The sequence below is a fragment of the Mus musculus genome, chromosome 18, assembly GCF_000001635.26.
Source record: "Mus musculus strain C57BL/6J chromosome 18, GRCm38.p6 C57BL/6J".
In the NCBI taxonomy this organism is placed as follows: Eukaryota; Metazoa; Chordata; class Mammalia; order Rodentia; family Muridae; genus Mus; species Mus musculus.
In genome coordinates this window covers 9256470-9522939 of record NC_000084.6, presented here as the reverse complement: position 1 = coordinate 9522939, position 266470 = coordinate 9256470, and the positions used below count along the sequence as shown (strand labels likewise).

General features: G+C 41.4%; 2 protein-coding genes, 1 long non-coding RNA gene and 1 pseudogene across 7 annotated transcripts; 3 read left to right on the top strand and 1 right to left on the bottom strand.

Moving 5' to 3' along the window:
* Positions 26431–27319, bottom strand: Gm7527 (predicted gene 7527; annotated as a pseudogene).
* Positions 51787–57890, top strand: Gm35458. The gene is made up of 2 exons (XR_386045.1): positions 51787–51828; positions 57088–57890. It is a non-coding gene; the product is annotated as a predicted gene, 35458 (long non-coding RNA).
* Positions 57891–72785: 14895 nt separating this feature from the next.
* On the top strand, positions 72786–210636 carry Ccny (cyclin Y). 4 transcript variants are annotated; one of them, XM_030250583.1, is made up of 11 exons: positions 72804–73422; positions 123662–123728; positions 136131–136205; positions 145112–145146; positions 169433–169533; positions 173517–173552; positions 177469–177526; positions 177627–177746; positions 189990–190156; positions 203369–203531; positions 206268–210636. In XM_030250583.1, the coding sequence occupies exons 2-11, from the start codon at positions 123701–123703 to the stop codon at positions 206382–206384; spliced, it is 900 nt and encodes a 299-aa protein (XP_030106443.1). In that variant the 5' UTR covers positions 72804–73422; positions 123662–123700; the 3' UTR covers positions 206385–210636. The 4 variants fall into 4 exon arrangements, with proteins under 4 accessions (NP_080760.2, XP_030106443.1, XP_030106444.1 ...); XM_030250584.1 differs by lacking the exon at positions 123662–123728 and adding an exon at positions 146755–146876 and having other exon boundaries at positions 72845–73422; NM_026484.4 differs by lacking the exon at positions 123662–123728 and having other exon boundaries at positions 72786–73422.
* A 22495-nt stretch (positions 210637–233131) lies between these two features.
* Positions 233132–244816, top strand: Gjd4 (gap junction protein, delta 4). Of its 2 annotated transcripts, none has more exons than XM_006525809.3 (2): positions 233132–233213; positions 241928–244816. In XM_006525809.3, the coding sequence occupies exon 2, from the start codon at positions 241930–241932 to the stop codon at positions 242956–242958; it is 1029 nt and encodes a 342-aa protein (XP_006525872.1). In that variant the 5' UTR covers positions 233132–233213; positions 241928–241929; the 3' UTR covers positions 242959–244816. The 2 variants fall into 2 exon arrangements, with proteins under 2 accessions (XP_006525872.1, NP_694726.2); NM_153086.5 differs by lacking the exon at positions 233132–233213 and adding an exon at positions 240131–240385 and having other exon boundaries at positions 241928–244333.
* The last annotated feature ends 21654 nt before the right edge of the window (positions 244817–266470 follow it).

Below are 266470 nucleotides of genomic sequence, written 5' to 3'. Positions count from 1 at the left end.
GCTCTAGGAGACCTGGAATATCGAGTGTCTGCCAAGAAGGCACAGCTCTGCAAGACTGAGGTCACCTATCTTGGCTATATTCTGAAAGAGGGCCAGTGATGGCTTTCCACAGCAAGAAAATAGACTGTCCTCAGCATATCCACCCCCCCAGAGCCCAAGACAGGTAAAGTTCTTGGGGTCCGCAGGATTTTGCAGATTGTGAATTCCAGGTTTCTCTGAAATAGCCAAACCTTTAAATGAGGCCACCAAAGAGGCAAAAGACTTTGCTTGGACTTAAGATCATCGAAAGACATTTGATAAAATAAATCAGGCCCTACTGTCAGCTCCCGTTTTGGGGCTACCAGACATCACAAAACCATTTCATTGTACATCAATGAATGGAAAGGAATAGCCAAAGGGATCCTGAGTCGAACTTTGTAACCTTGGAAATGGCCAGTGGCCTATCTGTTAAAGAAGTTAGACCCAGTGGTAGCAGGATGGCTACCTTACCTGCGCATCATTGCAGCTATGGCATTACTGGCTAAAGATGCAGATAAATTAACTTTGGGACAAAATTTAGCTGTGACTACCCCCCATGCAGTCTAAGGGGTACTCAAACAGCCTCCTGACAGGTAGCTCAGTAATGCCCACATGACTCACTATCAGACCCTACTAATCAGTCCTGGCTGAGTTACTTTCCAGCTGCCTGCCTGCTTAAATCCTTCGACCCTCCTCCCTGCCCCGGATCTGGATCTGCCGTGCCACAAATGCAGTGAAATCCTAACACAAGCACACAGTACTTGACCAGATCTAAAGGTCTCGCCTTTGCCAAGAGCAGAGCAGACTTGGTTCACAGATGGAAATAGTTTCATTTGACATTCATTTGACAGGAGCAGAGGAAAGCAGGAGCAGCAGTGATCATGGAAATTTTGGTCTAGTCTACCCCCCCCCCCCCCGGACCTCAGGTTAAAAGGCTAAACTGATAGTGCTATCCCAGGCCCTTATCATGGGGAAAGAGCTGGCCATCAACATCTACACGAATAGCCAGTATGCATTTGCAACTGCTTATATACACAGAGCTATATACCATGAGAGAGGATTCCTAACTGCAGAAGGAAAAACTATCAAAAACAAGAATGAAATCCTACAAATACTTAAAACCCTCTGGCTGCCAAAGAGAATGGTGATTATACACTGTCCAGGCCATCAGAAAAGAATAACAGTGGTGACTAGAGGTGCCAAAGAGGTGTCAAAGACAGTGCTACCAAAGAGGTGACTTTAGAGGAAACAGCTGCCTCTATGTTAACTGAGACCCTACCAGAACCACCCAACCTCAACCTGCCAGAATGCCCAGACTATACAGAAGAAGAGATCAAATGGGCCCAGAATCAGTCCATGAGCTAATGTTCAGAGGGCTGGTGGCAGACAACTGAAGGTAAGCTAATATTCTGTACCTCTATGGCAAGATCTATCCTCAGAAAAATCCATAGAGTCACTCACATGTGAGTGAAACAAATGGCAGATGCAGTGAGACAATCTAAAGTGACTTTCAGAAACATGCAACATACTATGGAGAACATAGTGTCAAGCTGCAAAGCTTGTCAACTGACCAACACCCACAACACTGCCAAACATCCTGGCTCTCGTCTGTGAGATAAGAGACTGGCAGCCTATTGGGATGTTGATTTTACAGAAATCAAACTGGAAAAGTATGGCTACAAGTACTTACTGGTGTTTGTGGATACTTTTTCTGGATGGACAGAAACATTTCCAACAAAGACTGAAACTACAAAGGTGGTAGCTAAGAAGTTGCTGGAAGATATCCTACCCAGGTATGGATAGGGTCAGACATGATAGGGTCAGACAATGGACTGGCATTCATGTCCAAGGTAAGCCAGGATGTAGCGAGATACATTGGGGCAGATTGGAAATTACATTGTGCATACACACCCCAAAGTTCAGGACAGGTAGAATGAATGAATCAGACACTTCAGGAGACCTTGACCAAATTAGCCCAAAAACTGGTGAATATTGAGTGACACTCCTTCCCCTTGCCCTGTATTGGGTGAAGAATTCCCCTTAGTGGTTGGGATTAACCCTCCTTTGAAATAATGTATGGTATTCGTGCTCCTATTGTGCCTAATCTTCAGTCAGCAGCTGTTGCAGAATTAGAAGATGATGAGTTAATAACTAGGGTCAGAGCAACCCAATGGGCTCATGAGCAGGTTTGGCCTAAATCGTGTGCCCTCTATAAAACAGGCCCAGTTCTGGAACTGCACAAATTTTGACCAGAAGTGCCACGGACTGGGTTCAGTCGCCCCCCCTCAATTGGTGGGAAATTAGGGGTTCTGGCAGGTGGGCATGGAGTTGGTGAGAAATGACAAATGGACACACACAAGGGAGTGCTGTATCTGGATATATTGTCTCCAAGCAAACACCAGGCTTTTAATACAGAAGAAAAACAAGAAGGCTAGGTGTCAATATGCACTAGTTCTTAACACAAAACAAAGAAAATGTATACATAAAAAGATGGTGGAGGGGCTGGTGAGATGGCTCAGTGGGTAAGAGCACCCAACTGCTCTTCCGAAGGTCCAGAGTTCAAATCCCAGCAACCACATGGTGGCTCACAACCATCTGTAACAAGATCTGACTCCCTCTTCTGGTGTGTCTGAAGATAGCTACAGTGTACTTACTATAATAATAAATAAAATCTTTAAAAAAAAAAAAAAGATGGTGGAAGCCAGGCCTTGTTTACAACTGAGAATAGGAACAACCCTAATTAAGATCAGCTAAACACAGGAGCCAGGTGAATGCTCTGATGCAATGCTAGTCTACTGTTAAACCCACCACCAGGGGTTCTTTAGTAAATACCTGATTATGCTATTCCTCTGGGCCTAGTGAAAATACCTGAACCAGGGAATTCCCTTCTACTAACACTTTCATACTAGAACCCACCTATTTGCTAGGCCATTGTGTATTCCTGTGTTTGGGTGTGACTCGGCTACTGTTCTAAGTAATTACTATGCAGACTAGCCCTGAGCTTTTCTAGCTCTGTTCAAATAAATTGGAATGCCTGATTATTTTCACTGTCTCTATTAGAAGTGAATTTGAATGTTACTGAATAGGTAACATTCTTACTGAATTCCAAGCTCAGGGTCAGCTTCAAGGACTTTCTAGGAACCATTGGGACACTGGTGGAGGCTTAGCTATGTCAAAAATCAATCCTTAAAGGCACTTATAATAAAAACAATACTGAAAGAGAGCACATGGATCCATACACCAGACTAACTCAGGGACAGGGTTTGAGTATAGGGGCTATAGGAATGCCAAGGTTCCAGGAGGCTAAGTTTCTGTGAAACTCTTTGCCTCAGGACTGCTTCCAGGTTTCTAAACATGTAATGTGAGTCACTACTGGAGTGCATGTAGCACAGGAGACTAGGTCTACGTGAGGAGATTTCACCAGAATCTTTCCTGAACCACACAGAGCCAGTATATCCACTTTGGTTGATGATGCTAAAGATCTTCCAGATTCTGAGTGGTTCCCAGCCAGAGCTAACTACTTCCTGCTGATTGTACTATAATGCTAGATCCCCTTTTTATGAAGGTCTTAGATTCATATCTAAATATAATGCATCTGAGAAGGACACTGCATGCAGATGGTCCCAGGAAGGCCTAGCCTTAACCCTGTAGACCATATCAGGACAAGGCACCTGCTTGTGGAAAGTTCTCTTGTTGCATCAGCACCTTTGCAATCAAACAATCCCCACTGTTTATTCCAAGTGGATTATGCCCCCTCCCCTAACAGACATGCTGGGCATGCTCAGCAGATTTGACTCCATGTGTGCATGGAGAGGTCATTAATTCTCCTACTACAAAGGAGTTCTGTATTCTAGTCCAGTTAGTACCACGCATAACCTATTATTCAGGAGAAGTAGTACTGAAAGGCCTAGTAGGACATGTTGGGAGGGACCTCATGGGACACAAGAGGGAACCTATTTCCCTAATTTTGGCTGTAATTCTCGAGGTAGGGCTAGCTGGGGCAGGCACTGGAATAGCTGCCCTAGCGTTGCAGGAGAAGAACTATAACAGCCTGAAAGCAGACATAGATCAAGACACCCAACACCTAGAAAAATCCATCTCTCACTTAGAGTGCAATGTCAACTCCCTAGCTGAGTTAGTTCTACAGAACAGATGAGGGCTGGACTTGGTGTTCCTGAAACAGGGAGGAGTGTAGCTGCTCTGTGTAAAGAATGCTTCTTTTATGTTAATCATTCTGGAATCATCAGAGAGTCACTAGATAAAGTTAGAGAAAGCATAGATAGACACCAAAGAGAACAGGAGAACTCTAGAAGTTGGTATCCTTCACTATTGATACTGCTCCATAGCTAACTACCTCAGTCATGGAGCACCTGATTATTCTCTTACTGTTGCTCACATTTGGCCTGTGCATAGGCTTTTACAGTATATAAGGCAGAGATTGGGGACCATCTCAATATCAACCTGCCAGCAGAGATGATCCATACCTGTAGAATCCATTATTGGCCTCTGAAGTTACCAATAAGAGGGGGGGAATGAGGTGTACAGGTGGCTTGATTCTGCACTCGCCTGCAAAAGTCCCTCTTTCCCCTAGGCTTTCTCCCACAGCAAACGTGGTGAGGCTTGCTTCTGCAGCTTGCCTCTGCATTTTCCCTCAGAACTCAGTGAGGCTTGCTTTTATGGCTTGCTTCTGCATTTTCCCTCAGAATGCTCTGCTTTTCTCAACCCCTGCTCTCCCCTTTGCAGCAAACTCAGGGGTTCTTTCCCCCTCCTGGGCACTCAAGGAGCCATGGGTGCCAGCTTGAATAAGACAACTGACAAAAACTCCCCAGCTTCAGTGGCACCGAGACTAGCACTCTCCCAGATAACAGCTGGTGGCTGTCCTTGAAGAAAGGAGATTAGGGTCCCATGATTAAATCACTGAAAAGAGGTAATCAGGGGTAAAAGACAGCTATGGCTGGCCATAACACTAGTTCCTGATAGCCCCACAAGAGACAATCTTTAGATCAGAAGAGTCCCCCTCTCAGCCTCGAGATTTTGCCCTACCAAATGGTATCAAATCTGAGTTATGACTCACCTCCCCTGCCTCTCCCCTTCACCCAAGCATTCAAAGAATTTCTAACTATGTTGTATATAAGTGCTAAATCACATGAGCTCGGGGTTGCACTCTGGACCTATGCTGTGGGGAGATTTGTGATCTGAGTCAAGACTAATAATAAAGGACTCTTCCGCAAATTGCAGTGCACTTTGCAGTTCTTGAGCTCTCCTGGGTTTACTGTGGACCTGGGACATAACATAAGCCATGCTTTCCTGGGCTGCAGTGGAGTTCAGTTATGATCCATTCTCTACTGGGATGCAGTAGAGTTTACCTGTATGCCATGCTTTCCTGTGCTACATGAAGCCCTGCTGTAAACCATGCTCTTCTGGGCTGCAGTGGAGCCCAGCTGTAAGCGTGCCCACCTGTATTTCACAGATGTTTCTGTTGGAACCTCCTCCAGAGTACTACAGACTGAGCTTGGGACAGGCCCACAGAAACAGACTCAGAGGAATCAACATCTGTCAGTGAGAACAGGAAGTGCATACATGCTTATGGAGAAGGTAGCACTGGGCAATGTTATCACCCTTCCTTCTTCATGGACTCCCCCAAGTTACCAGTTGTCCTCAGGACTCAGGAAGTAGAGAGCATACTGCATTACCACATCTTAGACAAGTAGTAACACTTTCCCAGCTCTTTCCTAAAGGCACTTGTGCTCTCTGGACAAAGTCCTGGACTCTATGGGTTCAATGTCCCATATAGGCACCTCTCTTCATGAAGTGAAATATGAAGAAGAGGCTTGAAGTATACTAGTGTAGGGTCACTATGCCTCTAGTTACCTTCTTCCTCAGGGAGTCTCAATCGTCCTCGAGACCTGAAAGTTAATATAGAGCTCAGGGGGAACCCTGCTTCTCTACACTGTGTTATTCAGGATCCCACAGATCAGTCTTGGGTAAGAGCATTGATTCTCTAGAAGAACTTGGTTTTCCTGTGCTACATTTATCAAAAGAAACCAGCTCCAGAGCAGGGGAAGGACTCACCCCAGTTCTCTTAAATTTCGGGTCTCTATCTAGCCTCATCCAACTCCTGACTTCCTGGTGTAAAAGTGTGGCTGTGGATTCCAAACCAGCATCTAATGCTGGTGATGCCATGGGTACCAGACATCTGCCTGCAAGGGCACCAGGAGGCTTTCCTCTTACATGGTACAAAATTCTAGTATACAACAACATCCAGGTGGTACTGCTTCCAGATCTATCCCTCCTGATCCAACCCAGGCTTCTGCATACTAGCAAGGAGTGCATATTCCACACACCCCTCAATTAAAGAGAAAGATAGAAAGAACAAGGTATCCTAGTAATCCCCTCACCCCCAACACACAAACAGACACAGACAGACAGACAGGCACACACTCACACACACACACACACACACACACACACACACACACACACACACACTTGAGGCCTACTCTCTGCTCTGATGGAAGGCAGTCTGAGACTGTGATGATCAGGAGGTCTCAGTATCACAGCACCTGGCTAAAATCTTCACCTGTTAGAGAGTCTTTCCTTAGAGTTCATAGGCTTCACTTGGCCTGGGAAAGATTTCTACACATTGATATTTCTGGTCTCCTAAAATTGAGGGGCAAACCTACTGGGAGCAGTCTTGGATTGTGTTGAGTGAACCCAGGCTTATAAGTAGGTATCAGAAAATCCTGGGAGTCCAGCAACAGGGTGCCTTGCCTGCGGAGTCTCCGGACACCCACAAGGACCCACACAGGATCCCCCACGGGATCCTAAGACCTCTGGTGAGTGTAACACAGCATCTGCTCCAATCCAATCGTGTGGGACCTGAGACTGCATTAACTAGGGAAGCAGATAACCCAGCCTGAACAATGGCACAAGTCCCTTCCGGTCCACTCCAGCATCGGAGTGCCTTGCCTGCGGAGTCTCCAGACACCCGCAAGGACCCACACAGGATCCCCCATGGGATCCTAAGACCTCTGGAGAGTGGAACACAGCGTCTGCTCCAATCCAATCTTGCGGGACCTCAAACTGCATTAACTAGGGAAAGAGATAACCCGGCCTGATCAAGGGCACAAGTCCCTTCTGGTCCACTCCAGCACCGGGGTTCCTTGCGCGCAGAGTATCCGGACACCTCCAAGGTCCTCACAGGACCCTCCACGGGATCTTAAGACCTCTGGTGAGTGGAGCACAACCTCTACCAGGAAGCAGGTTCGAACAAGAGATATCTGGGCACCTTCCGTGCAAGAAGAGAGCTTGCCTGCAGAGAATACTCTGACCACTGAAGGTAAGGAGAGATCTAGTCTCCCAGGTATAGAGGCTAACAGACTCACCTGAGGAACAAGCTCTAACCAGAGACAACTATAACAAGTAGCTTCAGAGATTACCAGATGGTGAAAGACAAACGTAAGAATCCTACTAACAGAAATCAAGACCACTCACCATCATCAGAACCCAGCACTCCCACCCCACCTAGTCCTGGGCAACCCAACACACCCATAAAGCAAGACCCGGATTTAAAAGCATATCTCATGATGAAGGTAGAGGACAACAAGAAGGACTTTAATAACTCACTTAACGAAATACAGGAGAACACAGCTAAACAGGTAGAAGACCTTAAAGAGGAAACACAAAAATTCCTTAAAGAATTGCAGGAAAACACAACCAAACAGGTGATGGAATTGAATAAAACCATCCAAGACACAAAAAGGGAAGTAGACACAATAAAGAAAACCCAAAGTGAGGCAACACTGGAGATAGAAACCCTAGGAAAGAAATCTGGAACCATAGATGCGAACATCAGCAACAAATACAAAAGATGGAAGAGAGAATCTCAGGTGCAAAAGATTCCATAGAGAACATCAGAACAACAATCAAAGAAAATGTAAAATGCAAAAAGATCCTAACTCAAAACATCCAGGAAATCCAGGACACAATGAGAAGACCAAAACTACGGATAATAGGAGTAGATGAGAATGAACATTTTCAACTTAAAGGGCCAGCAAATATCTTCAACAAAATTATAGAAGAAAACTTCCCAAACCTAAAGAATGACATGCCCATGAACATACAAGAAGCCTACAGAACTCCAAATAGACTGGACCAGAAAAGAAATTCCTCTCACATAATAATCAGAACAAAAAATGCACTAAATAAAGAGAGAATATTAAAAGCAGTAAGGGAGAAAGGTCAAGTAACATATAAAGGCAGGCCTATCAGAATTACATCAGACTTTTTACCAGAGACTATAAAAGCCAGAAGGGCCTGGAAAGATGTTATACAGACACTAAGAGAACACAAATGCAGGCCCACGCTACTATACCCAGCCAAACTCTCAATTACCATAGATGGAGAAACCAAAGTATTCCACGACAAAACCAAATTTACACATTATCTTTCTAAGAATCCAGCCCTTCAAAGGATAATAACAGAAAAAAACCAATACAGGGACTGAAATCACGCCCTAGAAAAAGTAAGAAAGTAATCCCTCAACAAACCAAAAAGAAGACAGCCACAAGAACAGAATGCCAACTCTAACAACAAAAATAAAAGGAAACAACAGTTACTTTTCCTTAATATCTCTTAATATCAATGGACTCAATTCCCCAATAAAAAGACATAGACTAACAGAATGGCTACACAAACAGGACCCAACATTCTGATGCTTACAGGAAGCCCATCACAGGGAAAAAGACAGACACTACCTCAGAGTGAAAGGCTGGAAAACAATTTTCCAAGCAAATGGTCTGAAGAAACAAGCTGGAGTGGCCATTCTAATATCGAATAAAATCGACTTTCAACCCAAAGTTATCAAGAAAGACAAGGAGGGACACTTCATACTAATCAAAGGTAAAATCCTCCAAGAGGAACTCTCAGTTCTGAATATCTACGCTCCAAATGCAATGGCAGCCACATTCATTAAAGACACTTTAGTAAAGCTCAAAGCACACATTGCACCTCACAAAATAATAGTGGGAGACTTCAACACACCACTTTCATCAATGGACAGATCGTGGAAACAGAAACTAAACAGGGACACAGTGAAACTAACAGAGGTTATGAAACAAATGGACTTAACAGATATCTACAGAACATTTTATCCTAAAACAAAAGCACCTCACGGGACCTTCTCCAAAATTGATCATATAATTGGTCACAAAACAGGCCTCAACAGATACAAAAATATTGAAATTGTCCCATGCATCCTATCAGATCACCATGGACTAAGGCTGATCTTCAATAACAATATAAATAATAAGAAGCCAACATTCACGTGGAAACTGAACAACACTCTTCTCAATGATACCTTGGTCAAGGAAGGAAAAAAAAGAAATCAAAGACTTTTTAGAGTTTAATGAAAATGAAGCCACAACATACCCAAACCTATGGGACATTATGAAAGAATTTCTAAGAGGGAAACTCATAGCTCTGAGTGCCTAAAAAAGAAACTAGAGAGAGCACACACTAGCAGCTTGACAACACATTTAAATGCTCTAGAAAAAAAGGAAGCAAATTCACCCAAGAGGAGTAGATGGCAGGAAATAATCAAACTCAGGGGTGAAATCAACCAAGTGGAAGCAAGAAGAACTATTCAAAGAACTAACTAAATGAGAAGTTGGTTCTTTGAGAAAATCAACAAGATAGATAAACCCTTAGCTAGACTCACTAGAGGGCACAGGGACAGCATCCTAATTAACAAAATCAGAAATGAAAAGGGAGACATATCAACAGATCCTGAAGAAATCCAAAACACCATCAGATCCTTCTACAAAAGGCTATACTCAACAAAACTGGAAAACCTGGATGAAATGGACAAATTTCTAGACAGATAGCAGATACCAAAGTTAAATCAGGATCAAGTTAACGATCTAAACAGTCCCATATCCCCTAAAGAAATAGAAGCAGTCATTAATAGTCTCCCAGCCAAAAAAAAAAAAAAAAAAGCCAGGACCAGATGGGTTTAGTGCAGAGTTCTATCAGACCTTCAAAGAAGATCTAATTCCAGTTCTGCAGAAACTATTCCACAAAATAGAAGTAGAAGGTACTCTACCAAACTCATTCTATGAAGCCACAATTACTCTGATACCTAAACCATGGAAAGATCCAACAAAGATAGAGAACTTCAGACCAATTTCACTTATAAATATCGATGCAAAAATACTCAATAAAATTCTCGCTAACTGAATCCAAGAACACATTAAAGCAATCATCCATCCTGACCAAGTAGGTTTTATTCCAGGGATGCAGGGATGGTTTAATATACAGAAATACATCAACCTAATCCATTATATAAACAAACTCAAAGACAAAAACCACATGATCATCTCGTTAGATGTGGAGAAAGCATTCGACAAGATCCAACACCCATTCATGATAAAAGTCTTGGAAAGATCAGTAATTCAAGGCCCATACCTAAACATGATAAAAGCAATCTACAGCAAACCAGTAGCCAACATCAAAGTAAATGGTGTGAAGCTGGAAGCAATCCCACTAAAATCAGGGACTAAACAAGGCTGCCCACTTTCTCACTAACTCTTTAACATAGTACTTGAAGTATTAGCCAGAGCAATTCGACAACAAAAGGAAATCAAAGGGATATAAATTGGAAAAGAAGAAGTCAAAATATCACTTTTTGCAGATGATATGAGAGTATATATAAGTGACCCTAAAAATTCCACCAGAGAACTCCTAAGCCTGATAAACAGCTTCGGTGAAGTAGCTGGATATAAAATTAACTCAAACAAGTCAATGGCCTTTCTCTACACAAAGAATAAACAGGCTGAGAAAGAAATTAGGGAAACAACACCCTTCACAATAGTCACAAATAATATAAAATATCTTGGCGTGACTCTAACTAAGGAAGTGAAAGATCTGTATGATAAAATCTTCAAGTCTCTGAAGAAAGAAGTTAAAGAAGATCTCAGAAGTTGGAAAGATCTCCCATGCTCATGGATTGGCAGGATCAACATTGTAAAAATGGCTATCTTGCCAAAAGCAATCTACAGAGTCAATGCAATCCCCATCAAAATTCCAACTCAATTCTTCAACGAATTAGAAAGAGCAATCTGCAACTTCATCTGGAATAACAAAAAACCTAGGATAGCAAAAAGTCTTCTCAAGGATAAAAGAACCTCTGGTGGAATCACCATGCCTGACCTAAAGCTTTACTACAGAGCAATTGTGATAAAAACTGCATGGTACTGGTATAGTGACAGACAAGTAGACCAATGGAATAGAATTGAAGACCCAGAAATGAACCCACACACCTATGGTCACTTGGTCTTCGACAAGAAAGCTAAAACCATCCAGTTGAAGAAAGCCAGCATTTTCAACAATTGGTGCTGGCATAACTGGTTGTTATCATGTAGAAGAATGCAAATCGATCCATACCTATCTCCTTGTACTAAGGTCAAATCTAAGTGGATCAAGGAACTTCACATAAAACCAGAGACACTGAAACTTATAGAGGAGAAAGTGGGGAAAAGCCTTGAAGATATGGGCACAGGGGAAAAATTCCTGAAGAGAACAGCAATGGCTTGTGCTGTAAGATCAAGAATTGACAAATGGGACCTCATGAAACTCCAAAGCTTCTGCAAGGCAAAAGACACCGTCAATAAGACAAAAAGACCACCAACAGATTGGGAAAGGATCTTTACCTATCCTAAATCAGATAGGGGACTAATATCCAACATATATAAAGAACTCAAGAAGGTGGACTCCAGAAAATCAAATAACCCCATTAAAAAATCGGGGTCAGAGCTAAACAAGGAATTCTCACCTGAGGAATACCGAATGGCTGAGAAGCACCTGAAAAAATGTTCAGCATCCTTAATCATCAGAGAAATGAAAATCAAAACAACCCTGAGATTCCATCTCACACCAGTCAGAATGGCTAAGATCAAAAATTCAGGTGACAGCAGATGCTGGCGAGGATGTGGAGAAAGAGAAACACTCCTTCATTGTTGTTGGGATTGCAAGCTTGTACAATCACTCTGGAAATCAGTCTGGTGGTTCCTCAGAAAATTGGACATAGTAATACCGGAGGATCCCGCTATACCTCTCCTGGGCATATATCCAGAAGATGTCCCAACTGGTAAGAAGGACACATGCTCCACTATGTTCATAGTAGCCTTATTTTTTAATAGCCAGAAGCTGGAAAAACTCAGATGCCCCTCAACAGAGGAATGGATACAAAAAACGTGGTACATTTACACAATGGAGTACTACTCAGCTATTAAAAAGAATGAATTTATGAAATTCCTAGGCAAATGGATGGACCTGGAGGGCATCATCCTCAGTGAGGTAACATAATCACAAAAGAACTCACATGATATGTACTCACTGATAAGTGGATATTAGCTCAGAAACCTTGTATACCCAAGATATAAGAGACAATTTGTAAAACACATGAAACTGAAGAAGAACGAAGACCAAACTGTGGACACTTTGCCCCTTCTTAGAATTGGAAACAATCACCCATGGAAGGAGTGACAGAGACAAAGTTTGGAGCTGAGAGAAAGGATGGACCATATAGAGACTGCCATATCCAGGTATCCATCCCATAATTAGCCTCCAAACGATGACACCATTGCATACACTAGCAAGCATTTGCTGAAAGGACCCTGATATAGCTGTCTCTTGTGAGACTAGGCCCGGGGCCTAGCAAACACATAAGAGGATGCTCACGGTCAGCTATTGGATGGATCACAGGGCCCCCAATGGAGGAGCTAGAGTAACCAAGGAGCTAAAGAGATCTGCAACCCTGTAGGTGCAACAACATCATGAACTAACCAGTACTCCGGAGATCTTGACTCTAGCTGCATAGGTATCAAAAGATGGCCTAGTAAGCCATCACTGGAAAGAGAGGCCCACTGGTCATGCAAACTTTATATTCCCCAGTACAGGGGAATGCCAAGGCCAAAAAGTGGGAATGGGTGGGTAGGGGATTGGGGGGGATGGTATGGGGGACTTTTGGGATAGCATTGGAAATGTAATTGAGGAAAATACGTAATAAAAATTATATATATATAAAAAAACAATGGTCAGAGAACAGGATGTGAGAGTGGTCACAGGGGAGTAGAGTGACTATAGGACAGAAGACACAGGCCAATACTCTCTGGACAAGACTATGGTAACAGAAGAGTATCCTGTAACAGCACAGGTCAGTGGTCACAGGAGAGAACAGTGAATAGAGGACAGTGGTCAAAGGACATGATAGGGGAAACAGGAGAGGACAGTGAATGCAGGGTAGCAGTCAGAGGCCAATTCTGTGACCACAGGACAGGACAATGGTCACAGAACAGTACAGTGTCTACAGAAAATTTGTTCCAGTACAGTGGTCACAGGACAGTAGTCACAATCAAGAACATTGTCACAGGAATGGACATTGGTCACATTATTGGGCAGGAAAGTGGTCACAGATCAGGACAGCAGTGTCATGAGAGAAAAGTGGTCACAGAACAGAACAGTAGTCATAGGACAGGACAGTAAATAAAGGAGAGTGGTCACAGGACATGGCAGGAGTAATAAGACAGGAGAGAAAATTCATGATTGTGGTCACAGGAAAGGAAAATAGGCACAGGATAGTACAATGTGAAAGGACATTGGTCTCAAGACAGTGGTCTCAGGACAGGCCACAATCAAGACAATGGTCACAGCACTGGACAGCTATCACAGGACAAGACAGGACAGTGGTCAAAGTAGAGAACAGCAGTCTCAGAACAGGACAGTGGCCCCAGGACAGCATAGTGATCACAGGACAGGTCTGTTGTTACAGGAAAGGACAGTGGATACAGGGCAGGACAGTGGTCACAGGACAGGATAGTGAATACAGAATAGTGGTCACAGGACTGAATAGTGGTTGCTGGGCTGGGCTGTAAACAAAGACAGGGCAATGGACAAAGGATAGTTTAAAGAATACAGGACAGGACAGTGGTCTCAGAACTGGACGATGGTTACAGGACTGGACTGTGGTCACAGGGCAGGACAGTTGTGACAAACTGGACAGAGCTCACAAGACAGGACAGTGAATACAGGAAAGTGGACACAGGACAGAACTATGGTCAGAGGACAAGAGTGTAGTCACAAAATAGGATAGTGGTCACAGGATAGATCAGTGGTCAGAGGACACTACATTTTTTCACAGAAAATTGACTACAGGATAGTGAATACAAAGCAGGTAAGTAGTCACAGAGATTGACAGAGTTCACAGAACAGGACAGGACAGTGGTCATAGGACAGGATATGACAGTGGTCACAGGACAATACAGTGAATAATAACGAGTAATCACAAGACAGGACAGAGGTGACAGGACAGGACAGTAAATACATGACAGTGGTCATTGGACTGAACAGTGGTCACTGGATAGGACTGTCATTAAAGAACAGGACAATGGTCATAGGTGAGGATAGAGTACACAGGACAGGACAGTGGTCCCAGAATAGGACAGTGGTCACAGAACAGGACAGGAAGGTGGTAACAAGACAGTACAGTGGTCACAGGACAGGAAAATGGTCACAAGACATTACAGTGCTCACTGAACAGTGCACTGACCAAAGGACAGGCCAGAGTGGTCACAGGACATGGCAATGGTCACAGAAGAGTGGTCACAATACAGAACAATGGTACTAAAAAGGGAGAATAGTCCCAGAAGAGGACAGTGGTTAAAGGACAAGACTGTTGCTCACAGGACATGACAGGATACAAGACATGGCTATGGTCACAGAATGTAAATTGAATAATGGATAATTGTTACAGATCTGTGGTTACAGAGAAGACAGTGGTCACAGGAGATGACAATGAATACAGGGCAGTAGAAAGAGAACAAGACAGAGGCCACAGGACATGGCTGTGGTCCCAGGACAGGACTGTGGTCACAGCACAGGACAGGGGTAACATGAGAGTACACTGAATACAGGACAGTAATCACAAGACACTGGTCATGAATGGACAGAGGTCACAGAAGAGAACAGATATCATAGGACAGGACTGTGGTCACAGGACAGGCAATGAACACAGGACAGTACAGTTAAGTCTACAGTGGTCACTGGATTTTGGTCACAGAGAAGACAGTGGTCACAAGAGAATACAGTTAATACAGGTTAATCATCAAAGAAAAGGACAGTGGTCACAGAACAGGACAGTTGTTACTGGCATGACAGGACAGTGGTGAGAGAACAGAACATGACAGTGGTCAGAGAACAGCAGAGTGATCACAGGACAGGGCAGTCCTCATGGGACAGGACTGTGGTCACAGTATAGTACATTGTTCACAGGGGAGTACAGTGAATAAAGGACAGAAGAAACAGGACAGTGCTCAAAAGTACTGTGGTTACAGGACAGGCTTGTGGCCACAGGATAGGAAAATGGTCACAGAATAGTACAGTGTTTACAGAAGAGTGGTCCCAAGACAGGGGACACAGGACAGGACAGTGGTCACAATCAAGACAGTGATCACAGTATAGGATAGTGGTTAAAAGATAGGACAGAGAATACAAGACATTGGTCAAAGGATACAATGGGAATCACAGGACAAGAGAGTGAATACAGAACTGTGGTCACAGGACAGGAAAATGGTCACAAGATAGTACAGTATAGACAGGACATTGGTCACAGGACAGTAGTAACAATCAAGACAGTGCTCACAGGATAGGACAGATGTCACAGGACAAGATACAACAGTGGTCAAAGGACAGGACAGTGGTTCCAGAACAGGGCATTTTCTGAGAAAACAACAGTGGTCACAGGATTGGACTGTGATAACATGACAGGACAGTGGGCACAGTAAAGGACAGTTGTCAAAGGACAGGAAAATTGTGATAAACAGGACAGTGCTCACAGGACAGGATGGTGAATACATGAAAGTGTTCGCAGGATAGAGCTATGATGAAAGAATTTTTGTCACTGAACAGATCAGTAGTCACAGAACAGGACAGTGTTCAAGGGGCAGGATAGCGTCACAAGACATGTCAGGTCAGTGGACTCAGAACATATCATAGTCTTCAGTGTACAGAACATGACAGTGGTCACAGGAAAGGACAGTGGTTGTAGAATTGTACATTGTAGAAAGGAGAGTGGTTACAGATCTGTTGTCACAGAGAGTACAGTGGTCCCAGGACAAGGTTGTGGTCACAGTACAGGGCAGTGGTCACATGAGAGTACAGCGAATACAGGACAGTAGTAACAGAACTGTGGTCACAGGGCAGGACTGAAGTCACCAGAGAGGACTGCGGTCATAGAACAGGACTGTGGTCCCAGGACAAGACAATGGTCACAGGAGAGTAGAGTGATTACTGTAGAGTGGTTACTAGATTTTGTTCACAGAGGAAAGTGTTCACAGGGCAGTATAGTGAATACGAGTCAGTAGTCAAAGAACAGGACAGTGGTCACAGAACAGGAAAGTTGTCACTGGCATAACAAGACAGTGCTCACAGAGCAGGTCACAGGACAGGACACTGGTCATATTACAGGGCAGGACAATGGTCAAAGGACAGGACCATGGTCCCAGATCCTGACAATGCTCCTGTGACTACTGAACTGTATCTGCTTCAATGTCCTGTGACTATTGACTTGCCCTGTGAATCCACTGTCTTTTCCTTTGACCACTGCCTGTCCTATGACTACTGTACTTTCCCGTTACCACTGTCAGGTCCTGTGAACACTATCCTGTCTTTTGACTACTTTCCTCTTCTGTGACCACTGTCCTCTTCATTGCCAGTGTCCTGTTCTTTGAATATTGTCCTGTATTCACTGTACTCGCCTGTAACCACTGTCCTGTACTGTGATCTCAGTCCTCTCCTCTGACTACCTTCCTTTCCTGTGACCACTGTCCTGTCTTGAGATCACTGTCATATCGTGTCATATGACCACTGTCCTGTCATATCTGACCAGTCTCCTGTCCTATGACCATGGTCTGTTCTGTGTCTTCTGAACTGTATTCACTTACCAGTCCTGTGACCACTGTCCTCTCTATAACCACAGACATTTTACCACTGACTTCTGTTAACAGTCCTGTTGTGTGGACACTGTCCTGTTCCATGCCCATTGTAATTTATTGTGACCACTGTCCTGTACTGAAACCTGTCCTGTGACTACTGTGTTGCATTCACTGTATTCTCCTGTTATCACTGCCTTGTCCTGTGAACACTGTCATATCTGATCCTCTGATCACTGTACTGTCATGTCCTGTGACCACTGTCCTATCCTGTCCTGTATTTATTGTACTGTATTGTCTTATGACCACAACCCCATATTTCTCATCCTGAATACCATGTCCTTTGTCCACTGTCCTGTGTCTACTGTTCTCACCTGTGACCACTGTCCTGTTCATGACCAGTGTCTTGTCCTGTGAGTACTGTCCTATGACTATTGTCCTATATTCTCTGCACTCTCCTGTAACAACTGTCCTATACTGAGATCACAGTAATTTCCTCTGATTACCTTCCTTTCCTGTGACCACTGTCTTGTTTTGAAATCACTGCCATATCCTGTCATCTGACCACTGTCCTGTCATATCAGTGACCAAACACCTGTCCTGTGACCACTGTCTGCTCTGTGATTACTGAACAGTATTCACTGTCCTGTCCTGTGACCATAGTCCTTTTATCACTGTCCTCAATTCACTGTCCTGTCCTGTGAACACTGTGCTGACCAGAGACCACTGTACTGCCTTGTGACCACTGTCCTGTCCTGAGACACAGTCCTGTGACTACTCTTCTGTATTCACTGTGCTCTGGTTACTACTGTCCTGTCCTGTAAAGACTGTCCAGTCCTGTGACCACTGTAATGTCTAGTGGTCTAACCACTGAACTGTCACGTCCTATGACCACTGTTTCTGTCCTGTGACCAAGATCCTATTCTGTGACTTCAGACCAATATTAACTGTCCTGTCCTGGTACCATTGTCCTCTCTGTGACCACAATCCTGTAACAACTCTCCAGTATTCAATGTCTTGTGACCATTACCCTGTCCTGTTACCACAGTGCTGGTCTATGACAAATGTCCTTTCCTGTGAATACTGTAATGTCCTGTAACCACTGTCTTGTTCTGTGACCACTGTCATGTCCTGCAAATACTCTCCAGATCTGTGACTACTGACCAGTTCTGTGACAGTGTCCTGTCCTATAACACCTGTCTTGTCCTGTGACCACTGTCCTGTTTGTGACCAGAGTCCTATACATTGACCAGTGTACTGTTCTGTGAGCACTGTCATATTCTGTGTTTACTGTCTTGTTTTACTGTTGTGTGCCCTCCTGTTACCACTGTACTCTGATCATGATGCTGTATTTTCTTGTGACAGCATTCCTGAACTGTGAGCACTGTCCTGCCCTGTAACAACAGTCCTGCCCTGTAACCACTTTTCTGTCCTGTGACCACTGTCCTGTGACCACTGTCCTGTATTCACTGTTCTGTCATATGACACTTGTCTGGTCCTGTGACAATCCTCTCCCGTGGCCACTCTTCTGTCCTGTGACCACTATCCTATGTTCATTACCCTGTCATATGACCACTGTCCTGTCCTGTGACCACTCTCCTTCATTCAGTGTCCTGTTATGTGTTCACTGTCCTGTACTCTACTGTGACCTGTGTCCTGTTTTGTGAGCACTGGCCTGTAACTACTGTGTTGCATTCACTGTAATCTCCTGTGACCACTGCCCTGTCCTGTGAACACTGTCCTGTCCTGTGAACACTGTCATATCCTGTCCTGTGACCACTGTTCTGTCATGTACTGTGAGCAGTCCTGTGAATGCTGTCCTGTCCTGTCATGTGACAACTATCCTTTACATGACCAGTATCCTGTACAGTGTCCACTCTCCTGTCCTGTGATCCTGTCATGTCCTGTATTCACCATCCTGTATTTAATTTCTTGTGAATATAGTCCTGTGATGTCTACTTTCCTGTCTCATAAACACTGCCCTGTCCTGTCCTGTCCTGTCCTGTGACCACTGTCCCATTCTGTGTTCACTGTTTTGTATTTAGTGTCCTATGATGACTCTTATTTATTGTGAGTACTGTCCAGTCCAGTGACCACTGCCCTGTCCTGTGACCTCAAACCTGTCAGTGATTACTGTCCTACACTATGACCACTGTGCTGTGACCACTGTCTTGTAACCAATGTTTTGTATTCACTGCTGAGTCCTGTAATGGCAGTCCATTCCTGTGAGCACTGACCTGTATTGTGACCACTCTCCTGTCCTGTGAACATTAATCATCATCCAGGCCTGTGATCAGGGTCCTATTCTGTGACCACAGTTCTGTTTGTGACCACTATACTGTGTTGGGACCACTGTCCTGTCCAGTGATCACTGTTTAGTGAATACACCTAACATTCACTGGACTCTCCTTTGATCACTGTCCTGTACTGTGACCTTTATCCTGTACTGGGAAGACAAATATGTTCTGTAACCAATGTCCTATTTTGTGACCACTGTCATGTTCTCTTCTTTGACCACTGTCCTATCATGTCCTGTGACCACTGTACTATTCTTTGATCACAAGACCACAACTCTATATACTGTCCTGTGACCATTATCCTATCCTGTGACCACTGTTCTGTTCTGTGACCACTGTCCTGAACTTTGACTACTGTCCTAACTGATCATTGTCCAGTACATGACCAGTGTCCTGTCATGTGAGCACTGTCCTGTGACTACAGTCCTGTGTTCACTGTACTCTCCTGTAACCACTGTCCTGTGAACACTGTCATTCCCTGTCCTGTGACCATTGTCATGCCCTGTCCTGTGACCACTGTCCCATCATGTACTGTAAGCACTGTCTTCTCCTGTGACCACTTTCATGTCCTGTATTCACTGTCTTGTATTTACAGTCTTGGGAACACTGTGCTGAGCTGTGTCCAATGTCCTGTCCTGTCCTGTTCTGTGTCCAATATTCACAGTTTTGTACGCATATTCTGAGACAACTTTCCTGTCCTGTGACAACTGTCCTGTGAATATTTTCCTATCCTGTCCCATATTCATTTTATTGTACTGTCTTTTTTTTTTCAGACACATTCTTTTTCTTTTTCTTTCTTTCTTTCTTTTTTTTTTTTTTTTTTTTTTTTTTTTTTTTGGTTTTTCGAAACAGGTTTTCTCTGTGTAGCCCTGGCTGTCCTGGAACTCACTGTGTAGATCAGGCTGACCTTGAACTCAGAAATCCGCCTGCCTCTTTCTCCCTAGTGCTGGGATTAAAGGCGTGCACCACCATGCCCAGCTCTGACACAATTTTTATTAGATATTTTCTTTATTTACATTTAAATTTCAAATATTTCATTAATATATTTTATTTTATTTACATTTCCCTTTCCTACTTTACTCTCAGAAAATCTCCTATCCCCTCCCCCCTCCCCTTGTTCCCCAACTCACCCATTCCCAATTCCTGGCCCATGCATTCCCTTATACTGGGGCATAGTATTTCACAGGACCAAGGGGCTCTCCTCTCATTGATGACCAACTAGGCCATACTCTGCTACATATGTAGCTAGAGTCATGAGTTCTACCATGTGTTTTCTTTGATTGATGGTTTAGTCCCAGGGAGCTCTGCAGGTACTGGTTAGTTTATATTGTTCCTCCTCCTCTGGATCTTCAAACCCCTTCTTCTCCTTGGGTACTTTCTCTAGCTCCTTCATCTGGGACCCTGTGCTTTGTCCGATGGATGAATGTGAGCATCCACTTCTATATTAGTCAGGCACTGGCAGACCCTCTCAGGAGACAGCTTTATCAGGCTCCTGTCAGCTAACTCTTGTTGGCATCTGTAATACTGTTTGGGTTTGGTGGTTGTTTATGGGATGGATGCCCAGGTGGGGCAGTCTCTGGAAGGTCATTTTTTCAGTCTCTGCTCCAAACTTTCTCTCTGTAACTCCTTCCATGGGTATTTTGTTCCCCCTTCTAAGAAGGATTGAAGTATCCACAGTTTGGTCTTCCTTCTTGAGTTTCATGTGTTTTGCAAATCGTATTTGGGTATGCTAAGTTTCTGGGCTAATATCCACTTATCAGTGAGTGCATGTCATGTGTGTTCTTTTGTGATTGGGTTACCTCACTCAAGATGATATCCTCTAGATCCATCCATTTGTCTAAGAATTTTATGAATTCATTGTTTTTAGTAGCTGTGTAGTACTCCATTGTATAAATGTACTACATTTTCTGTGTCCATTCCTCTCTTGATGGACAGTTGTGTTCTTTCCAGCCCCTGGCTATAATAAAAAAGGCTGCTATGAACATAGTGGAGCATGTGTTCTTATTACAACTTCTGGGTATATGCCCAGGAGTGGTATTGCTGGATCTTTTGGTAGAACTATGTTCAATTTTCTGAAGAATGGCCAAACTGATTTCCAGTGGTTTAACCTTAGCTTGCAATCCCACAATCAATGGAGGAGTGTTCCTCTTTCTCCACATCCTCATCAACATCTGCTGTCACCTGAGTTTTGATCTTAGCCATTCTGACTGGTGTGAGGTGATATTTCAGGGTTGTGTTGATTTGCGTTTCCCTGATGATTAAGGATGTTAAACATGTTTTTAGGTGCTTTACAGCCATTCAGTATTCCTCAGTTGAGAATTCATTGTTTAGCTCTATACCCCATTTTTAATAGGGTTATTTGGTTTTCTGGAGCTACTTAACTTCTTTGTATATATTGGATATTATCCCCCTATTGGATTTAGGATTGTTAAAGATCTTTTTCCAATCTGTTGGTTGCCTTTTTGTCTTATTGACAGTGCCCTTCGCCTTACAGAAGCTTTGCAATTTTATGAAGTCCCATTTGTCAGTTCTTGATCTGACAGCACAATCCATTGGTGTTCTGTTCAGGAATTTTTCCCCTGTGCCCGTATGTTCCTGGCTCTTCCACACTTTCTCCTCTATTAGTTTCAGTGTCTCTGGTTTTATGTGGAGTTCCTTGATCCACTTAGACTTGAGCTTTGTACAAGAGATAAGAATAGATCAATTCACATTCTTCTACATGATAACCAGCAGTTGAGCCAGCATCATTTGTTGAAAATGCTGTCTTCTTTCCACTGGATGGTTTTAGGTCCTTTGTTATCATGTGACCATAGGTGTGTGGGTTCATTTCTGAGTCTTCAATTCTATTCCAATGATATACCTGTCTGTAGCTGTACCAGTACCATGCTTTTTTTTTTTTTTTAACCACAATTGTTCTGTAGTACAGCTTGAGATCAGGATCTGATGACATTTTTGGATTTCCTCAGATTCTGTTGCTATGTCTCTCTTTTCATTTCTGATTTTGTTAATTAGGATACTGTTCCTGTGACCTCTAGTTAGTCTGCCTAAGGGTTTATCTATCTTGTAGATTTTCTCAAAGAACCAGTTCCTGGTTTGGTTGATTCTTTGTGTAGTTCTTTTTGTTTCCACTTGGCTGATTTCAGCCTTGAGTTTGATTATTTCCTGCCTTCTACTCCTCTTGGTTGAAATTTGCTTCCTTTTGTTCTAGAGCTTTTAGGTGTGTTGTCAAGCTGCTAGTGTGTGCTCTCTCTAGTTTCTTTTTGGAGGCACTCAGAGCCATGAGTTTTCCTCTTAGGACTGCTTTCATTGTGTCCCATAGGTTTGGATATGTTGTGGCTTCATTTTCATTAAACTCTAAAAAGTCTTTAATTTCTTTCTTTATTCCTTCCTTGACCAAGTTATCCCCGAGAAGAGTGTTGTTCAGCTTCCATTGTACATGGGATTTCTATTATTTATGTTGTTATTAAGGATCAGCCTTAGTCCATGGTGATCTGATATGATGCATGGGATAATTTCAATATTTTTGTATATGTTGAGGCCTGTTTTGTGACTCATTACATGATCAGTTTTAGAGAAGGTACAATGAAGTGCTGAAAAGAAGTTATATCCTTTTGTTTTAGGATAAACTGTTCTATAGATATCTGTTAAATCCATTTGTTTCATAACTTCTGTTAGTTTCACTGTGTTTCTATTTAGTTTCTCTTTCCAGGATCTGTCCATTGATGAGAGTAGGGTGCTGAATTCTCCTACTCCTATTGTGTGTGATACAATGTGTGCTTTGAGCTTTAGTAAAATTTCTTTAATGAATGTGGATGCCCTTGCACTTGGAGCATAGATGTTCAGAATTGAGAGTTCTTCTTGGTAGATTTTACCTTTGATGAGCATGCAGCATCCCTCCTTGTCCTTTTTGATCACTTCAGGTTGAATGCCAATTTTCTTCAATATTAGAATACCTAGTCCAGCTTGTTTCTTGGGACCATTTGCTTGGAAAATTGATTTCCAACCTTTTACTCTGAAGAAGTGTCTGTCTTTGTCCCTGAGGTGGGTTTCTTATATGCAGCAAAATGTTGGGTGCTGTTTACATAGCCAGTCTTTTAGTTTATGTCTTTTTATTGGGGAATTGAGTCCATTGATATTAAGGGATATTAAGGAAAAGTAATTGTTGCTTCCTGTTATTTTTGTTGTTAGAGTTTGGATTCTGTTCTTGTGGCTATCTTCTTTTAGGTTGTTGAAAGATTACTGTCTTGCATTTTCTAGGTCATAGTTTCCCTTCTTGTGTTGGAGTTTTCCCTGTATTATCCTTTGAAGGGCTGGATTCATGGAAAGATATTGTGTAAAATTGGTTTTGTCATGGAATATCTTGTTTTCTCCATCTATAGTGATTGAGCATTTTGGTGGGTATAATAGCCTGGGCTGGCATTTGTGTTCTCTTAGTGTCTGTATAACATCTGTCCAGGCTCTTCTGGCTTTCATAGTCTCTGGTGAAAAGTCTGGTGTAATTCTGATAGGTCTGCCTTTATATGTTACTTGACCTTTGTCCCTTAGTGCTTTTAAAATTCTTTATTTTTTTAAGTGCATTTGGTGTTTTGAGTATTGTATGTCGGGAGGAACTTCTTTTCTGGTCCAGTCTACTTAGAGTTCTGTAGACTTCTTGTATGTTCATGGGTATCTCTTTTTTTAGGTTAGGGAAGTTTTCTTCTATAATTTTGTTGAAGATATTTGCTGGCCCTTTAAGTTGAAAATCACCACTGTCCGGCTCTTCATTCTCATCTATACCTATTATCCTTAGGTTTTGTCTTCTCATTATGTCTTGGATTTTCTGGATGTTTTGAGTTAGTATCTTTTTGCATTTTGCATTTTCCTTGATTGTTGTGTGCATGTTTTCTATGGAATCTTCTGCACCTGAGATTCTCTCTTTCATCTCTTGTATTCTGTTGGTGATGTTTGCATCTATGGCTCCTGATTTCTTTTCTAAGATTTCTATCTCCAGGGTCGTTTCCCTTTGTGATTTCTTTATTGTTTCTTCTTCCATTTTTAATCCTGGATGGTTTTATTCAATTCCTTCACCTGTTTGGTTGTGTTTTCATATAATTCTTTAAGGTATTTTTGTGTTTCCTCTTTAAGGACTTCTACCTATTTACCTGTGTTCTCTTGTATTTCTTTTCTTTTTCTTTTTTTGAGTCAGTATGAAGTTTTATTAACACACATTTGTCAAAGTCTGTACAAACCAAACATTCCTATGTTTTAAAATGTCCATTATTACAAGCATACAAAGAAACAGAAGGTGTTACCAAAAGTTACTCAATGACATGGTAAAATGCTGTCATGATTTTAAAAAAAATCACCATTTCAGGACTGAGGTTCCTCTATCTTTCAGGAGCTCATGGTAGTTTAGAAAATGTGTGGATTTGCTGAATATTAAATGCTAAGACCTTAAAAAAGGTTTAGTATAAAACTAAGCCTTTGTATATTGTCACACCACACCAACAATTTCTCAGTCTTACTTTTCATTGACGAAACCATGACTGTTATTCTTTTCCTACCATCTTTTCCCCACAGCCAATGCAAATGCATTTGAAAAATACTGAACGAGTTTATCTTTACCGAAGTCTCTCATTCAGAAAGTTACAAAATGATTTAGCACAGCAGCTTTCCCTGCTTAGAAGGGAAAACTGCACTCCCGACCAGTGTTACAAAAACACAGTCCTTCGAATCTCCTGTCGGGAAGAACCACTTGCGTGAGGACCGCTGCTCACCTGTGTGCACGTGACTATTTGGAGACCGTAATCCCAGACTACAGAGCAGGTGAACAGTGACCCTGACTGTCCCAACTTCACTGCCTTCAGGATCCGCTCTAGCTCCAGCACCGCTGGCACTCACTGCAGGGTTTGCTCTGTGTCCCAGCACATACTCCCCATCTCTAGTTCCTTTCCCAAAGATGGAGGGGCTCAGCTCCTTCCCACAACTACTGAGTCAGACAGGGATAAGGGCACACCCTTCGGCTCCCAGAAGTGCGTGCTTTCTGACTTTCCATTAAGAACAGGGAACACACGGGATGAGGGAGAGAAAGGAAGGAACAGTGAGGTCCTCCCCACCATGCAGCCTGTACCCAAGCAACCCTCGGAAATGCACAGTAGTTCACATCTTATCCCGCTTGAATCTGTTCAAGTTAAAAAACAAAACCAAAGACCCAGGTTGTGATAACAACGTGGTACGACAGCTGATGTAGCAAGAAACAGGAATACTTTTTAAAAAGAAGTGGCAGTGTGGGAATTATGTAGAAGGAGGAGGAGGGGTGGGTAGAGGAGGAAGTGTCCAGTACAACCTGGACAAGCGTCTTTCTGCCCTACTTAAAGACAGACTGGCCAAACTCAGCAACCGTCCTTAAGCCTCTCCTCACACGCGTATGCCTCCAACATTATCTCAGCATCAAGACTCTAAGGCAATGAGAAAGAAAAGGTTGTGTTCTTCTACTAAAAGCTAGCAAACGGGTCTGGGTTGTTTTTTGTTTTTGTTTTTGTTTTTTCAAAGAGGCATCACTTTTACAAGAACTAGCTAGGCTACCATCATTCCTTTATCAAGAAAAGGTTTCCTTTAAAACAATAAAAATAAAACTCTGTTTATACATAGTACAAAGGTCATACATAATATACCTGGAAAAAACCCAAGAGTATACCCTGAAGCAAAAGGTTTATTGGTGAGAAAAAGCCTCCCTCACTGCACAGAGTCTCTAGGTGGCAGTTTTCGAGGTTGGGAGCGGCAGTGATGTACAGCTGACGACAGACTGCTTGCTCACAGGGATGGCAGGTGTGATGGTGGACAGACACTCTGCACGTGACACTGAGCAGTGACCACTATGGAAAACAGAGTACTAAAACAGAGAGAGGGGGAAGCACGAGGGGCGGGAAGCAGGAGGAGGAAAGGAGGAGGTCTGGGACCCTAACCGCTCAGCATGCAGCCATAACAGGACACAGACCAGGAGTTCCTTTCAGCCCACTGCATCCGAACAAAGAGGGTAAGGTAAGAAAATATAGAGATTTTGTAGGAAGCACACTTCCCAGAGACCAGCCAGCTCAGCAGCCCTGACCCGGGAGCACGGGCTTGGTGCAGGGAGCCTCCTCACGTCTTCATGGAGACGTTATGGTGCCAGACTTCTCAGACTTCTTGCTCTTGGACAAGGCAGCTGCCTGTTTCAGAAGCTCTCAGTTTTTGGCCTGCATTTGCTGTGACCTCCTTGTGGGTTTTCTCCATTTGGTTCATTTTGGCCCGAGTCTGAGGCTCCAGGTACTGAAAATCAGCCTTCAGCTCTTTCTCTAGGATCACTTGATCCTTCTGATGCAACATCTTCTTCAGAGTGGCCACCTCTTCCTTCAGCTGAGCAATGATGACAAAGGGTCAGTGCCTGGGAAATCCAGAGCCAGGTCTGGAGAAAAGCTGTCTCTGTTAGTTGTGATTGACTCAAACTTGGATTTTTTTCTTTGGGATTTCATTTTGAATTGAAGATGTAGAAAGTGTTTTCTGGCTGTTGTAATGGCTGCCTCCACTCAGGCGGCTGTACTGCTCCTTCTCCTGATGGCTGCCTTGAGAAGAGCTGCTCAGGTGCTTCCTCTGCTCTTTGGTCTTCTGAAGGACACGCTTGTACAACAGCGTGCACAGCCAGCATCCCACCTTCTTTCGATCATCCTTTCTGTCAAATGCACACTGCTGCTTACACTGTTCACAGGAATATGGGGATCCATACTTCTCTGAATTCGAGCAGCGCTGGCATTTATTCCCAATAAATGCAGCAATTATGTTGCAATACTGACAAGGCTTAGGCGTTTCATATACCTGTACATTCTGAGCACACTTCTTGCAAATTGTATTGGTTTTACTCTCCTGCTGGTACTCGGTCCTGCAGTAGGTACACTTCACAACAGGGTGAGCAATCCGGCATTCCTTGCACAGCTTCTGCCCCTGAGACAGCACCTCGAAGGGGAAGCGCTGGTGGCACTTGGTGCAGGCATACAGCGCCGCCATGTCCAGCCCGGGCTGTGCTCGCCACACCCCTCCCGCCAGCCTGCCGCTTTATCGACAGTCTCAGGTACAACCTTCTCTTGTATTTCTTTAAGGAATTTTTTTGTTTCCTCCTTAATGGCATCTACCTGTTTACCTTTGTTCTTTTGCATTTCTTTAAGGGAGTTATTAATGTTTCTCTTAAAATCCTCTACCATCCTCATAAGATATGATTTTAAATCTGTATCTTGCTTTTCTGGTGTGTTGGGGTATCCAGGACTCACTGTGGTGGGAGTTCTGGGTTCTGATGATACCAAGTAGTCTTTGGTTTCTGTTGGTAAGATTCTTGTGTTTGCCTTTCACCATCTGGTAATCCCCGTTGTTAGATATTCTTGCTGTCTCTGGCTGGAGCTTGTTCCTCCTGTTAGTCTGTAAGCCTGTGTCAGCACTCCTGGGAGACAAGCTCTTTCCTGGCAAGACCAATGCACAGAGGGTTGTGGAACAGCCCCACCTCCTGGCTGCAGGTGTAGGCCCGTAGGACTCTGTCCGAGCTGCTCTGCTGCTTCTTCAGCCTGTGCACTCCTGAGTGGACCTGCCCTAGAGAGACACTGGAGAGAAAAATGGTGATCCCACCATCTCCCAGGGTCAGACACTTCCTGGAGGCAAGCTTTCCTCTGGCAGGGAAGGCACACAGAGGACTGAGGGTCAGCTCCAGCTCCTGGCTGCAGATGTAAGCCTGTCCCAGAAGCTCTGTTGTTTCTGTGGCCTGTGCTCTCCTGAATAGACCTGCCTTAGCGAGACACCGGAGAGAAAATGACTATCTCACCTGAGTCCCAGGGTCAGAGCACTCCTTCTACTGTTCTGTCTTATGATAATAATGCCGTATGTAGAACCACTCTCTGGGCCTGAAAACTATATACTTTGACAACTGTCCTACAACTACTGTCCTGTCCAGTGACCACTGTCCTGTCTTGTGACCTTAGCCATGTTATCACTGTTTTATTCTGTGTCCACTGTCCTGTCCTATCACCACTGTGCTGTGACTACTGTCCTATGATCACAGTAGTGTTGTGTAACAAAATTCTATACTTTGAGCACTGTCATTTCTTGTGCCCACTGCCCTGTCCTGTCACCAGAGTTGTGTTCGGTGACCACTGTCCTCTCCTATGACTAATGTCCTGTCTTATGAGCACTGTCCTGTGACTACTCTCCTGTATTCACTGTACTCACTTTAACCACTGTCCTGTACTGTGACCACAGTACTGTCCTCTGGCAACTGTCTTGTCCTGGACCACTCTACTGTGACTACTGTCCTGTAATTGTGGTGCTATATTCACTGCATTTTCTTTTGTTGACATACCTGTCCTGTGAGCATTATCCTGTTCAGTGATCACATTAGTGCCCTCTTACCACATTCCTGTCTTGTTATCACTCTCCTGTGACCACTGTCTTGTATTCACAGTCCTTTCCTGTCACCACTGTCCTGTTCTCTAAAGACAGTCCTGTCTTGTAATCACTGTTCTGTCCTGTGACCACTGTCTGTTCTTGTGACCACTGTCCTATTCTGTGATAACTAACTTCTATTCACTGTAGTGTCCTGTGACCATTGCCCTGCCCTGTGACCACCATCCTGTCTTATGACCACCATGCTGTCCTGTGACCAATGGTCTGTTTTGTGACCACTGTCTTATCCTGTGACCACTGTCTTGTTGATAACCAGTGCCCTGTCTTCTGAGTACTGTCCTGTAACTACTATCCTGTAATCACTGTACTCTCCTGTGACTAATGTTCTGCACTGTGACCACAGTACTGTTCTGTGAACACTGTCCTGTCCTGTGACACTGTCATGTATTGTTATCACTGTCCTGTCTTGTGAGTTGTGTCTTGTAACTACTGTTCAGTACTCAAAGTACTCTCCTGTAACCATTGTCCTATATTGTAATCATCGTCCTGTCCTGTGACCTCACTCCTCTTCTGTGACCACTGTCCTGTCCTGCCTGTGACCACTGCTCTCTCTGTGAACACATTCCTTTGACCATTTTTCTCTACTCACTGTCCTCTTCTGTGACCAGTGGCCTGTCCTGAGACTACTGTACTGTCTTGTGACCATTGTCCTGTGAGCACAGTCCTTTGTTTATTGTTCTTTATTCACTGTACACTCTTGTGACCACTGTCCTTTACTGTGACCACAGTCCTGTCTTGTGACCACTGTCCTTTCCTGTATCCACTGTTCTGTCCTGTGACCACTCTCATGTCTAATTTTCTGACCATTGAACTGGCATGTCCTTTGACCACTGCCCTGTCCTGTGACCACTATCCTCTTCTCTGACTACCTAACTCTATTCCATGTCCTCTCCTTTGATTACTGTCCTCCCTGTAATCATAGACCTTTCCTGTGACCACTCTCCTTTCCTGTACCCACTGTCCTGTTCAGTAACCTCTTGTAAGTCCTGTTCTCTGTACAATGTCCTGTTAGTTTTTGTGAATACTGTTCTGTCCTGTGACCACTGTCTTATTTTGTGACTACTGACCTGTTCTGTGACAACTCTCCTGTCATGTGACCCCTGTCCTGTCCTTTCCTGTGGCCACTGTACTGTGTTGTGAGCACTATTCTCTCCTGTGAGCACTGTCCTTTGACTACAATCTTGTACTCACTGAACTCTCCTGTTACCATTGTCATGTACTGTAACCACAGTCCTGTCTTTGATCACTGTCCTGTCCTGTTACCTCCATCCTATCTTGTGACAACTATTCTGTGACCACTGCCCTGTCCTCTGACCACTGTTCTTTCTGTGACCACAGAACTTGACCACTGACCTCTATTCACTGTCCTGTTCTATGACCACTGTCCTGTCCTGTGAGCACTGGATTGTCTTGTGACAACTGTCCTGTGAGCACTGTCCTCTGACTACAGTCTTGTATTCACTCTATTCTCCTGTAACAACTGTCATGTATTTGTGATCACTGTATTTTCAGCACTGCCCTGTCCTGTTACCACTGTCCTGCCTTGTGACAACTGTCATATCCTGTGAGCTTTAGCAGGACCTGTCCTCAGAACACTATTCTGTCATGTCCTGTGACCATTCTCCTGTCCTGTGACCACTGTCCTATCTGTGACCACAGACCTTTGACCACCGTCCTCTATTCACTGTCTTATTCTATAATGACTGTTTTGTCCTGTGACCACTGCAATCTCCTGAGAATTCTGTCTTGTACTGTGACCAATGTTGTGTCCTGTCCTGTTTCCACTCCACTGTCATGTCCTGTGACTACTGTCCTGTCCTGTGACCATTGTCTCATTCTGTGGCTACTGATTTGTTCTGTGATCATTGTGCTGTCCTCTGTCCACTGTCTCTTCCTGTCCCGTGACCACTGTCATATCCTAATTCCACTGTCCTATCCTGTGACCAGTGCCCTGTCCTGTCCTGTAACCACTATCTTGTCCTGTGGTCACTTTCATGTCCTGTATTCACTGTGCTGTATTTACTATCCTGTGACCACTGTTCTATAATGTAATCACTCTTTTGTACTCAGTGTCCTGTGATCACTGTCCTGTTCTATATTCACTGATTTTTATTCAGTTCCCTCTGATTACTGTCCTGTCCTTTGACAACTGACCTATGACCACTGTCCTATGCTGTCCTGTATTCACTGTCCTGTAATATCTTAAGACCACAAACCGGTCATGGGACCACTATCCTGTCCTAATTTACTGTACTGTGATCACTGTCCTGTGACTCCTGTCCTGTCCAGTGACCGACCTCTTGTCCTGTATACATTCTCCAGTAGTCACTGCCTTATGTCAAGTCCTGTGACCAATATCCTGTCTTATCCTGTGACGACTGACTTGTCTTGTGTTCATTGTCCTGGATTCACTGTCCTGTGACCACTACCCAGTAAACATTGTCCTGTCCTGTATTCATTGTACTGTTCTGTCACCATTGCTCTGTTCAGTGTCCATAGTCCTGTCCTGTGACAAAGACTGGTCCAGTGAACACTGTCCAGTTCTGTAACCACTGCCCCTTCTATTATAACCATCATGACCTGTTCTCTGACTAATGTCCTGCCATGTCCTGTAACCACTGTCCTGTCCCGTGAACTCTGTCCTGTTCTGTGACTACTGATCTGTATTCACAGTCCTGGACTGTGTCAACTTTCCTCTCTGTGATCACAGTCCTATAACCACTGTCCCATAATCAATGTACTTTCCTGTGTCTATTGTCATGTCCTGTGGCCACAGTCCTGAACTGTGAAAATAGTCTAGTCCTGTGACCACTGCCCTGTCCTGTGACCATTGTCTTTATGTGACCCATGTCCTGTCCTGTGTCTACTGTCCTGTCATTTGACCCCTGTCTTGTGCTGTACCCAACTCTCCTGTATTTACTGTCCTGTATACACTGTTCTGTCCTGTGTCAATGGTCCCGTGACCATTGTATTCATTGTCCTGAAGTTTCTTATGACTAGAATCCTGTCATGCAACCACTGTGTTTTACTGTGACTACAGTTCTCTATGTGACCAGTGTCCTACCCTGTGATCACTCTTCTGTCCTGTGACCAAAGTCTTGTCCTGTGACCACTGGCATGACCTCTATTCACGCTCCTGTATTTACTGTCCTGTGAACATTATCCTTTCCTGTGTCCACTGTCCTTTCCTGTAAACACTGTCATGTCTGGTCTCAATACCACTGTTCTGTCCTGTATTTAATGATTTTATTCACTGTCCTGTTCTGTGACCACTCTCCTGTAATCATTGTTCTATCCTGTTCTGTATTCATTTTCCTGTACTGTCTTATGACCACAGTCTTGTCATGGGACCACTGTCCTATCCTGAACTCACTGTCCTGTGACTACTGTCGTGTCCAGTGACCACTGACCTGTCCTGTGAACTCAGTCCTTTCTGTGACCATAGTCCTATTCTGGGACTAATGTTTTATGCCAGGAGCACTGTCCTGTGACCACTGACCTGTCCTGGGGCTACTGTCTGCTCTGTAACATCTGAATTGTATTCACAGTCCTGTGTTGTAACAACTGTCTGTTTTGTGGCTACTCAACAGTATTCACTGTCCTGTGCTCTGACCACAGTTCTCTCTGTAAGTACAGTCTTTGACCACTCTTCTCTACTCACTGCCTTGTCCTGTGACCACTGTCCTTTACCGTGAGCATTGTCCTATGACTACTCTTCTATATTCACTGTACTCTGCTTGACCACTGTCATGTGCTGTGACCACAGTCTTGTCCTGTGATAATTATCCTGTCCTATGTCCACTGTCATGTCTGGTTCACTGATCAATGTATTGTCATGTCCTGTGCCCACTGCCCTGTCCTGGTACAACTATCCTTAACCGTACTCACTGTCCTGTTCTGTGACTACTGACCACTTCTGTGATCACTGGTGTGTACCCTGACCACTATCTGTCTTGTGACCACTGTCCTGCCCTGTGACCACTGTCCTGCCCTGTGACCACTTCTGGTCTTATGATGACTGTCCTGTCCTGTTGCCACTTTCCTGTGACCACTGTCCTGTATAAACTGTACTGTCCTGAGAACATTGTCCTGTAATGTGCCACAGTCCAGTCCTGTGTCCACTTTTCTGTCCTGTGACCTCTGTCCTGTATTCACTGTCATGTCCTGTAACCACTGTCATATCCTGTATTCACTGTTTTTATTCACTGTCCTGTCCTTTGACTACTCTCCTCTCAACACTGTTGTTCTGTATTCATTGTTCTGTACTGTCTTATGACCACAATCTTGTCATGGGACTATTGTCATGTCCTGAATTCTCTGTCTTGTGACAACTATCCTGTGACTATTGTGCTGTCCAGAAACCACTATCTTACCCAGTAACCTCAGTTCTGTCTGAGACTACTGTCCTATTCTGTGTCTACTGCCCCATCCTGTGATCACTACCATGTGTCCACTGTCCTGTATTCACTGTAGTGTCCTGTAATGACAGCCCTGTCCTGTGGCCAGTGTCCAGACCTGTGAACACTGTCATGTCCTGTGAACACTGTCCTGTATTCAGTTTTGTGTCCTGTAATGACAGTCCTGTCCTATCAGCACTTCCCTGTCCTGTGACCAGTGTCCTGACCTGTGGCCACTGTCCTGGCCAGTGATCATTGTCCTATCCTATGACCTCAGTCCTGTCTTGTGACCTCTGTCCTGTTCTGTATGCACTGCTTTTAATTCCCTGTCCTGTCTTGTGAACACTCTCCTGTGATCACTGTTCTGTCCTATCCTGTATTCATTTTCCCGTATTGTCCAGTAACCTCTGTTCTGTGACCTCAGTTGTATCTGTGACCAGTGTCCTATTCTGTGACTACTATCTCATCTTGTGAACACTCTTTTGAGATTACTGTCCTGTGTTCACTGTAGTGTCCTGCAATGACAGTCCTGTCCTGTGAGCACTGTTCTGTCCTATGAGAATGTCATGTGACTACTGCTTTGTATTTTCTCTACTCTCCTGGGACCACTGGCCTGGATTGTGACCACAGTCCTGTCCTGTGACCACTCTCATATTCTGTCCTGTGAGCACTGTCCTATCATGTCCTGTGTCCAATGTAAAATTCTGTTACTACTGACATATTCCGTGATCACTGCTCTGTCCTATCTATCAACAATGTCTTTCCCTACAACCATTGTCCTGCCCTGTGACCACTGACTTGTATATGACCAGTGTTCTGCTCTGTGACCATTATCCTTTTCTGAGACTACAGTGCTGACCTGAGACCAGTGTCCTGTTCTGTGACCTCAGTTTTGTCCTGTAACCACTGTTCTGTCCTGAGAACACAGTCCTGTCTTGTGACCACTGTCCTGTACATATTATCCTGTCTTGTGAATACATTTCTGTGTGTTGACAACTGTCACGACCTGTGAGCACTATCCTGTTAGCACGGTCCTGTGTTCACTGTACTCTCATGTAGGACTTTTAGGGGTAGACTGCTTCCTGGTTGAGCTAAGGCTAAAAGCCCCGGTGACCCTCAAGGGAGGGCAGGCGCTTTGCTTGATTCTCTGGCACCAGGCTCCTGTCACTGCAGCCCCCCATAGATTTGTGGCCATCAGTCATGTAAGGCCAATGCCCCAAGCCCCTCCACATGTAGAGGACATGACCTGTAGTCACATAGGCTCAAGTCCAATCTCCATTTTAATGAGGTACCTAAAGGCCTAAAGGACTTAGCCAATAAGCTTTCCTTCCCAGACATTCCTCCCTGCAAAAGGTATTTAATCTCAGGTCCTCCCTGAGAAATGGGGTACGGTTTTACTCATCCTCATTTCATCATGACAATAAATGTCTTAAAACCATGGGCTGCCTCTTTTCTGTGGGATCTGCTGTGGAAAGCCATGGAGCCTATAGAGCTGCCATATAGTCACCAATAGAAGACCTCTGCACTCTCAACCACTGCTGCTACCAAGTCCAAGCCCAAGACTGCCTGTCACAACTGTCAACCCAAGAGCTCACCCTGCAGAACCAGCCAGAGCTCCCCCTTTTCCCCTCAGCCCTGGGCCAGATCCAGCCCTCATACCCCCACTCCATGCTCAGCTTCCTGGGGTACCTGGGTGTCCAAGAGCCTGAAAACCAGAAGTCCCCAGCCTCCTTGCAGATTTCGGTCCTTTGACTATAGTTTTGTTGTGTCTTGTGACAACTATCCTATTCTGTGACCATAGTCCTGACTATGATGGCTGTCCTATTCTCTGACAACTGTCCTGCCCTGACCTGTGATCACTGTCCTGTCCTGTGACCACTGCCTATTTTGTGACCACAGTCCTGTCCTGTGAACACAATCCTATCCATTGAATACTTTTCTTTCTGTGACCACAGTCCTGTAAAAATTGAGCTGTATTGAATGCATTGAACAGTGAATATTGTCCAGTCCTGCCTGTCAGTAGTCCTGAGGCTACTGTCCTGTCTTGTGACCACTGCCCTATCATGTCACCACTGTCCTGTACACAATCACCTATATGATGACCACTGTCCTGTCCCACGATGACTATCCTAAACTATGAGCACTCTCCTGTGACCATGGTCCTGTCTTTTCACCACAGTCCTGTCTTGTGAATAATTTCCTATTCTGTGACCACTCTTTTATCCTGTGGCCACTGTCATGTGTGACAGTCTTGTCCAGTGACCACAGTCCTCTCCTGTGAGCAATATCTTGTCCTGTGACAACTGTCCTGTCCTGGCACCACAGACCTGATCTTTGAACATTGCCCTGTCCTGTGACCACAGTCCTGTACTGACCTGTGACCATAGTCCTGTCCTGTGAATAACATCCTGGCTTCTGAGAACGGACCTGTAACCACTCTCCTCTTCTGCAACAACTTTCTTGTTCTGTAACCATAGTTTTGTGACCACCATCCTGTCCTGTGATAACTGTCCTGTCCTGTAACTACTGTCTGCCCTGACCTGTGACTACTTTCCTGTCCTTTGATGAGTGTCCTATCCTGGGACCACGGTCCTGTCTGTGACCCTGTCCTGTGACCTCTGTTCTTTTCTGTGATCGCTGTCCTGTTTTCATTGTCCTATATTTTGACTCTGGTTCTTCCCTGAACTCTGACCACTGTCCTCTCTGTGACCACTATCCTGGCCTGTAACAGGAGTGCTCCACTGTGACCACTCTTCCCTCTGTTTACAGACTTGTAACCACTTTACTGTATTCACTGTAATATCCTATGAATATTGTCCTATCCCGAGACCACAGTCCTGTCCTGAATTTACTATCTTGTGACCAATGTCCTAGGACTACTGCCCTTTCTTATGACCACTCTCCTTTCCTGGGACCACAGTCATGTCTGTGATCATTGTCCTTTCCTGAGACCATAATCCCTTGACTATGATCCTGTATTTGTTGTATTGTCCTGTGATGTCATTCCTGTCCTGTGACCACAGTCCTGCCCTGTGAACTCCGTCCTGTAATGTGAAGTCTCTACCATCCTATTATCACTGTCATGATCTGTGACCACAGTACTATCTGAGAAAACAGTCCTATTCTGTAATCACTGTCTTGGTTTCACTATTTTGTCCTGTGACCACAGCCCTGTTCTGTGACTACTGTCCTGTTCTGTGACCATAGTGTGTTTCTGTTGTCCCTGTCCTGTCTTGTGACCACTGTCCTGTCCTGTGACCAATGTGCTGACCTGACAAATGACCACTATCCAGTCCTGTTACCACTGTCTTGTTCTGTTAACATAGTCATGTCCTATGAATTTAGTTGGGTCTGTGACCACTGTCCAGTCCTGTGATCACTATTCTGCACTGACCTATGATCACTCACCTATCCTGTGACCACTGTTCTGTTCTGTAGCACAGTCCTATTCTGTGAACACAATCCTGTCCTGTGACAACTCTTCACACTGTGACCACTGTCCTATAAATACTGTACTGTACTATATTCACTGAACTGTACTTTAAATATTGTCCAGGCTTGAGACATAAGTCCAGTCTTATGACCACTGTCATGTCCTGTCACCACTGTCCTGTACACATTGTCCTGTCCTATGAACACTGTCCTGTGACCACTGTACTGTTTGTGACCCACTTCTTGTTCTTTGAGCAATGTTTTCTGAGATAATTCCTGTATTCACTGTATTTTCCTGTGACCACAGAACTGTACTGTGACTACTGACCAGTACAGTGACTACTGTTTTATACTTTTATAGCACTGTTCTTCCATGACCTGTGGCCATTATCCTGTCCTGTGATCACTGTCCTGCTCTGAGACCCCAGTCCTGTCCAGTGACCACTCTTCTCTCTGTTACCACAGTCCTGTAATCATGGTACTGAATTCACTGTACTCTTCTAGTGAATATTAACCAGTCCTGAGACCACAGTACTGTCTTTTTGACCACTGTTGTATCCTGTGACTACTGTTTGGTCCTGTGACCACTGTGCTATATGAGAGAAAAGTATTCACTAACCTCTCCTGTGACAACTGTTCTGTTCTGTGAATACAGTCCTATTCTGTGAACACAATCCTGTTGTGTGACTACTGTCCTATCATGTGATCACTGTTCAGTCTTATGTATTCACTGTCCTAACCTGTAACCTCTTTTATGCCCTGAACTTTGACCACTGCCCTCACTTGCAATCATAATCCTGTCCTGTGGCCACTATCCTGTCCTGTGACCTATATCCTGTCTAATGAGAACTGTCCTGTGACCACTGTCCTGTACTCTGCTGTGACTAGTGTCCTGTCTTGTGACAACAGTCCTGTCCTGTGAACACTTTCCTGTTCTGTGACCACCCCCTTATCCCATGACCACTGTCCTGTATAAAAGTCCTGTCCCCTGACATTCATATCTTGTGACCACTGTCTGCTCTTGTTAGCACTCTGCTGTTACTACAATCCTGTTCTGTGGCCACAGTACTGTTCTCTGATCACTGTATATCATGTGGTCACTGTCATGTCTGATCCACTGACCATTGTTCTGTCATATTCTGTATTCATTGTCATGTAATGTCTTTTTTTAATTATACATTTTCTTCATTTGCATTTCAAATGTTATCTCAAAAGTCCCCTATACCTTCCCCACCCACCAACCTACGCTTGGCTCCCCAACCCACCTACTCCTGCTTCCTTGCCCTGGCATTCCCATGTCTGGGGCATACGATCTCCACAAAACCAAGGGCCTCTCCTCCCATTAATGGCCAACTAGGCCATCCTCTGCTACATATGCAACTAGAGACCCAGTTCTGTGGGGGTACTGGTTAGTTCATATTGTTGATCTTCCTATAGGGTTGCCAACCCCTTTAGCTCCTTGGTTACTTTCTCTAGCTCTTTCTTTAGGGACCCTGTGTTCCAGCCAATAGATGATTGTGAGCATCCACTTCTGTATTTGCCATGCACAGACATAGCCTCACAAGAGATAGCTATATCAGGGTCCTGTCAGCAAAATCTTTCTGGCTTATGCAATAGTGTCTGGGTTTGGTGGTTGTAAATGTAATGGATCCCTGGGTGGGGCAGTCTCTGGATGGTCCTTTCTTCTGTCTCAGCTCTGAACTTAGTCTATGTAACTCCTTTCATGGGTATTTTGTTCCCCATTCTAAGAAGGAACAAATTATCCACATTTGGCTCTTCCTTCTTCTTGAGTTTCATGTGTTTTGCAAATTGTATCTTGGCTAGTCTCAGTTTCTGGGCTAATATCCACTTGTCAATGAGTGCATATCATGTATTTTCTTTTGTGATTGGGTTACCTCACTCAGGATGATATCCTCCAGATGCATCCATTTGCCTAAGAATGTCACAAATTCATTGTTTTTATTGCTGAATAGTACTCCTTGTGTAAATGTACTACATTTTCTGTACCCATTCCTCTGTTGAGGGGCATCTGGGTTCTTTTCAGCTTCTTGATATTATAAATAAGGCTGCTATGAACATAATGGAGCATGTGTCCTTATTACAAGTTGGAGCATCTTGTGGGTATATGACCTGGAGAGGTATTGCTGGATCTTCCAGTAGTACTATGTCCAATTTTCTGAGGAACTGCCAGACTGATTTCCAAAGTGGTTGTACCAGCTTGCAATCCCACCAAAAATGGAGGAGTGTTCCTCTTTCTCCACATCCTCACCAGCATCTGCTGTTACCTGAATTTTTGATCTTAGCCATTCTGACTTGTGTGAGATGGAATCTCAGGGTTGTTTTGATTTGCATTTCCCTGATGACTAAGGATGTTGAACATTTTTTTAGGTGCTTCTTAGTCATTCAGTATTCCTAAGTCGAGAATTCTTTGTTTAGTTCTGTACTTCATTTTTAATAGGGTTATTTGATTTTCTGGAGTCTATCATCTTGAGTTCCTTATATATATTGGATATTAGTCCCCTATCTGATTTAGGATTGGAAAAGATCCTATCCCAATCTGTTGGTGGCCTTTTTGTCTTATTGACAGTGTCTTTTGCCTTACAAAAGCTTTGCAATTTTATGAGGTCCCATTTGTCAATTCTTGATCTGGCAGCACAATCCATTGCTGCTCTGTTCAGGAATTTTTCCCCCTGTGCTCACATCTTTGAAGCTTTTCCCCACTTTCTTGTCTATAAGATTCAGAGTCTCTGGTTTTATTTGGAGTTCCTTGATCCACTTAGACTTGAGATTTGTACAAGGAGATAAGAATGGATCAATTTCCTTTCTTCTACATGATAACTGCCAATTGACCCAGCACCATTTGTTGAAGATGCTGTTTTCTTTCCACTAGATGATTTTAGCTCCTTTGTCAAAGATCAAGTGACCATAGGTGTGTTGGTTCATTTCTGGGTCTTCAATTCTATTCCATTGATCTACCTGTCTGTCCTTGTACCAGTACCATGCAGTTTTTATCATAATTGCTCTGTAGTACAGCTTGAGGTCAGGCATTGCGATTCCACCAGAGATTCTTTTATTGTTGAGAATAGTGTTTGCTATCCTAGGTTTTTGTTAATCCAGATGAATTTGCAAATTGCCTTTTCTAACTCTGTGAAGAATTGAGTAGGAATTTTGATGGGGATTGCTTTGAAACTGTAGATTGCTTTTGGCAAAATACCCCTTTTGACTATGTTAATCTGGATAAACCATGAGCATGGAAGATCTTTTCATCCTCTGAGATCTTTTTCAATTTCTTTCTTCAGAGACTTGAAGTTCTTAACATACAGACCTTTCACTTCCTTAGTTAGAGTCACACCAAGGTATTTATATTATTTGTGATTATCATGAAGGGTATTGTTTCCCTAATTTATTTTCAGCCTGTTTATTCTTTGTGTAAAGAAAGGTCACTGATTTGTTTGAGTTAATTTAATATCCAGGAACTGCACTGAAGCTGTTTATCAGGTTTAGGATTTCCCTGGTGGAATTTTTAGGGTACTTATATATACTATCATATTGTCTGCAAATAGTGATATTTTGATTTCTTCCTTTCCAATTTGTATCCCCTTGATCTACTTTTGTTGTCTAATTGCTCTAGGTAGGACTTCAAGTACTATGTTGAATAGGTAGAGAGAAAGTGGGCAGCCTTGTCTAGTCCCTGATTTTAGTGGGATTGCTTCAAGTTTCTCTCCATTTAGTTTGATGTTGGCTACTGGTTTGCTGTATATTATTTTATTATGATTAGCTATGGACCTTGAATTCCTGATTTTTCCAAACTTTTATCATGAATGGTGGTTGGATTTTGTCAAATGCTTTCTCAGCATCTAAGGAGATGATCATGTCATTTTTGTCTTTGAGTTTGTTTATATAGTGGATTACGTTGCTGGATTGCAATATATTAAATGATCCCTGTATTCCTGGAATGAAGCCTACTTGATCATGATGGATGATCATTTTCAGGTGTTCTTGGATTCTGGTTGCTAGAATTTTATTGAGTATTTTTGCACTGATATTCATGAGGGAAATTGGTCTGAAGTTCTATTTCTTTGTTGGGTCATTATGTGGTTTAGGTATCAGAGTAATTGTGGCTTCATAGAATGAATTGGGTAGAGTACCTTCTGTTTCTACTTTGAGGAATAGTTTGAGGAGAATTGGAATTAGGCATTCTTTGAAGGTCTGGTAGAACTCTGTACTAAATCCATCTGGTCCTGTGCAATTTTTTGTTTGGAGACTATTAATGACTGCTTCTATTTCGTTAGGGGATATGGTACTGTTTATATCATTAATCTGATCCTGATTTAATTTTGGCACCTGGTATCTGTCTAGGAATTTGTTCATTTCTTCCAGGTTTTCCACTTTTGTTGAGTATAGCCCTTTGTAGTAGGATCTCATGATGCTTTGGATTTCCTAGTGTTCTTTTGTTATGTCTCCCTTTTCATTTCTGATTTTGTTAATTAGGATACTGTCCCTGTGCCCTCTAGTTAGTCTGTATAAGTGTTTATCTATCTTGTTGATTTTCTCAAAGAACCAGCTCCTGGTTTGGTTGATTCTTTGAATAGTTCTTTTTGTTTCCACTTGGTTGTTTTTAGCCCTTAGATTTATTATTTCCTGCCTTCTATTCCTATTAAATTCCTATTGGGTGAATTTGCTTCCTTTTGTTCTACAGCCTTTAGGTCTTCTGTCAAGTTGCTAGTGTGTACACTCTCTAGTTTCTTTTTGGAGGCACTCAGAGCTATGAGTTTTCCTCTTAGGAGTGCTTTCATTGTGTCCCATAAGTTTGGGTATGTTGTGGCTTCATTTTCATTAAACTCTAAAACTCTTTAATTTCTTTCTTTATTTCTTCCTTGACCAAGGTGTCATTGAGTAGAGTGTTCTTAGGCTTCCACATGAATGTTGGGTTTCTATTATTTGTGTCATTATTGAAGATCAGCCTTAGTCCATGGTGATCTGATAGGATGCGTGTGACAATTTCAATATTTTTGTATCTGTTCATGCCTGTTTTGTGACTCATTACATGGTCAGTTTTGGAGAAGGTACCATAAGGTGATGAGAAAAAGATATATCCTTTTGTTTTAGGATAAAATGTTCTGTAGATATCTGTTAAATACATTGTTTCATAACTTCTCATGTCTCTGTTTACTTTTTGTCTCCAATCTGTCCAATGATGAGAGTGTGTTGTTGAAGTCTCCCACTATTATTGCGTGAGGTGCAATGTGTGGTTTGAGCTTTACTAAAGTTTCTTTAATGAATGTGGCTGCCCTTGCATTTGGAGCAAAGATATTCAGAATTGAGAGTTCATCTTGGAAGGTTTTACCTTTGATGAGTATGAAGTGCCCCTCCTTGTCTTTTTTTGATAACTTTAGGTTGGAAGTCGATTTTATTCGATATTAGAATGGCTACTCCACCTTGTTTCTTCAGACCATTTGCTTGGAAAATTGTTTTCCAGCCTTCTACTCTGAGATAGGGTCTGTCTTTGTCCCTGAGGTGGGTTTTCTTTAAGCAGCAAAATGTTGGGTCCTGTTTGTGTAGCCAGTCTGTTAGTCTATGTCTTTTTTGGGGAATTGAGTCCATTGTTATTAAGACGTATTAAGGAAAAGTAATTGTTGCTTCCTGTTATTTTTGTTGTTAGAGTTTGGATTCTGTTCTTGTGGCTGTCTTCTTTTAGGTTTGTTGAAAGGTTACTTTCTTGCTTTCTCTAGGGCGTAATTTCCATTCTTGTATTGGTGTTTTTCCTTTAGTATCCTTTGAAGGGCCTGATTGGTAGAAAGTTATTATGTGAAATCGGTTTTTTTTTCATGGAATACTTTGATTTCTACATCTACTGAGAGTTTGGCTGGGTGTAGTAGCCTTGGCTGGAATTTGTGTTCTCTTAGTGTCTGTATAATATCTCTCCAGGCTCTTCTGGGTTTTATAGTCTCTGGTGAGAAGTCTGTTGGAATTCTATAGGTCTGGTTTAATATGTTACTTGATCTTTTTCCCTTACTGCTTTTAATATCCTATCTTTATTTAGTACATTTGTTGTTCTGATTATTATGTGTCAGGAGGAATTTCTTTTCTGGTCCAGTCTATTTGGAGTTCTGTAGGCTTCTTGCATGTTCATGGTCATCTCTTTCTTTAGGTTGGGGACGATTTCTTCTATAATTTTGTTGAAGATATTTACTGGCCCTTTAAGTTGAAAGTCTTCATTCTCATCTATACCTATTGTTCTTAGGTTTGCTCTTCTCATTGTGTCCTGGTATTCCTGGATCTTTTGAGTTAGGATCTTTTTGCATTTTGCATTTTCTTTGATTGTTGTGTCCATGTTCTATGGAATTTTCTGCACCTGAGAATCTCTCTTCCATCTCTTGTATTCTGTTGGTGATGCTCGAATCTATGGTTCCTGATTTCTTTCCTAGGATTTCTGTCTCCAGAGTTGTCTCTCTTTGTGATTTCTTTAGTGTTTCTACTTCTCCTTTTAGATCCTGGATGGTTTTGTTCAATTCTTTCACCTGTTTGCTAGTGTTTTCCTGTAACTCTCTAAGGGATTTTTGTGTCTCTTCTTTAAGGGCTTTTAGCTGTTTATTTGTGTTTTCCTGTATTTCCTTCTTAAAGTCCTCCATCATCATCATGAGAAGTGACTTTAGATCCATGTCTTGCTTTTCTAGTGTGATGGTGTATCCAGGACTTACTATGATGGGAGAGTTTGGCTCTGATGATGCCAAATAACTTTGGTTTCTGTTGCTTCTGTTCTTATGCTTGCCTCCTGCCATCTGAATATCTCAAGTGCTTGCTGTCCTCAATATATCTGATTGGAGCCTATCCTTCCTATAATCCCAGTTGATTCCGGACTCCTCAGATTCCAGCTTTCTTTGTGATCCTTTGATTGCGGGCTCCTGTGTACCAGAAATTCTGCGTGTGTCAGTGTTCTTAGCAGTCAAGCTTCCTCTAAGACCCTGAAATCTTGCTGATATCCTGTTATCCTAAGATCCTGGGAATGTTACAGTGCCTGGAAATGGTGTCTCCTCTGAGGACTGTGGAGCTGTCTGGTCTGTTTGAACCCAAGGTGTAGCCTCCCCCAGCCTGGAAGCAGGCTGATTCAGACTTTGCTGCCACTGAATATGAGATCACCTGGGGTGTAGCCTTCCAACCTAGATGGCTCTATTGTTCTGTCACCTGCTCCAAGACACTGCTACATGCTGAGAGGCCCCTGAGATATTCTGAAGGCACATCCTATCCTGCATATCACCTGCAGACTGGCTCCAGACACCAAGAATGGAATGGTGGGGGGGATGGGCCTTCCCCCTTATAAGCACACTCTCTTAGTAAACTCTCGGGCCTTGAGCAGAACATTTGATTTGGCTTATCTTTTCTTGCAGTCTAAGTCTCTTTCAACCCCAGCCTGCCTTCCAGGAATACCCCGTTCATGTAGGATGTGGGCCGGCTTACAACATCAAGGTAAACCAGTACTGATCAGAAGGAACCTGAGCCTCTGGTCAGGCAGGGCTCCGATATCCTTGCTCCTGCTGTCACAGGCCTGTCACAATTGGCTTGGAACAGATGCTGTGTTCCACTGATCCTAAGATCTAGTAGAGAGTCCTCTGGGGACTGTGGGGGTGTCCACCCATTCACGCCCAAGGTGACCCAGATCTGGCACCTACTGAAAGGGACTTGTGCCCCTGGTCAGGCAGGTTTTCTGCTTCCCTGTTGCTGGCTCAGGTTCCGCATGATTGGATTGGAACCGATGTTGTGTTCTACTCACCAGTTATCTTAAGATTGCATGGGGAGTCCTCTGGGGACCATGGAGGTGTCTGCTGATTCATGTCCAAGGTGACCCGGTGCTGCCACCAACTGGAAGGTGTCCTGTACTGTCTTTTTTTTAAGTATTTCATTTTTTTTATTAATTAGGTATTTTCTTCATTTACATTTCCAATAATACCCCATAACTCCCCAAGCCTTCACCCCCACTCCCCTCCCCCCACTCCCACTTCTTGGCCCTGGCATTCCCCTGTACTGAGGCATATAAAGTTTGCAAGACCAATGGGCCTCTCTTTCTACTGATGGCCGACTAGGCCATCTTCTGATACATATGCAGCTAGAGTCAAGAGCTCCGGGGGTACTGGTTAGTTCATATTGTTATTCCACCTATAGTGTTGCAGAACCCTTTAGCTCCTTGGGAAGTTTCTCTAGCTCATCCATTGGGGGCCCTGTGATCCATCCAATAGTTGACTATGAGCCTCCACTTACGTGTTTGGTAGGCCCCGGCATAGCGTCTAAAGAGACAGTTATATCAGGATCTTTTAAGCAACATCTTGCTAGTGTGTGGAATGGTGTCAGAGTTTGGGGGCTGATTATGGGATGGATCCCCGGGTATGGCAGTCTCTAGATGGTCCATCCTTTCGTCTCAGCTCCAATCACTGTCTCTGAAACTCCTTAATGGGTGTTTTGTTCACAATTCTAAGAAGGAGCAAAGTGTCCACACTTTCATCTTCATTCTTTTTGAGTTTCATGTGTTTTGCAAATTGTATCTTGTTTCTTGGGTAATATACGTTACTGGGCTAATATCCACTTATCAGTGAGTACATATCAAGTGAGTTCTTTTGTGATTGGGTTGCCTCACTCAGGATGATGCCCTCAAGGTCCATCCATTTGCCTAGAAATTTCATAAATTCATTCCTTTTAATAGCTGAGTAATACTCCATTGTGTAAATGTACCACATTTTCTGTATCCTTTCCTCTGTTGAGGGGCATCTGAGTTCTTTCCAGCTTCTGGCTATTACAAATAAGGCTGCTATGAACATAGTGGAGCATGTGTCCTTCTTACCGGTTGGAACATCTTCTGAATATATGCCCAGGAGAGGTATAGCGGGATCCTCTGGTAATACTATGTCCAATCTCTGAGTCTCTGGTTTTATGTGGAGTTCCTTGATCCAATTAGATTTGACCTTAGAACAAGGAGATAATTATGGATCAATTCGCATTCTTTTACATGTTAACCTCCAGTTGTGCCAGCACCATTTTTTGGAAAATGCTGTATTTTTTTCCACTGGATGGTTTTAGCTCCCTTGTCGAAGGTCAAGTGTCCTTAGGTGTGTGGGTTCATGTCTGGGTCTTCAATTCTATTCCATTGGTCTACTTGTCTGTCACTATACCAGTACCATGCAGTTTTTATCACTATTGCTCTGTAGTACAGCTTTAAGTCAAGCATGGTGATTACACCAGAGGTTCTTTTATCCTAGAGAAGAGTTTTTACTACCCTAGGTTTTTTGTTATTCCAGATGAATTTGCAAATTGCCCTTTCTAATTCGTTGAAGAATTGAATTAGAATTTTGATGAGGATTGCATTGAATCTGTAGATTGTTTTTGGCAAGATAGCCATTTTTACTATATTGATCCTGCCAATCCATGAGCATGGGAGATCTTTTCATCTTCTGAGATCTTCTTTAATTTCTTTCTTCAGAGACTTGAAGTTCTTATCATACAGATCTTTCACTTCCTTAGTTAGAGTCATGCCAAGGTGTTTTATATTATTTGTGACTATTGAGAAGGGTGTTATTTCCCTAATTTCTCTCTCAGCCTGTTTATACTTTGTGTAGAGAAAGGCCATTGACTTACTTGAGTTTATTTTATATCCAGCTACTTCACTGAAGCCGTTTATCAGGTTTAGGAGTTCTCTGGTGGAATTTTTAGGGTACTTATATATACTATCATATCATCTTCAAAATGTGATATTTTGACTTCTTTCTTTCCAATTGTATCCTCTTGATCTCCTTTTGTTGTCGAATTGCTCTGGCTAGCACTTCAAGTACAATGTTGAATAGGTAGGGAGAAACTAGGCAGCCTTGTCTAGTCCCTGATTTTAGTGGGATTGCTTCCAGCTTCTCACGATTTACTTGGTGTTGGCTACTGGTTTGCTGTCGATTGCATTTATCATGTTTAGGTATGGGCCTTGAATTCCTGATCTTTCCAAGACTTTTATCATGAATTGGTGTTGGATTTTGTCAAATGCTTATTCCGCATCTAAGGAAATGATCATGCGTTTTTTTTTCCTTTGAGTTTTATATTCTGTATTACATTGATAGATTTCCATATATTAAATCATCCCTGCATCCCTGAAATGAAACCTACTTGGTCAGGATGGATGATTGTTTTGATGTGTTCTTGGATTCGGTTAGCGAGCATTCTTTGAGTATTTTTGCATCAATATGCATAAGGGAAATTGGTTTGAAGTTCTCTATCTTTGTTGGGTCTTTCTGTGGTTTAGGTATCAGAGTAATTGTGGCTTCATAGAATGAATTAGTAGGGTACCTTCTGCTTCTATTTTGTGGAATAGTTTGTGAAGAACTGGAATTAGATCTTCTTTGAAGGTCTGATAGAACTCTGCACTAACCTCATCTGGTCCTGGGCTTTTTTTTGGTTGGGAGACTATTAATGACTGCTTTATTTCTTTAGGGGACATAGGACTGTTTAGGTCATTAATCTGATCCAGATTTGGTACCTGGTATCGGCCTAGAAATTTGTCCATTTCATCCAGGTTTTCCAGTTTTGTTGCGTATAGCCTTTTGTAGAAGGATCTGATGGTGGTGTGGATTTCTTCAGGATCTGTTGTTATGTCTCCCTTTTCATTTCTGATTTTGTTAATTAGGATGCTGTCCCTGTGCCCTCTAGGGAGTCTGGCTAAGGGTTTATCTATCTTGTTGACTTCTTCAAAGAACCATCTCCTCGTTTGGTTGATTCTTTGAATAGTTCTTCTTGTTTCCACTTGGTTGATTTCACCCCTGAGTTTGATTATTAACTGCCTTCTACTCTTGGATGAATTTGCTTCCTTTTTTTCTAGAGCTTTTAGGTGTCTTGTCAAGTTGTTAGTGCGTGCTCTCTCTAGTTTCTTTTTGGACGCACTCAGAACTGAGTTTTCCTCTTAGAAATACTTTCATTGTGTCCCATAACTTTGGGTATGTTGTGGATTCACTTTCATTAAACTCTAAAAATTCTTTAATTTCTTTCTTTATTCCTTCATTGACCAAAGTATCATTGAGAAGAGTGTTGCTCAGTTTCCATGTGAATGTTGGTTTTCTATTATTTATGTTGTTATTGAAGATAAGTCATAGTCCATTGTGATCTGATAGGATGCGTGGGACAATTTCAGTATTTTTTTTATCTGTTGAGGCCTGTTTTGTGACCAATTATATGGTAAGTTTTTGAGAAGGAACCATGAGATGCTGAGAAGAAGGTATATCTTTTTGTTTTAGGATAAAATGTTCTGTTGATATCTGATAAATCCATTTGTTTCATAACTTCTGTTAGTTTCACTGTGTCCCTGTTTAGTTTCTGTTTCCAGGATCTGTCCATTGATGGGAGTGGTGTGTTGAAGTCTCCCACTGTTATTGTATGAGGTGCAATGTGTGGTTTGAGCTGTGCTAAATTCTCTTTAATGAATGTGGCTGCCCTTGCATTTGGAGCATAGATATTCAGAATTGAGAGTTCCTCTTGGAGGATTTTACCTTTGATGAGTATGAAGTGCCCCTCCTTGTCTTTTTTGATAACTTTGGGTTGGAAGTCAATTTTATTCGATATTAGAATGGCTACTCCAGCTTTTTTCTTCAGACCATTTGCTTGGAAAATTGTTTTCCAGCCTTTCACTCTCAGGTAGTGTCTGTCTTTGTCCCTGAGGTGGGTTTCTTATATGCAGCAAAATGTTGGGTGCTGTTTACATAGCCAGTCTTTTAGTTTATGTCTTTTTATTGGGGAATTGAGTCCATTGATATTAAGGGATATTAAGGAAAAGTAATTGTTGCTTCCTGTTATTTTTGTTGTTAGAGTTTGGATTCTGTTCTTGTGGCTATCTTCTTTTAGGTTGTTGAAAGATTACTGTCTTGCATTTTCTAGGTCATAGTTTCCCTTCTTGTGTTGGAGTTTTCCCTGTATTATCCTTTGAAGGGCTGGATTCATGGAAAGATATTGTGTAAAATTGGTTTTGTCATGGAATATCTTGTTTTCTCCATCTATAGTGATTGAGCATTTTGGTGGGTATAATAGCCTGGGCTGGCATTTGTGTTCTCTTAGAGTCTTTATGACATCTACCCAGGATCTTCTAGCTTTCATAGTCTCTGGTGAGAAGTCTGGTGTAATTCTGATAGGTCTGCCTTTATATGTTACTTGACCTTTGTCCCTTAGTGCTTTTAAAATTCTTTATTTTTTTAAGTGCATTTGGTGTTTTGAGTATTGTATGTCGGGAGGAACTTCTTTTCTGGTCCAGTCTATTTGGAGTTCTGTAGGCTTCTTGTATGTTCATGGGCATGTCATTCTTTAGGTTTAGGAAGTTTTCTTCTATAATTTTGTTGAAGATATTTGCTGGTCCTTTGAGTTGAAAATGTTCATTCTCATCCACTCCTATTATCCGTAGGTTTGGTCTTCTCATTGTGTCCTGAATTTCCTGGATGTTTTGAGTTAGGATCTTTTTGCATTTTACATTTTCTTTGATTGTTGTTCTGATGTTCTCTATGGAATTTTCTGCACCTGAGATTCTCTCTTCCATCTCTTGTATTTGTTACTGATGTTTGCATCTATGGTTCTAGATTTCTTTCCTAGGGTTTCTATCTACAGGATTGCCTCATTTTGGGTTTTCTTTGTTGTGTCTATTGCCCTTCTTAGGTCTACTATGGTTTTGTTCATTTCCATCACCTGTTTGGATGTGTTTTCCTGTTTTTCTTTAAGGACTTGTAACTCTTTAGCAGTGTTCCCCTGTATTTCTTCAAGTGAGTTATTAAAGTCCTTCTTTTTTTTTTTTTTTAAAGATTTATTTATTTATTATATGTAAGTACACTGTAGCTGTCTTCAGTCACTCCAGAAGAGGGCGCCAGATCTCGTTACGGATGGTTGTGAGCCACCATGTGGTTGCTGGGATTTGAACTCTGGACCTTCGGAAGAGCAGTCAGGTGCTCTTACCCACTGAGCCATCTCACCAGCCCATTAAAGTCCTTCTTGATGTCCTCTATCATCATCATGAGATGTGGTTTTAAATCCAGGTCTAGGTTTTCAGGTGTGTTGGGGTATCCAGGTCTCGCTGAGGTGGGGTGCTGTGTTCTGATGATGGTGAGTGGTGTTGGTTTTTGTTAGTAAGATTCTTACGTTTGCCTTTCGCCATCTGGCAATCTCTGGAGTTAGTTGTCATAGTTTTCTCTGGTTAGAGCTTGTTCCTTCCATGATTCTGTTAGCCTCTATCAGCAGACCTGGAAGACTAGCTCTCTCCTGCATTTCAGTGGTTAGAGCATTCTCTGCAGGCAAGCTCTCCTCTTGCAGGGAAGATGGACAGATATCTGGCATTCAGACCTGCCTCCTGGCAGAAGATTAAGGCCTGAAACAGGGCTTGTCCCAGAATCTGTGTAGCTTCTGTAGTCCACACTTTCACCTGCGCAGACTAGTCTCAGCAGAATCCAGGAACAATGATGGCTCCCCCAGATGTTGTGGTGAAGCCCTCCCGGGCAGAGTGGACACCTCTTCTCTGGCAGGGAAGGTGCCTGGATGTCTCGAGCCTGAAGTGTGGTCTGCCCCAGAAGCTCTGTGGCTTCAGCCTGACCCAGAAGCTGTTAGCTTCTACAGTCCACATTCTCTCCTGCGCAGACTATTCTAGGCAGAATCCCGGAACCAAGATGGCTCCCCCAAATTGTCATGTAATGTCTTAAGGCTACCATATTGTCATAGGACCATTGTACTGTCCCAAATTCATTGTACTGTGACCACTGTCGTGTGCCTACTGTGCTAATCTCTGAGCACTGTCCTGTCCAGTGACCAATATCCTGTCCTGTATAACTTCTCCAGTAGTCACTGACCTATGACCACAGTCAAGTACTGTGACCACTATCCTGTCATGTCCTGTGACAACTGGCCTGTCCTTTATTTACTCTCCTGAATTCACTGTCCTGTGACTACTTTTGTTTCCTGTGACCACTGTCCAGGGGATACTGTCCTGTATTCACAGTTCTTTGACCATTGTCCTGTCCAGTCTCCACACTCCTGTCCCATAACCAAGTCTAGTCCAGAGAGCACTGTCTAGTCCTGTAACCACTGTCCTGTTCTGTGACCACTGTCATGTCCTGTCCTCTGATCAATGCTCTGTCATATCCTGTGACCACTGTCCTTTTGTGTGACCACTGTCCTGCCTTGTGACCACTGTCTTTATGGACTTGTGTTTTGTCCTGTGTCCATTGTCCTATCATTTAACCCCTGTCTTGTTCTGTAGTCACTCTCCTGTATTTACTGTTATGTAAACACTGTCTTGTCCTGTATCCACCAGTCTAGTCCAGAGAGCACTGTCTAGTCCTGTAACCACTGTCCTGTTCTGTGACCACTGTCATGTCCTGTCCTCTGACCAATGCCCTGTCATATCCTGTGACCACTGTCCTTTTGTGTGACCACTGTCCTGCCTTGTGACCACTGTCTTTATGGACTTGTGTTTTGTCCTGTGTCCATTGTCCTATCATTTAACCCCTGTCTTGTTCTGTAGTCACTCTCCTGTATTTACTGTTATGTAAACACTGTCTTGTCCTGTATCCACCGTCCTGTGCCCATTGTATTATCTTGTCTTGTATTTATTGTCCTGAAGTGTCTTATGACCAGAATCCTTTCATAGGACCACTATATTTTCTGTTGACTACAGTCCTCTATGTGATCAGTGTCCTACCCTGTGATCACTTTTATGTCCTGAAACCAAGATCTTGCCCTGTGACTATTGACATGTCCTATATTCACTATCCTACATTTATTGTCCTATGAACACTGTCCTTTCCTTTGTACACTGTCCTGTGTAGTCTCCCCTCCACCAGCCTGAAACCTGCTTGCTCAGGGGTGGAGCTTCCTGCTCATTCGTTCTGCCACGCCCACTGCTAGAACCTGCGGAGCCACACACGTGCACCTTTCTACTGGACCAGAGATTATTCGGCGGGAATCGGGTCCCCTCCCCCTTCCTTCATAACTAGTGTTGCAACAATAAAATTTGAGCCTTGATCAGAGTAACTGTCTTGGCTACATTCTTTTCTCTCACCACCTAGCCCCTCTTCTCTTCCAGGTTTCCAAAATGCCTTTCCAGGGTAGAACCCAGGTTGTGGTCTGCTGGCTGGACACAACAATTGGCGCCCAACGTGGGGCTGAGAAACGGCAAAGGATTTTTGGAAGAGATGCTGCTGGTTCGGAGCTCCAAAAAATAAAGGATAAAGGAAATTCATACCGGAGAAGGTATGGGCTAAGCTGAGACAGCGTTAAACCCGAGCGCTGGTTCACTTAGGTTCAGCAGTGAGGAGCTGGGTATCAGGCGGTAGGCCGTAGCTCTCCGAAGCTACATGAGGTGTGAGAAAAGAAAGGGTTTATTAAAAGGAATAGGCGGATTGCCCCAGTTAATAAAAAATGCATCATAAGGGAGGAAAATGTCCCAAAAAGCAGAGAGAAATTTCTCTCTGGGCCTTATAGCAGGAGTACTCTGTTCCCTTTTGTGTCTTGTCTAATGTCCGGTGCACCAATCTGTTCTCGTGTTCAATTCATGTATGTTCGTGTCCAGTCTGTATGAATGAATGTTCTATGTTTTGTGTTGGATAATAAAGATGGTATAAAAAACTTTATCTGCAAAGCCGAGAGCTGCCACGTGTTTCAGCCAGGAATCAGACACGTGGCGAGAGGGCCCCTGCTGGAAAAACTGTTCGTTTTAGGAAATAAGGGTGAGTACACAGCCTCTTAGTTTCAGAGTAAAAAAAAAGCTAATAAATGGTTCATGATTAATGTGTTTGACAATGGTAAAGAGTTTTTTATTTTATGATTGTAGCTACAAAAATTATTATTCTCTGATTGGTCTAAATGTAACTGCTTCATTTGGTTCTTTTTTATTGGTAATGTGCTCTGAGTGTTTTCACAATCAGCTCATAAGTTGTTGGTTAAGATTAATAATTGTTACATTGCTACAGATGGTTAGTGTTAAATTTAATAACTCAAGTTTAGAGTCCTTCCGACACGTGGCATAAAGCAGGCCAAGAGGCTGGGTCTCTAAAGATATTTCTAGTTTAGGTAATAATTAATGTGGTTCGAATCCTAAATAGTAAAATTTAAGATAAGATTTAAAGCAATGTCTTTTTATTAAAGCATTAAAGCTTGCTTTAATAGGTATTCATAGGTATTAATTGACATCCAAACTTCGTAATATAATAGTACTGCTTCTAATATTGATTTTAAAGATAATAAATTGTTTTAAACTTGGGTTTTGCTTTCCCAAGGTTATAGATATTATCCTAACCTTGCACAAAAAACTTAAAAATTATGGTTAAAACTGCCATTGTTCCATTAACTGCAGCTTGCAGTTTGATTTCAAATTTAAGATCTTTAATTCACCTGTATACTGTAATTAAGATAATTACAAGAGTAATAATCTTATGAGAGCGCTCATACAGCTCACTTCATACAAAACTGTGACAAAGTTATCTAGTTATGTTTGTGTTTGTGAATAGATTAGACAAACAGTTTGGTTATAGTTGCTGCCTGGCAGGAAACTGCAGTACGGGCAATTTTTTCACAACACTAAAGTTGTGAAGAACGTTTTAACTGTAAGTCATCTTAAGAAAGAGTATCAAAATTTAGAGGCGTAGACAGTTATATTGTTTCTCTAGAATCGGTCCTTATTACAGGAGGGCCAAGATGCTCAGATTAAAAAGTATTTTACGTTTGAGTCAATACATGGCTCTGGGCAGCCCCAGAGCGGCTTGTGGCCTTTCTTTTGTTTTGCAAACAGTGCCTGAGAAAAATTTTTCCCTGTGTTCAAGAGAAATTCTTTTTAACAGTGTTGCAGATCTATTCAGATGTTTAAAATAATGCTTAAATTCAAAGAGTTTTGCTTCTAGTGAACTGTAATCACTAGAAAATTCTGCCTCTAGGTACAATATCCTTTTATTACTTAGGGTTTTAGTTTACTACAAAAGTTTCTACAAAAAATAAAGCTTTTATAATTGTTATTAATTGGTAATTAAAAATTGGTTGTGTCCAAAACAATTCTTTGGCCAAAAAGAAAAACATTATTGTAAAGTCATTTTTCTCATCCTCCCAGCCGATCGTTGGCCCATGTGGGCCCAACTAAGCTTCTGTGGGGCGGAGTCTTAAGACACAGTTTCCCCTGTTCCAGCACAGATGATCTAGTTGAGTGCTGTAGATGTTGTTTTAAAATGCTGAACAATCAAACCTTAATTTGTATATTAATAGTCAATGCCATATCTCTGAGCTCGCAATTGCTTAAATTGTTCATCCCTCAGATACTATTAATTCTCAAATTTACAATTGCTTATGCATATTTCTAGTTAATAAATAAATAAATTATGCACATGTGACTCTTAATAACTTTGCAAGCCTTCTAGTTACAACTGCTCCTTAAGAAAATTGATTAAAAGTGCAATTAGTCACTGCCCCTTTACAGCCAAGTATTTAAAATATTTGGTCAACTAGTTATTAATTCAAAAGTTTAGGTATTGTAAAATTTTAAAACTTTAACTTCTTAAAAGACAAAAAAGAGAGAAATTGTATCTCCGTGCATACTATTTAGTGCATTCCCATGCACACTATTAAGGTCTTACCTTTATTTTCAAAATTTAATATTTTAATGTCAAAGAGTTTAATAAATGCTTTATAGTATCTTAAAGGGATCTACTTATTGGCTTATAGATTGATCCTAAAACAACTACCTTATTAAAAAAGGAAAAAACAGGTTTTCTCCACAGAACGCTGCAGAAGCATATTAGTAAATTCGTGTGACGAGCTGGTAGGTAAGTTGACTCATGTCCTGATTGAATTAACTAAAAAACTAAATTAAATTTATGTTTTAGATCCATCCTTACTTGTCATTTTTCCAGTTTAGACTAGCTTCTAGCCTTTTAACTTTATGGCAATAGTACATCAGAGACTGTATATTCAGACTTAGTAAAATTAGTCATTTAATAGAGTCATAATGATTTTTCTCCTTCATTGTGACCAGCCATTCTAACGCAATCTTAGACTAGTCTAATATTCAGTCCAATGTTAGAGATTCCTATATTCTAAATTATCTAGCAAAGTTAATTCAGAGCACATCCCCCACTTCCCCTAGATCCCTAACCTCAAAAGGATTTCTGGCCTTACAGCTAGTGGAAAAAGCTATTAAAGAGCAATTGGTCACTTAATACATTGGTAAAATAGAAGGACCCCCTGACTAACAAATGGAAGGGTCCAGATCCAGTTCTAATTTGGGGTAGGGGCTCAGTTTGTGTTTTTTCACGAGATGAAGATAGAGCGCGGTGACTGCCAGATGTCAGATGAACACAGATTCTAAATCTTCTAAAGTATCACCTTGAGGACTAAAATTCTTCTTTTGCTTAAAAGTCAGCTTGAGGACTCAGGCTCCGAAAAAAGCTACTCTCTGAGCCAGCTCCCCGACAGGAGGCCGGAGACTAGCCTCAGCTTTACAATTTGCATTTGAATAAAGTACCTAGACTTCCCCAAAAAAAGTTCTGCTTTCCTACTTTCTCACTGTCGAGATTTTGTCTTTCAAGTAGGTAAATAAACATTCTCGAGGCAGACCAGCGGATGTGCATCCCCACACCCCTAGAGCACACAGGTGGCTGCTGTTATCTCCTTTCCAAGGACATTTCCAGCAGGTGGCTTTCAGTCTGAGTTAAAAATTAGGTTTACCAAGAGGGCTAGAAAAGTAGATATTTCTATATTAATAAAGATTGGTTTTTATTTTGATAGACAGGCTTAGTCCCTTAGCTGACCTCTGCCTTTTCACCCTTGCTGTTACTGCAAGGTGTCCTTAGCTCAATAAGGCTGTAGAAAAAACAGGGATGAGGAGGAACGACTTCCAGCTCCTATTTTAGCCACAAATCGTGGTGTTACTAACGACATAATTCTTGCTTAGGCTTTGCTAAATCTGAGGTTGATAATTCTCCTTTAAGAGCTGCACAGCACTCAGAACTGTGCATACTGGTTTGTGATCGTACAAATTCAGTATGGGCATCGCTTGGTGCAGAATAACTGCAGGGGAAGGTCCAGCTTGACCATTTCTGAGTTTCCTGTGAGATAAACCCGGTTTGAAAGAGGTTGGTATCATATTTTGGTTAAAAATCAAAAATATTTTTCGGCTCTGCCTCACCTCCCCAAAAGATACCCAGAGCCACAGGTGTGGGTCTTATCAGTACCCATGGGAAGAATCGGGTCCATGTCCACCCAAGCCAAGGTTAAAAGCCCACTCATCTACGGATGAGAAAATCATTTGATCACCTCAGTTAAGCGTTGCCTTATTTAACTTAATTAATAGGGGGGAGAGAGATTGGAGACGTACTATTGAAAGGGCAAGCCCTTCACTGCCTCCCACCCAAATAAAAAAGCCAATTGGCCTTGTACTACAAGAGCCGGTCGAACTCCTTCTCCCTGTTTCCCACCTATCATCCAAAAATGCGGAGGAATATCAACTTAGTGTTATAGTGTATTTCACATTTGTTCAGTCAAACTTAGCCAGAGTTCCAACGCCCTACTTAAAATTCAACTAGAAAGTTACCTAGGAAGTACTAATTAGCATTATAAAGTCAGAGCCTACAGCTCCAGGCTTTTCAGTTAGTTGTTTACTAAGATAAAAAAGGACAGTCTTAAGCCAGATACAGTTTACCATAAAAAAGGTTAAGAAATCCCACGAAAGCAAGTTTTTTCTTTAGCCCTAGATTCCAAGCAGAACTATTGAGCATAGATAATTTTTCCCCCCTCAGGCCAGCTTTTTCTTTTTTTAAATTTTGTTATTAAAAGGGAGGAGATGTAGTCTCCCCTCCACCAGCCTGAAACCTGCTTGCTCAGGGGTGGAGCTTCCTGCTCATTCGTTCTGCCACGCCCACTGCTAGAACCTGCGGAGCCACACACGTGCACTTTTCTACTGGACCAGAGATTATTCGGCGGGAATCGGGTCCCCTCCCCCTTCCTTCATAACTAGTGTTGCAACAATAAAATTTGAGCCTTGATCAGAGTAACTGTCTTGGCTACATTCTTTTCTCTCGCCACCTAGCCCCTCTTCTCTTCCAGGTTTCCAAAATGCCTTTCCAGGCTAGAACCCAGGTTGTGGTCTGCTGGCCGGACACAACAGTCCTGTAACCACTGCCCTGCTTGGTCTCCCGACCACTGTCCTGTCTTGCATTCACTGATTTTATTCACTATCCTGTGATGACAGTCCTGTCCTGTAACCACTCTCCTGTGATCACTGTTCTATCCTGTCCTGTATTCTTTGTTCTGTACTGTCTTATGACCACAGTCTTGTCATGGGACCACTGTCCTGTCCAGTGAACTCAGTCCTGTCCTATTCTGGGTCTAATGCCCCATCCCATGAACACTGTCCTGTGAACACTGATCTGTATTCACTGTAGTGTCCTGTAACAACAATCCTGTCCTGTGAGCACTGTCCTGCCCTGTGATGAGTGTCCTGACCTGTGAACACTGTCTTTGTCCTAGGACCACTGTTCTGCCCTGATCTGTGACCACTGTCCTGTCTGACGATAACTATCTGTTCTGTAACTACTGCCATGTGTGAACAGAGTGTAGACAGCCTGACATGTGTGAACACACTGATTACAACCTGCTTTGTGTGATCATAATGAACAAACCTGCCATGTTGCCATACTGATGACTATCTGAAATGTGTGATCACACTGATGACAAACTGCCATGTGTGCCACACTGATGACACACTGCTATTTGCCACACTGTTAACACCCTGCCATGTGTGAATAGTTTGAGGACAATCTGACATGTATGCATGAACTGATGACAGCATTCTATGTGTGGCACACTGATGAACACCTGCCATGTGTGCCACACTGATGACAATGGGCCATGTGTAAATACATTGTTGACAACCTGTCATGTGTGAACTCACTGATGATACCCTATCATGTGTGAACACAATGATGACAACCTCACATGTGTGCCACACTAAGGACAATGGGCCATGTGTGATTACCCTGATTACAAACCATCATGTTTTCCACACTGATGGCAGCATGCCATGAATGAATACTCTGATAACAGCCATTTTTGAACACACTGTTGATAACCTTCCATGTGTGAACACACTGATATCAACCTGCCATGTAAGATAGCACTGTTGACAACCTGCCATGCATGATATCACTTATGAGAACCTGGAATGTGTGATCACACTGATGACAACCTGCCCTGTGAGCCACACTGAAGACAACCTGAGGGAGAGGGTGAATTTGCTGATGACAAACTACCACTGATGACATCTTGCATGGGTAAGCACACTCATGACAACCTGCCATGTGTGAACACACTGATATCAACCTGCCATGTGAGATAACACTGATGACAGAATGCCATGTATGATATAACCAAGGACAACCTGCCATGTGTAATCACACTGACGACAACCTGCACTGTGAGTGAGCCACACTGAAGACAACCTGCCATGGGTGATCACACTTACGGCAAACTTCCATGTGTGTGACACTGATGACAATTTGCATGTGTAAGCACACTCATGACAATCTGCCATGTGTGTGACAGTGACAACATCCTGCCATTGTGTCACACTGATGACAACCTGCCGTATGTGAACACACTAAAGACAACCTGCCATTTGTGCCACACTGATGACAACCTGCCATGTGTGAACACACTGATGAGAACCTGTTATGAGTGCCACAATGATGACAACCTGACATGTGTGAACACTCTGATGACAACCTGACACCTGGGCACAAACTGATTACCATCTGCCAAGTGTTCCATACTGATGACAACTTGCCATGTGTAAACACACTGAGGACAACCTGCCATTTGTACCACACTTAAGACAACCTGCCATGTGTGAACACAAGTTGACAACCTACCATGTGTGAACTCACTGATGACAAACTGCCATGTTATCAAACACTGATGACAATGTGCCATGTGTGAACATGCTGATGACAACCTGCCATGTGTGATCACACTGGTGACAACTTGTCATGTTTGAACACACTGATAACAACTTGCCATTTTGGACATACTGATGACAATCTGATATGGGTTGCATACTGATGACAACCTACCATGTGTCCCACCCTACTCACAATCTTCCCTGTGTGATCACAGCAATGACATTGTGCCAGGTGTGAACAAATTGATGATACCCAGCTATGTGTGAACACAATGATGACAACCTTCCATGTATCAACACACTAAAGATACCCTGCCATGTTTGAACATACCGAAGATACCCTGCATGTGTGAACACACTGTTGACAACCTGCCATTTGTGCAACAGTGATGACTTCTATTGGGAGAAATGTTCTTGGTTTCTTCTTAAAAACAAACCTTTACTGCCTAAGATGTTTAAAGCTAGAGTACATGGGAATATTAAAAGAAACACTTTCCTAGTATTAGCATAGACAGGAACACATAGACATTCATGTTGTACTGTGCTTTGTATAGTGTATACGCTAAAGTACAGTTTTTCCCCAGCATTGAACTGTTTTTTTTTTCTGGAATGTGTATGTGAAAATACAATAAAGCAATAATATACAGTGTTGGACACTAAATAACATATGAATAAGGTTTTACTTATCACATTTAGAACATGATGTCTATTGTGCAAAACTGTCTGGTTTTCATCTTAAAAACACAGTTATACCATAGCCTGATGTGTTTAATCGATCAACATATGTGAACACTAAAAGAAACACTCTCTGGTTATTACCACAAAGAGGAACATGCACACATTCACGTTGTACTGTATTTTGTTTAGCTTCTATGTTAAATTACTTTTCTTTCAGCTATAACACATTGCACACTATTGTGTGAAATGTCTATGTTAGTTTATGCAAAAGTAATATCATACAGTACCCTGTTCCAAAGTAAATTAAATATGGTTAAGAAGTTATTTAATGCATCTTGAACATGGTGAGTAATGTGAGAAACTTTCTTGTTTTCTTCTTAAAACCACACCTTTCTGTCCTATTGTGTATACATTAAATATGAACGCTAAAAGAAACATTTTTCTTGTTATTAGCACAGAGTAGAAAATGCATGCATTCATGATTTTCTGTGTTTTGTATACATATATGTTATATTACTTTTCTTCTAGCTATAAAGCAGTTTTCTGTGAAATGTGCATATGAAAATACTGTAAACTAATGACATAGAGTATTGCAGACAAAAAAAAAATAACATACAAACAAGATCTTTCTTACCACTTTTAGAATATGATGGCTGTGGGGAGCCGCCCTCACATTCGCTGTTACAAGATGGCGCTGACATCCTGTGTTCTAAATGGTAAACAAATAATCTGCGCATGTGCCAAGGGTAGTTCTTCACTCCATGTGCTCTGCCTTCCCCGTGACATGACGACAACTCAGCCAATGGGCTGCAGCCAATCAGGGAGCGACACGTCCTAGGCGAAGGATAATTCTCCTTAAAAGGGACAGGGTTTTGCCATTCGCTCTCTTGCTCCTGAAGATGTAAGCAATAAAGCTTTTGCCGCAGAAGATTCCGGTTTGTTGCGTCTTTCCTGGCTGGTCGCGAACATGCGTAAGAGATGGCTATTGTGTAAAACAGCCTTGTTTTCTTCTTAAAAACAGAGCTAAAATGTATATGTTTAATCTAACAATATGTGAACACTAAAAGAAACACTCATTTTGTTACTAGTACAGAGAGGAATATTCACACATTCACAATGCACTATTTTTTTGTGTAGTGTCTATGTTAAAGTACTATTCTTCCAGCTATAAGACATTGTACAATCTTCTATGAAATGTGCCTGTAAAAATACAGTAATGTAATGGCATTCAGTATTGCAGACTAAAGGAAATAACATTCGCATAAGATTTTCCTCACCACACTTTGAACATGACCTTTATTGTGCAAAACAGTCTTCTTTTTTCTTATCAACACAGTTATAAAGTAGCCAAATATGTTTAATATGACAATACATGTTGTACTGGCTAGTTTTGTGTCAACTTGACACAGGCTGGAGTTCTCACAGAGCAAGGAGCTTCAGTTGGGGAAAATACCTCCACGAGATACAGCTGTTAGGCATTTTCTCAATTAGTGATCAAGTGGGGAGGTCCCCTTGTGGCTGGTGCCATCTCTGGGCTGGTAGTCTTGGGTTCTATAAGAGAGCAAGCTGAGCAAGCCAGGGGAAACAAGCCAGTAAGTAACATCCCTCCATGGCCTCTGCATCAGCTCCTGCTTCCTGACCTGCTTGAGTTCCAGTCCTGACTTCCTTTGGTGATGAACAGCAATGTGAAAGTGTAAGCTGAATAAACCCTTTCCTCCCCAACTCGCTTCTTGGTCATGATGCTTGTGCAGGAATAGAAACCCTGACTAAGACACATATGAACACTAAATGAAACTCTCTTTTTGCTACTAGCACAGAGAGAAACATTCATACATTCACATTGTACTGTGCTTTGTGTATCATCTATGTTAAGGTAGTTTCTTTAAGCTATAATGCATTGAACTCTATTGTGGGAAAGGTGTGTGCAAATATACATGAAAGCAATGTCATACAGTGCTCCATCCCAAAGTAAATCAAATACAAATAAGAAGTTACTTAATGTGTTTCAAATATGATGTGTATTGTGAGAAACTTTTTTGTTCTTTAATTAAAAATCACACCTTTCCTGACTTATTTATTTACCTTACATGTGAACATTAAAAGAATCACTCTTCTTGTTATTTGCACAGAGAGAAACATGCACACATTCATGATGTACTGTGTTTTATGTAGCATCTACATTATAGTACTTTTCTTCTAACTATAAGGCATTGTACAGTTTTCTCTGAAATGTGCATGTGAAAATACAGTAAGGTAATTACATACAGTGTTGCAGACTAATGCAAATGACATACAAATAAGATCTTTCTTTTTGCATATAGATATGATATTTATTCTTCAAGACAATCTTGTTTTCTTAAAAACACAGTTATACCATTCCTAATGTGTCTAATCTAACAATATATGTGAACACTAAAATAAACAATCTTCTGTTGATTGGAATTGGAAAGGAAGAAAGTCAAAATATCACTATTTGCAGATGATATGATAGTATACTAAAGTGACCCCAAAACCTCTACCAGAGAACTCCCACTGCTGATAAACAACTTCAGCATAGTAACTGGATATAAAATTAATTCAAACAAATTAGTGGCCTTCCTCTACACAAAAGATAAACAGGCTGAGAAAGAAAATAGTGAAATACCACCCTTCACAATAGTCAAAAATAATATAAAATACCTTAGTATGACTCTAACCAGGCAAGTGAAAGATCTGTATGATAAGAACTTCAAGTCTCTGAAGAAAGAAATTGAAGGAGATCTAGAAGATGGAAAGACCTCCTATGCTCATGGATTGGCAGGATTAATATATTAAAAATGGCCATCTTTCCAAAAGCAATCTCAGATTCAATATAATCCCCATCAAAATTCCAACTCGATTTTTCACACAGTTAGAAAGGGCAATTTGCAAATTCGTCTGGAATAACAAAAACCTAGGGTGCAAAAACTATTCTCAACAATGACAGAACTTCTGGTGGAATCACTATCCCTGACCTCATGTTGTACTACAGAGCAATTGTGATTAAAAACTGCATGGTACTGGTACAGGGACAGACAGGAAGATAAATGGAAGCGAATTGAAGACCCAGAAATGAACCCACACACCTATGTCACTTGATCTTTGACAAGGGAGCTAAAACCATCCAATGGAAAGAAGACAGCATTTTCAACAAATGATGCTGGCACAACTGGTGGTTAGAATGTAGAAGACTTCAAATTGGGCCATTCTTATCTCCTTGTACAAAGCTCAATTCCAAGTGGATCAAGGATCTCCACATAAAAACCAGAGACGCTGAAACTTATAGAAGAGAAAGTGGGAAAGAGCCTTGAACATATAGACCCAGGGGAAAAATTCCTTAACAGAACACCAGTGTCTTGTGCTGTAAGATCAAGAATTGACAAATGGAAGCTGGGCGTGGTGGCACTCACCTTTAATTCCAGCACTCGAGAGGCAGAGGGCTATACAGATTCTTGAGAAAAACAAAAAACAAACAAACAAAAAAAAAGAATTGACAAATGGGACCTCATAAAATTGCAAAGCTTCTGTATGGCAAAGGACACAGTAAATAGGACAAAAAGGCAACCAACAGATTGGGAAAAGATTTTTACCAATCCTAAATCCAATAAAGGGCTAATATCCAAAGAACTCAAAGAAGTTAGACACCAGAGAAACAAATAACCCTATTAAAAATGGGGTACAGAGCTAAACAAAGAATTCTCAACTGAGGAATACCGAATGACTGAGAAGCACCTAAAAAAATGTTCAACATCCTTAGTCATTATGAAAAATGTAAATCAAAACAACTCTGAGATTCCACCAGTCAGAATGGCTAAGAGCAAAAATTCAGGTAACAGCAGATATTGGCAATAATGTGGAGAAAGAGGAACATTCCTCTATTGTTGGTAGGATCCAAGCTGGTACAACAACTCTGGTAATCAGTTTGGTGTTTCCTCAGAAAATTGAACACAGTACTACTAGAGGATCCAGCAATACCACTCCTGGGCATATACCCAGAAAATTCTCCAACATGTAATGAGAACAAATGCTCCACTATGTTCACAGCAGCCTTATTTATAATAGCCAGAAGCTGGAAAGAACCCAGATATCCCTCAACAGAGAAATGGACACAGAAAATGTGCCCCATTTACACAGTGGAGTACTACACAGCTATTCAAAACAATGAATATCAACCTCACTGAGGTAACCCAATCACAAAAGAACACACTCACTGATAAGTGACTATTAGCCCAGAAGCTCAGAATACCCAAGATACAATTCAGAAAAAAACACATGAAACTCAAGAAGAAGGCAGACCAACCTGTGGATACTTCAGTCCTTCTTAGAAGGGGAAACAGAAAATTCATGGAAGGAGTTACAGAGACAAAGTGTGGAGTAGAGACTGAAGGAATTACCATATACAGACTGCTCCACCTGGGGATCCATCCCATATACAACCACGAAACCCAGACTCTCAAGAAATGTTCTGTTTAAAAACAGAATACCTAAAGTGATTAGAATCATGTGGCTATCAAAGTAAGTTTCTCTGCTATACCTGCTTACATCACAGAGAGCTTCCCACCAGGACACTTATCTCGGGGGAAGGACCCGGGAAGGTAAAGAGGTAATAAATTATGGTTCCATAACCACAACTGCCTTGGAAATGACCAAGTAACTGACAGTGAAGCTGGCTTTCCAGGTGATATGAAAGAGCAGCTGTAACTTGAGGATCTGTCTTTCACTCCAATTCTAAATTTCCTTTGTTTTGAATAAAGGGTTAGGTCCCAGGTGTTAGGTGGTTCAATCTGTTCTGTGCTGTGGAGAGGTAACTTAGGAGTTGTCCAAAGGACAATTCACTTATTTCATGAATGCTAGTATGATTGATGTAAGACTGCATTATGTTCTCTTGGTTCAATTCAGATTGCCTATTCTTGTTGATATTTTCTCTTTTGGTGGTGCTAGGGATAGAACCCAGGGCTTTATACATGTTGGTAAGAAATGCTACTGTTGAACTACAAGCTCAACTTCTGATTTTCTTTTATAATTAAATCTTACTGTGTAAGTTAGTGTTAATACGGTTTAAATGTGTACAGTTAACACAGTTAATATGGTTTAAAGATAAGGTTCTATAAATTTTGTTAAAAATAAAAACAAGCCTGGATCCATCAGAGACTAGTCTGCACAGGTGAGATTACAGACTACAGAAGCTGCAGAACTTCTGGGAAAGGCAGAAGCAACACAGCTTCTTGGGCAGATCCCGTTTCAGGTTCCGGACATCCTGGCACCTTCCCTGGCAGAGGAGAGGTATTCGTCCCACCTGGGAGGGCTTTGATGGAGCACCTGGGGGAGCCATCTGTGTTCCAGGATCTCTCAGAGACTAGTCTGTGTAGGTGAGATTGCTGACTATCGAAGCTACACAGCTTCTGGGACAGGCCCTGTTTCAGGCCTTCATCTTCTGCCAGGAGGCAGGTCCAAACGCCAGATATCTGTGCACCTTCCCTGCAAGAGGAGAGCTTGCTTGCAGAGAGTACTCTGACCACTTAGGAGAGATCTAGTCTCCCAGGTCTGTTGATAGAGGCTAACAGAATCACGAGAGGAACAAGCTCTAACCAGAGACAACTATAACAACTAACTCCAGAGATTACCAGATGATGAAAGGCAAACGAAAAATCTTACTAACAGAAACCAACACCACTTACCATCATCAGAACCCAGCACTCCCACCTCAGCCAGTCCTGGATACCCCAACACACCCGAAAAGCTAGACCCAGATTTATAAGCATATCTCATGATGATGGTAGAGGACATCAAGAAGCACTTTAATAACTCACTTAAAGAAACACAGGAGAACACTGCTAAAGAGGTAGAAGTCCTTAAAGAAAAACAGGAAAACACAACCAAAAAGGTGATGGAATTGAACAAAACCATACAAGACCTAAAAAAGGAAGTAGACACAATGAAGAAAACCCAAAGTGAGGCAACGCTGGAGATAGAAAATCTAGGAAAGAAATCTGGAACCATAGATGTGAACATCAGCAACAGAATACAAGAGATGGAAGAGAGAATCTCAGGTGCAGAAGATTCCATAGAGAACATGGGCACAACAATCATAGAAAACGCAAAATGAAAAAAGATCCTAAGTCAAAACATCCAGGAAATCCAGGACACAATCCAGGGGACCAAACCTACAGATAATAGGAGTAGATGAGAATGAAGATTTTCAACTTAAAGAGCCAGGAAATATCTTCAACAAAATTATAGAAGAAAACTTCCCGAACCTAAAGAAAGAGATGCCCATTAACATAAAAGATGCCTACAGAACTCCAAATAGTCTGGACCAGAAAGGAAATTCCCCCAGACACATAATAATCAGAACAACAAATGCACTAAATAGAGATAGAATATTAAAAGCAGTAAGGGGAAAAAGGTCAAGTAACATATAAAGGCAGGCCTATCAGAATTACACCAGACTTTTCACCAGAGACTATGAATGCCAGAAGATCCTGGACAGATGTTATACAGACACTAAGAGACCACCAATGCCAGCCCAGGCTACATACCCAGCCAAACTTTCAATTACAATAGATGGAGAAAACAAAGTATTCCACGAAAAAACCAAATTCACACATTATTTTTCCACGAATCCAGCCCTTTAAAGGATAATAAGAGAAAAAAAAAAAAAACAATACAAGTATGGAAACCACGTCCTAGAAAAAGCAAAAAGTAATCCTTCAACAAACCTAAAAGAAGACAGCCACAAGAACAGAATGCCAACTCTAACAACAAAAATAATAGGAAGCAACAAATACTTTTCCTTAATATCTTTTAATATCAATGGACTCAATTCCCCAATAAAAAGACATAGACTAACAGACTGGCTACACAAACAGGACCCAACATTCTGCTGCTTACAGGAAACCCATCTCAGGGAAAAAGACAGAACCGGGTATTTCTGGAAGGCAGGCTGGGGCTTAGACTTCGAGAAAAGATAATGAAGCCAAGACAAATATTCTGATCAAGGCCTGCGATTTTACTCAGAGACTGTGCTTAAAAAGGGGAAAGCCCATTCCGTGCCAATCCATTCTTGGTGCCTGGAGCCAGCCTGCAGGCAATGTGCAGGATAGGATGTGCCTCCGGAATATCTCAGGGGGCTCTCAGCAGGTAGCAGTGTCTTGGAGGAGAGCAGTGGCAGGTGACAGAACAATAGAGCCCTCTAGGTCGCCATCTAAGTTGGAAGGCTCCACCCCAGGTGGTCTCATTCTCAGTGGCAGCAAGATTTGCATCAGCCAGCTTCAGGCTGGGGGAGGTTACAACTATCCTCAACAATAAAAGAACTTCTAGGGGTATCATCATCTCTAACCTCAAGGTGTACTACAGAGCAATGTTGATAAAAACTGCATGTTAGTGGTACAGAGACCGGCTGGTAGATCAATAGAATAGAATTGAAGACCCAAAAATGAACCCACACAACTATGGTCACTTGATCTTTGACAAAGGAGCTAAAAACCATCCAGTGGGAAAAAAAAAAAAGCAGCATTTTTAACAAATGGTGCTGGGTCAACTGGCTGTCAGCATGTAGAAAAATGTAAATCGACCCATTCTTATCTCCTTGTATTAAGCTCAAGTCCAAGTGGATCAAGGACCTCCACATAAAACCACATACACTGAAATTTAAAGAAGAAGTGGGGAAGATCCTCAAACACATGGGCACAGGGGAAAAATTCCTGAACAGAACACCAATGGCTTGTGCTCTAAGATTAACAATCAATAAACGGGACCTCATAAAACTGCAAAACTTCAGTAAAGCAAAGGACACTGTCAATAGGAAAAGGGGAAACCAACAGATTGGGAAAAGATCTTTCCCAATCCTACATCCGAGAGAGGGCTAATATCCAATATAAATATACAAAGAACCCAAGAAGTTAAACTCCAGAAAATTAAATAACCCTATTAAAAAGTGGTACAGAGCTAAACAAGGAATTTTCAACAGAGGAATATCGAATGGATGTGTAGCACCTAAAGAAATGTTCAACATCCTTAGTCATCAGGGAAATGTAACTCAAAACAACCCTGAGATTCCACTTCACACCAGTCAGAATGGCTAAGATTAAAAACTCTGGTGACAATAGATGCTGGGGAGGATGTGGAGAAAGAGGAACACTGCTCCATTGTTGTGGGACTGCAAGCTGGTACAACCACTCTAGAATCAGTTTGGCTGTTCAGAAAATTGGACAGATTACTACCTGAGGACCCAGCTATAACAACTCCGGGCATATATCCAGAAGTTGCTCCAACATGTAATAAGGACACATGCTCCACTATGTTCATAGCAGCCTTCTTTATAGTAGCTAGTAGTTGGAAAGATCCTTGATGTCCTTCAAGGAGGAATGGATACAGAAAATGTGGTACATTTACACAATCGAGTACTACTTACCTAGTAAAAATGATGAATTCTTGAACTTCTTAGGCAAATGGATGGATTTGGAGGGTATCATCCTGAGCGAGGTAACCCAATCACAAAAGAACACTCATGGAATGTACTCATTGATAAGTACATATTAGTCCAAAGCTTGGAATATCCAAGACCCAATTCACAGACTATGTGAAGCTCAAGAAGAAGGAAGTCCAAAGTGTGGGTTCTTCGGTCCTTCTTAGAAAGGGGCAAAAAATACTCAAGGGAGAGAATACAGAGATAAAATGTGGAGCAGAGTCTGAAGACAGGCCATTCAGAGACTGCCCCACCTGGGTACCTGTCCCATATACAGTCACCAAACCCAGACACTATTGTGGATGCCATGAAGTGCATGTTGACAGGAGTCTGAGATAGCTGTCTTCTGAGATGCTATGCCAGAACCTGACAAATACAGTGGTGGATGCTCACAGCCTACCATTGGAATTAGCACAGGGTCCCCAATGGAGGAGTTAGAGAAAGGACTGAAGGAGCTGAAGGGATTTGCAACCCCATAGGAAGAACAATAATATCCCCCAACCAGACCACCCAGATTTCCCAGGGTCTAAACCACCAACCAAGGAGTACACATGGAGGAACCCATAGCTCCAGTGGTATTTGTAGTAGTGGATCCTCTTGTTGGCCAACAGTGGGAGGTGAATCCCTTGGTCCTGTGTAGGCTAGATACCTCAGTGTAGGGGAATGAGAGGGCAGAGAAACAGGAGAGCGTGGGTGGGCAAGGGAATACTCTCATAGAAGTGTGTGGAGGGGGGATGGGATAGGGGATTTCTGGGGTGGGGGACTGGAAAAGGAGATAACATTTGAGATGTAAATAAAGAAAAGGAAAGAAAAAGAAAAACAAACAAACAAAAAAACCCCAACAACAACAACAAAAAGAGTGGAGAGCAGATAAAAAGGGATGGGGAAATGAGTGGGATTGGGGTGATCCGAAAGTCACAAAGAATCAGTTAAAAGATAATAAAATAAAATAAAATAAAATAAAATAAAATAAAATAAAAGCAATTGTGCCTAAACCAAACCAACAAACCCTGAAGATTAGTGACTTAGTTCATTAAGTTCTGCTTTTACGTTTTAAAAAATACCAAATTTTTGAATAATGTTTATTGGAGGTGTATGAAAAAATGTAATTCAAAATGATGCTTTCTGCTGTAGATCATGATAATCCAAAAGATATCAAGGCTAAAGAAAAGAAGGCCAAATGTCAGCTAGGATTATAGTATAGTTGGTATAGGACTTGCCTAGCAAAATAGAAGATTTAAGTCTGATTTGCAACACAGTATAAAAACTAGGTGTGGGATCAGCCACAAGGTACAGTGGGTAAGAGTAAAATGAAGGAACCTGTTGTGGATTGCCCTGGTGCTGTTTGTATTTTGATGCTAATTCTGCTTCCTGAAGAGGTCTGTCTGGGAGGAGGAGTGAATCACATACTAGGGTGACTTCATGTGGACCTTCTCCCCATTTTAACTTGTAAAATGAAGGATAGAGCCAATGATTGGGCAGTGGAAGAGAGGTGGGGCAAAAAAGTTTTGGGAAGATGAAGAGAGGAGAGAGAGCAAAACAGAATAGGAGGAGGTGGAAGGAAAGTGGAGCAGAAAGACGCATGTGGGCTGGAGAAACCGCGAGTTCTAAGGGATCTCATGACTGGGGGATGTAGTAGTGTAGTGCTGCATCTGCCTAGTCTAGGCACTCAGCTTGTATTCATATTCATTGAGTTGTATTTTTCTTGCATGAGCTTATTAGGGTTGGAGGTTTACCTCAACACAAACCAACCTACAAAAATTGTCCTCTGACCTCTACCCAAGTGCTATGGTACACATCCGTGCACCAAATAAATAAACACATGCTTCATAAAACAGACAGAGAAGAAGTGTAAACTAGGATGAAGGCAGAGGCCGATACCCCAAGCGCTGGGGAGCTTGAGGATCTGAAGTTCAAGGCCATTCTCTGCTACAGGATGTTTGTTTGGCCTGAATGTTTTGAAGATAGCCTTCTTGAAGTTTTCGCCCCATCTCTGCTCTGGGGGAACCACACCATATTGAGGAACTAGCCCCTACATTGAAAATTCACAAGTGATACCTTGTTGCTTCTGTAGTTAGATGCATACTACTTCTTTCTTCAAGCTCTGCTCACCCTGCCACCCTGCAGAAACAGCAAGACTCTGATTCCCTCCTCTGTCTTCTCCAAGTCTAGGGCTAATTCTAAGCATTTAGCTTCCTTCAGAACATAGAGGAATCTAATCTAGTTTTTCCACTCACAAATAGAGATTTTTTTTTCCAATTTGCTTCCCGCCTTCCCCCCTTCTCAACAATACAGGAGAGTCAGGGAGCAGTGTTGTGAAGACAGCAGGATTTTACAATTAGCGTCAAACTCAAATACTTAGCCTATTTCTTCTAATGTTTTTGCATTAGACAGATTCACATGCTTTAAAAAATTGTAAACAGGGGATAATAAAATAGGCTTAAATGTGGAAACAAAAAGCAAAGCAAAACAAAACAAACCAGTGTAGAGGTTTTTTTTTGTTTCTGGCTATTGTAATATTAAGTTGCAGGGTGTGGGGGTTGGGGGAAGGGGGACAAGATCTGGAGTCTGCATGTGGCCCCTGGGACCCTGCCCCCAAGTTAATTCTGATTGATGAATAAAGATGATGACAGCCAATAGCTAGGCAGAAGACACATGGTGCGGTTTAAGTATCCTGGGTTTGAGACCAGGAGGAGAGAAAGAAGGAGCAGTCATGAAGAAGAATGTGCAGGAGAGGAGAAAGGAGAGTCGCCATAAGTTAGCTAAACTATAAAAACGTGGTCCTGAGGGCTGGCCAACTGAAGCTATGAGCAGTCCAGATGAAACATAGTAAGCCATCACTTGGGTTAACAATAGGAAGGTAAATTCTAACAACATGGAGTGTAGACAATTGCCTAGTTATAGTTATTATTCTGCCTAAGGCATATTTAAAAATATAAAGGCTGTGTCTTTCATCCAAGAACATAACTGGTTAAAGGCAGGTAGAAACCCAGCACTGGCATTTTAAACAATATTTACTACAAACCAGAGCATGGGATCTAGGTGCTGGCTCAACATAACTATCATTTGGGTGTCGCAACTCTGTCAGGAATTGCTTAGAATCCTACAGTTAATTCTTCATAAAGTGCCACTCTTTGTCAGTCCAGTGGCATCTCTACCTGGAATATTGAGTAAGTTTGTGTACATGTAGTAGTATGTGACAACTATGTAAATCACTGCCTAAATTTCTATTTCAAGCCTGGTGACCATACTCCCCAGTATATCTGAAAAGATAAAAATTTCTAAGGAGAACGTGGTGAGAGTATCAAAGAGGGAGTGGGAAAAGTAGAGGGGACAAAAACAGCCTCTCTGACCAGTGGCTGTTCTACCATTTGGCAAGCATGGGTGGGTCCAACTTCCCAAAATTCGGCCTTGCCCTCCGCTCCAAAATTCTTCCAGTGACCCACATGCAGACTCTACTGTTTCCTGAGTGCTTTCCCATTTCTCTAATGATCTCCAAAATAACACCAACATAACTATGAACTCTGATTAAATGGGCATTTACTATGTCTGAGTAGATATGTCATGCTCTCACACAACTCTGTTTCAAAGAACTGTAAGAGCAGAAAATGTAATTTTGAGCTTCCTTAAACATTAGCCCAGAGGGTCTCAGTGTTTGCCCTCAAGGAGCTGCACATGAGCTCCAAACATTCTTGTTGTTAGAAATCGGACTGGGAGTTGTAAGAAAATGGCATCAGAGAAAAGTTTTCCTTCTGCAAAGTGGTGTATTGTGGTGAGTCATGTGGTGGTGTGACTGGGTCTTGAGTCTTGCTCTGAGAAGTGAGAGCCAGGTTTCACATTTTTATGAAATTGGCTAACCTAAAGCAGTGTGTGCAGTTGATAGGCAAAGCACACTTTTTGAGAATGGAATGCAACTTGGAGCACACACTTTGATCTTTCAAAAAGGCTGACTGAAGGAGGGATTTTGCCAGATGGAATCTTACAAATTTAAAGATGGAACTTCCTTTGTTTCTTTTTATCCTTGGGAGAAAAGACAGTACATTCCATTTACATTTCACACTGAGAGGTCAGTATAGCCTTGATAAAGAACTTTTTTTTTTTTTTCTGTCTCCCAGAGCTGCAATTCCCTAGAACTTCCCTTTAATGTTCCCTCTCTCATTTGGTCAGCACCACCACTCTTCAGTAGTCATTTCTCAAGGCATTCTGCCACTTATCTCAACATATGACATTATTACAGCTCAGAGTACTGAGCCTCCCCACCTCTTGTTGAGCAACAATGTACGAATACCTCTATGCAGTGGATGGATTGACTGCACAGGCTTTAAAAAATAGTAGGTGTGAACAATATACAGCCTTTAACAAGATGGGTGCAGATTGCTAATGTTAGGTATCATTTTCCTCATTTCTCCAGTTAGTACCCAGACGATCATGCATATCCCTCCCTCTACTGACTCCTTCACTAAGATCTTGAACTCCAGATCTTCCTGTCTTCACTGCCCTACTGGGATTACAGGCATGACTTAAACCTGTTTATGCCTGGTTGAGGATGGCAGAAGAGCCCCAATACCCTTCATTATCTGGAACAGATTGTGGTGGCTTTCCTCACCTTACGTTCTTTTCAACGTTTATTTTGGTTCACAAGGCAACTCACGCACACAAATCCACGGCAGGTGAAACATAAAACAATGTAGTCCAAAACTCAGAACACTACAGCTAATTCGTCACGACTTCAGCCCCTGTCCCCAGGCTGACTCCCAAGTCCTCCGTAGAGACTGACAGAAGCTGAGCTCCTAACTCAAGTTGGAGCTCCTTCTAATACAACGGCCTGCCTCACCCAAGAGGCTGCAACAAGCCCCCTCCAGTGTGCGCCCCCTTGTGGCTGCCGGAGCCACTATCTATATTCTGCCACTGCGACTTGAGAGCAGAAGAGCGGAGAAGCGCACTGGTGTCTAGACGGCGCAGACGATCAGACAGCGTGCCGGCGTGCTTCCAGAGCAGGGGGAAGGAGCCGGGCTGCGTGTAGAGGGCGTGGCCTAGCAGAGAGGCGGAAATGTTGCAAGCCGGCGTGGGGCGGGGCCGCGGGGAGGGGGCGGGGCCGACGCGGCCAGGCGTGGGGCCGGGCTCGCGAACCCCAGCCGCACGCCACGGTTGTCGTGCAACGCTGCGGACGCTCCCGCTAACTGCGGTCCGGTCTGCGTATCCGCGCGCACTCGCGTGTCCCCGGCGTGAACCGGAACCGCTTGCGGAAGTCGCCGCTGGGAGCGGAGCGCTGAACAAGAACACGGTGGGAGGCGGCCTGCGCGGCGCCACCCGCCATGGCCGCGGCGGGGTGAGCACTGCGTGGGGCCGCAGTCGCGGACTCGGGCTCCTCCGCCGCAAACCAGGGGCTGAGGCCGTAGCAGCTGGGGTCGCTGTCTGTCGGTAGCTGTAGCCGCCTGCACGTCGTCGCCGTCCATGGCGCGGCCCCGCCGCCGCCGTCGCTGCTGACCCGGGCCCGGAGCGGTTTCCGCCCTCCACGGGGCGCGGGCGGCCTGCCTTTGCGCCCGAGCCTGCGCCCGCGCCCCGGGGCTACCGGTCGGGTAGTCAGCGATGGGGAACACAACTTCGTGCTGCGTGTCGTCCAGCCCCAAGCTCCGGAGGAATGCGCACTCGCGGCTGGAGTCCTACCGCCCGGACACGGACCTCAGCCGTGAGGACACTGGCTGCAATCTGCAGCACATCAGCGACCGGGAAAACATCGACGGTGAGCGGCGCCGGCCTGGGCCTCGGCCTATCCCTCTCCTCCCTGCAGGACTCGGAGCCTTGCTGCTCCGCTGCCCCGGGCTGGACTGGCAGGGAATGGTGGAAATTTTGCTAGCCACGGCCGGGGAGGCCCAGTAGGTCCAGGGAGGGCGTGTGGCATGCGTGTGCTGGGTTGCGTCTACATGCGTGTGCACCCCAGAGATGACATGGGAGGCTCCAGGCAGTGTGCTTTTGGTATGTTGCCAGAGTTATGTATAGGATGGCGGAGGGGTAGTATTTGCTCTTTCCAAAAGGAAGGGGATTGTGACAGTGTTCTGACTGGAGTTGCTTTGCGTTCCCCCAGACAACTCTACCCCTTTTCCCATTAAAAACTAAACCAGGCCCAAGGGAGTATGCTTGTGACTGTATATGCACAAATGTATACATATGTACTATGCGATTATATACAGTCCTGCGCACACAAACACATATTTTATGGGTATGGTTGAAGTAAAAGGTTCACCTCAGAATGTTTAAAAAAGAAAATACCAGGTGACTTCAAGTTAAGTGATCTAGTTTTAGCATGGGCTAGAATTATGGTCCTATGAATTTCAGATTCATCTGGGTGACTTGTATTTTTAAAAAAGTTAAAGGAGGCATTATTGCACCTAGTAATGTTTTATCATAATTGGTTTTGCAGTATCTTTTTCAGTATTGTTTTGTAATCAAACTCATATCGTACGTTGGGCATAAAATACAGTTTATATGGTTTCCAACTTAAAAGATTAGAAATTGGAAATCTTTAGGCCTTGTTTTTTGTTTTTGTTGTTTTTACAAAAATCCTCACACAAATAACCTAGTTAAATTCACTTGTAATTTTTCACATGTGAATGAATTGATAATTGGTATTGATCCATTCTTGTTGCCTTTGGGAGTATTCCTTGTAATGTGAAAGGCTACATTTGAGTGGTAAAGAAAAGAGTTTTCTCGTTGTTTGTTGTCTAAACAGTGTTAGCATTTTAAGGACAGCAGCTTTATTAAATGAGTGTGATTACTCATAGTTTATAGTAAATTCTGACACTACATGATTTTTCTAGTGTTATTTAAGATTTGTGTATTTGTGTGTGTGTACATGTGTACGCACTCGAGAATGTGTTACCTGTGTGTGCCAGTTGAGGTAAGAGGAAGGTGGTGTATCCTTACAATCTGGAATTAGGTGGTGGTGCTGGGAACCTATCTTGGGTTCTGTGGAAGAACAAGAAGCACTCTTAATCACCAAGCTATCTCTCCAGCCGCACTAGTGCTAATTTTGTGTGTCCATTAGCTTGCTCTTCTCTTTAGGTGATTTTGAATTGCAGCTACACATTTACACATTTAAAAACGTGTAGAAGAATATAAGACCTCTTTTTATGTACCATAATAAAACTGTATTTTAAAGGGAGGAGTGAAGCAAGAAATGAGTTCATTGTAGAAGATGGGAACAGTGTTGGCAAGCAAAAAGTGTTAAAGAATACTTTAATAAATGTAATTATACAGGTTTACATTAGGCCAGTTTCATGCAGGTATGTAATGTACTTTGAGCTTATCCTCTCCGTCCCTCACTACCCTCCCATTTTCATATCTTCCCCTTTTTATTAATCTCCTTTGTTCCCAAAACAATTTTGCTTCTATCTTCATACCACTCCACATAACAGCATTTTATGTATCTCACCCGTGAGAGAAGGCATGAATTATTTGCCCTTCTGAGACTTATTTAATTTGTTTAATATATTTGTCTAATATATTTGTTATATTATACCCATTTTACTTCAAAGACATAATTGCATCTTTATGGCAGAAATGAATTTCATTGTATATAAATCACATTTTCTTTTATCATTCTTCTATTAGTGGGCAGTGGTGCAATAAGCATTGATGTGCTGGTATTTTTATATTTTTTTCTTTGTTTTGCTTTTTAAATTTTGAGCAAATATCCATTAGAGATATACTGAGTCATAAGATAGATCTCTTTTTCAGGGATCTTCATACTGACTGTCACAGTCGGGATGTTAACACTCTCACTGTCCTGGAACTCACTTTGTAGACCAGGCTGGCCTCGAACTCAGAAATCTGCCTGCCTCTGCCTCCCAAGTGCTGGGATTAAAGGCGTGTGCTACCACCATGCCTGGCTCATCTTTTTCTTCTTTTAGGAATTGTCTGTCTAATTCATTATACCAGTTTTAGATTAGGTAGATTAGTTTTTGATCACAGGTGATGAGGTTTCTGAGTTCTTGTGCATTCTAGATTTTAAACTCTGTGTACTGTATTTAGTTGGTAAAGATTTCTCCCAATTTGTAAGTTGTCTCTTCATGAAGCTATTTTCTTGAGTGTTCTTAGACATTATTTATCTTCATGAGAACCCATTTATCAGTTGTTGGTTCTATTTCTTGAGAGACTGGAGTCCTGTTTAGAAGTATATGCCTGTGCTGGGATCTTAAACATTTTTTTCTACTTTGTCCTTACTAGTTTTATGGTTTCAAGTCTTGAAATAAGATCTTTGATCTGTTCAGAGTTGTTTTTTTGTATGTAATGAGACATGGGTCTAGTTTTATTCTTCTGCATGTACATGGCCAGTTTTGCCAGCAATATTTGTTGAAGAGCCTATTTGCTTAAATATGTATTTTTCTGATTTGTTAAAAAAAAAGTTCTATGATTATATTGGTTTATAGCCAGGTCACCTCTGCTTTTCTTTTGATGTATTGTGTTCTTGTACTAACTTTATAATGCTTTTCTCATCTTCATTTTGAGTCAGAGTCTTTGTAGCTCTGGGTGTCTTGGAAGTTACTAAGTAAATCAGACTGGCCTCAAATTCAGAGAGATCCTCCTCCCTCTGCCTCTGGAGTGCTGGGAACAGCAAGTGCCAGTGGTGCTTTTATCACAGTGTGCTGGAGCACAGCTTAGAGTCATCACCTGCAGCACTGTTGTTTATCACAGTGCTCTGGAGCACAGCTTAGAGTCAGGTGCAGGGATCACCTCCAGCATTGTGCTTGCTCTGGATTGCTTTGCTAGTTGGTCTTTGTGTTTCTCTGTGAATTTTAAACCTTTTTCCCCCTTTCCTATTTGTGAAGAAGAATCTTGGTGTTGGAATTTTATCCAACCTGTAGATTTTTTTGATAGCATAGCTATTTTCATAATGTTGTTTATGAGCATATGAGCACATTATAGTATCTTCAAATTATTTTTTAATGTTTTAAAGTTTTCACTGTAGAAGTTTACTTTGGCTACCCTTATTACAAGGTTTTTGTTTGTTTTTAATTAATTGTGAATGGAATTATTTTTCTGATCTTCTCAACATGTTTTTTATTGATATCTAGGAAAGCTACTAATTTTTGTATATTGATTTTTTTTATCCCATCTCTTTGTTAAAAGTGTTTTTTATTAGCTCTAACATTTTTTTCTGGTGGTCTTTTGGGTCTCATGCATAGATTATGTTATCTGCCAATAAGGTTACTCTGATTTCTTTCTTTCCCATGTCTATCTTTTATCTTTCTTTCGTTATATTGTCCTACCTAAAGCTAAAGGAATAATATTGGGTAAGGGGAGTAGAGTTGGACACCTTTGCCTTATTCCTTATTTTATTGGAAATCCTTTTAATTCCCCCCCCGCCCCAATTAGTATAATGTTGGGTAGGGTTTGTTATATATATGGCTTTTGTTATGTTGATAAGTTCTTCCTATTCCTAGTTTCTCCAGAACTTTAATTATGAAGGGTTGCATTTTGCTGAGGTGATCATGTGATTTCTGTCCATGCACCAACTTATGTGATATATTACACAAACCATTTCTTTTTAAATCATGGATGATCTTTTGGATATGTTCTTGAATTCTGTTTGCAGAAATATTTTTCCTTTTCTTTATTTGGTGGAGTTTTGTTTTAAATGAGAAATAAGAAACACCCCTCCTGCTCCTCCACCCTCCCCCCCAAAAAAAAAACAAAAAGAAAAACAAAAATATTCACATTTCAGACAACCAAATAGAATATCCCTATGCTCTGTAGTAAAGAAATGGATATCATGGTTGTAGTCAGCTGTTTGGCACTAGGGCTTTGTCTTAGTTGGACTGACTATTGCAGTGATGAAAACACCAAGACTCAAAGCAACTTAGGAAGGAAAGGGTTTGTTTGACTTTCCTATCCTGAATCACAGCCCATTGAGGAAGCCAAGGCAGGACCTGATGAAGAAGCCATGGAGGTGTGCTTCATCCTGGTTTGCTCCTCATGGTTTGCTCTCTACTTGCTGGTTTTGTGTCAACTTGACACACCTAGAGTCTTCAGAGAGGAAGGATCCTTAGTTGAGGAAATGCCTCCTTGAGATCCAGCTGTCAGGCATTTTCTTCTCAATTAGTTATCAATGTGGGGAGGGCCCAGCCTAATGTGGGTGATGCCATCCCTGGGCTGGTTCTGTAAAAAAGTGGGCTGAGCAAGATAAGTGAAGCAAGCCAGTAAATAGCACCCCTCCATAGCCTCTGCATCAGCTCTTGCCTCTAGGTTCCAGCTGTATTTGATTTCCTGTCCTGACTTCCTCCGATGATGAACTATGATCTGGCAGTGTCACCCCCCCAAAAAAAACCCTTTCCTCTTTGGTCTTTGGTCATGGTGATTCATTGCAGCAATAGAAACCCTAACTAAGACATGCTCTAAGATACACCTAAGTTCATTTGTGAGGCCTTTTTTGAGAAAAACCTCTAGAAGACCACAAACTTGTTCTTCAGATGTAGAGTAATTTACAGCATAAAGCTGATAGTAAGGTTTCTAATGGAGGCTGTAGGGTCCTCTACAGTCCATTTTTTATAACCATGCTAGTTTAGTTTAGACCTCTAAATACTAATTTGTCATAAAAATAGTATTCTTCATCCCAAGTTCAACAGATGCATCTAGAATTTATCTAACCAGAAGTTTTCAGCAATGGTATTATTTAAAGCAGAAATATAAGCCTATTCAGTAGTATGAATAGGTTTATTTAAAAGTTTCCAAGATGCAGCTGGGCTGGTTGGCAGTGCAACCTGCTGCTCTCTAGGGCTATTTTGGTATTGAATCATATAATGACAACAGATTTAAGTAGAAATGTGTATAGAGTCAATGTGTGTTTGTACATATTTATCTTTGAATATTTCAATTTCTTTGTTATGGTTGGTCTTTGGTATCCTTGTGTTCCATATATGGATTTATTTAACTGCAGACCACAAATATTTTAAAATAACTGTATCTGTACTGAATACATATAAACTCGTTTTGTGTCTGTTTGGCACACATGCTAATAACTATCTAAATAACAGTTACTATTCAGTGTTGTGCATCTCTGTGTACAGAGGATGTGGTCAGCTATGTACAAACACTTGGCCATTTCTTGGAGGGACTCAAATATCTGTAGACTCTGATATCTAGCAGGATCCTGGAACAATTACCTGCAGCTACTGAGGGACAACTGTATATTGTCAAATTATTAGTAAAATTTTAAGATTACCTGTCAAGACTTCTTGTGTGCCATCACTGTCTTTCCTCTATCTTAAAAATCATCCCAGGCAACTACTAGGATTGAAGATTGATAGCTTGTTCATGACTCTTCCAGACTATCTGTGTTATTTTAAATGGCAGATATATGCATTTCCCCATCACACTCCAAACATAGAAAGGGACAGCATTTGTTCCTGGTATGTCAGTAACTTGCATTAAGGTAGGTAGGCTTTTTTGATGTGCATTGGGAACTTACTAACCCTTTATACTAGTGTGTGATTATTTGAGATTTTGAAAGTTGTAGGCAGTTTAACCAACTGCCTAGGAGTTGTCTTTCATGAAGTCATTCAGAGGTCAAGAAAATAAGACTTCTTACCACTGATAGGAAGAGTCACAGCTGTTCTCTTAATTCTGTACCCAACACTGCTCTGAGTGTAAATGTAAGTATGGACATAGTCTAACAGTTATAGAGATGAATAAGAGGATAATAATAGGAGATGAGGAAGGATGGAATGCTGGTTTGGAACACAGGAGTCATGACAAGATATAAAGCTAACTTGTTAGCACACACACAGAGACCCACACAAAGTGAATAAGTGTATAACAGTGCAACAGTAGTACAAATATAAAATGTAAAGCAGAGCCCCTCCGCTTCAGAATGACATACACATACATACATACACATATACATATATATATTTCAGGATATATTGAAACATTGAATTTGTTTTGAAATTGTTAAACTATGAGGTAGAAAGAAAAAAAAACTCCTTTTCTTAGTGGAGATCAATTATATGACTTCTGTTTGAAAGTGATCTTTTTAAGTGGTAAAATGTACAAAGTGAACTATAGTTATTTTATAGTTCACATTATGCTCTGATACTTCTGAAAATGTTTTGCTTAAAGCCAGTAAAAACACTAAGGATCAAAATGAGACCAATATGCTTAATAAACTGAAAGTGCTTAATGAGCATGCCATTATTAACATGGCACCAATGTCTGATTTCTTGTGTTAAATGTAAAATATGTTCAAAGAGCTATAACCAGCTGTGTTTGAACTATCCCTAGGGAGAGGAGGTAGAAACTCGGGACCAGAGTCTATCTAGATATAAATATGTCAAGGGTGATGGGGAGAGAGTCATAGTACCATCCTTTTGCTTTCTAGTGGGCTCCTTTAGGGCCTTTAACTCAGGCTAAACTGGATTTCTGAAAGAATTTTAGGACTAGCCAGAAAGCAAGATGGAAGTCTTACTAAAGATACTTTGTAATATTTAAGCATGAGGATTAAGAGAAAGAGGCACACAGAAAGTTAGGGTATACCCCAGATCATGGGGTGGGCTTTTCAAAAAATAGTCAAAGATCACTTACTTTACAGTAGTTATATATAGGACTTTGGTGGGTTTTAAGACTATAATCTTCAAAGAATGCCTATGGAATCTCAGTGATTCCTTAGGTGCTTGTTGAGGGTACTTGACAGGCTAGGTAAAGCTGAAAATAATAGGCATGTAGGAACTCTGTCTTCACTCGAAACAGGTCACTAGTCCTGTTTCATATTTCCAGAGGAATGAGGCTCTCTACTCAAGGTCATATGCATTTAAGCCATGAGTATGGGTCATTGCTATTTTAATGTTAAAATATTTCTATGCAAAAGAATATTAACCTCAGGTCTGCAGCCTTCTAGGCAAATGTAAATTGTGCTAGAATTCTTGCTATACAAGAGGCAAGAGGTTTGGATCAGATTATCATCTGAGGCACTTCTTTGACTTCCACTGGTTTCATAATTCCCATGTCTTTTTTCATAAATATATGACTCCTGAGGGGGAAGCTAGCTGGGTTTGGAGTTGGACATAGAAATCACCTCTTATTCTTTGTAACATCCCAGTGTGATGAACACTATAGTCAATCCGAATTGAAAAACTTTTCCAGGAAAAACTATAACAGGATGGAGTTCACCTAGGCAGACTGTTGAGATAGATAGAAGGTGAAGTTAGGATTATATTTTATTTTCTTCAGAGAATGGGGTTTGAAATGTGTGTAAATATGCTGTATATTAGATGTTTGCTGTCCCTGGAGAGGGGCATTGTGTGTAAAGATAAGTTCTACCAGTCTTATCAGGTCGTTAGGCATTCCATAACATTTCTTTTAGGAATGAGTCTGGCTAGATCCACAGTTTCAGAAAGCTCAGAAAATAAATTATCCACTGTTTCTCAGTTCCGTAAACGACTTGTGTTTGTTGCTGTAACTCCCTAACTTCGGAGAAAAGTGACCTGCCATAATAAAAAATGAGAAGTCTGACAACTCACAAATGACAGCTCACAAGATCTACTGTCAGATCTCTATGTAGCTTTGAAATTCCTGTCAGTTTCTGGCTTGGCTAGTGCAAATGAGCGACTGTTTCCTTACCAGGGGCAACTTTTTTTTTTATTAGACATTTTCTTCATTTACATTTCAAATGCTATCCCAAAAGTCCCCTATACCCTCCCACCCCCATTCCCCTCTCTACTCACTCCCACTTCTTGGCCCTGGGGTTCCCCTGTACTGAGGCATATAAAGTTTGTAAGACCAAGGTCTCTCTTCCCAATGATGGCCGACTAGGCCATCTTCTGATACATTTGCAGCTGGAGACACAAGCTCCAGGGGGGTACTGGTTAGTTCATATTGTTGTTCCACCTGTAGGGTTGCAGACCCCTTTAGCTCCTTGGGTACTTTCTCTAGCTCCTCCTTTGGGCATCTGTGTTCCATTCAATAGCTGACTGTGAGCATCCATTTCTGTGTTTGCCAGGGCCCATCATAGCCTCACAAGAGACAGCTATATCAGGGTCCTTTCAGTAAAATCTTGCTGGTGTATGCAATGGTGTCAGCGTTTGGAGGCTGATTATGGGATGGCTCCCCAGGTGTGGCAGTCTCTAGATGGTCCATCCTTTCTTCTCAGCTCCAAACTTTGTCTCTGTAACTCTTTCCATGGGTGTTTTGTTCCCAATTCTAAGAAGGGGCAAAGTGTCCACACTTTGGTCTTCGTTCTTCTTGAGTTTCATGTGTTTTGCAAAATGTATCTTATATCTTGGGTATCCTAAGTTTCTGGGCTAATATCCACTTGTCAGTGAGTACATATCATGTGAGTTCTTTTGTGATTGGGTTACTTCCCTCAGGATGATGCCCTCCAGGTCCATCCATTTGCCTAGGAATTTCATAAATTCATTCTTTTTAATAGCTGAGTAGTACTCCATTGTGTAAATGTACCACATTTTCTGTATCCATTCCTCTGTTGAGGGACATTAGGGTTCTGTCTAGCTTTAGTGGCATAGTGTTGCAAAAATGGATGGTAGAGCACAACTTCCTGTACATGGAAATCATGTCTAAATCTCCTGTAGCACTTCTAAAACATTGGACACACTGCACCATTCAGAGAATGTCAGCAAGGATAAAAGGTTTTCCAAGTATTTCTGATGGACAACTGATTTAATTCATGTGTGCCAAGCCTACAGATGTGGAAAACTAACTGTAGCAGCTTTGCTAGGATATCTTCAAAACACATCCCACAACATGAAAGAAATGGAAAGATGAAGAAATGATGTATCTACTCAACCATATCAACTTTGGCTTCTAGAAGACAGAAGGCAAACTGTAATGCTATAAAATAACAAACTCTTTACCAATGGTTTTCAAATTCCACACATTAAAAAAGTCAGCAAACATCCTTGAAGAAATAAAGGCTGTAAATAAGATCACCATACCAACAGGAAACACAGCAAATGGAAGGGATGAAACACAGACAAAAGCCCAGCTTCCTACTCCACGGAGCCCTCTGAAGCTGAACAGCACATGCCTATCCACCTGAGCGCCTGAGCTGCTTAAGGAGGAGGACTGTGAGTTACAGATAAACTCAGACTACACAGTGAGTTCTAATCTAGCCTAAGTTACAGCAAAACTCTTGCCTCAAGTGGGTCAATAAAATTAAAATCAAGAATTAGATATAATGGTGACTAAAATAACAGTAATGAGTTAAACTTCTTAAAGTGATTTAAAAATCTAAAAATTCTGTAATTAAGGAACAAGATACTAAATGTAGAGTAAAATCTTTTCTTGAGAGGTAAAAAGCCAGATTTCATATCCTACCCAATAACCATAAGCATATACTGAAATTATTGTTAAGTTTCTCAAGGGCTAACTAAGGGGTTAGTGATGTGTTTTATAAAACCAATGATATGTTTTGTAGAGTGTGGTAAGGTGCCCTGGGGGGAGTACCTCAGCAGGCCCATGCTGAGGCATCCCTCTCCCCAGGTACCATCCATGTACAGGAAGTTGTGCTCTACCATCCATTTTTGCAACACTATGCCACTAAAGAGAATGTGAGCACCTACTGATTGTGCTATCTGCCAATGACATGGCTATATTCAGAAAGAGTTTTGGAACAGTCAGACAGATCTCAGGGTGCTTCTGTGGAACATTGTTACTTCTGAGAGGCAGTCTGTCTTGGTTTACCTTTTGCTCTTTCCAAACACCCTTTGGCTCATGTGGAAGAATATGTCTTGACATCTTTGGTCATGAATCTGTAAACAGCCTCTGTGTGCTGGAGATTTCAAAATGACCATTGTACATTGGAAACTTGTTTATTGTATATTTTTCATATATTTTAGATGTTGAAAAATGATCAAAGTGTCTCATAGAACATAGTATAATTGTCCTTAGAACTGCAAGTTGAATATGGTATATTTCATTGAGCATGGGGAAGTAGAGTAGCCTTCATGGAGTTAGAGAGTTCCTAGCTGAAGAGTCTTAGAGACAGTGGATCTCTTAGGAGTTGCTCCTCAGCACATCACTGAGCAGTGTCAGCTGTGGGACAGGACTTGCGAGAAAAAGTTCAGAACTTGTTATTGGATCCTGCTGCACGTATTCTCACCAGTTTGCACATTATGGCTCAGATCACCAAAAAGTGACCCATTTTGGTGCTTTCAAACCAATACACAAAATCCATGTTAGTTTGAATAAGAATTATTATCCAGAGAATTTTGTTGAAAAGCTGTGTAGCATCCTTATAAACTTGTCAGGATTTCTAGTTCAGGACCTTGAATATGAAAGGTCTTTTGATGTCTGCTGTCATTTGGGCTTGTCATTATCTCAAGGGATTGACTCTTTTTGCTTCCACATTGACTTACAGGGTTGTTCCCACATCAGATGTTCACCAGTGGTTGGGTGAGCATTATTTCCTGTTAAGTTGGCCTCTGCAGCTAGCAATATAGCATCTTTCAGACCAATTTCCCTGAGAGAGAACAAGAGAGATTCCCAAATGGAAGTCATACTCTTTAGATAAACTAAGCTAAAATGTGATCAAAGTCTACCCCCACACAGGAAATGATGCTATTTGAATCTGAACACCAGAAGGTACACTGTTGTCAGTCTTGGAGGCTGCCTGTGACAAACATTAATTAAGATTCTTTCAGTAATTCTTAACAGAAGTCTAATAATTGACTTGGCTAACTCAGTTGGCATAGCACCTTGCCAGCATTTACTGGTTTTCAGTCCCTAACACATATAGAGACAGGAGGATTAGAAGTTCAAGGTCATCTTCAACTCAGTAAATTTGAGGATAGCCTGGGCTACCATGTCTTAAAGAACAACTACTAAAAAATTGACTTAAAAAAAGAAAATTGATTTAAAAAAAGAAAGTCCCCAGTAATAACCAGGTTCTACCAGTTAGTTGCAGGACTGATGGTATCAGGGAAGACAGGACAGCCAAGTGACTGGCCTCAGAGATGGCAGAGTAGAAGGCAGAGGGAGGAATTGCTGTGCCAGTAGTAGTTGTGTTGAGGAATTGGGAAGAGAAGAGTTACTATATATGAGGACTTTCCATGAAAGCTGAAGGCAAAAAGCCTTACTGAGTTTCACAAGGAACTGGATTTAGGAGTCGTAGTCTTGTGCATACTGAGGTGATTATCTCCTCTACTAACTCAGTCTTTCTCTGTGTCACAAATTAGTTTCTCAGAAATCCTTTAAAAAATAAGTTCTCTTTCCTTGTCTATACATAATGGAAATTTGCCACCCCCAAATCCTTGCTTTTAGGACTACAAAAAGCCTAAGGAGTCTTTATATCCCAATAAAGTAGAGAGTTGACTCAGACCATTTCTTAAGTGGCATCTTTGGAGTAAAGAGTCAATCAAATGAGTGGAGGTGCTGAGCTCATATAACATTTGACAAATGTTGTCTTGTGTTTCTTGACTTTGATATTTTAAGGAACATGAGCCACTTACTTCAGTCTTCAGTTTGGATATTTCTGATATTTCCTGTGGATTGAATTTGCATCGTACATTTTGTCAGTAATATGGCAAGAGTCTCATCACATCAAGTGGCCGTGTTCCCTGTTCATTCAGACTGAGGATCTGTTTTCCAAATATGTAGAGAAGTAAGCTAGGCTTGACCTAGAAGATTCTGGCCTCTTGTGTTACAGAAACATTATCTAGTGTCTTCCCACACAGCTGTGACTTTTGACTTCTCAGAGCTTGTTAAGTAACTGAGGAGATGCACATCAGTGGTGGAGCAGTTCCTCCCTCTGCCTTCTACTCTGCCATCTCTGAGGCCAGTCACTTGGCTGTTCTGCCCCTGCTCTTCTGTGTTCCCTGATTCTATCAGTCCTGCACCTCTGGGGACTTTCTTTCTTTCTTTCTTTCTTTCTTTCTTTCTTTCTTTCTTTCTTTCTTTCTTTCTTTCTTTCTTTCTTTATTAGATATTTTCTTCATTTACAATTCAAATACTATCCCAAAAGTTCCTTAAACCCTCCCCCCACCCTGCTCTCCAACCCACCCACTCCTGCTTCCTGGACCTGGTATTCTCCTGTATTGGAGCATATAATCTTTGTAAGACCAAGGGCCTCTCCTCCCAATGATGGCCGATTATGCCATCTTCTGCTACATATACAGCTAGAGACACGAGCTCAGAGGCTACTGGTTAGTTCATATTGCTGTTCTTCCTATAGAGTTACAGATCCCTTCAGCTCCTTGGGTACTTTAGCTCCTCCTTTGGAGGCCATGTATTCCATCCAATAGATGACTCTGAGCCTCCACTTCTGTGTTTGCCAGGCACTGGCATAGCCTCACTAGAGACAGCTATATTAGGGTCCTGTTGGCAAAATCTTGCTGGCATATTCAATAGTGTCTGCGTTCGGTGGTTGATTATGGTATGGATTCCTGAATGGGGCAGTGTCTGCATGGTCGTTCCTTACGTCTCATCTCCAGACTTTGTCTCTGTAATTCCTTCCATGGGTATTTTGTTCTACTGGGGACTTTCTTGCTTTTCCCCCTCCAGTGTGTTGTGTCTAGAGTCTAGAGTGAAGTTTCAGGCATCTCTCACTGGCCAAGAGCTTACCAACTAAGCTGGCTGACCAGTAAAGCCCCAGATGTCAAACCACCATGGTGGTTTTGTTTTGTTTGTAGGTAGGCTATTGAGTTCAAGTCTTTATGGTTGTGTGCAAATACTTCAGAGACTGAACAATCTCCAGTGCCTCTCTGTCTGTCTGTATGTCTGTCTATCTATCTTTGTAGCTGGCTATTTTTTGTTTGTTGCTTATTTGCACTTTTATGGTAAAACATGCTATAAAAATGAGTGTGTGACTATAGAGTTCACTGGTGATAAGTACATCCATACTGTTTTGTAGCTATTACCACCCACTATGTCTAGAGCTTTTCATCATTCAAACTTACATTCCTGCTCAGTTAGGAAACGTTGGTTCTTCATTCCTCCATTCCCCACTCCCTAACCACAACACTTATGTATTTCGTCTTTGAGTTTGATTACACTGTTTACCTCAGATAAGTGGGGCCTAAAGTATTTGTCTTCTTGTAACAGGTTCAGGTGTAATGTTGTCTGGATTCATGTGTAACTTTACTTTTCAAGCTGATATAAATCATTGTGTGGATGTGCCACTGTTAGCCATTATTAGCTTACCCTGGATGTCCAGCTTACTTTTCACCATTCAGCTATTGCACATAGTGTTGCCATGAACCAAGAGTGTGTACACACAGAGACAAAGCTGTTTGAGCCATTGCTTTTACTCAGAAGTAGAATTTTGCTAGGACTGTTTTACTTCAAAACTTTGATTCTTTGGCAAATTTGTGTTGCCATTTAATGTTAAAATTGCTAAGAATAAAATAATCAAGAAAAATGTATTTCTGTTCCATGTATTATATAAACACCAGTATAGATGACAGTAATCTTAAAGATTACATTCATTTTCCAAAATATTGCTTTCCACCTTGTTAATGAAGCTATTGAAAGGAAAATTGAGAAAACAATGTAGAAAGGGATCATCTGTATACTACTATATGACAGAACAGTGCTTATTTTGGTATTTTAAAGTAGTATTTTATATTGACTAAAATATTTATTATTATCCTAGTGGAATATCTACATATGATTATATACAGTGTATTGCATCAGAAAGCAAAGTTAGTTATTCACTGATTGATTTTTTTTCCCCTTCAGATGTATAACTGCTTTTATATTCATACATGTAGATGCATATAAATGGGACAATACTATGGCTATATATTTTCCCTTTTTCTTTTTATGAAAGGAAGACCTCTAAGTGATTGTCTAAAACATTGTTATTAAATAATATTAAGAACAAAGGATGTTAGTTACATAATTATTTTATCTTTGCGATTTTATTGTATTTTTACAGGGTTTCTTAAATCTCAGGCTGGTCATTAATTTTGTTGTGTGGTTGAGGGTGGTCATGAACTTCTGTTATTCTTGCTTCTGCCTTCCAAGTGCTAGAATTACCATTGTACACCATCACAGCTGGCTTTTGGAGTGCTGCTAATCAAACTCAGGCCTTAGTGCATGCTAGGCAAACATTCTATGGATTGCGCTATATCCACAGTACCCATAATTAATTGAAAGTACTGACTATACTAGACTTGAGTCATTTGATTTGAATTTTAAGTGTTTAAAAACCTTGTAAGTAATAACATAGTATGTTGTTTGCATTTTTGAGGGCTTTTTGTAATTTCACTTTTAGCTATTTTATGGGTTTCCTTCTCTACCCTTACTCCTTCCCCAACACTAGGTAGTAGAGAAAGAAGGCTATAGGGTAAAGGGGGCATTGATCTTTGACTTCTGATTAGGGCCCTGAGTTCCTTGGGTCAGTGTTTATTTTCTGTGGCAGGATATCTCCAACCAGCAAACAGCAACAACCAGCAGAGTCCCCAGAATTCTAAATGTCACATGCTCTCACAAAAACTATCTGCAGCTTGTCAAAACCATGCCCCTGCTAGATAGAGCACAAAGCAGATTATGGTCTGCTGCTGTGGGCAGTCTGCAGGAGCCCCATATCCCACACTTGTGATTAAAACAAAAGCATATTCCTATAACAACTTATGTGTTTAAAGAAACCAAAGTTGTCACTACAGCCTTTTTTTTAGGATGCGTTCTTAAAAGCAGGTTTGTTTTCAGGGCTGACCATTTGGTACTGGGTAACCATTTGTTGTGTTCTTTGGGGAAAACTGTTTCTCCTTCTGTCAACATTCCTTAGTAGCCTGTATATCTTTACCAGGGTTCAGGTCCTGAGGTATTTCTTCTGTCTACACATTAGCATGTCTGTTGTTGTTTTCCTTGTTCAGCTTATGTTTAGGTAGCCATGTTAGTGAGACTTTGGGTGTAGCTTCAGACATCACCAGGAAACACAGTCTCAGCAAACTCACTCGTCCTCTGGCTCTTACAGTTTTTCCATAACCTTCTTCAGAACTGTTTCCTGAGCATTAGGTGTGGGAGTATTTTGTAGCTGTATTCATTGGGATTAGCCTCCTCTACTCTGCATTTTTTTGGTTGTGGTTTTCTGTAATGGTCTCTGTTGCAAAGAGAAGCTTGATTAATGAGGAGTGAGGACTACTATTATCTGTGGATATATAAGACATGTTTAAACCATAGTTAGGGATTATGATGGTTTATTAAAGTGACAGTTGTAATTTCTCCTCTAAGATCCATGACCTTACTTGCTGAGTAGTTGGCTAGGTTTCTAGTACCTGACATGATTTCCCTCTGGTTGATTGAACCTTATATCCAGCTAGATAGCTGTTGGTCTGGGTGCTACTTTTGGCCCTTAGGATTGTTAATGGCAAATTATATTTAAGTGTGTGTGTATGTGTGTGTGTTAATGTGTGTGTGTGTATATATATATAAATGAGCTAATAAGGACAATTAATGAAGAAGATGGCCATAAATTTGAAAGAGATCAAGAACAGGTATATGGGAGAGTTTGGAGTGGAGAGGAGAAGATAGAAATTATGTTATAATCTTAAAAGTTAAACAGTTTTTAATAAAGCAACTTTGTTTACCTTGATCTTGTGCATCCCAAGCTGAGGATTTAGTCCTTCCTCAGACTCTGAAGTGCAAGGGCTGTAGGTGTGCATCTCCAAATCTAACTTGAAAGGGTTTTGGCCATCCTACCAACGGCAATCTATAGATTTAATGCAATTCCCATAAAAATCCCAACACAATTCTTCAAAGACATGGAAAGAGCAATTCTCAAGTTCATCTGGAAAGGCAAAAAACCCAGAATAGTGAAAACAATTTTTAACAGTAAGAGAACAGCTGGGGGAAATCACTATCCCTGACTTCAAGCTTTACTACAGAGCAATAGTGATAAAAACTGCATGGTATTGGTACAGAGACAGACATGTTGATCAATGGAATAGAATTTGAAGAAGTAAAACCACACACTTGTCACTTGATTTTTGACAAAGGCACCAAAAATATACAATGGAAAAAAGAAAGCATCTTTAATAAATGGTGCTGGTCTAACTGGCTTTCTGTATGTAGAAGAATGAAAATAGACCCATATTTGTCACCTTGTACAAAGTTCAAGTCCAAGTGGATCAAGGACCTCAACATAAAACCAGATACACGGAATCTAATAGAAGAGAAAGTGGGAAAGAGCCTTGAATTCATTGGCACAAGGGGAAATTTCCTAAAATCTAAGATCAATAATTGATAAATGGGACCTCATAAAACTGGAAAGCTTCTGTAAGGCAAAGGACATAGTCAATATGACAAATCGGCAACCTACAGATTGGGAAAAAAAATCTTCACTAACCTCACATCCGATAGAGGGCTAATATCCAACATATATAAAGAACTCAAGAAGTTAATCACCAAAAAACCAAACAACTCAATCAAAAAATAGTATATAGTACTAAACCAAGAATTCCCAACTGAGGAATCTCGAATGGCTGAGAAGCACCTAAAGAAATGTTCAAAGTCCTTAGTTATCAGAGAAATGCCAATCAAAACAATACTGAGATTCCACCTTACACCAGTCAGAATGGCTAAGATCAAAACCTCAGGTGACAACACGTGTTGGAGAAGATGTGGAGAAAGAAGAACACTCCTCCATCGCTGGTGGGATTGCAAACTGGTACAACCACTCTGGAAATCAATCTGGACGTTCCTCAGAAAATTGGAAATAGATCTACCTGAAGATCCTGCTATACCACTCTTGGGAATATACCCAAAAGATGGCCCTCTATGCCACAGGGACATGTGTTCCACTATGTTTAATGGCCTTATTTGTGATAGCCCGAAGCTGGAGACAACCCAGATGTCCCACGAGAGAAGAATGGATACAGAGAATGTGGTTCATTTACACAATGGAGTACTACTCAGCTATTAAGAATGAGTGCATCCTGACTTTTGCATTCAAATGGATGGATCTAGAAAATATCATCCTGAGTGAGGTAACTCAGACTCAAAAGGACATATATGGTATGTACTCACTAATAAGTGGAAATTAGCCAAAAACAACAACAACAACAAACCAAAAAAAAATCATACAGAATACACAAGTTACAGTCCACAGAATTCAAAAGGCTCAACAAGCTGAAGTGCTGTCCTGGCCCTCGGGACAGTAGAACCGGGTCTGAGGAACCCACCTGTGGAGAGAGTGGGGGGAGGGGGGCGAGAAACACAAAGAATAGACAGCAAGTCTGATTGATCAAGCTGTCAAATTTTATTTTTCCCAGGCAGGTTTTATGCCCACAGAAGCAGGATATGGGGAGGGGAATGACGCAGAATCGCTTTGTGTCTGGGGGAATGAACCTGGTCCCAAGAGCAGGATATTGGCTAAGTAAAAGTTCAGTAGGAGAAACAGAACAGAATGGGTGGCTAGGTACCTGTCCACAAGATCTATAGCTTTTTGTTCTTAACTGGGGGTAGTACTTTCCTACAGAGGCCTCAACTTTTCCCACAGGAATCTCTACTAAGCTAGAACTTTTCCACTAAGGCCAAGACTTTGTAAGTAAGCACTTACGGCTGACAAGGCAGTTAACAGTCAAACAGGGTCACTCCCAACAAAGTGCCCAAGTGAGGAGGCCTCAGTTCCACTTGGGAGAGAGAAGAAAGCAATCACAACTTGGGAGGAAGGGAGGGATCTGGGAGGGAAAGTGGCGGGGGAGCAGGGGACCTGTTCTGGTATTGGGTGAGGGAGAAGGACTGAAGCTCTGAGGGGCTTCAGAAAGAATGTAAACAGGCAACCTCAGGAAATAAGAGGTTGGGGGATTCCCCCCCCCCCCCCCCCCCAGAGTGCATCAGAGACCTGGGAGGTGAGAGACCCTCAGGACTCATAAGGAGGGAACTTTGATGAAATGCCTGCCAGTAGGGAGAGGGAACTTATATAGCCCACCTCCAGCAGGAAGACAGGACATCAAGTGAGGTATGGGGTTGCCATCCCACAGTCATGACTCTGACCCATAATTGTTCCTGTCTGAAAGAATTACAGGGTTGGAATTGGAGAGGAGCCTGAGGAAAAGAAAGTCCAGAGACAGGCCCAAAGTGGGATCCAGCTCAAGGGGAGGTCCCAAGGCCTGACACTATTACTGAGGCTATGGAACACTCAAAAAAAGGGATCTATCATGACTGCCCTCCGAAAGACCCAACAAGCAGCTGAAAGAGTCAGATGCAGATATTTGTACCCAACCAATGAACAAAAGCAGCTGATGCCTGTTGTTGAATTAGGGAAGGCTGAAAGAAGCTGAGGAGAAGGGAGATCCTGTAGGAGGACCAGCAATATCAATTAATTTGGACCCCTGAGATCTTTCAAACACTGGATCACCAAACAGGCAGCATACACCAGCTGATATGAGGCACTCAACACACATACAGTAGAGGACTGCTGGGTCTGTGCTCATTCAGAGATGATGCACCTAACCCTCAAGAGACTGGAGGCCCCAGGGAGTTTAGAGGTCAGATGGGGTGGAGGGTGGGGCTATCCATGTGGAGATGGGGTGTGGTGGGGAGGGAGGTGTGGGATGTGAGCAGTTGGAGGGTGGGAGGGGAGGGACGGGGAGTGGAATATGTAGTGTAAAAAATGAATTACAAATAAAATAAAATTAAAAAAAACCCTCAATTCTATATTGTGAATATATTGGCTGCTAGGATCCCCAAGTAGTAATTAAAGCCATAGATGAATCACATTTGAATTTGTCTGAAGCAGCTATAGAATATTCCATGCCCAAGTAGAGCTTTCCAGAAATTAGCCAGATCAGATGTGAGTCTTCCACACCTCAGTTCTGCCCAGGTTGTGGACCTGAGTCATTTCAAGCCATAAGACCTGGTTGGTGTCCAGGGCTATACAACTCACGTGCTTTTTAGGCTCCTCTGAAATTTTGGATTGCAGCCTGACTAATATCTATGAGTTCCTCATGTTTCTGGGATCCAGCAGTTCTGTGGAGCTCAGGCTGTGGCTTTTCTTACTGAGGATACTAAATAGGGGGATGTATTTATCCGTATCGAGCTGTTTGATGGCTTTGTTATCTTATGCAAGGGTGCTTGCTGTAAATGACTGCATTGGCCTGAAAAATGGCTGCAAGTTGGTTTTGTTACTGCATTCTTAGTAGTCCAATACAAGAAAAATGTGTTATCTTAAAATTCTGCAGTTTGGAAATCTGACTTGAGTGTCATCAGACTAAAAGTGCATGTGCCTCTGTGTGTGTGTGTGTGTGTGTGTGTGTGTGTGTGTGTGTGTGTTGGGAAGAATCTGTTTTCTTGCCTTTTCCAGCTTCTATAGTCTGCCTGTGTCCTTAGGTCATGATTTACTCCTGCCTTCAAAGCCTGCAACTTCCATTTTTCTGGTGCATATTTGCTTTTCTCCTCCCACTTTTTATTCTCAATTTCAAATGGGTTATGCTGGACATACTCAGATAATAGAGATTCATCTGTTTCAAACTTTGTTCACCTACTACTGTCTTTGCCCATGTTGTATACACATCTACCTTATACACAATATGTTCCTCAAGAGTTTATGGAAAGGGTGGTGGTCTCAAAGCCTCATGGAATTGTTGTCACTCACACATCTGTTTCACCCCACATCTGTTTCCTGGTTCCCATGAAGAGGCAGCCCACTCTGAGCTGTAGCCTTAGCACATCTCCATTTGCTGAACTTCTCTAGCACTTGAGTTCTAAGGTGGCAGAAGTGCCAATGGGGTAATGTCGGCTGACCTTTAAGAAAGCAGTTGGTATAGAAGCAGGTTTATGACTGGGTGGCAGATGTGAGTTAGTTTTTCTATGTGATTTTTTGTTTGTTTGTTTGTTTGTTTGTATGCCTGTTTTTGACTCCTAAGCCCAAGTACCTTGTATGCCATTTTTATCCATTAGCTGGGGCAGTGAACCCTCACCGCACAGTGTTCCTGACTTCTGGAGTACCTGCTGCTTGCTAGATGCTGCTGCTCTTTCTCCTAGAGACTCTCTGTATTGCGTCCTGATTTTCTGCCTACTTTTTAGTTCATTATTCCTGCACTGTGAGAAGCCTGAAAGGCAACTCAGGAATAAATTCATTTCCCAATTTGCAATTTTCCTGTCTCTGTGAAAAGCCTGATAATTAAATTTTTTAAAAGTTCTCATTTGATTGAAAAAGTAGGCAACTGACTTTTGTTTCCTAAAATAAGCCTCTAGAGTAGAGGAGAAGGGTAATTGGTTTTAAGAAACCAAATCTTTTGTAAGTGTAAAAGCCATTTCCATCTATGTTTAGTTTGTGGGTAGTGTGCACATGCAGTGGCATGCATGTTAGAGAACAACCAGGGGAGTGAATGCTCTCCTTCACAATACACATTCCTGAGCTCAGACAATAGGCTCAGACTGGGCGCCATTTCCTGTACCACGTTCTGCTGCTTGAATGTGTTGTTTCCCACAGAGTCCAGAGCAGTGTGGGCTCTGTTAGAGCCACAGGGTTATGCTTATAATTCTCACATGGCAACTGGCCTTGCAGCAGACTGACTTGGGAGTTCAAATCCTTGCTAACAGGTCCTGTACCTGTTAGTCAATTCTGACATAAGCCTCAGTTTTGAAGGGGCTTTGTGACTTCAGCAGTCTGGATAAAGTGACAGGGCCAAAATGCACTTTCGAGTAACCATAGGAAAATAAAAATAAAATTTCTTTGCTGGAAGCAAGCTTGACTTTATCTCAAAGTATGATTTTTTTTCCTTTTAGAGAGGGGGTGTATAGCCATGGGCTTTCCACCCATGTCCAAGTTTATGAAATAACAACTCTGACAATGAATTGAATTATTATGAATCATTGTCTAGGCCAAAAGCTCTGGCATGTTTCGCTAGCTTATAACTCAGTTTTCATATTTATTCTATTCTAAGTCACGCCACGTGATTGGTTACCTCTCCTTAGTTCCATCCATCTTCCTCAGAATTGGGAGGAAATCTCCTTCCCAGGTCTGTTCTATCCTAGAATCCTCTCTACTGGATGTCCTACTCTCTAATCATGCCTCAGCTCATTGGCCAGTCAGCTTTTTATTGACAGGTGCTGTTTCTATACAGTACACAGGGTTAGTCATTTCAAGCAAAGGCAACTTTGTCTCTCTGAATAGCTTTTTACCCAAATTTAGCATGACTGTGAGATGTATTGGTGCATGTGTCAGTGAAAACACATTTCAAAGAGCTAGTTTATTTTGGAGTCGAATATGAGTGACCATGGCCTGCTAACTCCAGGTTACCTATTTTGATATTCCAATAAGATAAAGGAAAATCTGGACATCGTTGTTGTGCCCTCAGATATTATCTGATTATATTCTTAGGCTTTTGATTGGTAGAGGCTAATGGTCTGAGAAGTTACAAGATTCCAGAAAGTTTTCAGTTATTTGTAACAAACATGACATGGGTCAGATACAGAGGCGGGCAATTCAAAGAATGGTTGTTTGGGGACTAAATGTAATCTAAGATAAATTGTAATTAGGTTCTGCACCTACACCCTAACCTCTTCACAGTCATTGAAGTGCTACTCAGTTTTGTGGATGTTTGACTATAAAGTGTGATTTCCCTGCCCCACAGGAATTTTTCAGACTTAGTGTTTGGAGGCTTAGGCAAGGGGGTGACCATGAATTAGAGGCCAATCTGAGCCACATGAGAATGGCCTAGATAGCTCATGTATTTGAAGGCTTGGTCCCTAGTTAGTGAAAATATTTTAGGAAGCATCAAGAGATGAGCTCTTGTTGGAGGTGTGTCACTGGGATCTGGCTTTAAGGTTTCAAAAGCCCATCACCCTAGGCCTGTACTCTGTACATGGAACATATCTATGGACCAGTACAAAGAGGAGGCAGGACAAAAAATCCTAAGGCCCAAGGAATTGTTTAGAGAAACTATGATGGTGTTGAGGCAACAAGCAGCTTTTATTGCAAAGGAATAAAAGATGAGGTTTATTCTGTAGAGAAAATTAAATACAAAATGGGAACGACTCTGCTATAGGACTAAGATGCTAGCTGACAATACCTATTGACCCTTTGATTTGAAGAAAGTAGGTTTTCAGGATGCTGGGTCTGGCTTTATCTGTTAGGCTTAGCATGAGGATGCAGTGTTGAAGGTGAGGGTGGGGCAATAGCTATTTAGAGGGCTAAAGATAGCCCAAGGTAAATTGAAATTGGACTATGGAACTATACTATTCTAATCTCTCCACATCAATGATATTCCAGTCAGTTAATCTGCTTTTGTAGACATAGCTTCTTTCTCTTATTTGATGCTCTTTGTTGTATTTCTTCCCATGGTTAAGCCATGTCTTAAATATTTTGTGAAAATACAATTCCACATTTTAATATTTTGTCAGAATTGAAAGTACACTGCTGGAAGAGTCCAAAATTTTTAAAAGGAGGCTAGCAAACTAGCTTTCTTAGATTGCCTTAGCCCTGAGACTATTCAAGAGAGTACCTGTGTTGGTTGCTGAAGTTAGGCTATTAAATGTGTTTTGTGTAAAACATGGATAAAAAGAACTCCACATCTGAAAAACAGTGAAGTATATGTCTCCCACCAATTTGAAGAACTATTTTATAATGATGTAACATAATTTCTGAAAAAGCTATGAATATGATACTAGTATTTTATATTCCAGTTGTACCTGTCTTATCTGAATAATCTGGAAAACCTTAATGGTTTTACCTGGTTACAGTTGTCTCACAGCTGGTAGGAACAAACCTTAATTTCTTGCTCATATGCATGATGGCAGTAGGTACACTGTGGCTCCAGATATCTTCTTTTAAGGCCCAGAAGATGAGAGCCCTTGCTGGGTTTGAGATAAATCTCCCTATGACAGGAAGGAATGTAGGAGAGCCAGAGCCAAGCCATAGGGCAGGGATGAGGAAACATTTTTTAATGTCTATTGGGCAAATGTGCTACACTGCTTAAGGTATTAAGACAAAGTGAGCTCCCGCTCAGTGTGGCTGCTGTGGCTGTGATCTGGGCCGTGAGTTAGAAGCCCATTCTTTGAAAGTACAGATACTTGAAACAACAATCTAGTAATCACAGATCAAGATTCAGTTAACCTTAAACTGTTGTTGACTGCCAACAAGTAAGGCATGGATGACTGAGATCCATGAAATAGTCCCTTGAAAAGCTCAGTCTACAAGGACAGATCTAATGTCAGTATAAAACACAGTTCTTTTTTTTTTCTTCCATTTTTTATTAGGTATTTAGCTCATTGACATTTCCAATGCTATACCAAAAGTCCCCCATACCCACCCACCCCCAATCCCCTACCCACCCACTCCCCCTTTTTGGCCCTGGCGTTCCCCTGTATTGGGGCATATAAAGTTTGCGTGTCCAATGGGCCTCTCTTTCCAGTTATGGCCGACTAGGCCATCTTTTGATACATATGCAGCTAGAGTCAAGAGCTCCGGGGTACTGGTTAGTTCATAATGTTTTTCCGCCTATAGAGTTGCAGATCCCTTTAGCTCCTTGGCTACATTCTCTAGCTCCTCCATTGGGAGCCCTGTGATCTATCCATTAGCTGACTGTGAGCATCCACTTCTGTGTTTGCTAGGCCCCGGCATAGTCTCACAAGAGACAGCTACATCTGGGTCCTTTCGATAAAATCTTGCTAGTGTATGCAATGGTGTCAGCGTTTGGATGCTGATTATGGGGTGGATCCCTGGATATGGAAGTCTCTACATGGACCATCCTTTCATCTCAGCTCCAAACTTTGTCTCTGTAACTCCTTCCAAGGGTGTTTTGTTCCCATTTCTAAGGAGGGGCATAGTGTCCACACTTCAGTCTTCATTTTTCTTGAGTTTCATGTGTTTAGGAAATTGTATCTTATATCTTGGGTATCCTAGGTTTTGGGCTAATATCCACTTATCAGTGAGTACATATTGTGTGAGTTGCTTTGTGAATGTGTTACCTCACTCAGGATGATGCCCTCCAGGTCCATCCATTTGCCTAGGAATTTCATAAATTCATTCTTTTTAATAGCTGAGTAGTACTCCATTGTGTAGATGTACCACATTTTCTGTATCCATTCCTCTGTTGAGGGGCATCTGGGTTCTTTCCAGCTTCTGGCTATTATAAATAAGGCTGCTATGAACATAGTGGAGCATGTGTCCTTCTTATCAGTTGGGGCATCTTCTGGATATATGCCCAGGAGAGGTATTGCTGGATCCTCCGGTAGTACTATGTCCAATTTTCTGAGGAACCGCCAAACTGATTTCCAGAGTGGTTGTACAAGCCTGCAATCCCACCAACAATGGAGGAGTGTTCCTCTTTCTCCACATCGACGCCAGCATCTGCTGTCACCTGAATTTTTGATCTTAGCCATTCTGACTGGTGTGAGGTGGAATCTCAGGGTTGTTTTGATTTGCATTTCCCTGATGATTAAGGATGTTGAACATTTTTTCAGGTGCTTCTCTGCCATTCGGTATTCCTCAGGTGAGAATTCTTTGTTCAGTTCTGAGCCCCATTTTTTAATGGGGTTATTTGATTTTCTGAAGTCCACCTTCTTGAGTTCTTTATATATGTTGGATATTAGTCCCCTATCTGATTTAGGATAGGTAAAGATTCTTTCCCAATCTGTTGGTGGTCTTTTTGTCTTATTGACGGTGTCTTTTGCCTTGCAGAAGCTTTGGAGTTTCATTAGGTCCCATTTGTCAATTCTCGATCTTACAGCACAAGCCATTGCTGTTCTGTTCAGGAATTTTTCCCCTGTGCCCATATCTTCAAGGCTTTTCCACACTTTCTCCTCTATAAGTTTCAGTGTCTCTGGTTTTATGTGAAGTTCCTTGATCCACTTAGATTTGACCTTAGTACAAGGAGATAGGTATGGATCGATGCGCATTCTTCTACATGATAACAACCAGTTGTGCCAGCACCAATTGTTGAAAAAGCTGTCTTTCTTCCACTGGATGGTTTTAGCTCCCTTGTCGAAGATCAAGTGACCATAGGTGTGTGGGTTCATTTCTGGGTCTTCAATTCTATTCCATTGGTCTACTTGTCTGTCACTATACCAGTACCATGCAGTTTTTATCACAATTGCTCTGTAGTAAAGCTTTAGGTCAGGCTTGGTGATTCCACCAGAGGTTCTTTTATCCTTGAGAAGACTTTTTGCTATCCTAGGTTTTTTGTTATTCCAGATTAATTTGCAAATTGCTCCTTCTAATTCGTTGAAGAATTGAGTTGGAATTTTGATGGGGATTGCATTGATTCTGTAGATTGCTTTTGGCAAGATAGCCATTTTTACAATGTTGATCCTGCCAATCCATGAGCATGGGAGATCTTTCCATCTTCTGAGATCTTCTTTAATTTCTTTCTTCAGAGATTTGAAGTTTTTATCATACAGATCTTTCACTTCCTTAGTTAGAGTCACGCCAAGATATTTTATATTATTTGTGACTATTGTGAAGGGTGTTGTTTCCCTAATTTCTTTCTCAGCCTGTTTATTCTTTGTATAGAGAAAGGCCATTGTTTGAGTTTATTTTATAACCAGCTACTTCACCGAAGCTGTTTATCAGGTTTAGGAGTTCTCTGGTAGAATTTTTAGGGTCACTTATATATACTATCATATCATCTGCAAATAGTGATATTTTGACTTCCTCTTTTCCAATTTGTATCCCCTTGATCTCCTTTTGTTGTCGAATTGCTCTGGCTAATACTTCAAGTACTATGTTGAAAAGGTAGGGAGAAAGTGGGCAGCCTTGTCTAGTCCCTGATTTTAGTGGGATTGCTTCCAGCTTCTCTCCATTTACTTTGATGTTGGCTTCTGGTTTGCTGTAGATTGCTTTTATCATGTTTAGGTATGGGCCTAGAATTCCTGATCTTTCCATCACTTTTATCATGAATGGGTGTTGGATCTTGTCAAATGCTTTTTCTGCATCTAACGAGATGATCATGTGGTTTTTGTCTTTGAGTTTGTTTATATAATGGATTACATTGATGGATTTTCGTATATTAAACCATCCCTGCATCCCTGGAATAAAACCTACTTGGTCAGGATGGATGATTGCTTTAATGTGTTCTTGGATTCGGTTAGCGAGAATTTTATTGAGGATTTTTGCATCGATATTCATAAGAGAAATTGGTCTGAAGTTCTCTATCTTTGTTGGGTCTTTCTGTGGTTTAGGTATCAGAGTAATAGTGGCTTCATAAAATGAGTTGGGTAGAGTACGTTCTACTTCTATTTTGTGAAATAGTTTGTGCAGAACTGGAATTAGATCTTCTTTGAAGGTCTGATAGAACTCTGCACTAAACCCGTCTGGTCCTGGGCTTTTTTTGGCTGGGAGACTATTGATAACTGCTTCTATTTCTTTAGGGGATATGGGACTGTTTAGATCATTAACTTGATCCTGATTCAACTTTGGTACCTGGTATCTGTCCAGAAATTTGTCCATTTCGTCCAGGTTTTCCAGTTTTGTTGAGTATAGCCTTTTGTAGAAGGATCTGATGGTGTTTTGGATTTCTTCAGGATCTGTTGTTATGTCTCCCTTTTCATTTCTGATTTTGTTAATTAGGATTTTGTCCCTGTGCCCTTATCTATCTTGTTGATTTTTTCAAAGAACCAACTCCTCGTTTGGTTAATTCTTTGAATAATTCTTCTTGTTTCCACTTGGTTGATTTCACCCCTGAGTTTGATTATTTCCTGCCGTCTACTCCTCTTGGGTGAATTTACTTCCTTTTTTTCTAGAGCTTTTAGATGTGTTGTCAAGCTGCTAGTATGTGCTCTCTCCCGTTTCTTCTTGGAGGCACTCACAGCTATGAGTTTCCCTCTTAGAAATGCTTTCATTGTGTCCCATAGGTTTGGGTACGTTGTGGCTTCATTTTCATTAAACTCTAAAAAGTCTTTAATTTCTTTCTTTATTCCTTCCTTGACCAAGGTATCATTGAGAAGATTGTTGTTCAGTTTCCATGTGAATGTTGGCTTTCCATTATTTATGTTGTTATTGAAGATCAGTCTTAGGCCATGGTGGTCTGATAGGATACATGAGACGATTTCAATATTTTTGTATCTGTTGAGGCCTGTTTTGTGACCAATTATATGGTCAATTTTGGAGAAGGTCCCGTGAGGTGCTGAGAAGAAGGTATATCCTTTTGTTTTAGGATAAAATGTTCTGTAGATATCTGTCAGGTCCATTTGTTTCATAACTTCTTTTAGTTTCACTGTGTCCCTGTTTAGTTTCTGTTTCCACGATCTGTCCATTGATGAAAGTGGTGTGTTGAAGTCTCCCACTATTATTGTGTGAGGTGCAACGTGTGCTTTGAGCTTTACTAAAGTGTCTTTAATGAATGTGGCTGCCCTTGCATTTGGAGCGTAGATATTCAGAATCGTCTTGGAGGATTTTACCTTTGATGAGTATGAAGTGTCCCTCCTTGTCTTTTTTAATAACTTTGGGTTGGAAGTCGATTTTATCCGATATTAAAATGGCTACTCCAGCTTGTTTCTTCAGACCATTTGCTTGGAAAATTGTTTTCCAGCCTTTCACTCTGAGGTAGTGTCTGTCTTTTTCCCTGAGATGGGTTTCCTGTAAGCAGCAGAATGTTGGGTCCTGTTTGTGTAGCCAGTCTGTTAGTCTATGTCTTTTTATTGGGGAGTTGAGACCATTGATATTAAGAGATATTAAGGAAAAGTAATTGTTGCTTCCTGTTGTTTTTGTTGTTAAAGTTGGCATTCTGTTCTTGTGGCTGTCTTCTTTTAGTTTTGTTGAGGGATTATCTTCTTGTTTTTTCTAGGGCGTGGTTCCCGTCCTTGTATTGGTTTTTTTCTGTTATTATCCTTTGAAGGGCTGGATTCGTGGAGAGATAATGGGTGAATTTAGTTTTGTCGTGGAATACTTTCGTTTCTCCATCTATGGTAATTGAGAGTTTGGCTGGGTATAATAGCCTGGGCTGGAATTTGTGTTCTCTTAGTGTCTGTATAACATCTGTCCAGGCTCTTCTGGCTTTCATAGTTTCTGGTGAAAAATCTGGTGTAATTCTGATAGGCTTGCCTTTCTATGTTACTTGACCTTTTTCCCTTACTGCTTTTAGTATTCTATCTTTATTTAGTGCATTTGTTGTTCTGATTATTATGTGTCGGGAGGAATTTATTTTCTGGTCCAGTCTATTTGGAGTTCTGTAGGCTTCTTGTATGTTCATGGGTATCTCTTTCTTTAGATTTGGGAAGTTTTCTTCAATAATCTTGTTGAAGATGTTTGCTGGTCCTTTGAGTTGAAAATCTTCATTCTCATCCACTCCTATTATCCGTAGGTTTGGTCTTCTCATTGTGTCCTGGATTTCCTGGATGTTTTGAGTTAGGATCTTTTTGCATTTTCCATTTTCTTTGATTGTTGTGCCGATGTTCTCTATGGAATCTTCTGCACCTGAGATTCTCTCTTCCATTTCTTGTATTCTGTTGCTGATGCTCGCATCTATGGTTCCAGATTTCTTTCCTAGTGTTTCTATCTCCACTGTTGCCTCCCTTTGGGTTTTCTTTATTGTGTCTACTTCCCTTTTTGTGTCTTGGATGGTTTTATTCAATTCCATCACCTGTTTGGTTGTGTTTTCCTGCAATTCTTTAAGGGATTTTTGTGTTTCCTCTTTAATGTCTTCTACCTGTTTGGTTATGTTTTCCTGTAATTCTTTAAGGGATTTTTGTGTTTCCTCTTTAATGTCTTCTACTTGTTTAGCAGTGTTCTCCTGTATTTCTTTAAGTCAGTTATTTAAGTCCTTCATGATGTCCTCTACCATCATCATGAGATATGCTTTTAAATCCAGGTCTAGCTTTTCAGGTGTGTTGGGGTGCCCTGGACTGGGCGAAGTGGGAGTGCTGGGTTCTGATGATGGTGAGTAGTCCTGGTTTCTGTTAGTAAGATTCTTACGTTTACCTTTCGCCTTCTGGTAATCTCTGGAGTTAGTTGTTATAGTTGTCTCTGTTTAGAGATTGTTCCTCTGGTGATTTTGTTACACTATATCAGCAGACCAGGGAGACTAGCTCTCTTCCCTGAGTTTCAGTGGTCAGAGCAGTCTCTGCAGGCAAGCTCTCCTCTTTCAGGGAGGTGCACAGTTATCTGGTGTTTGGACCTCCTCCTGGCCGAAGATGAAGGCCCAAAACAGGATCTTTCCCAGAAGCTGTGTTGCTTTGGCCTGCAGACTGCCCCCTGCGGAGTCCCAGAATCAAGGTGGCCCCCGCGGAACGTGATGCAGAAGCCTCACGGACTGTGCGGACACCTGTGCTCTGACCAGGAAGGTGGCAGGTTGTCTGTAGCCGAAAATGGCGCCGCCTCAGAGGCTCTGTGGCTCTCGCCTGGTCCAGAAGCTGCTGGCCTCTGTGTTCCACACTCTCACCTGCAGACCGCCGGCCGCGGAGTCCTGGAACCAAGGTGGCCCCCACGGAAAGTGAGGCAGAAGCCTCTCGGGCCGGGTGGACCCCTGTGCTCTCACCAGGAAGGTGGCCGGTTGTCTGGAGCCGGAAATGGCACCGCCTCAGAGCAAAACACAGTTCTTAAAAAGAACATAAGAGTTTATTCTGAAGCCCAACATGAGTGACTGTCTCAGGGATACAGATTTGTTTTGCCCCAGATACCATTTTCCAATGGGGGGAAAAAGAAGAGTGCCATAAAGGTTTTATAGATGCAGAATAAAAGTCAGTCATGACAGTTTAGTTTAGTTTAGTTTAGTTTTTAAAATTCTGTATATACACACAGCTTATACATGTGCTTGAGTGGATGTGTACCAGATGTCAAGTTTGGTTTTTGAGGCAAATCATTAGACTCACTAGCTATGCTAGGGTAGGTGGCCAGAGACCTCAGGGATCCGCCTGTCTCCATCATTCCAGCACTAGTTCAGACAATCACATTCACATCTTCACACTTGCCCAGCTGCCACCTTACTGACTGAGCCATCTCCATCTTCCATCACGGAAGTTCTCAAATACGTTGGAAATTCCACCAAAATGGAAACATCTCTGCTGTAGGTTTCAGGGCTATTTGGTGACATTCTTAACATCTGGCTTGGTTGGATCCAGTTAATATCTTATAAAACCTGGAGTCAGAAGGATATAGGTTGTTTTGTTTTGTTTTGAATATTGTTAGCGGGCTGTAGTTTGTATGGCATTCGGTGCCTTGCTTGTTTCATGTAACTAAGCCCATGAGGGAGTGTGCTGGCAAGATGAAAGTCACTATCAGTATGGTGACACACGTCATGTTCTGTTGATTAGAAACAAGCCACATGTTCACACATGGCTGGAGGAGGTGGTTACCTACAGGCATAAATTTAAGAGGGAGTAAATTAGCTTGGGAGTCCCTTGGAATATACCGTCTTGGTGTATTTGTGATGTTGAAAGTTAGCAGCATGCCTTCTACTCCATTGGTAGAAAGGAGTAGCTCAGTTCTGTGTCGGAAGAGTCCTTAACAGGGAAGGGGAAATGTTCACTGAACGCTGAAGTGCAGCTTCCCAGTATCCACATGCTAAAGGGAGTAGGAGAGGAGCACAGTAAGACAAATGCTGCAGCAGAGGCTACACAAAGACGTGGGCAGCCAGGATTAGCTGAGCATTGTAGCTAGGGAAGAAGAGGAACAGAGACCTGGAATTTGGTGAAACACAAGGTTTTGCAGGGAGGGAGAGGATAGCAGTTTTAGGAGGCATAACTGTCAAGAGAAGAGGTGAAGCTGGAATGGTAAGACTGTGTGCCTGCAAAGGAAAAGGGGAGCTTTTGGCCAGAAGGACATGTTAGAATTGCTTCAGATTTTGTTTTCTAGGACTGATGAAGAAAGGCTCCATTATTTCTTATTTGGACCTGTCTGTTCTTCCTCTACAGAAGGCAGATGTTTGGGAGTGAGTGTTTCCAAATGCTTGGTGTTAGTGCCATACTCTATATGCTGTGCTATGATTTTGAAAGTCTTGTTGTACAAGTGGATAAGGAACAAGCAAAATCTCTATAATGTGATGCTTATACTGAGTGATTCAAGCCTTGCCCTATGAACAGAGGAATGATGATAATGCCAGTCTGACTAGTGGGAACTTGAGGTAGCAGGAGAACTCACTGAGACAGCATGGATGGTTCTGGTACACAGCAGTGCATTTGAATTTTTAGATAAGGATGTGTGATAAGGAAAGTCTTCAGATATCCCTGAATTGAAAGCCACCTAAAATATGAAATTATTTTAATTAGTTCTAAATAAAATATATAGTATCTGATAAGGAATATTCAACTTGATATGTACATTACAGAAGATCTTGCTTAAGCTGCTTCATTTCCTGTAGAAGTCTGCATCACATCTCTCATCTCATTTCCCTAGGAGCCAAACAGTTCCTGCTCTGAGTATGGCAAGCAGAGCATTTAGAAAGTCTCGGTCCTGGCTGCCTTAGCACACAGCAGTTCCAGGATGTAGAAACAGTATCCCGATTCACTCCATTCTTTTCTCTGATTCCCTTTGTTTCTTGAAACCCTGGAGGCTGCCATGAAGTTTTTGTACCTCTGATTTGGTGTAGATAGCATTTTGGTTACTATCAGTCTTTCTGAATATCTTCACTATGAGAACTGAAAATAGATACTATGGCTGAGGTGTGATTGGAATGCTTTGATAAGCCAGTAAGATAAATGCCAGAATGTAGAGCCCAGGATCAGTTTCTCCCTCCCTGAGGGGCTTTCAAGAAGATCCCCCACTTTTACCTCAGCCTACTTTGAAAATGACAAGCTCTTCTAAAATGTCAGAGAAGAGAACGTTTCTAGTTTTTTGTTTTCCTTGTGTTTGAGGCTTTTGCAATACATACACAGAAACTTTTATTTGCCAGTTTTGGCTGTCACAGCTGAGTGAAATGTGAATGGAGACCCATTTAGAGTGGAATTGAGTTCTAATCTCAAAATCTTACTGTAACTGTTTGGCTGGCCCAGGTGAAAAAAGTGCCATTTGTAGCATTCTAAGCCAAGTCTTAAAGAGTCATGGTTGGATGTAAGTTTGCGTATTACTGTTTATTTCTCTCATTTATTATAACAAACCCTTTGTGATTTAAGGCAGTGCTACTTTATTATAAGGCTAGCTTTTAGGTCCAGGATGAGGAATAGCCTGAGGCCTGGGGGCTGCAACCACATAGGGGAGAATAGCTGCCATTTCATGGCTCCTGTTTTATGACCTCTTTTATACCTTTTCTTCTCTAAGGTTATACCTCCATAATGTCAGCTAGGTCAAAGGCAGGATTATGCTTAATAAATCATGGGTGTTCTTACCAGCTCACAAACCCCACATTCCTGTGGTATACATGATAACTTAACTGCCCCTGGCCACTCAATGCTCTTACTGCTCAAAACTCAGAAGAAGCACTGCTGGTAAGCCATCATTAGATCTCCATTCAGAGCCCTGAGTTCTTTTGCATCCACATATATTTAGGATAAGTGAGTGATTTCTGTTTGGGTCCATTGGTCTTTTTTTCCTAATATTCCTTGCTTGACATTCTCTTACCTAGACTCCATAAATCAGGATCCTTCAAAGGACTACTTTTTCACTGATCTCCTTTGGGATGCCAATGCTGGCAACCTATCCGATTTTTTTCATTCTGCCCTGGTATATGCAACTGGGCCTTGTGAGTCTGAATCACAGCACAGTGTTCCCTCCTGATGGTCTACACAGAGATAGTTACTTCCATGGGCCAAGTATTGTTCTCAGTCTCCAGTGAGGTGGAGTTTTTGTTTGTTCACTTCCTTTTAAAATATCTATCTATCTATCTATCTATCTATCTATCTATCTATCTATCTATTTATTTTGCAAGTGCTGGGAATGGTCCTCCAAGGTCTTCCGAATGATAGGGAAGGGTTTCTGCCCTAGATCCAGTGAGTTTTTACTAATACACATAGCATTTCTATGAGATGGACAACTATCTTCTCATTTTGCAGATGGAGAGCCAAAGTATAGAGAAAAGTTAACTGCCTCAAGTCATCAAGTTGCAGAGTAAGGAAGTAGTGGAGATCTCTCTGTAGAAACTCCAAAAACCTGCTTAGGCACTGAGATTGTAGCTCAGTAAATAACATGCAGGAAGCCCTGGGTTCCATCCCCAGTGACACACAAGCTGGCATGGTGGCTCATGCCTATACTACCAGGTAGAGGCATTAGGGTCAGAAGTTTGAGACCACTGTGGACTATGTGAAACCCTGTCTCAAAAATCAATAATCACTCCTGCCCCAAAACTCCAGAGGGCAAGTGCCCCAATTTTGTATTTTTAATGACTTGGGGCACTTGCTCTCTGGAATTGTTTCCATGTAGTCTAGTGACATTTAGCCACTATTTTATTTTACTGTTTATTTGTATACAGAGGTTTGTGCCACTTTGAGCATGGGTGTACACTTCAAGCATGGGTGTGTGACTGTGTGTGTGTGTGTGTGTGTGTGTGTGTGTGTGTGTGTGTGTATGTATGTGTGTATGCGCTTGTTGTAGGAGTTAGTTCTCCCCTTCAAGTGGGTTCTCAGGTGTTAGTCAGGCTTGGTGGTTAGCTCCCTCAAGGACTAACCAGGACTCCTCAGCCTCAGTTTTATCTAGATATTTGTAAGTGTTTGAGGCAGGCATTATGCATGCAGTTAGATGTCGGCAACTGGTTTGGTTACATTTGACTACAAGTTCTATGATCTCTGACTCCTGGGTCCTTGTTTTGTGATGCTTCTTCAGTTGTAGTCATTGACAGAGTTAAGTGGAAGTAGCACAATTCATTGACACATAAAGCAAATAAAAATGGTAGAAATCTCTTACTAACTTGTTAAGATATGTACTTTTGTACGTCGTCAGTTCCAGTGTATAGTTGATGGAACCAAGGAGAGAGGATTTTCTGAAGCGTCATTCTTTGAGGGAGAAAGCCATTATTTGTTTAATTTATTTTATTAACTTACTTTTCCCCTTTCAGAGCTAAGTTATAGGCGAGAACTTTGCCATTCAAGAGAAAGTGTTTTGGAGATACAGGTTTAGGTTTGGGGTAGATAAGTGCTTCGTATACTGGAGGCTGGATTCCTGCACTCCAGCATCCAAAGCAAAGCACAGAAAGTCTTTTAGATGTATCTGCTTAAGTGATGGCATCTCTTTCAACTGTACAATTTTTCCTGCTTATTTTTCCTTCTAAAATATTGGTATTGCTTGCCTTTAATCCCAGTACTTAGGAGGCAGAGGCTGGAGCATCTCTGTGAGTTCAGGGTCAGCTTGATATACATTAGAAATTCCAAGTCATCCAGACAGAGCTACACAGTAAAATGCTGTCTTAGCAAACAAACAAACACTGTGTAGAGGAAGGGCCCTTCTAAGACACATTAAAATAGAGTTGCTTTCATTTAGTATTTGAAGCTACTGAATCAATTGAAATTATGTATCAGCCTTAAGAGTGTTTTATATGCTTTCCTCTACTTATAGAATAACCAGCTCTCCTTGAATGGTTCTGCTTTCTGTTGGTATTCATTTTCATAGTGGTTTTATTCAGGAAGAAGCTTTGTGTGAGGGTAATGTAAACTGGAATACTGTTACAAGCGGCAGGTAAATATAATGCACTGTAGTTAATACTTTACTAGAAAACACACACACAACCTTTTTTTTTTTTTTTTTTTTTTTTTTTTGGAATGATACCACATGCCAGTTTTGTTTCTATGACTGAGTCTTTTGACATACTTGAGAGGAAACTTTTTATTCCAACAAGAACTTTGCTCTGCTTTATGACTGCTTAGGTAAATGATGAAAGACAGCAGATTTCTTCCATAGACATAGTTTGAAACTTGTGTTTTCTGAACTCCAGTAAGAATGCAGTGAGCCAAAGTTCAGATATTCTTCACTTAGAAACCATACAGCAGAACATGAAGTGGGAGTCTTTCAGATAGCATCCGGCTTGCATCCTTTCCTTTTGGATGCATTTGGATGGCATCCCCTCTTCTTGGAAGTGAAACAGGCTAAGTATCTTCAACTAAATCCCATGCCTGTAATAAGGTAGTGTGGCAGAAGGTCAGAGACTGCCTCTGCTGTCACAAGTTGCTTTTCTTGTCTGCCAGAAAGGTTCTTTCCAGCTTCATGAGAGCAGGTTTAGGAAGGGTTGAATTTAGAGAGCATGGAAGCTGTTCCCAGATCACCATATGTACGCTGATGTTCTGGAGCTTTTGCACAGTAACTTGTGGCTCACAGAGTGCTTTCTCTCTTTCCTCATTTGCTGCCTACAGAGTCATCTGGATGTGTGTGTGTGTGTGTGTGTGTGAGAGAGAGAGAGAGAGAGAGAGGGAGAGAGAGAGAGGGAGAGAGAGAGAGAGAGAGAGAGAGGGAGAGAGAGAGAGAGAGAGATTACTGAATATTTGCTCAGGGTCACCTAGCTGACATATGTCATAGGTAGTCCTCAGTCATGTTACTTTTACAGGAGGCTAGGTGAGAACTTTATGTATAAAATGCGTGGTGGGCAGGCCCTAGAAAGTATAAAGCATTCAGGCTCTCAGATTCATCTGTGCTTTTAGCCTTTGCTGAGAGTCCATTTGCTTTTAGGTATGAGTTTAGGTGACTTCTAATTCACATTACTTTGTATCTGTACCAGTTAGGAAAACATGACTTACAGGAACAAAACAGAAATGGAACAGTGTCTGGGTTCTCACTCAGCCTTTGATGTATTCTTTAACAGTGAAGAGAATCTGCTGTGGCTGTGGAACTATTGTCTTAAGCAGTGGAACTATTGTCCTTAGCAGTGATACAAGAGGTCATCTCAGTGTCACTGCAGAGCTGCACTTCTGACAAGATTTCTCACTTGAATAACCCCAGACCTTGCATAAGCCTGATTGTATAGGAACTGTGGATAACAAAAGTGACCCACAAAACATTGGTCCGATTTGACTGGAAGATGATGTTTAAATTCTTCATATTTGACCAAGGGATTCCATTCCAAGCAAGTAGTACTGGGAATACATCTACATGTTTAAGATTAGGAATTTCATCATGCCATTTGTAGCAATTCCCCACTGGAGACTGGTGAATTTATACTATTACTATTGCTGGTAAAATAGATATTGAATCTGGTTTTATGATGAATTATAAGTACAACTCTATGCAAGGTACTTGTCTAAGTCAATGTTCTATTGCTGTGAAGAGACAGTATGACCAGTGCAACTCTTATAAAAGAAAGCATTTAGTTAGGACATGCTTATGGGGGCAAGCAGGAAGACATAGAGCTGGAGAAGTAGCTGAGAATTCTACCTCTGGATCTCCAGGCAGCAGGAAAGAGAGCCCCTAGGCCTGGTTAGGACTTTTGAAAATCTTAAATCCAATGGCATACTTGTTCCAACAAGGTCCTAATCCTTTAAAATAGTGCCACTCCCTAGTGACCAAGCTTTCAGATCAGTGAGCCTATGTGGTCCTTTCTCACTCAAACCACCATAGCACCTGAAGTGAAAATGTACTAATAAAGAGAATGGTAAGTTTTGAATGACCAATGCTTATTTATATCAACGTTAAGAGGATGAGAGCTCAAAAGAGTAACAAGAGGTGAATCTCTGCTGTAAACTACAGAGCAGAGTGTTCCTGGGTAGATGCATATAACATTAGTACGGAGGAATTTTATACTTCAGTATACCTTCTTTTCTTAGGGATGATGCACAGTTCCTGCTATGTAGCCTTCTTAACCTTGAACTCTTGGTCTTCCTCCCTAAACCTCCAGGATGCTGGGATTAGAGGTATGCATCACTATACTGATTACTTTGTAACTTATTTTTTATGTGTAGATGCATAATGTGCATGCATGGATGTATGCATGTGTATAAGTGCATGGGAGGGGGTGAGAGTGCATTTTGGGTGTGTATGGACACTCAAAGTTGATGTCAGGAGTCATCTTCAATCACTTTCCACCTTCATCACTGAAGCTAGGTTTCAGTTGATCCCAGAGAGTTACAGATGTAGAGGTACCTAGCTTGCTGTAGGGCTCTCATGTCTCCCACACCTATGTAGTATTAATGTGAATTCTGGTGATCTAAACCTCTGTGCTCATGTTTGCACAAATGCTTTACCTATTGACTGTCTCCCTAGACTGACTTTGCAACTTTTATAACAGTTACTTTTATAGTCAGCAAAACTATAAACTAAAAGTTATCCATGGCAGTGGCTCAGCCATTGCCCTCAGTGACCATGCTTGAGCCTGGCTTTCTCTTGGGACTCTCTATCTTTGTGCTGCAGAAATGTTTCAGAATAGGCCTGGAATTTCCTCTTGGCCTTGGGGACACCTGGCAGACTCCAAGGAACCCCTTAGTCTTAGAGCTGTCTGTCTTTGTTCACACAAGGCCCTTGCTCCTCTTTGCTAGCACCTTTAACACATAACATGTCTACTTTCATGTACTTAGGCCATACAGCCTTTTCTTCTGTACACAAATCAGGTGGGTGCAGGCAGCTAGGACTTTGCTCAGAGACCCTCTGCAGACTTGTTTTTCCCAACTGGCAGCAGATTATTAAGAGCTCCCACACTTTGGGAGGGGGGTCATCAAGAACCAGAAGAACCCTGTTTAAAATGCTCAGTTGAGGAAATGCTTTAAAATGCAGAGCTAATTTGAGGCCCAGATTCTTTTGTGTGAACCCTGCCTTTCTGGTACAGTTCTGAGTTCACCTGTGATCAAGCAAACACTGTTGTGGAGAGGGGACTCACCTTATTACACATGAGTTTGTTCAGTATTATATCGCACTGTAATGAGAAGCCTGATGCCTCTGGGGTTTCCTGTCTTGGTCTCTACAGGTGGGACTATTTGTAACCATTTGTAACACACATTAGTATGCACTTCAAAACTATATTTGTGTCTTGGCCAAATAGAAGTAAGATTATTTTACTATTTGGCTACTTTCAGTTGGTAATTAAATTCATTAAATCCATTCAGCTGTAGCACTGATTGTCCCAGGACTCTGATTGAAATGCCTGTGACATGTAGAGCACAACTAGACGGAGGCAGCAAAGTGTTGCAATGAAGAACTGGGTAGGTATGACTATGGAATGTTGGTTTTCCACAGGAGTATGACAAGCAAGGTATTTATTGTGTTCCCCCAGCACCTGACTGCTCTGTGTGACCTCTGGATGCTGTCATAAGTGGGTTCTGTGCTTAAAAGGTTCTTAAGCTTTTAGGGTACCCAGTGGCAATATTTTTTAAGACCCATGTGACTTAGAAAGTTTGAGTACTAATTCTGCCTCTTTGGATACAGATTTGTGGTAGCCCTCAATAGCTCAGAGATGGCTCTGAGTGGAGAGAGCTTGTACAAGACTTTCAGTCAGATCCTCAGCACTCATGTCAAAAAGCACTGAAGAGTTAGGCAGGAGACTTCTCAGGAGAACAGTCAGCTTCTGAGTCAGTGAGGATTCAAGTCAGTATGGTGTGGGAAGTAATAAAAATACCAAGCATCCTGCTCTACCTCCATACCATGCACAGGTGATCACGTCTGCACACAGAGCTGCTTGTGCCACACACAAAAAGAGGTGCATGATAGCATTTCCCTAAAACCCTACAGAAGGCATGAAGCAAAATAATATAAAATAAATAAGACCATTAATTTGACACCAGGCATAAAGTATGCCCACAAATGTTAATGGACATATTATGTGTGTAGGTGGGTGGGGTGGGTGAGTGGATGGATGGACGAGTGGATAGATAGAGAGATAGATGTGATAGTGCATGTTAGAATCATTAGGATGCATATTTAAAAATGCAGGTTTGTGATGTATAAACATAAAAAGGAAATTTGTTACAGTCTGGAGATACAGGTGTAATATTAAGATTTACCAAAAAGTAAAGCAGATGTGAGCAGATACCTCTCAGAGATCTTCTTAGAACAGACCAAATCAAGCCTCAGAATATCCCACTCCTGAGATTTAACTGCTGAGAACTGTGGGCATGAACACAGCACTGTAAACTCTGTCTTGCATTGCAATTCCTAGAAAGGATTGATGATGACAGCAGCTCCTGATGAGAGCCTTGTAGCCAGCCTATGGTAATGGGAATAAAGAGAAGAGACTGTGGTTGAGAGAGATTCAGGTGGCGGTGCTGCCTTAGAGCTGTGTTGTAAGCAGTGAGAGTGTCAGAGGGGGGAGTTTTATGTATTCCATAAATAGTTGCGGCTGTCAGCTGTGCAGCCTGACAGGTTTTTCTAGAGACCTCAGGTGAAGCCTGATGTAGGCTGCAGAAGACAATTGAGGGATGAGTATGAAGTGAAGTTGGAGTTTTAATATTTAATGTTTTATTATTTAAAATCTAGATAGATTGAAGTGTGGGCATTAAGAGGAGATGTATGTACATATAAGTGTGGGTCTCCCAATTGCATTAAGTGTCTTAACAATACTTATGTATAATTTTGTTGACTTTCAAAGTTACTTTGAATGGATCAGAAGATTATTAAAAAATGATTTGGCCTATTATAGTTGTAAAAAGTATTTATGAGGGCTGTGCACATTTTTACAGCATGCACATGGAAGTCAGAAGACAGCTGATGTCTTGTGGTTCTCTCATTCCTCCATTTGAGTTACAACCATCTAACTTAAATGCCTTTCCTTATGTTTTAGTTAGAGTTTTACTACTGTGAATAGACACCATGACCAAGGCAACTCTTAAAAGGACAACATTTAATTGAGGCTGGCTTACAGGTTCAGAAGTTCGGTCCATAATCATCAAGGCAGGAGCATGGCATCATCCAGGCAGTCATGGTGCAGGAGAGCTGAAACTTCTCAGGCTACTATGAGGAGACTGACTTCCAGGCAGCTAGGATGAGGGTCTCATGGCCACAATGACACACCTACTCCAACAAGACCACACCTGCTCCAACAGGGCCACACCTACTCCAACAGGATCACACCTCTTAATAGTGCCACTTGCTGGGCCGAGCAAATACAAACCATCACACACTGTGTTGTGGTAACGGTAAAGCTTGGCTTGTTTGTTTTGCAAGACTCATACTGTAACCTGCACTGGCCTTCAACTCATGGTGATCCTCAGATTTTAGAGTTTGAGTTTGCAAGTATTATCCATGTGCCTGACTTGGAATACATACTTATATTTTAAGAACTTTCCTTTAATAAATGAGTTTGTAAGGTGGTTTGTGGGGCACTTTATAGTTTCACAGCCTGGTAAAATAAAAACGTGGATTAAAAGTGGTTAGTGTTCTCTATACATATACCAAGTCAGTTCTAAAGTGCTGCTTTGACAATGGAAAACTCGAAGGTGACACAGTTTGGCCTTTCAGGTGTGACTCATTAGCAGTTTCAGCATTATGGTTTGAAATATTTCTCTCTCAGAAAGAAAAGAGAACAAAATACTCAAAATGGAAGTGGTCAGTTGTTTGGAAACAGATCCTGAGCTTGATGGGCCTCTCCTTCTTTATGCCCTCTTATTAATGCTCCCTGCCTTTCCATTTTGTCTTGAAGGGAGAAGGATAAGAACAGCCAGGAAATAGCCCAAGGGATAAACTATGGGTATGTCTTCCAGTTACTTACTAGCAAAGTTTAAAGAAAATTTAAGAGAAATGAAGGCACAAAAACACCTGGCCAGTAAGGTGTCCGCTGGTTGTAGAAAAAGTACAAATGAGATACAGGCTGCCAGCAAGTCAAGAGACTTCAGGAGTCACAAGTATGGATTTTGCTCCCTCATGACTTGGTGGCTAATGGGTCTGCAGCAAGAAGGCTGTCACCAGGGTGCAGATCCTTGACTTTGTACCTCCAGAACCATGAGCTAAAAAAAAATAGACTGTCTTTATAACAGAAAAATTCACTAAAGCTCTCTCTGGCTGTAGAAGACACAGGGTACCTGCCAAAAAGTATATAGAAAAAGACAGTGAAATGTACTACAAGTGAATAGAAGGAGGCAGGAAAATGGAGAGAACTGTGTGCAGAATTGTGCAGAGCTTTGGGACAGAGTGTAGTTGGGAGCTGTAGTTAGGGTTTGGGTGGGTGCTACATAAAAGAAAAGCTTCTCCTCTTCCCTTCAGAAAGAAAAAAATTGAGCATATTTGCATATTGAAGAGGGTTAGCTCGTTTAGGTTTCCAAAGCTGCAAGAGGAATATGCATGTGGGAATGAGTAGAGCTCCAGTTGGCAGGATTGTGTGCTTGGGACTTCATACAGCTAAATCTGTAGCCATTCCCATAGAGAGAACAGTTTTGCAAGGGTCCTGTTGTTCTCTTCCTCTTGTAGCCCTTGGAGATATCTCTGTTCTTCAAAATTCACACCAATTGGGAACTAGTCATATGATTGGAACATGGTGCCAAGAAAATTGCACAGTATTTTGTCCTCCTTTAAGTAAGATAGAATTTAGTGACAATTGAGGTGATCTCATTACCGAACAAATTAATGGTTTTATGTTCTTCAAATTTATATAGAAAGTCTTTGTTGTTTCTAAGTGGCCTATATATTTCCAAGCAATCCTTCATCCTGTCTTCTAGTCATACTTAGTGGGAGAAGTTCAGCATTAAGTATATTTAAAACTCTTAAACAAAACAAAATGGTTTGTGACCTTCAGTTCTCCTCTGTTTAGCTGATAACAAATACTGTACCATTCAGATGGTTATCTCTGGATTGACCTGAGGGATTGAGTTGCATGGTGAGCCTGTGGCCTACACTTGTGTTGCATTTCTTGCTGTGACAAATACATGAGAAGAAGCAACTTACAGAGGAAAGCTTTGTTGTGCCTCACAGTTTCAGGATATAGTCCATCCTGGCAGGAAAGCATAGTGGGAGGAGCCTGAGGAGCTAGTCATATGGCAGTCTAGTGAGAAAGCAGGGTCAGTGCTGCTGGTCAGCTTACTCTCTTCTTTATTTAGTCCAAGACTCCAGCCTGTGGCCTAGTTCACCCTTATTTTGGGTGGATCCTCTCACTTCAGTTAATTCAGTCTAAAAACTCGCTCAAAGAAATGGCATTCTCAGAGGTGTGTCTGCTGTGTGATTCTAGGTCATATCAAGTTAACAATATTAACTGTGATAACTACACCTTGTCAATATGACACTCAAGTGTACTGCTTTTAAGCCATAACCTTCCACCCTTTGACACCGAAGTCTCATGTCCCTTTAATGTGATAATTAAATTCAGATTCAGTACAATTTCAAAAGTCCCTGTAGTTTTTAATGGTCCTAGCAGCATTTAGAAATCCAAAATTTCTTCTGAGAGGCCAAAATTTTAATTGCCAGCCTCTATTCTTTTTAAGCATACTTCTAACTTCTAATTAGGAAATTATGGAGTAAACATTGCTGTTGCAAAGGAGACTAAGGGAACATAACAGAGAATGAGAACCAAAGCAAGGCAAACACCAATTATTGTTGGCTCTGTTTCCAGGATATAGAGCTCAGAACTTGGACAGTCCCACCTTTCTAGCCTTTTGGAGTCTGGCAGAAATTTTTGAACTCAGCTACATTCAAGTTCTCAGGTTAAGGTCAAAATGCAGCCAGCTCTTTTGCCAGCATGTCAATGAATGGTCTCTACCTCTGTTCCTGATAGCATCCTTTTTCTCTTTTGGATCCTCCTGACCTTGGCCTCCACTATCTTCATACTCCCAGCTTTCTGGTCCTTTCACATTCCCATTCAAACCCTGAACATAACCAAATTCAGATTAGAGGCTAGGAGAGGTCACCTTGAGTCTCTATGTCTGAGTTGAAGGCTGGATTCTAGTATTTGTTATTTTACTTCAGAATAGTGTCTTGTGCCTTGTCAGCTTCAGTTTCCTAACTCATAAAATGAGAAAAGTATTAGCTTCCTCAGAAGACTGTTGGAATAATGAACAGAGATTTTCTAGAACAATCCAATAGTGGCTGATAACACAGTAAGCCTTAATGTGTGGAAATTCCCTAAAGCTATTTACCTTCAGACTTCAGTTTTACCTTGACCTTTTCCATAATTTTCATATTACTAAGTTAAGATAATTGAACAGACATATGTGCACAAGGTTGTGGTATTTTTACTTCAGTACTTGTAGTATTTCTGCATGTCTTCCTTATTTGCTTCTAATATCTAGTAGAGAATATGTATTGATATGATCTCACTGAGAGAAATGATTGGCCCCCACCCAGAACTGTCACCCAAAGGAGCCAGGAGAATTCTTTATCAGACACCTCCATTTACCATTTAGAAGAAAACAGTTGCTTGGCCACACACTAAAGACTGAAGTTAAGACAAGCCAGCATGAAGCAGTCTTGGCATTTATTTAAAAAGAGAAGGAAAGGGCTGAAAAGATGCACAGCAGTCAAAAGTCAGCACTTTTTGCTCTTCTAGAGGACCCAGGCTTGACTCCTACCACTGACATGGTGGCTCACAACCATCTGGAACTCATTCCAGGGGGATTAAGCACACATGTGAGACACATGCATACACAGAGGAAAAGCATCCACAGTGAGTGAGTGACTTAGTGACTGAGTGAATAGAAGGAAGGGCTCTCAGGAAATGATAAGGTACATCCCAGAGCCTCAGTGTGGCTTCCCAAAGGAGAGTCATTCTTAAGAGATCTAGTGATGACCATAGGTAGCATTTGAAAACTCTAAAATTTTGTTGTTCAGAAGATTTCTGAAAGACTCCATCTGTCTGTTTCCCTTTTTGATTGTGGAGACTATAGGGATTGTGGAGGTACCCTCAGTACAGGTGTGCTCTGATGAAATCGGGAACCACTATGTTTTCAGGAGGCATTTAGGGCATGTCCTTAACGTTTTCTGGTCAGATTATAGGAAACTGCAGATTTGTAACTGGTGAATACAATTTGGGTTGTGTCTTAGTCAGGGTTTCTATTCCTGGACCAAACATCATGACCAAGAAGCAGTTGGGGAGGAAAGGGTTTATTCAGCTTACACTTCCATATTGCAATTCATCACTAAAGGAAATCAGGACTGGAACTCAAGCAGGTCAGGAAGCAGGAGCTAATGCAGAGACCATGGAGGGATGTTCTTTACTGGCTTGCTTCCCCTGGCTTGCTCAGTCTGCTCTCTTATAGAACCAAGACTACCAGCCCAGAGATGGTCCGACCCACAAGGGGCCTTTCCCCCTTGATCACTAATTGAGAAAATGCCTTAGAGTTGGATCTCATGGAGGCATTTCCTCAACTGAAGCTCCTTTCTCTGTGATAACTCCAGCTGTGTCAAGTTGACACAAAACTAGCCAGTACAGTTTGGAATTCTTTTTATTCTATTCTATTTTATTTTTAATTAATTCATCTTATGTGTATGAATGCTTTGCTTGCATGCATACATGTGTGCCACACGAGTGCCTGGTTCCCATAGAAGTAAAAAGAGGTTTCCAGTTCCTGGGGAACTGGAGTTGAGATGGTTATGAGGTAGCATTTGGGTGCTGGGTGTCAAACTCTGGTCCTCTACAAAAGCAGTAAATGATCTTGACCAGACCACTGAGCCATATCTCCGCCCCGTGTTAGAATTTTTAACTTTCATCTGGCAAGAGGCTTCAACATGAGGAAGGAAAAGAACTCTTTTCTCTTTCCCATGTCTTTCCCTTCCTATCCTGCCTTTCTCCAGTGATACCTAAGTATCACCAGTTGAAATTGCCCTCAATGTGAAACAGAAACAAATTCACATTTGGTTTTCATAAATGTAACTGTTGAAATTTAAAAATTGAAATGTTTTCTGACAAGGAAGAAAATTCAATATGAAAATGTGAAAAGACCAGTATTTTAACTATAAAGGTAAGAAAGGGCATAAGCTGCAATACATTTTTTCTTATCTCAATATCTGCCTTAGCAGCTCTACCAGGTGTAATTTTAAAATAGGAATAAATATTATCTTAGAAGAACTTACATTTTTATTTAATTTCACAGCCCAGAGAGTCAGTGTTTCAGGAGGATGACAGTTGAAATGTGACCTGGCCTCTGCAGATTCCTGAGTGCTAATAGGTGTTGGAGGCTGATGTATTCATTTGCTTTCCTTTGAAATGACAGTTTGCAGTGTGTGGTCTTGAATTACAGGACTCACACAATTTTTCATCCTTGGCCGAGTAACATTTCAAGTGTGTGTGTACTAGTCACTTGCTGTTTTTGTCTCTGTTTTCATCTGATCTTTAATTTATCTGAAATACAGTAAACTATTGTTAAAAGTTTGAAAGGGACTGCTGAGTGCATCCCATGCATACATTACCACTCAGTATTTACAGTCCTGTGAGTCTTAATTGTGGCAGGTGTATTAACTCCTGTTCAGTTTCTGTTGTTGTAAAACCTCATCACTAAAACAAACTTGAGGAGGAGGAGGAAAAGGTTCCAGGCTCCCTCAATCTAAGGTCAAAGGCAGGAACTAAAATAAAGCAGGAGCCATGAAGCAATGCTGCTTATTGGCTTGCTTCTCATGGCTTGTTCAGTTTGCGTTCTTATAGTCCTCTGGACTATCTTGCCCTGGGATGATGCCACCACTGCATTGAGCTTGGCTGCCCACATCATTCATTAATTGAGAAAATGCCCTAGAGACTTGCTTACAGTCAGGCAGCTGGATGAAGGCATTTTCTCAGTTGAGTCTTCTTCCCAGATAACTCTAGCTTGTGTCCAGTTCTTAAAATCCAAGCAAGGACAGTATGGAACTTGGGATTCTCCTGTCTTAGCTGTCTTAGTGCTGGAATTATAGGCGTGCATGGTAAATGCCTTGTTTTTCTATGCAGTCGTTCCTAGAAAACCAGTTTCTTGATATCTCAGCACTTTCTACTCAATGACTTGGTATCTTTGAGCCATTTGTTCTGACTTTCATTTGCTCATAAAAATTGTATTTGCTTCTCTTTATAGCATTGATAGGTTCTCACCAAGCAAATTTAGAAAATGGCATATAATCAAAAAGAAGCAGCCAGGTATCTACTTTGAACCTTATTCCTAAGATAATTTTATCCCTTTTTGTCATCTCCTTTTAGCATATTTCTTGTTCATATATAGATGTTGATATTTTTCTATATGGGCTTTCTTATTTTTTCACTTGATGCCTTCTTGTAGCTATCATACAATCATGCTAAAATGTTTTCTTTAGACCCCAACAGATGTGTGTTCACATTTCACTTCATACTATCCTGGCTGGTGACCTTGTATGCCTTTTCTTGTCTCCACTTTCATTTGCAATAGTTACAAAAATACTTTGGGTTTTCTTGTTTGTTTGTTTGTTTGTTTGTTTTGTTTTGTTTTTTTCTTCATTAGGTTTTTATTAACTTCTAAGAAGCTCCAAATAGCCGGATGGTGGTAGCACACGCCTTTAATCCCAGCACTTGGGAGGCAGAGGCAGGCGGATTTCTGAGTTTGAGACCAGCCTGGTCTACAGAGTGAGTTCCTGGACAGCCAAGGCTATACAGAGAAACCCTGTCTCGAAAAACCAAATAAGCAAAGGAAAAAAAAAAGAAACTCCAAATAGATCCACACATATCTAGCTGTTTAAATTTCTGCAATGGGGAACAGAGCTAAAAAGAGATTTCTCAACTGAGGAAACTCGAATGGCTGAGAAACACCTAAAGAAATGTTCAACATCCTTAGTCATCAGGGAAGTGCAAATCAAAACAACCCTGAGATTCCACCTCACACCAGTCAGAATGGCTAAGATCAAAAATTCAGGTGGCAGCAGAGGCTGGTGAGGATGTGGAGAAAGAGGAACACTCCTTCATTTTTGGTGGGATTGCAAGCTGGTACAACCACTCTGGAAATCAGTCTGGCAATTCTTCAGAAAATTTGACATAGTACTACTTGAGAACCCAGCTATACCACTCCTGGGCATAGACCCAGAAGATGCTCTAACATATAATAATGATATATGCTCCACCATGTTCATAGCAGCCATATTTATAATAGCCAGAAGCTGGACAAAACTCAGATGTCCCTCAACAGAGGAATGGGTACAGAAAATGTAATACCTTCTTTACACAATGGACTACTAAAAACAGCTATTAAAAACAATGACTTCCTGAAATTCTTAGGCAAATGGATGGATCTAGAAAATATCCTGAGTGAGGTAACTTAGTCACAAAAGAACACACATGGTATGTACTCACTGATAAGTGGATATTAAACTAGAGTGTGGAATACCCATGACACAACTCATGGACCACATGAAGTTCAAGAGGAAGGAAGACCAAAGAATGGGTGCTTCAGTCCTACTTAGAAGTGGGAACAAAATAATTAAGGGAAGTGGAGGGTGGGAAGGACTTGGGAGGAAGAGAAGAGGGGGAAGGGATGAAGGGCAGAATCAGGTATGGGAGGAGACGGAGGAGATGTACAATCAGGAAATTGAACGGAGATGTGTAGCAATGGGGGATGGGGAACTGGGAGCAGCAACCAGAAAGTCCCAGACGCTAGAAAAGCAAGAACCTCCCAGGACCTCACAGGAATGACATTAGCTGAAATACCCCACAAAGGGGAGGGAGAACTTGTCGAGACCATATCAGAGGTTAGGATGGGGCCACCCACCTATTTCCAAAATTTTAACCCAGAATTGCTCCTGTCTAAAGGAAATACATGGACAAATAATGGAGCAGAGACTGAAGGAAAGGCCATCAGAGACTGCCCCAAGTGGGGAGCCATCCCACATGCAGACACCAAACCCAGACTCTATTGCTGATACTGACAAGGGCTTGCTGACAGGAGGCTGATACAGCTGTCTGCTGAGAGGCTTTGCCAGATCCTGACCAATACAGATGTGGATGCTAACAGGCAACCATCAGACTGAGCACAGGGACCCCAGTGGAGGAGTTAGGAAGACTGAAGGAGCTGAAGAGGCCTTATATGGCATCAGTGGGAGGGGAGGCCCTTGGTCCTGTGAAGGCTTGATGCCCCAGTGTAGAGGAATGCTAGGGTGGTGAGGCGGGGAGTGGGTAGATGGGTAGAGCAGCACCTTCATAGAAGCAAGGTAAGGGGGGATGGGATAGGGGGTTTGCAGAGGGGAAAGTGGGAAAGGGGATAACATTTGAAATGTAAATAAATAAAATATCCAATTATAAATATGCAAAAGAAAGTTTAAATGTTAGTAAGAGAGAGTTCTCAGAAGAACAAAGTGCCTACTTGCCTTCTGTCCGTCCTCCCTTCCTCCCTCCCTCCCTTCCTTCCTTCAGACTATTCAGTATTTGCCAGTCAGAGGCTCTTGAATGAATAGCATGCTTTTCATTGAATAAAAAGAATGGAAATCCATTACATTCTCTTAAACCAGGTTTGAAAACCCGAATAGAGTTTATTACTGTCTCGCATGGTATTTCTTAACAACCTTCCAGAATGAGCTGGAAGGGAGAATGGGCGCATTCTGAGATCAGCTTGGGCTGGTCTCAGTAACCCTTTCCTGTACACTACTTACATATGAATTTACTATAGACATTGTTTTTTCCCTTAGGAATGGCATCTGTCATTGACTTTGTCCTTATCTCCAGACCCAGCCTCAGGCTTTCTGCAAAGGTTTACCTGGTCTGTTTCAGCTCTATGATTGTTAGAAGTAATAATGGGGACAGGAAGGGGTGGGCCTGCCTGCTTCTTTTTTTGTTAAATGTCATCACAAAACTAATGGGGTCTGGGTTTATCTCCTGCTCCATATTTCTCCTTACTTTACATATCAATGACTTCCTAGGATTTTTAGAACAAGCTTTCAGATTTCTACACTGGTCACACTAGCTATACAGAACCTTTAAAATATAGAGATGTTAGAACAGTTGAGGAACAGCTATTGTCAGTGGGGGAGAAACGAGACTTCACACACCACAGCAAAAATAATGGAGAATGGAGTAGAGATGCAGAAGTGTAATAGAGGCTGTAGTCCCTACATGTCTCACTCCTGGTTGCTATCCTTTATGACTAATGTTTTTTAATTATGCCATGTGTTCCTTGTCATCTCACAGATCATGTCAGCTGAGACACACGTAGAGTCTGTGTGGTGGTGTTATTTTAAGATATCTCTTTTCCACCTCTCTGTCTTAACAGTGTTCCTATGTAGTGACATATTCCCACACGATAGTTTCTTTTATTTCCTGTTGTGTTTCAAAGGTACTGAGGCTTTTACAGCACATCTTGGTTTTTTTTTTTTCTTCTTCAGCAGAGAGTACTGTATTTGCAAATGGAGAGATCATTCTGTACATGAGCATTTCTGATCACATAGAGTCCTTTAAGGAGCTAGAATGATTCTATGGAGTCTCTGAGGTGTTGACAGGTGACTGGGTTCCTTGCTGTGAATGTAGTCTTTGTTTTTACCATGTTGTAGAATGAAGCCATTGTTAGCCAGGAACAAGTTGGCTTTTACACTGTTGTTAGCCAAGCAGAAGCAGCCTACTTTGAAAATACTTTCAATTTGGAGGGAACAGTGAGTGACAAGTCTGACAGAGCTTTCCCAGATGTTGGATGTTTGTGGCCTCACAGAGCAACACAGTGTTTCTTCTGTGTCTGTCTGCACTGAGTGCACTTCTTGTTTTCTTAATTTCAATGCAGCTTGAATTTGGCCTTAGTGTAGTGAAAAGGCCAGAGTGTATTAGTTTGGTAAACTGTTCCCCCCCCCCCCCACACACACACCCAAAAGAATAAAATGGTGTTTCTCTGGAAAGAACACCTTTTGATTTAAGATGATTTTCCTTAAGAAGACAATGGTGCAATAAAATAGCATTTCCATTTGTCAGTTAAGTAAGGTGAAGAAGTGCTAAAGAGTTGGACCTACTGTTAAGTGACAGTTTAGAAGTTTGGAGAAAGCATGTGAAGGACTAGGGCATAACTCAAGGAGTATGAGTGTCAGAGGGACAGCACTACCTGGGCCTTTGTGGATTGCTTGGCTTGGCGTGACTTTAGTAAGGCAAACTCTTCCTGTGGAAGGTGGCAACAAGCTCAGATGTAGACGTTGCATGTAAGCTGAGCTGACGAGGCTAGAAATACTGAGAGACCAGAGGCTTCAGACTCTGAAGTTTAAAGGCAGCTGGAGCAGCAGAAAGGAAATGAGTGAGCACAGTGGGGAAAGTGGAAGCCCTTTCTCCATAGACCTAGCTAATGTGGGCAAACCCCACATTAGTGCAGAGCTTAGTGGAGAGCATGGAAAATAGTATAGTTGCTGTCTGCTTTTAAAAATACAGTTTTATTACAACAAATCCAAACTTGTGTATCCATTTATTACAAAAAATCCATACTTTTGTTCTGAATCACAGATTGAATAGTTGGAATGAGGGTTATGTCCCTGGCCCTCCATGAAGAACAGTTGCTGGCCATCATGGTGTAAGTTTTGGTACATCTATGTGTTTGTGCATGTCTGTCTGTCTGTCTGTCTGTCTGTGTGTTTGTGAGAGAAACAGAGACAGAGAGAAAGGGGTTGGGGGAGAAAGCTTATGTTATAACAAAAAGTAGTATGGGTCATAACTATAAACCTTGTTCACCACTGTGTGTGCATCTGATGGGTACTGACGTCGTAGCATTGATTCATCGAGCTCATAGAACAGTGGAAGGGAAGCTTTCTGATGGAATAATGAGGGCAGTGATGTTCATCTCGTGGACATATTTTGCTTATGTACGATAGCACCAGAGTGTTTAGCAGTTCTAAAAAGGCAGGTATTGAGGAAAGGAGAAAAGAGGAAACTTAAAAACAAAGTATAGTACCCAAGGGGAGGTGGGAATCTTGGAAAAAAATTATGGGGACAATTTAAGGAGCAATCAGGATTTTTCTAGAATGATTTGTTTTTAAGTTTGAATTTTCTTTTTTTTTTTTTAACTGAAAATTCATATAGTATATTCTGAGTTTTGTGCTGGACACCTACAGCTGGGCACGGGGCCTACCCTTAACTGTGCTTATATACTCACCATTGGAGAGAATTCATTTTTCCTTTGGAAGCAGTTGTCAATTGGAGATAGCTTCTTGGTTGGTTAGGGTAGGAGATTGTGTTTAGTTCTCAGTCTCAGCATTGGCACCTCATCTGACTTAGACCTGAGAATGCTGTCACAGTCTCTAAGTTCATATGTCTGTCTGTCCTGTTGTGTCTGGAAGGCAAGGTCACTTGGTGTCATCTTTTCCTTTCTGCCTCTGCTTCTGCATGATTTCCTGAGCCCTGAGGGGAGGGGATTGATAAAGACATTCCATTTAGGACTGAGTGTTCCAAGTTCTCTCAGGCTCTGCACAATGCCCAGTTGTGGCTCTCTGTGTTAGTTCCGGTCTACAGCAACAGGGAGCTTCTCTGATAATGACTGAGCAGACACTGATCTGTGGAGTCTAGCAGAATGCCATTAGGTGTCATTTTATTCCTGTGTTCCTTTAGCAGAGTAGTCAGTGTAGGACTTGTGGGTGACCTCAGTTGTGGTGCTGGAGGGAGAAGTCATGCTCAGTCTCACTATTTATATGACTTTGAATCTTTGCCTAATTGACAAAATGAAGCCCTACCTACCTATTTATCATTTATTAATTTATCTGCATAATAAATGTGTGTTTTGAAAGTCTAGGTATCCAACCTGGCCCTTAAACATGCTAACCAAACACAGCCTGCATTCTGGTCTTCATTCTCAACCCAAATGGAGACTATGTGTGTAAATGTATTTCTTTGGGGGGATTTCTACACCCATTTTAGTTCCCAAATAATAGACACAGAGACCTGGTTATTTTTATTAACAAATTACAAACCTAAGCTGGGCAGGTTCTGAGCTATTCTTTTTTTTTTTAATTAGATATTTTTTAAATATACATTTCAAATGCTATCCCGAAAGTTCCCTATACCCTCCCTCTGCCCTGCTCCCCTACCTACCCACTCCTCCTTCTTGGCCCTGGCATTCCCCTGTACTGGGGCATATAAAGTTTGCAATACCAAGGGGCAGCTAGAGATATGAGCTCTGGGGGATTCTGAGCTATTCTAACCCTCTAATTTATTTACCTCCCAGCCACAGGCTCTGTGTTACTTGCAGTTTGAGTGTCACCCTGGATCACTGTCTACATGTGCTCCTCATAGCATCTCTCTCATCTGGACCTCATGCCAGATCCCTTGGCAACCTTCTTCTCCTGGACCCTCTGCCTTCCTCATGGTCTTCCTCTTTACTTTTCCTCTCCCTCTTGCTCTCCCTCTCTCCCATCTTCTTCTCCCATCTCTGGTCTCTGTGGGACTCCTACCACCACAACCACTCAAATTGGAAGTCTCACCCTATTTTCTTCTGCCCAACTAATTGGTTGATCAGCTCTTTACTGATCAATCAGAAGGTGGTAGAGAAGAATATTTACAAAAATCTGAGACAGGTGATGCTTCATAAAACTACCAATACCAGAGTCTGGCCTGCACTCATCTCTCTGCTCGTATAGAGATCATCACCTAAATAATACAAAGACAACCTTTACATAGTGCACAAAGAGATTATCTCTGCAAATGTTTGTATGTGAAGTTCTTAGAACGTGCCTGGCACATTAATGCATTGGGAATTATTATTGAATAGTGTTGATGCAACAAGCATAGTCTTACCTTAAAGGGAATAGCTTATCCTGACCAAATAAGAATTATCATGACCTGGGTACACAGAGTAGACCTCCAGTTATGTATCCCAACATAGTAATTTTCTGATGAAATTTTTGTAGTAACAGAAAAAATAGTCATATATTGACACATTTCAAATACATTTGCGGAATCATTAGGCTGACTAAAGTGCGGAACTATAGGGCTTATGCTATCTGTTGAAGTTCTTAGTTTTTCCTTGGTGGAAGCTAGGAGGGTTTTGTTTTGTTTTGTTTTGTTTTGTTTTCACTTGTTGTTGTTGTTGTTGTAAGGTTTCCCTGTGTAACCCTGGCTTTCCTGGAAGTGCTCTGTAGACCAGTCTGGCCTCTTATCTTACAAAGATCTGCCTCCCTCTGCCTCCCCAGTGCTTGGGTTAAAGGAGTGTACCATTACTGCTTGGCTGAAACTAGGAGTTTTTCATTTAATACTTTGAAAAGGTTTTATCTGTTAATTCACAGGGTATTTGGCTAGAGGTAGGCAAGAAATGACTATTTGGGGGGCTAAAATAGCCCAAGATAAAATGTGTTTGGGCTCTGGACCTGTAGCATTTTGATTTCTCCACACTTATTCAAATGTAATCAGTTGGTCAATCTTGAAGAAAATTCAGGAGAAGGTGCAGCTGCTTTCCTGGAACTTTGTTTATAGTTCCCTCTGCTGCCTAAGTGTAATATTTTGTACTTGATGAAGCCACATATTATTTACCAAATAGTACTTATTATTGTTTCCTAGGTGCTTACTGCCTGTGACCTTAGAGACTGGCTTCCTCCAAAAACTTTTTTCAGAAAGATGGTGCTGGGGAGTTTTAACTCTACAACCTTTTGCTGTTAAAAACAAAATGTTTAGTAGTTTATAAAAAATGTGTTATCTGGCTGCTGTAGAGGTGGTTCAGCTGCTCTTTGCAGGAGACCCAAATTCAGTTCTCATCACCTACTTCAGGTAGCTTACAACACACCTGCAACTCCAGCTCTGAGGGAATGCCTGTGGTTTCTGACCTGCACTTATCTGCGCATAGCCACACACAAACATCCTTCATACGTGCAATCCATTTTGAAATCATAATCCCTAAATTTCTTTGCTTTTTAAAAGTTTACTAATATACTGTATATCTTCACACAATGCAAATAAGTGTGTTCTAAAGAGTATTATATAGGATAAACATGTATTTTTTAGTATAAAATAGGTCATTGATAAAGACTTGGCCAGTGTGAATTGAATTGGTGTATATAAACATGTTTATGTAAGTTGCAAAATGATCTTCTCCTGCCCTATCCCTTTTTATACAAAAGTGAAGTCTAAGTGGGGCAGGAGAGAAACAGAATTTGATTAGATGTGTTCTGTGCAGGTGTTCTGTTTGGTAGGAGCTTAGAGCTCCATGGTTTATTCTTAGAATGGTGTGTGTGTGTGTGTGTGTGTGTGTGTGTGTGTGTGCGCGTGCGCATTTACACTTAGCAAAACGTTGCAAAATGAATGATTGATTTTTCATTTTCTTAAAATGGCCACTGATTAATATGGTCTCTTTGAAACCATAGTATAGATAGACTACAACCTAAACTGAAAACATGAGCTAGGAGATTTTCCAGGGCTCCCTCGGTTTGGTTCCTTTAATGTTCACTCTTTTGTGTGTGGTGCTCAGCACGTATTGGATAAATAAGATCTCCCCATGTGGTTGAAGGTAGGTACCATCTCGCCTGGAGCTTCTTCTAAGGCCAGCACAAGCAAAGCTTGTTACTGGAGCAGGCAAAGGGGGCGGGGTAGGGGACCCTTGGTTTTCACCCCTCAGTCAGTACAGCTCTAAGCAGGGACTCCATGTCATGGGGAGTTAACTTTAAGCAAAAGTGGGCCAGAAGCTTCTTCTCAGTAGCTAGTCTTGCCTGCCGTAGTACTTGGCATATATGTGTAAGACCAGAATGGCAGTGATATAGGGGCTACAAGTACCTTCTACTCATCTCCTTTGTAGCTTATTTCAGCTTTACAGGCTAAGGAGGTATTTGAAGCAGTCTATTTTTATTCTTTAATGGTTTGAATAATAATACATGATAACCTAGGCTTATTTCTAGTGCACTACTTTTCTCTTGTTTCTACATGAATAAAGGGTAGTAGTGTGGCTCTATGTTGCAGGTACAGCTGTTGGCTGCAAGGTTGGAAATGTCCTTGACACTGGCTGCCTTCCTGCTCAGGCCCAGAACACTGGTGCAGTTGTACAGGGAGTTTTCTCTACAACTGAGATCTTGTTGGTCTGTTTTTTAAAGTTTTAGATCATTTAATATGATGCAGAAATGAGAAATGGAGAGTTTTTCCTCCTACTTACAGTCAGTTCACTTTTTCTATTTATGCTAGAGCAGTGATAATACGTGCTTGGTGTTTAAAAACCAAGCATAATCCCACTTATAGGATGGAAGTACACTTGCTTAGAGGTAAATGTAAGCTGTGGTATAGTTTTAATGTTCTGACTAGTGCCCGTTTCCTTCATCTTCTAAATCAGTGGTTCTCAACCTTCCAAACACTGCAACCTTTTAATACAGTTTCTCATGTTGAGGTGAGCGCCCCAACCTCAAACACTAAGATTTTGTTGTTTATTTATGACTAATCTTGCTACTGCTATGAGTCGTAATATAAATACCTGAGATTTCTGATGGCCGTAGGTAAGGCAACCAGATCTCTGAATTTTAGGCCAGCCTGGTCTACATAGTGAGTTCTAGGACAGCCAGGGCTATGCAGAGAAACCCTGTCTCAGCCCCACTTCCCCCACCCCAAGAAAAGGAAAGAACCTGGTAGTATGCTGCCTGCTTAAGGCTGTGCCGCAGGCAGCCTCTCCACTGACCGTGGGTATTTCCCTCCTCTGCTTATGGCTTTCCACAATGCTAAGAGTGCTTAGAGGATGAGTGAAGCCTGTAACAAGAAAGTGTATTCACACATGATTCCAGCCTGCCTTTCATAATGATAATCACATATGAGTAATATTTTTGCACTCCATATTGCCTATTAGGTTTTCTCATGAGTCAGAATCATGTAAATCGATTCCATAGTCTGAAAAACACTGCACCATACAGTGTTTCGTGGAACACAGGAGTTTTCTCTTTCTCCTGCCCTGTTAGAGTTTGCTTTTTCTGTGGGTGGTAAGACTCTCCTGAGCGCTGAGGAAGTGGAGTCCTTTGCCCTTTGATTTCTAACAATCAAATCTAGCCATGTAAGCAAATGAGGTAGTCACCTATCAGATTTTCATATACTTTCAGACCTGATAAACACTTTAATTCTCTTTCTAAAATTTTAACTTCTATTTCACTCTGTAACTGCAAACCCTGCCTCACACACATTTCTATCTCAGCAACCAAAGTGCTGTTTGTTTTACTCTTAGTGCCCAAGCTCCTCCTAGTCTAGGGTCTTTCAGCATCCAGAGTCAGCACCCTTGGCAGCAGAGAGAAAAACCATTTCCCTAGAGAGCAGAGACATCCAGGGCAGAGCCATTGTTTTCAAGCACTGAACCTTTCCAAGGGTCGATTTGCCAGAAGTTGGATGGACTTCACCTTGACTGTAAACAGCCCTGAGGCATTGTGACACAAGCAGCATAGATCACATTAAACTGACCTTTGCGCCACAGTGTGACACTTGATCTTGATAAGAGAATTAGAAAAGGAAATCAAGTTATTATTAAAGGGACCAGACTAGGTATGCTATATAAAGAGATACGACATCTCTTCTTGTCTCATCTCTCTGTGCAGCCTTGACCAGATCCCAATGTGGGCACACTTGTATGCTCGGATGGAATAAAATTATTTATAGTGGGGCTTCTGTGGTGCCAGATTAATTGCCTTATCATTGGTTCAGCTCTGCAGATGAGATGGACTGTTTAAAGACTGTGATGGTTTTAGATCACACTTTAAATCTTTTAATAGTAGAATGCTGATGCACATTTCTTTGGTCTTCAGCAAAGCAGTTCTGAATGCAAACCTTGCCCATCTGGCGGCCTAGTGCCTTTCCCTAGAGCATAATAGTCTTGATGGAATTCTGAACAGCTAGTTCTGCCTTTGTAGTCACATCTTATTTCATCAATTGTTGTGCTTCTCATTTCCTTCTGTTTGAGGCGGCCCTCCGTGCTTGCATTTCCTCCTTACTGGTTCGCTGTCCTGAACTGGAATGTGTGAGGGTTCGGATTTGCAGTTACAGAATGAAATAGGAAGTTAAATTTTTAAAAAGAGAATTAAATATATTTATCTGGTCTGAAAGTGAAATTCTGGTAGAAAGTTACCTCACTTGCTCACATGACTAGATTTGATTGTCAGAAATTCTAGAAGGAATATAAGTCACATGGACTGGTTAAAAATAATCTTCAGGTTCTTGGGTTTAAAATAGCTGTAGGAACAGTCTATGTTCTGTCTGCCTTGTCACCTATTAATATTATGTCTGTGATTCAGAGAGAAAGTGTATGTTTTTTTTTCCCCCAAAAAATCCTTGAGGAAGTGCATCAGTATCATGCTTAGAGTACCTTCTTGTTAGCTATCCTGCCAAAGTTGCTTGCACTTGAGTCCACTGTTTGTCGTGAATTGTATGTGTTTTTCCTGGTGTTTGATGTGATAGTCGTTGATAATCTTTCCTCTTACATTCTCAGAGATAATTTCCTATTCTATAGCTGTGACTTCATTTCTCAGCCCCCATCCATTTCCATGTGCTTTGATTCTAGACACCTTAGCATCTCTGGTGATGATGTCTCCTTTCTGTCCAGTGTAACTCTGTCCCTTGACTTTTATGCTCTTAGTCATCTGTCTACATTCCTTGGCTAGACACCTTCCCTGTGTCCTGTAGAATTGGATGCTGAAACACAATCTAGGGAGGTCTTGTTTTCAGTTCTTTCTAATGTGCCTAAAAATTGCTTATGGCTGAGTTGCAAGGTATCTTTTTTTTTTTCTCCACAAGGCAAAGGTTTATTGGGAGAGGGAAGGAGACAAAGGGGGCTGGGGGAAGAGAGAAAGACAAGAGAAAAAAGGCTGCAAGACATCATATTTCTTCATTATTGATTTCTGCACATTTATTACACTTTCATACAAACTCAGGCTTTCAAATTTCATAGTTACACTTATTGTCTATCTCCATCTCTGTCTCGCTCTCTCTTTCTGTCTCTCTGTCTCTCTCTCTCTATGTGTCTCTGTGTGTGTGTGTGTGTGTGTGTGTGTGTGTCTACACATACATGATTATGCCACAGTGCCCATGTAAAGAACTGGAAAACTTTAGGAATTAGTTTTCTCCTTCTACCATGTAGATTCCAGGGATCAAACTCAGGTTGGTAGGTTTCAGGCACTTCATACGTCACTGACCCCAGTTTTAAACTCCCTTATAAGAGGCTCAGTTATATGAACCCCATGCTATTCTGGTTAGGGTTTCTTTAACTGTGATGAACAAAAGCAACTTGGGGAGGAAAGGGTTTATTTGGCTTACATTCCCCACATCACTATTCACATCAAAGGAAATTGGGACAGAAAGTCAAAACAGGGTGGGAATCTGAAGGCAAGAGCATGGAGGGTGCTTTTTACTGGTTTCCTTCCTATGGCATGCTAAGCCTGCTTTTTTTATAGAACCTAGAGCTACCAGCCCAGAGATGGCACCATCCGTATAGGGCTGTGTCCTTCCCCATCATTAATTAAGTAAATGGCCTACAGGCTTCATACAGCAGATCTTATGAAGGCATTTTTAAATTGTGGTTCTCTCTCACGACTTTAGCCTTTGTCAAGTTAATATAAAACTATCCAAACACATAGTAAAATCATGAATTAAAATCATGGTGTCAGGCTGATCCTAAAACAAAATTATAAGAAAATCCTAAATGTAGAAATGGGAATTCAATTTTTTTTCTGAAATGTTTAATGTGTGTTAATTAAACTTTTTAATTTTTTTTTAAGTTTCATTTTTCTTCTGGTTATTTTAAGAACAGTACTATGAGTAGGAGGTGTTCCATATGTGTGCTTTGTTTAACAGAAATTTGCAAGTAATACCACCCTCTTCCCCTAAGAAGGAAAAGTAGCATTGAGTGTTTTCCTAGGGGATACTTTTTGTGGATTTGTCCCTGACCACTGGGGAGTTAGTTAGTGGTCTCTGGGGCAGGGATGAGTGTTGGTTGACCCAGTCAGTGCCCATCCTTTACCACTGCAGGGTTCTTTAAAAGAACTAGAGTAAATAGGCATCACTAGGAGGGTGGAATAAGAAAATCAGATGTGGGGCATTTCTTAAAAGCTGACTTCCAAGCTTTGTTATCATTGGATTTTTACCAGGAAGTGTGCAGATGGGTCTGCGGTATTCAGAAGCTGGGAAGCTCGACTGGTTGTTAGTTCTGTACCTTTTAAGAGTCATCCCTCTCTCAGTGTCTCAGGCATTCTTTGGGGAAATGACCAGTGACATGTTTACTACCCTCTTTCTGATGTATATTTATGAAAAGAATAGGCTAAGGTTTTCAAGTAGAAACACATTTGATTAGTTATGCAGACATCTCTACTTAACCAATGTATGGTATAGTCAAGTATATTGTTCCTGTTGTAGTTAGTTGCCTGAATATGTCAGGACATAAAAACACCATTCTGTAGACTTCCCCCTCCTTCTGCTACTCTTCACTCCACAACATACCCACAGTGCATAGTCCTCACTTTATTCCACAGTTTCTTACCCATTTGCCTAATGGGTGTCCAGACTCTTAAGGAACTTGGTCCAGAGATTTCATCATGCTCTAGAAAACCATGTGTTTATCGCAGCTGTAACTCTAGTGACTGAATAGGATCATATGCTTAGCTTTCCTCCAGTTTAAAAAAATGATGATGCACACAGAAACAATGGTTTTTTTTGTTTTTGTTTTTGTTTTTCCAGGTAGTTTTCTTTCTGGGGCTGGTTTAAATCCTTCTGATGGGTGCAGTTTGAACTGGCAGAGGAGAAGAGGGCCTGTTCTATTTGCTTCATTTACTAACATGGTTTCACTGAGGTTTCCTCAGCTTGGTGTTTTCTTCTTCCCACTAGAACCTCATGGAGACCAGGAAATTGGGTAGCAGAGCTATGAGTCCAGAGCCAAAATGAGCCTTACTGTGACAGGAAGCAGCTTTTGGAAATGCTAGCACTTGACTTGTTGAATGAGTGGCAGTTAGTCTCTGACAGCTTCTCCAGGTAGAGATTAAAGAGTCTTTCCAGAATAGAAGGGTGATGGACTGAGTAAATGCCATCCACCCAGGTGTTTCATCAGCTTTGTGCATCTCCCCTCTCCCTCCCCCTAGCATGAGAGTCACATCTATCAGTACTAATCTTTTTTAACTGCTGGGCTGAGGTTTCAGCTACCTGTACCTTATAATAAGTGTTAAATCTCAATACGAGAAGTGTGTTTGTTTGTTTGTGTTTATTTTGTTTTGGAGTTTTTCTTGTTTTTGAGGGGGTGGTACAGAAACCTTCTGAGAACAGAGCACCTAGCATTACATGGTGAGCACTTAGTTGCTACTTTCTCACACTCATATATACCATAGTAACATGCTGTTTGCACTCAGTGTTGAATTTTAGTATGTTGCTTTTTATATTTAGGGGTTACTACTAAGGGTTAGGACTCAAGAAAATAAAGTCATGTACCAAAATTTAGAAAAATGTTTCCTGACATGTCTAACTATTGAAGAGTGCTAGGTACCTCCCTAGCAGTACAGTGTGCTCTGTTGAAAAGCAGAGTAAGATTTCCTCTAGAATTTTCACTTTAAAATGTAAAGTTTGGAGAGTTCAGTGAACAAACTTGACCATTAGGCACATGGGGAAGACAAAGTTTATGATTATGCTTATAAAGTGTGCTCATTCAGAAAAGCAAAAATTGTTCACTTGCATTATGTAGAGGAAACCAGATAATTCTATGTACTGTGTGTTTTTTATGCTTGTGCATTTTTTCTAGTATGTCACACTGCTTCCTGGTGGATGACATAGGTATGTCTGTGTCAGTACAGTACTCTTGGTGGATTTAGTGGTTGGTAGATAGTATGTTGTCCCGGTCAACTGAAACTTAACATGCTTGTGCTCCAAAACACTGTCTGGGATATAAAAACAAGTTGTCAGTCCTATAATTCTGGCTCCCAGCAGGGAAGTATTAGCTGTTGCTTCTGTTTCTCTAACAATTCCTTCTGTTGTGTTTTAATGGTAACGGAGAATTAAAGTGGTCTGATAGACAAGTTTAGGATGTATGTTTCAAGTTTGAGTATATGAGGTTTTGACTGCATCTGTGCAGCCTTTGTGCTGGCACCTATTTCAAGCAACAAACACACCTTCTATTCTAGTTGACAGCTTTCGTAGTGACTTTGTTTCACGCTTTCTGAAAGTTGGTTAGGATTATATATTTGCTGTCATCTTTGTTATATAGAAGTCCTCATAAATACGAAGGAACATATTTGCCACCTACTCTCTAAAGTAACAAGATCCTAATTTGAACAGAAAGAGACTATCTCACATCAAGACTCTTATTAGTTCAAGTTGAAGCAAGTTTGAAAGATTGTGTCTTCCTTTCCCATCTTCTCCCTGTAGAGCCTCCTTCTCAAGGCATTTACCTGTGAAACTCCAAGGTACTGAAGCAAAAGTTAAAGTACCAGAAGAACTAAATTACTTATGAGTCTGTCAGTGATTCTTTTTTTCTTTTACTTGTTTTCATTTGTGTGTGTGGTATGTGTATATTTGAGCACAGTTTTGTGTGCATGTATGCATGTACATGCATGCGTGTATTGTTTGGGCAGATGCAAATATGTGTGCATGTATGTGGAGGGGCCTTGTTCTTTGATCTGCTACACCTTGTTCTTGCAGACAGGATCTTTCCATCAGACATGTAGCTCACTAATAAACCCTGTCTCCTAAGTCTGAAATTACAGATGAATCACCATTCCTACTCAGCATTTAGGTGGGCTCTGATGATTCAGACTGTAGTCTTCTTGATTACCAAGCATGCACTTTAACCACAAAGATATCTATCTCTTCAGACTTTGTTTCTTTAATCAAATCTGGTAAGCAGTTAAAAACTGTTCATGTGTAAGAACTTGCCTCCCATTTATGTTTGCCCAGAATATGTCAGCACCTTTGTGAATAAGCATTTAGTGTTGTCTTCATCATCTCTGTGACTATCCTGTTTTTTCTCGTTTTATCTTTAGGTCATTGCTTCTTAAAGCTAAAGACAGGCACTATCTGTTTTATTTAGTGTTGATTGGGTTCTTGCAGATTTTATTGGAATGGTTTAATCCCAAATAATTTCTTTCTGGTACTGTGAGTGGAGCTGAATTCAACCTTTCCAGAATGTTTAGATACTCTTTTCTCCCAGAACTTAATTCTCCTGCTTGGATTACCTATTTTCCCAGCTCTGGAGTCAGACCATTCTTTCCTTATTGTATAACGTGGACTGGGATAGTCTTTGATAGACTACTAAGTTACTGAGCTAAGTAGAGAAGCCCCTGATCCTTAGAGATAAAGCTAGGGCTGCAAGCCAAATGCCCATGGGAATGGGAAGACAGGAAGACTAGAACAAGGACTTGTAGCCCCTGCCATATCTGAGGGGCCTAGTGCTACCAAATGGCCTGATTGTCCAGAGATGTTAAAAATAAGGGTGTATGCGTGCACACACACTCAAAAGTTTCATGCATGTGACTTTGTGCTCTCAAAACCTTGAGATTGCTATGTGTTAGTCTGGTTTCTCTTTTAAGTTTGGACTGAATAGAATACCTGCCATGGCCCACATCAGATCCCACATAACCCATATACTTCAAACACTACCTTTTAGCATGAACATGCCAGTGACTTTAAATGACCTCAGACCTCATTTGCTCACTTCTGAGGAGTGCATGCCCTGACAGAGGTATAGCACTTACACAGACTTGTGTGTAATCGTCTTCCCTGCTTTTTCAGGGCCTCTCAGTGCAGAGACTTTTCAAAAGGCAGTGTTCTTTCAGGCCACTAGCTCACCTGTGGAACATATCAGATATGGGTGGTTTTTTGTTTTGTTTTGTTTTTTTATTGTTTTTTCTAGAGTTTTCAATAGCAGTATTCTTAATGGAGCCAAAAGAATCTACTAACATAAAAACCGGCTTCCACAGTTTAAAATGGAGAGGTTGAAAATTAATCATGACTACCTAATAATCAACTTGATATTTATTTAATTTCTCTTTCTTTCTTTCTTTCTTTAAAGATTTAAACATGGAATTCAATCCTTCAGACCATCCTCGGGCCAGCACAATATTCCTCAGCAAATCTCAGACAGACGGTAGGTTACTAATTCATTTGCTTTTAAAAATATAGCTAACCTAAATGTGGACACTGCTAGGACTTGATTTTTCATTTATGATAGAGTTCCCTTTAGTGACCATGAAGTACTGTGTGTAATGGTGCTCTTTGTTTATTCTGTGGTAATGAATTACATTTTTACAATTTCACATTTGAAGCAACTGTCTTCATTTTGCCATTAGCTAGGTTACCTCTGATAGTATTCTATGGTGAAAGTTAATTGAGTCAGAAATTTCCCTTTAGGCACTAAAGTTTAGGATGTGACACTTATGAAGTTCTGAAAGATCAGATGTGTTCACTTGTGTGATAGTAAGTAAAAAAAAAAAAAAATCTAAACCTTAAATGAAAGCCAATTAACTCTTTCTGTCCTGTCACTCATCAGCTCAGTTGAACCTGCATATGAGATGCATATCCTTTCGTTTCATTTCTTTCCTCTCCCTCCTCCTTCCCTTCCCCTCCTCCTCCTCTTTTCTTTTGCCAAACTTTAGGTAACTAGCTCATTCTAAAGATGTTAGAATTCTTACAGTCTGTCCTAGGTGTGTGTATTTCTCCTATGGTGTGGGCATATCTTTTCTTGCCCCATGGCTTACCTCCCTGTTCTCTGGCCATTGGTTTCAAAGACGAGGAAAGATAATACAAACTCAGTTTTTATAAATCTTCTAGGACACCAGTAGGGCATAATGGCAAAGTGAACAGGGTATGTCTGGCGAAGGGGAAAACCTGACAGTTCTACCCTTGACAGATTGGTGGTTCTAATTCAGTTTAGGTCCTACAGAGACCACAGAGAAGACAAACATATCTAAAACAGTAGTTATGTATAAGAATGGAGGACTCCTCAGTAGTGGGTGGGTGTCAGCTTTGACATAACATGAATGATTGTCAAGCAGAGTACTTCAAAAAAGTCTCCAAGAGTAAGAAGAGAAAAATCAATAAGCACCAAATACTGGTGAAAGATGCTTTCAATCTATTAGGTTAAAAAGTCAATCCCAAATTTTTCTCTTTGACAAATAAAAGCTGCTGAGAGGTATAGCATATTACAAACAAAAGAAGATGGGTTAGGATAGGGTGATGAAAATGAGGATCAAAACTGATTTTCCCCAAATACTTGAGAACAGTGAGGTAAGAAACCAGTGTCAAGCCTGGCGGTAGATAGGGTTCTTCTGATGAGCTAAGATGTCTTCCCTATGATGTCTTCTCCAGTGAACGTCGGAGCCTTTGGGTGAGTGATACACTGTGACTGGCCTGCTCAAGGAAGGAAGTGACCTAACAAGAAGGAAGGATTCTTCCAGAAATAGGCAGTGGCTGTTCATTCTGCTAGCTTCCATCTTTCTTCCTTTTTAGTAGAACTTCAGATCTTTGTGTATTGCTTCAGTTTCTACTAACTACTAGGGCTTTCTTCTCTACATGCAGACATAACTGAGTTTCATATTACAAACAAAAAGAAAAGTAACCTCTTCCAGGAGGTGTTCTTCTCTGCTCTTTCCATACAGATCGCTTCAGGGGGACATTTCAGTTCTGTGGCCCTCACTGCCATGACTTCTATCGCTCTTCAGGCAGAGCCATTTGCTGAAAACAATTCTCTTTAATGAACAGTCAATTTATCACTGATTTTGAAAATTGTTTTTTTTTATACACGTAACAATCTTGGCAACTTTAACGACTTATTTTTGAGTGAAGTATTTGAGAGAGTTGTGAAGTAGTTGGTTACTTATTTTATGAAACAACTTTGAACAACTTGATACAGAAAACTTAAAGCTACCATTGCTCTTCTGTTCATACATGGCCAGTTAGGACAATTGCCTCACTTGTTCCAGGTTGCTGTGTCTGTGTTTACCTGTTCGCTTCTTAGTTCCACATCATCTTCTCTTAGCGCCTGCCTCTGATGGGATTTCATAGTGACTCAGAGTATATGGTCCTGATGGAAACCTTTGTTGGGTCCAGGCTCTCCTCATACATCTAGAGCAGTGGTTCTCAACCTGAGAGTCACAGCCCCAGGTAGCATATAAGAAATTTACACTGTGATTTATAATAGTAGCAAAACTAGGGTTCTGAAATAGCAATGAAATAATTTTACCCTTGGGGTCACCACAACATGAAGAACTTTGCAGCATTAGGAAGGCACTGCTTTAGAACCTGTGCGTTGAACTGGCAGATTATGCATCCTGTATTCAAAATGGCTGCCTCTCCTTAGCCTCCTGTCATGCCACTGATCTCTAGACATTTTAGCTTTGTAAACACCTGAGCTCAAGACCTTACCCTCGTCTAGCTCTGAATTACTCTGTGACAAAATACAATTTTTTTTCTAGTTTATGTATTCCTCAGCATTTTTTTATATTAACCTTATGTGCTGTGTGCTGGTGAACTTTGGAACTGTAGATTGCTAAACACCATCTCACTTACCTGTTTGTTTTTTCTTTGTCCTAGGAACAATGGTATTTGTCTCTTCTGGATCTTTTAATTATGGAGTACATTATAACTAACCATATTCACCCGTTTGTGTAACCGAATACAAGACTTGAATTCCTAGCCAGCTATGTATTTTTACCTGTAATCAGCCTCTATGTCCCACGCTCCTAGGCCTGTAACTATTGTCCTATGCTGTACTTCTATGAACAGCCCTGTGTCAAGAGATCATACTGTTTGTCTTCCTCTGATGACTTATTTTATTTCACATTGAATTTCATTATTCAGAGTGAACTTTTTGGTTTGGATTCTTGAAACAGTGTCTTGTTTTGTATTCCATACTGGAACTCAGCATTTCTCCTGCCTCTCAGTCTCAGTACTAAGATTGCAGGTATATGCCACCAACCCAAAAACTATCTAAACTGTTATAAAGACTATCTGTTTATCTATATTGCCTTCTGCTTGAGAAGAGAGATTGTTTTCTTCATTTTGCTCTTTCTAAGTATGCTGCTACCAGGTATAGAAAGTTGATAAAACAGGGGAACAAAAGCTTAAAGGGAGGGGTCTTACTACTTCATTCTCACTAGCTAAACCACTATGAGATGGCTTTATGTAGCAATACACTTTGTCCCTCAATCTCTAGCTTGATTATAATGGGATATAGCCCTTTCGTAAGCAGCGGTTCTCAACCTGTGAGGCGTGGCCCCTTTGAGGGTCAACCAATCTTTTCACAGGGGTCACATAGTAGTCTTATGTATTAGATTTCATACTGCATTTCATAACAGTAGCAAAATTACAGTTACAAAGTAGCAATGAAATTAATTTTATGATTTAGGGGGTCACCACAAGTTGAGGAACTGTATTAAAGGGTCAAAGCAGAGGCAGGAGGACATAGGTATTTCTTGCCCAGGTAGTAAATGTGTAGTTCTTTTTTCCCACTCTGAATTTAGTATGACTAGCCTGCCCACCTCTTTCACCACACTTATCCCTTGAGCTGTAGGAGGTAAGGGCTGTGTATGTGATGGGGAGTGGGGAATAAAGGCTCTTGGCCAGGCCAGGTCTGTGAGGGATACTTTCTTCAGGTGCAGGGGTTTGGTCTTCTCTTGAACATTGCCTTTCTTTGAGCATTGGGCCTTTCAATCTGAACACAATTGTTTGCATAGTACAGACTCCAATGCAGTCAGTTAGAGCTAAAGTGAGTTTTTCTTCGCTTTTACCACAGTCTAATGGTGCCCCCAGGTGCAGTGGTTAGGGGACTTTGTCAGGAAATACAGACACAGAACAAAAAATGATGGTGGTGATTTGTCCAACAGGGTAGGGTTCTCTCCCTTTGCCACCATAGTGTCATTCTACTGATGATAGCCTTGTGCTGTGGTCTGTTGGTTTGAAGTAATATCTAGTTATTTTTCATCTCTCAACACCTTCAGCTCCCCCTCTATCAATACCAAACAACCCTCTCAGTGTGTTTCATAGCATTTGATTACCTGAGCCGTGACATCTAGGAGGCTACAGAAATAAGAATATGTTACAGACATTTTGTAAGAACAGCTAGAAGCCACACATAGTGATGTATGTAGGCTTTTATTCTCAGTACTTGGGAGACAAATAAATAAGCAAAACCAAACAGAACAGTTACAAATCTTGGGTGGATATTCTGAATTCCACAGTGACTCAAAGCTCAGAACCATAGCTATTTATCTGCTCTTTGTAAGTATGTTTTTTTTTTCTAATTTGTTTTTGCATGCACACATCTAAAAGCATGTGGGTGTGTCTGTGTCTTAGGTGTACACATGGCAGATATCCTGGGGCTGGGGGTTCAGAGGCATTAAGTCCTCCTGGAGATGGAGTTGTAAGAAGTTGTATGCTGCCCCATGTAAATGTTGTAAATCTGACAGAGCTCCCTTGGAAGAACAATAATTAACTAATGAACTATCTTTCCAGTCCCTGGATATGTTTTTCATCTTTCAAGTAAAGTTGGTAACTGTTTCTGAGACTACAAGAAAGATGGGAAGGATGCACAGTCTATCAGAACTCCAAGCACAGTACCCAGACTAGTACCACAGTCTAAGTAACTGTAGCCCAGCAGCCTCTTTACATTAAGTTTCTTCCTTTGGCTAGGGCTGTGCCATCTTCTCTCTGGTCTTGGTTTCAGAGATTTGCTACCCATAGCACCTCACAGCAGAGCACAGTCTACGAGGAGAGAAGACGCACTTCAGCTGAGAGTGCAAGGGAGTTCTTTGCTCAACTAAGAACTGTCTTTCTACTTCTTGGTTTTCTTACTACAGATACATTGGTCTTGGACAAATTTAAGAGTTACTTCTGAATATCTTGGAAGCAAACCAGGAATAGGTCAGGTCTGTCAGATGATAGTAGTACTTTGCAATAATGTACCCAGTCAACACCTTGAATCATCAAAATAATGCCTCACCTCCACCATGTGCAGAATGGTGTTAGCTCAGTTGTTCAGTGTATGCACGAACTCATGGGCATCCTAATGCGAGACAAGTATACATGTGAGCTTATGAAAGCAGTAGAGAAGTTGGGCATGGTGATACATGCCTGTAATTCCTGAACTCAAGGGGCTGTGGCAGGAGGACTAGGAGTCGAGGTCAGCCTGGTCTGCAAAGTAAGACCCTTTTTGAAAAGAATGAAACCGTGGAGAAAATTTCCTAAAAATGGAATCAAGTAGGAAAAATACAATACATATGACAAAATACATTTGTATTTTAAAAAATGAAAATGTAGTCAGTGAAAATGCTGATAGCAGTACAACAGATAACGTTATATTGGTATGTTTATATGTCAGTGCATTCATGAAGAAAAACACCTATTTTCAAAAGTATGTATTTCTATAAATGCACACAGGAAAGAGACTTTAAAATATCGACCAAAATACTGTGTTGGGATTGCTATAGTATGTTTTCTCTCTTAATGTTATTTCCCAAGCTTTACTTTCTATTTATACCATTTTAACCTCTTTGTCATAGTGCTTTACATTTTCCAATTTGACATAAATATGTTTTTTATAATGAGAAATCATTTCTGGTTTTAGTTGGTTGACTTTTATTTCTGGTGATAGTTGGCTGTGTTTCTGAAGAAATCCTCTGGCCCTAGGTATTGTCTGTGGAAACAAGTTGGGTGATAGATTTTTGTGGTATCCTGCCGCCCTTATCTTCTCCATCTCGAAGTTTCCTCCTGATTTTACACAGCTGGGAAATTGTTCTTTCTGTCCCTGTTGTCTCCTCCTTGCTCATTTGTATTTCCTCCTGAATGTACAGAATATCCCAATCCTCAGGATCTAGATCTAGAAATAAAAGATCTGCTAGCAGTTCAAGCTCCCTTCCTGCATCCTTGTGAAAATGACCTCACCAGGATGCCCTGCCCAGGGCTAGGAAGTGTGAGCTAACATCCTCTTACAGTACACTTTGTATTCTGGCCATTGTGTTCTCGACCTCTGGCCAAGTTATGAGCTCAAGAAAGTGGAAGTTTGATATGTACTCCAAACTAGGACTTACCAGTTGTATTTTGGTGTGTGTGTCCGTGCGCGCATATGTGCGTGTGCTGTCCTATGTCTATGTAGAGCAGGCTGGTTTTGAACTCACAAGATTTAGTGTTTAGGGGTCTATGGAACCTCACTGGCAAACAACTCAAAAAGAGGTAACCCATTCTGATATTGGGGGGTTTATTTGCTAATGCAAGTGAGGCACTTGATTGTCTATTGTTGAGGTGTCATTCCCTCTCCCTTCCTTATTGGATGACTCCATTTAAACTTTTTAATATGTACATTTATTTTAGAAAGCTTCTACAGTAGTAGGTTTCCAGGTAACTTCTTTACGAAGCCTTTGGTGTCAGTTACCCCTCCCTCATATTCCCTCTTCTACCCTGCTTTCCACTCCTACCCGATTTAATCCTTCTTGCCCCATTATTTTCTATTTTCTCTTTTCTCTTCATACCATCTGTGTTCTGTCTCCCTTCTCTGAAAGCATCTTCTACGCCCATGACCCTTTATTAATTTCCAGACCTCTATGGACAGTCCAATTTATTAAACATGCATATGTAAAAATTCAAAACAAGAATCTGCATATTAGAGAGAATATGCAGTGTTTGACTTTCTGGGTTACCTCTGTCAGAATGATTCCAAATCTATCATTTTACCAGGAAATTTTGCATTTCTATTTGCTTATTAGCTGAATAATGTTCCATTATAAAAATCTAACACTTCATTGGGTGATAGATATCTGGATTGTTTCCATTTTCTGGCTATTGTGACTAGAGTTTCAGTGAATATGGATGATTTGGTCTCTGGATAGTAGGATATAGTCCTTTGGAGAGAGACAAAGTGTATGGTTATGTGGTAGGTCTATCTTTAGCTTTTTGAGGAGCCTCCACACTAATTTCCATAGTAGCTGCACTAATTTGTGTTTCCACCATCAGTGAATATGCCTTTTCCCATATCCAGACCAACACTTGGTATCATTTGTTCTTTTAGTCTTAGCCATTCAGATCAGGGTAAAGAGCAACTTCAAATACATTTTAATTTACATTTCCTTGATGGCTACAGGTATTGTACATTTTAAAATATTTCTCAGCATTAGTATTTTATCTTTGGAGAATTCTGATTAATTACATGCCCGACTTTTTAATTGGATTGATTTATTGACATTTAGTGTTTCGAGTTCTTTGTGTATTGTAGATTAGCCCTCTCTCAGAAGCATAGCTGGTATTTTTTCCCATTCTGTAGACTGCCTCTTCTCTCCAGTTATAGTTTACTTTGTGGAACTGAAGCTTTTCTGTTTCATGGGGACCCATTTACTTGTTGCAGGTCTTGAAGCCAGTATTACCAGAATACTGTTTAGAATAACTTTTCTTAGTTGTGTAAGTTAAAGCATATTTTCTATTTTCTCCTCTCACAGATTCGGAGTATCATCAGGTCTTATGTTCAGGTCCTTGATCTATTTGAAGTTGAGTCCTATGCAAGATCTGAAATGTTGACCTAGTTTTATTCCACAGATAGCTAAACAGTTTTACTAGCACAGTATTTGTTGATGTTGTCTTTTCTCCAATGTATAGTTTTGGCCTGTTTATCAAAAATTACTGGCTATGTCAGTAATGGGCTTCAGTTCTACTGACTGTTTTTATGCCAGTTGCTGATATTATTACTTTGTAATAGCTTTGTAGTATAATTTGAAATCTGGGATGATGATAACTCTGACAATTTCATTGTTTAAGAATCTTTTGAGTTTCTGTATTCTTTTGTGTTTCCATATTAACTTTAAGGCTGCTTTTTAAAATTTCTGTGAAATTGGGTGGGTTTGTTTGTTTGTTTATTTGTTTTGAGCTAAGGTTTCAAAATATAGCTCTGGCTGACCTATAACTCGAGAGATCTACCTGCTTTTGATGCTGGAGTGCTGTAATTAAAGGCCTGACCCTGCACTGGAATTTTGAAGGAGATTGTATTGGATATGTAAATTGCTTTTAGTAGGATGACCATTTTCATAGTATTGAACCTTACAAATCTATGAACATGGGAGGTCTTTCTCTCTTCTGGTATCTTTCTTTCAGTTTTCATTTACAAGTGTTTAAGAACAAGGTTCCTTCACTTGCTGGGCCCAGGACTTTGGTTCAGCTACATTGGAGACACCAAGAGTGTTTCCTTATGAATCTAGAACAACTGTAAGTGTAGAAAACTCCAAGGCCTCCAGTTCTTGGCTAAAGGGCTTTGTGGATACAAACCACAGGATAATGCTTGCTCAGATGAAAAGCTGAATTTGCACTTTGTTGAGATAGCACCTTCTCCTTGCAGAAGCCTGTCCTTCATATCCTCTACAAGGAACTACTTGGTTAGTTGATGGACTAGAGTATGCCCATCAAGGTTAGTCTTTAGAAAGGACAACACAACATTCAGTGACAGTAGTTTATCACAAGTTTCCTTGTGTTCTCTGACAACCTTCTGGTTTCTGAGGCTGAAGGGTTGCCCGTTGTGACAAAAACTGAGGCTAAAGGCATGCAGTGCAGTTCAGAATATGCAGGAGCAAGGCTGGACAAAACAGCATTCAGTATGGGAGGCTCATCTGTCTCTCTGAGTGTAGAAACTGCAAATGCTTCCTGGAGCTTCCTGAAACAGAAGGAAGCTCAGGCCTGTTTGCAGCGCTGGCCAGAGGACCCAAGTGTCTTCCACTGCACAGCAAGTTTTTTCCACATCACTTGGTCTGCTATTAGGGATATCAGTGTTCTTACTAATTATTCATTCATATAATATTGGTCTACAGTTACTATGTAAGTGACTGTGTATTGACCTCTGTTGATGAAGTTTAGATCTGCCATTTGTGCAGCTTCTTTACACTTTAGTTTGGTAAATAAGTAACTGGGAACCTTGGTTGGTAGGAGAATATGAGCATAGCAAAGAGGCTCATGTCTCTGCCACCTGCAGGGGTTGCTATGTATGCAAGCATAACATTTTTGACCCATGTTTTGTTTTCACAGTGAGAGAAAAACGCAAGAGTCTCTTCATTAACCATGTAAGTAAAACTGCCTCCCCATTTTTTATAATGATTGTATAGTAGAGTGTGTGGTAGGGAAAGACGCCCTGTGTGTTGTGTGGTACTAAAAAGACTGAGGGGTGATGACATGATGATTCGCTAGGCATTACTTGGGAGTCACTTCCGCTAGCATGTCTATTACACAGGTCCAAAAAAAAAACAGAGGCTTTTAATTTTGAACCTTTCATTTCTGCTCCTTCCGAAATTCCTGGGTTTTTGTTGTTGTTTGTTTGCTTGCTTTGGCTTGGTTTTTGTAGTACACTTCCCTCTGAGTAAATGTTATTAGATTTCAAGAACAGCTTTCTGCTTCCTCTTTCTCTTCTACACAATGGATGTTTGTGGGACAGTTCCTCACAGTTTTGTTTGTATACTCAAGAACAATCTGTATGTATGGGGAGACTAAATTTGGCCCTTTAATTTTAAAAGCATTTTCAAAATTTTCCTCTAGTGCCTTGGCCATTCTGAGCAGTATATCTCCCCGTGGTGGCTGCACAGGATAGGAACAGGTATACCTACCTTCTCCAGCCTCTCCCCACCCCTCCATGGCAAACTGTCAACAGACAAGCTGTAACCACCCCTCCCGTTCTAATCATGTTTGTTCTTTAAGAAAGAAAACTGCTCCACAAGGTAAGGAATGATATAGTATAGTTAGGTAAACTGCTAAAGTAAGTGTGCTATAAATATCAACTCACACTGAAAATCGCAGTGATGGATCTGACTTTACAAAAGCTTGGCTCAGGATTCCTAGCCTGCATTTTGGAACTTGTAGATCCTAATGTGTGTAATGATAAAGCTGTATATTAAAGACTCTGAAGGCCATCAGAAGGTGAGTGAGTGCTGGGGTCATAGGAAACTGGTGATCCCTCTGCAGCAATGACAGCTACTACTTGTAGTTCACTTTCTAGAGGTCAGAAGCTCTCTAATGCCTATGGGCTAATGTTTTTTGTTTTTTTTTTTTTTTTTTTTTGCTTGTGTTATTTGAGGGTGCATGGTGTGTGTGTGTGTGTGTGTGTGTGTGTCTCTGCCTGCCTGTCTGTCTGTCTGTCTGTGTCTGTCTGAGTTAGAAGGTGTATTCCTGAATCTAGAAAGGGCAGGGATTGAAGATTAGTTCTCTTTCTCAGTTATTTACCTATGGTATGTACTTGGCTGTGTACCCTACGTTGACACTCTCATGAGGGATGAGCTAAAATTGCCACCAGACCCCGATCCAATTTAAGGGCATGTGAAAAGAGAAGGTGTTTGATTGTCCAGGCTACTCCTGATAATAGTTAATGGAACAGGTGAGATCTCACAGTTCCAGTCTCTATATTTGTTTTCATATGTTCTCCACTCTGTCCTTACCTACATCCTATGCAGTTTTGGCACATGTCTCCTGCTAAATCAGTAGACATGTACTGGCATGTGGATATGGATACTAGGCTGTGCATCCTAACTCAAGCTTCCCTGAGTGTTTACCTGCTGTCATACAGTGGAATCAGACAGATGATGTTTTCTTACATGTACTTGTTTCTGGATAAAGATAGCTGTGTACTAAGTTTCTTTGTAACAGGTGACCCTGGAACTTGTAATCTTTCACACTGTTCACAGACTTGCCTGCAAATGAGCATATGAGTTCTGCTTCAACTAGAAAAAGCCAAGTGCTGTTCAGCCACATAAGACAGAGTCAAAGTGAGACTATCTGCAGACTGGATTAAGTCAGAACAACAATTGTGAGTTTCACAGCTTCTCACATAAAAGTTAAAAGAAGTAGAAGGGGAGCTGGAGCAGACTGGAGAGATGGCTCAGTAGGTAAGAGCACTGACTGCTCTTCCAAAGGTCCTGAGTTCAAATCCCAGCAACCACATGGTGGCTCACAACCACCCCTAATGAGATCTGACACCCTCTTCTGATGTGTCTAAAGACAGCTACAGTGTGCTTTCATATAATAATAAATAAATATTAAAAAAAAAAGAAGGGGAGCTGGAGAAATGGTTCCACAGTTGGGAGCACTTGTTTTCAGAGAATGTGAGTTCAATTCCCAAGCACCCATGTAGGGAGGCTTACAACCTCCTATAGCTCTAGGGGATCTGACATCCTCTTCTAGCTTCTTCAGGGATATACATATACATAGGTACACACATGTACATGAAAATAATAAGAGCAAAAATAAATCAATAAATAAAAAAGAGCAGTAGGAGGAGGGTGTGAAACACTGACAGTCCGTTGGCCCAAACTCTTACCACCTGACTTGGACAGTGTCCACTCCAGCTCAGCACTCAGTGAACCCTCACCCTCCTGCTATTGAACAACTGAGGCATAAAGAAACATGTAGCAGATGTGCAGCTTATTCTTCGTGCAGGTCCCCCAACAACTGGAGACAGGGCTATCCCAATATCTGTTCCCTGCCTGTGGATCCTGTTTCCCTAACTAGGCCACCTTGTCTGACTTCTGTGGAAGAGATGTACCTAGTCCTGCAGTGACTTGATGTGCCTGTGGAGCAGGGCAGGGACAAGATAACCAGAAGAGGGCTCTCCCTTCTCAGAGAAGAAGGCAGGAGATTCTGAAGAACCTGTGTAGTATGTATTGCTCAGGCAATCTACAAAGAGAATGTTGTTAGTCAAGAAACATGAAAGCGATGGCTGTCTTTGAGGAGAACTGTCAGAGTTCCCTCTGCTGCCAGCTAAATAATAGCAGCTATAGCTGCATTGTTTGCTGTTCTCATTGCCCTGATCAAATACTTGACAAAAACCACTTGTGGGAAGAAAGATTGATTTTGTTTCAGTTTGAGGGGTAGAGTCCGTCATGGTGGGAAGTCCATGGTAGCAGGAACATGGAACAGCTGGTTGCAGTCTGATGATGCAGTTAGAAATGAAGGCTGGCACTCAGCTCCCTCTCTCTCTTTTCTGTAGCCTGGGGCTCTAGCCCATGAAATTGTGCCACCCACATTTAAAGTCTCCCTCAGTTACCTCAGTCTTGAAAATCTCACAGCCGTGCTCAGAGGCTTGTTTCCTAGGTGATCTTCAATCTTATCCAGTTGAAAATCTCTGTTAATGGCCATAGCCTCTGGGACGGTGACTTCCTCCAGATGGAAATGTTCCTCTGGCTCCCAGTAGCACACACACCAGGTGGAAAGAAGCCCCGACCTGTCTCTTGTAAGAAATGAGTCATAGGCTAGGGAAGGAACTAAAAGGGTTTAAGGGATTAAAGTGTCAACCCTTCTCAAGATTTCTTACGTAGGAAGAAAATGGTTTGGGAGCACCAACAGCAGCTAAAACAAGTACTTAGATTAATATTCCAATCATTGCTTCTGTTTTAGATGTAATTAGAATGGACAAAGAAAATGTGATGTTATGAAAATGTTTAAAGCTTTGTATAATGGTCTTTATTTAAAATTTGACTTTTTAAAAATATATTTGCTCAAGTTTTGCTTTTGTTTTTCTTGAAAGTGAGATACTTAAGTAGATCTTTAACTAAAATTTGAAAATCTCTGATTATAAATTACAATGTTGCAGATAATTGTAGTTAAGAGTCTTCCCAAAATATAGGCAGAACTGAATTTGCTTTATTTTTCTATGACCTCCTCCTGCCTTCTACTGACAGCATATGTAATGTGAATCATTGTACAGCATTTAATGAAGTTTGGGGATGGTGGAAACAAGACATTCCAAGACAGGATCAGGAGTGGAATGGCTAGTCTTTTTCATGCTCTTTTCACTGCATATATGTTTTGAAACCAGGAAGCTGACCAGGAAATATTCTGCAGTGTCATGCTCTTCAAAAAGTTTAGAGATAGATGATTGTTCTAAAAACTTCATAAGGAAATAATGCAAGTAGAAATCCACGTGTCAATAATTTTCACGAGTCAGACCAGAGCCAAAAGAGTTTTGGAGCTACTTTTGGCAGTCTTGAAAATGTTTGCAGTAGTAGACTCCCTGTCTTCTCAACTGGGTCATGATGGCTGTCCTATGTGACTCGGGGAAGCAGGGAGGGGAAGGCGAGCTGGAGACTGATGCACGTGTAGGCAGGTAGTATGCTCGTGCACACGTGTGCTCTAGTCTTCCAGGTTCTGTACGTGCACACGTGTGCTCTAGTCTTCCAGGTTCTGTATTAGCAGCTGATGGCATTGTTTTAGTATTTGAGTATAATTCAGGAAACTTTGTTATATAATTATTAAGAATAGGATTCTCAAGTGGCCATATATTGTATTCATCTCGTTTTAAGAACACTGGTTTAAGTAGTTTTTTTTTTTTTCTGTTTGTTTTGTGTTTAATGTAGTACAGCTCTGAATTGATTGTTTTTTGTGAGCTGTGAGTGATTGAAAAAGAATTCCTTAAGAAATGGAATCTTTGCTAGTTTCGGTCTGTATCTCAAGTTATGGAAGTAAAAGAGGAAGTGGGAAGTCTGAAATCTGATGTTTTTAAAATTCTGAACTTTGCTTCTAAGAGACCTATTCTTATTGGAGGAGAAATTTGTCAGATAGCTAGTGTACTTGGTATCAATATAGTATTTTGGGGGAATGCTAAAAAAGACTCGGTAAAATTTCAGTTATATAAAGATTTTAGATCTGCTAGGATGAAGGAATTGGACTTCGAAGAAGTTTCAAGTTGAGAGAAAAATTACAAAGTAAAAAAAAAGATGCAATGCTACTAAGCTATTTTTGCTAATTCAGTAATACCTTACCACAGATGACACAGCCAAAATGGAAAGTTATTGTACAGTCTTCTTGGTGGATATATACATGCAAAAAAGCATTCTCAGTAAAATACTTAGAAACTGAATTCAAAAATACATAAAATACACCATGATCAACTGGGCTTCATTGCAGAGATTCAGGGATGGGGAAAATTCATGGTCCTCTCAATAGCTGTAGAAAGGTTTGCTTGCTGGTTGGTTGTTTTACAAAACCTAACATCCTTCATGATAAAAACCCTAAGGGACAAAGACTATCTTAATATGATTTATTTAAACAAATGAACAAACATATACATGAATCTATGCCTAAATGGGGAAAAGCAAAGCGTATCTACTCAAATGAGGATCAAGATGAAAGGTGTCCACTGTCTCTAGGGTTTTGTTTGTTTTAGTATAGTCCTTGAGATCTTAGCGACAATAATGAGACAAGAGAAAGAAATAAAAAGAATAAACAAAGTAAGAGTATCCCTACTTACAAATAGAAATTTATACACAGGAGACCTTAAAGATAATCATCAAATTCTTAAGGCAGATGAACATTCTCAGCAGGATAGTAGTATACAAAATTACTGTTTAAAAAAAAAATCAGAGCCTTCCTATATTCTAATAACAAACATTGGTTTTTAAAATAGTAATTCACGTTTCCAAAAATATCTTAGAATAAATGTCTAATATGAAAGCTTTAAAACACTGGAAAGAGAATTTGAAGATACTAGGAAATAGAAAGACTAGAAAATAGAAAGACCCATGAGTGTTGTTAGTGAGAAGTGCTGTGACTTAAGTCCCAGCCTTCTATATGAAGTTGGAATGTAGTTCCTGAATATTGAGCCATCTGCCTTCTTTCCATTGCTCTGTGCCTGGGTTGCTATGGTAGATTCGTAGTGCCCTAACTTGTGTTCAGTCTGACTTGCTGCAGGGTCAGAGTATGCTGAGAACACAGGATGGCTATCAGATCTTCACACTGACCTATGTAGTATTTCACCAACTAAAGGGTGACAACTCATGTTTTATGTTCCTGCCTCATGCTTGCTTAAGGCTTGCTTAAGGAGGGATTTCCAGGTGGAGACTAATAGGGAAGAAAGAATATAAGGCCACATTCATAGTAAGTACCCTTCATTCCACCATTCATATTGAATGTCTTTGGTCCTGTTCCCCCCAACCCCCACCCCATGTTTTGTCTACAAAATGTTAATTTTCATGTTTCACCTTTGGGAGACTGTGCTGGCTAGTTTTATATAGATTTGACAGAGGCCAGAGTCATCTGAAGGGAGAAAACTTCAATTGAGAAAATCCATAAAATCCAATTGTAGGGTTATTTTCTTAATTGGTGGTTGATGGGGGAAGGCCCAGCCCATTGTTGGTGATGCCATTCCTGGGCTGGTGGTCCTGGTTCTATAAGAAAGCAGACTGCGCAAGCCCTGAAAAGCAAGCCAGTTAACAGCATTTTTCCATGGCATCATCAGCTCTGCACCAGCTCCTGACTACAGCTAAATAAACATCTATAGTGTCTTACCCTCCAGTATTTAAAACTGAATGTGTCTCTGACGCTGCCCTGCTCTGAAAACTTAAAGCATATATAACCATTATATTAGAAAGCTACAGCTATTTTGGAAAACAAAACAAAACCTCCTTTTCTTAATGGCTGCGGAGACCTCGAGTAGCAGAATCCCCCAGTGGGTATGTGAGAATCCTCATGAACATACTGTGTCCCAGTACCATCCTCTCCTCATATCAGGCTAGGCCTTATCTGTGTCTCTGAATATTACCTCACTTTTAATGGTCATATTTTGACCCTAGCAAGCCCTGAGTGATGCAAGACCCTTCCATTGTCACCAAAAGTGGGATCCCAAAATAAGAACTCTGTTGAAAAGTTACTTAACTTTATTTATCTAGTATGTCCTACACATCAATGGCCATGCATTCTCACAGTAACAACAGCAAGGGGCAAGCTTTGCCACCTGCCATGGACAGATAAGAGCCTAGGGAAGTATTGGCTTGGTTGTGTCTATTTGACCCAAGCTAGAGTTATCATCGAGGAAGGATCCTTAGTGGAGGAAATGCCTCTATGAGGTCCAACTCTTAAGGCATTTTCTTAGTGATCAGTGGGGCATGGGCCAGTTCATTGTGGGTGGTACCATCCCTGGGCTTCTATAACAAAGCAGGCTGATCAAGCCTTGTAAAGCAGGTCAGCCAACAGCACCTCTCCATGGCCTTTGTATCAGCTTTACCTCAAGATTCCAACTATGCTTGAGTTTCTGTCCTGATTTCCTCCAGTGAAGGACTATAATCTGGAAGTGTCAGCAGAATTAACTCCTCCCCAACTTGCTTTTTCATCATGCTGGTTTTTGTCCCAGCAATAGAAGCCTAAGACAGAAACTGAGCCCAAGGTGGCCATGTGTGGCTGAAGCCAGTTCATTGTTGAATGTGAAAAGATCTACCTTTACCAGATACTCCAGGATAGTGGGGTGAGCTAAGATGTCCCTTGCAAACAGATTGTGAGGGTTGTTTACACAGCGCTCGCTCTATGGAGAAGAGATCCTTGAGTACTGGCCCCTGAGCCTAGCTGTGGCTCCTAACCCTAGGACTTGTGCATCTCAGTCCAATAACTATGACTCCTTGGATCTGCTTGCTGCTTCCCTGCACCACTTTGCTGAACCTGTCCTTTCCTTCAGGATGGCATAAGTTGTCCATGAGATTTGAGGCGCCGCTTCGTTAGGCTCACACAGTTGGCTTACATAGGACCCTGCACTTATCATGGGGAAGCAGGCTTCCTGTGCTTGGTGGTAGGGCTACCAACAGGCTAGCCTAAGAGCTGCTTCTCATCTGGTGACTCAAGTCCAGGTCCTAGACACAGTCCAGCTGAGTGAATGCAGGTGAGAACAAAGCATAGAGAGGACATAGCTACTATGGGTATAATAACAGGAAGTTCTGGGGGCCAAACCAAAGGGACAGAAAATACCTTCAAGGTACATGTGTGCAGTCTAGACAGATGAACTACAGAGTAAGCAGGTTCTGTCTGCTGCCCTCCCCCTGATTTGATTAAGTGTGAGTGGTAAGATACATAGAGTGAAGGCTGGGCTCACTAGGGAGGGTATAGGCACTTGTTTCTTGCATCTGACAGGCGTCAGTGTTGGGTTACTAACCAGGTAACCTCAGGAACCAAAATGCAAGGTAATAACATTTAGTTACTTTTCATCATGCAGGCCATTATATCAGTGGACATTGGTGTAAATAGTAAATTATTTCGTACTATGGGCATTGTGTAGAAACCTTGACTTGTTTCAGTATTAGCTTTACAGTGATCTTGTTTAACATTCATAATTTACTTTGTAAAATATGCATTCTTTGAAAGAAAAATGCTCGTACTGCATTGGAAATAACCCATCCTGAGCAAATAATTCTTCCTGATAGTCTTTTGCCTGGTTCCTCTGCTAGATACCAGTAGCTAGAGATTATCTTGTTACTGAGACAGCTGTTACTGGGATTCTCAGCTGTCTGGCCCATTAAGCCTCTTTTGAAGTAAAATACTGTCTTGAGCATTCTCTTTTATGATCTAGGATGTCTGTAGACTTCCCCCATTGAAGGCATTTCTAACATTTTAAAAAACAGTACTATGCAAAGGAGCAGAGCCTTCTATACACTATCCCTCCCCTAATACTTCCAGAATACCTCCAGCATACCTCATACTGACCTTAGGAGGCCAGGTCTGCTATGCTAACTGCTCCACAGTTAAGTAAATTCACCTAAGAGCTCCCTCAAAGTAACCGAGCAGGCAGGTAGTTAATCTGACTCATGTTACACTTACTGTGTCCCTTTTATTTTTTAACATTTATATTATTACCATTCTTGAGATTTTTATGCATGGTCATGTATTTACATCATATTCTCCCCCCACCACCACCACTCTTCAACTTTGTCTTTTTGATTCTGTCAGTCTGTCTGTCACACACACATACATGCATAGAGAAGCAGAGAGAGGCACAGAGAGAAACACACACTTATATATAAATGCAACCTGATGAATCTAGTATGCTCATATGTATGTGTGTTTAGGAATGCCCACTTGGGATTGGGTAGCCTGTCATGGAGCTCACCCCTGGAAAAGTTCAACTCTCTCACTGAGCAGCCATTGCCTGCCTGTAGAGCTTTTTATTGTGGGTAGGACCTTGTGAGATTTCTCCCTTCTACCTTGGTATGTCAGCTAGGTGTAAAAAGTCGTCTTTAGGTGGCTATATTGTTAAAATTTCATGGGTGCAACTCTGCATCATATATAGAAAACTATTTCTCAGTAGATAACCTGCTCCTCTGATTTGTATATGTATAGTCTTTCTTCCCAGAACATCTTCCATGATGTTTCCTGAACCTTGGGTGTAGGGGGTGTGTTGCAATGTATCAACTGGGGATGGACACCCCACATTTAGTAGTTTGTTGAATTTTGACCAGGTGTGAATTTCTATGATGGTCCCCATCTGCTACAAAACCAAGTTTCTTTGATGATCAACAAGAGTTAAACTTATCTGTGAATATAAGGATAAACATTTAGACTGGTTTTAGAGATTATACTAGTTTAGGATTCAGTGCCTCACTGTCCAAGGGTAGTTGACTAGGTTGTAGTAGCAGGCATGAATTCTCTCCTTTTGAGTGGGCCTTCAGTCCAGTGAGGTTGCTGTTGGCTACCTTCCAGATAAAAGTACCACTGTTGCAACCTTGGATGTGCTGGTCATTGTTGTGGTTTGTAACCAGTGTCTGCTGTGCCTCTCACTACCATCTTTTTACCAGCAGATTGCAATGTTGCAGGGAGAGAAGACTCTGTCACACGTATATAAGCACACTGTTTGTTTTGAGAATCATAGGACAATGATAAAACATGGCTGAAGCTAAGAACGATCTAGCATACTGAATAGCATTTCAAATGTTGATGAAGCCTAAGTGAGTATCCTGTGACTGGTGTGAACACTAGTTCTTTCGTTCCATCAGAAACAGCTGTCCATGTTGTGGCATTGTGGTTAGGTGTTAGTCCTTGGTATTCCTGCCCTCCTGCTGTGCTCTTAAAGGAATAGATCAGTACAGTCTCTCTCAAAAGCTCTAATAGGTTTCTGCTTTCAGCATGCTAGTGCTATAAGGTTTTAGGTTAAACACAGCTTGACTGTTAGAATTTCAGCTAGTAGCTTGAGGCCATTTGCAACTATATTGATGAGACACTGAAGCTGAATATTGGTTTGGGAGTGGAATTGTTATCTTAGAAAGGATTTCAGCCCTAAGTTTGGGGATATAATAATACAGAGCTGGGCCACCTACAGGCCGGGACTGATTCCTTGGTGAAAGACTAAGCTGAGCTTTGACCCCCCCTGGTTTGCATACATGGCACATATGTTCTTACCCACAGACTCAATGATAAATGAAGGAGTGGGGCAGGGGGGAGGGTTCAAGCTATATTCATTGCTGCAGTGTAGCACAGTGCCCCACAGCTCCAGTTCTTGGCACTTTGTGTATCACAGTTTAATATTCAGGGAATTATCTAAGGAAAGATTGAAACCCTACAACATCTAGAAGTAAAATACTATTGTTTTTTGCTTTGTTTGAATTACTAATATTATAACATACCTCTAAAATACTTAGTAGCATAGTAACTGAATTTTAGCATAGCATAGTAGCTGAATTTTTATGTCAGAATCTGTTGATTTAGTGGAAGCACTAGGTTTTGTACCTGCAACATACAGATGTCATAAGCAAGGCTTTTTTTCATTTCTTATATTTCTTTTTTAAAAATTTTTATTAGATATTTTTTATTTACATTTCAAATGTTATCCCCTTTCCTAGTTTCCTCTACTAAAATCACCTATCCCCTCCCCAATACGCCTTCTCCCCAACCCACCCACTCCTATTCCTGGTTCTGGCATTCCCCTATATTGGGGTGTAGAACCTTCGCAGGACCAAGGACCACCAAAGGACTCTCCTCCCATTGATGACCAACTAGGCCATCCTCTGCTACATATACAGCTAGAGCCACAAGTTCCACAATGTGTTTTCTTTGATTGGTGCTATAGTTCCAAAGAACTCTGGGGGTACTGGTTAGTTCATATTGATGTTCCCCCTATGGGGCTTCAGAGTCCTTAAGCTCCCTGGGTACTTTCTCTGGCTCCTTCATTGGGGACCTGGTACTCAGTACAATGGATGACTATGAGGATCCACTTCTGTGTTTGCCGGGCACTGGCAGAGGCCCTCAGGAGATAGGTATATCAGGCTCCTGTTAGCAGGCCCTGTTGGCATCTGCCTAGTATCTGGGTTTGGTGGTTGTTTATGGGATGGATCCCCAAGTGGGGCAGTCTCTGGATGGTCTTTTTTTCAGTCTCTACTCCGAACTTTGTCTCTGTAACTCCTTCCATGGGTAATTTGTTACCCCTTCTAAGAAAGATTCTGAGTTTCTGGGCTAATATCCACTTATCAGTGAGTGCAAATCATGTGTGTTCTTTTGTGAATGTATTACCTCACTCAGGATGAAATCCTCCAGATCCATCCATTTGGTTAAGAATTTCATAAATTCATTGTTTTTAATAGCTGAGTAGTATTCCATTGTGTAAATGTACCACATTTTCTGTATCTATTCATCTGTTGAGGGACATCTAGGTTCTTTCCAGCTTCTGGCTATTATACATGAAGCTGCTATGAGCATAGTGGAGCAAGTGTCCTTATTACATGTTGGAGCATCTTGTGGGTATATGCCCAGGAGTGGTATTGCTGGGTCTTCCAGTAGAAGTATGTCCAATTTTCTGAGGAACCGCCAAACTGATTTACAGAGTGGTTGAACTAGTTTGCAGTCCCACCAAAAATGGAGGAGTGTTCCTCTCTCTCCACATCCTCACCAGCATCTGCTAGCAACTGAGTTTTTGATCGTAGCCATTCTTACTGGCTTGAGGTGGAATCTCAGGGTTGTTTGGATTTACATTTCCACGATGGCTAAGGATGTCGAACATTTTTTTAGGTCATTCTCAGCCATTTGGTATTCCTCAGTTGAGAATTCTCTGTTTAGCTCTGTACCCCATTTTTTAATATGGTTATTTGCTCCTCTGGTGTCTAACTTCTTGAGTTCTTTGTATATATTGGATATTACCCCTATTGGATATAGGATTGGTAAAGATCTTTTCCCACTCTGTTGGTTACCTTTTGGTCTTATTGACAGTGTACTTTGCCTCACAGAAGCTTTGCAATTTTATGAGGTCCTATTTGTCAATTCTTGACCTTACAACACAAGCCATTGGTGTTCTGTTCAGAAATTTTTCCTCTGTGCCCATATCTTCGAAGCTTTTCCCTACTTTCTACTCTTTAAGTTTCAGTGTCTCTTGTTTTATGTGGAGTTCTTTGATCCACTTAGACTTGAGCTTTGTACAAGGAGATAATAATGGGTCAATTCGCATTCTTTTACATGCTAACTTCAAGTTGAGCCAGCACCATTTGTTGAAGATGCTGTCTTCTTTCCACTGGATGGTTTTAGCTCCTTCATCAAAGATCAAGTGACTATAGGTGTGTGGGTTCATTTCTTGGTCTTCAATTCTGTTCCATTGATCTACCTGTCTGTCACTGTACCAGTACCATGCAGTTTTTATCACAATCGCTTTGTAGTACAGCTTGAGGTCAGGGATGGTGATTCCCCCAGAGGTTCTTTTATTGTTTAGAATAGTTTTTGCTCTCCTAGGATTTTTGTTATTCCACATGAATTTGCAAATTGCCCTTTCTAACAAAGTGAAGAATTGACTTGGAGTTTTGATGAGGATTGCATTGAATCTATACATTGCTTTTGGCAAGATGGTCATTTTTATGTTCATGGATCCTGCCAATCCATGAGCATGGTAGATCTTTCCATCTTCTGAGATTTTCTTTGATTTCTTTCTTCAGAGACTTGAAGTTGTTATCATACAGATCTTTCACTTCCTTAGTTAGAGTCACGACAAGGTATTTTATATTATTGTGAAGGGTGTTGTCTCCCTAATTTCTTTCTCAGCCTGTTTATCCTTTGTGTAGAGAAAGGCCATTGACTTGTTTGAGTTAATTATATATCCAGCTACTTCACTGAAGCTGTTTATCAGGTTTAAGAGTTCTCTGATGGAATTTTTAGGGTCACTTATATATACTATCATATCATCTCCAAATAGTGATATTTTGACTTCTTCCTTTCCAATTTGTATCTCTTTGATCTCCTTTTGTTCTCTAATTGCTCTGGCTAGGACTTCAAATACTATATTAAATAGGTAGGGAGAGAGTGGGCAGCCTTGTCTAGTGCCAGATTTTAGTGGGTTGCTTCTAGTTTCCCACCATTTAGTTTAATGTTGGCTACTGGTTTGCTATATATTGCTTTATTATGTTTAGGTATGGGCCTTGAATTCCTGATTTTTCCAAGACTTTCCTCATGAAGGGGAGTTGGACTTTGTGGAATACTTTCTCAGCATGTAATGAGATGATCATGTGGTTTTTTTTCTTTGAGTTTGTTTATGTGATGAATTACATTGATGGATTTCTGTTTGTTGAACCATCCTTGCATCCCTGGGATGAAGCCTACTTGATCATGATGGATGATGGTTTTGATGTGTTCTTGGATTCGGTTTGTGAGAATTTTATTGAGTATTTTTGCATCGATATTCATAAGGGAAATTGGTCTGAAGTTCTCTTTTTTTGTTGGGTCTTTATGTGGTTAATGTACCTTCTGTTTCTTTTTTGTGGAATAGTTTGAGGAGAATTGGAATTAGGTATCCTTTGAAGGTCTGGTAGAACTCTGCATGGATATGGGACTCTTTAGGTCATTAATCTGACCCTGATTTAACTTTGGTATCTGGCATCTGTGTAGAAAATTGCCCATTTCATCCAGATTTTCCACTTGTGTTGAGTATAGCCTTTTATAGTAGGATCTGATGAAGTTTTGGATTTCCTCAGATTCTGTTGTTATGTCTCCCTTTTCATTTCTGATTTTGTTAGTCCCTGTGCTGTCCCTGTGCCCTCTAATTAGTCATGCTAATGGTTTATCTATCTTGTTAATTTTCTCAAAGAACCAGCACCTGGTTTTGTTGATTCTTTTTATAGTTCTTTTTGTTTCCACTTGGTTGATTTCAGCCCTGAGTTTGATTATTTTTTGCCATCTACTCCTCTTGGGTGAATTTGCTTCCTTTTGTTCTAGAGCTTTTACATGTCCTGTCAAGCTGCTAGTATGTGCTCTCTCTTGTTTCTTTTTGGAGAAACTCAGAGCTATGAGTATGAGGATGATATATTCTTGTTCCACCCATTTGCCTACAAAATTCATGATATCCTTGCTCTTTTTTTTTTTTATTAAAAAAAAACAGATTGTATTTTTTTCACTGTTCACATATTTTTTTAATTAAGTATTTTCTTTTTTCTTCATTTACATTTCAAATGCTATCCCAAAAGCCCCCATACCCTTCCCCCAACCCCCGCACTCACACTTCTCTGCCCTGGTGTTCCTCTATACTGAGGAATATAAAGTTTGCAACACCAAGGGGTCTCTCTTCCCAATGATGGCCGATTAGGCCATCTTCTGCTACATATGCAGCTAGAGACACGAGCTCCAGGAGTACTGGTTAATTCATACTGTTGTTCCACCTGTAGGGCTGCAGACCTCTTTAGCTCCTTGGGTACTTTCTCTAGCTCCTCCATTGGGGACCCTGTGTTCCATCCAATAGCTGACTGTGAGCATCCATTTCTGTGTTTGCTAGGCCCCAGCATAGCCTCACAAGAGACAGCTATATCAGGATCCTTTCAACAAAATCTTTCTGGTGTATGCAATGGTGTCATCTTTTGGAGGCTGATTATGGAATGGATACTCAGGTGGGGCAGTCTAGATTGTCCATCCTTTCCTCTCAGCTCCAAACTTTGTCACTGAAACTCCTTCCATGGATGTTTTGTTCCCAATTCTACGAAGGGGCAAGGTGTCCACACTTTGGTCTTCATTCTTCTTGAGTTTCATGTGTTTTGCAAATTGTATCTTGTATCTTGGTTATTCTAAGTTTCTGAACTAATATCCACTTATCAGTGAATACGTATCATGTGAGTTCTTTTGTGATTGGGTTACCTCACTCAGGATGATGCCCTCCACTGCCATCCATTTGCCTAGGAATTTCATAAATTCATTCTTTTTAATAGCTGAGTAGTACTCCATTGTATAAATGTACCACATTTTCTGTATCCATTCCTCTGTTGAGGGACATTTGGGTTCTTTCCAGCTTCTGGCTATTGTAAGTAAGGCTGCTATGAACATAGTGGAGCATGTGTCCTTACCAATTGGAACATCTTCTGGATATTTGACCAGGAGAAGTATTGCGGGATCCTCCAGTAGTACTTTGTCCTATTTTCTGAGGAACTGCCAGAATCATTTCCAGAGTGGTTGTACAAGCTTGGAATTCCACCAACAATGGTGGAGTGTTCCTCTTCTCCACATCCTCGCCAGCATCTGCTGTCACCTGAATTTTTGATCTTAGCCATTCTGACTGGTGTGAGGTGGAATCTCAGGGATGTTTTGATTTGCATTTCCTTGATGATTAAGGATGCTGAACATTTTTTCAGTTATTTCTCAGCCATTCGGTATTCCCCAGGTGAGAATTCTTTGTTTAGGTCTGAGACCCATTTTTTAATGGGGTTATTTGATTTTCTGGAGTCCACCTTCTTGAGTTCTTTATATATATTGGATATTAATCCCCTATCTGATTTAGGATAGGTAAAGATCCTTTCCCAATCTGTTGGTGGCCTTTTTGTCTTATTGACGGTGTCTTTTGCCTTACAGAAGCTTTGCAATTTTATGAGGTTCCATTTGTTGATTTTCAATCTTTCAGCACAAGCCATTCAGGAATCATCAGGAATTTTTCCCGTGTCCATATCTTCGAGGCTTTTACCCACTTTCTCCTCTATATGATTCACTGTCTCTGGTTTTATGTGGAGTTCCTTGATCCACTTAGATTTGACTTTAGTACAAGGAGATAGAGATTGATCAATTCACATTCTTCTACATGATAACTGCCAGCTGTGCCAACATAATTTGTTGAAAATGCTGTCTTTTTCCAGTGGATGGCTTTAGATCCCTTGTCAAAGATCAAGTGACATAGGTGTGTGGGTTCATTTCTAGGTCTTCCATTCTATTCCATTGGTCTACTTGTCTGCCGCTATACCAGTACCATGCAGTTTTTATCGCAATTGCTCTATAGTACAGCTTTAGGTCAGGCATGCTGATTCCACCAGAGGTTCTTTTATCCTTGAGAAGAGTTTTTGCTATCCTAGGTTTTTTGTTATTCCAGATGAATTTGTTAATTGCCCTTTCTAATGATTTGAAGAATTGAGTTGAAATTTTAATGGGGATTGCATTGAATTTGTAGATTGTTTTTGGCAAGATAGCCATTTTTACTATATTGATCCTGCCAATCGATGAGCGTGGGAGATCTTTCCATCTTCTGCGATCTTCTTTAATTTCTTTCTTCAGAGACTTGAAGTTCTTATCATACAGGTCTTTCACTTCCTTAGTTAAAGTCACAACAAGGTATTTTGTATTATTGAGAAGGGTGTTGTCTCAGCCTGTTTATCCTTTGTGTAGAGAAAGGCCATTGACTTGTTTGAGTTAATTTTATATCCAGCTACTTCACTGAAGCTGTTTATCAAGTTTAGGAGTTCTCTGATGCAATTTTTAGGGTCACTTATATATACTATCATATCATCTCCAAATAGTGATATTTTGACTTCTTCCTTTCCAATTTGTATCCCCTTGATCTCCTTTTGTTGTCGAATTGCTCTGGCTATAACTTCAAGTACTATGTTGAAGAGGTAGGGAGAAAGTGGGCAGCCTTGTCTAGTCCCTGATTTTAGTGGGATTGTTTCCAGCTTCTCACCATTTACTTTGATGTTGGGTACTGGTATACTATAGATTGCTTTTATCATGTTTAGGTCTGGGCCTTGAATTCCTGATCTTTCCAAGGCTTTTATCATGAATGGGTGTTGGTTTTGGCAAATGCATTCTCAGCATCTAACGAGATGATCATGTCGTTTTTGTCTTTGAGTTTGTTTATATAGTGGATTATGTTGATGGATTTCCATATATTAAACCATCCCTGCATCCCTGGAATGAAACCTACTTGGTCAGGGTGGTTAATTGTTTTGATGTGTTCTTGGATTCGGTTAGCGAGAATTTTATTGAATATTTTTGCATCGATATTCATAAGGGAAATTGGTCTGAAGTTTTCTATCTTTGTTGGGTCTTTCTGTGGTTTAGGCATCAGAGTAATTATGGCTTCATAGAATGAATTGGGTAGAGTACCTTCTACTTCTATTTTGTGGAATAGTTTGTGCAGAACTGGAATTAAATCTTCTTTGAAGGTCTGATAGAACTCTGCACTAAGCCCATCTGGTCCTGGGCTTTTTTTGGCTGGGAGACTATTAATGACTGCTTCTATTTCTTTAGGGAATATAGGACTGTTTAGATCATTAATCTGATCCAGATTTAACTTTGGTACCTGGTATCTGTCTAGAAATTTGTCCATTTCATCCAGGTTTTCCAGTTTTGTTGAGTATAGCCTTTTGTGGAAGGATCTGATGGTGTTTTGGATTTCTTCAGGATCTGTTGTTATGTCTCCCTTTTCATTTCTGATTTTGTTAATTAGGATGCTGTCCCTGTGCCCTCTAGGGAGTCTGGCTAAGGGTTTATCTATCTTGTTGGTTTTTTTCAAAGAACCAGCTCCTCCTTTGATTGATTTTTTTTTTTAATAGTTCTTCTTGTTTCCACTTGGTTGATTTCGCACCTGAGTTTGATTATTTCTTGCCATCTACTCCTCTTGGGTGAATTTGCTTCCTTTTGTTCTAGAGCTTTTAGGTGTGTTTTCAAGCTGCTAATATGTGCTCTCTCTAGTTTCTTTTTGGAGGCACTCAGAGCTATGAGTTTCCTCTTAGAAATGCTTTCATTGTGTCCCATAAATTTCGGTGTTGTGGCTTCATTTTCATTAAACTCTAAAAAGTCTTTAATTTCTTTCTTTATTCCTTCCTTGACCAAAGTATCATTGAGTGGAGTCTTGCTCAGTTTCCACGTGAATGTTGGATTTCTATTATTTATGTTGTTATTGAAGATCAGCCTTAGTCCATGGTGATCTGATAGGATGCATGGGACGGTTTCAATATTTTTGTATCTGTTGAGGCCTGTTTTGTGACCAATTATATGTTCAGTTTTGGAGAAGGTACCATGAGGTGCTGAGAAGAAGGTATATCCTTTTGTTTTAGGATAAAATGTTCTGTAGGTATCTGTTAAATCCATTTGTTTCATAACTTCTGTTAGTTTCACTGTGTCCCAGTTTAGTTTTTGTTTCCACCATCTGTCCATTGATGAAAGTGGGGTGTTGAAATCTCCCACTATTATTGTGTGAGGTGCAATGGTTGCTTTGAGTTTTCCTAATGTTTCTTTAATGAATGTGGTTGCCCTTTCATTTGGAGCATAGATATTCAGAATTGAGAGTTCCTCTTGGACGATTTTACCTTTGGTGAGTATGAAGTGTCCCTCCTTGTCTCTTTTGATAACTCTGATAGGAAGTCGATTTTATTCGATATTAGAATGGCTACTCCAGCTTGTTTTTTCAGACCTTTTGCTTGGAAAATCGTTTTCCAGCCTTTTACTCCGGGGTAGTGTCTGTCTTTTTCCCTGAGATAGGTTTCCTGTAAGCAGCAAAGTTTTGGGTCCTGTTTGTGCAACCAGTGTGTTAGTCTATGTCCTTTTATTGGGGAATTGAGTCTATTGATATTAAGAGATATTAAGGAAAAGTAATTGTTGCTTCCTATTATTTTTGTTTTTAGAGTTGGTATTCTGTTCTTGTGGCTGTCTTCTTTTAGGTTTGTTGAAGGATTACTTTCTTGCTTTTTCTAGGGCGTTTCCGTACTTGTATTGGTTCTTTTTTTCTTTTTTTCTGTTATTATCCTTTGAAGGGCTAGATTCGTGCAAAGATATTGTGTGAATTTGGTTTTGTCATATAATACTGTGGTTTCTCCATCTATGGTAATTGAAAGTTTGGCTGGGTATAGTATCATGGGATGGCATTTGTGTTCTCTTAGTTTCTGTATATCATCTATCCAGGATCTTCTGGCTTTCATAGTGTCTGGTGAAAAGTCTGGTGTAATTCTAATAGGTTCCTCTTTATATGTTACTTGACCTTTTTCCCTTACTGCTTTTAATATTCTATCTGTATTTAGTGCATTTTTTGTTCTGATTATTATATGTCCGGATGAATTTCTTTTCTGGTCCAGTCTATTTGAAGTTCTGTAGGCTTCTTGCATGTTCATGGGCATCCCTTTCTTTAGGTTTGGGAAGTTTTCTTCTATAATTTTGTTGAAGATATTTCCTGGCCCTTTAATTTTGAAAATCTTCATTCTCATCTACTCCTATTATCCGTAGGTTTGGTCTTCTCATTGTGTCCTGGATTTCCTGGATGTTTTGACTTAGGATCTTTTTGTATTTTGCATTTTCTTTGATTGTTGTGCCGATGTTCTCTATGGAATCTTCTGCACCTGAGATTCTCTCTTCCATCTCTTGTCTTCTGTTGCTGATGCTCAAATCTATGGTTCCAGATTTCTTTCCTAGGGTTTCTATCTCCAGCGTTGTCTCCCTTTGGGTTTTCTTTATTGTGTCTACTTCCCTTTTTAGGTCTTGTATGGTTTTGTTCAATTCCATCACCTGTTTGGTTGTATTTTCCTGCTTTTTTTTTTTAAGGACTTCTACCTTTTTAGCAGTGTTCTCCTGTATTTCTTTAAGTGAGTTATTAAAGTGCTTCTTGATGTCCTCTACCATCATCATGAGATATGCTTTTAAATCCGGGTCTAGCTTTCCGGGTGTGTTGGGGTATCCAGGACTCGCTGAGGTGGGAGTGTTGGGCTCTGATGATGGTGAGTGGTCTTGGTGTCTGTTAGTAAGATTCTTATGTTTGCCTTTTGCCATCTGGTAATCTCTGGAATTAGTTGTTATAGTTGTCTCTAGTTGGAGCTTGTTCCTCCTGTGATTCTGTTAGACTCTATCAGCAGACCTGGGATGTAGGCAGCCAACGCCTAAGAGATGGCACCGGTCTCCAAAAATTCTAGTGGCTGCTTCAAAGAGGCCCGTTACAAAATATGAAAATGGTTCTTTGGGGCCCTGCAAAATTTTTGTAAGATTGCCTGAGACTGTGCCTTTGTTTGCCAATGCCTTCCAGGCTTTGGTAGCTACCTCATTTATTTGGGCATAGACTGCTTCAGGATAATTTGTTTGATCTAAAGCAAAAACGTCCTAAACCCAGAAGCGTATCTGCATCCCAATGTCTCTGAGGATCTTGTCCTGTGGCTAAATTTGCTGCTGCCTGACTGTTTGCATATTCATAGGACAAAGACTTCCAGTCTAAATACTGTCCGGACGACAAACAAGCCCGATTAATATTATTCCAGTCCTCCGGGGTGAGGCAATATCTAGCAAGCCCCTCGACCTGTGCAACTCCAAAAGCTGCACTCACCCCGTAGGTACGGACTGACTCAGCCAGTTGCTTAATAGTTTTAAATTTTATTGGCTCATGATATCGTCATCCCTGGCCATCTAAGAAGACAGGGAAAGTCAGTCCAACTTCCTTCCAAACCTCTGGGCAAAATGAGGTACCTTGTTTACCACCTTTTGTGGATTCCTTTTTTCCTGGATACTCAGGGTTAAGAGGTGGAGTGGTCGGCACTTTCGATTTTACTCGTTTGCCAGCCGACTCCCCCCGCCCCCTTTTTAAAGGATTGGTTTTGTATGACCAATCTGGATCATACCTATCCCTCTCATACCGAGCTGCCTCTTCTTCTAGGTCAGCTTCCTCATTTTTATCAAGCTCTGAGTCACTGGAGTCAGAACTTGCTGAACTTATTGTTAAGTCTTTTAATGAGGGATATATTTTTGCTATTTCCTTTTCTTTCTCATTATTTCCTTTTCCATTTTAATTTGCCTTTTCTCCCTTCTCCTTTTCTCTCTCTTTTCGCCCCTTTTCTTTCTTTTGCTTATGTGTTTCCTATCTTCCTCTGACATACTTTCTTCTTGTTCCATGAGATTTTTCTGACCTGCCTTAACTGCTTCTATCAAACAAAAGCAGAGACCAGAAATTACAAAAAACAAAACAACAACGACAAGAGCTACCCATACTGGGTCTACGGGCGAGAAAAACATATCCCCCTTTTTAACCGAGGATCAATTTGGGAGACTTACCGGTATCGCCGTTCCTCAGCTGAAGAGTTCTGAATCAATGAGATCCTTTGTCCCCGTGCGGGCCACCAATTTGTTGCGCTCACCTCATCTGACAAGGAAAATGCAACACGGTTGGATTCTTCTCAACAGCTTTATTGCAGGAACGCCTTGATGCTACGGGAACCCTGGGAACCCAGGGAGAACTCCTTATATACACCCCAGCACAGGGAAAAGCTTTGTGTCCTCCTGGGATTGGTCAGTCTGCCGGCACCTTAATTTGCATGCACCCACTCCGGAAGGGTTGGTGCCAGATTCGGGCTAGCGCCTGTGCGGTGGTGTTGTTTAAGGGGAAGGAGTCGGCTGCCTACACTGGGAGACTAGCTCTCTCCTGAGTTTCAATGGTCAGAGTACTATCTGCAGGCAAGCTCTCCTCTTGCAGGGAAGGTGCACAGATACCTGGTGTTTGGACCTGCCTCCTTGCAGAAGATGAAGGCCCGAAACAGGGCCTGTCCCTGAAGCTGTGTCAATTCTTCCTGTCCCAGAAGCTGTGTAGCCTCTGTAGTCACCTGCGCAGACTAGTCTCTCAGGGATCTGGGAACCAAGATGGCTCCCCGAGGTGCTCCCCATATCTTGCTTTTCTGGAGTGATGGTGTATCAGGACTTGCTATGGTGGGAGAGTCAGCTTCTGATGATGCCAAGTAACCTTGGTTTCTGTTGCTTCTGTTCTTAAGCTTGCCTCCCGCTATCTAATTATCTCAAGTGCTTGCTGTCCTCAATATGTCTGATTGGAGCCTGTCCTTCCTGTAATCTCGGTTGATTCAGGGCTTCTCCGAGTCCAGCTTTCTATGTGATCTTGTGATTCCGGGATCCTATGAACCTGAAATTCTGGCTGTGTCCAAGTTCTTGGCAGTCAAGCTTCCTCAGAAACCCTGAGATCCTGGTGTGACCAAGCTCCTGGGATCCTTGTATCCTGGAATCCTGGAATCCTAAGATCCTGGGCGTGTTTTGGCACCTGGAAGTGGTATCTCCTTTAGGGACTGTGTGGCTGTCCACTTTGTTCAAAACCCAGGTAGACCAGCACCAACCAGAAGGAACCTGAGCTCCTGTATCCTTGCTCTTGCTGTCTCAGGATTCTCATGATGTTTTTGGAACAGATGTTGCGTTCCACTCACCTATGATCCTAAGATCCTGGGCATGCTAGGGGGCCTGTGGAATGGAGAGTCTTCTGAGGATTGTGGGACTCTCCACCGAATTCATGGCCAAGGTGGCCCGGAGCTTGTGCCAACTGGAAGGGACCCAAGCCCCTGGGTGGGCGGGTTTCCTGTGTCCATGCTCCTGCTGGCACAGGCCCACCACGATTGTTTTGGAACAGATGTTGCATTCCACTCATCCATGATCCCAAGATCCTGGGTGTGGTAAGGTGCCTGCGGCGTGGAGAGTTCTCTGGGGACCGTGGGACCGTCTGCTATATACTTATATTATATAAGTATGTTTCTTAATATTACTTGATTTTAGTGCTATTACTATGAAAGAATGACTTTACATGACATCCCAAGATGCTGTAAGGAGAATGCTGATTATTCAGTCATCCTGAAATGCCATCATAAACTCAATATTGAATCCTACAGTGAACTTGACTTGCTCTCTCCATACTCCTTCCACACACAAGTACCTAGTAGTGAGCTTGAGCTGGAGGCTCCAGAGCATCCCTTGGTGGGCTGAGGCTGGTGCTTCTGACCTGTCAACTGCTTACAGAGTATTCCACAGAACTGCCACTAGTGCTGCCTTCTAGTCCTGTTTTAAGGAGCCAGATACCTAAAATACTGACCAGTAAGTATTTGCAAGAGAAGTTTGTGGGTTTTGCAGTTTTTTCATGCCTCTCTTGGGTTGCTGCAGATGTTTATAGTTTCACTTCAGAGGAAACCTACAGATAGGAAGTAGGTGTGAACATGCTGAGCAGATATCTGGGCCTTAGATCAGGTACTTCGTATCCCAGGAGTTTTGCTGAAAGTAGACAAATAAGGCAGGCGATTCTATGATGTATAAAGGATTTGGTTTTTGTTCCTGAAAATGACATCTGCCTGTCAAAATCATATCAGGTCATAACAAGATTTGTTTGAATGGTTTGATTATTTTTTTCTTTTTCATTCTAACCCAGAATTACCCAGATGGAAGTCTACTAACCCTGTCTCCCAAACATTTGACAAATGTCTCCTCAGCATTCAGTTTTAGCTGTCGTGGCTGTAAAGTTCATGTTGCCTATCCGAAGCTGTTGCCTTGCTCAAGTTCTCCATAGAACTGGAACTTGTGCAGTTCCTAAAAAATGACAATCATAAGGGCACCTGCTGCCTAAAGGCCATCCCTACAGAAGCCCAGTCTTCCACGTCAGAGTGCAGTGGGTCTTAACAGAGAAGTACTTCCATTGATCAATTTGTGTGAATTTAAGCATATTAGCCAGGAGGTTTTTAATTGTTCCAGGGCTCGAGAAATGGGTACAGTGGGTCCTCAACTTAATTTTAATGCATAAAAAGAAGCCACCTTAGTGCACTGTATGCTGCAGTCTTCCTGTGATCCCCATCAAGAAGATCGGTACTAGGGGAGATAGCACCTTAGCATGGAAAGAACAAGACGCATTCCAGTGTGACCCAGTGTTCTACTCTGTTAGCACTTGTGGCAGAGCTCTTGCTAAGACATGTTTCCTTTGTGTCTGATCTCAGATAAAGGGGCAATGTTGTGTCTTGGTTAGGGTTTCTATTAATGTGATAAAATACCATGACCAAAAGCAATTTGGGAGAAAAGTGTTTATTTCAGCTTGCTTAAATGTCCCAGTCATAATCTATCTGTAGGAAATTCAGGGAAGGAACTTGAGGCAGGAACCAGAGGCCATGGAGAAACAGTACTTACAGACTTGCTCCTCATGGCTTACTTAGTGTGCTTTCTTTTTTTTCTTTTTTCTTTTTTTTTAAAGATTTATTATTATATCTAAGTGCATTGTAGCTGTCTTCAGACACATCAGAAGAGGGTGTCAGATCTCACTAAGAATGGTTGTGAGCCACCATGTGGTTGCTGGGATTTGAACTCATGACCTTTGGAAGAACAGTCAGTGATCTTACCCACTGAGCCATCTCTCCAGCCCCTTAGTGTGCTTTCTTATAGCACCGAGGACCAACAACTCATGGGTAGCACTGCGCAGTTTGCTGGCTCCTCCCACATTGATCACTAAGAAAATGCCCATACACATTCCCATAGACCAGTCTGGTAGGGGCACTTCCTCAGCTGAGATTCCTTCCCTCCAAATGACTCCAGCTTGTATCAAATTCACAAACACTAGCTGGCAAGGGCTGCTTGGTGAAATTTTAAGTCTTGTGTAACTACGATCATCTTGTTTTCTAGCATCCTCCAGGGCAGACATCAAGGAAATACAGCTCTTGCTCCACCATCTTCCTAGATGACAGCACAGTCAGCCAGCCAAACCTCAAGTACACCATCAAATGGTGGGTATGCAGACTTGTTTGGTTTTGACTTGGGAGGGGGGTTATTTGTTTTTGTGTGGGGTTTTTGTTGTTTTTTTGTTGTTGTTGTTTGGGGTTTTTTTTTTGTTTTTTTGTTTTTGTTTTATTTTGTTTTTTGAGAGAAGGTCTCTAGTTTTGGCTATCCTGGAACTACCTATAGACCAGGCTAGCCTTGAACTCATAGATCTTCTTCCTTCCTCTGTCTCCTAAGTTCTGGGATTAAAAGCTTGGGCTATAGTGTCTGACAAGATAATTTTTAAAGGTTATTTTTGTTTTATGTATTATGGTATTTTGCCCACATGTATGTTTATGCATTATGTGCTCTTGGAGGCTAGGAGAGGGCCTAGGGCCCGCTGGGACTGGAGTTACAGAGTGTTGTGAGCTGCCATGTGATTGCTTGGAATTGAACTCTGGGCCATCTGTGTAGGAGTAGCCTCTGCTTGTAACCTTTGAGCCATCTCTCCAGATGTGTTCACTGTGGCCCCAGAGTGTCCAGACTTCTGAATGTCACTGGTGCCAAGGTGTTTATTGATTTTGAGGGTCACTGACACTTGGAGATTTTTTTATTAAGTGATGGGTTATGTAGAATATTTGGGCATGTTTATCATATATATTGAGAGACTAGCATTTCACCTTATTTTAAATATTGATGACCTAAAATATGCCCATTGGTTTGTGTGTATACATGTGCAGTTTTGCCCTTTCATTTGTGACTGAAGCTATTTCTGCACAGTGCCTATAGTAATTTGACTAGTACATGAAATGATACTTGTCCCTTCCAGTCCCAGATAGGGACTTGAGCTAATTAATGCCTAGACTGGGATGGCCTGGCCAGGAGCCTCAGGTCCTTGTCTTAAAATGGACTTAGAGGGAAGAAGAGGGAGGCTTTGGGTCACATCTCCCTCCCTCCCTCCCTCCCTCCCTCCCTCCCTCCCTCCCTCCCTCCCTCCCTCCCTCCCTCCCTCCCTCCCTCCCTCCCTCTCTCTCTCTCTCTCTCTCTCTCTCTCTCTCTCTCACTTTCATTGTTTAAAGAAGCAAAGAGCACTGGTTTTCCTGTACTGTCCTGCCCCCATCAGCACAGTAATAGCAACAGCAACCCTTGGAAGTGGTCTCAGAGAACTTTACAGCTTGACTGAAAGTCTCAGATACTTTATCTGTTTCCTTAAGAAAGTTCACATCTAGTAACAACTCATTTTAGCACATAAAGTACTAAAATTACCACCTATAAACTTGTTTTCATGGGCCAAGTTTGCTGAGTTAGAGATACTGTATAGGCTTGTATGTAACAGTCACTGACTCAGTCTAGGCATTGAGGACTATAACTAACTTCCATGGTCAGTGTTTTAGTCCTGTAAGGGGGAAACAGGGGCCACTTCTGTATGTATGCTTTATCACATAGGGTTCCTTTGCCTCATTGCCCCAGCATGAGGTAATGGCCCGTGAGCATAAACCCAGGGAAACTGGGAAGAGATGCATTATACATAACACATAGTGTATTATGCGAGTGACCTCACTAAACCCATTCACTTCTTAAGATGGAGCTCACTGCTAGAAAATGGAGAGCATGGAACCTTTTAGAAGTATGTAGAGCTTGTGGATAAAATTGAAAAGGTCTGAAGATGTTTGTGTCATGTAGTTCTTGGCAGCTTCTCAAGCTCTGAAGAGCCTGGAATAAAAGCTACTAGCTTCCATTGAATCCTAGATCTTCCCAGTAGCAAGCCAGAGATGAAAGAGAAGGATGGAGTACATCCAGAGTAGCAGGTAGAAGAAAAGGACACAAACCATGTACTGGTGAAAAATCCTGTTCTGCTATCTGAACCTGAAATATCTGATTTAGAATATTGGGTCTCAAGGAGATGAAGGGGTTTACAGCCCCATAGGAGGAACAACAATATGAACTAACCAGTACCCCCAGAGCTCCTAGGGACTAAGCCACCAGCCAAAGAGTACACATGGTGGTATTCATGACTCCAGCTTCATATGTAGCAGAGGATAGCCTTGTCGATCATCAATGTGAGGAGAGGCCCTTGGCCCTGTGAAGGTTCTATGCTCCAGTGTAGGGGAATGCCAGAGCCAGGAAGTGGGAGGGGGTCGCCTGGTGAGGAGGGGGAGGGGATAGGGGGTTTTCGGAGGGGAAACCAGGAAAAGGGATAAACATTTGAAATGTAAATAAAGAAAATATCTAATAAAAAATAGAATATTGGGACTATGATAGGGCTATGAATATATGGGAAGATACTCTGAAAACAGTATTATCTTAACTCTGAAGCCATTTTACCTTAGTCATAGACCCCTCATCAGCTCAGATTCTTAGTGATTTAGGAGGAAAGATCTGTTACTTGCTCATGGTCCTGTGCCAGGGTCTGTTCTAGGTCAGTCTCAGTAGATATAGTACACACCTCAGAGCTGGCTTAAGTCTCTGCTGTCCCTCCTCCTGTCATCTTTACCTCTGGTAGTCTCCTGAAGAGTATTTTTATTCTCTGGGAACCAGAGCACATTTTAGAGGCAAAGAAAATAGCTTTGAGGTGTTTTTTGTTGTTGTTGTTTTGTTTTGTTTTTTTACATTTGAAGTAAGACAAAAGGAGTAGAAAGAATTTTAGACAATTATTTTAAAGAAGAAAATAATTTAAAAGTGACCAGTCTACATGATCATGATGAAAACTATGCCATTTTCTATTCAGAATGAAAAGGTTTTATCAAAATGTTCAAGGTGAGTGTCAGTGAATCTGCAGTGAAAGGACACGGCCAGAAGTACAAAGACACTTTCAGTCTGTTGAGAGCCCCACTTACCAAGTCATCCCAGTGTAGATAGGATGCTCCCCTACAGATATAATATAACCGCAATTGCACAGAGATTTGTAAGCCTGTTTACTATGGTGTGAATTAATTACCAAGCAGTACATATAATTTAAATATTCAGCCACAGAGAATGATTCAGTAATTAGTGAGCAATCATTATGAAATATATCTAGTAGCTTTTAAAATCATGTTTATTAGCAATACTTCCTAATGGTAAAAAAAAAAGAGGAACAAAATGGTTATCTAAGCATAGGATGCCAGCCTCTTTGTTCCCACACATAGAAGTACAAATAGTAACTGAATATCTCAAACTGATAGTAGTTTTGGTGGGCAAATGATTGGTTTTTGGTTTTCTGTATTTTGTTTTGTGATGTGTGTGTGTGTGTGTGAGAGAGAGAGAGAGATTTAGTGACATACTCTTTCTATGTACCTATGCTAGCCTCCAACTTTCAATTCTCCTGCTTCCTAAGTATTCCTCACCATTCTTAGCCAAAAAAATAGTATTTTAAAGTTTCTTTCCCGTGTACTGGGAATCAGATGTAGGGCTGTGAATGTGCTAGGCAGGCATGCTCCCACTGAGCTGCCTCACAACTTTCCAAAGTTCTATGGTGAGCATATTGTATTTTATATTAGAAAGGAAAATTTGAGGAGAATGAATGTTTATTACGTTCATGTATTTGAAAATTTTAGACAGTTTTAAAACAGTGCTTTGGGTAAGTCACAGCACCATTTTGGGATGTGAGTGGCAGTGCTGAATAGCTTGCTAAGATGGGTGTGAGAGAAATGCCAGCCACTGGTTGTGCTGTTTGTTGTTATTTCTGGTAGTTATGAAAACAACTAATAATTTGCTAACAGAGTAGGCCATGAATTGCAGACTCCAGAGTAGGTTTAATTTATAGTACTTTTATATAGTACCTGCATTTTAAAAGTGAGGAAAGCTTAGAATCTGATAGAAAAGCTGTAAGTCCCCCCTGTTTCTCTGTTATTTCCAAAAATAATGTAAAAATCCTGGAAGTGCCTTTATTTGGAGTATAATCTTATCAGCACTCTGGATGAAATGGAGCTTTTCAGATGGACTCTGTGACTTTTAATTAAATTTATTTGCATAGTATATGAAATGATGAGTGTGTTTATAGAACATTGAATTCCTGTGTTTTATTTTACAGTGTAGCTCTTGCGATATATTACCACATCAAAAACAGGTATGTGGCCACTTGATTCTGTTCTAAAAGTATCACACATTGTTTTACTATGTTCTTCTGTATATTCTTTGCATTTATATTCTTAGTGCGTGTTTTCATAGGACTTGTAAAGGTTCATGCACCAGAGTGCTGGGTAAAAGCTGAGCTACCTCTGGACCAGGGAAACATGATGAGTGGCAGGAGCAGACTTCTTGAAAAGGCTCAAATTCTTTTTTTGTTGCTTATTTTCTGTGCAACTTAACTATGCATTCCATGTTTTATAAAATGTTAAATTTAGTTTGAAATCAGTTGGTGGAAATTTTGACATGCAAAACAAAACAATGTAGAAACTCTCCCTGATAAAAGTGCATCTTGCAATGGTTCTGTTAGTTTGAAAAGTGAGGTAAAACTAGATTTTTTTTTAAACCTACCTTAAACACAGTAATAAGTATTTAAGGTGGCTTTATAGGAGTGAGTTAAATAAGAGCTCTGTCACAATAGAGGTGGCTCCTAGCACCTCTATCATGCCCCTCAAAAACGACTATAATTCCAGCTCCAAAGAATGTGATACCCTCCTCTTCCCTCCATGGGGTACCTCCACGTGTGAGCATTCTCTCATACAGGTAGGCACATTTAGAAGAAAAGGCGGGGAGGGGGGCAGGGGAATGTGGGCCTGAAAGGAAACTGAGTAAATAAGAGAATACATTGCTCTTGCAGAGAACCTGAATTTGGTTCTCAAAACAACCTCCAAACTGCAGCTCAGAGTGCATCTGCTGCTTCTAACTTCTGCAGGGCTGTGTGCACTCAGATGCACACACACGATGAGACATGCCGGAAACATAATGAAAAATTATAACAACAAATTTTAGAAGGGGAGAAAAGGTTAATAACTCTTTCATTTATTTGCTAATTTAATTGAACATCAAAACTGTTGCTTCAGATCTGGGGCATTAAGCCATATCTGTAATTCCTCTTTTCAAACATGTTTAACCCAATAGTAAGGACTCTGAAAGGTATCTGCAGAGCACTGAGGATAGAATCTTTCCATTTTGACCACATATGTACCAAACTTCTTTGCAATGATTTCCTTTTATTGGACTTTTACAAAACACACTCTTAATTTTTGTCACAAAGGCTGTTTCGCCACTGTCACATTTTAGTGATTAATGTGGTGTGTTTATAGACATAATGTTCCATGCAAAACTAGTTTGGGAATAGGAAGGGCCTCCAAACAGCAAGACAGCTGTCCACTAGTGGTCTCCATACCAACCCCTAGCCTGAGTTTCCATGTGAAGAGATAGTTGTTAGGCCATGTGGTGCAGTGTTGATGGCAGCTTCTGGGGAGCAGTATTCTAGGGAAACAGCTCTCTGAACATAGCAAGCACCTGCAAGTTGTTCACTGTAGGGGTCAGTTCCATGCTGTAACTGTGATCATATGCATTGTGGCTTCTGAGAGTTTTAGATGTAAGAACTACAAACAGAACATCTTTGGTATCTGAACTAAGATAACAGTAGTAATGGAAGCATTGTCCTGTCATTTCTGTGGTACAAGCTCAAACTTTGAAAACACAGATTCCAAAGTTACATGTAAGACCTGTAGTGACAGTCAGATGTGCTTTTAAACCAACTTTTAATTAGCATACTTAAGGAGATTTCTCAGTTCTTGTTTTGGTACCAAGAATTTGGGCCAAGGTTCTATGGATGTTGAGCCTGCCCTCTGCCAGTGAAGTATATTCCAAAGTCAATTTAGCTATAAATGTAGATAGCAAACAGCTTTATTAAGTGCTTGCTCAGACTTCTCTTGTCAGTCTTTGCATGGATTTTTAGTTTTAATAACAGATTTTGAGAAGTGCTACTTTGATGATTTACATTTTGCAGATAAGGAAATTGAGGCACAAAGATTCTCTTAGACAAAACTCAAACTATATTAAACAGTTGAATGTAAGTAGATGTGTCACAGAGTAGGTGACGTGCTCTCTATAGAGACCAAAACTTCAAGGCTCTGAGTTGACCAGAGGCCAGCAGCCCAAAGAACCAAATAGACTAGAGTCCAACATCTTAAAGCACTTTGTAGGTTAGAGGCCCAAAGCCCAAACTGCTTGTGTAAAGCATCGGTTAGCATCCCCTAATTCTGTCTAGACTAGAGCTAACAATTCAAGGTACTGTGTGGACCAGAAGCCAGTAGCCTAAGGTTCTGAGAGGTCAGTAGCTTAAAACACTGTATAGATGAAAAACGAGCAGCTCAAAGTGCTATGTGTACAGCAGCTAGCAGCTCAAAGCACTTTGTGCACCAGAAACCAGCAGCTCAGAGCACACTGTACATCTGAAGCTGTCAACTCAAAGATCTATATAAGTTGTTTGCCAGCTGTGATCCAAAGTGCTGTGTGGGCCACAGGCCAAAAGCCCAAAGCAATGTGTAAGCCAAGAGTTGAAGGAACTATGAGACCAGAAACCATCTCAAGGTACTGTATGGACCACACCCCAGTAGCCCAAAGCAGTGTGTGAACCTGAGTCCACAACCCCATTTCCTACATGTAGAGCCATGGATGGCAGCCATGTGTACCGAATGGTCCAGGGCTTCTAAACAATGATCCATTCATGAGCCCTCTGTATTGGTTTATAAAATACACATGCAAACCAAACATGCTGATGTGAAGTTACTACAGTATGAAGCATAATTTTACATTTATTAAAAAGGAAAACAAGTGTGCATAGTGAGGAGATGGGTGTACTTATTTATTTTTACATAAAGAAATCTTAGCTGAATATTTGATACTGCAGGACACAGAGTTTTGGATTTTTTGATATTTTTATAATTTTTAATGTTGAGGATGCTGATTCACATACATGTTCAATACAAAATGGCAGAAGTATCTTTTAGGACCATTTCAGAAGTTGCTGGAAATTCTGTTCTTTCCCATACCACATTTACTGAGTAATAGTTTATGAAACTCAAGTCCGCAACCCAAACTGCATTTTTAAACATCAGATACTATGGCACAGTATACATAATTCAGAGGTGTTAATTTTGATGCTTTTATACTCAGAAATGACAATAGGAAAATAACAAAATTATTTATTTTTCATAACTAGTCCATTATGATTCTATAAAGTCCAGATACCATTGTATAGTAAGAAACACTGTGGTTCATAATATCCAGGAGTCTCAAGTTCCAGCTGGGGGGTTTCAGGCAGTTTCCTTGGCATTGTTTGGCCTGCAAGCTACAGTGTGCATGCTGTATATTCAGAACAAAACCTGAAGTGAGGTGAACATGATTCACCACAAATGAGTGCTGTTAGAACTATCTCAGAATCGCTTCGTGGCTAGAGTTAGCAGTGTATGTTGTGACAATTTAAGACTGATTTTTGTTGCCTGCTGCATGCCCCCTTCCCCCCCCCCACATCATTCGTCATACTTACTAACCATCAGAAGAAGAAAAAACACTGATAGAATTAGATCATTTTAGGTTTAGTTCATTTAAGGAGCCATAGGGGATCTTGAGAGGGAAGGTAGAAAAATTGTGAATGTTGTGGAATACGTAAGATAAGGCAGTCAGCCTTACTGGGAAGCAGGCAGAGTTGGAGAGAAGACATGGAGAAAGGAGTATGGGAGAGGAATGAACAAGATGAAAATCATTGACACCTGTATGAAGATGTCAAGATGAAAACCATTACTTTGTATTTAGTTAAGAAATGAAGAGGAGAGTGTTGGAAAATTAAAATCTATGCTTTTACTTAATTCACATAGAGGTTTTAATCTTTGTGGCTTCTTCAACAAAAATGGATTAAATGCTGTACTTAAGAATACCAGAAATGCCTCTTAAATTTAGCACTTTCTGTCTCCTAGACTACAGTTGAACTGAAATGTGTTTTATTTCATTTTGAGTGGCACTTATTAAAGAAAGTAAACTCTAATTTCTATTGCTTTCCTTACCAGGGACCCAGATGGAAGGATGCTCTTAGATATTTTTGATGAAAACCTCCACCCTCTTTCGGTAATTGCCTTCTTATCTTCTTATGTTTCACGAGATGGTTTAGTTAGCAGTCTCTTGCTTCTGTTAGGTGGTAGTCATCTGAAAACTTCTTTTTCTCCAGAAATCCGAAGTGCCACCTGATTATGACAAACACAACCCAGAACAGAAGCAAATTTACCGGTTCGTTCGGACACTCTTCAGTGCTGCTCAGCTGACAGCTGAATGTGCCATTGTCACCCTGGTGAGTGTGAGCAGCAGAGACTCTTAGCAGATGACCCTGGGGAAACTTGTAGAAGTTTCAATGTCTTCTGTGAGAATAGAAGGTGGATGTCTCAAGAGAGTGTGGAATTTATTTCATAGTCCCCTTCTAAAATCATCTGTGAAGTCCCACTCAAAGCCAGTCAGTACTTTCAGCGCTGATGGTTTCAATGAAGATGCATTCAGTAGGGTTGATGCAAGGTAGTATGGACCAAGAACATCCTCTACCAGTGTCTGGTTGCCTTCTGCTCACTTACCACTGCAGTCTTAATGGCAACATTCTAAGATGTGGCATCAATGAAGAATATGCATCCATGGCCTAGATATAAGAAGTGTGACTGACTAGCTTCTGACTTGTTTTATATAACAGTGTAGGATATCCAGTTGAAAACCTCATGGACTGTCTAGATCAGTTATTTGGAAGTAGGTTTAAGAGTATAGCCTCATTATCCCTAATCTTTCCATAGCACAGCACTCAGATGAGACACGAGCTTTGCCTGGGACTGGGCATGGCTGCAGAGCAGACTCTGCTTAGATTCTGGGGAAGATTGTTGTCTAACAGAAAGCTCACAGAAGGCTTGGTGCTATATCTCCCCACACTACACTTTAATGGCCTGGGGTTACTCAACAGTAAGCCATTTGTTCATTTTTGAGTTGGTTTGTGGTTCATCACTTGCTGGCTGGCTGCAGACTGAGATGTGTTTAGATAATCCTTACTGATCCAGAATGACCGTAGGTTCCAAGATGAAGCGCATGCACGCTGTTTCCTAACAGGAATTTGTCCTACAAAACAAAAAATGAGCAGCAGGGTTGATAGTTTCTGGAAAAGAAGAGCTGAAAAGTTGGAAGACAATTGAGATAAATGGTAAAATTTATGCTGTAAGAAAACTTTGATTTATTAATGCAAATAATATATATTTTAATATAGATTGGTGGGTTTAACTGACATTTCTGTTCTTGACATAAAAGTATCAACATTGTGAATTAATGACATCAATGTTCTTCTTTCTCCTTCTGCCCTCACCCTGTTCCCATTTCCCTCATGTCAGCTGAGGGTTAGGCCCCTTCTAAGAACAAACCTGTGTTCACTCTTTACTGTCTACACTACAGATTGGGATATTCTCCAGGGCTGCAAAGACTTTTTATTTTCCTTTTTTTTTTATTAGATATTTTCTCTATTTACATTTTATTTTATTTTATTTATTGTCATTTTATTTTACATTTCAAATGGGATCTCCTTTCCTATTTTCCCCTCCAAAAATACCCTATCCTCTTCTCCCTCTCCCTGCTCCCCAAACCACCTACTCCCGCTTCCTGGCCCAGATGTTCCCCTATACTGGGGCAAGGGCTTCTCCCATTGATGACCAACTAGGCCATCCTCTGCTACATATGCAGCTAGAGCCACAAGTCCCTCCCTCTGTTTTATGGATTGGTGGTTTAGCCCAAGGGAGCTCTGGGGTTACTGGTGAGTTCATATTTTTGTTCCTCGTTGCAAACCCCTTCAGCTCCTTGGGTACATTCTCTAGCTCCTTCATTGGGGACCCTGTGCTCTTGTCCAATGGATGACTGTGAGCATCCACTTCTGTATTAGTCAGGCACTGGCAGAACCTCTCAGGAGACAGCTATATAAGGCTCCTGTCAGCTACCTCTTGTTGGCATCTGCAATAGTATCTGGGTTTGGTGGTTGTTTATGGGATGGATTCCCCAGGTAGAGCAGTTTCTGGATTGTCATTCCTTTAGTCTCTGCTCTGAACTTTGTCTCAACTCCTTCCATGGGTATTTTGTTTCCCCTTCTAAGAAGGATCAAAGTGTCCACACTTTGGTCTTCCTTCTTCTTGAGGTTCATGTATTTTGCAAATTGTATCTTGGGTTTTCTGAGTTTCTGGGCTAATACCCACTTATCAGTGAGTGCATATCATGTATGTTCTTTTGTGATTAGGTTACCTCACTTTGGATGATATCCTCCAGATCCAACCACTTGTCTAAGAATTTCATAAGTCCATTCTTTTTAATAGCTGAGTAGTACTCCATTGTGTAAATGTACCACATTTTCTGTATCCATTCCTCTGTTGAGGGGCATCTGGGTTCTGTCTAGCTTCTGGCTATTATAAATAAGGCTGCTGTGAACATAGTGGAGCATGCTTCCTTATTACAAGTTGGAGCATCTTCTGGGTATATGCCCAGGAGTGGTATTGCTGCATCTGCCATTAGAACTATGTCCAGTTTCCTGAGGAACTGCCAAACTGATTTCCAGAGTGGTTGTACAAGCTTGCAATCCCACCAGCAGTCGGGGAGTGCTCTTTCTCCATCTCCTCCCCAGCATCTGCTGTCACCTGAATTTTTGATCTTAGCCATTCTGACTGGTGTGAGGTGGAATCTCAGGGTTGTTTTGATTTGCATTTGATTAAGGATGTTGAATATTTTTTAGGTGCTTCACAGCCATTCGGTATTCCTCAGGTGAGAATTCTTTATTTAGCTCTGTACCCCATTTTTAATAGGGTTATTTGGTTTTCTGGAGTACAACTTCTTGAGTTCCTTTATATATATTTGATATTAGTCCCCTATCTGATTTAGGATAGGTAAAGATCCTTTCCCAATCTGTTGGTGGTCTTTTTGTCTTATTGACAGTGTCCTTGCCTTACAGAAGCTTTGCAATTTTATGAGGTCCCATTTGTCAATTCTTGATCTTACAACACAAGCCATTGCTGTTCTGTTCAGGAATCTTTCCCCTGTGACCACATCTTCGAGGCTCTCCCCACTTTCTCCTCTGTAGGTTTCAGTCTCACTGGTTTTATATGGAGTTCTTTGATCCACTTTGACTTGAGCTTTGTACAAGGAGATAGGAATGGGTCAATTCACACTCTACTACATGCTAACTTCAAGTTGAGCCAGCACCATTTGTTGAAGATGCTGTCTTTTTTCCACTGGGTGGTTTTAGCTCCTTTGTCAAAGAACAAGTGATCATAGATGTGTGGGTTCACTTCTGGGTCTTCAGTTCTGTTCCATTGATCTACCTGCCTGTCATTTACCAGTACCATGCAGTTTTTATTACAATTGCTTTGTAGTATAGCTTGAGGTCAGGGATGGTGATTCCCCCAGAGGTTCTTTTATTGTTGAAAACAGTTTTTGCTGTCCTAGGTTTTTTGTTATTCCAGATGAATTTACAAATTGCCCTTTCTAACTCTGTGAAGAATTAGCAAAGGCTCTTAAGAACAAAAAAATAGTGTTGTTCCGATTACAAAACTAAGAAGTTTGTATGTGTGTGCTTGTACCCTCATTTGCTTGAGGTTTTCCTAGTAGCCACTCTTTGCTACTTTAAAATGCAGCGAGGGGCTTTCTGGTGTTGAAAGAGCAGAGAGAACCAAACTTCCTGATAGGAATCTTAGTTAATGGTTGCTTACTCAATTTTCTGTAGAAATGCCAAGCCAAATAAAGCCAGTGTTTCCATTTTCACTTTAGGGTACCATCAAAACTTTCAGAATTGTTCTATAATAAAGTACCATGAGCTAAGTGACTTAAACAAAAACAAACGAAAAATGAAAAACAAATTTATCTGGATATGGTGTCATACACCCAAAGTTCTAAATACTTGGGAGGCTAATGCAGTAGGCTCACTTGTGCTGTGGAGTTCAAGGCCAGCCTATGCAACACAAAAATCCTAGGAAAGAATGTTGGGTGGGGAGGGGGGGGTAGCGGAGAGTAAGGGGAGAGGAAGAGGGAAGGGGTGATGCTACTGTGCTTAGAATCAAATCTAAGATGTGCTCATGCCAGCACAAGAGCTTCTTTTTTTTTTTTCTTTCCATTTTTTATTAGGTATTTAGCTCATTTACATTTCCAATGCTATACCAAAAGTCCCCCATACCCACCCACCCCCACTCCCCTACCCGCCCACTCCCCCTTTTTGGCCCTGGCGTTCCCCTGTTCTGGGGCATATAAAGTTTGTGTGTCCAATGGGCCTCTCTTTCCAGTGATGGCCGACTAGGCCATCTTTTGATACATATGCAGCTAGAGTCAAGAGCTCCGGGGTACTGGTTAGTTCATAATGTTGATCCACCTATAGGGTTGCAGATCCCTTTAGCTCCTTGGGTACTTTCTCTAGCTCCTCCATTGGGAGCCCTGTGATCCATCCATTAGCTGACTGTGGGCATCCACTTCTGTGTTTGCTAGGCCCCGGCATAGTCTCACAAGAGACAGCTACATCTGGGTCCTTTCGATAAAATCTTGCTAGTGTATGCAATGGTGTCAGCGTTTGGATGCTGATTATGGGGTGGATCCCTGGATAAGGCAGTCTCTACATGGTCCATCCTTTCATCTCAGCTCCAAACTTTGTCTCTGTAACTCCTTCCAAGGGTGTTTTGTTCCCACTTCTAAGGAGGGGCATAGTGTCCACACTTCAGTCTTCATTTTTCTTGAGTTTCATGTGTTTAGGAAATTGTATCTTATATCTTGGGTATCCTAGGTTTTGGGCTAATATCCACTTATCAGTGAGTACATATTGTGTGAGTTCCTTTGTGAATGTGTTACCTCACTCAGGATGAGCTTCTATACTGACCTGCAATCCTGATTGTTGAAAAATTCTATACATCAAATACTAAAAATCCAAATGGAAAAGTTATAGAACATTTAAAAGCATGAAGCTATAGTTATTCCCTTAAAATAGTTTGTTTCTTGGCTCCACGTTTGAATCTGTAGAGCATCGTTGAGGGCTGAGAGTTTGGATAATAATTCTCATGTGCTAAAATAAACGTGAAAACATCTGAAATAGGATACAATTGGGGATGGAATGAAGATGTCGACTCTTATTACTGTCTTGTTCTTAACATTCTTGTCCTATGCCTTATTAGGGTCATCTCTGATTAGCTAAATCAAATAGCTGTAAGACTACAGGATAATATGCAAAAGAAATTGTATATTGTTTGAATTCAGGCCATTTACCTGACCTACATAATTTTTTAAATTCAGATTGAATAATTGCATCACTGTTGAAGTTTTCTTTATGTATGTTCGTTGCTGAGCTTGAATTTAATCTTTTTCTGCAAAATGCCTTCCCAACCTTTTCTTTGTCTGTAGTCAATGGAGTACTCTGTGATTCCGCAGTTGACACTAACCTGTACTGTCTCGAAAGTTCCTAGGCTAGTCTTTTGTATGACTACAATGTGAAATTTTAATTGAACAGTCAGCACTATCTAGAAATAATATCATGAAAATCAGTATTACGTGACTTAGCATAGAATCAGAGTACAATATTAGAACATTTCCCCCAAATATGGTATTACTGACAAGTTCTGCTGAATCACATGCTAGGAAGATTTGTTCACTCTAATTATCTCCCACAATGTATCAGCTGCTTTCCTCACATGTAACATCTTATGATGTCTCCATTCTTCAGTAAGCCCTCAGATGATTTCACTCACATATCAGAAATCAAGTTGGTTCTTTCAACAGGCACAACAGGCAGAGTATTATTGGTATCCATCAACTAAGATAATTTTAACTCAAAATAAAATTTCATAGCCACCTTTGTACCTAAGCCAGTAGAAATTATTTCATTGCTGAGATTTCCCCAACTTGTGTACAGAAGCTGTTACCAAGCTGTGGGAAGATGTTGCGTCTCCAGTGTCTATGAACTGAGAGGCCGAGGTAATCCCAGTTTCTGTTTTCTGCCTTCAGAATAGTTTTACCTGCCTTACCCTGTAGAGAATGGGAAGAGTATTATTGTCAAGACTTGAGAAAGTACAATTTGGGGTTCTCTAGAATGCCCAGCTGAAAGTCAGCCTGGCCCCAACCAGTTATTTGTTTTATACAAATAAAAATCATTCTCTAAAGCCCACCCTCACTGCTCATGCTCCTGTATGATAAATTCCATTTAAAATCCAGATATCCAGAGGTTGTTACTGAAACGATTAACTTTCATTTCTGTCATCAACAGCCGGCTCTCATCCTTGTGACAAATCCTCAGAGCCAGCCACAGATATTCTCATAGAGCAGTCTGCATTCCGACTCCTGGTTTTCTGGGCTTCCCTCCATGGCCGCTGATTCTTATGGGTAATGCAGAAGAATGCCTTCTTGATCACTTTGAGCTGTCTCTCTAAACCTCACTGCTTCAGCTCCCTCCATCTGTGCCAATTCTTTCCTGAATGCCAGTGGCATTTGGTCACTTTCCCCATTAGCTTCCTTCTGCATTTCCTTGCTACTATTTTTGTTGGAATATAACTGTGGCGGAGGCTGCTCACAGTTTTAAGCAGATTTCATTAATGGATACCTCATGTGAGACTGGGGGTGTATTAAAAAACAAACATTTTGGCAGCATTAATCTGTCCCAGCCTTGTGCGGGGTGGCACACAGTAGGGCTGTTATCAGGAACTTAGGATTTATTGTAGAAAGAGATAATGAAAAGACTTAACTATATTGAGCTATTTCCAAATACTTTACTGCCTCAGGAAGTCTTGGGTCTCTTAACACACTTGACTTAGCTTTTCTTTGGAATCTGGAATGTTAGTTCTTGCTGAATGTGATGACACACAACTGTAAGTTTTTTCTTTGTATTCAGAGTGTGACCTGGTCCATCCTGCATACCACATGGTATTAGAAAGTAGCCATAAGAGTCTAAATCTTCAAGATCTTAAAAATTGGTATTTCTTAGTGAATCACTGAAAACAGAACAGTGATCTTTGGGAACCAAGCAACTGTTACTGTCTTATTTTGTGCATACCTGGCAAAGTTTGCTTCAGTTGGAAGGAGCAGTATTGAATACTTTGTTTCTCAATATCATTAGGTAGAACAATCTTCCTATATGTGGTTCAGGGGCAGGAAATGTTGGAGGAGGAGCTGACCCAGGTACCCTGCTGCACTGACTCGTGATTTCCCCCAGCAGCCGGAGTTCGCTTCTGGAAGGAAGCGTCTCCATTCCCTTTCCTACCCTCATCTCTCCTCAGCCTGCCCTCTTAACTGCTTCTCTGGCCTTCATGCTGTGCTGAGTTTAATCTTTGTTGGTTACTATGAGAGACAGAAATTCCATTTCCTTCCTCGGTACTTGGAAGTGTGTGAAAAACCTCTGAGTTCTCCACACAAGTATGAGCCCAACAAATAGAATGGGCCAGATCCACTTTCCGTTCCAACTTCCTGCCCCATCATCCTGTCTCCAGCTCCAAACAAGGGAAGGGACTCCCCTCTCTCTGCTACTCTTCATTTCAAGCCTTGGATCTGCCTGCACAGACTCAGTCATGTCTCCATGCTCACAACCTATGGGATATTTATCTCAGACATAGAGCACACAGTCATATCTGCAGTTACCTTCCATACCTTTTCCCCTCTGGAACCTCCAGTTTCTAATAAATGTATTTAGCCAACTGCACATTCCAGAAGTCTTGGGTACTTCCAAGATGGCCATCTTTGGCACCTTCGAGATCATTTCCTGCAAGTGTCTGAACTATATTTAGATGGTCTCCACCGAAAACACTACTTCTTTCTATTTAGCCTGATTCATAATTTTCCTTCCAAGTGCTACCTCAAGTCATGGGTGCTTCTCAGGCCCCTCTCTGACCCTGACTGGAGGCTCAGGGTCAGCATGGTGCATCCACTGGGATCTGCACCTAGACACTGTTTGGCAGGTAAGTGAACTCATTGACCTGTCTCCTTTCTCTTGTCTGCTGTCATTAAGTCTATGGTGCTGCCTGGTGTCTTACTTTTCACTTCACCTAGTTCATCTTTGCCAGCCCATGCTATTGTCCTGATTCTCTAGGACTTGGCCAAAACTGAGCCTCTCCTGGGAGCCCCAGTACCATATCTGGTATGGGTTTTCTTTCTTTAGGAAATCTCTGTCCATTGTTGGGCTTCCTGTGGAGTTCTTATCCCCTTCAGGACCTTCAATCTTAATCTCCAACTTCTCCCTAAGAGTTCCAACTGGATGTGAATAAAAAATTTAGTAAGTAAGTTTAAAAAAGAAAAAAAAAAAAGACATAGAAGGCAGGAATTATATAAAAAAAATAAATAAATTGGACTTTATAAAAGTTATACATTTTCTTTTCCACATGTGGCTTTTTATACATTTTATAACTATTTAGGACTATACATACACGTGTGTGTGTGTGTGTGTATGTGTGTGTGTGTGTGTGTGTGTGTGTGTAAGAGTAATATATACATAAAGCTATACATATTCTATCTTTTTATAAAGCAAGTTCTTAAGAGTATTACAAATCTGAGTTTCATTTTTCTCATACAGAGTTTCATTTTGTAAATGAAAAGCAATAAAAACTGCAAAATTGATTAAAAGAAGCTTTAAATAGTCTAAATTAGTTATGGGAAACTAATAGGCAACTTACTTAGGACACAGTTTTTTAAAAAGTGTGTGTGTGTGTATTTGTGTGTTTGTGTGTGGATGTGTGTGTGTGTGTATTTGTGTGTGTGTGTAGTTGTAAGCCACCTGATATGGGTATTGGAACATAACTTGGGTCCTCTGAGCCATCTCAACACCCTGTGACATCTTAAGTGAAGGACTTCCTGTTTGTTTTGTTTATGTGTTTGTTTATCTGTTTGTTTTCTAATTTTAATTTTTTTACTTATTCAATTTACATAGCATTCACTGCCCTCCTCCTGGTCACCCCCTCACACAAGTCTTCCTCCCCTCCCCTTCTAGGTATCCCCCCCCCCCCTCATGCTGGCATATCAAATCTCTTCAAGGCAACCCGGCAAGAAGAACATATCCCACATACAGTTAACAGATTTTAGGGTAGCCCCCCTTTAGTTGTTCAGGACCCACATGAAGACCAAGCTGCACATCTGCTACATATGTGCAGGGAGGCGTAGGCCCAGCCCATGTATGTTTTTTGGTTGGTGGTTCAGTCTCTGAGAGCTCCAAGGGTACAGGTTAGTTGACTCTCTGTTAGTCTTTCTGTGGAGTTCCTGCCCCCTTGTGGGTGGCAATCCTTTTTCCTGTTCTTTCATAAGAATCCCCAGGCTCTGTCCACTGCTTGGCTGTGGATGTGGGTGTCTGCAAGCATAACAGAGTATTAATTAATAGTTTCAGGAATTAGTGTTTGCCCATAGGATGAGTCTCAAGTTGGGCTGCTTATTGGTTGGCCATTCCCTCAGTCTATGCTTGATCCCTGAAGTATAGAAAAGAAAAATTTGGGGTCAAAATTTTTGTGGGTAGGTTGGTGTCCTTATTCTGTTGGGGGCTCCTGCCTGGGTACAGGAGGTGGCCTCTTCAAGTTCCATATCCCCTGTGCTGTGAGTCACACCTAAGGATACCCCCATTGATTCTTGGGTGCCTCCTTATTCCAGGTCTCTGTTTTGTCCTGAAGATGCCTTATACTGACTGAAATAAACCAGGGCCTAGAAGATAAATATTGTATGATGCACTGGTATAAAATACTCATAAGATACTTGTTCCTAGAGGTACAAAGGTACAGTAGTGCTTGTAGGAGAGTTGGCAGAAGGAGGAATTGTAGGGGCTAGAAAAAAAATTGTTCAGTGTAGATATATGTTAATGTTAATATATGTAGAATTTCATTTAGAGACAATAAAAAAGCTGCATATTGATGGGTAAAGATAGTTACTGAACATTGAGCATACCTAGTGCTTCAGATACAATTAGAAATGATTGAGCATAGTGTTGTGACATGTGTTCTACTATAGTAATAACCATATCAGCAGCCACATGTGAATTGAAATTACAATGAAGCTCAGTTTTTTAAAAACTATAGGGGGCAGGAGGATCCCTGTGAGGTACATAGTAAGATCCTGTCTTTCAAAACAAACAAACGGTGCCATTATGCTTCCGGAAAAGTCGCAAGGAAAAGTATTTCAAGCAATGGTTGTGGCTGTGGGGTCGGGCGGGAAAGGAAAGGGTGGAGAGATTCAGCCTGTAAGCGTGAAAGTTAGAGAGAAACTTCTCCCAGAATATAGAGGCACCAAAGTAGTTCTAGACGACAAGGATTATGCCTTATTTAGAGATAGTGACATTCTTGGAAAATATGTTGACTGAAATCACTGTTGAAATGGTGTCACGTGAAGCTGCCCATTTCACTGACTTTCTGAACTATTTCATCATGTAAATAATTTTCCATGCTCAATAATAAATGGATGATGCCTAAACTGGCAGCCATTGTCCCTGACGTTTAGATTCATTGCACTATTAAAACATTTCCAAATAAAATGATGTAAAAGAGTGGAAAAAAACAAAAGCTCTGTAACAGGCAACAAGATGGATGACTCAGGAGATAGAGGCACTTGCAGCATAACCTGGAGACATGTTCCATCCTCAGAGCTCACAGGAAAGGAAAGGAGATAGCTGGCTCCATAAAGCTGTCCTCTGGCTTCCACCTATGCAGCATGGCACATGTCCTCACACAGCATACAATGATTTTTCAAAATAAATGCTGAATAGGTCAGTGGCTAAGATCAAGAATAAAATACTTCATAGATGAAGAAAAAAATGCTATGTGGCCTTTACATGCTTTGTTTGAGAAAGTATTTTGACCAGTGGCTTTGAGATTTATACCAGTCTCAATATTGACAAGGCAAGCTACATTTTCACTGTTAAAGTGTGTGACCTCCAGCCTGTGTCTAAGCATACTCACTGGTCTTGAGTGCTTTAAGAATTAGTGTGTTCTGGTGCACTTATGGCCTCCAGATCATTGTTCTCAGGGACTCTTGATTCTTCTTTTCTTGTCTTGTCTTCTCTTGTCTCTTCTCTTCTCTTCTCTTCTCTTTTCTTTTCTTTTCTTTTCTTTTCTTTTCTTTTCCTCTCCTCTTTCTTTCTTCCTTTCTTCCTTTCTTTCTTTCTTTCTTTCTTTCTTTCTTTCTTTCTTTCTTTCTTTCTTTCTCCAAAGAAGGTTTTATTTTTCACCAAATGTATTATCTATTAACCATTGTGTAGAATTTCTCAAAGAACACATAAAAACAGTAGTTTCTGAAGATTGCTAAAACCATCAAGGAAACAGAACTACAACAAAGATCAGCTGACATAGACACATTGAGAAGAATGTGGACACCCGCCTGCCATGCTCGTTCACTGCCAAGTGCTTCTTATCTCGTATCTACCTCTAGATACACAGAATCTTAATGCCTTCTGTTTCTTTACAGCAAAGATTTTTTTCTTTTCCATATTTTTAATTGGATATTTTCTTTATTTACATTTCAAATGTTTTCCCCTTTCCAGATCTCTCCATTGGAAACCCTCTATCCCCCCCCCCCCGACTCTATGAGGGTGCTCCCCCACCCACCCACTCCCATCTTCACACCCTGGCATTCCCCTACACTGGGACATCGAACACCCACAGGCCCAAGGGTGTTCCCCTCACTGATGTCCAACGAGGCTATCCTCTGCCACATAGGTGGCCAGAGCCATGGGTCCCTCCATGTGTACTTTCTGGTTGGTGGTCCAGGCCCCAGGAGCTCTGGGAGGTCTGGCTGCTTGACACTGTTGCTACCCCCATGGAGCTGCAAACCCCCTCAGCTCCTTCAGTCCCTTCTCCAATTCCTCCATCGGGGACCCCATGCTCTGCATCTACCTCTGTATTTGTCAGGCTCTGGCAGAGCCTCTCAGGAGACAGCCTTATCAGGCTCCCTTCAGCAAGCACTTCCAGGCATCTATAATACTGTCCAAGTTTGGTGGCTGTACATGGGATGGATCCCCAGGTGTATTGTGCAAATGAGTGGTTCTGTTTCTTGTGCCTTCTCTTGGGCGTCTTTCCTTCTGTTTGATTTGTCTAATTTTGCTGCCTATGTTAGCCTTTGTTTTAGCTTACTGTATTTTATTTTATTTTATTTTATTTTATTTTATTTTATTATCCCTTCGTAGCCTGTTTGTTTCCTAATGAGGGACAGAAAGGGAATGGATCTGAGTGGAATGGGAGGTAGACAGAATCTGAGAGAAGTAGAGGGAGGGAAAACTGTATTCACAATATAATATGTGAGAAAAAAATCTATTTTCAATAAGAGGAGAAAAACAGGTTTAAAAAATCTTAGGTTATATATTTTAAGTGTACTCAACACATTTCTTTATATATGTTTAGTGTGCTTGGTTTTGTCAGTACCTTTGCCATTGCTCTTATAAATGACATCATTTCAAGACACGTTTTTTTACTAATTACAGCAGATTATTCATATAAAGAAGTAAGTGTGTCCAGGTAACTCCTAGTTAAAAGACTTTTGAGTTACTTGGGTGGAGGAGACAACTGAAAGCTTATTAGCATTGGTTTCCTCATGTCTCTTGTCTCCTCAGGTATACCTTGAAAGGCTCTTGACATACGCAGAGATTGATATCTGTCCAGCCAATTGGAAGCGCATTGTTCTAGGGGCAATCCTGCTGGCCTCTAAGGTGTGGGATGACCAAGCTGTGTGGAATGTGGATTACTGCCAGATCCTGAAAGACATCACAGTGGAGGACATGTAAGTTCCGGGGATACCATGCCTATTTGGGGTGGTAAAAAGTGAGTGAATTTAGCTGATGGTTTTAAGTCAGTCCAGCAGGAAACCTGGCTATGGAAATGTAGTGAATTGTATTTCTCATCACTTTGACCAGGAACAGGTGCTGGCAATACTTTCTAGTTTCACAAAGTATTTGCTGAAACTCTGTTCCAGATAAATATTTCTTTGGAGATTTATAGTTAGGTTTCCGTGTCACATCGGAATAGTAGTAAAAGTCTATGTTCCTCTGTGGGCAGCAAGCCTAACCGGAGAAGTTCAGAAACTAAATTAGAATATTTTCATTTGGCTTCAGAGGACACATTCCATGTTTTGGCATATTTGGCAAGTTCAGATACTGATAATCGGTTCTGTACTCTGGGGCTTGATTTGCACAAGCATCATTCCATCATTCTCTCTGCAAAACCAGTGGAGGAGCCTCCACATGAGGACAGCCGTCCACCTAGCTCCCAGGGTTATGTGATGATGTCCCACTGGACCAGACCTCAGATTCTGTGAGAATTACTGGCTGAGGGCCTATCCACGGGTATCAGAAAACTGAGAAGGGAACGCTGAGTCATAGAAGCACTCAAGCCTCTCAACCATCAGGAGTCTTTAGTCAGTTCTTGTGTTCTTTGCTTGGCTTAACACTTAAGCTAACCACCTTGAGGAAGGAGGTTACTAGCTATATACCAGTCACACCACATACTTGGACCAATAGCCCTAGAGCGAGAATCTTATTGCAACCTGTGTGGGAGAGTCACCAGGCTAGAGGCACATTGGCTACTAAATGATATAGCCAGAATTTACATTTCTTTTCTTGGGAACGGTTGAAGCAAAAATCTTCTAAACTATATATGATATTGTATTTTTAAATGATCATCTGTCTGTCTGTCTATCTTTCTATCTTATCTATTTATCTGTCCCTCTTCTATATAAAAACCTACAAAATCTGACCAAAATTCCTTCAGCTGAAATTGAGTGTAAAGAATGGTTTGGAGGCTGGAGCTGGAGCTCAGGATCTGAGCATCTTGGTTTGGCCCCAGTACCTGCAAGAGAGAGGGAGGATTATTTTGATGAGCATACACTAAATATATGTTCTTTTGTGAGATCTTCAGTACCATAAATAATTATCTGTTACAATGAGGTTGGAATTTCTTTTCAAATAAGGATTTTTTTTTTAAGAAAACTAGTTTTTTTGAAAGCATTATGTTACATGTAATACTAGTATGCAAAATATAGAACTCATACAAAAGTTCTATGTTTTCCATATTTTGTCAAAAGAAAAATAATGGTTTTTTTAGACTAGTTTCTGTCCTTTCTTTGAACCCTATTGGTAACCAGGCTCATTGATTGCCAGCAAACCACATGCTAATTCTCATCAGATCATAATAGCCTGTGATGGATGATAGCTTTATACCAGTTTTGAGCAAAGGGAAAAAAACACACAGTGACCACTCGGTTCCAGAGTGTAGACTGTAACCAGATGTCTCGTGCAATTGCCAGTGTTTGGAGGTAGAGACAGGGGATCCAGACAAAATTCAAGCCCAGAGTATATATAAAAATCCTTTTGAGGAAAATAGAATGTACATCTTGTGCCCTTCACCTACCTCTGGAGACTATGGACCTCTATTAGGCCTGCTCCTCTCTCTCCTGACTAATTAGCAAGCAGCCTATTGAGACTCTTGTATGATGACCATTTGTTCTGAGTGACAAAGTTCTTGGTTTGAATAGCTATTTATATGCCGAGAAGACTATGTTTTCTCAGAGGGAAACTGGTGACACAGGTGGGGAGATCTGTGGTGTACAAGTTTGACTGCCCTGTCCCAACCCCAAGCAAAATACCCAAGGCCATGGAATTCTTCCTAGTATGGCATCAGTGAAAAGAATGTTCTGTATAGTGATCCACCATGACCACAGAAGTCGTCACACATTTAGCTTGGTTTATCCATCTTTAAAATATTTTGGAAACCTTTATCTGTCTACTATGAGATGATGCTAAAACTTTTTCTTTAAGTGTGATAGCATACGCCTTCATTCCCAGCATGCAGAGGCTGATACAGGATGATGCATGAGGACCAGGCCAGCCAGATACCAAGACTTAACTCAGAGAGAGGACGTGGACAAGTTTCTCTCATCATAATTTGTGATTAACCCCATTTTAAAATGGCAAGTGTGAGCCAAACCCTGAGTGCCACCATTATTCATGTTCTCAGAGTCTGAGGTTTTAGATTGTCCCCTTTCTCATTGAGCTAAATTTTCTTTTGAGTTTCTTTGCTCCTTAATCTGTTCTTAAATTATCTGTAGCAGAAAACATCCATACAAAGTGACACTGTGGTGCTGCTTCCCGGACTGTAATAGAATCACTTATAAACTTCTTTACCTCAGTAGCACCCAGTTGATCAGCACAGTGTGAAGAATCATTTGTGGTGGCACATGCCTGTAACCTCAGCACTCAGAAGTGTAGGAGGAGGGTAAGTAACAGAGCAGCCTGGACCCTGTCTCAAGAAAAACCAACAAAAAATAGGAATCTTTAAAGGTTATAGAATAAACTAAATCTATTAATGAGATTGGTATAGCTGATTTACTCCACCAATTCATAATTTTATTATTACCTCGTGGCACAAGTTATTCTCATTGTTATCTTCAATAATATAGTAGCTTCGAAACGTGACATTACAAGGGATTTTGTTATATTAATGCCACTGAACTATTTTTAGGTTTTTCTGAATTACATATTAAAATCATAGTCATGTGTTAATACAAGTTACCTAATTCCAACTTTTTTTTTTTTTTTTTTTTTTTTTTTTTGGTATTAGCTAGCTGCCCACTGAAATTGTTTTCTCAGTAGCAACACTTTAGAAACTCCACTTTGGGATGAGGAACCTATGTAAGGCTGGGTGCACAGCCTGCCCCACCTCCTAAAACAGAAGAAAAGTGGTGGAAAGAGGCCAACCCATTGATTTGCTCCCTCTCAGAGGCCAGTGAGCTTTAGCAAACAAAAGTGATAGGAGATATAGTGATAGGAGTGATAGGAGTGATAGTGAAAGGAGTCTTCCCCCATGCTGTGCTTCTCAGCATGCATTTGTCTCAGATAAATGTGTATCCCAGCACTAAGACTAGAACCCACATAGAGGCCTGTAACAGGTTCTGGCTGTTAGCAGCCAAATTAGATCTCCTCAGAGTTCAAACATTCAAAATCTGACCCATAAAACTCAGGATGTAACTATAATTGGCAGTAATGTTTTTGAAGAAGACATCAACTAAAAATGGGGTCATCAGGATGGGCCCTAATCAAATGTCTATGTTGTCCTCACAAATGGACAAGATTGAGCCATAGACACACAGAGAGATGGCAGTGTGAAGGTGCAGAGAAGGCAGCAATTTCTAACCAAGGAGAAAGGCCACAGCAGATTGCTTGATACTGACCTCTCATCCTTCAGAACCAAGGGGAAACATTTGTTGCTTAGGATACCCAGTCAGTAACCCTGGTATTTGGTCCTAGTTTTTTTGAGGAGACTTTTGCAGATTTCAGTCTTGGGAAATCTTGCTCTAACAAATTCTTGAAAAGGTAGGGGGAATGGGGGTAAAGGTAGCTTTGAAGCTCAGTTCCAAAGGATAGAAGAGATTGGAGGCATGTTTTCAAAAGGAAAGTTAACCCTGGATTCTTAGAGATGGTTGATAGAAATAGAGACATTGATAGCAGTTCTATTGAGGGCTTAGAAAGAATACAGCTGTGGGGAAGGTTGTTTCATCTCAGGTATGAGCACAGATCCTGTATCATGACCAGACCTGAGGGTAATAGGTATAGAAGAGAGTAAAGATTCCCAAATCAAAGGGCCAGCAAACATCTTCAACAAAATTATAGAAGAAAATTTTCTTAATCTAAAGAAAGAAATGCCCATAAACATACAAGAAGCCTACAGAACACCAGAGACCAGAAAAGAAAGTCTTCTCGTCACATAATAGTTAAAACATCAAATGCACAGAACAAAGAATGAATATTGAAAGCAGTAAGGTAAAAAGGTCTAGTAACATATACAGGCAGACCTATTAGAATTACACAACTTTTCTCAACAGAGACTCTAAAAGCCAGACTAAAAGATCCTGGCCAGATGTCATACAAGACCCTAAGAAAACAAAAATGCCAGCCCAGGCTACTATACCCAGCAAAACTCGCAATTACCATAGATGGAGAAACCAAGACACTCTAAGACAAAACCAAATTTAAACATCTTTCTGGGGCTGTAGGGATGGCTCAGCAGTTAGAGCACTGACTGCTCTTCCAGAGGTCCTGAGTTCAATTTCCAGCAACCACATGGTGACTCGAAACCATCTGTAATGGCCTGATGCCCTCTTCTGGTGTGTCTGGAAATAGCTATAGTGTACTCATATACTCTCTCTCTCTCTCTCTCTCTCTCTCTATATATATATATATATATATATATATATATATATATATATATATATGTGTGTGTGTGTGTGTGTGTGTGTGTGTGTGTGTGTGTGTGTGTGTGTGTATGTATATGTATATGTGTATATATGTATACACACACACACACACACACCAATGTCTTTCCACAAATCCAGCCCTAAAGAGGATAATAGAAGGAAAAGTCCAACACACGGAGGGAAACTACACCCAAGAAAAAGCAAGAAATTAATCTTTCCACAACAAATCCAAACAAAAAAAAGAGACACAAACATAATTCCACTTCTAAAAACATACCCAGGGCTGGAGAGATAGCTCAGGGGTTAAGAGCACAGACTGCTCTTCCATAGGTCCTGAGTTCAGTGCCCACCAACCATATGGTGGCTCACAACCATCTGTAATGGAATTGGATGCCCTCTTCTGGTGTGTCTGAAGACAACAACAGTATAGTCACATGCAAGCAATAAATAAATAAATAAGAAAAAAAAAACATACCCAAACTTATGGACACAATGAAAGCAGTGCTAAAAGGAAAACTCAGCTCTGAGTGTCTCCAAAGAGAAACTGGAGAGAGCATACACTAGCAGCTTGACTGAAAGCTCTAGAACAAAAAGAAACAAATACACCCAAGAGGAGTAGGTCAGGAAATAATCAAACTCAGAGCTATAATCAACCAAGTAGTAACAAAAAGAACTATACAAAAATCAACAAAACCAGGAACTGGTTCTTTGAGAAAATCAACAAGATAGATAATCCCTTAGTCAGACTGACTAGCGGGCCTAGAAACAATATCCAAATTAACAAAATCAGGAATGAAAGGGGAGACATTACACCAGAAACTGAGGAAATTCAAAAAAATCATCAGATCCTACAAAAGTGTATGCTGAACAAAACTGGAAAACATGGATTAAAAAGGATGATTTTCTAAACATACACCAGTTACCAAAGTTAAATCAGGATCAGATAAACCATTTAAACAACCCCATAAACCCCAAAGAAATAGAAGCAGTGAAATCTCCCAACCAAAAACTCCCAGGGCCAGATGGTTTTAGTGCAGAATTCTATCAGAACTTCAAAGAAGATCTAATACCAATATTCCTCAAACTATTCTATTAAGTAGAAATAGAAGGAACACTACCCAGTTCTTTCTATGAAACCACAGTCACACTGATACCTAAGCCACAAAAAAAAAAGAAAAGAAAAGAAAAAGAAGAAAGGAAAAGAAAAGAAAAGAAAGAGTACTACAGACCAGTTTCCCTTATGAATATCGATGCAAAAAACCTCAATAAAATTCTCTCAAACCAAATCCAAGAACACATCAAAATGATCATCCACCATGAAGCAGGCTTCATCCCAGGAATGCAGGGATGGTTCAATATATGGAAATCCATCAATGTAATACACGATATAAACAAACTCAAAAGAACAAAACCACGTGGTCATCTCATTAGAGGCTGACAAAAACCTTTGACAAAATGCAACACCCATTCATGATAAAAGTCTTGGAAAGATCAGTAATTCAAGGCCCATACCTAAAAGCAATATACAACAAACCAATAGCCAGCATCAAACTAAATGGAGAGAAACTCAAAGCAATCCCACTAAAATCAGGGACAAGACAAGGCTACCCACTTTCTCCTTACCTATTTAGTATAGTACTCAAAGTTCTACCCAGAGCAATTAGACAACAAAAAGAGAACAAATGGATACAAATTGGCAGGGAAGAAGTCAAGATATCACTATTTGCAAAGAACCTGAGGACATAACAATGTGGTTGAGACCATGGGAGACCCAGGAGAACAACTACCTGTAGGACAAGGAGGAAAACTTCAGCTGCCTCCCTCCAACAGAAAAAAGATGGTTTTAGCTGTGGCTTTTGTCTCAGCAGTCTTGACAGACTAATATGCTGTAAATGGTTAAAAGGTATAGTTACCAAGGAATCTGTAGCCTTGAACCACATTTGTAAAGAGGCTTCACACTGTTATTGGGTGATAAAGTGGAGCTCTTAAACCCTACTTTCTATAAGAAGTCCTTGATCTATACCTTTGCACCAAAGCTTGGTAAGTCCTCTAGAGTGAAAGGGGGCATATCATTCAAGTGACTAAGGAAAGAAAATACCTCTTATAGAGGATAGCAGGATTGAGGCCTCCTTGGAAGCAAGGAGCCCGGGCCAAGACAAAGATGAACACAGCCTACTCAGCAGTGGGCTGTTTCCAGTATCCTCAAGTCGGACATTTCTCTGGAGTCTGCCTCCTGACGAACTGTGTGCAGAAGGTCGTAGTGTAAGGTTTGCATAGCCACTGGACCTACACTCCTATCTGCAACTGTCTGAGAGGGCAGTTGGTTCCATCTACAAACTTGTATTGGTCTCAGTTGGACAGACAATCATGCTCCCCCAACCAGGCCAATCTTGTGCAGGTAGACATAAACCACAGACTAGTTGTTATGTTCTCACGCCATCACAAAGCAGATTTTGAACACCAAAGTATCAAATGATAGTTGCTGAACATGGGAAAGCAGATGCTGAGGCCTGGTTGTGCTGAGTTCTACGGGCATGTGTAGCTTGTATGCGTGTGTGGTTGTGGGCATGGGTGTGTGCATGTGTAGAGATCTGACAGCATTGGATGTCAGTCCTCCCCCTCTACCTTGAGATAGGCTCTTTGTCCCTGGCCAGTCGATACAACGAGCTGGCTGTCCAGTGAACTGAGGATCCTCTACTTTGCAACTGTATTTGGAGCATGGGAATTATAGATATACAGTGTTGTTTCCAGCTTTTACTTGAGTTTGAAGAGTTCTGAGTCAGGTCATTGTACTTTCAAGGTAAGCATTTTACCTACTGAGCTATCTTTCTAGTCTCTACTCAGACATTTCTAAAAATTTCACTTGGCATTTGTATGATTCACTTGTGTTTGTAGTAGTCCCTTTAAGGGTCATTTTCATATGTATTCTGGGGGAATCTTCAGTGACCAGAAGCCAGGCTACTTATCTATTTATCACAGACAGATCAGGACATAAAGAACCTCAGTCCCTCTGTTGGTGCCTGGTGTCTGTGGTGGTGGTTGTTGTTTGTTGTTCAGTTTGTGGTTAAAATATGCATAGCATGAAACTTTTATTTTTAGCATTCAATAAACTGCACTATTGTGCAGCTAGCTCTCTTTCTTTCCTCCCTCCAGCCTAGCCACCATTCTTTCTTCAGAGAATTGAAGTTTTTATACAGGTCTTTCACTTATTTGGTTAGATTTGCACCAAGATATTTTATATTATTTGTGGCTATTGTAATGGATGTTGTTTTGCTGATTTTTTTTAGTTGATTTTTTTTATCGAGCCACCGTTCTGAAGGTGTTTACAACTTTAGAAAGAAGTTCCCTGGTAGACTTTAGAAGTTCCTGGTATCATACTCCAATAGCAATACTTTGACTTCTTCCTTTCCTGTTAGTATCCCTTTGATCTGCTTACTGCTCTCCCTAAAACTTCAAGTACTATTATTGGATAGATAGGGTGAGAGTGGGCAGCTTTGTCTTGTGCCTGATTTTAGTGTAATTGCTTCCAGTTTTTTTCATTTAATTTGATATTCCTACTGGTTTGCTATGTATTGCTTTTATCGTGTTTATGTATCCTTGTATCCATGATCTCTCCAAGACTTTTTAACATGGTGGGTTGTTAGATTTTGTCAGACTTTTTCAGCATCTAATGAGATCATAATGTTTTTTTGTCTTTGTATTTTGTTTTGTTTTATTTGTAGTTTGTTTATTTGGTGTATTACATTGATTGATTTTCCTGTTTTATACAATTCCCGCATCTCTCGGATGAAACATCCTTGATCATGGATGGTGGATGATGTTATTTATGTGTTTTTGGATTTAGTTTACAAGTATTTTATTGACTACTTTGCATTTCATAAGGGAAATTGGTCTGAATTCTCTTTGTTGAGTCTGTGTGTGGTTAGGTATCAGGGCGAATGTGGACTTATACTAGGAATTTGACAGTGTTCCTTCTGTTTCTATTTTGTGGAAAAATTTGAGGAGAATTGGAATTAGCTTTTATTTGAAAGCCTTGGTATGATTTCTTAACTAAAATTGTCTAGCCAGGGGTGATGGTGGTGGTGGCTGCTGCTATTGTCATTGTTGTTGTTGGAAGACTTTTAATGTTTGCTTCTATATCCTTAGGGGTTAGAGGACTATTTATATAGTTTACCTAATATCTTGATTTAACTTTGGTAAGTGGTATATATCAGTAAAATCATGCATTTCATTTAGATTTTCCAATTGTGTGGAGTACAGATTTTTGAAGAAAAACCAAAATTTATTTTTTGATCTTCTTTGGTATCTGCCCCTTTTCAGTTCTGATTTTGTTAATTTGGATATTACCCATCTGCCTTATCTTTAATTTGGCTATGGGTTTGTCTATCTTGTTGATTTTTCTCAACCAATTCTTTGTTTCATTGATTCTTTGTATTTTTTGTTTTTATTTATCTCAGCCCTGACTTTATTTCCTGCCATCTACTCTTCTTTTTGCTCTAAAAATGTCAGGTATGCTATTAAATCACAAATATGAGCTCTAATTGATTTCTTCATAAGGGCATTGTAATGCTATGAACTTTCCTTTTATCACAAATTTCGTTGTGTCCCATAAGTTTGGGCATGGTGTACATTCATTTTTATTGAATTCTAAAAAGTCTTTAATTTCTTTATTTCTACCTTGCCCCAGATGTCATTCAGTAGAAAATTGTTCAGTTTCTATGAGTATGTAGGTGTTGTTGTTGAAGTCCAGCTTTAATCCATGGTGGTCTGAGAAGATACAGGGTGTTATTTCAGTTCTTGTGTGTGTTAAGACTTGCTTTGTAACTGAGTATATGGTCAGTTTTGGTGAAGTTTCCATGAGGTGCTGAGGATATTCTTTTGTGTTTGGGTGAAATGTTCTATAGATCTCTGTTAGATCCATTTGAGTCATAACATCTGTTAGTTCCATTATTTCTCTGTTTGATTTCTGTCTGGATGACCTGTCCATTGGTGAGAATGTCATGTTGAAGTCTCCCACTATTTACGTTTGGGGTTCAATGTGTGATTTAAGCATCAACAATGTTTCTTTTACAACTATGAGTGCCCTTGCATTTGGGACATATGAGTTCAAAATTGAGATATCATCTTGGTAGATTTTTTTTCCTTTGATAAGTATGAAATCTTTCCTCGAATATTTTGATTGATTTTGGTTGGAAATCTATTTTATAAGATGTAGAATGGTTACTCTTCATTTGCTTGGATTTTTTTTTCTAGCCCTTTACTCTGAGGAAATGTCTATGTTTGTTATTGAGATTTGTTTCTTAATATGTAGCAGGATGATAGGTTCTGTTTTAGCATCCATTCTCTAGTCTATGTCTTTTTATTGGGTAGTTGAGTCCATTGATGTTGAGAGATATAATGATCAATGATTGTTAATTTCTGTTATTTTAATGGTCGTGGTGGTACTAAATGTATCCTTTCACCTGTCTGTGCATCTGTGTGTCCGCACTTCTTTTTGTTTTCTCTCTTACCTTGGTTGTAGTTAACTTCCTTGAGTTGCAGTTTTACTTCTACTATATTCTGTAGGACTCGATTTGGGAATTAATATTGTTTAAATTTGGTTTTGTCATAGAATATCTGTCTTCTCCATCTATGGTGATTGAAAGTTTTGTTGGGTATAGTAGTCTAGGCTACTGTCATTTGTTATCTATTGGGTATCTGTCATTTCTTAGACCGCCCAGGCCCTTCTGACTTTCACAGTCACTATTGAAAAGTAGGCTGTAATTCTAATAGGTCTGCCTTTAAATGGTACTAAGCCTTTTTCCCTTGCAGTTTTTTCTTTGTTCTGTACATTTAGTGTTTTGATTATTGTGTGGTGGGAAGATTCTCTTTTATGGTCTAGTCTTGGTGTTCTGTAAGCTTCTTGTACATTTATGGGCATCTTTTCTTTATGGTAGAGAAATTTTCTTCTATGATTTTGTTGAAAATACTGTTTGGACCTTTGAGCTTGATGATGCTGCTGCTGCTGCTGCTGCTTCTCCCTCCTCCTCCTCCTCTCCCTCCTCCTCCTTCTTCTTTCTCCTCCTCATCCTCATCTTCTATTCCTGCAATTCTTCATTTTGATCTTTTTACAGTTTCCCAGATTTCTTGGTTGTTTTCTGTCGGGAACTTCTTAAATTTAATATTTCTTTGGCTGATGTATCACTATCTTTTATTGTATCTTCTGCACCTAAGATTCTCTCTTTCATCTCTTGTAGTCTGTTGGTGATGCTCGAATCTGTACTTTCTGTTTCATCTCCAGGATTCCTCAGTTTGTGGGGTTTTTTTGTTTGTTTGTTTGTTTGTTTGTTTGTTTGTTTCTGTTACTGTTTTCAGTTCTTGGATACTTTAGTTCATTTCCTTCACCTGTTTGTTTGTATTTTTCTGTATTTCTTTAAAGGATGTATTAATTTCCTCTTTACCAACCTCTATAAACTTCATAAGACTGAATATAAGGTAATTTTTATGTGTGTGTGCTTTCACTGTGGTTCTTAGGCACAAGTTGAATAGGACTGAGAGCAAGATAGTGGTGCACTGGCTTAGGTTTGAAGAGTGATGCATAGGATCTTCAGGACCCACCCAAGTTCAGCTTCACAAATGAGGAATAGAGACTAGGCCCCTACCAAGTGGATTCCTCTGCTCAAATTCCTCCATCTCTGGCTGCCCCTTTCTACCAGAGCTTCATCCTCCTTACTCAGAACTCTTCTCACTTACCTAGAAAAACAGCTGGCATGACAAACAGGTATCCTAGCTAAGAAATGTAGAAGCTAGACCAAACAATTGCAACGTACTGTGTCAAAGGGCAGAAGCAGATACCCCAGAGTGTTGGCCCAGCATACTAGGTGCTTGCTTTCTGGGGAGATAATCAGGACCAGCTCCCACAATATTAACCAAGTGTATCTACTTTGAAAGATGAATGCGATATTCTTGGTGTTGAAATATGAAAATTCACTCTGGCTGTTGCCATTTCTACTTATAAAAATAAAAGCTGTCTATGTACCTAAACACCTCTCTTCTCACTGTGGAGAACTGTCCCAGCAGCCAACCCCACATGGGACCTATTAGAAGGGGCCATCTCCAGACCAACTAAGCTAAAGCTAGAGTAGAAGTGTTCTGCCAGCTTCTTTTTTTTTTTTCATTTTTTTAATTTGATATTGTCTTCATTTACATTTCAAATGCTACCCCAAAGCCCCCTATATCCTCCCCCACCCTGCTCCCCAACCCACCCACTCCTGCTTCCTGGCCCTGGCATTCCTCTGTACTGGGGCACATGATCTACTTCTTTAGCATGTTCCAAAGCACCCAGCTCAAAGCCCAGGGTCCTGGAATTCCTTTAAGGGTTGGGTCTAGAATTATCTTTTCACATAAATTGGACATAGTACTACCAGAGGTTCCAGCAATACCTCTCCTGGGCATATTTCCAAAAGATGTGCCAACTGGTAATAAGAACACATGCTCCACTATGTACATAGCAGCCTTATTTATAATAGCCAGAAGCTGGAAAGAACCCAGATGTCCCTCAACAGAGGAATGGATACAGAAAATGTGGTACATTTACACAATGGAGTACTACTCAGCTATTAAAAAGAATGAATTTATGAAATTCCTAGGCAAATGGATGGACCTGGGGGCCATCATCCTGAGTGAGGTAACCCAATCACAAAAGAACTCACACAATATGTACTCACTGAAAAGTGGATATTAGCCCAGAAACTCAGAATACCCAAGATACAAGATACAATCTGCAAAACACATGAAACTCAAGAAGAACGAAGACCAAAGTGTGGACACTTTGTCCCTTCTTAGAATTGGGAGCAAAACACCCATGGAAGGAGTTACAGAGACAAAGTTTGGAGCTGAGATGAAAGGATGGACCATCTAGAGACTTCCATACCCGGGGATCCATCCCATAATCAGCCTCCAAACGCAGACACTATTCCATACACTAGCAAGATTTTGCTGAAAGGACCCTGATATAGCTGTTTCTTGTGAGGCTATGCCGGGGCCTAGCAAACACAGAAGTGGATGGATCACAGGGCCCCCAATGGAGGAGCTAGAGAAAGTACCCAAGGAGCTAAAGGGGTCTGCAACCCTATTGGTGGAACAACAATATGAACTAACCAGTACCCCCCAGAGCTAGTGTTTCTAGCTAGTATCAGAAGATGGCCTAGTCGGCCGTCTTTGGAAAGCGAGGCCCATAGGTCTTGCAAACTTTATATGCCTCAGTACAGGGGAATGCCAGGGCCAAGAAGTGGGAGTGGGTGGGTAGGGAAGTGGGGGGAGGGTATGGGGGACTTTTGGGATAGCATTGGAAATGTAAATGAAGAAAATACCTAATAAATAAAAAGAATCCTCTAAAACACTTCCCTATTCCTCCCAATGAGGAAGTATAGACCTAAGCTACAGAGGCCAGCTGCTCTGTATAGATATTTTCTGAGACTCCCTGGCCTGTTCCTTGATGGATTCCTTGAGGGACAGGCATTGCCTGTGTCAGGCCTTAGTGATATGAATCTCTCTAAAGCATTTTCTATTGATCATCGCAGTCTGACTTCACCTTTCTGGGCTCCAGCTTATATGTTGGTGATATTGCATAGCTAGTGTTCAACCAGGCAGTTAATTAGATCAATTTTGTTCTGGAAGGATGCAATTTTCTAGAGTTCTCAGTGGGTGGCAGCCATGCCTATTTGTAGGCAGCTAAGTGTGACTGTTGTTGCTTTTGTTTTGTAGGAATGAACTGGAGAGGCAGTTTCTTGAATTGCTACAGTTTAACATCAATGTTCCTTCCAGTGTGTATGCCAAGTATTATTTTGATCTTCGTTCTCTGGCAGAAGCAAACAACCTGAGCTTTCCTCTGGAGCCCCTAAGCAGAGAGCGTGCCCACAAGCTTGAGGTAAGGGGGATTCACACACCACTGCAGTGCATTGCCCCATTACCATCTCTGTGCCCCAGACTTTCAGTATTCTCCACTATGTGTTGGGAAATTAAGGACAGGACTCTAGATGGATTGCAGGCCAGTTCATTAACTGAGTATATATGTATTCTTCATTTCTTAACAACCATAAGGCAGCTTTTCCTTATTATATACCAATTCTATTCCTAAGTCATTCTTTTTAACATTCTTAAGTTTATGGTTTTACTCTTTTTGTTTTTATAAGTCTACAAAAATAAGTATTTTCCATCATGCATTAACATTAAAAAAAAAAAAAAGGGAAGAAGCTTCCAAGTGGCCTTAGTAATTGAGAACCAAGAAAAGGTATTATTATTGTCTTACTTTTTTTTTTCCTAAAGGATTCTTTTGTAGTTGGAATTAAGGCCTGCCTGAATGGATATGGTCTGGGTTGAAGGCTGTTGTTACTAACCAATGACTGTTCATCACAGCGAATGTATGTTTCTGTCAACTCTTCATATCTGGTTTAATGGGTAGCATGAAAGGCAAAGAGTTAAGAAGGAACTCTAGTGACCCCTGCTCCAATGTGTGCTGACCCTGTTCTCTGTCCCTCTAGACTTCAGCCCCTTGGCAATGTGGTTTCAGTGATAGAGCCTGTTCTAGATTAGTTTCTATGCTTTGATAAAACATTGCTAATACCACTTGAGGAAAAAAGAATCATAGTATTTCTACATTATAGATCATTGTTGAAAAGGAAGACAAGGCAGGGCAGGACCCCAGAAGCTAGAACTGAAACAGAAGCTAAAGAGGAATGCCACTTAATGGTTTGCTCTCATGGCTTGCCCAGTGTGCTTTGTTACTACCCAGGACCACCTACCCAGAGGTGGCACTCCCCACAAGCGAGTCTGATAGAGATATTTTCTCAGTTGAGGTTTTTGTCTTCCCCAATGACTCTAGCTTATGTGAAGTTGACAAAAACAAAAACAAGCAAAAAACTGACACAGTATAAAGCCTTAGACCACAGTGGAAGATGAGAGTCCTTCTCCAAACTTGCCAGGGTCTTATGTGCCTACTCCACTGTTAGGCCTGGTGCTCTGACAAGGTCAGTACTTGTATAAAATCAAGCCAGAGGTAGACAGAGGTTTTTTTGTTTGGTTGGTTTAGTTTTAGTTTGTTAGGAAGTATCTTCAGTGTGAATTTCCTTCACATTCATTCTGTTGAAAACTGTTGTAGTTTTCATACTGTTGCTGTTATAAAATACTCTGACAACAATATGAAGGAGAAGTCGGTTAGTGTTAAGATTTCAAGTTACAGTTCATTATTTCAAAGAAAGTCAAGTAGCTAGAGACATAACATCTGAGATCAGAGTAAGAATAAAGGCATACATGCTTAGTGCTCAGCCAGCTTACTCTACTGTCAAGGACCCAAACTAGGGAATGGGGCTACCCACAGTGGACAGATCTTCCTACATCAATTATGGTAATCAGAACAGTTCCCTATAGACATGCCCACAGGTCACTCTGCTCTAGAGAATTCCTCATTGAGATTCAAGTAATACAATATCATGGTTTGGGCACATAGGTTCTAGGTTTTTTTGTTTTTTCCTTAAAAATTACAGTTAAGAGAGCAATTAGGAGTCTTTTTTATTTTTTATTTTTTTATTAAATTTTGGAGACAGGGTCTGTTTACGTAGCCCTGACTGGACTCACTATGTACACCTCAAATACACAGAAATCTGGCTTCAAACTCACAGAAATCTTCCTGCACCTACTTCCTAAGTGCTTCGTTTTAAGCTGTGTTCCACAACACCCCCGGCAGTCAGTTAATTTTAAGATGGAATCTCAGTAGAGCAAGGAGACAAGGAGACAGGCTGGGTGCTAAGCACTGGGACTAAAGAACTCCAGGGAGGTGCCACTACCCCCTTTTGTGCAGATCTGCACCACATGCAAAGTACCTTACGGATTTAGCTTTTAAACAATTACTCTGAACCAGGCTCAAGGTGTTTGGCTCTATCTACATGTCAGAGAAAGCTGTTGTTACCACATATAATCTGGTTAAGAGGGAACACTACTATCTGTTACTACTATGAATTCAGACACACACTATTCTTGAGAAATAGCAATTGGTAATCTCAGAAATTTTAAATAAAAGACCCAAGAACTCTGCACACAGTGCTTGGGGTGACACAGCTCAGCCTGGTAATTTGTCTGTTCTCCCAGCTGACCACTTGGCTTCAACATGGATGCCTGTCTGGTTTCTCTTCCCCAGTCCGTCTTCTCAGCTGATGCTGGAATTATTTTCCTAAAATGCAGCCTTTGATTTTGTCATGTTCTCTTAAGATTAGTGGCAAGTTTTCACTGGCTACAAACTAGAAAGTGTTTCCATCCTGGCCTGTGTGTGCTCTCCATCCCTGAAACCCCATCTGGTCTCACTAACACCCACCGTGTGGGTCCACCCTGGCTCCTAGGTCACTCTGGACACCTTATTTGTTGCCATCCTTACTATGGTTGTCTCTCATTGTGGTTTGCCTCACAGTAGCCTTAGCTGTTTCTTCTCTTTTGCTTTCAAGATCAGGAGGACACAGATACACACCATCTCCACCCCATTTCAAAACAGGGTTGGAAGTTGTGCTAGGCAGGAAGACCAGTTGAGCCAGCAGATGTGACAGCCTTGCAGAGCCCCTGGCTGAGGTGGGACCTTGGTGTGTACCCTGACCTGCACTGTCTTTCTCCCTCTCAGGCCATCTCTCGTCTCTGTGAGGACAAGTACAAGGACCTGAGGAAACCCATGAGGAAGCGTTCAGCAAGTGCTGACAACCTGATTCTGCCAAGGTGGTCTCCAGCCATCATCTCCTAACTGGGGCACTCTCCTGAGGCTGTGCTGTCCCTCAGTTTCTCCTTTTGTTTAAAGAAAAGATGAACTTGGGTGGTTTTGTTTGGTTTGGTTTTCTTTTTTCCTTCTGTTTTTAACAATAGCCTCATCGAGGCTGCCTTCAGCCCGCCTCCACACTTGGTGGGTGCACGCAGAGCGGCTTTAAGGGACGTGAAATCAGTATTCAGGAAACTTGGTGTCAAGCCTTCCCGGCCATCATGAAAAGCACTTCTTTCATGGAGGAAACAGACTCTAATCCTGGAGAAGGAAATGAAGGAAAAGGAAGTTGTGTTAAGGGATAGATTACTTGGTAGCTTTGCTGTTTCTGGGTCCTTGTCTGGTCATAGATACCAGATGGAGCCAGATGATAGGTAGCAGAGTTGAATGCATCTCCAAATCGGGAATGCCATGCTATGCCCTTGGAATCTGTGTGCTCTGTAAGAAAGACTTCCTGCATTCCTTCATGCTGCTCTCGGGATTGGGGATGGGGATGTTTGTTCATTTTTATTCTGGTTGGGTTTTGATTCCTCAGAGCAGAGAGTATAGTTTGTAACCACCATGGCACAGACATCCAAATAAATAGTACTGATTGTTTATCTCTGCTCCATTTTCTCTAGCCTTCTTCTGAGCTTTCTTCCTCACAAGTAAGATGTGCTTGTTGTGTTTCTACACACCTGTTATATATGATTCTCTTTCAACAATAGCAGGATTAACTTGACTGTAGTACTGAACCAAAACTATCCCTCTCCTGCCTAGTTCCAAGAACATTCTATCTAGATTAATATGGGTGCTTGTGCCTTCCAGTTTTCTTGCAATTGGTTGTTCTTGGTTTTGGTTTTGTCACCTCCTCTCCATCCCAGGTTCTCTTTTTCTGCTAACATGAAGGTGTAATTACAAAACGCACTCAGACTTTGTGGCTGAAGGCAAAGGTCCTCAGCACAAGCATCTTGGATAGAGAAGCATCCGGGGAGCCAGGTTTCCCTGACCTCATGAGGAGCCATGTCCATGTGCTCCCTGCCTGGTCATTCTTCTACTTCCATGTCCATTGTTGTAAGCAATATTCTCCTTGAATTTTATATGCTTCCTTTAAATCAAATTTAGTCTATTTGTATACAATTTTTTTAAAAATCTAAAATTTAGAAAATGGGGAGTGGGTGGGTGGGTATCCAGTGGGAAGATCACTAAAAGGAAAAATGTTACTATTTCCTGAGGTATTTTTCACAGAATGATTGAATAAAAAAAAAAATTCAACTTGCATTCTCATTGTGGGTGCTTGGAGAAGCTACACAAACTGTGAAGGTTCATACTTCCTTACTTATAACCAGCTTTTGTGTTTTCTGACTGGTTTTGGCTTGTTTGGGGAATAGATTAAACTCTTCTATTGAGTGCAGTAAAAGGGTTAGAGGTAGCTATCAAAGAGAGAGTCTGACATGAAGTCTAAGAGTCTGAGTCACACACAAGTGCTTTGCTTCTGCCCATCTTAGGTTGCGGTGACCGAGGTTTGTGAGGTTTTCCTTGTTTGAGATAAATTCTAGCATTTGCTTTATCATATACTCCTCCTGTGTGAGCGTGGAAAAGTTTAGAATTGTATGCTAGTTTTGAATGCCCTAAAATCATATGCCTGACCCCTCTCAATAGAGCACACTTTGAAGATGGAAGGAACAAAATATCAAAATCCCAAAAGTATGAAGCCACAAATGTTAGTAAAGAGTCAGTGCAGTTCTTGTGCAGTTTTGGATGCAATATGAGCAAATTCTAGCCTAAACTTGCAAAGCAGGAAGTAAAAAATTAACTACCCTCCTGTTGCCTCTTTGATGATTTGCTCTGAGTGGGAAAGGGGATCGGCTTCTCTCCTTACAAACCTTAAACAGAGGTCGAAACATGTAGAAAGTGTCATTTTGTATTCCCTCATCTCTATAACTCTAGAAGGGACCTATTTTCTTAGCCAAATATGAATGCCTCTTAGATGAATCCTTCCTCTCATGTAAAGTACCTTATCTTACCAGCCCATTTCAGGAAAGAACTGCTGGCTTGATAGCAGAAATCTTATTTTTATTCCTTTTATTTGAATGGGAGATTTGGAAATTGACTTATGTAAATAGTTCAATGCACCTGATACTATTTTGTGGAGTTTATTAAACTACTTTAAAAGATTGTACAGTGTATTCGTTGTATGTGTGTACACACAGTCTGGTACCTGACATTCAACAGTGACTCTTTATAGCCTGGCTTGGTTTTATTCAGACTGTTGACTATTGTTTTCAAGCCTTGTACACTGGACTCTACCTCTGAATAGGAAGGTTTTCTCTTTGCATCAGTGAGTGTTAACTGTATTAATTGGTTGTATTTCTTGCACTAAGGATTTCAGTTGTACTGTTTAGTCTGAATTACTAGGCATGTAAGTATAGGCTCATTTAATTTTTCTATACAATAATGAAAACTTATTTTTGTTTTCTGGGTTGTTCTCAGGTTGCCAAAATAAAAAGGAGATAAAACCAATCTAATAGTAGTGTTGATAAATCATAGTGACTGTAACTTGTTTGCAAAGTAGTTCGGTGTCCAACAGGTAACGCTGGATGCTGTTTGGGAATGCTATCTCAGTGCAGCCTCTGGTAAAGAGCTCGTTGTCATTGTTGAAGGATGAAGAAAGCCACAGTTTTTTGACTATAGACTTGATTTAAACAGCAAATATAATTTGTTGAAGAATAAACACACATTCCGGTAAATTTTGTTTTACTTTTTCACTGGGAAAAGAAAGGAGTTAAGCTAAAATATAATGAGATCCTAAGCACCTAAGAGGTGCTTTCATGCCTTAATGTTCAGGTGAGATCAGCTGTGACTTCATGCCTCCAGCTGTTTAAGATAGCTCTTCTGTTCTGTGTTCCTTCTCCATGGTCTTTACCTGGGATATCTCCAACTTGGTGTTTCCCTTGCTTCAGGGAATTTTGCTGCTTACCTGAGTGTCAAAGCAGAATTTGGTGAGTTATGATTTTGCATATTCTTGCTGCTTTAGGGACAGCAACCTGGGGCCATATTATAAGCTTTGAGTTTATATATGTATATATTCTTAGTTCACTATAGGTATTTAATAAGTTAAAAATATATATGTACATAGAACAAATACTGTCTGCCTTCCTGCTATATTTTTTTAATTATGGTGGTATAAGATTGGACAGTGTTTTCAGAGTGGCAATACTGAATCATGATTGTGAGGCTGGCCTCCTAGTCTATGTAATCATATTCTGCCTCAAAACAGTAAAATTGAGCAGGTTTTAGGGGTGATGAGTAAATGAATTCTAAGAATAGTGAGAGAAAGTGTGTATGTCTTCAGTGATTGAGAAACTGAAGCCCACCTGGGACTTCAGCCAGGTGAGGAGCTAAGTTAGCCAGTAGGAATCAGAGCACATTCTTTCCTTAAATACTGTTTCTGTGTTATAAACCACTATGTCCTGGTCCTCAGTGGAGTGGATATCTCAAGACTGAGCCTTGGCAGTTCTTACAAACATGAATGGTCTTCTGAAAAGCAAGCTACAGATGATGCCTATCCTTGTTAATAGGAGGAAATAGGAAGCATAGCCTGGAGCAGAACTGGGGAAAGAACTTAGCTTAGGGCTAAGAACCCCTCAGCTCTATGCGTAGAAAGAAAACTCCAGCCTATAATAGGAATAACAGTTCAGCCTTACTGAATGCAGAGCACAGAGCAGCACCAGAATGCCCTCCCAGAAGCAAGCTACCTGACAGCTCCATTAGAGACAAGGAAGTCAGTGAGGCGTGTGCTCACACTGCTGATGACTTCAACAAGCCATACCCCATGCTACTTGTTAGAGCTTCTTACTGAGTTTGTATATGTCAAGGCCACAGATCCTCTGGTGCCACTTTTACTAGAAACTTCTTCGGTAAGCAATACAAAAATGACTACTTTTACTGATGGTGTGTCATTAGAAGCTGCTTTGTGTGTACACTGCTGCAGGGTTAGCAATGCCCAAGCCAGGACTTGTTCCAAAAAAACATGTAGAGTTCTCCAAGAACCTGTTTATACTAAGAAATGCCCTCCAACATGTCTGACTGAATGGCATTTGAGATTTATAGGTCCTAGTAAACCATCTTGTATCCTTTTGTGATTTGTTTGTGGGCAGGGAACTTTATTCCTTTTGAGAACTTTTGTTTATAAATAGATTTAAATGTGCAATCAAAAACTGTCATCTCAAAATAAATACAGTTTTGACAAAAATGTTAACCATGACTTCATCTCATATGTAATACTTTATTGATGTTGGTATTGATCTGTGTTGTAATGAAACCTGGAATTCTATTCCAAGTCTTAAACTATGACACCACCTTCACCTTCATCCTCTCATTGGAGGTTGCTGTTAGACTCTTGCTAGTCCAGGGACACATGTACTAAGTGGTTCGTGTGGGATGCTAGGAAATATGAATGCATTTCTTAAAAGCATAAGCCCACCTGAGTTCCCTGGGATGTTAGTCCATTTTTGTAAGGCCCACTCCATGAAAGAGTTGCTCTTACATTTGTAGATGCAATTCTCATATAAAGGCCATGGTTGTTCCAACATCAGCTAAATTCTGTCCTTTTCCAGCTCTCTTGTAGTCATTATTGACCTCAAGTAGCATTCCACTGAATCTAGCCATTGTGTTTTTGTCTGGGTTGCTAGATTCTGGGAAAATGAGGTGGATGTCTGACTTCACCCCCAACTGAAGCTGTTTTAGAAAGAGTGCTACTTCACGCTGAACTCACCCTGGAAGCGTAACCTAACCAAAAAAAAGGATTGCCTCCTCCCTTGTGGCATGTCCCACCTGTCCAGAAGACTAATAATAAGCAACCACCTCCAAGCTTCCCATATCTGCACCTGAGCACCAGCTACTGCAGTCTATGGAAAAGTTCTTGCCTTTAAGGGGGTACCGGAAAGTTGGGGAAACCTGGGGAAAGACTGATATTTGTGAGTAAAACATGAAGTAACTGTAGTGTGGGATACCATGTGGGAGGCCTTAGTGACCTCATATATCAGCAGATAAGTGAAAGATATAGTCCTGGCCATGACAAGAATTCTAAGTGTGTCTTATTTTGGTTAATACTAAATTTGGAGTCTCTGGATATTAATAACAAAAGTTTTCATCCAATTGGTGTTTGAGAAAGAGAAAAAGAGATTGAAGGTGGTGCAGTGGGAAAGCAGCAGTAGGTCACATACTTATCCGTCCTGTCCAGACACCTGTAGTGCTGAGCCTGAAACATTTCTATTCTAGAATATTACCCAGAAAATGTATATCTGTTTCATAAGTTAATTTTAATGTAGACTTTAAATGATCCCTATATTGCATTCAGCAGCTGTGTATTGACCATGTATGGTGGTAGACGGTGCTGGTGTTAGGCTCAGTGCAGTAAAAACAAGACAAGGTCTTTGCAGGAGGGCTCATTAATAACCTTACAACTATGAGGTATGATATTTTGAAATTGGATGGTGTGGTAATAAGAGGAATAGAGTGGAAGTAGCCTTTTGAATTGAGGTATCTGTGGAAGAGGCAAAGAGGGTTACTATGGTGGGCTACTGAAGTGTTAAACTGTTTGAACCAGACCCTATGGCCAAGTGTGGTTAGCCCTTTGTATACAAAGGCCAACAGTGGGAGGATCTCTGCCCTCTTCACACATGAAATATTGGCAACAAGCGAGTAGCCAATTCATGATGGTACAACTTCTGGGAAAAAGTGGCACTTTGTCTATCATGTTGCTGTAGATTGTGACTGAACCGTCAGTCAAGAGGCTGGACCTTGTCTTCAGAACGGCAACATGTAGGTGCTAATCAATGCTTTGTATGTGACAGTAATGACATTGAATCCACTTTCTTGATGTAGGCATGAAAAGAATATCTGAACTTGTCTTGGTAACATGTAAATAAGCCACTTCCTGGACATTGTTTCTTCCTACAGATAATCATTGTTTGATGATTTTTGTTGTTGTTGTTGAATGTCACCATGACTTGAGAACCTTAGAACTCATGTGGTTGCCACTAAAAAAGCCCAAGAGAAACAGCCAGAAGTACATAATACACTTTCAGTAAGGTGACAGTTGAAAGATTTCAATAAAAAAACTTATAATTCACTAACAATAATCAATGCCTGTATATGATGCCATTCAAATTTATAGCATAATCCAAAAACAAGAATATGAAAGTGTTTACAGTATGCCCAGCAGAGTAAACTCTGAGTCCCTGACCTCTGTCATCTCAGGAAGTAGCAGTTATTGAAATGGATGGGGCACTTTGATTGAGGCAGGTTCAGTGCTTTATCAGTGAGCTCTATGATAAAGCCTAAAAGACTGGTCACAGCTTTGTGATGCCTCTCTCATATGGGCTTTCATTGTCACTGAGAAGAAAAGAAGAAAAAAAAATCTCTTATTACAGAACATGAGCAGAGAACTAAACAGTTTTACTCTGTATTTATGCCAAGCCAAAACCTACAAATCTGATCTTTTTTAGAAATAAGATTTTTGTGGGTTTAGTTGAACCCATACTGAATCATGACCAGCCCTAAATCTAGCATCCAGACCCTTTAAGGAGGTGGAAATGAAAGATAAGTTCATTGAATCAACAAGCCAAGCATCACTGTGCCACCAGAAACTACCAGGTGATGGGAAGACCTTTTCCCTACAGCTCTCAAAAAGTTGGTTCGTGTGGGATGCTAGGAAATCTGAATGCATATTTTAAAAGCATATGCCCACCTGAGTTCCCTGGGATGTTAGTCCACTTTTGTAAGGCCCACTCCATGAAAGAGTGGCTCTTACATTGGTAAATGCAATTCTCATATAAAGGTCATGGTTGTTCCAACATCAGCTAAATTCTGTCCTTTTTCAGTTCTTGTAGTCATTATTGACCTCAAGTAGCATTCCACTGAATCTAGCCATTGTGTTTTTGTCTGGGTTGCTAGATTCTGGGAAAATGAGGTGGATATCTGACTTCACCTTTTCATGAAACATCACCTCAAAGCAGAATCAAGATTATGTCGAGAGTCATCTAGTGTGAAGAAGCTTGCTATAGCAGCCCTTGGAAGCTAGCATGTTTACAGTAGTAACAAGTTAAACAATGACATCAAAAAGACTTGAAGATAAGGGACATTACTACCATACTCCAAAATAAAAAGAATGGTTCAAAATGCCTTTCCCCCACTCTCCTCTGTCCACTGTACTGTCAGTTCACCTTTAGGATTTGTCTTGGAGCTATTAATTTCTGACATGTTCCTATTACACTTCACAGGTTTTCTCACCTTCATTTATACATCATGTAATGTCACTTAGCAACTGTGTAGAAAGAAGCTGTGTGCCCTGCTTGGCTTTCTTTCAGTCTTTATGCATCTCTTGTTTCTCTTGCCCATATGTTTATGGTCTTCCTGTCACTGGAATGCGTAAGATAGTCTTCATCTACTGCATTCCCTGTGGGACAGGGCTTACACCAGCTTTAACTCTATAGTGCGCAAAGAGTGTATATTGTGGTGCACAGTTCAGAGACCTAGAGAAATGGAGCCACAGCCAAAAAGGTGAGCAAAGCCAAGCCAGAGGCATCACAGAAGATACTGAAATAGCCAACAGGTGGATATGGAGGGAAAATACACACACACAATTGATGAAGCCATTGGAAACCTGGACAGGTTCCTCAGATCACAATTGATAACATACACACACAATACATACATACATACATACATAAAATCAAAAGGAAATTAAGTCACTCACTGTGACATGAGACACTACCTCACAAGCCTGTCACATTACAAGATAAAGTTGGTGAGCATGTGGAGAATAAGGATCCCTTAAATTATTGAAATATAAATTGATGAAGCCATTGGAAACCTGGACAGGTTCCTCAGATCACAATTGATAACATAACTCAGCTCTTCTGGGTGATATAGCTGAAGAAATGGAAATGTATTATCAAGGATATCCTTGTACTCCTATGTTCACTAGAGCACTGTGAACATAGCCAATATATATATAGGTGTGTACTGGCTGGTTTTGTGTGTCAACTTGACACAGGCTGGAGTTATCACAGAGAAAGGAGCTTCAGTTGGGGAAGTGCCTCCATAAGATCCAGCTTGTGATGGTTTGTATATCCTTGAACCAGGGAGTGGCACCATCTGGAGGTGTGGCCTTGTTGGAATAGGTGTGACCTGGTTGGAATGGGTGTGTCACTGTGGGTGTGGGCATAAGATCCTCACCCTAATTGCCTGGGAGTCAGTTTTCCACAAGCAGCCTTTGGGTGAAGACATAGGACTCTCAGCTCTGCCTGTGCCATGCCTGCCTGGATACTGCCATGCTCTCACCATGATGATAATGGACAGAACCTCTGAGCCTGTAAGCCAGCCCCAATTAAATGTTGTTTTTTATAAGACTTGCCTGGGTCATGGTGTCTGTTCACAGCAGTAGAACCCTAACTAAGACACAGCTGTAGGGTATTTTTTCAGTTGGTAATCAAGGGGGGAGGGCCCATTGTGGGTGGTGCCATCCCTGGGCTGATAGTCTTGGGTTCTATAAGAAAGCAAGCCGAGCAAGTCAGAAAGAAACATCCCTCCATGGCCTCTGCATCAGCTCCTGCCGCCAGGTCCCTGTCCTGTGTGAGTTCCAATCCTGACTTCCTTTAGTGATGAACAGCAATGTGAAAATGTAACCTGAATAAACCCGTTTCTCCTCAACTTGCTTCTTGGTCATGATGTTTTGTGCAGAAATAGAAACCCTATTGGTTTCACCATTGGATGAATACCTAAAGCATGGGGACTAGGGGGTAGCTCAGTATAGAGTGTGTTCCTGTCATGCACAGGATTCTGGCCCAGGGCACCACAAAAATTTACATACACACGCACAGTAGAATACAATCCAACCTTGAGAGAATTGTCATGTGTGATAAAACAGATGAGATAGTTAATCCCAATTGTCAATTTGAGTTCTACAGTCACCTGGAAAATGCATCTTTGGGGATGTCTGTGATGATTGTCTTGATTGAGTTAATTGAATTTGTAAGACCTTTCTGTGAGTGGCATCATTACCACATGAAGAGGAAAAAATAATGTGTGCACATGAGCAGTCATTCTGCTTCTTGACAATAGACATGTGACCCAAGCTTCTGTTGCAATGACTTCCATACCACGATGAAACTGTACCCTGGAAGTAAGAGCCAAAATAAGACGTTCTCTCCTTTATGTTGCTTTTGCCACTATTAATCTTAACAAGAGAGAAGATAATGGATAACCCTGAAGAATATGGTATATGAAATCAACTGGACACAAAAATAAATGCACTGGACCTGTTACGCAGGAAAGATTGGTACCCTGAAAACACGCACCATAAATGCCAAAGACTATGCAGTCAAGTTCCTTACATGACATGATATAGTGTTTGTATGTAGTACTCGTGTATAATTTCAGTAATTAAGTTCTATGCACATACTGTGTTGCTTCTAAGATAAGAGAAGGGCTGTGCACATTCAGAATTGGTGTCACTTTAGTTTTCATCTGTGGCTGGTTGAATCCACTGTTGCAGACCTCAGTTGGTATGTACAGCCCACTGCACATGGCATACTGCATAGTGGGCAGGCACAAGTCATGAGCACCCTAGAAAGTCAAACTCAGAAGTGGTAGCTGCAAGAAGAGGAGGACATGGGGAGAGGAGATATTAAGCAAATAATAGATGATTTCAGTTAGGAAGAGTAGGTCTTAGTGTTCTGTTGAAGAGGCTATAATATGGCATTTGTGTTTCAAATTTCCTGAAAAGTTTATCATAAATTATGAATTGATTTACATGTTAATTAGTTCGACTTAGCTATCCTATAATCAAGTACCCCATAAGTATGCATTTATTATTTATTATTTGTTAGTTAAAAACAATTAAGCAAGGCCTGATGGTACACTTTTGTGATATCAACTCAAGAGAGAGGCAAGTTCAAGGCCAGCCTAGACCTGTCTCATACCACCACTTCTAAATAAATAAGTAAGCTTTTTTGTAAAGTTGAGCCATCATGGAGCATAAGTAAAGAAACAAGTTAGCTGGATGTTTAGAATGTAGGTTAACAGGAAGCAAAGGAATACTAAGTGAAAATGTGTAGACCTAAGGCAGGTTCACTCCACATCTCCCATGCTGAGTAGTAGCATTAGGGGGACCTGGTCTCAGTAGACGCATGGTCACAGATATGTGAGACCCTGGAAGTCCACCGACAGATGCTTTCACACCAATATAAATACATACATACATATATATACATATATATTAGAATATTGATATCTAGTTTGAGATACTTCCATCTGGCAAGTTTTCTTCTTTGTCCCTTTGCAGCTCCCTGATGAAGGCGTAAGGCAGATGTGCCCTATTGTATTTAATCTGTTACTGAAGCTGAGAAAGGCTGAATGGCTTGGGAAATATCATCTACAGACAAGTTATCAATTTCTGCAGCTGTCCTTCGAGCCATGTAAGCCAAGACACACCTGTCACCCAGGGCCCCCTGAGTGTGTCCTTCTGGAGTAGAGACAGCTGAAACATTCTAGCTTTAAAAAGACTTAGCAAACAATGTACCTATATATGCATAATTTTTGTTGGGTGCTTTATTTTTATAGTTGCTAAATGTAGAAACAAACAGATGGTAGGGCTGGCCAGGATTTGACATTTTATAGAATGGTTTTCTAATTTTCTGCCAAGACTCAGTATTCAAGCTTTGAAGAACCTGAGAACTAGAATGTTTTAAGATAGCACTAATTGTTACCATGTTTAAGTAACAAAACCTCTTAGGAATAACACCTCCTCTTAGGAGGAAGAACTTCCATTTCCTGTGTTCATGTTATATCAGGTCCATCTTGTTCTTTGTTCCAGAACTTAGAAAGGTACTCACACCAGATACTGCATGAATGTGCAGCAGGGATGAGTGAATACAAGGGTGTGCTAGAGCGAAAAAGCAGCACATGCCAGCAGTAGTGTGGGAAAGTAAGAAAATTATACACCACTGGTGGGAAGATAAATTGGTGCAGTCTGTGTGGAAGTCTCTTAAACAACTGAAAACAGAGATGCCACTCCTGGGAATGTATCAAAAGGACAGTAAGCGTCCCCCAGACATGCTTACATATACGTATTACACTATGCACAATTGCTAAGGTATTGGCAGATGAATGAACAACAAAAATGTATGTCTACATAGTAGATTTTATTCACCTATAAAGAATATATACAGGATATAGTCCTGAGTAAGTGAAATAAGCCAGACTCAGAAAAAACATGATTTGTGTTCTCTCCCAGACAGTAGACGGGAGATTTGAAGTAGACTTGAAGGGAGGAAGAAGAAGGGATCAAATGAAGGTAAGATGGCTGAATATGAGTAGTTTTTCGTTTCTTTGTTTTGTTTTTTACTTTGCAGGTTTTTATTCAGATGAGAAGCTTGTCCATCCATGCATCTGAGAGCCCTCTTTCTCCTGCTAGACGTTTGCCTTCCTGGTCCTAGTCTGAGCATCTCCTGGGCATTGGTTTCCTCCCTATGACTCTTGGGTGTCACTTTCACAAACAAGGTTTTGGGGAACAAAACTCTTAAGGATGAACATTGGGTGACAGTTGGCATCATCAACATCCCAAATATAGGGTTGGAAATTCAATGGACCTGTAGTATGTCCTCATTCTGCAGCTGTGGGAGGCTGACTTGTAGAGGGCCTAAAGTGTCTTCTTCCTCCATGGAGCTTCTGTTGACATGGTTAACTTCATGTTCAGCCAGCTTTCTGATGGGGACCACATGGCAGACATTGTATTTATAGCTGGCCATCTTTTTGGCTTTCTTGGGGTTCTTCCTGCGTGATGCCAGGTGGTACTGGAATCTGCTGAGTGGGATTCAGTGGTGAGGGTTATAAGGACAAATTTCTATGAATTCTGGCACCATGGCCAGTTGACTTGAAGCCAGGTGTCCTGCTGCCCAAAGTGTAAGTGGTACACCTCACAAGGAAAAGCTCTTCCTAAGAAAGATTATGCTGTCTTCTGCCAGGCTTTGGCTCTGGGGACTCTGGAGTGAAATTCTTACTCTTCAAGTTCTGTCAGTAGCACCTGGAGCCTATAGAGGCCGGAAGAGAGCTCTGGATCTTCTGGAGCTGGAGTTATAGATAGCTTTAAGCCCCCACGTGGGTGCTGGGAACTGAACTTGGGTAACCTGCTGATGGTTCATCTCCTCTCATGTGACTTTTCTCGCTCCTGTGGCCTCTTCTCTCTCCCCAAGTAAAGTAGATATTATGTATGAAAATACTGTATGCTAACCAAAAAACAGTATAAGTAAAAAAAAAAAAAAAAAAAAATCTTTAAAAGTAAAAGGCCTGGCTGAAGAACTGACCTTAGCTTTTCATTTGGTAGAATAATATACCTGTAAAATCTAATCACTAGTGAAGATGAAACCTGAAGCCTACTTTGCTGTATTAGTTTTTGTTACTGCAACAAACAGCTGAGATTAACAGTTTAGAGAAACAACAGATTTATTTTTAGCTCATGGACATATGTTTTGGTCCAGGATCTGTGGCCCATAATCAGGGTAGGTGTAACTTATAGCTCAGAAGGAAAGATATCCTGGTAGTTTGGTAGCCAAGGAAAATCCCAAAGTTACACTGCACTATAAGCCTCACGCAGATTTATTGGGAGGGAAAAACCTTTGGAGGGTGGCTGTCTCTGCTCAGGCGAGAAGCAGCAGGTAGCTAAGCAGAGGCAAGCTTTATATAGAGTTTCAGGGGAGGGGGCTTCGCAGGATGTATATTGGTGGAATTTGACGTCCAGATCTTTCAGTGAGCTCAGGAATTGGTGGGATTTCAGGTTCTGAGCTTGGGCTTTTTACTGCGTGTGTAAGGTGAGGGTAGTGTCCAGCCACTTGGGTAGTTATTCTGTGGGTAGAATCTAGCAATTGGAGGTCCTCAGGGGAGAGGCCTGGCTACTTTTGTGCCTCAGGGGGCTTAAATTTTTCTCTTTTGTTTATTATTGATGAACAACCAGGGGTCAGAAAAGGGAGGCAACATTATCATTAAACTACTTCTTGCTGAATGGGGCATTAAAGTCCTTAAGATGAACTTGACCTTCACCTTCAAGGTATGATTGGGAGTCCCAAACATCTGGCTTTGTAGCTGGCTGTCAGGTAAAAGGGCAAAGAAAAACACACTTGACTTCAAGACTAGGGCCAGAGAAAGAACACACTAGCCTAGATTTGACCCCAAGACCAGGGCCAAGAAACAGAACCCCACCAATCCTGAGCTTTAAAACCGAAGCCACATAATCCCTCCGATTCCAGGACACCCTGAAAATCACCACCACCAACCAAGAAACCCTGTATAACCCCCCTCTTTGCTCAGTTCTCTGCTGCTTCTCAGTGAGCAGTGGTAGCCTGGGCTTTTCACTCCCAATACGTCTCTTGTGTGAGGTTTGTTGTGTGGTGTGACTTTATGGTATTCTGTTGCCAGGATACCTTTTGGAACAGAGCTATAACACTTTAACCAGAGCAGAGCTTTCACTGGCGAAACCTCCCCTGCTGGAGCAGAGACTTAATACTTCTATAGGAGAAGCCTTTTCCTTCAAAGCTGCAACACCTGCAATTTGGTGCCAAAACAAAGGATAGGTGGCCATAGTGCTTGCAGCTTGTAGTCTGAGCCTCACTGGAAGGAACCCCATAGCTCATCTCTAGCCCACCTGCCTCAGACTCACCTTCCAATGCACCAATGGCTCAGCACCCTATTTACAAGAAGCAATTAGTTAAGTTCACCTTGTTCAGTGTAAACATTTTCCTGAATCGAAAGAAATGACTGTTGAGTAGCCCTAGCATGCCTCTGGTATTAACAGAGGTGGAGGTACCTCCAGCCATGGTCTTTAAAAGGCTACAGCTGGCCCCCTCCTCTTGATCCTATCCCACCATCCTCAGGGATGCAACTCTGCAGTTTCCTTAGACCCAACGGGCTATTGTACCCTTCCTGCCCTGTTCTCCCACCTTCACTTTGGATCTGCCTGTAAATCTCATGACTCCTCTAGGCCCTTATTGCTGTTACCACGCCATTCATCAACCCTTTCTTGTAGATGAGACTCTATTACTATAGCTCAGTTTTCATCCTCACCTTCTGGCCCCTACAAAAGCTGGAGTACCAGGTGCTGAGTTTCTCCTCTGGCTCAGCCAGCTAAGCCCTGACACCCATTGAGTGGGGTGACCTACTGATCTTCATTCAGTCCTCCCTGAGCCCTAGCCTGGCTTCAGTGACATTTTCCTTTCCATCTCTCATCCATGGGGACAATGTCTTTCAAACCCTCTCATTCCCCTTGGGATGTCTCTTAGAAAACCTCTAGCTTCTACATGTGGGACCCAACCTGTTTTCATTTGCAATCAAATTTGGCCTCAATATCTCTTAGATAATCAGTCCAAGTGGTCACCTAATGGTACTCTAGGTCCCACTATTATTAGGGACCTTTACAAATGCTATGAGCAATCAGGGAATGGAAAGGGATTTCCTATTCCCTATTTCTATTCCTCTGTGAGACATTTCTTTTTCTCTGGTCTTCCACCAAACATGCTGTGTAAATGTCTGATCTTTTAAGTTATCTTTGATGGATCTGTAAGTTTGTTACAAAAAAATGGGAGCAAGAAGCCTAGCAGTTGGGTTAAAAAGCAAAGGAGTAGGCTTGCTGCAGTGCACACCCCTCAGTTGGCTGGTGTGTCTCTCGGCTCTTTCCTACACCACCTTTACCTCTGCCCATAGCTAGAGCTCAAAAATCTCCCATCTCCAAGTCTTCTTTGTTCTCAGCTTATGGGATTCAATTCTATGAGAATTTGGGTCTTTTAGATATGAGTGGCTAATGCTGTTTCATGCTGTCCCACTTCAGTTAAAAGCTGGCTGTCAAATTAGGGTATATATCTTCCATTCCCCTAGCTTGGTTTTTAAAGGTGTTTCCCAAAGTCTGTCCCATATCAGGCAAACTGCTTGACTATGTGACAGAGAAAGGAGAGCAAAACAAATAAAGGGGCAAACTATTGGCTTACAGACAGTTCTGCTAGGCTGTTCCCAACAGCAACCTAGCAACAGGTTGCATCATCACTTTCCATCATTACTACCTGCACTGCCACCAGGTGTTAATGGCCTGAGTATAAAAGGACTGCTCACTAACCCACACCTCCCCTCCTCCCTTTCTCTCTCTCCCTGCCCCACTGGGCCAGCCTCTCTTTCTCTTTCTGTTCTTCTCTGTCTCTTCTCCTTTTCTAGGTCCCCACTTAACTCCCTTCCCCTACAATAAACTTTCCTTATATCAGGTATGTTGCATGGTGTGATTTCTCAGGGGTACCTCGGTGTGAGCCTGCCAGACACTCCCTTACTCCTGCTGCATTATATGTGGCATTATATTTCATAACACAGACTATTTCAGTGGAGACTGACTGTTGCTATTCATTCATATTCTTTTGGTTTTGGTTTAACTCTATCACCCTGAATGGGATTACAGTACCTGAGGGGCATCCTTGCTAGGGATCAATTTAAAACTCCCCTCCTGGCTGCTCTTTCCAAGGCTACACTTAAAGCAATAAATTATTATTTTTTAATCCAAGCAGTTATACAAGACAAATACAAAAACTCATCGTAGTTTCTAGACAACCTTACAAAGGCCATCTTAAGATATATCAGTCCGTATCCCAAGACTCTCAAGGAATTGATAGAAAATAATTCCTTATGACCTACTTCTCCCTGATATTAGGGCCAAACATAAACATCTAAAGAAAAGACTCCCTGACTCCACAGGCCTTACTGGTGGCCTTTCAGGTGTACCATGTGAGAGATGAAAAAGCCCAAAAATAAAAATAACTGATGATGGTGTTGGATTTGGGGTCACACAAATGAAGAGGACAGTGCAGTACATATCAATCAGGAACAATTTACTGCTGATTTCCAAAGCTACTTGTCTAGGGATGTGGCCAGACTTGGAAGCTGGAACTACCACATCCAGCAAACCGCCATAGGCCATTTAAAGTGAAAAACCACTCGTAGGAAAAAAGCAGACAGTAGAGACAACTTGTCCTTTACAGGAATTTGCTGTGTCTTGGGGAAGCTACACTAAACTGGGTTATTCCGGGCTGGACAGATGTGTCAGCAAGGAAACTTTTGGTCCTGGCTAGCTTTTGTGGTTTACTCAGGAAGGGTGTAGGGGGTTGGGTCAAGTTGTTTACAAGATAAGTAGGGAAGAGGGCAAATGGAGGAGTTTAAGATAAAATGGAATTACCAGGTGTGGTGGTTTGAATATGCTTGGGCTGGTCAGGGAGTGGTGCTATTAGGAGGTGTAGCCTTGTTGGAGGAGGTGTGGCTTTGTTAGCAAAACTCTGTCACTGTGGGGGTGGGCTTTGAGATCCTCCTCCTAGCCAAGTGAGAGCCAGTTTGCTCCTGGCTTCCTTTTGATGAAGATGTAGAACTCTCAGCTCTTCCAGTCCCACATCTACCAGGATGCTGTCATGCTCCCATCTTGATGATAAAGGACTGAATCTCTGAACCTGTAAACCAGTCCCAAAGAGTTGATTTGGAGCCGGGTGTGGTGGCTCACACCTTTAATCCCAGCACTCAGAGGCAGAGGCAGGCGGATTTCTGAGTTCGAGGCCAGCCTGGTCTACAGAGTGAGTTCCAGGACAGCCAGGGCTATACAGAGAAACCCTCTCTCAGAAAAAAGAGAGAGAGAGAGAGAGAGAGAGAGTTGACTTGGTCAAGGTGTCTGTTCACAGCAGTAAAACCCAAACTAAGACACCTTGGTCCTTTCAATAGCTATCTTAGTTTGGGTTCTATTGCTCTAAAGAGACACAGCAATAAGAGAAAACATTTAATTGGAGCTGGCTTATAGTTTCAGAAGTTTAGTCCATAATGTTAGAACCTCTGTCTTCAGTCTTCTGGACCAGGATCATCTGACAAACCTTTGCAAAAAGCAGGATCATGAAGGACTGTTTACTCTGTCTTGACAGAACTATTAGTTGACTATTCCACATAGTATGTCATTTCCTCAGACAATATTTTGTCTTTAGATGAAGTAGGTCATTTCTGCCCCATGAGTACCTTGCCAGATAATCAACCTAGCCTGGAAGGAAAGGTGCTCAATTTTTCTTTAAAGGAAAATGAGGAAACTGTCCAGAGCAGACATGTCTCATTGTCAAATGATTAAAGAACATTAAATGTCACCTTCTGTGGATTTCTGATGGGTTTGAAGACTATCTAACTAAAGTATCTTCAGCTGTTAAACCTTAGCTACTCTTATCTATTTCAATTTTAGTTAAATTGAAGGTACTTTATTATAATTGAATCAGAATCTAGCATAAGTATGAGTTTGCTATCTGACCCTGAAAGAAAGAAAGAAAGAAAGAAAGAAAGAAAGAAAGAAAGAAAGAAAGAAAGAAAGAAAGAGAGAGAGAAAGAAAGAAAGATCTTGTGTTGCTTAATCATCTTAAACAGTTTGTAAAGCAGCTATTAGAAAGACTGGGCCTAAGCCTTGTATTCTTAAATGAGTTGCACAGTACAATGCCTGCTTCAGAATAATCATATTATTCTCAAATTTTGTATCAATATAAGAAATTCACACCAAGGAAAACCTTAAACCTGTATCAATATAAAGTCTGTACCAATGTAAGAAATTATAACTTCTTTTTATGTCAATTATAAATATTTTTATCAATTAAGATTATGGCTATACAATATTTTGTTCAAGGATAAAATATTGTATAGCCCACCTACTTCTGAAAGAACCTAGTGGGGAAACCCCCACTCAATTCCAGTTCGGCGTGCACCCAAGAATCACGAACAGATGATCATCTTGATGTAAAAGCATGAAGTAGTTTAATGACTGGAGCTCCGGGCTGACATGACACGTATCTCCCGCAGGAGACAGAGGTGTCGACCACATGGTGGAGCCATAATGGTGGAGCTCCGGGTTGAAACGTATCTCACGCAGGAGACAGTGGTTTCGACCCTGAGGCTTGGAAGCTAGGGGCTTTTATAGAAAAGGGGTGGGGCTGGGGGAGGAATTGATGCGGTTTCACATGATTGGTCCATTTAAACATCAACAGACTGTCAGAAGGGCGGTAGATAGGGAGGTGCCAGGCCAGTTAGGACATGTAACGATGGGCCTGCCCAGGCATGTCCTGGCCTGTTCTGCTATGTTCTCAGCCCCAGGTTTCAAAGCTCACAAACAACTCTTTGGGCTATTTGACATACATTACATGAATCACAGGTCTCAAGTTTTATTTCCTTTCACTTCCTCCCTATTCAAAATTATGACCATTTTCAGATTATCCTTTAAAATTAAAACCTAACTATAATTGGTAAAATAATCATTACCAGACACCCAAATCCAGGGAATTGGGCTGATGAATCTCCATAGGTTATTTCTGCTGAATATGGGTAACAAGAAATTTTCTAAAGGTAGGAAAATTAGAAAAACTGGTTAAACTTAAGAAGGCTAGCTTTAGCATCTGTTATCCCATCTCTGTATATTTGGAAGCTTCAGAGCTTGACTGAAGTTCCGATTGGATCTGTCTAAAAGGTTAGATGAAGTGTGATGACTTGGAATCAGCAGCAATCCTAAAGCTGTCCTGGAAGCAAGTCTCTAGACAACACTAGGAAGCAAGTCTCTGGACAACACTAGGAAGCAGGGGCTGGAACTGCAGGTCAGTTCAGCCTCCCAGCAGATGAGTCTTGTCAGAGCTGTACATTCTGTACTATATGAATCTCACAACCAAAATTGTAGTACCATTAAGACGTTTGTATGGATTGTTCAGGGTACACAGATGAGTTAAAGATGAAATTCTGCTCCTTGTTCTACCAGGTGAAAGACAGCTAGCTATCTTTTTTATGAGTTAATTTTATTAATAACCAGTTGTAATAAATCTTCATTCATGCCATGTGAAGGATGGCATGATCAATCTGTCCTGTTTGATTCTCTTGAAAATTTTTAGTTCTTCAGGGGGTTCCCCCTATCATATCTGATCCATATGACTCTGGATGGGGTCCAAAGCCTCTTCTCCTCTCCTGTCAACACAATACAGAGCCTCTCTTCCAATATAACAAGTCCTTGGTCCAATAACCAGAAATCATTAAGCGTTTAGCTTAACCTCTCTCCCAGAGAAATTTTAATATAACCACCAAACTCAAAACCACACTCATTTTGATAAATAAAACAATTCAAAGCAAAGAAACAGATATTAACCAATAAGACAGTGCTTCTGCTACCTCCTGCCCAGACCTTCATGAGATCAAGGCCTAAATTATTTATTTATATCTGTTTACTTACTGTATGAACCTATTTCCAGGCTCTCTATAAATTCTCAAGGCCTAAATTTCTATTGTCTGGGATAGGCTAGATGACCTATCTTCTGCCTTCGATCTGATTTTTTAGATTGAATGCCTCAGTATTTATTATCTAAGTCTTCTTACTGTGTAAGCCTATTTCCAGGCTCTCTTTGTCATACCAGACAAAAAATTCCTGGAAATCCCATGAGTAGACCATGTTCAAAGACCCTGAGTATTGCTCTGGCAAGAACTTTGTCAATCTTCTCTACCTTTTTTTTTTTTTTTTCCCATTCAATCTCCTTAATTTCTCTCTTCTGTGAAGCTTAATATCTCTTATACTTAAGAACATTTAAACAATTACCGTTATGCTTCATTATACCTTAAAAACAATTAAATCAAATTTGATCTATCCCTATCCTTCAGGCAAAATGTGTATTCCCTTCTATCCTTAAAAAAACAATTAAATCACCAGGCAGTGGTGACGAATGCCTTTAATCCCAGCACTTGGGAGGCAGAGGCAGGCGGATTTCTGAGTTCAAGGCTAGTCTGGTCTATAGAGTGAGTTCCAGGACAGCCAGGGCTACATAGAGAAACCTTGTCTCGAAAACAAAACAAACAAACAAACAAACAATTAAATCAACTTTTTAAAAAATCTATCATTTGATTACCTGCTTGTAGGAAACAGGCAGCTTTTATTGTTTGTCTCTCACTGCCTTCCTCCTAGTGGCCTGACTGCACAGCAAGAGTTCTCAGCCTCTTGACTTAATCTCTCTCTCTGGCAGCAGCTATATTCCCTTGTTCTAGTTTTCACATGATGGAACCACATGACTTGGCTCCATTCTGCTGAGAAACCAGTTCTCCCTCCCATTAAATTATATCATTGTGTGTGTATCATCCAAGAACTCCTATATTAATAGTGAATTCTCACCTTCCATATCGTGCATGTTTCCTGCTATCTATAGTGAGTGGTTTCTGTAACCCTACTTTAAGCTCTGGGAATAGGGCAAGCTACCAGCCCCAAACTAGATTCCCTTGGATCTACAGATAACACACACACACACACACACACACACACAGAGAGAGAGAGAGAGAGAGAGAGAGTGTGTTAATCTTAAAATGCCTTTGCTAACTCAATGACTGGGCATTGCTAAACCTCCCCTGCTACCCCAGGCATAATCTGATAGAGTGACCACTGACCATTCCAACCAAAAGCTCACATGGCTGGTTGGCTTTATCTCCTGCTGCTACTTCCTCCTTCTTCTTCCCACCATTCTCTCCTTCTCCCTGCATCCTCCTGCACAACTCTAAATGTCCTGCCCCATCCTCAGTCATTGGTCACTGACATCTTTATTGATCCATCAAGAAACAATTGGGGAACAGGACCTTAGTATTAGAACTACCCCCTTACCTTAGTCATCAGAGAAATTAAACCAAACAACTCTGAGATTCCATCTCATACCCATCAGAATGGCTAAGATCAAACAACTCAAGAAACATCACATTCTATCGAGGATGTAAAGCAAGAGGAACACTCCTACATTGCTGATGGGAGTGCAAACGTTTATAAGCACCCTGGACATTTAATCAATTTGGTAGTTTCTCTAAAAATTGGGAATAGTTCTACTGGGCATATATCCAACATATTTTCCACCATTCCACAAGGACTTTTGCTCTACTATCTTCATGGTAGCCTTATTCATAATAGCCAGAAATTGGAAACAACTTAAATCTTCCTCAAACTGAACAATAGATGAAGGAAATGTGGTTCATTTATGCTATGGAATACTACTCCACTATTAAAAGCAAGGGCATCATGAATTTGGCAGGCAAATGGATGGAACTTGAAAAGATCATCCTGAGTGGGGTCACACAGATTTAAAAAGGACATTCATATTATATACTCTCTTATAAATAGATATTAGTCATAACCACAGGATAACCATGCTACAATCCACAGACCCAAAGAACCCAAGGAAGACTGGTTGAATTTTTCCTAGAGGAGGAAATAAAATAGATATTGGACCAAGATGGGGGGGAGGTACCTGGGTGGGAGAGGAGAAGGGGAGGGGAGGGAGAAAAGGGATCAAGTATAGGGAGATCAGGGGAGAAAGAATGGAATCATGGGGAAGGGGCATCCCTAGAATATGCCAGAGACCTGGGACAGTGGAAGGCCCCAGGGTAACTATAGGGGTGACTTTAGCTGAAACTCCTAGAAGTGGTTGATAAGGATCATGAAGGGGCCACTTCCTATAGCCAGGCAGGAAATAGAAAACATTCTATCTAAAATGTGTCCTGCCTACAAGATATCCCAGGACAAAGATGGAGAAAATGGCCAACCAATGACTGTACCAAATTGAGATCCATCTTATGGGCAAGAACCTTGACACTATTAATGATACTGTTATGTTTGCAGACAGGATTCTAGCATAACTGTCCTCTGAGAAGCTCCACCCAGTAGCTGACCAAAACAGATGTAGAGACCCACAGCCAAAAATTAAATGGAATACAGTGAGTCATGTGGAAGTCAGGGGAAGGATTGAGGGATCCGAAGAGGACAGGGAGTCCAAAGGAAGATCAACAGAGTCAACTAGCCTGAACCCTTGGGGGCTCACAGAGACTGAACCACTAGCCAAAGAGCAATCATGGACTGTCCCTAGGCATACCCCCACATATGTAGCATAAATGAAGCTTGGTCTTCACGGGAGTTGCTCAAAAACTGGATCCAAGAATCTATCCCTGAGTCTGTTGCCTGCCTGTGAATGCTGTTCCCCTAACTGGGAAGCCTTGTCTGCCCTCAGTGAAAGAGGATGTGCCTAGGCTTGTAGTGACTGATGTGCTGCCAGGCAGGGGTGGTGATGGTGAGGGAGATGATACCCCGGGGTCTCCCCCTTCTCAGAGAAAAAGTGGGGGAATGGGGAGAGAAGCCTTGAAAGGGGGGACTGGGAGAAGGGAAATGTTGGTATTGGGATGTAAAGTGAATAAATAAAATTTAAAATAGCAAGAAATTGAGGCTCCTATGTTTGCTAGAAGGTTCCTTCTCATCAAGGGACAGGCAAGGTTGGTACCACTAGGAAAGGATTTGGCAAGGGGAACACCCTTAAAGATATAGCCAACTAGTGGGGCTGCTAAAGTTGTTCTACTACTCGAACAATAGAGGATCAAAAAAGAGGGCTGGATCACCAAAACTCCAAGACCTCAGGATAGAATAAGACAAACATCCAATATGCTCTACCATCCCTCAAATACACTTGCTCAACTATGTGCATAGCAGCTTTATTTGTAATAGCCAGAAACAGAAAACAACCTACATGTCTTTCAACTGAAGAATGGATACAGAAAATGTAGTTCATGTACACAATGAAATTAATCAGCCATTAAAAAGAGGACATTATGAATTTTGCAGACAAAAGGATGGAACTAGGAAATATCATTCTGAGTGAGGTAACTCTGACCTAAAAGGAAATGTGTGGTATGTACTTACTTATAAGAGGGTTTTAGTCAGAAAGTAAAAGTTTAACAATGCTATAATTAACAGACCCCGTAGCAGGAATAGTGGGGCCACCTTTATGTAAATGCTGGGATGGGGCAAACAGCCACAAAAGCATCTCCTGCAGGAGGACCTAATTGAGGACTGCCTGAGAAACCAAGTATTGCTGGCACAGACAATGCCAGACAATTGGGAAATGCTGTATAGAAGAGATGCTTTCTTGAAACCAATGGGGCACAGGTCGAAGGTATTAAAGGTGCGTGCAGCAGTGTTCAGATGAACTTGCTGGGGCATTTCTCACCTTCTCTCAGAGTCTGTGTCATTGACTCTGTGCCACCTCACCTCCAACCCCCGAGGGCAGGTAGGGTTGGGCAGTGAATAGTCCAAGGCAAGTCCAGCAAGACCCAAAGAAGCCAAATAATGAGGGCCTGAGGGAAGATAGTTAAATCTTTCTCAAAATGGGAAACAAAATAAATATTGGAGGCCAATAGAGGACAAAACTGGGTAGAAGAAGGGATGGGGAGGAGAGTATGTTGGCAGTGGGGAGGTGAGTAGGGGAGAGAGAATGGGTCAGAGGGGTGGGGAGTGCAATCTGTAGAATGTGCCAGAGATCTGGGATAGGGTGAGGCTCCAGGGATTCTATGGGGGTGACTAGCTGAGATTCCTAACAATAGGGAATATAGGTCCTGAAATTGCCACTTCCTGTATCCAGACAGGACTCCCAGTGGAACAGCAACCCACCCACAAAACCTTTGGCTCAAAGTGTACCCTGCTTATAAGATGTGCAGGGACAAAGATAGAGCAGAGGCTGAGGTAATGGCCAACCAATGACTGCCCCAAGAACCAATCCCTGACACTTTTAATGATACTCTGTTATGCTTGCAGACAGGAACCTAGCATAACTGTCTTCTGAGAGGCTCCACCCAGCAGCCAATGGAAAGAGATGCAGAGACTCTCATCCAAACATTAGATGGAGCTTGGAGATTCTTATGGAAGAGTTCAGAGGATTGAAAGGCATGGGACTGACAGGAATGGAGAGAACAGGGACTCAACAGGAAGACCAACAGAGTCAATTATCCTGAACCTTTAGGGGCTCCCAGAGACTGAATCACCAACTGAATTACCAGCAGCCACAGGCTGGACTTAGGCACCCTGCAAATATATAGCAGATAAACAAGTTGGTCTTCATGTGGGTTCCCCAGCAACTGGAGCAGGAGCTGTCCCTGCACCTATTGCCTGCCTGATTGTAGATTCCCTGCCCCTAAATAGACTGCATTGTATGGACTTAATGGGAGAGGATACACCTAGTCCTGCATCAATTTGATGTTCAAAGAATGGGGTTGTTGTGTTAGTGTGTGTGGGGGGGCGTGACACTCAGAGAGGCTTTCTCCTTTTCAAAAGAGAAGGGAAATTTGAAATTGGGGGAGAACTTGTGGAGTGGGTTCTGGGAGGAGAGGAAGGGCTAATATTGAGTTGTAAAGTTAATAAGTAAGTAAGTAAGTAAGTAAGTAAGTAAATGAATAAATGAATGAATAAAAGAGCTGCAGTTGCCCTGGTGTGCAGCAGCAGGGTGGCATAACTCAGACTGGCATTGAGAAGTAGCTACCATTGCCTACCTTTTTTTTTTTTTTTAAGTATAGAATAGAGTTTATTTAGGGCATGGGGAGGGGAGTTAAGAGAATAGTAGAGGCAGAGAAAGACAGAGAGAGGGAGAGAGTAGAGAAGTAGAGGCCAGCCATGGCCACGTGGAAAGAGAGGAGGGGGCGGAGGGAATGTGGAGATGCAGAGAAAGGAAAGAGTAAAAGCCATTGCCTACTTTCAACAGCACAGTCTGACCATGCTACCAGCTAGAGACAGGCAGCAACACACCAGTCTGCTTGAGTAGAAGTCATATGATATCTACCCAGTCAGCAGTCCCTAAAAGACCATGGTCAAGTCCTAAGAGTCTACAAAATAGGAATAAAAACCACTTCTTTAATTTTAAGGTAGTTGTCTGTATCCTCAGCACTCTGGAGACCAAGAAGAGTTATAAGTTTTAAGACAACCTATAGACTACATAATGAGTCCATACTTGAAAACACACACACACAAGAGAGGGAGAGGGGGAGAGGGAGAGGGAGGGGGAGGGAGAAAGGGGGAGGGAGAGGGAGAGAGGAAGAATGTTTAAGTGGAAAGGGTTATTTTGGCTGTTTTGGAGGTTTCAAGCTCTCCCACCTTTGAGCATGTAGAAGCTCATTGTGATAGGTGAAGCATATAATGAAATAGAGCTACTCATATGCAGGAAGCAAAAAAGTAAAAGAGGAGGAGATGGCAGTGGCAACAGTGGCAGCTCTGGCCAGATCCCCTTTGAGGGTATATTCCCACCAAAATGACTTCCATTCACTAGGTCCCACCTATGGAGTGCTATTCTGGGGGCCAGGTCTTTACCACATAGACATTTAAGAATACCTAGGACTCAAGTGTAGCAGAAGCTGAACGCATAGCCCTACTGTGTTTGTGTCTTCACTTCTTCTGTTAAGTTAGAGATTCAGATCTGCATGACTCTTTGAGAACAGCAGCCAGATGGGCAGAACCTAGGCACATAGAGTAGTGAACACTCACTGGTCACCTAACGTCGGTCAGAGATAGTTATTCTTGACTTTGATGAACACATGGGAGCAGTCAGCAAGCTCTATTTAGAAAAGTTAAAGATAAGTGAGAGAAATCCTGGGTTGTATAGAATCCTGGAGAGTGGGAGGGGTTTTTATAGGGTTTACAGCAGGAGCTGGAGAACGACTAGGACATTTGTCTCTCATTCATCTCTCCATCTCCACTTTACCATCCCCTTTGTATTTAATATTTCTTTTATAATGATGCCAATCTCTGTGAAGGATGTAGACATTTTTTGTCCATGCCCTGTCGCATACACCTACCTAGATCATTGTCTTACATGTACAGGTCAGGTTTTGTCAATTTGATACAATCTAGAGTCATCTGGGAAGAGGAAATTTCAATTAAAAAAAAAAGGCTTCCAAAAGGCTTCCAAAAGGCTCCCTATAGGCAAGTCTATAGGGCATTTTATTGATTGGTGATTGATTTGAGAAGGCCCAATCCACTATGGACAGTACACCTGCTTTCAGGCAGGAGGTCCTGGGTTGTATAGAGAAGCTACCTAAGCAGGCCTTGGGACGAAAGCCATTAAGCACCATCCTTCCATGGTCTCTTCTTCAGTTTCTTCCTCTGGGTTACTGCTTGGTCTTTATCACAGTAATAGAAAGTGAACAGGACACATACATGTCAAAGTATGGCAAGGGGTACTGCTCAGTGCTTTACGGCTTGCCTAGTATGTTCACAAAACTGGGTGTGATTTCTAGCACCATGATGAGACACCAATAATACCATTATTAGTAATAAGCAACTCTTCAGAGATAGTGAGAGGAGGGATGGTGCCCTCTAATCTGGCTCTGATCTACCTTCCTACCTGCCCAACTTTACCAGTAAGTTACACCTCCAGCCCCACTCAATCTGTTTTACACTCTGGCCTGTTTCCTCATTTTTAACTTGTTTTTGTTTTGTCACCTGTCTGTTTTGATGAGAAAACAGAGCATGATGATTATATTGTGGGCTCCGTGGAATCCTAGGCTAGACCAACTGCTCTGTAGTAAATACAGTGACCCCCTCTTGCCTACCTTCCATTTCTGATGCTTAAGAGAAAAATGTGAATTGAAAAGGCCTCCTTAAGTTTCAAGTTGCCAGTATTTGGAAGTGGGACATCTCAGGGGTGAAGTCACTGTTGTTCTCCCTTCAAGACACCCCTGCCCCGTGTTCTGAATGAATCAATGGTGGTGACACACAGGATAAAAACTTGTAGCAGTTCAAAGTGGCTATGAATACTTGGAAGGTTTTGTTTAACAGCTGTGAGTTTAAAAATAGATCCAATTCTATCCCTTACCTTCTAAGATTTCATGGAAGACAGCAGACAGAATCACACAGATGGGGAACATGAAGTCTCTTGTGTGTGTGAGATGTGTGATGCATTCTGATCAGGCCCACATGCAACCTAGGTAAGTATTTACCACTGAGGCATCGTCCTCAATTGAAACTATCTCATCTGTGCTCTCTAGAGAGTGGCCTATGATAAGAAGAGGCTCTGATATTAAGGTCTAATTCTCTAATTGGTTCTTGATTTGTCAATAGAGAAGGCTGGGAGCCAATTGCTGAGTGGAAGGTAAAGGTGGCAGGATCCCAAAGAGAAAAATGAGACACAGGGAAGGAGAGAAGAGGCTTTTCTGCCATGCTTTGGAGGAAAATGGGTGCAGCAACCATGTAAGGTCTCAGGGACAGCTAGGGCCTGCAGCCTCCACTACAGGTGGGTTGCCAAAGGTGTTTGGCAGGGTCTAGGTAGAACAAACCACTAAGATTAGGGCAGGAGGAAAAACGGAGATAATAAATTAGGCAGGAGGTATCAGCACCCAGCAATTGTGCTTAGCAGGCTAGTCAAAAGGTGTGTGCCTTTAAGTTAAAAGGTGTGTGTCTTTTATCCACAGATTCAGGGCTCTCAGGAGTGGGCTGGTGCAAAGCAGATAAAAAGGAAGCTGGGTTAGGGCTGGTTGCAACCTATCCAGGAGCTAAGCCGGGTGGAACAAAAAGGAGCCAGGAGGGGCTGAGAGCACAACCAGGAAAAGAATCTGGAGGACTTCTTTTTTTTTATATTTTTGAGAATATTTTATAGACTGTTGTTATCACTTCTTCTCCGAAGGTGTGATAGAATTCTACTCTGCATCCATCTAGCCTTGAGCTTTATTTAGATAGGAGAGTTTTAATTACTACTTCTATTCATCGGTTATTTTGGGGCCTATTTAAATTATTTACTTCATTTTGATTTAAATTTGGTAGGTCATGTATATCTAGAAATTCATCCATTCCTTTAAGATTTTCCAGTTTGGTGGAATATAGATTTTTTTAAAAAGTACTTCCTAATGATTCTCCACATTGTCACAGGACTTTACCTTTCATCTTGCACTTTGGGTCTCTTTGTTAATTTGCCTAACAATTTGTCAATCTTGGTTGTCTTTTAAGAGAATCAACTTTTTATTTCATTGATTCTTTTTTCATTTCTATTTCACTAATTTCAGTCCTGATTTTCATTATTTCTTCAGGTCTACTCTTTGTGTGTGTTGTTTGTTCTTGTTTTCTAAGACCTTCACGTGCAACATTAAGTTACTAATATGAGCTCTCTCAAGATATATTATGCAGGCACTTAGCACAGTAAACTTCTCTTTTAAAACTGTCTTCCTGTGGGAGCTGCAGAGAGGGCTCAGTAATAGAGATCACTGGCTGTTCTTCAAGAGGTCCTGGGTTAAATTCCCAGTACACACATGGTGGTTCACAACTGTCTTTAACTATAGTCCTACGGGCTCTGTTACCCTTTTCTTGTATGTAGACATGCATATACTTAAAACAAACAAATCTATAAATACATCTTTTTAAAAAGATTGCCTTTTTTGTGTCCTATAGGTTTTTATGTGTTGTGTTTTCATCTTCATCTAATCTAGGATTTTTAAAATACTTTCTTCCTTGATTTCTCTCTTGATTCAATTTTCATGGTGTGGTAGTTTTTATGGATTTGTTTACTTTCTGTAGTTTCTATTTCTTTTGCTTTTTCATTTGTACGTTCCTATTACTTTTTATATCCAACTTTATTCCTTTATGGTCAGATAGAGTGCAGGCTGTGATTTAAATTTTCTTCTCTTTGTCAAGATTTTCAGTGTCAGAGCATATGCTGCTGCAAAGAGAGAAGTCATGTCTTCACTTCAGTGTTGTGTACAGTTTGCCTCTGCGATTTCCCCCACAGACGCTCCCATCTTCCCTCCAGGCCACGGCAAGCATGATTCACAGACAGCTGGTTTCTGTGCTGTGGCCTCCTGCAGCAAGCCCTGGGCTCCCTCCCCATCCCTGGCTGCTCTGAGGGAGCCCAGCCTAGCTTTAGAATGGCACTACCCATAAAACTAATGGAGACATCCTGGGGAGCCAAACGCCAGTGCCCAGTGCGAGACATCCTCCCCACCTCTGCATCTCCAAAGACCAGCACTCTTCCTGATAAATGTCCAAACTCTCCAGGTGCCTGTCCTTGAGATCTTAAAGAAATAACAAACTCCAAGGAGATTAGGGCCCCAGAATTTAAACCATGGAGAGAAGGGAATCAGAGGTCACAGACAGTTATGGCCATCCATAAAATTAGTCCCTGATAACCCCACAGCAGACACCCACTAATCCCCTCCCAGTTTCAGTTCAGTCCCACAAATGATTACAGCCCTCCACTCCCCTTTTCTGGGAACATTCAGGGGATTCCTAACTATACTGTTAGTGCTTTCTGGACTCCAGCATTGCTTGCCAGCATTCAATCTGTGAGTGCAGGGCATGTGATCCAAGTTCAAACTTAAAACAATAAAAGACTTTTGCAATTTGCAGCAGACTTCGAGATTCTCGGGCTCGTCTGGGTTTCCCGTGCATAACAGAAGCAGTTGTTGGAAAACGCTACTCATAGGCCCACCTTCCATAATTTAGACACCGCAGGACACTTCATCATCGGCTGCCAAGATGGTATGCACATCCCCTTATAAAAAGCCAGTGCCTCCTCTTTCCACCCTCTCTCAGAGGCAGCCTATGCAACATTCCCCTCCTCCAATAAGCCTTTTCCATGAGATCTGTTCAATGGTGTGACTTTGTGGCATTCCTTGGCTTCAACCCACCAAATCAGTCAGTTGAATCATTATAGCACCAACTTACAAAGGAAGATGGCAAGGCAGAGCAGTCTACTTGTGGTTCTGTGGGGCTGAGGAATCAAGTGACAGGCAGAGAATGTATGGACACTAAATTGATGTTATTGTTGTTATTATTGTTATTCCATAATGTACATTAGCACAGAATATGGGCATCTGACAACACTTATTCTGGGCCAAGAAGATAGAATGTCCTGAAATCTCCCTGGAAAGCTTGCAAGTACTTCATGTAAAGGAAACAGTCATGGGAGGACTCTGAGGCACTAAGTTTCAAAATGTGGGACTTTCAGACTGTTCAATTCTTAGATTAATGAGGATGGCCATTGAAACCGGTGACTCCATATTTAAGTGCAGTACAAGATTGGCAGGACCTGGTGAGTTCTGCATGACATCATTACAGAGGTTGGCTGATGGCTGCTAGAGAGCTTTACATAGTGAGGTATTTCTTTCTAGTACTGAGAATTGTACCTGAGGCTTTGTGCAGGATAGGCCAGAGCTAGGACATAGTGCTAGCCCAGTAGTGAATTTTTAAAATGCTTTAAGCAGATGGGGTGCTGGTTTTTATTGTATGTAAGATAGATCTTGGCGAAAGATAGGATGATGGTAAGCATGAATGTTTGGACATGTGAATTTGGGTTGTATCCAACTGATGCCCAGAATGAAATGTAACTGAGAGATTACATTCCCATATAGTAGCTTCCTGAAAATGCTCATTAATCCAGTATGTAATACACCACTACTAATTATCCTTGACTCTCCAGGACCTTTAAAAAAAAGGTCTAAGTAAACTTAGTGTATTAGATACAATTTAAGTTTTGTTAGATCTCAAAAAATTCCTTTTCTCATTTAGACAAAAGCCAGCATTCCCTTGGGACTTAAGAATATAGTTCTTACTTGCTAAAAGGGGCCATTCTCCTCATCTCTGGACATATGGCTATTGACCTACCCCTGGGGTGCCTATTAGCATAGTAAGGTCTATGCTAGCCTCCAGGATCTCTCCATCCCTACTCAAAAGTACCTGCTTCAGGGTCATCATGGCTGACATACCCCTGGCCCCTACTCCAAGTCTCTCCAGAACCTGAGCTTCCCTCCCCTTCCCCCAGCTTCTCTAGTTCCTATATAACCCAGTCATACTGGCTATGAACTCTCTTGGTTACTATGAGCTTTCTGCTCTCTTCTTTCTTTTCCCTTCTCACTCCTTCCATACCCTCCTCTCATGGCTTGGTTCAGTCTAGACCCTTCCTTTGGCTGAGCTCTTATTCATATTTACTTTCTTCTCAACCATAGCTAAGAGCAGTCATGTCTTCATTTTTCATTACACTATGGGAATTTCTTTCAGGTCTGCATGAACAGTTAGGTAGTTGAAGCCTAATCAATTCTTTGTGGAAGCCAAATATTGAATGAGTTTTCCTGGAGAGACATGATCTTCTGATCCCAGATGGGTCACAGATGGCAAGAAACAATTCCATCCCACCTAGGTTGGTGAAACAGTGAGTTTACTAAGGTTAGTTACAGGAGACTGGATGACTCAAAGATCATCCTTCTAACTTGAAGCCCTGCCAGTTTCATCCCTGATGCTTTCTGAGGCCCAGTCATTGCTTTGGCAACTGCCTTTCAATTGCTTTGACTCTTCCTTTAAAAATTCCAACATTAGAGCTGGGGTAAAGTGATTTTGGAGAATATGGCCATGGTAGGTTTCCCATGTTCCAGTGGATCTCCCCACACTCATGAATGGGAAATGTTACTGGACTTAAGTAAATTCTCAAAAAGAACAAAAGGCATAAAGTTTGGAGGGGGCATGTTGAGGGGATATGAGGGAATTTGGAAACCCTGGGTTGAATCTCCTGTAACACACGTACATTCACACACATGCACACTCTCATCAAAGACGATTCTTCTTAAAAGAAGTCATAATTAACAAAGAGATTCACTTGGTGTGCTTGGGGAGATAGTGCGAGTCTCCTCCAGCACATGCTCATCCCATGAAGTCTTATGGGTGCTATTGGCCCACGTAAGAGGACCAGGTGACCGTGGATCTGAAAAAGCCCTTCTTTCATTACTATTGCAAAAAGAAGCTAGCTGTCCCTCAAGCAGTCCCCACTTACAAAATCAAAATTTATGACAACATTAGAGGTCATAACTAATATAAATGTGTGAATTTTTAAATTTCACCCCCCACTTTATCTAGTAACCCAGTGGTAATTCCAAAGGGGTTTGTTTAATTTCTATGTGTTTGGATGTTTTCTGTCGTTTTTCTGGCTGTTGATGTTTGGGTTTATTACGTTATGATTTAATGACTGTATTTATAAATTAAATTATTTTATTTATTTACATTCCAAATATTGCCCCCTTTTCTGATCCCCCTCCCAGAGTTCTTCACCCATATCCCCCCCTTTGCTTCTAAGAGGGTGCTCTCCTACCCACCCACCAATTCACCCCCACTTTAAAAAGCCTCATGCAGGTCAAACAATGTTCTAGATATTTACTTATATTATCTCTTATTCTTGTCCCTTAATTGAGTATCATTGTTCTCAAATCACAGATGTGAAAAGTGTGAGCACCACCTTCTCAAAGTGGTTATCATGTGAAAATGAGAATGCAGGTATAAAAGACATCAAGCATCACAGTGATGGAAAGCCCACCTTTGTTGGCTTCTCTGCTTCTCAGTCTTGTCTCTACTGCCTTTTAAGGAGCAGCCTACCTCTCTTCTACCTTTCTCTCTCTCTCTCTTTTTTTTTCTCCTCCAAGTCCACTTTTGTCCTGATTGTCTTTTTCTCTCTCTACAGTTACAGTCATTTTTTTCTCTGTGGAGTTGGAACCTCAGTTTTGTCCCACAGAAAAATCTCAATAATTACTTTGTTCATGTTTTCTATTTTTAAAACACTGCCAAGAGCTGCTTGTATGGATAAAAAGACATTCTTGTTTACTTAATACTTGTACTGTGGAACTATTTCAATGGTTTTATTCAGCAACAACAATTTTTCTAGATTCCATTGCTGTATCAAAGATTTTGACTAAAGTACAGGAAAACCATTGTTCTTTGGAGGGTTTTCTGAGCTGAGTCTTCTCATTGTAGGAAAAGGCTGAGGGGGAGAGTTACAATGACTTCATTGGCAGTTAGGGAACTGGTGGAGCTTTGCCAATGAGGACTGCCCAAGTCATATTGTTGACCTGACACACACACTGTAGTGCAGATCTGTCCTCAATGGAGCAGAAATTAGCAATAAGGCCAGGATCCTTGGAGGCTGTGTGTGGGTGATTATACTTTGTAGAAAGGGTAAAAATTGAACTTCTTTCACAAGTGGCGGTGGACATGTTTTCAAGGAGAAAGTGGCGTTGTGGGTTCATATGTACATAGGTGCTATGTAGATACAAAGGTAGTCACCTGGATGTCAGACATTGTCTTTTCTATCGCCATGATAAAACACCAAAAGAAAGTATTTAATTGGAGATTCACAGTTCCAGAGAGTTAGAATTCCTGAGCATCATGTTAAGAACACAGCAGCAGGCAGTCAGGTATGGCACTGGAGCAGTAGTTGAAGTTCACATTCTGATCTACAGGTAAGAGACAAAGCTACAGAAAACTGAGAATGGCAAAGGCTTTTGAATCCTCAAAGCCAACCCCAAGTGATACACCTTTTCCAACAAAACTACACCTCCTAACCCTTCCCAAACAGTCCTATCAACTGGGAACCAAATATTTAAAACACAGGAGCCTAATGAGCCATTCTCACTCAAACAAGCAGAGACACCAAGCTTGGGTATCAGTTATCCTTAGTTACTGCTCACCTTCAGTTTTGAGACAGCATCTCTCCTGAGGACCTGGGGCTCACCAATTAAGTAAATTAAATTCAGCCAGTGAGCTTTAGTATCTGCGTGTGTCTCTCCAACACTCGGATTAAAAGCACTATGGCCATGCTTGGCATTTTATATCATTTCTGAGGGTTGAGCTCAGGTCCTCATGCTTGGGCAGCAAGCTTTTTATCAATTGATCATCTTCAAGCTCCAGTACAGAAAACGTTCATTGGCTAATTAATAGAAGTTTTCTCTCCTGGGCTAAAAGTAGCTGCTTCTATTATGTCCCGAAGTGGCTGGCTTTCCTGATGGAGACAAGCAAGCACAGCTACAAGTCTGGAATGTCCTGCGAGGTTAAGAATAGTCACAGAGGGAGATGACTTCTGCTTCTGGGCCCTGCAGTTGTCAGGAGTGCCTGTGTCTCATTGGCAAGCAGCTTAGGGCTGTCCTGACAGAAGTCCTGACCTCCCAGGCCTGGGAGCACATCTTTCTTTGCACGGCTTGGTGCTTACTTCAAAGTCTGATACAGAAAAAATTCATTGATTTTTAAACATCCTTGGAGTACACGAGCCCGGACCTGTGGTTTTCTTCAAGCATGGAGAAGTTGAACTTGTTGGGATTCCTCATCATCACCTTAAACTGTAACGTGACCATCATGGGTGAGTCCTGAGGAAAAAAAAACAAAAACTTGTGGTTTTGTTGTCATATGCAAATTAAATTATTTTCAAAAGTTTATCCCAGTTTTCAGTTTGTCTGGCCTACCTCCAGAAGAAAGGTCAGAATATCACTATTAGTGTGGGAGCCTTGGCAAGCCTCACTGGGGCCATACCTTGTACCCATCAACATCGGAGATTGTGGGGGTAGTGGGAGCATCACTTTAGGCATCTCTTAACATTGGGGTTCTGAACTTGAAGGCAGAATCAGGTGGAATCGCGATGAGAAAGTGATGCTTCTGTTGTGTTTCCTTAGCTATCCTTATAGATTTTATCTGTGAAGATTAAGTTATGAAGATTATTAATTTCTCTTATGCACCTTAACAGAGATCACCAGTCTAATTTAGTTGTTTATAGTGTTTGGGGAATAGAGCTTAGAGCCTCTGGCATGAAGGGAGGGTGCTCATATACTGAGCTATTTTCCCAGCCCTTGCTTACATAGTCATTTTCCCCCAGTTTGCTATAAAGCTGGGGCTGGCCTTGAACTTCTGACTCTCCTGCCTAAGCTTCCCAAGTACTGGGCTGCAGTCTCATATAACCTTCTACAGCCCTAGCTACTCTGTTAACAAAAGAATAGTAAAGATTTCTAAGATTGATACAAATGAGTCAGTTTCAGAGAGTTTGAAGAGGATGGAGAAAAGATGTGCCTGGTATGAGGTTGATAGGTTTTTACTCTTTATTTTGTAGAATTTGAATAAATAAACCTAGTATTGAAAGGCCAAATCCACAACTTCATCATCCAATGCTGCCACTCTCTGAGTTTGACTGCCTTTGTGAATGAGAGTTGTTTCCTTTTTCTCTTGTTTGCTCACAGTTTTTGTTAATTTCATTAATATAATGACTAGACTAGGGAAACGGAATCTTGAAATACTAGAAAACGGAATATTCTTAAAGAAATTCAGTTTCAAGAACTCAGAGCTACAGGCCCTGTGACTTATAAAGACTATGTAGGGTGGTATCATAAAAAATAATGCTGAAATTAACATCTTTTGTTTGCTAAGCACGGTGAAGAGAATATGCTAAGGTCCTTTAAAAAACTTAATTCCTAAGAAGGGTGAGATCAAATTACACCATGGATTTGCTCAGCCAAAATGCTCTCTGGGTCTTTCAGTTCAGGCCATGCAAAGGCTAGGTAAAGTGCATGACATATTTTACAGATCTGCTCACTCGAAAAATCTTACAAATAATTTCAGGGCTGTTCCTGGTACAGCAAAGGTTTAGGAAGTAATAGCCCTAAAGAATTGGTGGTGGGGTTCAGTGGTAGAGTACTTTCCTAGCATAGCATACCATACCACATGTTCTGGTTTTGTTCTTTGCTGTTGCCAATGTGTGTGTGTGTGTGTGTGTGTGTGTGTGTGTGTGTGTGTGTGTGTGTTATAGCTGCCCTTAAGTACTGCTGATATCTCGGGGAGTAAAAGTTAAGCTGCTGTGTGGAGGCAGCCTTCTGAACATTAGACACTGATCCTTCCACCACTTGTTCTGTCCTAGGCATGATCTGGCTGATCGTGGAGGTCTTGCTGAGGATGCTAGTGGTGGTCTTGGCAGGGTCACCTATCTATGAGGATGAACAAGAGAGGTTTATTTGCAACACACTGCAACCAGGATGTGCCAACGTTTGCTACGACCTCTTTTCCCCAGTGTCACCGCTGCGATTCTGGCTAGTGCAGAGCCTGGCCTTGCTTCTGCCTTCGGTGGTCTTTGGCACTTACACCCTACACCGCGGTGCGAAGCTGGCTGCAGTGGGGGGAGCCTGCAGGCCCCAGGTGCCCGACCTGTCTACTGCCTACCTGGTGCACCTACTGCTGCGCATGCTGCTGGAGGCCGGGCTGGCCTTCCTGCACTACTTTCTCTTTGGCTTTTCTGTGCCCGCCCGCGTGTCTTGCTCGCATGTACCCTGCTCAGGGGCTGTGGACTGCTACGTGTCGCGGCCCACGGAGAAGTCACTCCTGATACTATTCTTTTGGGCAGTGAGTGCGCTATCCTTCCTGCTCAGCTTGGCTGACCTGCTTTGGATCCTGCCGAGGAGAAAGACACTGAGGACCACGCAGTGGGTGAATGGAGAGGCTAGACCAGTCTGTGAAGTACCTGCACCTCCCCCTTGCCTCTTACAAAACCCCCAGGGCTATCTTAGCCAAGGTCAGGTGGACCAAGAGGACAGACAGGAGGAACAAGTTGTGCCTGAGTTCCCCTGCATGTGGACAGCAGGGCAGAGTGACAACAGCAATGTTGGTCAGGCCTGTGTGTCGGGGCTGCTGGAACATTCAGACCAAGATGCTAGTGAGGCCACTTCCTCAGCTGGTGACAGGCTAACAGTGGCTCACACAGCACATGAGCTCAGATTCCACAGAGAGACTTCACTGGACCTGGGGGGCAAAAACACCCAGGCAGATGAACTCTCCTTGGCTACCCAGAGCCACCTGGCCAGACACAGTTCAGCCAGCAAGCCTCAAGCTCCATGCCGGCTGACCACCTCAGGCAGTGCTCCCCATTTGAGAACCAAAAAATCTGAGTGGGTGTGAAAGCAGCCACGCAGAGCCCCAAAACCCTTTTTTTTCTAGCACCGTACTGCCCTTTGTACTCAAGGCAGGGTAAGAGGTTTCTTCATCTTGTATTCTTGCTGAGATCATTTTATATTTAACTAGAAATTTTATTTCCATGGTATAGAATCCCATGAAAAACTATCCTACACTGTTCTAAAGAACCTGAGGTCAAGACGGTCCAGCTATCTTACTTTCTGTTAAACTGCTTGCTTGGGCAAACCTCCTCCTCCATCTAATCACTTTTATTGAACTGTTTGATTAAGAAAAACCTCCCTCTGCAGCTTTGGAGCAAGTCACCAAGGTGCCCTGCAGGGCCTAGGATGGCCTTGGTAGGGGTGGAATGACATGGTTCCTACCCCTGAAACAGGGGCAACAGGGCATGGGCCTACATGAGTGTCAATGGCTGCTGTAAGGTTTGTTTGTATAATACTGGACATATTTTTACACACCTCTTTTAAGGATTGTCTTCCCTGTTAACGTTAATGACTCCATGCTAATCAGGGATAGCATGAGTGGGGGAGGCAAGGGTGTTGCTGATGTCTCTGCAAACTTGTAAATGTTGGGATGGTCCTTCAGGATAGTCCTTAGGCTGTGAGAAGAACCTCTAGAAGCATGAGTTAAAATAGACATAATTTCTCAACTATGCAAAATATAAGGATGCAATATGAATTATATGGGGGCTTCACAAACTGAAAGGAACAAAAGCAGCTATACTGTAAACCAACTTGTCAGAAAGCTACTAAGGAGGGAGATGGAGAGATTGTGGAGTGGTGATCTCAGAGATCTTGCCTAGCTAAGATTCTTGTTTGTGCTTACAAAGGCAGAGCAAGGTTAGGCCCAGACATGATCACACCTAGTTAACAGACATAGAAAGATCTATGAACTCTTTTGCAAGGTTTAAAAATATATGTGTTTGCTGTCTCCTAAGAACCAAGAGGCTGGGGTCATGGGATGCTGATTCATAGGATAATCAAAAGGGAACCTGGAGTAAATGGCTGGATTGATATGTAAAATAAAAGACTGGGCTTAGGATCTGCAATATTTTAGAATAGCAAGACAGAACTGCTTGGAGAACTGTCTAGAGTAGAAAACAGAAAGAGCTGTCTGGAGATCTCCAGAGAAAGCAGATCAGAGAGAAAATCTTGCAAGCAGAACTTAAGTTGTCAGCTTGGACCCATGATTTGACTTCGATTTGTTTGTTTCAATGCTCTCAAATACCCCTTCTCTCTCTCCAAGTGAAGGCTGGTTCTTGGCAAAAAAAAAAAATCCTTACCCTAAAATCTCAGAGCTACACTTGGGTCCCCAATACCTGAATGTAGTTCCAGTCAGCTGTAATAAAGACTTTCAATTGCCTATAAACTGTCCGAGTGAACATCTCTGCCGGGCTTCCCATAACAGCAACAGACTGCGCCCACAAAGCCCCAGGGTCAGACCTTCCCGCAGCCTATCCCCAAAGAAACCCTGGCAGAAGCAAAGCAGGTTGAAGGATTAGCCCATACAAGGCAAATGGACTTTGGGTGCAACTAGAGAAACAATAGTTTTCACTGAAAAAGGCTATGGCACTCAAATGCCCACAACAGGCCTAAGAAGTGGGATAACCAGGCTGATCGTTGGCATGGGATTGTTTCTCTTGCCAAGCTGCCAGTCACTTTTGGTTTGCTGTCTAACTCTCCCTAAAGCGTGATATTATAATTATATAACTCCTCAGTAGTTTAACGTTTTCTGGTGAAACATTATGAGTTCCTTGGCTGTTGTCTGTTCCTTTGCTTACATGACATCCATGGAGAATCATTGGCTTACTGTCTTTAATAAAGCAATGCCCATGGCTCATACCTCATATCTATTATACTTACTGAGTCATTTCTCCTATGCTTTCTGAAACATCTTTTATGTGTCCTTGTCCTGTTTTTATTTTTGCTAATTGTCTTCTTTTGTTTGCTGAGTCAACTTTCTATATTTGCCGAGTTATCTCTCCTCTGCCTACTTTTCTGTTTCCATTTGTCTCGCCTGTGTTTGCTGAGTTATAGTTTGATGTTTGTTTAGTCATCTCTCCTGTCTTTGCTGAATGGTTACTTTTAACCAGAGAGGGAGAAAGTAGTGCTGCTGTTGTAAATAGCTGGATTCTTCACAATTTTGATTCCAGGATGCTATTTTTGTTGTTAGTTTGCTGCTATTTTCAGTATAAGACTGAACTCAGGGTCTTGTTCATCCCAGGCAAGTGCTCTCCACAGCAATACTCCCAGGCTCTCAGTTCAGGATATTCTGTCTGTGAGTGAGTTTGAGATTCAGATTGTACTGGGAGTTCTAAAGTACCACAGTTACTCCAGGTGTAGTTGTCATCTTGGAGGCTTATTGCTGAATAAGCTCACGCTTTCTAGTTCTTTCTGAACTCTGGCTGGTTAGTTCAACTTAGCTGTTCTGGCTCAAACTCCTCCCCAAGCTGACTCAATCTACCTTCTCTCAGCTTCTCACTACATTGCTCAAACTAACTCTGCCAACTTGTTCTATATCTTCTGGCTCCTTCTTATTCTCTGGCTTCACCTGCCTCTATGGACCTGTCCCAAAACGCATGAACTCAACTCCACTGTGCTGCGCTCGCTGCACTGATTCCCAATTGACTCAGTGAATTCAACTCCACTTAACTGAACTCAAATGACTGAACAGGGCTGCACTGCCTGAACTCAATAGAACTACCCTCCAATTCCACCCCATTCTTTTGCATGAAAGATGTGTGCTATGGATGTGTCTGTATTCTAGTCAGATCATTCTGAAATTCAGTACATTTGGGCCAGATCATATAGACCTGGATGTGATCCCTTGCCAGAGCAGCCATGTTGCTGGACTAAAATTTCTCTGCTGGTGCTGGTTCCTTGCCAGCAGGTCCAGGCAAGAGGAGAGAAGTCCCGGTCCCTCTGGGGTCTCTCTGGGGCTGAGCAGGATGGAGAGTGTCGAAGGCCCAAAAGAAACACACCAAGCAGGGAGTCTTGTCGAAGCAGGAACTCAACTTTATGGCATCAGCCTCTTGTTTATATAAGTTTGGAACATAGGGAGGGAGATTTTTGGTTGGGTAAGATGACATAGGAGGCAGGGAAGGGTGCCTGAGGGTATGGAGTGACTGACAGGACACATGGCAAAGCTCTACCTCAGCAATGGCAGGGCAGAGGCAGGGACAAACAGGTCTTACTGAGTCACCCCAATACAGAAGTGACTGAGACTGGTCTCAAAACTCTAGCCAGGCTTGGGTTTGTCCTCAGGGCCCAAACCAGGGCAAAAATGGGGCCCAACATACAGGGAGTGTTCCAGTAGCATGGACAATAAAGCTGCAAGCAATGGCAGGCACAGCCCCTCCCCCCTATGTTTTCACATACAGAAGAAACACAATTATTTTAGACATGGATGTGTTCCATAAACATGTTCCATGCACTTCTTGGGATCATTTTAGTTGTGACTGCAGGCTGTGCCAACTAGATCTTGTCTGTGCTAAAGCTTTATATTGGGCAAAAAGGAACATGTGTACAATGGGACTGTATAAACCATCTCAGATTAATCAAACTGAACAGTAATATCTGGTCCCCACTCATGGAGGATATGAGAACGAGACCTCCTTCCATGCAACAGATAATAATAATAGTAACAATAACATCAATAGTAATAATACCTCATGCACCCAGAAAAAAGACAGCTTTCTAAAGGAAAGCTTGTTGATGACATGTCGGCCACAATGAAGACTGACCACGTGCTAGATACATCTATGGAGTGCTCATCCAAAATAGTCAGAACAAACACAAACTAAATAGATCTTGACATTTCCCCAAAATTGAAAGACTGTGTCTTACACATACCCCCTCCCCCTGTTCTCTCTGTTCGAGTCACTTGGAGTTGTGATCTGTGCCTCTTACCTCTTTCTTCAGTATTTAGGTCCAGATCTGGCACAATGGCTATTCAATTCACCCGAGTTTGATACTTCTGAAGTACTAACAATCGAATCTTATTGGGTTCTTTGCTACCTGTTATACTGGTAGACTTTCCAAGGCTGGGTATAGATTTTCACGTATGGGAAGTCCTTGAAACCTAGTGTTATTTTAAGTTTAAGCACTACATCATGCTCAATGTGGCCTGGATGAGTCATGGAAAATTCAAATTGCCAGACACCAACAGCGTATGTCCATGCTGGGTGCCCTGGAACAGCTGGGAAGGAGAGGTCTTCAGACAGAGGACATGGTTACTGGAGAGCTGGGTGAAACATGGCATTTGCCTCCTACCCCCAGGGTCTATGCCCAAACTTGGCTCACAAACATGCTATTTTATATGAGCAGCACTGGAAGCAACTGCTTTGACATTTCTGCTACTGTCCAAAATCCTACATTGAGAGATCAGAGCCTGAGATTCACTCCACAAAACCAATATGCACTTTGGCCACAAGAAAAGTCAATATTCTAAACAAAAGATCACAGCTCTGTTTCCATGTCTACACTGCTTCCTTATCTATAGCTCTCTTTACATGCTTGGAGTTCAGGTTTCTCCTTCGGGTGATGAGGGAACTAGGCTAGATTGTTCTTTGGCAGTTTGGGGGGTTTAGGGAAAGAAAAAAGATAATAAGAATTTCCTTGATTAGATTTGGAACTAAAATCTCTGGTCCTTTGAAGCCATCTAAATTACTTTCGTTGAAAAGAAGAAAACAAAGGGAGGGTGACATTGAGAGAGCTAGAGTTGTTCAGTTGTTTGCGTTTTGAACTGCAGAAACTTCATTAGATACTAACTTTCTGTGGAATTTAGCTCAGGAAGTTCTCCCTAGGCTGAGGTAAAGATGGCTTCTGAGTCAGGAATGTTGATCATGAACCCACAGGTCCACAGGTGACTCTGATCTCTGAGTGAACAAGTAGTTCTTGATGCCTGGGGAAATGAGAGTGAAAGAGATCCTTTGAGAGTCAATGCCATTATGCATGGAAAGTAGTCTGAGCTTAGCACGTAAAAGTGTTATCTGAGTGCCTTGCTTCTCAGATGCAGGCAGCAGTCTACACTAGAAATCTCTTTCAAACTGTCTGGGTGCAAATTTACTTTCATGGAAGATAAGCAGTGTGCTGTAGTAAGGAGAGGGGGAGGGGGGGAGCATAAGACGTGCAGTGTAAACCCTGTGCCTCTCATTTCCTGCCAGCTCCAGGCCAGGTTAGAAGGGTTCTTGCGAATTTGGCTGGCTGTGCAGGAGGTAAATTTGTTTCTCTAGAAATGAAGTGGATGTCAGATACCATTCTCCTTGTATTTGAAGTGTTCATGTGAGTGTGTTCCTTGGGAAGCTTTCAAATTGACGTCTAGCTCTGTAGTTAGTCCCAGAGAGAGATGAGATGCTAGGGTTCCATAGTCTTGTAAGTTGAAATTCATTTCATTGAGAATTGAGGAAGTTAAAGTCAAATGCAGGATGGGTATGCTTCAATGTCTAGTATTTGTCTAGAGTGCAGGAATACATATATTTGATTTCAAGCACTGAATAAAACCTAGATTTTACTGGACAGGGTCTTCTTCTCCAAGTGGAGGAGCGAGAGTTCCGAGGTCGCCCCTTGTCATCTCCATCCTCTGCTTCTTTGGTTGAAAGATGATGAGTCATTCATGTGTTGCTGAGCAGGTCTTCCTTCAGTCACTCTGGCAGGGCTGCTTGTTTTCCACACAGACCCACACACATTCATCTGTAGGCTAACAAGACTTTAAAATCTGTGGAATCAAGTTAATAAGGCAGCATTTATGAAACATTGTTTCTGCAAGTACATGAATCTCAAGTTCTGTTCCTTTCAGTGAGGTGAGACTTTAAAGTTCACCATATGCCACCAGCAGTCAGAAAGCTGAAGTGGGTTAGCCTCACCTGTCCAGGACCTCTTAAATCCTCCAACTCTAGCAAACTGCTCCCTGTCTTCACAGGCCTCTCAGAACAGGAACTGGAGACACCTGCTTTACTAAGTGAATGTGGGAAGCTCACATGTGTAACCATGGAAACCTCAGGGCAAGGACTTGGTCATGTCCATAAGATAGATGTCTCTAGGGTTGAGATTACAGATATCTGACAGAATACTGTGAACTGAAATGACATTTGGTGGTAGACAAGATGTTAATTGTGCAAGGCTTTCTGGGTTTTTGTTGTACCAAGTGTTACCAGCAGGGGACGCTCTAGGATCACAGGTAAGATCAAATAGTTAAAAGGCACCAAAGCAAAATGTGAACCTTCTCTTCACCATATGGATACATCACTGCCCATTAATTTTAATTTTTTCTGACTTAGCTCATAGAAAGCAGGACTTAAGAATTCTCAGCCGTTTGTTTGGGAATTCTATTATCAATCTGGATATTGGAAATCAATATTGGGAGTGAGAAAATAGAGGATAATGGGAAACTGAACAATCTAATCTCATAGGAAGCTGCTCATTGAACAAAACAGATGCAGCTCCTAGTTTTCTTCCTTTGAGTTTGCTCACATGCATCTAATCTCCCCACCTCCCCACCTTTCCACATAAACTGGCTTGACATCTGGAACTGGAATATAATTGACCACCAAGACCCCTGGTAGGAAGTTAGCTAGGTGTTAGAATCCTGCAATTTGGCTGTTCAGAAAGCTTCCGAGGAGATATAGCAATGGAACCTTCCTCTTTCTATTTCAGCTGTTCACTAAGCAGCAACAAGAGCCCTTTTAGCTGTAACCACTCAAAAAGGCTATCTGTACAGATGCATAATGCCCTTCCATTTGCTCATGAAATATGTGGTTTTATAGTTAAGAAACCCTCTGTGGTGATGCTTTAGAAAGTCAAAGTGCCATTCATCTCAGAAGTGTATTTAGAGAGCAAGGAAATGTGTATGAGTTGGTCTTCCTCAACTGAGCCATTTCATTTCAAACAGCTTCAGGTTGCTAGAGACAAGACTCTTCATTTCCCCTGGTCATGTCTGTCATTATTTCCTCCAGACAAATCTCAGCAATTTTGTAGCGGTTACCATGGGGATGAGCATTAGGTCGTCAGGAGGAGATGTTAGTATTACAGCAACTAATTTTTAATTTTAATTAATTTAATAAAATCACTAAACTTTGCTGCATAAATCTTCAAAAGGAGGGTCAGAAGAAAATTGAGACTTCAGGTCAAGGGACTTTGATTCTTCCCTTATATAAAGCCTCTAGAGTATCAGCTTGTCCATGTATGTCTTCATTTCCTCATCTAAAAAAATAAAATATGTCACTATTCTAAGAAATAAGACACCAGGTTTAGGAAGATTTCTCTGTTATTAAAGTGACTGCCTCACAAGCACAAAGCAATTATTACTGTGATGCATGCTAGATAAGAGGGAGTTGGAGACAGTTGGAACCTCGAGGCTCAATTGCCAGACAATATAGCTTAACCAGTAAGTCACAGACCAATGAGAGACCATGTCTCAAAAAACATACTCGTGTGTGTGTGTGTGTGTGTGTGTGTGTGTGTGTGCACGATGCACATGGATTGAGGGGCTTTTATGCTTTGGGAAGTGTGATACCTGTAAATAGCCAAGGTTATTCTTTTTTTTTTGCCAAGGTTATTCTTATTCCTGTGTTTATTGAGCATCTTTTACGTGCAGAGCATTGAATGGCTTACAAGGCAAAACTATCTTGTGGTTCAGAATTTTCTCTGATGGCACAATTGGACACCCCAAAACCAAACCAAACCAAACCAAACCAAACCAAACCAAACCAAACCAAACCAAACCAACCAACCAACCAACCAACCAAACAAACAAACAAACAAGAAACCCAGAATGTAATAAAAAATTGAATCTCATAGTTCATATTTGAACATTTCAGCATAGACTTTCAATAAAAAAATAAAAAAATAAAAATAAATAAATAAATAAATAAATAAGTAAATAAACCATACTGAAATAATTACTAACAACTCCTGGATACAATAAAGGAACTGTGCTACCTCCCTTACTCAGCTGGGAAACTGGGAGGGTTGGGTCTTCCTTCCCGTGTTCATTAAAGGAACTGTGCTATGTCCCATATTCACTTTGGGAATTAACAGGGAGCTAGGCCATTGGTGTTCTCCTACACCATTTGTAACCCTCAGCTCCCTGTCTACGCCCCTCTCAAAGCAAACTGTTCCATAGAGCAACCATGGCCTAGAAGACATTTGACTAAGCCATCCCAAAGTCTCTCAAAGCTATAAAGACTTGGTTCCCAGTGAGATGGTAAGGGGGGGGGGTGTGGACAATTAAAAGGTGAAACCTTATGAGAAAACCCCAAATTATTGGAGGCATGCTCTCTGAAGGGATTATAGCGCATTGGCCTTCAGCTCACTCTCCTTATGGGTTCTGGGACTGAGAGCTCATGCTGAGGGACTCCCATGACTATCATGAAAGTTCTCATGTGAAGTCTTTACACTATATTTCCAGAATTGTGAGCCAAAATGGACGTCTTTACTTCATAAGAAGGCCATGTCAGGTGTTTAGCAACAGGAATGGGAAGATGACTGAAACTGTCTTTCAGGAGGCCTCCTAACAATGTCCCCACAGTGCTAGAAGTAAAGACCATGGAATCTGCCAGGAACAAAAGAGCTTGACTCTAAGCAGTTCCCTGAACTCCCCTGGAAACAAAAGTCCAGGGAAGTGATTCAGCTTTCTTAAAATAACCCTGCTAATATCCACCCATGCTTCCTCTCCCTGCTGCCTTTCACTTCTTTCTATTAGTTAAGTGAATGAGGCATAGAAAAATGCCAAACATTACAAAATCAACATAATGATAAGAGTTAGTATGCACCTTTCAATAATAACTCTGAATATCAATGGTTAAAATTTCATAATTATAGGCAAGAGTTCTAATCTGTGCATTGAGACCCTTTGGGGTTGCATATTAGATATCCTGCTTATTACATATTTATTTTATGATTCATAACAGCAGCAAAATTAAAGTTATGATGTAGCAAAAAAATGTTATGATTGGTAGTCACCACAAATGAAGAATTGTATTAAAAGGTCACAGCACTAGGAAGGTTTAGAAAGGTCTAGGGAACGGGAGGGAGTTGAACACAGACACAGCGAAAAGCACCTCTTGTTATCCCTTGCTAGAAGAAGGCATCAATGAATGTCTGCAATGTGCCAAAAGTATTTAAGCTTCCCAGTAGACTCATGGGCACCCTTTTCCAGATAAGGAAACTGATGGACAATGACATTTTCTCACAGTAAGAGTGGAGTGAGTTGGGCTAGGAATCTAGACTTGCCTGTAAAACTCTTGTTTCTGTTTACATCTCACTAGTTCCAGCAGGAAAAAGCCCTTCCCCCACACTCCAGTCAAGTTGTGATTGTGGCAAGGCTTTGCTATGAGTCATCTCTGATCTAGGAAAAGAGAAGAAATTATTCTGTTGCAGAAGATCTACCTTTCTGTCTTAGTTACCGTTCTACTGCTCTGATAAAATAGCAAGCAACTTGGAGAGAAAAGGATTTACTTCATCTTGCACTTCTAGGTCACAGTCTATCATCTAAGAAAGTCAGGGCAGAAACTCAAGGCAGTAACCAGGAGGCTGGAACTGCTTCAGAGCCCATGAAGGGAATGCTATTTATTAGTTTGCTTCTCATGGCTTTCTCAGCCATGAGCAATGACCACAAACTGCAAACCAAGGTTTGCCCTCAAGGCAATTTGATGGGAGATTTTCTTTCTTTCTTTCTTTCTTTCTTTCTTTCTTTCTTTCTTTCTTTCTTTCTTTCTTTCCTTCTTCCTCTCTCTCTCTCCCTCTCTCTCTCTCTCTCTCTCTCTCTCTCTCTCCCTCCCTCCGTCCCTTCCTTCCTTCCTTCCTTCCTTTCTTTTTTCTTTTTCCTTTGATTTAAATTTTATTGCATTATGATAAGAAAAAATACATAATTTCAATTTATATGTTTGTTAACATTTAAAAACATATTTTGAGCCGGGCGGTGGTGGCGCATGCCTTTAATCCCAGCACTTGGGAGGCAGAGGCAGGCCGATTTCTGAGTTTGAGGCCAGCCTGGTCTACAAAGTAAGTTCCAGGACAGCCAGGGCTATACAGAGAAACCCTGTCTCGAAAAACAACAACAACAAAAAACAAAACAAAACAAAACAAAACAAAAAAACCAAAAAAAAAAAAAAAACTCCAGAAAACAAAACAAAACAAAACAAAACAAAAAAGAACCCCCCCACAAAAAAACCCAAACCCAAAACCCGAAAACAAAAACATATTTTGAGTAAATAGACTTACATCACGTTCTTCCTTCCCTTTTGTACCCCAACTCCTCCCGGAGAGCCCCCCCCCCCCGCAAACTTGCAATACCTTTCGTTTTTATCATATTCTTTAAAATTTATAAAATATTGTAACAATAAAAATGAGTATTATAGAGAGGACAGGTGTCCGCCTGGCTTGGGAGGCGACCTCAGCCTCAGCAGCAGCGGTCGCCATCTTGGTTCCGGGACTCAGCAGAACTTAGGAAATTAGTCTGAACAGGTTAGAGGGTGCGCCAGAGAACCGGACAGCTTCTGGGACGGGCAGAAGCACAGAGCCGCTGAGGCAGCACCCTCGGCGGGCCGCAGACAGCCGGCCACCGTCCGGACCAGAGGACAGGTGTCCGCCTGGCTTGGGAGGCGGCCTCAGCCTCAGCAGCAGCGGTTGCCATCTGGGTTCCAGGACTCCGCAGGACCTAGGAAATTAGTCTGAACAGGTTAGAGGGTGCGCCAGAGAACCGGACAGCTTCTGGGACAGGCAGAAGCACAGAGCCGCTGAGGCAGTACCCTTTGCAGGCTGCAGACAGCCAGCCACCGTCCGGACCAGAGGACAGGTATCCGCCTGGCTCAGGAGGCGGCCTCAGCCTCAGGAGCAGCGGTCACCATCTTGGTTCCAGGACTCCCTGGAACTTAGGAATTTAGTCTGCACAGGTGAGAGTCTGCACCACAGAAGCTGACAGCTTCTGGGAACTGCCAAAGCAACACAGCTTCTGAGAGAGGCCCTGTTTTGGGCCTTCTTCTTCGACCAGGAGGAGGTCCAAAAACAAGATATCTGCGCACCTTCCCTGTAAGAGAGCTTGCCAGCAGAGAGTGCTCTGAGCACTGAAACTCAGAGGAGAGAATCTGTCTCCTAGGACTGCTGAGAGACGGTAACAGAATCACCAGAAGAACAATCTCTAAACAGAGTCAACTATAACTACTAACTCCAGAGATTACCAGATGGCGAAAGGTAAACGTAGGAATCCTACTAACAGGAACCAAGACCACTCACCATCATCAGAACCCAGCACTCCCACTTCGCCCAGTCCAGGGCACCCCAACACACCCGAAAACCTAGACCTAGATTTAAAAGCATATCTCATGATGATGGTAGAGGACATCAAGAAGGACTTTAATAAATCACTTAAAGAAATACAGGAGAACACTGCCAAAGAGTTACAAGTCCTTAAAGAAAAACAGGAAAACACAATCAAACAGATAGAAGTCCTTACAGAAAAAGAGGAAAAAACATACAAACAGGTGATGGAAATGAACAAAACCATACTAGACCTAAAAAGGGAAGTAGAAACAATAAAGAAAACTCAAAGTGAGTCAACAGTGGAGATAGAAACACTAGGAAAGAAATCTGGAACCATAGATTTGAGCATCAGCAACAGAATACAAGAGATGGAAGAGAGAATCTCAGGTGCAGAAGATTCCATAGAGAACATCGGCACAACAATCAAAGAACATGGAAAATGCAAAAAGATCCTAACTCAAAATATCCAGGAAATCCAGGTCACAATGAGAAGACCAAACCTACGGATAATAGGAGTGGATGAGAATGAAGATTTTCAACTCAAAGGACCAGCAAACATCTTCAACAAAATTATTGAAGAAAACTTCCCAAATATAAAGAAAGAGATACCTATGAACATACAAGAAGCCTACAGAACTCCAAATAGACTGGACCAGAAAAGAAATTCCTCCCGACACATAATAATCAGAACAACAAATGCACTAAATAAAGATAGAATACTAAAAGCGGTAAGGGAAAAAGGTCAAGTAACATACAAAGGCAAGCCTATCAGAATTACACCAGATTTTTCACCAGAGACTATGAAAGCCAGAAGAGCCTGGACAGATGTTATACAGACACTAAGAGAACACAAATTCCAGCCCAGGCTACTATACCCAGCCAAACTCTCAATTACCATAGATGGAGAAACCAAAGTATTCCACGACAAAACCAAATTCACACATTATCTCTCCACGAATCCAGCCCTTCAAAGGTTAATAACAGAAAAAAACCAATACAAGAACGGGAACAATGCCCTAGAAAAAACAAGAAGGTAATCCCTCAACAAACCTAAAAGAAGACAGCCACAAGAACAGAATGCCACCTTTAACAACAAAAATAACAAGAAGCAACAATTACTTTTCCTTAATATCTCTTAACATCAATGGTCTCAACTCCCCAATAAAAAGACATAGACTAACAAACTGGCTACACAAACAAGACCCAATATTTTGCTGTTTACAGGAGACACATCTCAGAGAAAAAGATAGACACTACCTCAGAATAAAAGGCTGGAAAACAATTTTCCAAGCAAATGGTATGAAGAAACAAGCTGGAGTAGCCATCCTAATATCTGATAAGATTGACTTCCAACCCAAAGTCATCAAAAAAGACAAGGAGGGGCACTTCGTTCTCATCAAAGGTAAAATCCTCCAAGAGGAACTCTCAATTCTGAATATCTATGCTCCAAATACAAGGGCAGCCACATTCATTAAAGAAACTTTAGTAAAGCTCAAAGCACACATTTCACCTCACACAATAATAGTGGGAGACTTCAACACACCACTTTCACCAATGGACAGATCAGGGAAACAGAAACTAAACAGGAACACACTGAAACTAACAGAAGTGATGAAACAAATGGATCTGACAGATATCTACAGAACATTTTATCCTAAAACAAAAGGATATACCTTCTTCTCAGCACCTCATGGTACCTTCTCCAAAATTGACCACATAATAGGTCACAAAACAGGCCTCAACAGATTCAAAAATATTGAAATTGTCCCATGTATCCTATCAGATCACCATGCACTAAGGCTGATCTTCAATAACAAAAAAAATAACAGAAAGCCAACACTCACGTGGAAACTGAACAACACTCTTCTCAATGATACCTTGGTCAAGGAAGGAATAAAGAAAGAAATTAAAGACTTTTTAGAGTTTAATGAAAATGAAGCCACAACGTACCCAAACCTTTGGGACACAATGAAAGCATTTCTAAGAGGGAAACTCATAGCTCTGAGTGCCTCCATGAAGAAACGGGAGAGAGCACATACTAGCAGCTTGACAACACATCTAAAAGCTCTAGAAAAAAAGGAAGCAAATTCACCCAAGAGGAGTAGACGGCAGGAAATAATCAAACTCAGGGGTGAAATCAACCAAGTGGAAACAAGAAGAACTATTCAAAGAATTAACCAAACGAGGAGTTGGTTCTTTGAGAAAATCAACAAGATAGATAAACCCTTAGCTAGACTTACTAAAGGGCACAGGGACAAAATCCTAATTAACAAAATCCGAACTGAAAAGGGAGACATAACAACAGATCCTGAAGAAATCCAAAACACCATCAGATCCTTCTACAAAAGGCTATACTCAACAAAACTGGAAAACCTGGACGAAATGGACAAATTTCTGGACAGATACCAGGTACCAAAGTTGAATCAGGATCAAGTTGACCTTCTAAACAGTCCCATATCCCCTAAAGAAATAGAAGCAGTTATAAATAGTCTCCCAGCCAAAAAAAGCCCAGGACCAGACAGGTTTAGTGCAGAGTTCTATCAGACCTTCAAAGAAGATCTAATTCCAGTTCTGCACAAACTTTTTCACAAGATAGAAGTAGAAAGTACTCTACCCAACTCATTTTATGAAGCCACTATTACTCTGATACCTAAACCACAGAAAGATCCAACAAAGATAGAGAACTTCAGACCAATTTCTCTTATGAATATCGATGCAAAAATCCTCAATAAAATTCTCGCTAACCGAATCCAAGAACACATTAAAGCAATCATCCATCCTGACCAAGTAGGTTTTATTCCAGGGATGCAGGGATGGTTTAATATACGAAAATCCATCAATGTAATCCACTATATAAACAAACTCAAAGACAAAAACCACATGATCATCTCGTTAGATGCAGAAAAAGCATTTGACAAGATCCAACACCCATTCATGATAAAAGTTCTGGAAAGATCAGGAATTCAAGGCCCATACCTAAACATGATAAAAGTAATCTACAGCAAACCAGTAGCCAACATCAAAGCAAATGGAGAGAAGCTGGAAGCAATCCCACTAAAATCAGGGACTAGACAAGGCTGCCCACTTTCTCCCTACCTTTTCAACATAGTACTTGAAGTATTAGCCAGAGCAATTCGACAACAAAAGGAGATCAAGGGGATACAAATTGGAAAGGAGGAAGTCAAAATATCACTTTTTGCAGATGATATGATAGTATATATAAGTGACCCTAAAAATTCCACCAGAGAACTCCTAAACCTGATAAACAGCTTCGGTGAAGTAGCTGGATATAAAATTAACTCAAACAAGTCAATGGCCTTTCCCTACACAAAGAATAAACAGGCTGAGAAAGAAATTAGGGAAATAATACCCTTCTCAATAGTCACAAATAATATAAAATATCTTGGCGTGACTCTAACTAAGGAAGTGAAAGATCTGTATGATAAAAACTTCAAGTCTCTGAAGAAAGAAATTAAAGAAGACCTCAGAAGATGGAAAGATCTCCCATGCTCATGGATTGGCAGGATCAACATTGTAAAAATGGCTATCTTGCCAAAAGCAATCTACAGATTCAATGCAATCCCCATCAAAATTCCAACTCAATTCTTCAACGAATTAGAAGGAGCAATTTGCAAATTCATCTGGAATAACAAAAAACCTAGGATAGCAAAAACTCTTCTCAAGGATAAAAGAACCTCTGGTGGAATCACCATGCCTGACCTAAAGCTTTACTACAGAGCAATTGTGGTAAAAACTGCATGGTACTGGTATAGAGACAGACAAGTAGACCAATGGAATAGAATTGAAGACCCAGAAATGAACCCACACACCTATGGTCACTTGATCTTCGACAAGGGAGCTAAAACCATCCAGTGGAAGAAAGACAGCATTTTCAACAATTGGTGCTGGCACAACTGGTTGTTATCATGTAGAAGAATGGGAATCGATCCATACTTATCTCCTTGTACTAAGGTCAAATCTAAATGGATCAAAGAACTTCACATAAAACCAGAGACACTGAAACTTATAGAGGAGAAAGTGGGGAAAAGCCTTGAAGATATGGGCACAGGGGAAAAATTCCTGAACAGAACAGCAATGGCTTGTGCTGTAAGATCGAGAATTGACAAATGGGACCTAATGAAACTCCAAAGTTTCTGCAAGGCAAAAGACATCGTCAATAAGACAAAGAGGCCACCAACAGATTGGGAAAGGATCTTTACCTATCCTAAATCAGATAGGGGACTAATATCCAACATATATAAAGAACTCAAGAAGGTGGACTTCAGAAAATCAAATAACCCCATTAAAAATGGGGCTCAGAACTGAACAAAGAATTCTCACCTGAGGAATACCGAATGACAGAGAAGCACCTGAAAAAATGTTCAACATCCTTAATCATCAGGGAAATGCAAATCAAAACAACCCTGAGATTCCACCTCACACCAGTCAGAATGTCTAAGATCAAAAATTCAGGTGACAGCAGATGCTGGCGAGGATGTGGAGAAAGAGGAACACTCCTCCATTGTTGGTGGGATTGCAGGCTTGTACAACCACTCTGGAAATCTGTCTGGCGGTTCCTCAAAAAATTGGACATAGTACTACCGGAGGATCCAGCAATACCTCTCCTGGGCATATATCCAGAAGATGCCCCAAGTGGTAAGAAGGACACATGCTCCACTATGTTCATAGCAGCCTTATTTATAATAGCCAGAAGCTGGAAAGAACCCAGATGCCCCTCAACAGAGGAATGGATACAGAAAATGTGGTACATCTACACAATGGAGTACTACTCAGCTATTAAAAAGAATGAATTTATGAAATTCCTAGCCAAATGGATGGACCTGGAGGGCATCATCCTGAGTGAGGTAACACATTCACAAAGGAACTCACACAATATGTACTCACTGATAAGTGGATATTAGCCCAAAACCTAGGATACCCAAGATATAAGATACAATTTGCTAAACACATGAAACTCAAGAAAAATGAAGACTGAAGTGTGGACACTATGCCCCTCCTTAGAAATGGGAACAAAACACCCTTGGAAGGAGTTACAGAGACAAAGTTTGGAGCTGAGATGAAAGGATGGACCATGTAGAGACTGCCTTATCCAGGGATCCACCCCATAATCAGCATCCAAACGCTGACACCATTGCATACACTAGCAAGATTTTATCGAAAGGACCCAGATGTAGCTGTCTCTTGTGAGACTATGCCGGGGCCTAGCAAACACAGAAGTGGATGCCCACAGTCAGCTAATGGATGGATCACAGGGCTTCCAATGGAGGAGCTAGAGAAAGTACCCAAGGAGCTAAAGGGATCTGCAACCCTATAGGTGGAGCAACATTATGAACTAACCAGTACCCCGGAGCTCTTGACTCTAGCTGCATATGTATCAAAAGATGGCCTAGTCGGCCATCACTGGAAAGAGAGGCCCATTGGACACACAAACTTTATATGCCCCAGAACAGGGTAACGTCAGGGCCAAAAAGGGGGAGTGGGCGGGTAGGGGAGTGGGGGTGGGTGGGTATGGGGGACTTTTGGTATAGCATTGGAAATGTAAATGAGCTAAATACCTAATAAAAAATGGAAAGAAAAAAAATGAGTATTATAAAAGTTGTTTGAAATAAAACAACAATCAACTGAACAGTCTTATTTAGATGTTTGTCTACAGCAATACTGAAAATACATATGCTTTTCTCAACATAGGTTTTAAATAACTCCAAATATATTAACTGCATGATATTTTAAAAAAATATATCAGTAGTAGTTTTTTAAAATAAAAATAAATAGATAATGTTTGTTTGTTTGTTTTCTTTTTAGTAGAGTTTAAAATCTTGGCTCTGACTGTGGTACAAACCCAAAATAAGAAGCGTTTTTGGACATTGGATTTCATTGTAATAAGGCTGTACTTGAATGTCCCTCACATCACCAAAGGATTTTTACCTCCATAGTAGGATAAGTTAAGAGTTGACAGTTCTGCTGTGCCAAGGAATGAATTGTAGGCACGATTTTTGGATACAGATTTCCTTCTATGGTCAAAGATATTTATTTGACTTGAGTGATTGTCATCATTCTCAGCCCACAGGGAACAGGTTACATTCATTTAAGAATTGATGTGTGTATTAAGATGGTCTATCCATGAAGTCATCAACTGTTTCAATGAACAATGGTTCTGCTTGGAGGGTGGCACAGACGTTGGATGGGGGTAAGATTCTGGTTCATTGGCTGTGATGATTTTGAAAAGCACTCATCTCAGAATAAGAGTAACTTATAAAGTCCTTTTCTTCAAAATTGATACAATAATTATAAATATCGAGCAAAGCCTTCAGTCTTACTCTTTGCTGTTCTCTTGCAAGCCACCTCTCAAATTAATTGTCTACATTTCTTTTGGCTGTATAAATAATTTTGAAATATGTAAGCTGTTCTGAAAACCATAGTATAGTATAAAAGCATCAATAAACAATCCTACTAATAGAGAGACTGAGATAGGAGAAGCATGATTTCAATGCCATTATGTAGCACACAGCAAGACCCTGTCATGTACAAATAAGCAGAAAGTGTATATGGATTGTACCATATTGGACCTATTTCTCCCATTACCAAATTAGAGAGACCATGGGATGACAGCCGACAAATTTCTAATTCCTTATATTTTTGAATTTCAATCGATTAGGATATGTTGTTAATGTTAATTTTCATATTAAGAGATCTTAAGGAAAAGTGGTTGTTACTTTCTGTTAATTTTCTTGTTAGAGGTGGAATTATGTTTGTGTGGGTTTGTTGAAAGATTACTTTCTTGCTTCTTCTAGGGTGTAGTTTCATGCCTTGTGTTGGTGTTTTCCATTTATTATTCTTTGTAGGGCTGGATTTTTGGAAAGATATTGTGTAAATTTGTTTTTTTCATGAAATATCTTGTTTTCTCTATCTATGGTGATTGAGCATTTTTCTGGGTATAGTAGCCTGGGCTGGCATTTGTGTTCTCTTAGAGTCTGTATGACATCTACCCAGGATCTTCTGGCTTTCATAGTTTCTGGTGAGATGTCTGGTGTAATTACTTGACCTTTGTCCCTTAGTGCTTTTAAAATTCTTTCTTTGTTTAATGCATTTGGTGTTTTGATTATTATGTAACAAGAGGGATTTCTTTTCTGGTTGAGTCTATTTGGAGTTGTGTAGGCTTCTTGAATGTTCATGGGCATCTCTTTCTTTAGGTTAGGGAAGTTTTCTTTTTGATAATTTTGTTGAAGGTATTTACTGGCCCTTTAAGTTGCAAATCTTCACTCTCTTCTATACCTATTATCCTTAGGTTTGGTCTTCTCATTGTGTCCTGAATTTCCTGGATGTTTTGGGTTAGGAGCTTTTTGCTTTTTGTATTTTCTTTGACTTTTGTGTCAATATTTTCTATGGTATCTTCTTTCCCTGAGATTCTCTCATCTATGATTCCTGATCTCTTTCCTAGGTTTTCTAACTCCAGGGTTGTCTCCCTTTGTGATTTCTTTATTGTTTCTAGTTCCATCTTTAGATCCTGGATGGTTTTGTTCCTTTTCTTCGCCTGTTTGATTGCGTTTTCCTGTAACTCTTTAAGGGACTTTTGCGTTTCCCTTTTAAGGCTTCTACCTGTTTACCTGTGTTCTGTATTTCTTTAAGGGAGTTATTTATGTCCATCTTAATGTCCTCTATCATCATGAAAAGTGATTTTAGATATGAATCTTGCTTTTCCAGTGTGTTGGGGTATCTAGGACTTGCTATGGTGGGAGAATTGGGTTCTGATGATGCCAAGTAACCTTGGTTTCTGTTGCTTATGTTCTTATGCTTGCCCCCCACCATCTGGTTATCTCTAGTGCTACCTGCCCTGGCTATGTCTGACTAGAGCCTGTCCTTCCTGTGATCCTGGTTGTGTCAGAACTCCTCTGAGTCAAGCTGTCTCTGTGATCCTGTGATCCTGAGATCCTGGGTGTGTCAGAGCTCCTGGGAGTCAAGGTGCCTTTGGGGCCTTGAGATGCTGGTGTGACCAAGCTCCTGGGATTCTGTGACCCTATGATCCTGGGTGTGTTAGAGCACCTGGGAGTGGAGCTGCCTCTGGGTGTTGTGGGGCTGGCTGAGGAGTTGCACCCAAGGTCTGCTCAGGATGCTGGCCCAGACAGACCAGAAGGAATGCGTGCCACACTGTTCTAACAGAGTTCCTGTGTGCCTGGGGCCTGCCAGTTCCAGTTACTCCTGGTGTTGGGGACAGCTGTGTGTCCTCCTCACCTCTGATAATCTGATCCTGGGTGTGTTGGAGCACCTAGGAATGGAGCTTTCCCTGGGTGTTGTGTGGCTGGCTGCTGATGGGGAATTTTCTTAACTGAGATCGCTTTTTCCAAGGTGATTCTGGCCTGTGTCAAGTTGACAAAAATCTAGCCAACACCCTTCCCAGCTACAGTTTTAATCTAATGAAGATTCCCAGCTTCTTGATTGATTTTGTTAACCTGGCTTTCTTCTGACTGGTAATATAAAGCGTTGCACTTGCCTCTTTATCAAATGCCCACAACACACTGGTCTGCTTTGGTCTGACTTCAAACATGTTTTTGTGTGTATGTGTGCGCATGGTCACAGGTGCACATTTGAGTACACAGTCATGAGTGTAGTGGCCAAAGGACAACTTCAGGTGTCATTCTTCAAGAACTGCCCACTTTGTTTTTTTTTTTTTTGAGACAATCTCTCACTGGCCTGAACCATGCTGGTTAGCATGCCTCTGGCATCCCATTTCTGTATCTGTCTCACCAGCACTCCTATTACAGCTGCATAACACCACATCTGGCTTCTTTGTTCTGGGGATCAATCAAACTCAAGCCTTTATTGATTTAACCATGTCCTCAGCCCAACCATGTTTGTTTTTAATTTGCCTTTATTTTTACCTTTATGTATTTGGAGTGTCTTGGGTCTGTGTGTGTGTGTGTGTGTGTGTGTGTGTGGCATGACACATGTGTGGAGGTCAGAGGACAACCTGTATCTCTTTTCTTTCACTATGTGGGTTCCAAGCATTGAACTCAGGTCATCAGGTTTAGCAGCAAGCACCTCTATGCACGGAACTATCTATCTAGCCCTAATGTCATTTTAAATGACTTGGATATCAAAAATGATGGAAAACCTCACCTAAGTCATAGAAAGAGGCAACTAATGTTTCTCATTTAATTCTTGGAATGTTTCCTTTTGTCCATAGTGCCTGCCTGGGACTGGTAGTTAAGGTTACTTACTAAAGACTCAGCTCTTGAGTTAAGTCTTCAAACTTGGGTTCTCTTTATAGTCAAATGCACCAGAAAGAGCAAATAGCTCCTGTTACATCCACTCCAGTAGTGACTCTCATGACAGGCCCAAAAGTCTGGACACAGTCCCAAGGCGAAAAGCTCATGGAAACTTAGTCTCCTGGAACCATGGCATCCTGTAAAATGAATGCCCCAATAATGTCCTTGCGAATGGATCTGTGTGCTTTCTCTCAGTATTGTTTTCTTTTCTTTTTTTAAAAAATTAGATATTTTCTTCATTTACATTTCAAATGCTATCCTGAAAGTCCCCTATACCCTCTCCATGCTCTGCTCCCCAACCCACCCACTCCATGGCCCTGGCATTCCCCTTTACTGGGGCAAAACATCTTCACAAGACCAGGGCCTTTCCTCCCATTGATGGTCAACTAGGCCATTCTCTGCTACATTTGCAACTAGAGACACAGTTCTGGAGGGTACTGGTTAGTTCATATTATTGATCCTCCTATAGGTTTGCAGACCCCTTTAGCTCCTTGGGTACTTTCTCTAGCTTCTTCATTAAGGGCCCTGTGTTCCATCCGATAGATGACGGTAAGCACCCACTTCTGTATTTGCCAGGCACTGGCATAGCCTTACAAGAGATAGTTATATCAGGGTCCTATCAGAAAAATCTTGCTGGCATATGCAATAGTGTCTGGGTTTGGTGTTTGTATATAGGATGTATCCCTGGGTGGGGCAGTCTCTGGATGGACCAATCTTCCATCTCAGCTCTGAACTTAGTCTCTGTAACTCCTTCCATGGGTATTTTGTTCCCCATTCTAAGAAGGAAAGAAGTATCCACTTGTTGGTTTTCCTTCTTCTTGGGTTTCATGTGTTTTGCAAATTGTATCTTGGGTAGTCTAAGTTTCTGGGCTACTATCTGCTTATGAGTGAGTACATATCATGTGTGTTCTTTTGTGATTGGGTTACCTCACTCAGGATGATATCCTCCAGGTCCATCCATTTGCCCAAGAATTTCATAAATTCATTGTTTTTAATAGCTGAGTAGTATTCCATTGTGCAAATGTACCACATTTTCTGAATCCATTTCTATGTTGAGGTACATCTGGATTCTTTCCAGCTTTTGGCTATTATAAACAAGGCTGCTATGAACATAGTGGAGCATGTGTCCTTATTACAAGTTGGGACATATTCTGGGTATATGCCCAGGAGTGGTATTGCTGGATTTTCCAGTAGTACGATGTCCAATTTTCTGAGGAACCGCCAGACTGATTTCCAGAGTGGTTGTAGCAGCTTGCAGTCGCACCAGCAATGGAGGAGGAGTGTTCCTCTTTCTCCACATCCTTGCCAGCATCTGCTGTCACCTGAATTTTTGATCTTATCCATTCTGACTGGTGTGAGGTGGAATCTCAGGGTTGTTTTGATTTGCATTTCCCTGGTGATTAAGGATGTTGACCATTTTTTTCAGGTGCTTCTCAGCCATACAGTATTCCTCAGGTGAGAATTCTTTGTTTAGCTCTGTACCCATTTTTTAATGGGGTTATTTGATTTTCTGGAGACAATCTTCTTGAGTTCTTTTTATATTTTGGATATTAGTCCCCTATCTGATTTAGGATTGGTAAAGATTAGGGTTATTTCATTTTCTGGAGTCTCACTTCTTGAGTTCTTTATATATATTGGATATTAGTCCTCTTTCAGAGGGAGGATTGGTAAAGATATCTTCCCAATCTGTTGGTTGTTATTTTGTCTTATTGACAGTGTCCTTTGCCTTATAGAAGCTTTGCAATTTTATGCAGTCCCATTTGTTGATTGTTGATCTTACATCACATGTCATTGCTGTTCAGTTCAGGAATCTTTCACCTGTGTCCATACCTTCAAGGCTCTACCCCACTTTCTCCTGACCCGTCCAGCAGGTCCAGTTATTCGAGGGTCTCAAGGAGACCTTCTCCTAAGAACCAAATGGGGGAGGGAGAGACGGACACCAAGTTCGAGGAACGACACGTAAACAGTCTGAGTAGCATCAAGGTGTCACTGTATTCAGCAATGCTCAAGGCTTAAATGCACAAGCAAAAGGGGAAGTACTTCTCAGCAGGAGGGATGGGGCAGCGGAAATTTTTCTTTTGGCAACTACAGGGGGAAGCAGGAACTTGGTGGTATCAGGGTACATCTTGAGGTCAGGACATCTGGCGCTGACTTAGGGCTGGAACATTCTGTGGTTGTTCTCGGAACGGTGCGTCAGTGGCCCACTTTTGACCCCCTTTTCTTCTCGGGGGGAGAGGCCCAATTCGGAGATCAAGACAATAGAGTTGTCTTAATAGCTCCCAACATCTCCCCCATTTTAATATTTTTATAAAGGCATATTGTATAATAAATTTGTAGCCACGTTTTTAACGACTGCCTAAACGTCTGTTTGCTCACCAGGTGATTCTCTAAAACCACGAAGGACACAAGGACAAGTCATCTATAAGGCTTGAATTAACGGTTCCAGTCTGTTGGGTATAACCTGGGCTAGCCAAGGGATTTAGGACTGAAGCAAGCTCCATGGGTAGAGGTAGAGGCCTGATCCCCAGTGTGCAATGTTAGGGGCCATGTACAGGATTGACTCTCAGGCCCACAGATTTTTACCCAGAGTAACCCTGACCTGCTCCCGTGCCGTTTTCCCTGGAGGAAAGACCCTAGGGCACTCAACCTTCATGCAATCAGACATGCCTCTCAGAGACTGTCTAACAGCTTCCAGACTAATCTCTGTGTAGTACTTAGTCTCACAACTCTCATGGGCGACAGCTTCAAGTTCCAATTTTTCGATGTGTCTAGCCTGGGATGACTGTTTAGTTTCCAATGTGGCGAGAATGTATGTTACCATGTCGGAAGCACTGACTACTGCAATCTATAAATGATTCATGGCATGAAGCTGATGGCCGAATTTAGGGGGAGGGGAATGATCTTACTTAAGCATTTTATGGAAATTGAGTCTCTCTCCCCGAGACGAGGGTGATGAAG

Bases quoted from the DNA above. Each gene is read 5' to 3' on its own strand.
- Ccny (NM_026484.4), top strand. From the start codon at position 73,269: ATGGGGAACACAACTTCGTGCTGCGTGTCGTCCAGCCCCAAGCTCCGG. The intron at 73,423-136,130 runs GTGAGCGGCGCC...CTTTCTTTAAAG, and splicing joins CGACCGGGAAAACATCGACG to ATTTAAACATGGAATTCAAT. The intron at 169,534-173,516 runs GTGGGTATGCAG...TTTATTTTACAG, and splicing joins CTCAAGTACACCATCAAATG to TGTAGCTCTTGCGATATATT.
- Gjd4 (NM_153086.5), top strand. From the start codon at position 240,322: ATGGAGAAGTTGAACTTGTTGGGATTCCTCATCATCACCTTAAACTGT. The intron at 240,386-241,927 runs GTGAGTCCTGAG...GTTCTGTCCTAG, and splicing joins CTGTAACGTGACCATCATGG to GCATGATCTGGCTGATCGTG.